This window comes from Hemiscyllium ocellatum, chromosome 9, assembly GCF_020745735.1.
Source record: "Hemiscyllium ocellatum isolate sHemOce1 chromosome 9, sHemOce1.pat.X.cur, whole genome shotgun sequence".
Classification (NCBI taxonomy): Eukaryota; Metazoa; Chordata; class Chondrichthyes; order Orectolobiformes; family Hemiscylliidae; genus Hemiscyllium; species Hemiscyllium ocellatum.
In genome coordinates, this window is record NC_083409.1 from 95,357,395 (window position 1) to 95,605,167 (window position 247,773).

The 247,773-nt window shown below is 42.9% G+C and overlaps 2 protein-coding genes across 2 annotated transcripts; one reads left to right on the forward strand and one right to left on the reverse strand.

Moving 5' to 3' along the window:
• Positions 1–2,304: 2,304 nt before the first annotated feature.
• abca4b (ATP-binding cassette, sub-family A (ABC1), member 4b) lies at positions 2,305–128,010 on the forward strand. The gene is made up of 48 exons (XM_060829599.1): positions 2,305–2,380; positions 6,306–6,399; positions 6,930–7,071; positions 10,759–10,898; positions 13,272–13,399; positions 25,128–25,325; positions 27,397–27,486; positions 29,598–29,838; positions 30,533–30,672; positions 31,605–31,721; positions 32,819–33,016; positions 35,114–35,319; positions 38,845–39,021; positions 40,910–41,132; positions 42,029–42,250; positions 44,966–45,170; positions 47,755–47,811; positions 49,764–49,995; positions 54,082–54,213; positions 60,965–61,104; positions 62,040–62,177; positions 71,507–71,692; positions 72,474–72,563; positions 74,635–74,840; positions 77,171–77,210; positions 90,688–90,977; positions 92,919–93,043; positions 94,465–94,563; positions 95,931–96,120; positions 96,668–96,762; positions 97,585–97,617; positions 99,685–99,790; positions 102,779–102,853; positions 105,899–106,068; positions 106,248–106,425; positions 107,967–108,082; positions 108,204–108,351; positions 109,493–109,616; positions 112,091–112,220; positions 118,304–118,421; positions 118,508–118,570; positions 118,692–118,798; positions 118,993–119,134; positions 122,911–123,045; positions 124,738–124,841; positions 124,936–125,028; positions 125,823–126,072; positions 127,425–128,010. Exons 1-48 carry the CDS (start codon positions 2,315–2,317, stop codon positions 127,596–127,598), a joined length of 6,873 nt encoding a protein of 2,290 aa, XP_060685582.1. The 5' UTR covers positions 2,305–2,314; the 3' UTR covers positions 127,599–128,010.
• Positions 128,011–133,619: 5,609 nt separating this feature from the next.
• LOC132818831 (very-long-chain enoyl-CoA reductase-like) lies at positions 133,620–227,102 on the reverse strand. The gene is made up of 13 exons (XM_060829955.1): positions 226,740–227,102; positions 172,489–172,539; positions 171,935–171,986; positions 164,644–164,688; positions 158,373–158,476; positions 148,071–148,186; positions 146,855–146,960; positions 141,368–141,440; positions 141,220–141,263; positions 138,018–138,075; positions 136,255–136,343; positions 134,555–134,600; positions 133,620–134,437 (listed from the first exon to the last, which is right to left on the reverse strand). The coding sequence occupies exons 1-13, from the start codon at positions 226,761–226,763 to the stop codon at positions 134,310–134,312; spliced, it is 936 nt and encodes a 311-aa protein (XP_060685938.1). The 5' UTR covers positions 226,764–227,102; the 3' UTR covers positions 133,620–134,309.
• Positions 227,103–247,773: the final 20,671 nt, after the last annotated feature.

Sequence of the window (247,773 nt, forward strand, 5' to 3'; positions counted from 1 at the left end):
TGTGCAGTATTATTCTATGAATCTATGAAAAAGGCTTAAAGCAGAAAAGTTGTAAAGCTCCAAAATAATCCTGTACCAATACTGACACAATAGCTTCTTTCTGCACTGGGATTTCTATGAACAAAACTCCCAGGACTGTACTCTCTGAGAGAGAATGTTGCCAGTAGTATTCCAGGAATAAGTTTTAGCTTGAAATGAAATGTCAAGAGTTGTTTGATACGTTCCTGAAATAAAAATGGAGTCCTTAGTGTTTTCTGGTTTCTTTTCAGGTCTGCCCTAGTTCTTCATCTCTCCTATTGGTGCTACTGTTATGTAGAAACAGACAGCAGGTCAACCAGTATCAGAAAAGGGAAAGGACTGGGTGGTATGGTGGCTCAGTGGTTAGCACTGCTGCCTTACAGCACCAGGGACCGGGACTTAATTCCAGCCTTGGGTGACTGACTGTGTGGAGTTTGCATGTTCTCCTTGTGTCTGTGTGGGTTTCCTCCCACAGTCTAAAGATGTGCAGGTTAGGTGAGTTGGTTATGCTCAATTGTTCATAGTGTTCAGGGATGTGTAGGTAGGTGCATTTGTCAGGAAAATTGTAGAGTGGAATGGGTCTGGGTGAGATATTCATCGGTGTGGCCTATTGGGCCGAAGGGTTTGTTTCCACACTGTAGGGGTTCTATGAAATGACTTTTAAAAGAAATTTTTAAAAAGTCATTAATATGTGAAGTATTAACTTGCCATTTCTCTTTATATAATACTGCAATTTATTCACCTGCTATGTATTTCCTTAAAAGGGCATATTTATATAACGCCTTTCACCAGGCATCTCAAAGGATATTACAACCAATGGAACACTTTGAATGGACAGTCATTGTTGTAATGCAGCAAACAGACCTGCCAATTTGCACAAAGCAAACTCCCACAAACATCCTTACTTCTAGGCAGTCCCTCTGGGATTGTGGGTAATTTGCTTCCATTCTGGTAGAAGGGGTTTTGAAATGGCCAATAAGATCAATCTGCACACTCTGCCATGTCAGGGGTCGATGGTGCTCAGGTTGTCAGATAGATGAATGGTTTGGGGATTAATGCTGTAGCCAACACCTTCATTTCCTACTTACATGTTACGGATGAAGTCTTTTGAAATTTCTAGTGCTATTCTGAATGAACCCTTGGTCAGCCAACAAGTCAGGGAGTCCCATGTGTTTTGACGATTTCTTCAAGGATACTTAAAGGACATCCCTAAGACACTTCTCCATCATCATGGTAATGTCTCCTGTTGCGGCTGAGTTCTGGGTAGAGCAGTTCATAGAATCATTGAATTGCTACTGTGCAGAAGCAGGTCATTCAGCCCATCAAGTCTGTACTGACCCTCTGAAGGGCATTCCACCCAGAACTACCTCACTACCTTATCCTGAAACACTGCATTTCCCATGGCCAGTCCACCTAACCTGCACTTTCTGGGAGGAAACAGGAGCACCCGGAGGCAACCTGCACAGACAGGGGGCGGATGTGCAAACCTCACACAGATCTTCACCCAAGAGTGGAATCAAACTTGGGTATCTGGTGCTGTGAGGCAACAATGCTAACCACTGTGCCACCATGACAGTTGCTTCAGGAGTATTGAAGCATTTGAATAAGCAGACCTGCCCAGGGGAGCTGCTTTCGAGTGTTTAACACTTTGGTGCGGGGCATTTCAGTTTGTGAGAGGCTTTTACTGTTGGACACCACCCCGCCTTCTTGCCGCTGAATTTGGAAGATTCAGCAATGGCACGAGAGGTGGTTCTCACCCTGTGCTTTAAGATAATGCCATGGAATCTTTCACAGCCACCCAAACAGACAATAAGAGCCAACGGTTTGTATGTTATCCAAAGCAGATCACAAAAATGCAACACTCTCTCAGGACTGCACTGAAAGATCAGGTTTGATTTCTGTGCTCAAGACTTGCAGAGTGGGATTAGAATCCACAATCTTATGACTCAGAGGAATGAGTGCTCCTACCAAACTCTCTTCTGTCATTTGTGTTTTCATTTCTGATTTGTTTTGTTTCAGCTTTCAGCACCTCTGCTGTTCCAGTGACTAACTCTGCCAAACACTCTGCGACTCTCCTGCTCTGTGTAGTTTAGCTAATCACTGGTTTAACCAGCTATTTACGGAAGTTTAAGGATGTCTGAATCCAGCACCAGCGTCTCCCGAACTGTACCTCCTTCCTGTTTTTAAAAATAATTCAATTGTTTCAGTCAATTGTAAAGCTGATGTCTTAAGGGGTTGCCGTTTATTTTGTAGAATTGCACACATTAAATGACCGTAGTGGGAGAGAGGCAAGAGAATGAGCTCCTCCAATCAGATCTCTCTGCTGCTTTGGAAGAACTGGACGCTCAGGAAGAGACAAAAGGTCAGTGCCTGAACAAAGGCTTGCATTCATTCCCACATCACTTAACAGGAGAAAGGAAGTAGAATAAAGAGACCATTAATAAGGGATCAAATGTTGTGTAAACAAGTCCAGACATTGGACCAGCAGATTGTCAATGAGATCAGTTAGCTATTTTTACTTTATCGACTGCAACATGTATCCATACAGCACCCTCAACACACATTCAAAAGCATTGCACAGGAATATCATCAAATGAAATTTGATGTCAAACCACATACACACATGACCAAATACTTTGTCAAAGAGGTGGGTTTAAGGATAGCCTTAAATGGGGTAAGACTGGCGGAAAGTTTTAGGGAGGGGATTTCTGAGGTTCCAGCCGCGTCGCCAATGCTGGAATGATTTAAATTAGAGATACTGAAGTGGCCAGAATTGAAAAAGCACTGATATCTTAGAGAGCTATAAGGTTGATAGGGATGGGCAAGGCCACACATTGTGACTTGAAAACAGGGATGAGAATTTTAAAATCCAGGTGTTGCTTAGCCAGGGGCTAAGGTGGGTCAGTGAGCACCAGCGTCAAAGGTGAATGGGACTTTTTGTGAAGTTGAGATTTGACAGAGGAACATTGTATTTAATCAGATGATTCAGATTTCATTTTGCTTATATCTGGCTTGCAGTCAGTTACCAGGTAAGAAGCTGAATACAATTCTGAAATTGCACACAAAGGGAAGTTCTCTCCTTTATTTGGCCTGAACTCTATCCTTCAGCAGCCAACACCAGTTACCAATATAAGAATTCCACAATGCCCTTTTATTTAGAAATGGGACTATTTAGAAATTGTAATTATTCCTCAAACCAAATTCATTATCCAACCACTGTGGTGAATGCAGTGAAAATGTTTAGTGCAATAATAGTCTGGATTTTACATGATGTGGAGATGCTGGTGTTGGGCTGAGATAAACAAAATTAAAAGTCACATGATACCAGGTTATAGTCCAACAGATTTATTTGAAATCACAAGCTTTCAGAACACTGCTCCTTCATCAGGTGAAGACTTTATCTGACATAGGAGCAGTGCTCTGAAAGCTTGTGATTTCAAGTAAGTTTGTTGAACTTGGTGTTCTGTGACTTCTGACTGAATTTTACAATCAGTGATGAAGCAAACGACATCAAAAAGATTGCCCACAAAGATATAGCGATCACAGAGGCATTTCTTCCCTTATCTGTCGCTGTTTAAATCTGATCTCAATTTCAAGAGATGTCTTGAAATGCAACAGCAGTTATGGGTGCAAACAGATTAAAGCCAATGGTATCCCTATGGTTCGCACACAGCCAACACAGTTAAAAATATTGATCTATCCTTTATTTATAATCAATATTTTCAGATAATGTCATAAATGTTTAGATTAGACTAAAGTAAAAACAAACAAGCCTTTACTGAAGCAGAAAAATTGAAACATCCTAACTTTTTCACATTATGGAGAAATTTGATCTTCCACCTACAAAATTAGTTTATCAGGGTCAGCGAAGATGTTTTGTAGTAGTTTTGAAGTTAGTGAACTGTTAAAAATACAGTTACACCTCACCCAACAAGATGCAACTGTTTGAAGATTTTGACAGCAAATCTAATAGCATAGAAGTGGGTATTGCCCTCAGTTTGTGCATGGCGGACATTTCAATTTGTAGGAGCCTGCTCAGTGCGACTAACAGAGGAGGTAGATTCACTCCTTACATTATTCTGTACAGCTGGGCATTCCTAAAGTTACTGACAAGTTTACCATCATTACCACAGCCAATATCTGTACCAAGCCAACTAAATACAAACAGGTTTTAGATTAAAAAGAAGTTGAATAAGAATATAAGTTAGTTGCAACAAGTTAACATAATAATTAGGCTTTGGGAATTTAGATTTGTATTATATCCCAATGCCATGGAAGATAGCTGCTAGTTATTTAATATAAGAACGGTTATAGCGATTGTTTATGATTCGGAGATGCTGGTGTTGGACTGGGGTGTACAAAGATAAACATCACACTATAACCTGGACTATAACCTGGTGTTGAGTGATTGTTTAGTGCACTTATATGGATGATTTACTAAGCTGGCCTGGAGCTGGATAAAACAAAATGACTAGTTCATTGGAATAGATAGCTACTTTAGACTGCAAAGGCTGATGTTCCCAGACACCTTTGGTAAGGAATAATACATGGACAGTGCTGCAGGCAGTTGTAAGCTATCATGCTGTAATATGAAAGTTAGACACCGTCTAAGAGCTGATGGCCACTGATTGGCCAACAGTGGTTGTGTGAGCAGCAGGGTTTCTATAGAAAATACAACCATCTGTGTACCAGGATCACAGAGTGGCTCAAGCCACAGAAAGGTTATGTGGTGATGGGGGCTGCAGTTGTGGTGAGATGGACAGACAGTCTGGTAGAAAGGGCAGGGAAATGGCTTTCAACAGATACCACATCCTGATGTCCAGAAAACACAAAGTGTTTTTGACTGAGGACATCCGTTCTCTCTCACAAAGTGACTGTATGGCGACAGATCCTCCTGCAGCTGAGTTCACCTCAACAAAGATGAATTAAGACCCTGAATGGACATTATTTGGTCACTGAAGGGACTCAATTGACAGTGAGATAAAAAGGCCAACTATGGGACTTCCCTCACAGACCTTCAAACAAATAGGCCAAGGGCATTATTGCAACATCAGCACAGCTAATTAAATATCCTTCAATGAGAGTGGAAGATTCCGCCTACTATAATCTTATTGCTGATGATCTGAGTTCTGCCCATACACCTTGAAGGTCATTTTTAACTCTCAGTGAATTGAGACACCTTCATCACCACAAACAGAGGAATTCTTGAATCACAATGTATCTTTAACATGTTGATCCCAATAATTTTAATTTTTTTAAACTCGTTGATGGGATGTTAACTAGGTCAGCATTTATTGCTCTTAATTGCCTACAGGGCAATGAAAGAGTCGTCTATATCGACGGGTAGCTCAGAGTAGGTGAAGATGGCAGATTTCCTTCCCTAAAGGGCATTAGTGAACAAGATGGATTTTTAAACAACAATCAACAACAGTTACATGGTTCTCATTGAGCCAGCTCTTTATTCCAGCCATGGTGGGACTGGTACCCATGTCCCCAGATCATTGGCCTTGGGTTCTGGATGCTAGTCAAGTGACATTACTACTACACTGCTGCCTCCACTGGATATGTCAGACATACGGACAATCCAGGAAAAGATGCGAGGGAATATCACTAATTGATCTAGACAGGTAAATGCTGGTTTGATGACGTACCATCGTTCTATTAACCAGTGGCATTATCACTTCCATATCACCTGTGCCTGGCAAGTATAGTGCTGTGCTCACAGCAGTGAAAGCTTTCCTTAAGTCTATTAAGACAAGAAGTGTGATTTGTTCCTGATCCTTTCTCTGGGATATGTCATTTGTCGGTCAAAGACACTGCTGACTTGATTTTTTTTCTGAATGCTAAACTGATCAGAGCTGATCAGTGCCAATGTAATTTGCTTCTAGCTATATTTATTTGGGATACAGCTCCTAGTAACCATGAACTAAGTCCACACATCAGTCCTGAAATGCAGCATAATTTGTTTTAAAGTGGTGAAAATTAGTTACAATACATTGGGGCAGGTGCCTGCATTCTGAAATGTGTGTTATGTTAGACTTGCAATACCAGTAAAATGTAACATCTGTTCTCAGCTCATCCAACTTCAAAGAGACTTTCAAAAGTTATTGATGTGATTACCTATTTACCTAGTTAGGTGAAGTAATGGAAAATAATTGAGACAAAATTGAATTTGACCGGAGTGAAATGGAGGAAACCTGAAATTGTAAGGGCTTTTTCTCTCAACATGAACTTGTCGCTTTTTAACATTGTTCTTAAACTAATCCCTATTTTATAATCTTTACTAGCTTCGTTTTCTAGTGGAACTCGTCTGGCCCCTCTCACTGTTCTTTGTTTTGGTTTGGTTACGGAAATCAAACCCACTCTACCAACAACATGAATGTGAGTAAGAGCAAACGCTGTAACATTTCTTGTTGTCTCTAAATTGCTTCCCTGTAATTTGATGCCGAAAAGACTAGTCATCACTTTGACTCTCCAGTCGTATCAGCTCGAAACTGAACACAACAGTGTTTCACGAGGAGCTGCTGAGTGTAAGATTTTACAAGTGGATAATGTTGGCAGGACTCCCCATCTGTTTTTGGTCTGAATAATAACTGCATGCCACAAGCTGCCCTCATTCATCAATCTCTTTCCCCAAGAGGTGCATATTTCATGGACACAGAATGGCAGCAACGAAGCTATGGCACGGAGAAGCTTTCTGGTGCTTGGGCTGAAACTGAATAGTTGATACAGTTCCAAGGACACTTGCTTTAGCTGAAGTATTAATATAATCAGAAGAAACAGAATGAGAAACAGAGCTCCTTTCTTTGGAAGCAGCAGCTTTATTTTAAAAGAATTTAAATAAGTTTCTAAGAAGAATAAGCTTGCAGATAACATATTTTGAAACTTCTTTGCATGTTTTCCCTACTTAGGCCATTTTCCAAATAAAGCGATGCCCTCTGCAGGAATGTTGCCATGGTTACAGGGAATTTTCTGTAATCTGAACAACCCCTGCTTCCGCTACCCTACACACGGAGAATCTCCTGGTGTGGTTTCAAACTACAATAACTCCATGTAAGTATAGTTTCAGGATTTGAGGCTGCTGTAAACATTTATTATATTGTGTTTGTAGCAAACCTAAAATCTGATGGTTACAGAATAAGTGCTGGCAGTAGTGACATTAGTGACAATATTAACAAGTTAGATGGATAACTGTTTCACTTTGAGGTGCTCTCACCTCCAACTTCAATGCCCTAAGCCACGTGAGACAGTTTGTCCCATTCACCCCAGTCAATCTCCCCAGTACAACCCTCAGCTCTGTTCAGGTACCTCCAAGTAACCCAGATTTGAAAGGATATGGTGATCCATTAGTTCCATCCCACATTTGGTTAACCACTTCTTAAAAAAAGTGCTGGGTGATACTCTTGACTATTAAATGGCTCAATCTTTTAGGATCATCCTGGAATACAAAGATTGCCTAAGACTTCTTTTCATGATTGCAAACTGACTTCATAAACACCTTGGCCCAGCCTCCTCCACCTCACCTCCAACAATGTCTGTCAGGAGTTGATGGAGCTTCTTTGTCACTAGGATGGAGGCCGTTCAATCAGCTGCTTCTTGCCCCTAAACTGCCTGGCTAAACTTTTCCTTAATGCTTCTCCTTGCCCTCACTCTGAACTCGTATGTTTCTCTCCGAACTCCTCTTGGACATGCTCTGAGCTCATCTTCACCATGAAATCCACCCTCACCCCCTTGATCCTAATCCCTTTAAACCGCCGATCTCCCAACTTCCCCTCTTGTCCTCCATGTCAGTCAATATTGTAAATGCATCTCTCTATTCAGGCGTTGTCCCTCCCAACTTTTATTTTTCCATTATCACTCTGCCCCCCAAACAAACACTCCTTTGTCCTTGTAATCTATTGTCCCATCTCTGACCTCCCATTCCACTCCAAAGTCCTCAAACTTGTTGCCACCTCCCAAATGCCTTCCCTTCTTTCCAGAAACTCCATCTTTGAATCTCACCAATCACACTTCTGCCTCTACCACAGTATCTAAAAGGTTCTTTTCAAAGACAAACATGCCATTCTATGTGACTATAACTGTGATAAAGATAAATGTTCCCTCCTCATCCTTCTAAAATTGTCTACAGCCTCTGATATAGTTGGCCACTCCTCCAAAGCCCCCCTCCAATACCTTCTTCTTGTCATCCAGCCAAGTGGAATGGTATCACTTAGTTCTGTTCTGATCAATCCAGTTGTAGCCAGAGAATGACTAGTAATGGCTTCCCTTCCTGCTACTCATAGTTGCCTCTGGGGTTCCCTAGGGATTGACCCTTAACACCCTTAACACCCTCCTACTAATGTCCCTCAGCAACATCATCCATCACCACAATGTTAGTCTTCACATCAGCCTAATGATACCCAGCTCTACCTCACCACCACCACTTCACCACTGGAGCTTAATTATCAGACTGTTTGTCCTTTATCCAGTACATGATGAGCAGAAATACCCTCTAATTAAATATTGGAAGGACTGAAGCCAACAATCTTGGTCGTCGTTCCAAAGTCTGTTTCCTACTCTATCCTTCTCTGTTAATATCCTGAGTTTAAACCAACCTGTTCACAATCCTGGAGTGATGCTTGATGCTGAGATGAGCTCCGGCCTCATCTTTGCACCATCTTTAAGACAGCCTATTTGCATATTTGTAACATGGCTTGTCTATGCACCTGACTCAGCTCATCTGCTGGCAAAAACTCTCATTCATGCCTTTCATACCTCTAGATTCAACTATTCCAATATCCTGCAGACTGATCTCTGGTAGTACCTCAAGACTTGACTCTCACAGTATGCCGTTCATAAACTTGAGGTCATCCAAACATCTGCTGCACTTTTCCTAACTTACAGAAGATTCCATTTCCCTACCACTCCTATATTCATTGACCTGCAGTGGCTCTTGGTCAAGTAATTTCTTGATCTTAAAATTCTCATGCTTAGTTTTGATTTGCCCCTTCCACTTCCTGTGATCTCATTCGACCCACAACCCTCCAGGATATCTGCACTCCTCTACTTTGATCTTTCGTGCATTCCCGATCACAATCACTCTTCCAATGGCAGCTGTGACTTCAATTTGGCCCTGAGTTCTGGAATGCCCTCTCTACTTTTCTCCCTCACCTACTTCCTTTTGACACCCTTTAAGGTCTACCACTTTTACCAAACTTTTAATTATCTGACTTCATTGCTTTCTTTATGAATCAATGTCAGGCTCCTGTGAAGCACTTTGGAATGTTTAATTATGGTAAAGGTGCTACGTAAGTATAAGTTGTTGTTGTTGTCTGTCAACAGGCAAATAGTTAGAGTTAACTCACTCCTCCATTCTTAAGTAAATGTACAAGTAGTTTTAAAACTTTGAGAAAACCCTAAATGACTTAAATGTGAATGCTATTGATGTTTCAGTTATTCCTTAATCTGTTTTCATCTTTTACTGACCTATCTCTTTTAGCTCCTGTCCTTCTCTCTATGTTGTGACTGGCCAGAGCGTGATTCCATCCCATATTGACCTTTCTTCAATAGGGGCTTGAAAGTGAAGATTGGGAGATGAAGACATGCTGTGTGTCAAACCCCTTCGGTCTGATTAGTTTGCCTCCTACCACTGACCCAGCATGTTTTGTTATTGCAACGGATGACCAGACTGAGCTTAGTTGTAATGTCAATAGTGGCTGAGATCAAATATTTGGCCCCTGACTCATGGCAAAATGCATTAATGTTACTGAGCTCCCTGAGCAGTCTGATGTTGGAAATGTACCATGATAGCTAAGATTTGTATTTCTTTTTTGAATCCAGTCAAATGTATTATTTATTTTAACATAGTTGACGTTTAATTATGTTTTAAGGTATGATAAGTCATCCTGCACTGTGAAGCTTACTAAAGATAATTATGTTGAGGGCTGCATTCAGTCCATTGTACATTCTGTCTGTTGAATTTTTGTGTATGCACTTATGGGAGGGGAGCTGCTATCCTCCTCATCCTTTTCTAAGTGCACTGACTCTTGCAAGCATATAGTTCCCAAGAGACTAACAGCCTTCTACCTCCTCACTAAAGCGGTTATCCCTCATGCATGAATCAATGAATGACGGTGAGCAGGTAACAGTAAACAGTTCGTAACTGAGGCCTTGTCCTTACCTGATTTCAAACCATGCATATTTTCCCACAATGATCCAGGATAATATACCTCCTGGTGGACAATCAAAGGTAGCATCATTAGTAGCATCCCTACCTCTGCAACAGAAGCTCCAAATTCCAGTGCCCCCTCAGAACTTAATGCATTTTGATCTGTCGATCTGTGAATCCTTCCAATGCACCTACATCGGGAAGCAAGATTGGGAGAGTTTTCATGTCAGCCAGAACTGTGTGGTAGATGAGAAGCAAGCACCTCCTCACTTTAAAAGATTCCACATTCTAGTTCCTGACTTTCATTCTGAGGGACTCACTCACACTCACACTCTCACTCTGATCATGGAATCTGAAAGCTATTCCCTTCCCTCTCTCTTCTAACAAGCTCTCTGAGGTCAGTTGTGGCATCACCAACTTCTGCCTTGGTTCTAAAGAGCTGACTTAGTGCAGCTGAATGGCCTAACATAAAACCTACAGCTCTGCTTCAACATTTGCATATATCCATGTACATTGTTAAAAGGTAGCAGCTGAAGGTTTGGATCACATGCAATGAAAACTAACGTTTTGAATTCTCTGGTACTTTGTTTCAGACTTGCTCGAGTGTACGCAGATGTTCAGGAGTTGCTGTTTGATAAGCCTGAAATCTATAAGCTGAGGAAGATCTGGGATGATGTGTGTTTTCTGTCAGACTTCATGGATGTACTCAGAACAAATCCTAGAAAAGTTGCAGGCAAGAAGAGGCTCTATCATAAGAAAGATTTGCATTCATATACCTCCTTTCATAGAGCACTTGTACAGCACGGAAACAGACCCTTTGGCCCAACTCATCCATGCTGACTAGGTTTCCTAAACTGGACTAGTCCCAATTGCCAGCATTTGGCCTATGTCTCTCTAAACCCTTCCTGTCCATTTAAAAACAATGGACAAGGAGGGAGATTGAAGCCAATGAAGTCACTTTGAAATATAATCATGGTTATCTAGAAATTATTGATGATACAGAAAGAGGCCATTCAGTCCATGCTGGCTCACTTGTAGCAAAACAATCAATAGCCCAGTCCCTACTCTTTCCCTGTCACCTTGGTAAATTTATTTCCTTTAAGTGGCCTTCTAATTTCCTTTTGAAACCATTGATCATAGAGTCAGAGAGTTATAGAGGTGTACAGCATAGAAACAGATCCTTTGGTCCAAATTGTCCATACCAACCAGATATCCCAAATCAATCTAGTCTGACCTGCCAGCACCTGGCCCATATCCCTCCAAACCCTTCCTATTCATATACCCATCCAGATGCCTTTTAAATGTTGCAATTATACTAGCCTCCACCACTTCCTCTGGCAGCTCATTCCATACACGTACCACACTCTGTGTGAAAATGTTGCCCCATAGGTCTCTTTTATATCTTTCCCCTCTCACCCTAAATCTACGCCCTCTAGTTGTGGACTCCCCCACCCCAGGGAAAAGACTTTGTCTATTTATCCTTTCCATGCCCCTCATGATTTTATAAACCACAATAAGGTCGCCCCTCAGCCTCTGACGCTCCAGGGAAAACAGCCCCAGCTTATTCAACCTCTCCCTATAACTCAAACACTCCAACCCTGGCAACATCCTTGTACATCTTTTCTGAACCCATTCAAGTTTATCAATAGGAAGGAGGCAATATTTGCTTCAACCATACCATAGGGCAACAAATTCCAGGTCATTGCCACTCACTGCATAAAAAGGATCTTGAGTAATTCCAAAAGGTAAACATTTTCATGAAGCTATTTGTCTTGTATCCATCAGGACAATTTACAAGAATACAATTCAAGGGAAAACCAACATTTCTAGCCAATGAAAGAATAGTGCTGATTGGTTGGCAAGTGAAATCTGATTGGTAGAAGTATTACCATTGAAAATGCACCAGTTAATGGCAATTGACAGTTTGCCAGGCTGTTAGATTTTAAACTAGGCAGGTTAATTCTGATGGTCAAGGCATTGCCCTGAGAAATAAATCAGAGAGTAGTTGATTGAGCTGAGATTAACATGTTGATGTTCCTTCTGTGTGTAAATTACAGGGCTGTCTGGACCAATGTATGTGTAGCTTTCAGTGCTCACACAAATGAATGTTCTTTCTCACATTCCCACCTGCATCTGTTACCCAAAACCTTAAATCTGTGTCCTGGAGTTCTTGCATCATCAGTGAATGGAAACACATTTTCCTTACCTACCCTGTCCAAGCCTGTCCTGATCATGCACACTTCTAACAAATCACCCCACAATCTCCTTTGCTTCAAGGTGAACAACCCTGGCTTGTACAACCTAATCTTCTAAAATCCTCTATTCCTGGAACTATTCTGGTAAATAACATTGTGCTCAAAGACACTTGGATTTTTCCTAAGATTTATTGACCAGTACTCTTGTAATGGCCTAACCAGAGGTTCAGCAAAACCTTACTGCTTTGTACCAAAGACAAGTTTGTTTACGAAGCTTGTCAAACAGTCTCCCAATTTATGCCAACACCTTCAAAGATCTATGCACCTATGCCTCCAGGCATCTCACACCTCTCTATATTAAATTCCATCAGCCACTTGTCTGCCCATTCTATCAGCCTAGTTATGTCCTGGCACAGTCAATTTGTATCAGCCTCAGTGCTTGCCACTCCTCCAACATTAATTAAATCGCTCTTACAAAGATCTGGCACAGTTGCAATGGGTTAAAGGCCTCCTACTGTATTGTAACACGTGAAATGTAATCAGTTACGTTAAGTACATACAAGCAAAAGTCCTTGATAGGATGATTACTTGTATGTATCTAAAAAGGCACGTAATAACACATGGGTTGATTGAAAGTTGATTTGACCATATCTAAAATGACACTTTACAACACGACAGTTGAGTGGAGTCAGGAGATATAGACCTGTAATGTTTTATTCTGTGAATACATTTATCACAAGTGTAGACTAACTACTTTTTCCACAAATTAGCTATCAGATATAACATCTGAGATCTGCAATCTGACATTCTGACTAAAGTAGCAAGATAAAACAAACAAAAAAAATTGATAGGTTAAAAAAAACAATCTTTTTCTATTTTCTGTTTCCATGACACTTCTATTCTATTTGAAGGAAGAGGTATTCGTATCAGGGATATTCTGAAGGATGATGAAGTCCTGACCTCCTTTTTACTCAAGGAAATTGAACTCTCAGACTCTGTCGTTTATCAGTTAATCAATGCCCAAGTGCGGCCTGAACAGGTAAGATTTGCTATGGTTCTGTTTCTCATGTGATAACATAAGCTATTCAGGAATGGGTAAAGGCCATTCTGACAATCAAATTCACTTTTGCCACTTTCTAAAGATGGCAACCTCAGACAAAGACTCATTCAACAAAGACCCAGTCAAAAATTCTATAATGCCATTTCTAATGAAATGTCATTGACATGGAATGTTAGCCATTATAACTCATTCAAAACTCAACTGTTCAGACAAAATTGAAATCAAACATATTAAATCTGTAACTCTCAACAGCAATGCTATCTGACCTGTTGAGTTTTCTTTTCTAGCATTATTTATTTTGTTTTTAAATTCCATAAAACATGTACAAATCAAATTATTAATACTTCTTCATTTAGAATTCCTTTCTCAACAAAATGTGACCCAGTTCCCTTTTAAAAGTATTAGATGCTCCAGAGTACTCATTGTGAAGAAGCACAATATTAATTAATGTCACTGTTCTATTCTGGCTCATAGCATCATCCAGTGTCCCAGCTCCAGAACATTTAGGGATGTTGGTTATTTAAATAGAAATTTATTTGTGAGGGAGAAAGTTTATTGGCACAGAGATTCATCAGTCAGGCCATGCTCCAAGAACTCTCTCATTCAACTGGACTGAGTTGGTACAATCTATTCCTGGTACAGAGGAATCAGCATAATCACCCTTGGGTCAGGTGCCACCAGAAACCTGGCACAGAATGAACGTAGGAGTGACCTGCTATCAAGTCACCGAGCTTTACTTGCAAATGCTGTATGCACCTGGAGGAGTGAAAACTGAAGACAAGGGACTTAGGCAATAACAGTGTCCCATTAACCTCTGTCCACTAAAAGGATGAGGAAAACAGACACATGGGAACACCATCATCTGCAGGTCTCCTGCCAAGCACACACCATCCTGACTTGGAACTACATCCCTGCTCTTTCTTTGTTCCCTAGTCAAAATCCTGGAATTCCCTCCATAACAGTACTGTGGACACCCCAGCACCACGCAGACAACAGCAGTTCAGTGTTCACCACCACCTTCTCAAGGTCAACTGGGGATGTCCAATAGATTCTGGCCTCACCAGGGATGCCCACATCTCATAAACAAATTGAAAGAAAGAACTTGTATTGAGATAAAAGCAAAATACTGTGTATGCTGGAAATCTGAAATAAAAACAAAGTACTGGAGAAATTCAGCAGGTCTCGCAGTATCTTGGAAGACAGAAACAGAGTTAATGCTACCAATATGATTATGACAGAATTCTGAAGAGGACATTAACTCTGTTGCTGTCTCCACTGTTGCTGCCAGACATTACATGTTTCTTCAGCATCTTTTGTTTTTACTTAGCTTTATATGATGTATTTTATATAACAAATTGTTCTGAGGTGTGGCACAGGCACCTGATCAAACAAACCAACATTTCTGTGGCTGATATTGCTATTTCATTCCACTGTACAATTAAAAATCATAATCAAACATGTGCTAATTTTTAAAAGAGTGTTTAAAAAGAACAGATGAGAATCTGTTAGAAGGGATTTATTCACAAGTCCAGTGCAGACCCTTTACCAGAAGTTTTAGACACAGTGCAGCCCTTCACTCACTGAATGTCTGAGTGTTGAAGTAATTACAATCTGCATCAGAATGTTCCCTTTGGTAATGGTGTGTGGCCTCAAATTCTTTACCAGATGGAATGCGCCAGTGTGGGAAGCAGCACTGACTGACAGTGCCGGGATAATAACAAAATTGAAACACAACTCTAAAGAATCTTTTCATATGCAAATAATAAAATAATGAGAAAACATCCACGTATGCTGTGATTCAAAATTACCCAGACATCAACTACCTTAACCTTTTTTTTAAAAGCTTTCAGCCGGAGAATTCCTAAGGAGCTGTCAGCACTTTAGTGACAGGGTTCTTTGACCACAGTATATTTCTGGGTGTTTGTGGTTATGACACATGGATAAGTCTTGAATAGCAATCTAGCAAACAAACAGTATATCTTTGCATCTCAAGCATAACTGCATGAATGTCAAATGATTTACAGAGGCTCACAAAGATTTGACTTGTGGTTTTACTGTTGGACACCACTTTTAGATTTGTGTGAAGCATTATTTATCAATTGATTAAATTAAAAGGTGCGTATCAAAAATTGAAGTTACCTAGAAGAATCTCTATTCAATTTAGCCCTTTCAAATAGACTGAGACATTCGTGTGTTCTGTGCAACTGAAGCCAAAGGTCACAATGTATCTATATCTTGTTCTGCGATTGAAACAATCTTGTTGCCTTCATAGTAGGCCCATAGTTGCAATTCCTAAAGAACAACACTATTCTGAGCTGTTATTAGTATAAGTGAGATAAGCTGCAACTAGAGATCTCACTTCGCTGCAAGATCAGTACATTTAGGAAGCAAATCTTTAACCTGCTGTTGAAGAGTGTAAGCACTTTACTTTAACCTGTTGAGGAGTTTTGACACCTTCATGCACCCACTCTGGGTGCCCTTCTTATGAACGAGGCATTTTCGCATTGTCAGTCATGTCACTGGAGAATTACTGCTGACTCAGCATTATCTTCCTGAAATTGATTATTCTTCTTTGGAAGACAATAGGTTGAAATGTTGCTCATGACATCTCATCATCTGCACCAAAGTTAAATATACAGTTTGAAACAAAAACAGAAATTGCTGGAAAAACTCAGCAGGTCTGGCAGCATTTGTGGAGAGATAGTAGAGCTAACATTTTGGGTCCAGTGACCTTTCTTCATAACTGGCATCCACAGTTGTCTGTTGTTTTTGCAGTACCAATTCATTCATCATTCGAGTTTGCTGTCTGAGCAACTTCAGTTATAGATTTGTCAATGACTTCAAGTGGGTTGTACTGCGCATTCCTTTTCTTCTCATCAACATTTTCTCACAAACTTTCATTTCTTCAATGATGATAAGGCTGTTTTGTAGTTTCCAATACTGTGCAATCACAGATTTAACAATAAGTTAAATTTCCGTTGAGCTCTCTGACCATCACATTGTTGACTGAGCCTTGTCTGCGACTAAGTGGCACCGGTGTATTCTTTTTAAGACATCTTCCCCAATAGAAGCTAGAATAATTATCTTCAGTCATGTACTCTTAAGGTTACCAAGCTTGTGAAATTCTGTTGGTCCTCAAAGTATGTGATCATGGCCAACTCACTGGACTCCTGGTTTGGGCATTAGTCAACAAAATTACAGTGAATGATAACACATTCTTGGTCCATCATCTTGTGGTCTCAGCCAATTTATTTAGCACCTGCCATTTTTCTGTGCGTTTCACCAGTCTAGGCTGACCTTAAGATCAGCCATATTCTCCTTATTATTTACAACACTTCTACATTAACTTGCTACATTTTCTACCTTCTTCAAATTAATTAATATTCCCAGAATCAGAGTCTGATGTGCTACCATTTATTACTTCCCCCTACACCACTAATTGAAATCAATTGTGGATGTTGAGATCTTGCTATATGGTTTCAGCCTGGCCTTTCAGCCCCTCTTTGCCAGGAACAGTAGCAGGCTCCCAGATCATTCAAAATGCATTAAACAGAGTCAGCTATTAATATTCCTGATTCTAATAAATCATCAAATATAAGATCAGCCTTGATGGCAAGTATATAATTGTGCAAAATTGTGCTGGCCAGAAGATTGGGCAGAATATAAAGAACAGCAAAGAATAATAAATTGGGGATGGCACGATGGCTCAGTGGTTAGCACTGCTGCCTCACAGCACCAGGGTCCCAGGTTCGATTCCACCCTTGGGTGACTGTGTGGAGTTTGCACATTCTCCCCGTGTCTGTGTGGGTTTCCTCTGGGTGCTCCGGTTTCCTCCCACGGTCAGGTGAATTGGCCATGCTAGATTATCCATAGTGTTAGGTGCATTAGTCAGAGGGAAATGGGTGTGGGTGGGTTACTCTTCAGAGGGTCAATGTGGACTTGTTGGGCCAAAGGGCCTGTTTCCATACTGTAGGGAATCTAATCTAATAACTAAAAGATTATTAAAAGTATAAGAACTGGAACAAAAGAGACAGCTAGCTTTAAAAACATAAAAACAGGTAGTTAGATGTTCTACATTTGAAAAAAGGGTCAACAAAATGTGTGTTGGTCCTCCAGAAAATGACTGGCAAATGTATAATGGAAAATGAGAAAATCACAGATGAATTGAACTAGTATTAATGCTATTAATTCAGAAACTCAACCGATGTTACCAGGACTCGGGTTCAAGTCCCACCATGGCAGATGGTAGAATTTGAATTCAATTTATAAAAACTTGAAATTACACATCTACTGATGACCATGAAATTATTGTTCATTGTCGGAAAAACCCATTGGATTCACTAATGTCCATTAGGGAAGGAAGCCTCTATCCTCATCTGGTTTGGCCTACGTGTGATTCTGGACCCATAAAAATGTGGTTGACTCTCAACTCACCTCTGAAATTGCCAGGGAAAACATTCAGTTGTACCAATCGCTACAAAGTCTCAAAGAAATGAAACTGGCTGGATCACCTGCACTGGAAAAAACGACAGCAGAAAAAGCCATGCCGCCCTTGCAAAGCCCCCCTTACTAACATCAGGCAGGAGGCCTATATCACAGATAAGTCAAGCAACAGTCTGACATACTCATGGAGTCATACCTTATAGACAATGTATCAGACACCACCATCACCAGCCGTGGATCTGTCCTGTCTCAACAGCAGGACAGACCCAGCGAAAGTAGCAGCACAGTGGTAAACAGTTTGGAGGTAGTTGCTCTGGAAGCCCTCAGCATTGACTCTGGACCCCGTGAAGTCTGATAGCTTAAACATAGGCAAGGAAACCAATAAGACACAATCTAATTATTGCCCCTTGACATTCAATGATGTTACAATCACTGAATCAGCCACTATCAGCCACTGGGGGTTACCAGTGACCAGGAACTCAGCTGGATTCACCACATAAACGCAGTGGCTACAAGATCAAGTCAGAAGCTAGGAATACTGCAGTGAGTAACTCACCTCCAACTCTCCAAAGCTTGTCCATCATAAGGCACAATTCAGTGGTGTGATGGAATACTCCCCATTTGCCTGGATGGGTGCAGCTCCAACAATACTCAAGAAGCTTGACACCAACCAGAACAAAGCAATATATTTGATTGGCTCTACATCCACAAGCATCCACTCCCACCATCACTGATGCTCAGTAGCAGCAGTGTGTACTACCCACAAGATGCACTAAAGATATTCCACCAAGATCCTCAGATAGCACCTTCCAAACTCACAACCACTGCCATCTAGAAGGACAAGGGCAGCAGATAGATGGGAAAAGCACAATCTTCAAGTTCCCCTCCAAGCAACTCACCATCCTGACTTGAAATATATCACCATTCCTTTACTGTCACTGGATCAAAATCCCAGAATTCCCTCCCTATTGGCATTAGACCATAAGACAGAGGAGGAGAAATGAGGCTATTCAGTCCATCAACCCTGCTCCACTATTCAATCATGGTGATAAGTTTTTCATCCTCATTCTCCCACCTCCTCCCTGTAACCCTTGATCCCTTTTACAATCAAGAGCCTATCTATCTCAGACTTAATCACACTCAATGATCCGGCCTCCACAGCCTTCTGTGGCAGTGAATTCCATAGATTCACCACTCTCTGTCTAAAGAAGTTTCTCCTTATCTCTATTCTAAAAGGTCTTCCCTTTACTCTAAGGCTATGCCTGTGGATCCGAGTCGTCCTGCCAATGGAAATATCTTCTCAACAACCACTCTGTCCAAGCCAGTCAATACTGTGTAAGTTTCAGTTAGATTCCCCCCCACCCCCATCCTTCTAAACTCCATCAAGTATGGACCCAGAGTCCTCAAACGTTCTTCATATGTTAAGTTTTTCATTCCTGGGACCATCCTTGTTAACTTCCTCTCCAGAGCCAGTACATCCTTCCTGAGATATGGCACCCAAAGCTGCACACAAAACTCAAAGTGTTGTCTGACCAGAGCCCTATAGACCCTCAGAAGTACATCCCTGCTTTAATACTCAAGTCCTCTCAAAATAAATGCCATCTTTGCATTTACCTTCCTAACTACTGACTCAACCTGCAAGTTTACCTTGAGGGAATCCTGGACGAGAACTCTGAAGCCGCTTTGTACTTCAGTCTCCTGAATTACTCCCCATTTATAAAATAGTCCATGCCTCTATTCTTCCTACCAAAGTGAATGACCTCTCACTTTCCCACATTGTTCTCCATCTGCCACTTCTTTGCCCACTCTCCTAACCTGTCCAATTCTTTCTGCAGCCTCCCTGCCTCCTTATTACTACCTGTCCCTCCACCTATCTTTGTATTGTCTAGCCAGAATGTTCTTAGTTCCTTCATCTAGATCATTAATGTGTAAAGTGAAAATATGTGGTTCCAACATTGAGCTTTGTGGAACATCACTTGTCACCAGCTGTCATCCTGAGAAGGACCTTTTTATCCCCCTCTCTGCTTTCTGCCAGACAGCCAACCTTCTATCCATGCTAGCACCTTGCCTCTGACACCATGGGTCCTTATCTTACTCAGTAGCTTTCTGTGTGGCACCTTGTCAAAAGCCTTCTCGAAGTCTAACTTGATAACATCCATTGGCTCTCCTTGGTCTAACCTGCTCGTTACTCCCTCAAAGAATTCTGGCAGGTTTGTCAGGCATGATCTCCCCTTGATGAAACCATGCTGACTCTGTCCTATTTTACCAGACACTTGGAAGTATTCAGAAATCTCATCCTTCACAATGAATTCCAGGATCTTACTCAGGATGGAGGTTAAGCTAAATTTTCTGTCTTTTGCCTTACTCTCTTTTTAAACAGGGGTGTCATGTTCGCAATCTTCCAGCCCTCGGGGACCTTCCCTGTTTCTCGTGACTCCTGAAAGATCACCACTGATGCCTTCACTATCTCTTCAGCCATCTCCCTTAGAACACTGGGGTGTAGTCTATCTGGTCCAGATGATTTATCCACCTTCAGGCCATTCATTTTTTCTAGCAACTTGTCCTTGATGATGGCCACCATACTCAGTTCGGCCCCTTCACTCTTTTGAATTTTTGGGGTCAACCCATAGCAGGTGGACTGCGATGGTTCAAGATGGCATCTCATTACCACCTTTTCAAGGGCACATGATTTTGTAAAAACTAAATCACTTCTAACCAATTTATTGGAGTTTTTTGAAAAGTGGATGCAACGTAGACTTTTAGAAACCATTTGATAAGGTGCCACACCGATGGTCACTGCAGAAAACAAAGGTACGAGAGGTAGCATATTAGTACTGAATATGAGGAAGAAGAGTCATTTTTTGGTTGGCAGGACATGGTGTGCCACAGTGATGAGCGCTGGGTCCTCCAGGCTTTACAATTTAAGTAAATGATTCAGATGGAGAAACCTGAAGTAATGGTTGATAAATTTGCTCACATCAGAAAAGTAGTAAGGAAAGTAAGTGATGAAGAGGATACAAAGAGACTACAAAATGATATAGGTAAGCTAGACAAGTGGGCATAGATCTGGCAAATGGAGTACAATGTAGAAAAATATGAAATTGTTAATTTTGGCAGGAAGGATAAAAAATCCAAATGGTGAGAGAATGCAAAAGAGACTGGGTATCCAAGTGCATGAATCACAACAGGTTAGTTTGCAGGTACAGCAAATAATTAAGAAAGCAAATAGAATACCATTTTTGTAAGGGGAATTGAATACAAAAGTAAGAAGATTATGCATCACTTATACAGGGCATTACTGAGACTCCACTTGATGTACTGTATACTGTATTGGTCTCCGAGTTTAAGGAAAGGTGTAAAAATGTTGGAGGCAGTTCAAAGAAGGTTTATTGGATGAATACTTGGTGGTCTTAGTTCAGAATTCTCTTAAGGTTAACATGAAGACTCAGTTGGCAATTAGGAAGGCAAATGTAATATTAAATGTTGAGATGGCTAGAATACAAGAGGATGGTGTACTGCTGAGTCTGTACAAGGCTCTGATCAGACCACATTTGCAATATTGTGAGCAGTTTTTGGCCTTATCCCTTAGGAGACATGTGCTGACCTTGGAGAGGGTCCAGGGAAGATTCACAAGAATGATCCTAGGAATGAAGGGTATGTCATGTGAAGACTCTGGGTCTGTACCCGATGGAGTTTGAAAGGATGAGGGGGGGATGTCATTGAAATTTACAGAATATGGAGAGGCCTGAGTAGAATGGACGTGGAGAAGATGCTTCCACTATAAAAGAGACTAGGATTCAAGGGTACAGCCTCAGAGCGAAGGATGAGGAGAAATGTCTTCAGTCCGAGTGTGGTGAATCTGAGGAACTCACTGCTGCAGAATGCTGTGGAGGCCAAGTCATTCAGTGTATTTGACTTCAATACCCAGCAGAAATAGGTTCTTGGCTGGTAAGGAAATTGAAAGTGACAGGGAGAAGGCAGGAGCATGATCGGTAAGTGGAGCAAACTCAAGGGGCAGAATAGGCTAATTCTAGCCATTTATCTTATGGTCCAAAAGGTAGTGGAGACAGAACCGCTGAGTATTTTTAAGGCAGAGGTAGATAGATTCGTGACAAGCAATGGGGTGAAAGGTTACAGGAGCAGGCAGAAATGCGGCATGATGGCTCAGTGGTTAGCACTATAGCCTCACAGCACCAGGGACCCGGGTTCGATTCCAGCCTCTGTGTGGAGTTTGCACATTCTCCCTGTATCTGCGTGGGTTTTCTCTGGGTGCTCTGGCTTCCTCCCGCAGGCCAGATGCCCATAGTGTTAGGTACATTAGTCGGGTAAATATAGGGTAGGGGAATGGATGTGGGTGGGTTACTCTTCAGCGGGTCGGAGTGGACTTGTTGGGCTGAAGGGCCTGTTTCCATTCTGTAGGGGATCTAATCTAAAATCAGATCACCCATTATCTTAATGAATGGCAGGGCAGGCTCAAAGAGCCAAACCGCCTACACCTGCTCCTAGTTTGTATATATGTTCAGATTTTTTGCCCATCTCTAAGTTTATTTGAACGGCGGCACCTGTGGGACATAGCAGAGAACAGTTTAGTGAATCAAGAAATCTAATGCTTGGCATCATTGATATAAAACAATAATTGGTCATATTGCAGTGTTTGGGAAGCCAATATTGAAATGAGCCTGGGGAGTTTAGTATAATATTACAGTGCTGTTGGCTGGATACCTAGGAAAAACAGGGTGGTAACCACATAACCCACATCTCCCTTTAGGTGGGTGTATGCTCCATAGCAGCTGTTAGACTGATGAAAACCCTCCCACGGGAGCTGTGGTTCTGATCATCTGCTTTCAGCTGGAAGGGAGGGGTAAAAGAGGGAATGCTTTCCAATAAAGCCAGGAAGGATTCAAAACAAAATAAGTTGGCTCAATTTCAATACCTAAATCATAGCTCCTAAAATCTTGTCCTTTAAACATTTTGAAATATTTGACCAGTCTGTTAAAGACATGCGCGTAATTAATCTTTTGACACATCAGCAATCCAATGACCCAGACAATGAACTATAATCAGGCTGAAAATATTTGTTGAGGTTAAATGCACAGTGGGATGATTATACTTCACTAAATTAATAAGATCACCACATTCTGTGCCTTCAGAGAGGTTGAAGCATGATATATTGATAATTTGCAAAGTTAACCTTGATTCTCTGACGAATCCAACTGCATCAACAAGCTTCTGATGTCAGTTGCTTGGTTACCAAGAATTTGTCAACTTCAGGAATTGTGAGCTTTCATGAGTTGCTTTTGTCCAACGCAAGCAATTCTGTGAGAGACATGCAATTTAATTGATGAAGATAGATGGAAAATGTTATAGATGAGATAGTGGCAAAGTGGCACAGTGAAACACTTGAACATTTCAATTTGGCATTTGCAGTTCGACTTATCAATCTCAATTTGAATGTTCCCACGATGTTTTGACAGATGTATCAGAAGGGGAATTGATGAGCAATATCTTTAGATAGATTAAAATAAAATTAAAGGAATTATGTAATGAGTTCTTTTTCATCTTTTGATACTATTTCTCTTCCCCACTCAACTCTGCCTGTTTCAGACAAATCTGCTGCACAGAATATCTTATCTGGGAGAATGTTGCATCCTTCCACAAGACTGGAATCATCACATCCCATGCTGCTGATCAGACATTTTGGGCTCTCCTAGTCAGAGACTTGTTTGAATTTGTTTAAGTAAGATGGTTGCATCAAAGTAGGAGCCAACAATAGCTTGCATTGCTGTAACAGTTAAACTAAAGTAGTGCAGAAACTTAATTCAAGGCATGACAGGAGCAATATTAGATAAAATTTGATGCTGAGCCACAAAGTAAAATAGTAAGACAAGTCACCAAAAACTTCGTCTAAGACAGCAACTTAAAAGAAGAAAGTTGAGAGATATGGGCCAAGTGGAGAAAAATGGGATAGATTAGGTTAGGATATCTGGATGAGTTGGCAAAGAGTCTGTTTCTGTGCTGTGCATCTCTATAACTTTATTGAGAGGTTTAGAACGGAAATCACAGAGCACAGAATCCTCAGCTAGAAGACACAGCCATCAGTAATGAATCAGTAAAACAAACAAGGGTAGGGCTTATACAATTAATGGTAGCACTTGGGTAGTGTTGTAGGACAGAGAGACCTAAACGTGCAAATACGTAATTCTTTGAACTTTGTGTCACGTATAGGCAGGGTGATTAAAAAGGCATCTGGCACACTTGCCTTCATTGTTCAGTCCTTCGAGTATAGTTGTTGGGAAGTCATGTTGAGATTGTACAGGACATTGGTGTGGTATCTTGTGGAATATTGTGTTCAGTTCTGGTTGTCCAGTTATAAGAATGATATTATCAAGCCGGACAGTGTTCAGAAGAGATTTACCAGAAGGTTGTCGAATATGGAAGGTTTGAGTTGTAAACAAATGCTGGATAGGCTGGAACTTTTCTCACTGGAGTGGAGGAGGTTGAGAGGTGACCTGATAGAAGTTTATAAAATAATGAGGCGTATAGGTAGAGTTAATGTTAGATGTCTTTTCCTTAGGATGGACGATTTCAAGATTAGGGGGCACATTTTAAGGTTATAGGAGAGAGATTTTAAAAAGAGATGAGGAGCTTTTTTTTGCAAGTGTGGAATGAGCTTCCTGAGGAAATGGTGGATGTGGGTACAATTAAAATGTTTAAAAGACATTTGGATAAGTACTTGTTCAGGAAAGGTTTAGAGAGATATTGGCCAGAAGCAGGCAGGTGGGACTAGCTTAGTTTGGGATTATGGTTGACAAGGATTGGTTCAACTGAAGAGTCTGTTTCCATGCTATATGACTGTATAACTCGATGTACAAAATGCCAGAATTGCAATGGAAAGATGTTGAGGGGGATGAATAGACATGGATACAAATTTTAAAATTAAGTTGTTGCCAGGCCTATTTGGGTCAGCAGCACAGCTTAATGGGTTCACAGGTATTCAGTTACAAACAGCAAAATTTGGATGAGCTCAAATTTACTTAAAGTTAAGAAGCCAGCCAAGTGATCATAGTTTCCATTTGTACATAAGGAAGAGTGAAACTGAAATACTAAAACCTGAGCACATTATAAATTATTTTGCCCTAAGAGAATATTACCATTTGTGTACGTAAAAATATGTGTTATGGTTTGGTTTTGAAAATGAATCTTACAAGCCAGTTGGGAATTGTCAGCCCGATGTAATGGTACTTGCAAATGTTCTTACTTCCAGTTTGCTTATGGAGTTCCAGACATAGCCCTCAAAGACATAGCATGCAGCCAAGTTCTGCTGGATCGTTTTCTAATCTTCATGAATCACCGAGGACTGCGCACTGTCCTGAATGGAATTTGTGTGCTTTCCCCCCAACGGCTCCAGAGAATGGAAGATGCACTTTATGCAAACGTGGACTTCTTTAAACTCTTCCAAATGGTAGGTTTATTATTTTGGCCTTCTACTATTGTGGAAAAGTATGTAACCAGTTATGAGTTATCTTCATTACATATACTTTTGACCTGTATAAAGTATCTGTAGTGACATCCATAAGTAAGTCACATTGTGAAGTGTTGCCTGACTGAATATCTGCTTTCAAGATGAAATTAGTCATTCATCTTCCACTGCTTAATATTTCCTTTTCTACATTTTCTGAGCACCCTATGGTGGATATAATCCAGTTATTAACAGGCAGAAAAATGCAGCATAACAGGGTCTAATAATATCCCGATATGCAAAGGCTAAAGAGGTTGGGACTGTACTCACTGGAGTTTAGAAGAATGAGAGGTGATCTCATTGAAACATATGGGATTCTTAATGGGCTTGACTGGGCAAATGCTGAGAGAATGTTTCCTCTGATGGGAGAGTCTAGAACCAGAGGGCGTAGTCTCAGAATAAAGAGCCAATTTAAGGCTCAAATGAGGAGGAGTTTCTTTTCACAGAGCGTTGTGATTCTCTGGAACTCCTTGGCACAGAGAGCTGTGTGGGACACATACTTGTGTATATTGTGTTGAGGTAGATAGATTCTTGATCTGTAGGGGAATCAAGAGTTATGGGAAAAGGACAGGAAAGTAGACATGAGGAAAGTCAGATCAAACATGATCCTATTGAATGTTGGAGCATGCTAGAGGGGTTGAATAGCTTATTCCTGTTCTTATTTCTTAAGTTAAAAATCACACATCACCATGTTATAGTCCAACAGGTTTATTTGGAAGCACTAGCTTTCAGAGCGCTACTCCTTCATCAGGTGACTGTAGAGAATAAGATTTTAAGACAGAATTTCTTAAGATTTTGTGGTCTCCTTCCCAATGTCCAGTGTAGTTTCAAAGCAGGATAATGTGTTGCTGGAAAAACGCAGCAGGTCAGGCAGCATCCAAAGAGCAGGAGAATCGATGTTCAGGCATGAACCCTTCTTCAGGAATCATGAAGATTCGGGCTCATGCCCAAAACGTCGATTCTCCTGCTCCTTGGATGCTGCCTGTCCTGCTGCGCTTTTCCAGCAACACATTTTCAGCTCTAGTCTCCAGCATCTGCAGTCCTCACTTTTTCCTCAAAGCAGGATAAGTCAATAACATATTTCACATAATCAGACAAAAAAGGATATTAGGGAAGGTTGGTCTTAAAGGGGGAGAGGTAAGGGAGTTTAACACATTACACCCAGATTATGTAACCTAAATATTGTTGGCCTGGCCCCTACAAAGCACATGTCAGGAGTGTGATGGAATACTCCCCACTTGCCTTATGGGTGCAGCTCCAACAACACTCAAGACGCTTGACAAAGTGACCTACTTGATTGGCTAAACATTCACTTCTGAAAATGTGTTGCTGGTTAAAGCGCAGCAGGTCAGGCAGCATCCAAGGAACAGGAGATTCGACGTTTCGGGCATAAGCCCTTCATCAAACATTCACTTCCTCCATCACCAGCGGTAGTAGCAACAATGTGTACCATGTACCAGATATACTGCAGAATTTCACCCAGGCTCCTTAGACAGTACCTTCCAAATGCATGTCCATTCCATCTAAAGGACAAAGGCAGCAGATATATGGAAACCCTATCACTTGCATTTTCCCTGGGAATCCAAGCAGCATTTAGGCTTGGAAACATATCGATTTTTCTTCAGTGGGTTAAAATCTGTTAACTCCTTCCTAAATCTGGGGGCTCCCTCATGAGTGAACCTACAAAAAATAGATTGCAGCAGTTCAAGAAGGCATCTGATCACCACCTACTCAAGAGCAAAGAAGGGCAGGCAATAAATACAGTGTCTGTGTTCCCCATGAGTGAATTTCTAAAAACCAGTGGGTGAGGGGAGGGTAAAATGCACAAGAAGCCAGATTCTGAAGGATCGAAAGATTTAAGGGAAGGAAATTGGATGAGGATTAGTTATAGGACTGTATGAGTTTACAGAAGTCGGGTGAGACTGAACCAGGTTGTTGCAACTTCAGCATTGAACTTAATTTAGAACTTCTGAAACGAAGATAAAAGTATATAAACATGCTGTCTTCTTTTCAGCTTCCAAGAGTACTAAACCACTATTCGGAAGGAATAGATCTGCACTTTTGGGTGCGAATTATGAATGATGCATCACCCATATTAGAGGAGGTAAGGAAATTGACATACATTCTGCACACATGTGTAAGGACACTTGTACAATGGTTTCTCATGGTTCCTAATACTGTCACTGAATCAGTACTAAAAACCTTAAATCACTCTCATCAATGACTTTTGAGTTAGGTTGTTCTGAATTATATGGGACAGGTTCACACCCACATGGAATTTAACTGAAAAAGATGTTAGTGCTTTGACTTTATATTACTCTAAAATTCTCACAGCAAAATGTTACGTGATGTGTCCCATGCAAGTAGCAATCACTCCAGCCCATTGTTTGTAAAACTACTTTCGGCAATTAAAGCTAATCTAAGAGATTACATCAGGATTGCCAATGCTGATTAGATGTGTTTGAGTTCCTTTCTTCATCTGCACCATAACCCCTCACACCACATTCCCATGTTGGCTCCTTAATCTGTTCACCCTGCTGAATCTTCCTACTCCAATTGGAAAACCTCTAAACTCTTTATATGATGAAATGAATTTGAGCCTTCCCATCTCAAATTTTGTTTTAGAATCAGAGTGATAGAATCCCTACAGTGTGGAAGCAGGCTATTTGGCGCATCAAGTGCTCAGTGATTAGCACTGTTGCCTCACAGCACCAGGGACCCGAGTTCGATTCCAGCCTCGGGCGACTGTCTGTGTGGAATTTGTACATTATCCCCTTGTCTGCGTGACTTTCCTCCTGGTGCTCCAGTTTCCTCCCAAAAGTTGCGCCGGTCGGGTGAATTGGTCATGCTAAGTTGCCCATAGTGTTAGGTGCATTAGTCAGAGGGAAGTGTGTCTGGGTGGGTTACCCTTCGGAGGGTCGGTGTGGACTTGTTGAACCGAAGGGCCTGTTTCCACACTGTCGGGAATCTAATCAAAAAATCCACACTCTGAAGAGCATCTCATTCAGATCCACAATCCTGTACCCTGCATTTCCCATGGCTAACCCAAATAGTTTGCACATCCCAGGACACTATGGACAATTTTGCACGGCCAATCCACCTACCCTGCACATCCTTGCACTGTGGGAGGAAACCTGAGCACCTGGAGGAAACCTATGTAGGCACAGACAGAACTCAACATAGATAGTCACCCAAAAGTGGAATTGAACCCTGAATCCCTGGTGCTGTGAGGCAGCAGTGCAAACCACACATGCCACCTTAATTCATAATTGAATGTTTTTGAAAAGGATGGGAAAAAAACCTGAACACCGATGATTTGTCTCTCAGGATACATGGAATCATGTCCTGGAAATTTAATAATTTAATTATCGTATATTCCAGGATTATTTTTGTTCCAAAATTTCATCGTCAGGCAAAATAATTTTCCTCTATCTGCTCTATTGGATATTTTACTGAATGCAATGTCGAGCTGAAAATGTGTTGCTGGTTAAAGCACAGCAGGTCAGGCAGCATCCAAGGAACAGGAAATTCGACGTTTCGGGCCAGAGCCCTTCATCAGGATCTTCATCAGGATCTTCATCATCAGCCCTTCATCAGAGCCCTTCATCATCCTGATGAAGGGCTCTGGCCCGAAACGTCGGATTTCCTGTTCCTTGGATGCTGCCTGACCTGCTGTGCTTTAACCAGCAACACATTTTCAGCTCTGATCTCCAGCATCTGCAGACCTCACTTTTTACTGAATGCAATGTCAGCATGATTTGGAGATGCCGTGTTGGACTGGGGTGGACATAGTTTAAAAAAAAATCACAGAACACCAGGTTATAGTTCAACAGGTTTATTTGGAAGCACTAACTTTTGGAGCGCTGTTCCTTCATTCGAAAGCTACTGCTTCCAAATAAACCTGTTGGACTATAATCTGGTGTTGTGTGATTTTTAACAATGTCAGCATTACATCGTAAATGGTGTGTTTGAATGCTATAGAATGCTAACAACCGAAATGAAGAGTAATGTCATTCTATGCTATTCATCAAAGGTCTCCCTGAAATATTCTTTCTCTTTCTGACATTAACCAATCAGCTTCATGTTTTCAGGACTTTCCATTTTTATTTTTGTTTTCAGCATTCTTTTCATTGATGCATTTATATATTTATTCAAAGCAAGTGTGAAGGTGATCACCTCTCATGACTTTTTTTTGTAAAATTGTTCTACACTCAGTTTATCACAAAGGACAGCTTTCAAGAATTGCTCCAAGTGATTTACCCATTCTTTACTGAAGATGGACCAGCCACATTCAGTCAGTTGATGGAACTGTTGTCAAATTTGATTTGCGGATATCCTGAAAATGGAGGCTCTCGTGTTTTCTCTTTCAACTGGTATGAAGATAACAATTACAAGGCTTTTCTTGGAATCAACAACACAAAGAAAGAATCAAAATACGCTTATGATTACACAACCAGTAAGTATGAACTCATTAAACATTACATTTTCTCTAGTAATTTTAGATAGCGATAAGAAGTTGAATGTTGGATTTTGAAGGACTAAAATGTGTACCCTTTGAATTTGAAGTTCATATTTTGTTGGGTTCGAGTATCCACTGTCAGGTTGGTTCAGGCGTTTAGACACATTGGACTGCCTTGGGTTTGAAGGCTGTGTTCAGGAATAGCAACTCACTTTTCTGCATCCCATCCAACTGACAGAACCAAATAAAATGGCTACCTGTGTGACCACCAATCTTCCAGAACTGAATGCAAAACCTTCAATCAAAAACTCCCATCCACGACATGATCTTGTGCTCTTCCTGCGGCCAGAAATGAAGTCAAGTCAAAGTTTAAAAATAGCCCCACAGACTGATGTGCAGGTTCCCTGCCTCTAGCCAGGACCACCTATACATAACTAAGATGGTTCATTAAAAACTTATTGAGGCCAGTTGAAGAAGTCTGTGTAGCCATTTTGTAGCCATGATTCCTGAGCCTGAGTGGCCTTTGCCTAACTTTTAATCTAATAGATGTCACCATCTGTGGAGGGAAGAGGTTTACTAGTGAGAAGTGAAGGTCAAGCATGCATATCGGATTTTTTATAATTATGATCTGGTTTACTAGCATTTAACATCCGATTGTGATGATACAAACATTAATGTTTGCTCTTTATAGCTCCATTCTGTAATGCACTAAATCAAAACATGGAGTCCAACCCTGCAACCAAGATAGTGTGGAATGTGGTGAAACCATTACTGATGGGAAAGATTCTGTTTGCCCCAGATTCCCCTGCAACCCAACAGCTGATAAAAAATGTAAGAACGTTTTTCTATAAAAATATTTTTAAACTTTTTTTGAATGGCTAATTTTGGTAGTTTCAGTTTTTGCCACACTGTATCTAAATAATATTATATCTATGCATTTGTGAAATCCTTATCTCTTAATAGGAAAGTTTATCAACACAGAATGTCAACTATGTTTAAAATTAATTATGAATTTTAACACCATGTAAAATTGAGGTCATCATAGCAAATTGTTTGTCATTGTCCTAATAATGTGGGATGCAAACTTCGGATAAATAAGCATGCAAGATGGTAACAATTTAAGTTGTGTACTATTCCACTTGATAATAATAATAATGGTAACAATTTAAGTTGTGTACTATTCCACTTGATAAAAATAATAAACTGCTACCGAAAGCAGAGATGCAGGTTATCTACAACTATCATTGTTAGGCACTTGACCAGATGTGAAAGTGTTAAAGTTAGATGCTTTTAAGAAATGGCTGAACTATATGTCAAGATGTGCTGCTGACAAATGCTTGTTAGATTAATATTTTATTGTCTGTTTTCTATGCTCTATGTAAAAAGTCATTTTGTCTGTTGAATCGTGAAATATATTCCTTGTGCCATTCGGTTTTGTTAGAATTTTGAAAAGATGTCCTTGCTCAGATGAAGGGAATCTGGCAAATAGTGAATGCACACTCCAGAATCTCTGATTTCTAATCTGGCATACACTGAACTTTACATCTGGTCTTTATTGTACATGCCAATTTATGTTACAGACTTAATTTTTCACAGAAGCGGATTTACAAGTTTTAACATTGCTGACTCAAGGCAGTAGCAGTTCAGATGAATGATCAGCCTGGGCTTTTGCAGTAGCAGAAGTTGTTCAAACACATGTTACATACCTTTGACTACTAAGTAGTTAAATACATTGATGAAAGTTGATGGAACTTTCTTCACAGGCTAATGTCACATTTGAAGAGCTACACAGACTTAAAAGGATTGGAAAGATTTGGGATGAGATGAAGCCTCAGCTGTGGAATTTCTTCCAAAACAGTGTACAAATGAACATAATACGTGTAAGTATTGGTCACCAGGACAAAACATGACCTTAGCTGCCAACCATCCACCTCTTAGCTCTTTAGCTTCTGTTCTCCTGTTTGTTTTTAATGATTAGTTGTCTGTGATAGAGATAACAGCAGATTAAAGATGTTTAACATTTTCCTACTTTCATTGTTTACTCTACCTGGTCTTATATGGCCTGTTTATACTCAGCCTGTACTTTGCATGTCCTTACCATGTCAAGCATGATCATTCATAGCGACAGGCAAGATTATCATAGATGGCTACTGTCAGGAAAAATTGTTGATATTAAAAAATTTTACAATGCCTAACTATTTACAAAAGATTAATATATCATCTTCATGGAAATCCCACACAAATGTGAGTTTATGTTGAAGAGGTTTATTTAGATTGTTATTAGACTGTTACATGAACGGAGGCAGGGTAACCTTAATCCAGCTCCAAGAGAGAATGTGCCAACACCACAATGCTGCCCCTAACAAGGTATCAATTGTTACTCTCAGTTTGAGGCGCCAACAATTCTGGGAGGTGAGAAATGTTGAACCATTGTTGTAAGGGTGCTTTTCTAAAGTAGCAGGTTTACTGCATTTTTGGAATAGAAAAGATAAAGAGCTTTGCATTCCACATAACCATTCTATACATAGCACGGGAATGTTTAAAGGTAATCTAAAATGGAGTATGTTCAACATAAGTTTTCATAGGCTCAACTTCTCCAATACATTTTTTTTAGGAATGACCTAACAACAGGAGACGGAGAGTGGTGGTGGAGGGTTGCTTTTTGGACTGGAGGCCAGTCATGTGCAGTGTTCCACAGGGATCAGTTCTGGATCCTATTTTGTTTGTCATTTATATAAATGAGTTGGATGCGAATATAGATAATATGATTAGTAAGATGATATCAAAATTTGTGGCATAGTAGACAGTGAAGAAGGTTTTGGAGCAGGATATGGACCAGGAACAAATAGGTGGAATTAGTTTAATTTGAAATTATGTTTGGCATGGACTGGTTGGACTGAAGGGTCTGTTTCCATGCTGTATGACACGATGACTGTGATCTATGTTTGATCCATTTACCACTCTTTATTTCCAACAGGACTCAATAAAAAACCCCACAGTATCATACTTTATAAACAGACAACTGGAAGACATAGACTTGACAGCTAAGGACATTCTAAACTTCCTATACGATAGACAATCTATTGAACATGCAGAAGACATTCCAAACTTCAACTGGCAAAATATTTTTAATATAACAGATCAACTCTTAAGCATATTCAATAATTACATGGAGGTAAGAAAACAGTCAAATTTAATTGGAATGTGATTGTGTTGCAAAAGTTAACTATTTTATGTTGTTTTTGCTGCATGTGTTAGCTAAGTATAAGCAAGAGAGCACTATATGTTGACAAACGAGTCATCTCAGCATAGGACAAGATGGACTTTATAAAAAATACTATTCATTGATTCAGACGTTGTAGGCAAAACTGGAAAGGCCAACATTTGTTGTCTGTAACAGCCCTTGAGAAAATGACGGTGAATGACTGCAGTCCACGTGAAGGATTCTCTCACAGGCTGATAAGGAGGGAGTTCCATGATTTTGACTAAATGTCAATGAAGGAACAGCAATATTTTCTAAGTCAGGAAATAATGGTGTTCCAAGGTGACAGCTGACCTTCTTTACATCATATCTTTGACCTCCATTAGCAAGCCCATCCAAAACTCAGCTGCCTATATCCCTAACTGGCACCCAGTCCCATTTACCATCATTCCTGCTCACTGCTGCAGATCCACCAATGCCTCCATTTTAAAATTCACATTCTCATGCTCACAATCCCCTAGGTCCATATCTCCGTAACCTCCTCCAACCCTACCATCCTCTGAGAACTGCGTTTCTCAAATTCTGACCCCACTTCCACCATTGGCACCTGTGCCCTGCGTCATGTTTTGGAATTTTTGTGCCAAACCCTTTAGCCTCATGACTCGCTGCTTTAAGATCTTGCTTTAAGCGCACCACTTTGACTAAAACTGCAGTTACATGTCAATGTCACCTATTTTTGACTCAATATCAATGTCTTACCAATTACACTACAATGAAGCATTTGGAATATCAAAGTTCCGATATAAATGCAAGTAGTTGTTGTTGTGATGTCCATTTGTTTCACGCTCATTCAAGAGGTCTTTGTCTCCTCATTTCACATGAGGATCAAAATTCTTTGGTTGAGAAACTGGAGCTTCAGTGGAATGCTGTGTTTCTATTGCACTTCACTCCAAGATTACTGCAGTGCTCTCAGCTTGTTGTGGTCTTATCTTCAACGTTAATAAAACTAATCTATTTGTGCCAACACATTTTATTGGTATCAGTTTGAAAATTGAGAATTACACTGGGTATTTAGATAATCTTAACTTCATTCCCTAGCAACTACATTTACCTCAGTGACCAACCAATCACTTGATAATGTGTCTTGACATTATGACAACAGTTTAGGATTAAAAGCCTTATCAAAACTTAAAGGTAAAGTAATTGAGGGTTAATGTCTCCTAATAGCACACTCAGAAAAAAATCAAAGATGTTACCTAACTCCCAACTCTGTAACAAATGACAATGAAGTGAAATGTGCCCATTTAATCTGATTCATTCCTCCACTATAGGAATACACTATTCATTATCCCTCTATGGCTTTAACTTTTGAAAAAAAACATGTACCTGGAGCAACTCCTATTCAATTGATCTTTTCAAAGATCACAAAGTAGATATAAGTGAGAAAAGCCATTCAGATCACGTTTGTTCATACACCTGAAACAAGTGCTATCATGGAATCTATTAGTTCCTTAAAAGATTCCAAGAGTAAAGCCTCCAGTTCTCTGTTCAAAAGTGAAGCTCTGTTTGTTGATCACTTTTTACAAGAGGAATTTTCTGATGCCAATCTTCTATTTACCCTCCAGTTTGGAACCTGTGTCCCTTTGTCAGACAGTCAAAATTCAGGTTTAAGTAGTTTTCCAGACTGGGTTTTTTATTCTATCAATGAAAGCTACATGGATGGGGAAGAGAATTGGTGGATGCAGAGTTTTGGAGGATCAAATGCTATTTACCTCTTGCCTTTCATGTCTTAATTTGCTCCTTAAAACCTTTTAAAGCAAGTATTTGGTTGCCAGGTGGGATACTACATATTAGAACAATCCTGTGAAATGTCTTTATTACATTAAAAGTACAACATAAATGGAAAAGACAAAAAGTGTGACAATTTAAAGACATTGATGGGGTCAAGGCAGGTTAATTACTGGTTTGCGTTTTAAGCAAATAGTTAGAGGCACCATTAGTTGTTATCTTCTCACTCTGTTATTTGTTAAGCTGTGCATTTAAGGTCATAACCTCTTTTGTTATTTGCAGTGTTTAAACCTGGATAAATTCGAAGGCCTTTCTGACGAAGGGCAGCTCACCCACCGGGCACTCTACTTGTTGGAGGAAAACAAGTTTTGGGCTGGGATTGTGTTTGTGGACTTACACCCCTGGTCGAACAAGCTTCCAACTCACGTGAAATATAAAATCCGAATGGATATTGATGCAGTGGAACGAACAAACAAAATAAAAGACAGGTTCGTTTCATTGGTGTGTGTGAACAGAATTCCTGTCAGTGAAATGCACTAACAACTGCAAATTCTCAGCAAGTTCATAAAACGCCATAGGGAAAATCTCATTCCACAGAGACAGAAATATCCAAACGGTAACCTGCAGGCACTGCACCACCTGTAAGCCCTGTCCATCTGACCTGCTGACTACAGTAATTTGCTTTTTTCCAGTCTACCCTGGATTTAGACAACATATTACTTTTGAATGTGACCAATGATTGAGGAAGAGGCAAAGTACGATTGTCATTTCCAATGTCATAGGGTCAATTTAATTTTAGTGTCTCCTGTAAATTTCCTGCAGAGGTGTAGGGTATAGGCAGGGTCCATTGTGTGATTTGCATCACCCCCCCTTCCCACCTCCCTCTGTACTTTACGTAACTACAAAGTGTTGTAGATGTTGGCAATCTAAAATACAGAGAATATTGACAGTACTTAGCAAGCCTTGCAGCCTCTGAAGACAGAGAATGCTTCACGGCAGTTGCCTTTTATCAGAAATCAGGAGTCAGGAGCAGGGAGCAGGGAACAGGGAATGTGTGTTGGAAATGATTAGAGACAGAAGGGCTATGAGTGAGCAATGGGATGTAAGGTCCAATAGAAGATTGCAAAGATTGGTTGGAGCTAATCCATAGATTTGAAAAGATTTGGAATATTTTGCCCATAACAATGTTGGGTTCTGTCTAACAGAAAACATTGAGAGGAACAGAACAGCACCTTAAACTAAAGGCGAGAACCAAAAATACATTTAAAGGTTCTCTGCTTCTGCCTCACTGATCCTATCCTGTGCAATGTTTTTAAGTACCTAACTCTTTTAGAAGAAATCATAGCCTTTGCTGTGCCGGTATTTTGTGATGGGCCCAACAATACAATAAATATCATGTCCATTGGCAGAGCCAAGAAATGCCATTGTTAGAATTCGAGGCATTGAAACAAAATTCCTGAAGCAGATGTATTCTCTCCTTGAATTGTAACTCTTATACAATGGGTGACTGTTTCATACAATGAACCAAAGTACAATCATTTGAATGATCCCCGTGGATGTTGGGTCCATTGGGGTTTGGTGCAGCTCTTTCTTTATCATTCCTCTTTGTTTCATGATGTTTTGTTATTTCTTCCCCCCTCCTCCCCCAACCCTATTTCAGTGTTGCACATGGCTAAATACAAAATATTTTTATCTCTATGAACTGGGTAGTAATCAGGTAGAGTGGAATACCTACTGTTTGAAAGAACTAATGTTATTTTCATTGCCCACAACATTCCATTTTCTCTTGTAATGAAACATACCACTTGCTCACACCTCACACCAGTATAGTCTTCACTCGAGGAGCATCCAGCCCCAGTCACACTGCCGATTTATGGAGAACAGTGGACAGGATGCCTTGCTCGCTCAAATAAACAGTAATATGAAAACAAAGTTATACTACACAATCTGATCTTTTCACTAGCATGAGAATGCATTAATGCCAAAAGTAGGATTTATGCTATTATTATAGGGCCACTGTGGTTAAATCAAAACAGCAACTTGGACAAAGAGACTCTATTGCAGTTGTTATGATGGTTCGATAGAGAAAGGCACTACATAGTGAAGACTTGGGCCATACAGATTACCATGTTCTTCAAGCTTGATGCCTAGTCTGTACGAAGTTACCTGAAACAGCTGAATGGTGCAATTACCCCACATGTTCAGAGGTGGATAGAGAAAACCGAACAACAACAACAACAACACCACACCGATTATGGTGTTTAGATTAGAGTGGTGCTGGAAAAGCACAGCAGGTCAGGCAGCATCCGAGGAGCAGGAAAATCGACGTTTTGGGCCCTTCATCACTGATTACAGCCCACTGACTTATTAGGAAATACATTTGGTGTTGGCAGGAATAGACTAAGGTGCATTACCCCTGTGGTCATCTGATTTGATAGTAATATTTTTGTTCAGATATACAGAATGGTGCAAAATACTGAGGGTGGTAGCCTGACCCCCTCAATTTGGAAGACAAAGTGTTGTGAACAGACTTTGTTTACTCCTTGTCCTTTTGTTGTAATGTTGGTAGCACTGACAAGGACACTGACATTTGTTACACATTCCTCACTGTCCTGGAATAGAGCATCCTTGTTAGGTCATCATAAAGGGCAGTTAATATCCAATCACATTGCCATAGATCTGGAGTCACGTGTAGACCAGACCAGATTTCCTTCTCTAAAGGACATGAGTGAATGAGATGGGTTTTTAATAACAACAACGATTGCTTAACGGCTACCTTCACTGAAACTAGCTTTCAATTCCAGAATTTATTAACACGGATTAACTCCCACTAGCTGCCATGGTGGAACTTGAACCCCTGTTCCCCCATCGATTAGCCTGGAAGTCTGGATGACTCCTACAGAGCCTTACCATTGTGTCACCAGCTTTCCCATAAAGAGGCCCAATTGGCCATTCCATTTTTCCTCCATTTCCATCTTGCTCCTCAAAGATAGCTTTATTAGACACCACCTTTTGCATCCATCCATAAATCCCTTCACAATTTCATTCACTCTACTTCTGAACAATCCATCCCTGTACAGTCCCAGTCGAAAAGTGTGGCGCTGGAAAAACACAGCTGGTCAGGTAGCATCCAAAGAGCAGGAGAGTTGATGTTTCGGGCATAAGCTTTCCATGTTCCTGATGAAGGGCTTATGCCTGAAACGTCGATTTTCCTGCTCCTCAGATGCTGCTTGACCAGCTGTGTTTTTCCAGCGCCACACCTTTTTGGCTCTGGTCTCCAGCATGTGCAGTCCTCACTTTCTCCTTAATGTTCCCACATTTTCAGGCTGTGTTGCCCTTCCTTTCTGTCCTAACCAACTTTTGGCAGAATCTTTAGGCACCTCGAGAAGCTCTTTTTGATTCTTGGTAAATTCACGTATCCCTTTTAAAATGTTTTATGATCTACCTATCCAGCAAAAGTTCACCAGTCGTCTCTCTCCTTGCTTACATTAGCTCAGCCTCTGTCACTTCTTTTCCGTTAGAACAGCCTTTATAAAGGCAAGTGCATGTTGGTGACAATAGATTGGCAGTTTTGGTGATTCACCAGTGTTACAGGCCTGGACATTATGAGCATCTTAGACATATTGTTTGGAGTGAAGAGTTGAAGGCGGTGAGGGCAAGTTCACGCACGGTTATAAGAGCTGCCACTCAGCAACCTCTCAGCAGGAAAAGCCAGTAAAACTTGTATTGAAGCGTCCAGGTCGGTCTCACCCTGCATTCCTCAAAATGAAGCTCAAGCACAATCCAAGTATAATTTGCATCCCTCTGGTCAACACTGACAGAAGGATTAATAAGGGATTGCCATCCTTTCTCAGGAGAAAGTCCACCCCTGAGAGTTGCTAGCCAATCAGATGACTGACTTCTCTGTAGTCTCAGCAGTGCCACCCTGATATTGTGGCCATTGCTGGGACTACAGGCTGCCCCCACCAATTAATCCATATGTCAAGTCGTTCCAATCGATGTTTATCCCTCAGGTATTGGGACCCAGGTCCACGAGCTGACCCAGTAGAGGATATGCGCTACATCTGGGGAGGTTTTGCTTATTTACAAGACATGATTGAACACGGAATTATCAGGACTCACACCAATGTTGAAGTGCCACCAGGGGTTTATGTCCAACAGATGCCGTATCCCTGCTTTGTTGATGACATGTAAGTAACATCATATTTAGAGCATTTAATGAAGCTTTCCTCATTGTTTTTGACAATTGTCATAACTTCAAAACTTTGAAAGCAATTGTTGCTACAACCCTCACCCAGTGACAGCACATTGTGGGGATCCAGGTGACATTTTCTGGCCTGAGTCTCTGCCAGGCAGCTCACCCTGCAAGATTTAAAGCAAACAATTAGCCTGTATATACTGCCCTAAATAGTGGCGGTCTGTTGAAAGTAGCGTGGAAGGCTACAGGTCCATAGCACATGTTCTGTATGACAGTTATTTTAGGTAATCAATGCTCCACCCTTCATACTGCGACTTCACAGCTTGGGCGCAATTTATCTTGTTCTTACAGCTTAAAAGATGTAGTACTGTGATAGTGGAAGTCTAAAATTAAATGGGAAAATGCTGGAAATATTCAGTAGATCTAGCAGCATTCGTGAAGAGAAGAACAGAGTTAACGCTTCAGGTCTGTAACCTGTATATTTTCTTGAAGGGTTGTTGATCTGTAACATTGGTGAGGATTTAATGCAGCCCCTCCATAGTGAACTATATTGGTGTGTAGGCAGAAGTGGGTACTGCAGTTGCTGGAAATCAGAGTCTACATTAGAATGGCGCTGGAAAAGCACAGCAGGTCAGGCAGCATCTGAGGAGCAGGACAATTGACATTTCGGGCAAAAGCTCTTTATCATTCCTGATGAAGAGCTTTTGCCCGAAACATCAATTTTCCTGCTCCTCAGATGCTGCCTGACCTCCTGTGCTTTTCCAGGACCACTCTAATCTATATTGTTGTGTAGGCCTCTATAATTGTAAGAGAGATCATACATCTCAGTTGTCTACTACCGTCCCCCCCCCCCCCCCCCCCCCCAACCTCCCTCCCCTTCCTTTTGCCTTTCCATCTGATCACCCTCTGCCATACTCACCAACCCGCTCCACTTTCCTCGCTCCCACTATCATCTTCAGAGAAAGCCTCACTGTAGCTCAAGAAGCAGCCACCAGGTGCAGCTCGGATTGACTGACAGCCCCTGGGGCTGAGATTTCCTCCCCCAGACTCCTAAAGTCCTGAGGAATGCCCAACGCTTGATTGGGATATCCCCCCACAGAAGCAGCACAGGCTTCCCATTGGTTTCCTAACCAGAGGGTGGATTTCTTTTTAGGAATGTTAAGTCCAAAGATATGCTGGCTATGTGGATTGACCATGTTAAATTTGCCTTGTAGTGTCCAGGGATGTGCAGGCTAGGTGGGTTAGCCATGGTGAATGCAGGGTTCCAGGGATAAGGTAGGGCGTGAGTCCGGGTGGGATGGTCTTCAGAGGATTGATGCAGACTCATTGGGCCGAATGGCCTCTATCTACACTATAGGGATTTTATGATTCCATAATTGAATAACTCAGTTTCTGTCTCCACAGATATTCTCGACTTGCTTAGTATTTCCAGCATTTTCTGTTTCTGTTTTAGAATGTGTAATGTTGTCTTTTAAAAAAATGCACAAGCATTTAATTTGAATTTATGATAAAGGTGCATACCGTTGTTCCATAAAAAGAAGGTAAAATGAACTGAGGTGGAATAAATCTATAAAGTCGGCTCTCACAGCCTTTCTCGTGAGGGATAATGGATTCTGAATTCAGCAAACTCTGTGAAAGCTGATAAAAAGAGCATCTGAGCAGCTAATTCTTGAAGTGATGAATGAAGATTTCAACAGAACAGGGCAAAGAAAAGATGGAAATGAACAATGTAGATTATCTAGCTGGTACCATTAAATATTAAGTATTATTTTCTTTGATTAATATTTTTCATTATATGCCTTTTCCACTGCAATTTTTCTTGCTGCACCTGTCCACTGAACTTCCCATCGCCTCAATGTGCCTGCTAATTCTTACCCTAGCTTCATGCTAGCACTAACCCGCTGCTTCCCAATGTTCATGGTGCTCTCCTGGATCTACTCCGTCTCCATGATTGTGAAGAGTATTGTGCTCGAGAAGGAGCTCAGGCTGAAAGAAACCCTGAAAATCATGGGAGTCAGTAATTGGGTGCATTGGGTCACATGGTTCATCGACAGCTTCACCATGATGGCAGCCAGTACTGTGCTGGCAACCGTAGTGATAATGGTAAGAATTCAGATATATACACAATCTAAATACTTGGCATTCAGCCTCATATGCTCAAGTGCAGTGTGAATATTGAACAGAGGTGCTGTGTGAATTAAGCTGCTGCCATAATGAATCCTAGTTGGAGCATTTCATAGCACTGTATGGCACAGATAGGTTCAAATATTCAACCATTTCATTGGCCATTGCCTCTGATGACCTGGGGTCATTGGACATTGGTAATAAGGACTCCTTGGTAATGGAAACAATAGGTGAGAGTTGAATAAAATTATGGGCATATCTGTTATAGCTTAATAACTAAATTAATAACTAAAAAAGTGGTAGATTGATCCAAATCTTTGTTTTCATAGCTATTTCATGCCACAGTATTATTAACTACAGAGGTTGACTATCTTACAAATAAAAGTTACCAGGGCTGCTCTCTCATTAGAGAGTGACAACTGATAGTAGTTTAACCTGAGGGTCATTACACCTCAGGTGAGGGGAGAGATAGAGAAGGAGAGTCCTTCATAGTAACTTCTGCTGGTGCAGGAATCAAACCCACACTGTTGGTGTCACACTGCATCACAAATCAGTCATCCAGCCAATTAAGCTAACTGACCTCTCACCTACAGTTAGTAATATATTGTTCCTCTTCATTTTAATTAGCTCCATTAATGTCATTAATCTCAACTTTATTTCATCATCTATCCTCTGTATGCTAATCTAAAGTGTCTGAAAATCAGGCTATGTAATGTGTGCTATTATCAGGGTACTTGCCATTAGCCACTTCTGAATATTTACTGATGTAAACGCTATGTAAATTTTATTATCTTTATCATTACGAATTACAGGAGTTTGTATGACTCACCTATTATCCTCTATAATGTTAATTGAGCATCTTTTCTCCATTACAGAGAGGAAGTGTGCTTCACTACAGCAACTCGTTCCTTCTTTTTGTGTTTCTCCTGGTGTTCACCGTGGCCACTATTATGCAGTGTTTTCTGATGAGCGTTTTCTTCTCCAAGGCCAATCTGGCAGCTGCTTGCAGTGGGATCATTTACTTCACCCTGTACCTGCCTCACATTCTCTGCTATGCTTGGCAGGACCGTATGACCAAAAACATGAAATTGGCAGCGGTAGGTTTTGACGGCTTCAAATGATTAACCCATTGAGTATTTCATTGGCCCACAAACAAAGACTTTCTAGAAATGGCCCAATTTTGGGGAGCGCAGAGATTGGACATTTTTGCAGCTCTGCAAACCCAACCTGAGTAAAACTGGCTTGACAGGTCTTTGACAGCTTAAAATGAGTTTAGTGCATTTCATGGTCAAATTCATCTATGCTTTTTTTAACAATGTCAAAGGTACAGGGCTTTCTTAAAGGTAGTTGAATCCCCTAATAGATATCTGACCAACCCCCATCCCAAAGATGTCCCAGGTCCATCCCCTTAAGCCAACCATAACTATTCATAGTTATTTTCTAACTTATCTGCAGAGTTCCGACATGCTTTTAGCCTGATACCATCCTGTCCCACAAAATAATTAAAAGTGCCATTTGCAAGGAGTATTTTCTGATTTCCAGTCACTTCTGTCATTTTTACTACATGAAGGTGTTCTCCATTGTCATAAAGATATTAGCCACAGACCAAGAAACATGTACGAGAGAGAGCACAAGTTTAAATCAACTGAGGAGCGATCGTTTGCATCTGGAAAACGTCCCAGAGATGCATGTCTAACCTATCCCAGCACTACCATTACTAAATAAAGTATGTAATGATTATAAGATGTTTTTACTTGCAAGTATTCTTAGCTATCCAGTGGTATTCAGAGAATCACAGACAATGATGTCTGTTGCTGCTCTCACACTGTTACCTCTGGTGTCCCCAAGGATCTATTCTTCTCTCACCTATATGCTGCCCCTTGGTGACATCCTCCTTAACAAGTCAGCTTTCTTCTGTATGATGATAACACCCAGATCCACCCCAATACTGCCACCCATTCAGCCCCTCAAACAACTCTATTGGTTAACATTCTGCATTTGACACCTGGTCATGGATGATTAGAAGTTTCCTACAGCTAAATATTGGAAAGATTAAAGCTATTGTCTTCAGTCTGCACAAGTGACTCTGCTCCATAGTTACTGACTCCAACCTCTCCCTGGTAATTACCTGAGGCTGAACCAGATGGTTCACAATTTTAGTGATGTGGTTAATTCCATGATGAGTTTCTGAATGCACATTCATGCTACCATCAAAACGGACTACTTCTATTCCTATTATATCACCTGACTATGTTTGTGTTGCAGCTGAATCTGCTGCTGTAACCTTTAACCATGTCTTATCCATAGACTTCAACACTTGTCTGGCCAAACTCCTATCATCTCCTTTAGATACTTTTGAGGTTATTTAAAACTCGGAATTGCCCATGTTCTGATCAACACCATGTCCTGTTATCCGTTTCTCCTGGTGATCTATGTTGGTTCCTGGTCCTGTAATGCCTTAATTTTTAAATTCTCATCTGTATTTTCAAACCCAGGTGAAACCTTGCCCTTCTATCTCTCTCACCTCCTTCAATTGTACAAGGCATCCAGACCTCTGCACTCCTTCCTTTCTGGCCTTTAGCACATTTCCATTGGTAGCTATGTCTTCAGCTGCCAAACCCTTCATCTCTGGAATCCCTTCCCACAATTTCTCTCTATCTCTCTTTACTTCTTTAAAGGACACTCCTTTAAGTATACCTCCTTGTCCAAGCTTTTGGTCATGTGTCCTAATGCCTCCTGTGTAAATTAGTGTCAAATGTTTGTCACTTATGGAAAGTCCTTTGGGATATTTTACTGCCTCACAGTGCAATTTGTTCCTGTAACAATGAGAGTTTCCAAGGCCAAAGGATGTTCATTCAAGCCACACTCCAAAGGATAAAGCCCATGCTGACATTCTCATAGAGAGCTAACAGAGTGCTCAGTTGGAAGTGCTGTCTTTCCTGAAACAAGAAACCAATATCCCTGTCCACTCTCTGCTTTACATAAAGGTGTGCATGGCATTATTTCAAAGGACTCTCCGATGTCCTGGCCAGCATTTATCCATCGACCAACCGAAGAAACAGTAGATTTGGATATCGGCAAATTTATAGATGTGGGACTTTACTGTTACATCAGGAACTCCATTTCAGATGTAATTTATTGACTGTGAAGTGCTTTGGGACATCAGAACATCATACAAGGCCCAACATACATCCATTTTCTTTCTCACTGAACATAGCCGCAGTTCTTGGCATTTGGATAATGTTGGTGTGAGTAGCTGAAAGTGTGCTACTTATAGCAGCTTGTAACTTTCTTCACTGCTGGACGATCAGAAGAAAGAGCAATAGCACTTATAGGGAAGCGATGGCCTATTAAGCCAGAGACCCAGATAATGTTCTGAGGACCCGGGTTCAAATCCCATCACAGTAGATAGTAGGTATTTGAATTTAATAAAAAAGAAAACCAAAATTAAGAGTCCAATGATGGCCATGAATTCATTGTCAATTGTTGGGGAAAACCCATCAGTTTCACTAATGGCATTTAGGGGAGGAAATGTTTTCCTTACCTGGTCTGGCCTACATGTGATTCCTGACCCACAACAATATGGTTGAATCTTGGACAATTAGGGATGGGCAGTGAATGCTACCTACCCAGCAACATCCTCAACCCATGAGTGAATTTTTTAAAACTTGAAAGCCATTCTGTACCGTGAAATAATTTACCAGAATAGAAAAAAACAATAAAAGCCTTCTCTCTGTCGAGTTTGTAGCATTGTTCGATGTTGATGTGAATTTTGTTGTGCCCAATCATCTGGTTCCTTCTTAAAATTTCAGAGCTTGTTATCTCCAGTGGCGTTTGGCTTTGGCACAGAGTATCTATCCCGTTATGAGGAGCAGGGTCGAGGACTGCAGTGGGATAATATCCGTGCCAGCCCAGTAGAAGGAGATGAGTATAATCTGCTGCTATCCATCCAGATGATGCTGTTTGATGCCTTTTTGTATGGGATTCTTGCCTGGTATCTTGATGCTGTGTTTCCAGGTATGCTGACAATGAATTAACTAGAGAAAGTATCCTTGAAAGATTTTCTTTCCTTAAGTTTTTGTTATAGCAATGGTCTAGAACAAATATTACCCAATTTGCCTCACAACTTGCCCAGCAAAACACAAATTATATTTATATTGCACAATGAATGATAGTCACTTACCAGGTCCAGAAGCTTGATTGCAATGATGGGGAATATCTATTGACTCAAATTTACTTTATTCACTTCCTGAGGGAATATATCTCCAATATTGAGCAATGTTTCTACTGGACATTCATCACTGGATTTTAATGAATATATCTAGAATTAAACAAAAGCTAATCTAATAGGAACCATATCTAAAGATAACTGGTGATTTGTTGTAAAAACCCATCTGATACACTAAAGTCCTTTGGAGAAGGAAATCTGCCATCCTGATACGGTCTGACCTAGATATGACTCCAGAACCAGAGCATTGTGGTTGATGGACAGTCAATGCTGGCAGAGCAAGTGATACCCACATCTGATGAATGAATTTTTTAAAAATGAAAACTGAGGTGGTTTGATTTTTTTTGGGTAATAAGAGAATAAATGGGAATTGCAGAGGCAATGGAGTTAACTACAAACATTGCAGAGTGGAATTGAAGGACCAAATTGTGAAACTTGAAAGAGTTCAGAAAAGATTTACAAGGATGTTAAAGGTTGGAGGATCTGAGCTACAGGGAGAGGCTGAACAGGCTGGGGCTGTTTTCCCTGGACCATCGGAGGCTGAGGGTGACCTTATAGAGGTTTATAAAGTCATGAAGGACATAGATAAGGTAAATAGACAAGGTCTTTTCCCAGGGTGGGAGAGTCCAGAACTAGAGGACATATGTTTAGGGTGAGAGAGGAAAGATATACAAGTGACCTAAGGGGCAATTCTTTCACTCAGAGGATGGTACGTGTATGAAATGAGCTGTCAGCGGAAGTGGTGGAGGCTAGAATGATTGCAATATTTAAAAGGCATCTGGATGGGTATGTGAATAGAATTGAATTGAATTGTATTTATTGTCACATGTTTAGAGGGATATGGGCCAAGTGCTGGCAAATGGGACTAGAATAGGGTAGGAGATCTGGTTGGCATGGATGAGTTGGAGCAAATGGTCTATTTCTGAACTGTACATCTCGATAACTTTATAACTAAATGTCAAGAGTGTGGTGCTGGAAAAGCACAGCAGGTCAAGCAGCATCTGAGGAGCAGGAGAGTCGACATTTCGGGCAAAAGACCTTCATCAGTCTTTTGCCTGAAACATTGATTCTCCTGTTCCTCAAATGCTGCTTGACCTGCTGTGCTTTTCCAGCACCATACTCTCAACTCTAATCTCCAGCATCTGCAGTCCTCACCTTCATCCCTATGACTAAATGACCTACACCAGCTCCTAATTCTTATGTTGCTTCTTGTTTTTCAAGATTCTATTTCTGATAAATTGACCCATCCATCTTTTGAAACTTTGAACTGAGAAATGATCTCTCACAAATTGATGTCCTACCTTGCACACTACCTGGGTATTGTAAGATGGATCCTCCACCACAGGCGTTAGTGGAAGGACAAGCTGAATAGCTTCCTCTGTGGTATGTGTTCAAGATATGGCTCCTAATAGCCAGCAGAGGAAATCTGGGTATGCCAAGTACCCAGACAGGGGAAGGTGATGACCTATTGGTATTATCGCTGGACTAATCCAGAGGCCCAGGTAATGTTCTGGGCACTCTGGTTCAAATCCTACTATGGCAGATGATAGAATACGAATTCACCAAAAAATCTAGAATTAAGAGGTCAATGATGACCATGAATCCATTATCAGAAAATTCCATCTGGTTCACTAATGTCCTTTTGAGGGAAGGAAACTGCCATACTTACCTGGTATGGCCTACGTGTGACTCCAGACCCATAGCAATGTGGTTGACTCAGAACTGCCCTCTGGGCAATAAGGGATGGGCAACAAATGCTGGCCTTGTCCGTGACTCCCTCATCCCACCAATGAATGAAAAGAAAAGCAAGTATAAGTCCCGATTTTAGATTAGCTTAGATTACTTACAGTGTGGAAACAGGCCCTTCGGCCCAACAAGTCCACACCGACCTGCCGAAGCGCAACCCACCCATACCCCTACATTTACCCCTTACCTAACACTACGGGCAATTTAGCATGGCCAATTCATCTGACCCGCACATCTTTGGACTGTGGGAGGAAACCGGAGCACACCCACGCAGACACGGGGAGAACGTGCAAACTCCACACAGTCAGTCGCCTGAGGCGGGAATTGAACCCGCATCTCAGGCGCTGTGAGGCAGCAGTGCTAACCACTGTGCCACCGTGCCGCCCACTAATGGTAGATGTCAGACTATTTGATTTTGAAGCTTGGTCATGCCCTCAGACCATGGGCACATTCACCCATTTAGGTCACTGAGCAGTGGTCAGCAAGTATCTACACTGTTAGGAAAAATACAAATGTAACCGGGGATTGGGTGAACATCTTCCTTGTGTAGTGTCAAAATCATGAATCAGAAATAGCATTCACCCCAGTAATTGTACTTTGTTATGTTGTTCTTTCCCATTTCCGTAGGCCAATACGGAATAGCATCCCCATGGTATTTTCCACTGCAGTCCTCGTACTGGTTTGGTGCTGAAAAATTGCAACCTACCACAGACGGTGAGTTCATTTCTAAATTAGGGAGCAGAGTGAACAAAGTCACATTTTTGACATTGTCAAGCTTCCACGCTTTACCAGTTCTGCCACACTGTAATTAAGCAGGCACAGTTTACAGGAGCATCTCAGTACACTCAGAATCGGAAACCTGTGATTATACTGCCAGCTCACTTCACTTCTGAGCTGGTGAAAGCAGACTTCAACAGGTAAACACTGCCCAGCAGCGTCTGTCTGACAGTGACGAGGCAGTCAGCTCTTTCCCATGACTATTTGAGACTTAACGAAGGTGAGGCAAACTGTCTCGATTCATGACAAATTTGGTTTGAAGCGTTGAAAGTTGTCTCACCGCTAACTACATTTATACTGCCAGCATTAATGCTGTACATTAAGATCATCTTTCGAGTGATTCCTTTTCAGTGGCAAACGGCCAAATTCTGATGGGTGGTTATTTCATAGTGCAGACATTCCACAACATTGTACTAACTGTTATCAAGGATATGCATTAACAAGTACATGAGAGAGCACGTACGTAACTAAATTAAAGTTTCTCTTGATTATAATCACATTTGAATAATCCAGCTAAGGATACAACATACAAAAAATCTTACAGTATCCTACTCCCTTTATCCAGTGGTGTCTACATTGATGATGATAAATGCTTTATGTCATTGAACGATCTCCCACTCAAAGTGCCCTACCATGTATAAAAATAGACAGGGAGAAAATTGGGAAAAACCAACACAAATTTGACAATATGATCAAAATGCTCCATCTATTTAGCTTGAAATAATTGCCTGTGGATATATATTGAATGAAGAATGTTCTTTTTAAATGCTGATAAACTAGGGATAAGTTCATAGGATCCCGACAGTGTGGAAACAGGCCCTTCAGCCCCACAAGTCCACACCAAGTCTCCGAAGAGTAACCCATCCAGACTCATTCCCCTACCCTATATTTACCCTGACGAATGCACCTAACCCACATATCCCTGAACACTATGGGCAATTTAGCATGGCCAATTCACCTAACCTGCACATCTTTGGACTGTGGGAGGAAACCAGAGCATCTGGAGGAAATCCACGCAGACACGGGGAGAATGTGCAAACTCCACGCAGACAGTCACCCAAGGCTGGAATTGAACCCGGGTCCTCGGCACTGTGAAGCAGCAGTGCTAACCAATGAGCCACCCTTTGAATGTAAGCCACCTTCTCATATTCAAGGTCTTTAGTCAGCGAGTCGTGAGTTCATGGATTGCCTTGGCAGTCGCAGTGGTGGATTCTCCCTCTTTATGGGCATTTAAACGGGCATTGGAGGACAGTGGGCTAGTGTAGGTTAGGTGGGCTTGGATCGGCGCAACATCGAGGGCCAGAGGGCCTGAATTGCACTGTATTTTTCTATGTTCTATGTCCAAAGTAAGCATTAATCATATTTTACATTTTTTTTATTGATAAGACAAAAAGGAAGTCAAAGAGAGTGGAAAAGATGAGAAAGGGATGGAAGAGAAAGCAGACATACCGAGTGAGAAAACAGAAGACAAACCGAAAGAGAAAGCAGCAGAGCAACCTGGAGAACAAGCAAGCAAACCGACCGAAGCTGCAGAGAAATCAGTCAAGCAGCCAGCAGCTGAGGACAAACCAAAGGGCAACCAAAAAATATGTAAACTGAAAGAGAAAGAAATGCAAGAGAAAGAGAGGCAGGAGAAAGAGAAACAAGAGAAAGAGAGGCAGGAGAAAGAGAAACGAGAAAAGGAGAGGCTGGAGAAAGAGAAACGAGAAAAGGAGAGGCTGGAGAAGGAAAAGCAAGAGAAAGAGAAAGAGAAACAAGAAAGAGAAAAGGTCAACCCAGGTAATGTTTCGATCTTAACAGTAACATTTTCAGTTGAAATAGTTTCCCCTATTCCCAATTGTCTATTCCAAATATTGAAGCAGTTATGATGTCCATTTCTTGTTATCTATTGGCAGTGACAGCAGCAATGGCAGGAAACCCCTTTTATGAGAAGGAGCCATCAAATCTGACTCTGGGAGTGTCGATTCAGAACCTAGTGAAGGTTTTTACAGAGGGACAGAAGCCAGCTGTGGATGGACTAAACATTAACTTCTTTGAAGGGCAGATCACTTCCTTTTTAGGTCACAATGGAGCTGGAAAGACAACAACAATGTAAGAGCCAATATTCCTTTGGTACCGCAACAAAATAATCATCAGCCAGAAGAACAAGTTATGTTTATAAGGTTCTTCTACATTCCTTCTCAAGTTGAAGGTCACAAGAATAACATGGATGATACCTACCTGTGAAATGAAACCAATTAACGAGCTTCTTAACTTAGAATCTCGCTTTCTGGTGACCGTATACTGTAAATGGTCACTCCAAATCAGTTCCTGAAACTAAAAACAAAGGGAGGTAGGGAATATGAAACAGAAACAAAAACAAAAACAGTTGTTGCTGGAAAAACCCAGTTGATCTGGTAGCATCTGTGAAGAGAAGTCAAAGTTAATGTTTCGGGTCTGATGAACAGTTCTGCAGAAGAGTCACCAAAACTGATTTCTCTTCACAGATGCTGCCAGAGCTGCTGGGTTTTTCCAGCAACTTCTGTTTTTGTCTCTGATTTACAACATCTGCTGTTCTTTCGGTTTTTTACATGAAACAGAAAGGTGAATTGTGGAGTCTTGAGAATGTTTTGCCACAGAGGGCTGTGGGGGCAGAATTCTTGTGTATATTTCAGCCTGAAAGAGATTTTTGATCAGTAGGGGAATCAAGGGTCACAGGGAAAAGGGCAGGAAAATGGATGTGAAGAATGTTGGAGCAACCATGATCCTATTGAATGGGGGAGCAGGCTCAAGGGGCCGAATGGTCTACGCTTCTGTTCCTGTTTTTTTTATGATCTTCAACAGAAGAGTAAAAGAGCAAGTAAGCTGAAAAGCAAAAAGCAAAATGAAGGGAAGTTAGATTTTTGCTGTTAGAGGCGAAATATTTATCGTGTGAGTTAATAGGAGAGGTTTAATTTAATTCATTTGAACCAAATACCTCAGTTGTCAGTACCCTCTGCTTAAGACTTTGTGTATATTATTTGTTAAGTAACCATAACCACATGATTGTTATATCAACTGTGGAAAGTCAGGCATTCAACCTCCAAGTTACACACGTGGAAGTTCACTGAACTAGAATAATAGCCGCTGTTAATCAGGCCATAGGACAGAACCTTGGAAACACATTGTGTTGCTCTTGCTTGCCATTCTCACTCTTATAAATCCAACAAACATCAAACACCAGCACCAATTCCAACCACTGTGAAACTGTTTACTCCTGAACCACATGTTTTCTACCTCAGAAAACAAGAGTGGAAAATTCCCTATTTCCTTAATTCCTTACCAGCACATGTGCCAGATTGGATTCTGTATCAAAAAATAACAAAGAAAACAAACTTGAGGATGGTGAGATATGATCACAAACTGCAGATGGACCAAAATAGATGAAGTATTTCCTTTTTTCCAATAAATCTGGCTGAAAGACTATAATGAGAAAAATCCCAACAAATACGCAGAGACATACAGGCTATAAATAAAGCAAAAGGAAGTTAATAAGAATTTCCATTTATATAGTGCCTCTCACAACCTCCAAACATCCCAAAGCAATTTGGAGCCAATCAAATACTAGTCGTAGTGTTCGCTCAGTTGTAACATCAGAAATGCCCAATAAGAGTGCATTGTTCACTGCATACGAATTATTGAATCCCTACAGTGTGAAAGTAGGCCTTTCAGCCCATCAAGTCCATACCAACCCTCCAAAGAGCATTCAACCCAGACCCATCTCATCTTTGTAACCCTGCATTTCCCATTGCCCTTCAACTGACTGTGGGATTAAGCCCACACAGGGGGAATGTGCAAACTCCATGCAGACAGTTACCTGAGGCTGAAATTGAACCAGGCCTATGAGGGCCAGAACTAATCACTGAGCCACCATGCCACATAAATAAAAGGCCAAAGAGATAGGGATGCAGAAAGAATCAGAGACGGGGAGACTAACAGGAAAACAGTTTGGGTAAAGATAAGATTCCTTAAAATCATATTAAAGTAACTATTAAACTAATGTCCAGAAACATAGGGACAAGAGGAGGCCATAACAAAGACTCACTGCTAGTGTAAGTAGTCAGTATACTCAGGAGATAAGAAAAGAGTATGATTTATAATAATGCAAACTTAACTCCTGCCGAAAGAAGCAGAAAGTGTTGCATGTTATATAGCTGACTGAGTTAACAAGTCATCCATCAGAATAAAGTCATTTGTTGTAAGAGTTAGCTTCCCTTTGATAACAAATAAATTTCATCTAAACTGTGTAACTACCTCTATTAAGATTTGGAGATGCCGGTGTTGGACTGAGGTGTACAAAGTTAAAAATCACACAACACCAGGTTATAGTCCAACAGGTTTAATTGAAAGCACACTAGCTTTCGGAGCGACGCTCCTTCATCAGGTGGTAATGGAGGGCTCAATCCTAACACAAAGAATTTATAGCAAAAATTTACAGTGTGATGTAACTGAAATTATATATTGAAAAATGGATTGTCTGTTAAGCCTTTCATCTGTTAGAATACCATGATAGTTACACTTCTTTCATGTGTAAATCACAAAACCTTTTTTTTTAAAAAGTTGCATTCTCGGGTTAGCTGTTAACAATGGTGATAGCTAGACAATATGTTGAAGGTGTTAGCCCCCTGTGTTCTCTGTCTATGCCATGATGTTTAGATTGATTCTAATCTGAAAAGGGAGATAACGGAGTTTTACATGAATTCATGCAGTTTGTGAGCAAAGTACAATGTAATCCTGCAAGTACAAATTCACCCCACAAAATAGATGTGTGCATGTGGGTCTTTGTCTGTCTGTGTGAGTGTGTGTGTGTCTGGTTTGGGGGTTGTGAGTGTGAGAAAGTGTGTGTGTGCGTGTGTGTGTGTAGTGAGTGCAGAGTGTCTTAAGTCTATGAGGGGTGCATGTGTGGGTGTGGGAGTGTGTGTGTCTGTAAGGGTGTGTGTGGGCGTCTGTGTGCGCGTCTGTGTGTATGTGTGCCCATGTGTATAGGAGTGCTCTGTCTGTGTGTGTGTCTGTCTAGGTTGGGGGTTGTGAGTGTGTGTCTGTGTGTGTGTCTGTGTGGCTTTGGGGTTGTGAGTGAGGCTATGACAACGAATGAATGGGCACCGCACAACAATCAACAGACAGGAGGGTTCCCTCCCAGTTGGGGAACACTTCATTGGTCCAGGACATTTGACCTCAGACCTTTGGGTGACCATCCTCCATCCTTCGGGACAGGCAGCAGCGAAAAGTGGCCGAGCAGAGGCTGATAGCTAAGTTCGGTACCCATAGGGAGGGCCTCAACCGGGACCTTGGGTTCATGTTACATTACAGGTGACCACCATTGCACTACACACACACAGACACTCCTACACACTCTCGCACACACACAGGCACTCCTATACACACATTCACATGGACACACACAGACACAGACACCCACACACACCCTTACAGACACACACAGTCCCACACCCACACATGCACCCCCTCACAGACTTAAGACACTCTGCACTCACTACACACACACATACACTTTCTCACACTCACAACCCCCAATCCAGACAGACACATACACACACACAGACAGACAAAGACCCACATGCACACATTTTGTGGGGTGAATTTGTACTTGCAGGGTTACATTGTACTTTGCACAAAAACTGCATGAATTCATGTAAAACTCCGTTATCTCCCTTTTTAGATAAGAATCCATCTAAACATCATGGCATAGACAGAGAATACAGAGGGCTAACACCTTCAATATGTTGTCTAGCTATCACCATTGTTAACAGCTAATCCAAGAATGCAACTTTTAAAAAAAGGTTTTGTGATTTACACATGAAAGAAGTGTAACTATCATGGTATTCTAACAGATGAAAGACTTAACAGACAATTAATTTTTCAATATATAATTTCAGTTACATCACACTGTAATTTTTTGCTATAAATTCTTTGTGTTAGGATTGAACCCTCCACTACCACCTGATGAAGGAGCAGTGCTCTGAAAGCTAGTGTGCTTCCAATTAAACCTGTTGGACGATAACCTGGTGTTGTGTGATTTTTAACTATCTCTGTTAAAGATGTGTAACACTTTTCAATGTTCAAATGTTAACCTAAGTTTGTAGATCATGTGCAATCTTTAGTATTTACTGTTACTGGCTTTCCTTGTGTATCCAACAGGTCAATGCTGATTGGCTTATTTCCACCTACATCAGGGACTGCAGTCATTAACGGCAAAGATATCCGCACAGATATTGATGCAATTCGACAGGAAATTGGCATGTGCCCCCAGTACAATATTTTATTTAACAAGTAAGTGTTATTCATCTGCTCAAAGTCTTCATGATATTAACAGGAAAAAAACAGTGTAAATAAAAATGAACTATTTCCACTAGTTGGGAATTCTAGAACTAGGGGGCATAGTTTGAGAAGTAGGACCAGACCATTCAGGAGAGGTGTTAGGAAGCATTTCTGTACACAAAGGGTGGCAGATGTTTATAACTCACTTCTGCAAATGGCAGTGGATGCTGGATCAGTTGCTAATTTTAAATCTGAGATTGATAAATATTTGTTCAGCAATGATATAAGGAATATGGGTCAAAGGCAGGGGTGTAAAGTTAGATACAGATTAACTATGATCTCCTTGAATGGTGAAATGTCCCAAAGAAGTCTCTGAAATATCCACATTCTTCCCCAACCAAGGATTCCCCAGGACTGTGGTTGACAGGGCCCTCAGTGGGGTCCAACCAATCTCCCACACTTTAGATCTCACACCTTCTCTTCCTTCTCACAAAACCAATAGCCCTCACAGACCATCCCACCAGCATCCACATTCAGAGGATCATTAACTTCCATTTCCCCTCCACTCCTTTTCTGCTTTCCATGTGGATGATTCCCTCTGGGACACCCTGGTTTACTCCTCCTTCACTCCCAACACCCCCCACTTCCTCTGCAACTGCCGAAGATATAATACCTGCCCCTCTACCTCCTCCTTCCTCAGTATCCAAGGGCCCGTACACACCTTCCAGGTGAAGCAGCGCTTTACCTGCACTTCACCCAGTCTAGTCTACTACATTCGCTGCTCACAATATGATCTCCTCCATGGTGGGGAAACAAATTGCAGACTGGGTGACTGCTTTGTGGAATATCTGTGTCCTGCTGCAAAAAGGACCTTGAGCTTCCTATTGCCCACAACTTCAACACACCACCATCTCTGTCTCAGGCTTCCTGCAGTGTTCCAGAGAAGCTCAGCACAAACTGGAAGAACACCTCATCTTCTGCTCGGGAACTCTACAGTCTCTGGACTCAATATCGAATTCAACTATTTTAGGGCTTTAGCACCTTTTCCCATGTCCCTACTCCAACCCCCACATACCAGGCCCTATCATTACCATAAATAAACCATTGTCAGCCAGTAATGGTCCCCATGAGCAACTTTTGATTCTCCCAGACTGATCTTTACCCATTCCTTCATCTGCCTGATTGTTTTTCTCTCATTTTGGGCTTCATCTCCACCTAATGTTTACTCCTTCCCACTCATTGTCTTCTGCATATATATACTCCAATGTTTTCCTAGCTACCATCAGTTCTGAAGAAGGGTTACTAAACCTGAAACGTTAACTCCACAGATGCTACCACACCTGCTGTGTTTTTCCAGCAATTTCTATTTTTGTCACTGAATGGTAGAACAGTTTGAGGTGCTAAATGGCCTATTCATGTTCTTGTGTTCCTGTGTTCATTATCCTAAGCATCCATTCTGATGATTCTGGCTCTAAGCAATAAAGGTGATTACATAGAACATAGAACATTACAAAGTAGTACAGGCCCTTCAGCCCTCGATGTTGCGCCAACCTACGAAATTAATCTGATGCCCATCTAACCTACACCATTCCATTACTATCCAAATGTATGTCCAATGCCCATTTAAATGCCTTTAATGTTGGTGAGTCTACTACTGTTTCAGGCAGGGTGTTCAATGCCCTGACTACTCGCTGAGTGAAGAAACTATCCCTGATATCTGTCTTAAATCTATTACCCCTCAATTTAAAGCTGTTTCCCCTTGTGTTAGCCTTCACCATCCAAGGAAAAAGGCTCTCACTGTCCACCCTATTCAACCCTCTGATTATCTTATACGTCTCAATTAAGTCACCACTCAACTTTCTTCTCTCCAGTGAAAACAGCCTCAGTTCCGTAAGCCTTCCTTCCATACCAGAAGGAAGGTATGGAAGGATCTGCCTTCCATATCAGGCCTCATCTTCCACTAAATCTCCTCTGAACCCTTCCCAAAGCTTCCACATCCTTCCTCCAATGCCTTGACCAGAACTGCACAGAAGACCCCAGATGCTGCCTTACAAGAGTCTTGTACAGCTGAAGCAGACCTCATGGCTCTGAAACTCAATCCCCCTACCAATAAACATCAATACATCATATGTCTTCTTAACAAGTCTATCAATCTGGGTGGCAGCTTTCAGGGATTTATGCACTAGGACACCGAGATCCCTCTGTTTATCTACACTGCCAAACATTTTACCATTAGCCCAGCACTCTGCATTCCTGATACTTCTTCCAAAGTGAACTACCTCATACTTTTCCACATTAAACTCCATTTTGCCACTTCCCAACCCAGCTCTGCATCTTATCTATGTCCCTTTGTAACCCACAAAATCCTTCGGCACTATCCACAACTCTGCCTACCTTAGTGTCAATCACAAATTTACTAACCCATCCTTCTCCGCCCACCTCCAAATTATTTATAAAAATGCCAATCAGCAGTGGCCCCAGAACAGATCCTTGCGCCACACCACTGGCAATTCAGCTCCAGGATGAACATTTCCCATCAACCACCAGCCTCTGTCTTCTTTCATAGAATCATAGAGATGTACAGCACTGAAACATACCCTTCGGTCTAACTCACCATGCCAACCAGATATCCTAACCCAATCTAGTCCCACCTGCCAGCACCTGGCCCATATCCCTCCAAATCCTTCCTATTTGTATACCCTTCCAGCTGCCTTTTAGATGTTGCAATCATATTAGTCTCCACCACTTCCTCTGGCAGCTCATTCCATACACACACCACCCTCTGAGTGAAAACGTTGCCCCGTAGGTCTCCTTTATATCTTTCCCCCCTCACCCTAAACATATGCCTTCCAGTTCTGGACTCCCCAACCCCAGGGAAAAGACTTTGTTTATTTATCCTATCCATGACCCTCATGATTTTATAAACTTCTATAAGGTCACCCCTCAGCCTTCGACGCTCCAGGGAAAACAGCTCCAGCCTGTTCAGCCTCTCCCTATAGCTCAAATCCTTGTAAATCATTTCTGAACCCTTTCAAGTTTCACAACATCTTTCTGATAGGAAGGAGATTAGAATTGCATGCAATATTCCAACAGTGGCCTAACCAATGTCCTGTACAGCCGCAACATGACCTCCCAACTCCTGTACTAAATACTCTGACCAATACAGAAAGCATACCAAATGTTTTCTTCACTATCCTATTACTTGCGACTCCACTTTCAAGGAGCTATGAACCTGCACTCCAACGTCTCTATGTTCAGCTAGCCAATTTCTGATCCAAACTACTAAATCACCTTCAATCCTGAAACTCCTTATTTTGCGCAATAGCCTACCATGTGGAACCTTATCAAACACCTTACTGAAGTCCATATGTACCACATCAACCATCTTACCTTCATCCACCTGTTTTATCACCTTCTCAAAGAACTCAGTATGACCTACCCTTCACAAAACTGTGTTGACTATCTCTAATCAAATTACTCCTTTCTAGATGATTATAAATCCTATCTCTTAAAACCTTTTCCAACACTTTACCCACCACTGAAATAAGGCTCAGTGGCCTATAATTACCAGAGTTGTCCCGACTCCTCTTCTTAAACAAGGGAACAACATTTGCTATCTTCCAGTCTTCTGGCACTACTCCTGTCAACAATGATGACATAAAGATCAAAGCCAAAGACTCTGCAATCTCCTCCCTGGCTTCCCAGAGAATCCAAGGATAAATCCTAACCGGCCCCAAAGTCTTATCTATTTTCAGATCTTCCAAAATTCCTAAAACCTCCTCATTGTCAACCATAATCCCATCTCATTCAGTAGCCTGTATCTCCATATTCTCACTAACATTGCCCTTTTCCAATGTGAATACTGATGAAAAGTATTCATTAAGCACTTTCCCTATGTCCTCAGATTCCATGCACAACTTTCCACTACTATCTTTGATTGGCCCTAATCTTACTCTAGTCATTCTTTTATTCCTGATATACCTATCAAAGACCTTTCAGTTTTTCTTGATCCTATTCGCCAACAACTTCTCATGTTCCCTTCTGGCTCTTCTTAGCCCTCTCTTAGATCTTTTCTGGCTAACATAACTCTCAAGCCCCCTCACTGAGCCTTCATACCTCATCCTCACATTCTTCTTCCACTTCACAAGAGCTTCAACTTCTTTAGTAAACCATGACTCCCTTTCTCAACAGTTACCTCCCTGCCTGATAGGTATGTACTTATCAGACTCGCAGTAGCTGTTCCTTGAATAAGCTCCACATTTCAAGAGTGTCCATCCCCTACAGTTTCCTCCCCCAACCTATGCATCCTAAATTTTGCCTAATCGCATCATAATTGCCGTTCTCCCAGTTATTCCTCTTTCCCTGCAGTATATATCTATCCCTGCCCACTGCTATTGTAAACATAACCGAATTATGGTCACTATCGCCAAAGTGCTCCCCCACCTCCAAATCTAACACGTGGCTGGGTTCATTTCCCAGTACTAAATCCAATATGGCATCGCCCCTTTTTGGCCTGTCTACATACTGTGTCAGAAAACCTTCCTGCACACATTGGACAAAAACTGACCCATCCAAACTAGAGTATACCCAGTCAATATTGGGGAAGTTAAAGTCCCTCATATCAACTATCCTGTTACTCTCGTTCCTATCAAGAACCATCTTTGCTATCCTTTCCTCTACATCCCTGGAACAATTTGGAGACCTATAGAAAACTCCCAATAGGGTGACCTCTCCTTTCCTGTTTCTAAGCACAGCCCAAACTACTTCAGTGGATGAGTCCTCAAACATTGTCTCAGCTGCTGTAATACCATCCTTGATTAACAATCGTCTTCTCTGTTTTTACTGAAACATCTAAATCCTGGAACCTGCAACAACCATTCCTGTCCCTTCTCGAGCCATGTCTCTGAAATAGCCACAACATTGAAATTCCAGGTACCAACCCATGCTGCAAGTTCACCCACCTTATTCCGGATATTCCTGGCATTGAAGTACACACATTTCAAACCAACACCCTGATTGCTAGTGCCCTCTCGCAACCTTGTAAACCTATTCCTGACCTCACTACCATCAATCTCCTGTACACTGGAACTACAATTCAGATTCCCATCCCTCTGCTGCATTAGTTTAATCCCCATGAGGAGTAGGGTTAAGTCTCTACGAAGACAGGGAATTGAAGTAAATGATGAGATGGTGCAGTTATGATCGAACAAACCGTGTTAGGATTTTGGATCCATTGTTCTTAAAACAAAAAAGTATTATTCCCAATTTTGCTTTATTCTAAACTGTGTTAAAGTTTCCTCTAATATTTTCTGCTTGGTGCATCGATACGAAGTGTAAAAGGAAGGCACATAAAATAGCTGCAGTTTACTTCCAACTCCAATCAGCATCAGGTTACAAATCGAGTTGGACAATGAACTCGAGATTAGATTAGATTACTTACAGTGCAAAACTAGGCCCTTCAGCCCAACAAGTCCACACCGACGCTCCGAAGAGCAACCCACCCAGACCCATTCCCCTACATTTACCCTTGCACCTAACACTACGGGCAATTTAGCACAGCCAATTCACCTAACCTGAATATATTTGGACTGTGGGAGGAAACTGGACCACCTGGAGGAAATCCACGCAGACACTGGGAGAATGTGCAAACTCCACACAAACAGTTGCCCAAGGCGGGAATTGAACCCAGATATCAGGTGCTGTGAGGCAGCAGTGCTAATCACTGTGCCACCCTGCCGTCCATTTTAAGGATTACAGACAATGTTCCCACTGAGGGTGACCTAAAGGTTACAGTTACACTATGAACTCTTTGCTTTTTAAATATGATTTCTCTATTTATAAACTCCAATTAGATTAGATTGCTTATAGTGTGGAAACAGGCCCTTCGGCCCAACAAGTCCACACCAACCCACAGAAGCCCAACCCGCCCAGACCCATTCTCCTACATTTACACCTTCACCTAACACTAGGGGCAATTTAACATGGCCAATTCACCTAACCTGCACATTTGGATTGTGGGAGGAAACCAGAGCACCTGGAGGAAACCCACGCAGACACGGGGAGAATGTGCAAACTTCACACAGAGAATCACCTGAGACGGGAATTGAACCCGGGTCTCTGGCACTGTGAGGCAGCAGTGCTAACCACTGTGTCACCGTGCCGCTGAGATGCTTCACTGAGTGGGTACTGATAAACAGCATGTTGCACCTTTATTCAACACTTTGTTCAGTGTGAAAGGATTCCTTCCTTTGTAATGTAGCATGTTACAGCTGTCACTGGGACTAAGGATCACCAGAGAAAGCCAAGTGAAATTGACCCATGTGCTTGGACTAGCTGCAATGTGCTTTTATTTAGATATAGGTCCTTCTCCATTATGTAAACATTGATGAGCATGCCAGAGAGTAAAAAAGCAAGTGGTGCTTTGTGGAATGCAAGAGCTCTCTTCAGGCCTGGTATCTGTCCAGAGATGTAGTTAATGTTGTTGTTGCCTACAACATCTGCTACACTGCCCAGGGCCTGTAGAATGATTCTGGAGAAGGGGTCTGCATGAATTTCAGCATCTATCAAGATAAGCTCATAGTATCAGCCTGAGAATCTGATTGACCATCAGTGTGAGCCTGTGAACTGATTGGGGAATCCCTGGAATGCTGACCTGGGGAAGATTGTGTCTTTCCCCGAGTAAGATTGGAACATTGATCTTAGTGTAATGTTTGAAGGGAACTGTGAGCGGAGTAATCTGATCTTATCTTTATCTTTGCTGTAGCCTAACGGTGGCAGAGCATATATCATTCTATACTCAGCTGAAAGGCCAGACAGCGGAAGAGGCAGAGAAGCAGACAGAAGTAATGTTGGATGAGGTTGGACTTCCTCACAAGAAAGATGAGCTGGCTCAAAGTTTATCCGGTAATTTCAAGAACGATCGAAAGCGTGCTCAAGTAGATATTGGGCCTTTTTAGAAAATGGTGGGCCCCATCTAGCTCTGTTCTGCCATTTAATTCCACCACAAACAGACTATCTGCTCAATATTAATGTGTGGTTTGGGACTGCTGTATGCAAAATTACAACAATGACTTCATTTCAAAAAATACTTTGTTAGTGTAAAATGCTACAGGACACTGACATGCCAAAGGTTGCTATTGAAATGCAAGTCTTTCCTTTTAGATTATGACTGATCTATATTGATTTCAATTATCCATCTTTGCTCCACATCCCTTGATACCTTTTGCTGAGCCTAATCTTGAAAACATAATTTGACCCAATATGCACATGTTTTTGACGATAAGAGGTCCAAATTTCCAAAGTTTTTTCCAAGAAAATGTGATTCTTGACTTTGTTCCAAAATGTCCTTTTTAGGGTTTTTCCATCACATACAATAAGTCTGAGTAAGTGCTGATATGTCATGATGTAAGTACATAGCGGTGGCACTATGTGCATCTATATCTTTGAGGACTATGTTTGCATTATATGCTACATTTACAAATTTATCACTAATAAAAGTATCTTTTCAGCAAGTGGGCAGAGTCCACAATACATTCCCTGTAACAGTTACAGCAGCAGCTTCTTTCAAAAGGCAGTTGGACAAGCATCTAAAGAGGAAACATTTCAGGGCTTTGGGGAAAGGGTCGGGTAATTACATTAGCTGCATTTTTCTTGCAGAGAGTCAGCACAGACTTGACTGGATAAATGGCTTCTTTCGATGCTGTTACCATTCTGTGATAATAACTGCAATGAATTGATGATTCTATGTTCACTCTTCGCTTGCATAACTCAAGGCATTAGTATTATAAAAAACATGAAATTGTTGACATTTTAAATGGTTTTTCGCTGTTCCTGAACAGGTGGAATGCAACGCAAGCTATCAGTAGCCTTAGCGTTCATTGGAGCAGCGAAAGTGATCGTTCTGGATGAGCCAACATCTGGAGTAGATCCTTATTCCAGACGATCCATCTGGGATCTGTTATTGAAGTATCGTGCAGGTATAGTGTGCTTCTCAGATTCATTCCAAGAATGAAAATTTAATGCATGTGAGGAAATTACCATTAACATCTGCTCATACTGTATCCTGTAATATGACAATTATTCTTTCTAAACGTTGGCAGCCAACAAATGTATTAGGATAAGAGACACTTTAATCACATTCACTACAAATAGTTTTACCTCCTTGTGTTTATCAAATTCCAGTGCATTTGTGCATGGCGGGTAGGTGATATTGAAAATGAATTTGGCATAACAGGGACTGACTGTACCACTAAAAGGCATGGAACCTAGAGCTTAATTGTGAAATCAGGCAGAAGATATAAAACTTTGAGTGCACATATGAATAGATTCAGAAGAGCTTCTCTCCTGTGTTATCAGATCTTAGAACAGACCTCTCAAATATTAACATTGATCTCTCCTCTGCACCTTCCCTGTGGCTGTAACACTGTATCCTACACTCTGTTCTGCTACCTTGATGTACTTTAAATGGGTACAGTCTACCCCTATAGCAAGCAAAACAATACTTTTCACTGTATCTTGGTATATGTGACAACAGCTGCAAATAATATGTGACAACAATCAATCAATCAAATGCACCAGCCCATTGTAGGAAAGTCTTATATTACCTTAAATCAGTGTTGATGGGGGAGGGGGTGATTTCAAATTACTTCAGCCATAGGACTTCAGGACTGGGAAGGTATAAGCTCAGCTCCTGATCAACAGCAAAAATATGCACAGTGGTTTATTGGCATTAGACATTAGACAGAATCAGACTGGAACGTGATATTCCCCACAGCCAAACATTCACTTGAATGTTTTAGACAAAGCTCTGATGTTGTAAGTTCCCATACAGTCACTACACAGCACAAATCATCACCTTCAGAAACAGATGAGAGAAAGGAACTTGGAAGAAAACATTGATAATACCTGGAGCCTACGAAAGACAAAGCTGTATTAGAATTACATCTTATTGAAATAGATTGTTAACCAGATTTGGTGTTAATGATGGGTCTCTTAGCCTCTTGATGACAATGGTCACAAGCAAAGTATCAGTTCACTGCCCTCCTCGTCTCTCTGTTGCATGAATTGATATGATCAGTTCATAGTTGGCAGCTGCAAGGATGCTTACACAGAGTGAAGGTGTTTGTCCCTGGACAGATGAAAATCTGGCACAGTCTGACTCCCACTCGGACGATGTTTCTGGAGATTGGGACTCGATGAATGATTGAAATCTGGAGACTGCTGAAGCCGCTGTGCCAAGTTATCATTTCTCGTACTAATCCAGAGAGTCCAATCTTGCTGCTTATTCAGATGTGGCTGTGATCACACCCATAATATCATTTTACTCAGCAACAGCAGAGCACTTAGGCTAGTGATCAACTTTTATACAATGGGGACATTGTACAGTGGGATTCAGAAATAAAACAATAAAGGCTCAGAAACATTCAACACATCAGGCAGCATCTGTGGAGAGAGAAACAGAATAAAAATATTTCAGGTCAATTACTGCTCTTATTTCAGATTTCCAGCCTTCAGAGTAATTTATATTTTGGAGTAATTTATATGGAGCCCATAATGTGGCATTGTTATCTAGGTTCTGAATGAAGAACTTCAGGAGTTTGCCTGTGATTTTAATTTGGAGAAAGTGAGGACTGCAAATGCTGGAGATCAGAGCTTAAAAATATGTTGCTGGAAAAGCGCAGCAGGTCAGGCAGCATCAAAGGAGCAGGAGAATCGACGTTTCAGGCATAAACCCTTCTTCTGGAATGAGGAGGGCGTGCCAAGCAGGCTAAGATAAAAGTAGGGAGGAGGGACTTGGGGGAGGGGCGTTGGGAATACGATAGTTGGAAGGAGGTTAAGGTGAGTGTGATAGGCCGGAGAGGGGGTGGGGACGGAGAGGTCAGGAAGAAGATTGCAGGTCAAGAAGGCGGTGCTGAGTCTGAGGGTTGGGACTGAGAAAAGGTGGGGAGAGGGGAAATGAGAAAGCTGGAGAAATCTGCATTTATCCCTTGTGGTTGGAGGGTTTCTAGGCGGAAGATGAGGTGCTCTTCCTCCAGGTGTCATGTTGTCATGGTCTGGCGATGAAGGAGGCCAAGTACCTGCATGTCCTAGGTGGAATGGGAGAGGGAGTTAAAGTGTTCAGCCACGGGGCAGTTGGGTTGGGTTGTGCGGGTGTCCCAGAAGTGTTCTCTGAAACGTTCTGCAAGTAGGTGGCCTGTCTCCCCAATGTATATGAGGCCACATCGGGTGCAGCTGATGCAGTAAATGATGTGTGTGGAGGTGCAGGTGAATTTCTGATGGATATGGAAGGATCCCTTGGGGCCCTGAAGAGAAGTGAGGGGGGAAGGATGGGCGCAAGTTTCGCATTTCTTGCGGTTTCAGGGGAAGGTGCCGGGAGTGGAGATTGGGTTAGTGGGGGGTGTGGATCTGACGAGGGAGTCGCGGAGGGAGTGGTCTTTCCAGAACACTGATAGGGGTGGGGAGGGAAATATATCCTTGGTGGTGGGGTCTGTTTGGAGGTGGCAGAAATGACGAAGGATGATGCGATGTATCTGGAGGTTGGTGGGTGGTAGGTGAGGACCAGTGGGGTTCTGTCCTGGTGACAATTGCAGTGGTGAGGCTCAAGGGCGGAGGAGCGGGAAGTGGAGGAGATGTCGTGGAGAGCATCGTCAACCATGTCTGAGGGGAAATTGCGGTCTTTGAAGAAGGAGGCCATCTGGGTTGTGCGGTGGTGGAACTGGTCCTCCAAGGAGCAGATGCGGCGAAGGCAAAGGAATTGGGAATATGGGATGGCATTTTTACAGGGGCAGGGCGGGAGGAGGTGTAATCTAGGTAGCTGTGGGAGTCAGTCGGTTTATAGTAAACGCCCGTGTTGAGTTGGTCATCCGAGATAGAAATGGAGAGGTCTAGGAAGGGGAGGGAGGAGTCTGAGATGCTCTAGGTAAATTTGAGGTCGGGGTGGAAGGTGTTAGTAATGTGGATGAACTGTTCAACCTCCTCGTGGGAGCACGAGGCAGCGCCGATACAGTCATCGATGTAGCCGAGGAAAAGGGTGGGGGGTGGTGCCAGTGTAGCTGCGGAAGATGGACTGTTCCACATATCCAATGAAGAGGCAGGCATAGCTGGGGCCCATGCGGGTGCCCATGGCTACTCCTTTGGTTTGGAGGATGTGGGAGGATTGGAAAGAGACGTTGTTCAGCCTGAGGACCAGTTCAGTCAGTCGAAGGAGGGTGTCAGTGTCCTTTCCTGCCGAACCAACCAGTACCCTTCCACTGCAGGTCCTTGGCCTCCTCCATCACCAGACCATGGCAACACGACGCCTGGAGGAAGAGCGCCTCATCTTCCGCCTAGGAACCGTCCAACCACAAGGGATGAATGCAGATTTCTCCAGCTTTCTCATTTCCCCTCCCCCCACCTTTTCTCAGTCCCAAACGTCAGACTCAGCACAGCCTTCTTGACCTGCAATCTTCTTCCCGACCTCTCCGCCCCCCGACCCCATCTCCGGCCTATCACCCTCACCTTAACCTCCTTCCACCTATCGTATTCCCAATGCCCCTCCCCCCAGTCCCTCCTCCCTACTTTTATCTTAGCCTGCTTGGCACACCCTCCTCATTCCTGAAGAAGGGCTTATGCCCGAAACGCCGATTCTCCTGTTCCTTTGATGCTGCCTGACCTGCTGCGCTTTTCCAGCATGTGATTTTAATAAACCAGACACAGATAGGAAGATTAATAAAGTAGATTGGATTACCTACAGTATGGAAACAGGCCCTTCAGCCCAAACCAACCCTTCAAAGAGTAACCCATCCCCCTAACGAATGCATCTAACACTATGGGTAATTTAGCATGACCAATTCACCTAACCTGCACATCTTTGGATTGTGGGAGGAAACTGGAGCAAACCCACGCAGACATGGGGAGAATGTGCAAACTCCACACAGACAGTCGCCCAAGGTGGGAACCAAACCTTGGACCCTAGCACTGTGAGGCACCAGTGCTAACCACTGAGCCACCGTGCCACCCAGTCCACCACATCCAGCCTCTATTGCATTGATGTTGCGGGGGTTAACTTCCCATGTTATTCAGTGCTGTTTTCACAGCAATTGGCCAGTGCTGTGAGTTCACATCAGCCACATATTCGTTTAACTGAGGGTCAAGCCTCAAAGCAAGCAGCAGTCCCATCTCTCAGAGCCTGCACCATGCACCACCCCCTATCGCTCCATCAGTATTAGCCCAACAACAATGCAGCACTCCCTCAATTCTGAAAAGATTGTTTTGGAAATCGGCTATAGTTGCTAAAATGAGAAGCCCAATCAAAATGATGGTGGCAATCAATAAAAGGAGACCATGGGAGTTCTATCCTTCCAAATAAGTCAATGCAGCATGATGACAATAAAAGGCTGGTTAAATTCAGATAGCAACCTCATTGGGCTTTCTGCATTGGGAATACCAATGAGTTATATTATTGGGCTAACCTCAATTATGCAGTAAGGAGAGGTCAATCTGGCACAGCTACATCCATAGCTTCAGGAGTGGCCACTATATATTGGCATCACCTTACCTCATCTCTGTGTAGGTGTTGAGCAGTATTCGAACTGCAGGAGGTCCGTTTCACATCTACAACTAGCCTGATTGATCAGTTTAGCTACCTCCTGGGTGCAGCAACCTGTAGTACGTGGACACAACCAGTGAGAGCATGTAGATATAGCAAGGGAGATGACAGAGGGACTGCTGGTAGATTAGATGGGTTGATTGAAATGAGTCTGTTGTGGGACAGTATCAGATGATAGTCTAAGCCTAGTGATAGTGTGGGCACAGATGGTGAACGGGCTTGGAGGGGGATAGATGGCAGTCAGGGAGTCCCTATCATAGTGGAGGGAATGGTGTCAGGATCAGTGGGGGTGATGCATTACTGCTAAGTTTGCTAGACCTAAAAAAAACTTTCTTTGTCCCTCCCCACAAGCAGTGCTGTAGAAAACATACATCTCATGGATTCAGCCCTTTTTTTACTTCCTCTTCCTTGTGAGATCCAGGAAATCAGGCAGACTGAGGTTAGAATTAGAATCATAATTAAAGTGGGGACACACCACAACACCTTCTGATCTATTGTCTCCTCATCATTCTGTCTCTTTTAAAACAGGGAATAGGTGGGGTTGGGGCTGGTCAGATTTTTAATCTTTTAATCATCCAACAGAACTGAAAATGTGTTGCTGGAAAAGCGCATCAGGTCAGGCAGCATCCAAGGAGCAGGAGAATCGACGTTTCGGGCATGAGTCCTTCTTCAGGAAGGGCTTATGCCCGAAACGTCGACTCTCCTGCTCCTTGGATGCTGCCTGACCTGCAGTGCTTTTCCAGCAACACATTTTCAGCTCTGATCTCCAGCATCTGCAGTCCTCAACTTTCTCCTATCATCCAACAGAACCAAACTATTCTTTTTCTGGAATTTAAAATTGCCTAATAATGTCAGTCTCTACAAGATAGATAATGAAGACACCACTATGTATATACTATTGGATTCTATTGCATATATAAAACATTACATTTGGCATATATTGGATAAAAATGTTAAAATACAAAGTACAAAGTTGCACCAACCTCTCTATTTATTTAATTTATTTTATAAACTGTACGATGCATTTAATGTCAGACTACAATATCCATACAATATTCCACTCAGACTCGACAAGATTGCGTATGTTGGTTTCTGTTACAGTATGCTTTTATACAGTCCTTTTAACATTCTAAAATTTGTTGGAAAAGTACAGTAGATCAGGCAGCAGGAGCAGGAGAATCGATGTTTCAGGCATAAACTGTTCATCAGGAATGAGGCTTGTTGGCCGTGGGGCTGCAAGATAAATAGTGCGGGCTGGGGTTTCGGGGGAAGGTATTGAGGATGCGATAGGTAGATGAAGGTGAGGGAGAAGGTGATAGGTCGGAGAGGAGGGTGGAGCGGATAGATGGGAAGGGTGATGGACAGGACAGGAGGGCGGTGCCGAGTTGGAGGCTTGGGACTGGGATAATATGGGGTTGAGGGGAAATGAGGAAACTGTTGGAATCCACATTGATCCCGTGTGGTTGCAGAATCCCAAGGCAGAATGTGAGACATTCCTCCTCCAGTCGTCGGGTGGTTAAGGTTTGGCAATGGAGGAGACCCAGGACCTGCATGTCCTTGACAGAGTGTTGAAATATTCAGCTACAGGGCGGTGGGGTTGGTTGGTGCGGGTGTCTCCCCACAGCTACCTAGACAACACCTCTTCCCACCCTATTATCTGTAAAAATGCATTGCCCTATTCCCAATTCCTCCGCCTCCATCGCATCTGTTCCCAGGATGACCAATACCACCTTACATAATCCCAGATGGCATCCTTCTTCCAAGATCGCAATTTCCCTTCCCACATGGTCAACTATGCCCTCCAGTGCACCACGGCCATTGAACCCCACCCCTCCCAAAGCAACAAAGACAGAACCTCACCTTCCACCCAACTAACCCCCGGATACAGCGCATCATCCTCCACCACTTCCACCACCTACAAACAGACCCCACCACCAGAGAAATATTCCCCTCCCCTCCCCACTCCAGACCATTCCCTCCTCAACTACCTTGATAAGTCCACACCCTCCAACCAGCCCACATCCCAGTCCTGGCACCTTTTCCTGCCACTGCAGGAAGTGCAAAACTCGCGCCCACACCTTCCCCCTCACTTCCATCCAATGTCCTAAGGATCCTTCCACATCCAACAGAAATTTAGCTGTACCTCAACCTGTTATCTACTGTATCTGTTGCATCGATCTAGTCTCCTCTACATTGGGGAGACAGGACGCCAACTTGCGGATTGTTTCGGAGAACGTCTCTAGGACACCCAAACCGACCAACCCCAACGCCCCGTGGCTGAACACTTCAACTCCCCCTCCCACTCTGCCAAGGAGATGCATGTCTTGGGCCTCCTCCATTGCCAAACCCTTACCACCCAACATCTGGAGGAAGAATGCCTCATATTCCGCCTTGGGACCCTAGAACCACACAGGATCAATGTGCATTTCAATAGTTTCCTCATTTCCTCTCCCCCCACATTATCCCAGTCCCAAGCCTCCAACTCAGCACCGCCCTCCTGACCTGTCCATCACCTTTCCCATCTATCCGGTCCACCCTCCTCTCTGACCTATCACGTTCCCCCCACCTTCATCTACTGAACTCATTCTCAGCTACCTTCCACTAAACCCCACCCCCTTCCATTTATCTGTCAGCCTCCCTGGCCCATAACCCTCATTCCTGGTGAAGGACCTATGCCCAAAACATCAATTCTCCTGCTCCTCGTGTGCTGTCTGACCTGCTGTGCTTTTCCAGCATCACATTCTCGACTCTGATCTCCAGTGTCTGCAGTCCCAACTTACATACTAAAATTTGCCCAGGAATTTCTTAGGTGCATTAGCAAATGAAACTTGATAACTAGCCAAATAGGAAATGTTCAGACAGGTGACAAAAATCTTCATCAAAGAGGTGGGTTTGGAAAACACAGACAGAGAGTTGCATGGATGTTTGAGATTAACATTCCAGAGTTTAGGGCCAAGGCAATGAAAATACAATTACCAACAGTGAAGTAGTGAAAACTGGGGACATGCAATAAACATCCAATGCTGGAGTTTACCAACTTACCTTGAGTTATGAAAGTTCACACCTACACAGTACACATAGTGAAAAAAACATAGAACTGTTAACATTACCAGCACAATTTAACCTCCATTAAAATGAATCAATCGTGGGGGTTTTGAATTCCTGTTCCTGGTATGTACTTTTGTATTAAACCATTCCTGTCAGTTACGCAAAGAAAGATATTTTCCCCACCTTATTTTTGAGGTTTCAATGAATCATAAACAGTTGCTGCTTTTGTGGGTTCTTGATGAAACCCATCCCATTCAAGAGAGACTATTGGTTGGTCAAAGAATTTCAACCATGTTCTTTCTGGTTAAAGCTTCCTCTCAGACTCTGCTGCCTGTTGAGTCTGGAGGAAGTTGGGCAACACATCAGTAATAACATAAGATGTTGTGCTGTGGTTTCATCATTTTAGGTTAGAATTTTAGTGCACTGGCAACACTTAATTGCGGATTTTTGTTTTTTAAAAATGATTCTGGGAGAAATTTCAAAATATTGATTCTGAAGTTTTACTCCAGCTTGGGTCACTAGCTTTCATTGAGTATGACAACAGTTTTTGAAGATTGTTTTTTTTTGAGAACCTCAATGTTCCAGCAAATGTTTTTCAATGTAACTGTGTGCTAGTCACCATCAGCCTCTTGCAGTCCAGCAGTATATATAAAAAAGAATTAAGATTCTCCTGTAGGTCTGAGTGCATTCTGGGATGAGTCTCAATAAGTGAACAAAACAAGGGCTAGAACATAATGTTTCGCAAGTGTCACCTCCTTCATTGAACTGGACTGTGATGTCATCCAAGGAGGGTTCCAGGTTAATATTCACTTTGCACAGAGCTAAGAATGCAACATGGTTGATAGTTAAACCTATGTGAGCCAGTTAGGGCTGACCTGAAGCCTTCATGCATATATTGTGTTGGCTGAGTTTTCTCTTAATAAGGCAACCTTTGCCGGGGGTGGGGGGAGGTTGATAGGAGTGTGGCGGAGTATTCTTCTGATCACAGAAAGGTCGGTGAAAAACCTCTTCCCTTCTAGAGAGGAGATACTTGCATTGCCAACATTATGTCTTCCAGATTGAGAGAAATCCTGAGGGTTTTTCTTCCACAGCTTGCTGCTGCTTTGCATACCAATCTTGGGCTGAAATATGCATGCAGTGTCAGGGGCCATGTAATCTCTCAGCTAGAACACAGATTTCTCAGTAATGATTAGTAACTTAATGTGCAAGGACGGTTGAAACCAAATCAGAGCCAAAGAACCTCGGGGCAGAACATGCTGATACCAGATCTTCCAACCCACCTTTACGTTTGGCAACATGTACACGCACCTACGCCAGTAAACAATGAGTGATTAAATACTTTCTATCCTACAAGATAATGACAGCCCAACATTTTAGGAGGACTAAATCCAGCAAATGTGTTGCACTTGCAGCCTGATAGACATTTCACCCTTCTCAAATCTTCCTCAGCTTGAAAGGTCTCAAGTATTGGGTTACAGGAATTTATTTTGGCTTTGAGATTATCAAACAAAACGTGTAATTCATTCCAAGAGAGAACTAGTGTGGCGTTACAGATAAAACTTTATCAAAATTGATTCTTGTTCACCAAAACATTGGCTGAAGGCTCCCTCTAGTGGACGGCATTGACTATTAATAGTAATCTAATAAGATTCCATGTTCTCTCCCACTTAGGAAGAACCATCATTCTCTCCACTCACCATATGGATGAAGCAGATCTTCTTGGTGACCGGATCGCAATCATCTCTCAGGGAAAGCTGCAGTGTTGTGGATCCTCTTTGTTCCTGAAGAATTGTTTTGGTTCTGGTTTCTATCTGACCCTAGTGCGCAGAATGAAGAAGGCAAAACAAAGGAAACAAAATGCTGTGGTAATATTAATGCATCTGCATCTTACTGTGTATACACATGAGGGATGATATCCTCTGTATCTGTGTAGAAAGCGCCTGAAAGGTTCTTGGGTTGTAAAGTCAGACCAAAGGCTTTATTTGTGAACAAACTATTGAAAACCTACCTTCATCTTTCATGTACATGCCACCGAATTGAGTTTCCCTGGCTAGTCAGTATAAGCAAGGCATGCACTATCCATCAGCTCTTGTAGAATGGCGAATATTGTCCCTGCCTTTGAGCCAGACACTCTGGGTTGAAACCGCACTCCAGGAGCTGTTAGTAATGTGCGAAGCAAGTTGAGAACCAACCTGCAACTATATGCCAAATGTTGGTGGTAAGAGTGAGAGAGTATCCTGGTCAGCCACATGATGGTAAGAATCTATAGCTCCAGAATACAACTTTCATATAAAAGTAGATGTTGTCAAAGCAGCTAGAATTGTCTGCATGGACTGTATTATCTTCGCCCACTACCTATTTGTTGCAAGAACTGTGTTGCTTTAAACCACCTCGCATGAATGAAGCAGGAAATTACACAAAGCATCTACTCAAAGGAAGCACTTCCGCAGAAACAATACAGCTTGGGGGAAATGGGGTCAGAAGCAGAATTTTAAAAAAAGATCAAAGGGTCTCTCCTGTCCAAGTCAAATCCTTCTTCCAGTTAGAACCCATGTAGTTAGATTGCTTTTTATTTGCTATTTGCGGCGGTTAGCATTTCATCTGATCTCTGCTTTTCTTTTACTCACAAACCTATCACAGCCAACCTGTACCTGTGGAACAGGCTGTAGCTGCTCCTGCTCCAACTGTTGTCCTATTGATGAAACCCTTCCAGAAGAGGAATTAGACGGTGAGGTTTGCATTTTCTGCCTTGCTTTTATCAGTGTTGCTCAAGTACTGTTCGACCATAAGAACGCTCATCCAATCTTTCCTACCTGTCTGTGTTTGGGCTGAACTATGGGCTCATTTTGAGTCTCATTGCTCAGCATCTCAACTCATCTCATCTGCTCTCAATCTAAAACTGAATAAGCCCAAACTGCTAGTTAACACTAAAATGTTTGAAGTATTTCTATTTCCTTGACCCCCCAAGAGATGGCATTGGTCAAGTAATTATGCAAGCATGCAATGGCATTTCTGTTACATCATTGATTCAAATCTTTCCAACCTTCACCCTTGTTATTTCCTAACCCTCATCACAAGCTTTCTGTTCAGTGTTGATGGGAAGAAAGGTTGTTTGACAATGTTCACGAGGTTAGACCCCAGGGTCAGCCAGCAGGAAGCATGCTTGATTTGGCAAAAGCAGCTCAACAGTTTCTATGAGGTTCTGATTCTGTGGGCGTTCACCTTAATAAAGCGTTGCTTGGTGAACATTTAAGTCATAGAGTCATAAAGATGTACAGCGTAGAAACAGACCCTTCGGTCTAACCCGTCCATGCTGACCAGATATCCCAACTCAATCTAGTCCCACCTGCCAGCATCCGGACCATATCCCTCCAAACCCTTCCTATTCATATACCCCTCCAGATGCCATTTAAATGTTACAATTGTACCAGCCTCCACCACTTCCTCTGGCATCTCATTCCACACATGTACCACCCACTGTGTGAAAACGTTGCCCCTCAGGTCCCTTTTATATCTTTCCCCTCTCACCTTAAACCTATGCCCTCTGGTTTTGGACTCACCTGGGAAAAGACTTTGTCTATTTATCCTATCCATGCCCCTCATGATTTTGTAAACCTCTATAAGGTCACCCCTCAGCCTCCAATGCTCCAGGGAAAACAGCCCCAGCCTATTCAACCTCTCCCTATAGCTCAAATCCTCCAACCCTGGCAACATCTTTGTAAATCTTTTCTGAATCCTTTCAAGTTTCACAACATCTTTCTGATAGGAAGGAGACCAGAATTGCACACAATATTCCAACAGTGGCCTAACCAATGACCTGTACAGCCGCAATATGACCTCCCAACTCCTGTACTTAATACTCTGACCAATGAAGGAAAGTTTACCAAACGCCTTCTACACTATCCTATCTACCTGCGACTTCACTTTCAAGGAGCTATGAACCACCACTCCAAGGTCTCTTTGTTAAGATTTTAACCTGTTCATGAAGAAAGAATAAATATATATGCTAAAATTGTAACAAGTATGAAATTTTATCTGAGCATGTTTATCATTTAATAAGAATGAGATTTTTTAAAAATCACTTCTCAGCCTTTTTTTCTTTATTCACTCATGGGATGTGGGTGTCACTGGCTGGATCAGCATTTATTGTCCATCCCTAGCAGTCCTTGAGAATGTGGTGGTAAGCTGCCTTCTAGAACTACTGTAGTTCATGAGCTGTGAAGACAGCCCCACTGTGCTATTAGGAAGGGAATTCCCGAATTTTGCCCCGTGACACTGAAGAAACAGTGATAGATTTCCAAAATGTGGTGAGTTGCTTGGACAGGAACTTTCAGGTGGCAGTGTTCCCATGTATATGTTGCCCTTGTCCTTCCATGTGGTTGTGGATTTGGAAGTATTTATTTAACTGATGGCAGAAGGGTTGGCAATTTTACCATCTAGTCTAAAAGGCAGCTCCTCTGACAGTGCAGAACTCCCCCAGTACTGTACTGGAGTGCCAAACTGGATTTTTGTGCTGAAGCCCTGGAGTTGGACTAGAACTCGGATCTTTCTGATTCAGGGCTGAGAGGGTTTACTGAGCTGTAGCTGATACCATTTATATATTACTGTTACAGTTCATGTATAATGATCTTTGCTGTAGGCATTATGTGTTATACACAAGTAGCTAACTATATGAGACACTGATGTGCTTTAAATCGGAATTAATAATCGGAATTGACTGCCTTTTATGTATAAAGACTGTAGTAAACTTGTAATGAATGGCCGTTGACTGTAGTCTTTGTTGGTACTCCCACATACAGGTGATGTAGATGCATTGACAAATCTCATCAAACATCATGTTCCCGACGCCAAGTTGTTGGAAAATGTTGGTCAAGAGCTTTATTACCTGCTGCCCAATAAAGATTTCAAACATAGGGCCTACGCTAGCCTCTTCCGCGAAATCGAGGAGACTCTTCAGGATTTAGGCCTCAGCAGCTTTGGGGTGTCTGACACTTCACTGGAGGAGGTAAGACTGCTTACTATTTATCATAAGGAGCTGATCCTTTTATCAATTCTTTGGCAGTTTTCATTAGAAGTTGTAAACCGTGACAGTCAAGCAATGTGGTCGCCCATTCAGTGTGTTGTTTGCAGAGACGCCATGTTATATTTGCCTGAATTTTACATGAAGGCTGTGGCTCCGAGTCAGCCTCTCCTTAACTGGGTCTTCATTTGCAACGGTCAGCATTGTTGGCTCGAGGTGGGAGTTCGAATTGGTTGATCAACAGTGCGACCAGGAATGCTGGTCTTGGCTGGAACTGCAGACACTTCTCAAACAAGGGGCAACCTTTTCACACAGAAGGTGGTGCGTGTATGGAACTGGTATAATGACAACATTTCAAAAGCATCTGGATAGGTATATGAATAGAAAGGGTTTAGAGGAATATGGGCCAAAAGGAACTTGATTAATTTGGGATTTCTGGTCGACATGGACGAGATGGACGGAAGGGTGCGTTTCCGTGCTGTACAGCTCTATGACTCGCTGACTCTAAGAGAAGCCACTAACCCAGATGGGCATCAGACTGGCAGGCATTGACAAAGGAGCTGGGGGGCAAGCGGATAGTGTCCGACGTGTCAGGGCTTTGGTAGGATTGCTGTGGTTTAGGGAAATTGGCATTGTACAGGGGTACTTGAACCATACCCCTCCAACCATCCCGGCAACAAGATTGCTAACTTTCAGGCCATTAATTGGCCAATTAAGTGACTGAGTTGACACAAGGGCAAACAGATTGTGGCAACAGGTAGGGTACAGGCACAGCTGCCATGACTTCCTGCACTGTCTCAACTGGGATTTATAGAATTCCAACTAGTGTGTGACTATTAGTCTACAAACATATTGCATGGTCCTTGTGCAATCACCTTCTGGGTGGTTTTAACAAGGAAGTTATCTTGGTAACAGTAAATTGATTATTGTCCATGGAATGTTGTGGGGAAAGGAATTCCACGTTGGCACAATCAGTACTGTGCAGGTATTCCAAGGTCAAATTCTGAAACAATATTAACTGTTACTGGGAGTAAGAGTGCTTGCTGGCTTGGGTGTTAATGGGGTGTGTCATGACATAGCAGAAAGGGTCACCCCAATGTAATGACCTGAGCCTCTCAATGGACTGTTTCCCACTAGGACCCTGTTTCATCTGTCTTTATCGCTGACTTGATCCAAGCTGCAGACCCAGCAGGGCTCACTGCTCCTGGTGAGAATTTTAAGCAGCGCTTTCTGTAAACCACCAGCGTAGTTACCTACAATGGCATCTACACTCAAAGTGCCTCCAACTTCATTGATAAACCAAAAATCATCTTTTCAAATAAAGACATACTTGGTTTCCCTTCTTTTGTGAATCCTTTATACCTGTGTGCAAAGTCTCCTAGAGTCACATGCTCTCATAAATGACAAATTGAATGTTACATGCACATGGGACATCATTGCTTTTCTAACAGCAAACATGGTTAAAGTGAGGCCTCTTAAATTAAGACTTGAACTTCTATGGACGTTCGCCCAGTCATTCACCCGAGTTTTTGCAGATTGTGTTTTAAAAGATGCTGTACTCTACATAAGAGATTTGACTAGAGAAAGAGATCATTCCAAAGTGAACATACAATATTAACTATCTACAGGGGAGGCAATGGTCTAGTGGTACTGTTGCTGGACTGCTAATCCAGAGACCCAGGTAATGTTCTGAGGACTCGTGTTCAAATCCTGTCATGGCAGATGGTGGTACTTGAATTCAATAAATATCTGGAATTAAGAGTCTAATGTTGACCATGAGTCCATTGTTAATTGTCGGAAAAATCCATCTGGTTCACTAACGTCCTTTAGGGAAGGAAACTGCCATCCTTACCTGGAGTGGCCTACATGTGACTCCAGACCCACAGCAACACGGTTGACTCTTATCTGCCCTCTGGGCAATTTGGGATGAGCAATGAATGCTGGCTTGGTCAACGATGCCCTCATCCTGTGAATGAATTAAAAAATATATACATTCAACCCCCACACGTGGTCTGAGCTGCTGTTGCTCTCTCAGATTGTCATCTATCTATGACATCTTCATGACGTCCTGTGTGCATGCTCAGTAGTTAGCCTCTGAGTTAACCATTTATTCTGCAATGACCTTAATATTGAGAATCCACAATAACTAGGCACCTAATGTTTAAACTTGCCAGGCACTTACCTTCATACCTCACTGTGAGATTGCTGACGAGTATGTTCCCTTTATTGAGTGTCTGCAAAATATATCTTCTTGTGTGAAAGAGCTGAGATGGACAACTACCTGTAATTCAATTCTGTTCTTTGCTCATTTTTAGATATTTCTAAAGGCCACTGAAGATCCTGTGCCTGGAGCAGGTAAACAAGCAATTCCGACAATTCAGAAACCCACGATTCATGTAGAGCATGTTGGGGTATAGCATGTGTTTCTCGTAAAATTGATATACTGACAAATAGTGAACAAACTTGCATTTATATAGCAGCTTTCTCATCCTCAGGGTCAGTGTTCCTTCTAAGGTGCAACTGTGCAGAATCTCAAATGTTATTCTGCAGCCACATGCAAGTCAACTCTGTTCATCACAACCTGTACATGTTGACGCAACAACATTTAAAGGCTCCACACACTTCCCTTTTAAAAAAAAGTTACATGCAAGCCTTAAAAAGTTATCAGAAATAATAATACTGCTCAGGACATCCTAAGTGCTTCATGGCTATAAACTTTCTGAAGAGTAATCATTGTTGTAAAATAGGAAACACAATCCAAAAAGGCCAAACAAATATCAAGGAAATACATGAACAAGTTTGTTGTTTTCCTGGTAAATAAATGTCAGCCAGGACCTTCCATGCTATTCTTCAAATAGAACCATAAAGTCCCTTATGTCCACATGAGAGAGTAAACAGTCTGGATTTAATGTTTAACCTGAAATGATGTACCTCTGACCACGCGGCATTCCCTCAGCATTTTATCAAACCATCGGCCAAAATCGTGCCCAAGCCCCTGGAATGTGGCTTGAACTCATTACTTCTTACTCCAAGGTGAGAGCAGGTCAGTTCCAATACCTTACTGTGATTATAGTGACTGTATGGTCCTTTGACAGTGAGGCACAAACTTACAGATATATACAGTTCTCTTGAGACCTTTGCCTGAAGGCAAGTCCAATTCAAGACACTGCAATCTCCATCACAGGGAGAAGAAGGAAACAGGTCCGGAACCCATTTCCATCAAAACAATGGAGCCAACCAACAATCGCCCAAAGGCATCTGAATCAATGTGGAAACATCCACTTTTACTGGAACATTGTAGCCTGGGCTGAAAATGTGTTGCTGGAAAAGCGCAGCAGGTCAGGCAGCATCCAAGAAGTAGGAGAATTGACGTTTCGGGCATGAGCCCTTCTTCAGGAATGAGGAGAGTGTGCCAAGCAGGCTAAGATAAGAGGAAGGGAGGAGGGACTTGGGGAAGGAGCGTTGGAAATGTGATAGGTGGAAGGAGGTAAAGGTGAGGGTGATAGGCTGAAATAGGGGTGGGGGCGGAGAGGTCAGGAAGAAGATTGCAGGTTAGGAAGGTGGTGCTGAGTTCGAGGGTTGGGACTGAGACAAGATGGGGGGAGGGAAAATGAGGGAACTGGAGAAATCTGAGTTCATCCCTGCTGGTTGGAGAGTTCCTAGGCGGAAGATGAGGCGCTCTTCCTCCAGCCGTTGTGTTGTTATGGTCTGGCGATGGAGGAGTCCAAGGACCTGCATGTCCTTGGTGGAGTGGGAGGGGGAGTTGAAGTATTGAGCCACGGGGTGGTTGGGTTGGTTGGTCCGGGTGTCCCAGAGGTGTTCTCTGAAATGTTCCGCAATAAGTCGGCCTGTCTCCCCAATATAGAGGAGGCCACATCGGGTGCAGCGGATGCAGTAAATGATGTGTGTGGAGATGTAGGTGAATTTGTGGTAGATATGGAAGGATCCCTTGGGGCCTTGGAAGGAAGTAAGGGGGGAGGTGTGGGTGCAAATTTTGCATTTCTTGTGGTTGCAGGGGAAGGTGCCGGGAGTGGAGGTTGGGTTGGTGGGGGGTATGGACCTGACGAGGGAGTCACGGAGGGAGTGATCTTTTCAGAACGCTGATAGAGGTGGGGAGGGAAATATATCCCTGGTGGTGGGGTCCGTTTGGAGATGGTGGAAATGACGACGGATGATACAATGTATTTGGAGGTTGCTGGGGTGGTAGGTGAGAACCAGTGGGGTTCTGTCCTGATGGCGATTGGAGGGACGGGGCTCAAGGGTGGTGGAGCGGGAAGTGGAGGAGATGCAGTGGAGAGCATCGTCGATCATGTCTGGGGGGAAATTGCGGTTGAACAGTTCATCCACTTTACCAACCCTTTCCACTCCGACTTCAAATTTACCTGGACCATCTCAGACTCCTCCCTCCCCTTCCTAGACTTCTCCATTTCTATCTCGGGCGACCGAATCAACACGGACATTTACTATAAACCAACTGACTCCCACAGCTACCTAGACTACACCTCGTCCCACCCTGCCCCCTGTAAAAACGCCATCCCATATTCCCAATTCCTTCATCTCCGCCACATCTGCTCCAGGAGGACCAGTTCCAATACCGAACAACCCAGATGGCCTCCTTCTTCAAGGACCGCAGATTCCCCCCAGACGTGATCGACGATGCTCTCCACCGCATCTCCTCCACTTCCTGCTCCTCCGCCCTTGAGCCCCGCCCCTCCAATCGCCACCAGGACAGAACCCCACTGGTCCTCACCTACCACCCCACCAACCTCCATACACATTGTATCATCCGTCACCATTTCTGCCATCTCCAAACAGACCCCACCACCAGGGATATATTTCCCTCCCCTCCCCATCAGTGTTCTGAAAAGATCACTCCCTCCGTGACTCCCTCGTCAGGTCCACACCCTCCACCAACCCAACCTCCACTCCCGGCACCTTCCCCTGCAACCGCAAGAAATGCAAAACTTGCGCCCACACCTCCCCCCTCACTTCCCTCCAAAGCCCCAAGGGATCCTTCCATATCCACCACAAATTCACCTGCATCTCCACACACATCATTTACTGCATCCGCTGCACCCGATGTGGCCTCCTCTATATTGGGGAGACAGGCCACCTATTTGTGGAACGTTTTAGAGAACATCTCTGGGACACCTGGACCAACCAACCCAACCACCCCGTGGCTCAACACTTCAACTCCCCCTCCCACTCCATCAAGGACATGCAGGTCCTTGGACTCCTCAATCACCAGATCATAGCAACAGGACGCCTGGAGGAAGAGCGCCTCATCTTCCGCCTAGGAACCCTCCAACCACAAGGGATGAACTCAGATATCTCCAGTTTCCTCATTTCCCCTCCCCCCCCGCCTCAGTCCCAACCCTCGAATTCAGCACCACCTTCCTAACCTGCAATCTTCTTCCTGACCTCTCCGCCCCCACCCCCACTCCTAGCTATCACCCTCACCTTTACCTCCTTCCACCTACCGCATTTCCAATGCCCCTCCCCCAAGTCCCTCCTCCCTACCTTTTATCTTAACCTGCTTGGCACACTCTCCTCATTCCTGAAGAAGGGCTCATGCCCAAAACGTCGATTCTCTTGCTCCTTGGATGCTGTCTGACCTGCTGCGCTTTTCCAGCAACACATTTTCAGCTCTGATCTCCAGCATCTGCAGTCCTCACTTTCTCCATTGTAGCCTGGAGCTAGTGATGGTAGATTTCCATCATATGGCTGATCTCCTTTGCTTATCATCCAATTATGTTGGAAGGATTTACAAGTTGAAACCCAGCCTGTTTGACTTTGTTACAAACACGCTCCCATTGACCAGCAAATCCTGAATTGAGAGTTGAATCTAGAGATTTTGACAGAGACATAACTCCCTGTGCCACAAGACCTTCCAATTATTCAATGTAGCCAAGTCTTTGAGATACAATCTTACAATTTAACACAGGTAGAATTTTCCATCCTTTTTCATTGTTAATTAATTTCTGATTAACAAGATGAAGGCTCTGCATGTTCCCAAAGCTACAGGTATTTAGAGAATACATACGTGTTGCAAAAGAAATAGCCAGGGGCACATTTATGGTTTTACTTTTGATGATGTTCTATGATGTTAATTGTTTCCCAGGTGATTACAGATTGCTAAATTTAACTGACATCTACAGTTGAATGCATTGCTTTGAATCAGTTCTAATCATCAATGGTCCTGGAAATTATACACAACAGGCTGAACTTATAGCAGAGCATTTTGTCTGTACAATTCAGCCAGTAAATTGAGATGGCCAAGCGGAACTTGTTGGTTGTTACATATGGGCAGTCTGTTTGCTTCGTGCAATGGTATCTCACCCTTACCCCTCACTGGTTTTTAAAGCAATTTGCTGGTTTTGCAAATTAATTACTCATTGACCTCGTCACGGCAAGTTAACTCTGATAATTATCAGAGTAGGTGCTTTTTAGTGACATGGCAATAATTACTGCAGTGCCAAGCAACTTCTCTGGCCCGGTAGTTGAAAAAGTAAACTGTGGAATCTCTTTAATTCAGGCAAATTACAAGATGTGGAACTGTAGCATTAAAAATCAATTACCTTTTGTTTCTCCCTTTCTTAGTTCAATCCTTCCTTTGCTCTCTTTCTTGCTTTCTTGGATTTAGAGTGTATCTAATCATTTCTGCTTTTCGGTTATTTCTGCATAAGGAGGGCAGGATGGCTGGTTTGCAATGCAGGGTGACTTTAAGAGTGTAGGTTCAATTCCCACACTGGTTGAGGTTATTATGAAGGTTTTGCCTTCTCAACATCACCTGAGCCATGGTAGCTGTCAGTTTAATCTCAACACTAGCCATCTCTCTCTCTAATAATAGAGCAGCCTTACCATCCTCTGGGACCATGGCAACTATTGCTACTTTAATAATCCTTCCATCTCATTGGTGAAGGAGATACATCAAAGTTCCAATGCCCCGTCGCTCTTGTCATTGTTATCGGTGGTTTACACTGATTTTAGAAGTCTAACTCATGGGGACCTTATGAGATGGCTTCTTCAGCGCCCCAATGCATAAACTTGACCAAAGTTCACGATTTATTCAAGTTACTAATAACTTCTTTTATCATTGTTCTTTTCTTTGTTACTCATGATCTTTGAAAAGGCTGTCTCTTACTAAGAAAGTCAGAAGCAGGTCTTAAAGAGGAACACAAGGCAACAGTTGTCAACATTGATGCTAACAATGGTGAGCATAAAGGAACATTCTAATCTTTTGGTCTCTTAATTCTACAATAAGACATACAATTCCACATCCATGTTTGGTGAGAATATGAGACAACCATTGTCCAAAAATATGTACCCTGAATGACCCCTTCTTTTACTATCCAATTTTATTGAAGACTTCATTTCTAATTGACCTCTGGGGTTACAATGGACCGAACGGCCACTTTCTGTGCTGTAATCATTCTATGATACAATTCTATATATTAATATCCTTTGTCCTTTCCCAGTCCATTTCTGTAAATTTGCAAGCATGGATTTTTTTTTCAGGTCTATTTGTTTAATTGTATACTCTTCTGTCACAAGAAACCACTTTTAGTCTTGCAAATTAAGTCAGTCCCACCCACAGAAGTTTATAAAGCTACGGTAATTACATATTCAATTGCTATGTCACAAACAAACCATAAATAAGGAATTGCATTCCTGATTCAGTATGCAGATTGACATTTTTTTGAAGTTCCCATTTTAATTGTTGACGTTTCTGTTTTCACCCTTTGAACTCAATTCCTGACACTATCTTTGAGAGAAACCAGGGCACCAGTTCAAAAGTCATTGCAACACATACACAAACACTGCTGTTCCCAGATCTCTGACCCGACTACAAAATAAACCAATCTCTTCGGAATGAAACCCATTAAGAATGTGATTCTTTCCACCTCCCCCTTCCACCATCACAGTAAAGGCCCTTTGAAACTGCTGACCAAATTTTAAAAGAACAATTATGGGGCATTAAATTTAATAACTTCCATATTAATAATGTGGCTGCTAATCTCTACTTCTTCGGAATTTGGTCTGCAAGCTTAAAAAACCCCTCAAAGTTTACTTCAAAAGACAAAATACCAACAGTTGGATCACTTGTTGCCAAATTGCTGCAGTCTTTATTCAGTACATCAGTATCATGAAGGAAGGGCACAATTATCTAACTAGTAAAGTGTACTAATTCAAACTTCAATGGAATGAGTTCTAAAAACTTTCAAAATCACTAGGTAAACAATTCTTGTCCCATTTAATAACTGTCTATGTTTAAAACTGTAAATTCACAGGCCTGTATTTTCTAGGTCTTGTAGCCAAGGCTTGTAAGTGGGGCACTACATCAGGCCAGCCCCCTAAATCATTTCCAACAGCAGGGATATTTCCCAGTGGTACCCACTCTATGGAGGTTGGCGGCTGATTCACATAGAGAAAGTGAGGACTGCAGATGCCGGAAATCAGAGTCGAGAGTATGGTGCTAGAAATGCACAACTGGTCGGGCAGCATCCAAGGAGCAGGAGAATCGATGTTTTGGGCAAAAGGCCTTCATCAGGAATTCACATGGTTTAAGCCTAATTCGAGTCACCTTGGCAACCACTGACAAAACCACCTGATGAGGCATGGGACAGCAGTAGGCCATTCAGCCTATTGTACCTGATCCTTCATTCATTGAGATCCTGGCTAATCTGATAACCCTCAACACCACATTCCTGTTTTTTCCTCATAATTTTTCTTCAAGGCAGAGATTGATAGATTCTTGATGTCTCGAGGAATTAAGGGCTAAGGGGAGAATGCGGGTAAGTGGTGTTAAAATGCCCATCAACCATGATTGAATGGTGGAGTGGACTCGATGGGTCGAATGACCTTACTTCCACTCCTATGTCTTATGGTCTTATGGTCTTATAATCCTTGATTCCTTTACTGATTAAAAATCTGTCAATTTTAGCCTTAAATATATTTAATAACCCAACCTCTACAGCCCTTTGTGGTAAAAAATAATCCATAGATTCTCAACCTTTTGAGAAAAGAATTCCCTCCTCAAAATGATTTAAATGTGCAACCCTGTATTCTGAATTAATGCCCTCTGATCATAGACTCTCCCATCAGGCGAGATAATCTTTCTGTATCTACCCTGTCAAGTTCCCTAAGAATCTTTATAGGTTTCAATAAGGTCACCTTTCATTTTTCAAAAAAACCTGACAGGTGCAGGCCCAATCTACTCAACCTCTCCTAGAAGACAGACCTTTAATGCCCAGAAAAAATCTAGTGAACCTTCTGTGCACTGTCTCTAATGCCTTGAATCCTCAGATGAGGGGCTTAAAACCATTCACATTATTCCAGCTTTGATCTGACTAATGGCTTCCATTGTTTTACAAAACCTTTTATACCCTGTTCCCTTTGAAATAAAGTCCAACGTTCCATTTGCCTTCCCTATTACCCTATTGAATGCTAGCTTTTTGTGATTCATGCATGAGGACTCCCGAATCCCTCTGCTCCGTAGCTTTCTGCAATCTTTCTGCATTTAAATAATATTCAGCTCCTCTACTCTTCCTGCCAAATGGAGGTGACCTGACAGAGATTGAGACTCCGTGCCCCATGGACGGAAAGGCCCCACTCCCTCCTCACCTGGGGCTGGTGAAACTGCAGAGGTGCCCCTAATTGAGCCCTCTGATAGGGCCTGGCAAACATGGAGGTAGCCAGTTAGGAGTAGAGTACAACCCTTGTTTGCGGGCCGCAGAACTCCCATTGGATTCCGACAATGGAACTCCAGAACCCATGAGAAAATTCAGCCCATAGTATGGACCCCAACCTGAACTGTGTCGCTGAAGGGGTGATGCAATGATGTCAAGGCTACTTCTGGTCTATAACTACAGTGAAGGGTTCCACTAGACACACCCTTTATTCTCCACCAATCATCCATCTTCTGCTCTTCTATTGAAACCTGTAATGCAACCTAGCTTTACCAGGGACTAAGAATCCAATGGTTTTGCTCAAGTGGACAATATTCATGACTGTCTTTTGCCCAAAACATTGATTTTCCTGCTCCTCAGATGTTGCCTGGCCTGCTGTGCTTTTCCAGCACCACTCTAATCTGGAGAATATTCATGTTTGATTCTTTACGATAAATATTTGAGTATTAAAGGTCATTAGACTAATGCCCAGACTTGGGCACTTCCAGCAAGGGTTAATTGGGTAATGATGAGGCTGCGTTTTGTTTTTTCCTCCTCCCTAATCCAACATCTCATGTGGTGTTGAGGGTATTATCACTTTCACTCAGATGAGCTACATTAGCGCAGTGCAAGCATCAGCCTTTCCCAGTGTTTCTGCCTCAGTTTTTCCCTGAATAAACCTGCTGAGCCATCGGGCAGGGAGTGGCTGTTCTTTAATCACTACCTCCAACTCCATGCCACAACAGGAATACCCTCTCATCATCATCCTGCAGAAAACATTCATTTCAAAACGTCTGGTACAGAAGATGCCTTTAAATTATAGTCAAGTTAAACAGAAGAACAAAAGGGTTGTGGAGCAGTGATGTCTCATTGATGTGAAGTTGCGTAATTATATTTACATTTAATTATTAGGCTGCCAGATGCATACTTACATGGAATCACAAAATAGCATTATTGGTAGCTTGCAAATGTAATTATGTTGAAAGGTAATTTCAAAATCTAAACTGATAGTTAGAGGGGAAGGAATACTTTTGTACAAAGCAAATTCCTGCTTAATACTGAATTGTCTGCTTTCGTTTGGAAGTGCAGAAATTGAATATTGCTGAAAAAGTACCATGTTGTCAAAGAGTTTTGTCCATCGTGCCTGTTTGAGAAGCAGCATTCTTGGCTTTGTCCGGGTAACTTGCAGGATGAAAGATTTTGACAATACGTGCTTCAGTTCAGCAACTTTCACTGTCAATTTCATTCTGTTATTGATGATCATTATAGAGTGGCCTGCTCCAATGTTGTTATTAAGTCACAAGTAAACATGGATGATGAAGACCATTTGGGTTATCATAGCTCAACCAGCCAGAAGACACCATCTCTCCAATTACAGTACCTGAAGGTTTCCACCATGTTTACTCTCACCACCCTTTTAATTTTGATATTAATTCCAAATGAACCTTTTTCCAACTGAACCTTTCTCCCGTGGCCACCATTCAACTTGAAGCAGCTCTCTGGGTTTATTACGCCTGGGTGGAATCTAGTCAGGGTCTGAGTGGTGTGGGCTGTGGTGAGGTGTATGGCAGATTTTGATGAGCAGGGTCCATCTCAATGTCGAGATCATCTCACTCCATCTTTTACGCTTTCCACAAGCAGTATGGGGAGATTCTAACTGGTGCCCAGTAAGATACCAATTGACAGGGATTAATGCTGGTTGACAGCCTACATTCATAATCAGCCTCCCAACTCATCTCCCCACTCAATTCACCAAACAAGCTCCATGTTGGGACAATTTGACAAGGAAATCATAGAATCCCTACAGTATGGAAGCAGACCATTCAGCCAATCAAGTCCACACCAACCCTCCAAAGAGCATCCCACCCAAACTCACCCACCTCCATCCCTGTAACCTTGCATTTCCCATGGCTAGACGACCTAACCTGCACATCTCTAGACATTCTGGGCAATTTAGCATGGCCAATCCACTTGACCTGCATAGCCTGTTCTCAGACTGGACCAGGCTGCAGCTCAGGGTAGCTCACTTTCTGTCGTAGCATTCACTCACCAACCTGCATGCTCCTAGCTTCCCTGCCTAGCCTTGCCTTGCCATTTAGTGCAGTCACAACCACAGGCAGCTTGCCTTTCTGCTGAGCAGCTCTCCGTCTTGGGTCTGCACATCTTGTAGATGTAACACACTGCTGTTCAATCTCACTCTTCCGCCATCTGCTAGCAACTTGCGTGGCTAACACAATGCACCTGCAGTAAGCACACAGCCATGTCCCAAAGTGTTGGGAGAGCACTCCTCAGTGAAAATGATGGCACCACCCTTCAATCAGGGGATCCTGGTGCAGTAAGTTGGGGGCAGCATCCGATACCAGACCAGGAGATTGGCTACAGTCAGGTGTCCTGTTGTGGGGGAGGTGATTTCTCAGGCAGAGGGTTCTTTGTTAGCTCTGTAGTGGCCAGTCCAGGAGCAGAGCTATTGCAGTCGGGGAGTGGTCAGTGGGCTGGGCATGTCTTCTCTGAGGTCAAGATTAGAGTGGTGCTGGAAAAGCACAGCAGGTCAGGCAGCATCCGAGGAGCAGGAAAATCGACGCTTCGGGCAAAAGCTGTTCATCAGGATGAAGGCCTTCCTGATGAAGGGCTTTTTCCCCGAAATGTTGATTTTCCTGCTCCTCAGATGCTGCCTGACCTGCTGTGTTTTTCCATCACAACTCTAATCTTGACTCAAATCTCCAGAATCTGCAGTACCCACTTCTGCCTAAGTCTTCTCTGGCGCTGTCCCGCCATGTTGGTCAAGGGGATGTGTGCCACAGATTATTGAGTCTATCCTTAGAAACTAAGGGCATAAGGTGATGGTTTTGCTTACAGGACTGGGGGCTGCAAGCTCTGGGCAAAGATGCAATCCAAGTAGTGATGGAGCTTATTAGAGAATTGCAGAGCCATATTCTCCTCAGACTCTTTCTTTGACTGAGCAGGGCAGATTCAGAATACCAGTGTCTATCCAGGCTCTTCAGATGGTTTGCATGCAAGTGGCTGTGGCTGTTCCTTGGTGGATATCCACTTAATGCTGTGTTGTTCCAGGATCAGCATATGGAAAGATGGGGCAGAATTGGAACATAAGAGAAGCTGTATGGGATAGGCAATTAACGAGGCAAATTTGCTAAGATAAAACTCGCCAGCACTACCGCATTTAGGCGGTAGTGCGGGGGTTAATTAAAAAAAAATTAGGAGTGTCCCACACAGCATTGCCCTTTGATATAAGAAAGAGAAAAAAGAAAAAAAAGAAAAAAGACAAAGAAAAAAAGATAAAACTCGCCAGGCCTTGCACCGAGAGACACTCTAAAAAAACTCAGTGCAACTCGATATTAACCAAAAATGTAAGATTCAGACCTCAGGCTTTGTTTTTGCCATTGTTTGACATTTCAGACACCACAGTTTCAAAGACAACATTTTTTGGATTTTCCTCATATCCCAGTGAATATTGTTGTGGGTCTTCTCTTCATTATTCCACCTGGATACGTCAGTTTCTGCTGAGATTCTGAATCCCATAGTTTTAATTTGATTTAAAATAGTAGAATCAGTGCCTTCCTGAAAAAGTAACATTTGCTTCAAATTTCAAATAAATTCTCATCCTTTCCAAGGTTTTGGCATCAATTGTCATGGTTTAGGGTGAGCATTTTGTGCAAATTAATTTCAACATTTTAGTATGGTGCTGGAAAAGTAGACTTCAAACCCACCGACTCCCACAGCTATCTGGACTACACCTCCTCCCACCCTGCCTCCTGTAAAAATGCTATCTTTTACTCTCAATTCCTCCACCTCCACCACATCTGCTCCCAAGAGGACCAATTCCACCATATGGCCTCCTTCTTCAAGAACCGCAATTTCCCCTCCCATGTGGTCAACAATGCCTTCCAGCGCATCTCCCCCACATTCCGCACCTCTGCCTTTGAACCCACCACCACTCCCCCCACCCTCACCTTCCATTCAACCAACCTCCGGATACATTGCATCATCCTCTGCCATTTCCGCCACCTACAAGCAAACCCTACCACCAGGGATATATTTCCCTCCCCACCCCTATCTGCATTCTGCAGAGACCATTCCCTCCGCAACTCCCTTATTAGGTCCACGCCTCCCACCAACCTACCCTCCACTTCCAGCATCTTCCCTTGCCAACACAAGAGATGTAAAACCTGCACCCACACTTCTCCCCTCACCTCCATCCAAGGCCCCAAAGAATCCTTCCACTTCTGACCGAGATTTACCTGTACTTCCACACACGTCATCTACTCTGTCCATTGCTATCGATGTGGTCTCCTCTACACTGGGGAGACAGGACACCAACTTGTGGAACATTTCAGAGAACATCTCTGGGACACACGCACTAAAGAACCCCACCGTCCTGTGGCCAAACACTTCAGCTCTCTCCCACTCTGCCAAGGACATGTAAATCCTGGGCCTTCTCCACCACCATACTCTAGCCACCCAACGCCTGGAAGAACAATGCCTCATCTTCCACTTTGGGGCCCTCCAACCACATGCAATCAATGTCAATTTCACCAGATTCCACATTTCCCCTCCACACCTTATCCCAGATCCAACCCTCCAACTCGGCACCACCTCTTAAACTGTCCATCTTCCTTCCCAACTATTGGCTCCACCCCCCACTCCAACCTATCACCATCACTTCCCAGCTTCATCTCCCTATTGCATTCCTAGCTACCTTTCCCCAGCCCCACCTCCCAGCCATTTATCTCTCAGCTCCCTTGGGCACCACCCCCTCATTCTGATGAAGGGTTTACGCTCAAAACATCGACTCTCCTGCTCCTCAGATGCTGCCTGGCCGGCTGTGCTTTTCCAGAACCACACTTTTCGACTCTGATCTTCAGCATCTACAGTCCTCAGCTTCCCCACATTTTAGTTATTGAAAGCTTTAATTGTATATAAGGGCTGTCCATGGCTGACAGTGTATACACAGTCCACTGAACCATCACTTCCTAACAACAGCCTAAATAAATTATCATCTGATATCCTCATGCAATCAGCATTCTGGTTATAACCTTTCCAAAAACCAGATGAAAAGCAGAATACTTGGGAAGACAAACACTCCAGACTAAGTTTCTCCATTTTTATTCTGCTGTCTCCACCAACACTATTCTGGACATTTTATTTCTTTATTTTTATAATTTATTCCTCCAAGAATCTACATCTAGGTATCTTTGTACCTAAAACGGTGTCATAAGTGGCGACTTTATAAACTTTTCACAGTACTCCTGTGAGTGTAACAGCAAAGTTAATTCTAATTCTAATCCTACTTTGCGACATTTCTGGCCATTCCCAATTCCCTTCACTGAGCTGTCAGGTAACTCGGCCCTGGAATTCGATCCCTCCATTTCTCTGTCTCTGTCCTACTTGGAGAGTTGCCCTTTAAATCAAACCTCTTAGACAAACCTCGGCAAAGCAGGCTTGATGCTAATGTAGTTCCTAACTCATATACAAATTCTTGATGGCTTGTTCTAATGTCACTAAATAGCTCAGTGTCACCTTTTGTGGTCTACACTACTGTGAAGTGCCTCAAGTTTAGGGAATGTCACATAAACGCAATTTGTTGTAATATCCTCACCGACAGTCAAAAAGGATAACTAGGATCTGTCAAATACTTTGACATTTCAAGAAAATCTGTCAGAAGAAAATCCAGGAAAGCTAGTTTGGAGCCAGGAGAATATGTTTTCACAATCTGCTGAATAGGAGAGGAGAGAGGAAAAGAGGTCAAGGATAAGAAGGGAGAAGTTTCAATGCATTGGGTTAAAATGGCGGCATTTTCAGCTACCGGGAGATGAAGGGGAGAGTGGGAGTGAGGGATACACAGTAACCCAGGACTCTGGGAGTGGAGGGCTCAGAGAAGTGCAGAAGAATGGAGGAGGTTGTGAAAAGGTTTGAAATAATTTATAGATTGGAAACAAGATTTGAAATCAATGAACTGAGCGAATGTGAATTGCAATGATTTATGAAAGTATGTACCATAATGTAGGAATGGAGACAGATCTTCTGTATTCCATATTCATTCCAAATTCATATTGTTTAATTTATCAAATGATAAGATGAAGCTTTATAGGTAAAGGCACTATATTGTTGATAAATATGATAATTGAGAACATTTTAAATCTATTTAGTATCCAAAGAGGCTTCTCAGAATGGACAGGCCGCAGAGAAAGGCCAAAGTGCTGAAAGAAAAGCATCTGCTTCTGAGGTGAAACCAAATGGGGAAGCGTTGACGGCAGGTACAGATCCAGCAACTGCAGAGTCTCCTGGCCCCATTACCGACGACCCCCCACCCGGTGGACATGATGGCAAAGGCTCCAGGCAGATCCAAGGTTCAGACCTGGTCAAACAACAGTTCAAGGCATTGTTTATCAAGAGATTCAACCATGCTATTCGCAGTCAGAAGGATTTTTTGGCTCAGGTACAATCAACAACATCAGGCCGCACTGATCTGCTTTGACTTTAGCTGCGTTGTCAGCTTTTCATTTGAACAAGTGATTACTGCAGTAACTTCCAAATGCACCACGTGTTGCTAAGAATAAATATAAACCTCAATCCATTTTTACCCCCATCAATTCCTGTCCACACTGTAATACAGGGTCCCAGTTTCCCCCTTCCCTCCTGAAAGCACTCACTGGAGCTGATGTGCCACCACATACCCCTTTAGCTCTGGGCTCTTGGGTATCTCGGACTGTTGGGCAGCCATGACGTAGTTGCTTAGCCCTAGAAATCTGGAATTCCCATTGAATCATAGAATCATATAGGACAGAAAAGGCCTTTCGGCCCATTGAGTCTATGCCGCCGCTACTTACACTGGTCCTGTTTTCCCACACTAGGCCCATAGCCTCAAATGTAATAACACTTCAGGTGCTCATTCAAATATTTTTTTAAAGGTTATAAAAAACTCAAAACTCTCTCAGTAGAATTTAATGATTGCACTAATGGGCCTGACCACTAGCTGCACCAGGCCCTTGTGACCTTATTTAATGCCAATCACTACAGGACGAATGATATCTTCAGATGGCATGTCCCAGAGAATCAAATGTTGGCAGCTCTCCAGTACCCCCTCAGCATTACCAGAAATGATGGCTGTGATCACTTCAGGTCTCCTGATGTGTTGCTGCCACTTGCATCTGGGTGGGAAGCCATCCTTGACCCTAGCCACCCTGAACATAACTAGGAAAAGCTGAGAAGGTGACAGGTTCTCCACCTTTATATAGTCTACACAACCTTCCAGTGCCCCTCCAGGGACAGTATGTAGCAGAACTGTTACAGAGTAGCTGAGGACATTCAGCCCGTCAGATCTGCAACAACACACCAACTTGATGCCATTCTCCTCCATTCACCCTTGCACATTTCTTCTATTCACATAATCATGCAGTTTCCTCTTGAATCCCTCAATTAACACTATCTCCCTCACACTTCTGGGGTGTGCATTCCAGACCTGAACCACACATCATATGGAAAAGCTTTTCTCACATCACATCTACAACATTTGCAAATCATTTTAAATCTGTCCCTCTCAACCTTGATCATTTTGCAAGCAAGAAGAGCTTCTCTGTATCGACTCTATCCAGACCCCTCACAATTTAAAAAATTTCTATCAGATCTCCCGTTAGCTGCCTTCATTCCATGGAGAACAAATCCAACCTCTCCAATCTATCTTCATAATCAAGTATCTAATATCTGAAGTCATTCTCATAAACCTCTTCTCCACACTCTCCAATGCAGTCACATCCATCCTATAGTGTTGGTGCCCCAAAATGTACTCAATAATCCAGCTGAATACTAACAAGTGTCTTGTATAAATGCAGCATAACCTCCTTGCTGTTGCCACTATAATAAATCCCAAGATATTGTATGCATTATTAACAGTTCCCTTTAACAATTCTGCTGCCTTCAGTGAAATATATGCATATATACCCAGGTCCCTCGGCTCTAACATCCCCTTAAGTATTGTGCCCCTTATTTTATATTGTTTGTCCAAGTTAAAAATCCATCATCTCTCATTTCTCTTCATTGAATGCCATTTGCCTTTGACACAGCTAAACTTTCCTGTGGCTTGGTGCCAAATGTTGATTGCTAACCCTCCTGTGAATAACCTTGGGATTATGTTAAAGGCATTATATAAATGCAGGTATTTGTTGTTGATTCGTACACAGCTGTGAGTGCTGTGATTTACTCTGAAAGCTGACCAGTAGATTTGTTTCATATTGCATATCATAGTGGGTACAAACAGCCAAGATTCTCAAAAGTGAAAAGAGCAACATTTACTGTTGTGAAACATTAACTGACTTTGCTGACTATAAGGGTTTGTAATTGATTCAGCACCAAGTTAAATTTAAATCTCTTCTTTTAATAGTTTCTCCTTCCTGCCAACTTTGTGCTGTTAGCTTTAATCTTCTCACTCATAATCCCACCCTTTGGAGAATATCAAAGTTTAACAATTCACCCATGGATGTACGGCAAACAGTACACTTTTTTCAGGTAAGATTATTCAAACTCTTCCCAACAATTTCACATTGTTTAAGATTAAGTCATGGAGTCATAGAGCTTTACAGCATGGAAACAGGCCCTTCGGCCCAACTTATCCATGCTAGCCCATTTTTCACAATTAATCTAGTCTCATTTGCCTGTGTTTGGTCCGTACTCCTCCATAACTATCCCATACATGTACTTATCCATATGTTCCTTAAATGACAAAAGTGTACTTGCTTTCACTACTACCTCTGGCAGCACATTCCAGACGCTCACCACCATCTGTGTGGAAAAAAAAGCCCTCTGAAACCTTTTATATGCCTCCCCTCTCACCTTAATTTGTAGACCATAAAATAATACTGAATATCGCATCCATAGCATCTCGGCTCAATGTTAGATTCCCTTATCTTAGTCAGAAATTTTTGATTTGAAAGCATAATTTAAGTTTAAACATTCAATGCCCTTGCATAAGGCAGAAGTTTGAGAAACTTGGGGATGAGCTGCGTTGTCAGATGCACTGTCTTTCAGAAGGGGCAGTAGGTCCCATCGCTTTTTACAGATGCGGATTAAAGATCCCATGGCATCCTTTGTCAAAGGAAAACAGGGCAAACCTTTTAGATTCCTGGCCACTATTCATCCCTGCCCAGCGAATTAACTGGCCATTCACCTCCTTGCTGCCTGTACACAATGGCTACAGCGTACAGTAACTACACCAACTGTAACTCATTGACTGCATTGTACTTTCCAATACCTCGAAGATGTAAAAGATGCCTTATGAATGCAGATAATTGACATACAGCACCCAAAATCCTTCAGTGCATTCTGATTTTAAAACCATGTTTTAGCATCACTTGAAACTGCCAATCATATTTATGTAATTTCATGTCATTTAAATTTGAAATATTTTAAAAATCCAAGTAAAACTTTAAAATATTGACACTTTTGATATTCAAATTCATATTTGTACACATTTGTATTTTAATTATTTTTATTGATTTTGAAAATAATACAGATGCACCTTGATGTGTAATTTTCAGCAATGTGAAGATTTTTGTTTTTGTGAGCTATTTACGTTTGAGTGGAGGTAACATATAAAATTTAAATCATATTAACACTGGTGCATTTATCTCAGATTGTTGGCATCAGTATTCCCTAGGATCTCCTTTAAGTTTTATTTGACAGCACATTTTATAAGATGTGAGCCCTAAAAAATTCAAACCAGATTATCCAAAAACCAAGAAATTAAGGCAAACTGCGTACGCTCATGACATATGGACAACCCCCTCAGTTTACCCTCAGATTGATGTTAAACAAGACTACGTTCTTTAAGTTATTAAAATTTGGAAAAATGGTCAAGGAAAAATCTGTTAGTCTTCATCTTCATTGTGTGCAGTCTTTTCTTTATATGTTCTTTCTCTTCATTTTGATAGCAACGAACGTCCATGGAATAAGAAGATGGGTCAGTTGATGGAGGTGCTGGTGAATAAACCTGGATTTGGGACTCGGTGCATGAGGGAGAATCCCATTGTGTAAGACAGTTGATAGTCATGTTATCACTTGCTTTTCTGATATTTTGGAGTGACAGTGCAGTTTGGCCGGTAGGAGGTAACCTGTGGCAGCCAAATTTTCTGTGGCAGCTAAATGTAGAGGGGCTGGCCTCCAATTAAAGATGGCAATCTGCACCCGAGAGATTCCAGTCCATCAAAGAGCTGTACCACAATAGTGCCACTGCTAGAGTTGGCCATTGCTGAGATTGCTGAAATGTTTGGTGTTGGTAGCGCAGTGGCATAGATTGGGAGTCCTAGTGGCAATAGGCCCAGAGCCTATATTCCTGGAAGTGGTAAGCCTGGAGCCTGAACTCCTGGTGGCAGTAGGCCAGAGCCTGTAGTCCTGGCAACATTAGGCCCAGAGCATGCACACCAGGTGGTGATAGGCCCGGAGCGTGTACTCCTGACGATGGTAGACTCGGAGACTGTATTCCTGGTAATGGTAGGTCTGGAGCCCAGATTCTTTGCAGCAGCAATGCCGAGAGCAAGAATTCCTGGTGGTGGTGGGCCTGGAGCCTGGACTCTAGACAGCAGTAGTACCCATAACTTGGACTCCTGGCAGTGGTAGGCCCAGAACCTGAAATCCAGGTGGTGGTAGGCCTGGGTCCTAGGCTCTTGGAGACAGCAGCAGCAGAGCCAGGGTCTCCTGGGGCATTGGTGTTGTTGTTGCTCTTCCAGAGTGGGACTCCTTGAGGACCGGAGCACAATACAGATAGCATGCTTGAGACCCCTATTTGAACTAAGGATGAACTCTTATTTAAATAATTTCTTTTTATCTGCTGGATTGTGGTGGCAAAACACTTTTTACTGTATCTTCAAGATGCATGTGATAATAAATTAATCATCCATCAGATTGCACCTTTAATGGAGAGGCCCACTTGAAGACAGTTCAGGTATATTTGAGGAAATTGGTTCCTGATTTCCAGGCCCTGAGATTAGCGTATGGTTTGATGTTAAAGGGGACCAGCATTGTTGTTTCCAAAAGGATAGCCGTCGCCAATTGGCTGTCTCACCCAGTCCATGGGGCACCCGTACAGGAAGGTGCCCCCTCCTGAATCTGCTAGGAGGCCCTTAGGTCTCAGAGGTTGCTTTCTCCACATGGTTGTGAGATTTCCTAGATGTGGGCAAAATGCCAAGGAAAATGGTCTTTTGTTGGTCACTCCAGTGGCTCAATCAGCAAACTGATGGGTAGCCAAACTCTGCCAAAGTTCCCATCTCCCAGAACACCTGGAAAATTTCAGCCGATGTACTGTTGTTAAGAACAAGCTAAGTATATCTCAGTGTAAGAAACCCAGCTTCAAGATCCTGCATGCATCTCACACTGATGTCTTGTATCTGTTTTCATTCAGAGGTCATCCCTGCAGTAATCAATCCTCTGATTGGAAGATTCCAAAAAGTGACCCCATGATTGTCAACCTACTACAGTCCCCATTCTATTCCGGCAGCAACCCTTCACCATCCTGCCAGTGCAGTACAGGAAATCGATTGATTATGCTCCCAGACTGCCCTGCAGCAGCTGGTGGTCTTCCTCCAGCAGAGGTATTAATCATCGGCTTTTCTAGTTCAAATCAGTAAAAGAGAGGTGTGCGCGAAAGAGAGAGACAATATCCGCATCTATGCAAGTGTGATGCATGAGTGTGTGAGAAGTGATGTTAAGAGCAGATTGTGTCAGAACATCATATTGAAGTACTGTTCAATGTTATCTCGGCTACTAATGAAAATGAGAAAAAAATCATTTTATACAAGACCAACAATGTTTTGTACAATATAAAAGCAAAATACCGGAGGTGCTGGGCATCTGAAATAAAAAGCAAAAAAGTGGTGGAAATACTCAACAGGACAGGTAGCATCTGTGAGGAATGAAAGAGTTGAGTAAACCTTGCATCAGGTCTTACATTCATTCTGACCAATGGTCCTCTTCCCTTGAAAGGTTGACTCTGGGTTTCATGCTCCAGAGAAACACTGCCAGTATGTCCAGCACTTTTTTTTTTCATTTGTTCTTTTCTTTGTTGAATGCTGCTTAATGTTTAAAAACTAAAGCAAATTTTACCTCTTGTCAAAAACTGAGTTGCTTTCTCCATTACAGAGAGTCCAGCATACAACTGACATCCTGCAAAACCTTACCCAAAGAAATATATCAGACTTCTTGGTCAAAACATACCCGAAACTAATAAAAAACAGGTATGGTCCATTCTATACATGTCTCCAATTTCAGCAGCAAAAATTCACAAATAAAGATTTTGGGATCTCAGCAACTTAATGAGAATGGAATTTTGCGATCAGTGGTGATGTTTGCCACTGACCTTGGAATGAACAATTTCTGTTCTGTGGGTTTTGCCAAGTCAGATATCCAAGTCAGTGATGTCATCAAACAGGCGAAGCAATTAATCACACCGAAGTATTCTCAGGACAGCAAGTCAAGAAGTAAAATGCATTAATTATCATTCACACATTTATAAACTTTAAAGAAATTTGAGATGCGCACAAATAAAAACTAAAACATAAACATTTTTAAAAACTCCTACATTGTTGTATTGTTCTATCAGAAGTTAGAAATTAGACATTGTGCAAATACAGAAGTGGTTTTTCTGGGCCATAGAGAGATTGTGCATGAGTAGGAATGACACTGGTGCCATTACAATCCCAGTTTTACTTCAGTTCAGCAAGGGATCATTTTTCAAGATTTTTTTTTACAAAATATTACAGCATAGAAGGAAACGTTTTACTGATTTCCTGAAATTTCCATCTGCCGGGACTTAACAGTGCGTCGTGTAGAGGAATATCATCTGGATGCTGGCCTGCAAATCCAGATGGACAAGCACCAGAGGTTGTTTCCATTCTCACAGTTGTGAACACTGGCTGTTCAGCAGTCAATATAAATGTCAAACATGGGCCATTAGAAGCTGGAATTAAAGTATCTGGTTCTCATCTGACAGCTGATTTTGGAAAAGGCGTCTAAACATTTGCGAAGATTAACCTTTCTACTTTTGTCTGTAATTTCAGCATGAAGAGCAAGTACTGGGTTAATGAACAAAGGTATTGAATTGTTCTCTTCATAATTTGTAAATCCCTGCTGCTTGGCTGATTCTTGACATAAATGGGTAGAAGTGGACCGCAGTGTGAATATGTTACACAAAATATGGCTTATCTGATTGAAGTTTCATGATTACAGCCTGGAAATTATACCATGTAATAACACCTGAACACTTAAAATGTTCAGATCAAATTTCTCTGCTATTTTAATGGAGCTATTCATCCATTTATTTTTATCATACGGCATAGTTTCCGTACATAGTTTCAGAATTACATCTGTATTGTAGTCAATAGTGAATTCGGAAAGCAAAATAAAAGCACAGCAGAAAATGAAAACTTGAAACAAAAACAGAAAATGCCGAAGACTCTCAGCAGGAATCACCTGCAGATGGACGCAGGTTGTAAAAAAGCTGCACTCAATTGGAGCGATGTGATCCCCACTGGGGTCACCAGTCCGAAACTTGGAGTGTGGGCTCTGATGTAACAATGCCTGTTGTGGAGCTCCAACTAAGTGCTAATGGCCATGAGGCCTCTAGGCCCCTTTATACCATTCGTTTGTATTAGTAGACATGGCCTGACTGCCTGATTTTGTAGACCTGAATAATTGTCCTTAAAAACCTAATGGGGAGCTACTTGGTTTATACTTATATACAATTTAGATTAAACACACTATCCCTCTGTACGCCCCTAATCCTCCATCTCACCCATCTCCTTCCCAATCTCATAGGCCTTGAGTCACCCTTCAAGCCCCAAAGTGAGCACTTACAGAGAACCAGTTCAAGAAGCACTAATCCACGTCCAAACCATCAAACAACGAGTGCTCTCCACAGATTTTACCACATTGTAAAGTGCATCCAGTAATTTCTGGATTTGTGATAAATATATTCGTAGTCAGTTCGAAAATTAGAAAATAGGCATGGGAGCAGGCTGTTGAGCCCATCGCTCCTGGTCTACTATTCAGCATGATTGTGGCTAACCCTCTGTCTCATCACCATACTCCCACTGTCTCCCCACACTACCTTGCTAGCTACAGAAATGACGTCTATCGTTATGGGTCAGTTGATCTTTGTGACTTGAGTTGTTAAAGTGGAGAGATACAAATCAGAGAACAAACAAAGGGCCATTTTTAAATTCATTCTCAGGGTTTGTTGCCCAGTACTTAAGAACTGATGTGGTCCATATGATTAAGATCCTTCCATGGTGCAGTCAGAGAGAAAATTCTATGACACTAACTCATCACCAGATATAGATCCATTTCCATGTCTGCATGATGTGTGACATCAAGGCTAACTCCTACTGGTTACTACAGTGTCCCCATTGCTCTTTGAGATAATATAATGTTGCCAGGGAAGCCTTGGCAAGTTGTTGCAGTGCATCCTCTCGTATTACACACTGGAACATGGGGCAAAATATTCCCACGTCTTCAGAGACCAGAGTGAAGGTGGGGCTAGGAACAAATTTGGAAAATGTGTCAACGTTCTACATGTTCCCACATTTGATCCATCTTGCTAGAGATGGTGTCAACATTACGGGGCCAATGGGGGAAACGTTAATGGCATTGGTTGTTGAATGGGACCTCCATTGAAACTAGAGTTTGGCAGGTAACTGGAACTGACTGCCTGGTGGTAGACCAGGGGCCATCAATGTCTGCTCTTGATTCCCACAGCCTAGACCCACAGCAATGAGTCAGCCAGATTTACTACCTGCTCGTTGTGTTAAAGTTCCAGAATGCTGCAGGGAGTGCCTCTGTTTTGTGGTGCCCTCAATCTAACCAACCTGCTTCAGCTGTGCCCACCTCTCCCTTGGCCTGCCACAGTTTTGGCACCTCTGACTGGGCCTCAGGAACCCACCATTGTACTCAAGGTCCCAAATTGAATGGCAAATGCAGAGGTGGTCTCATATTTGGCAAAGGACATTGTCCTGTTCTGTGATCGGACTCCAATAAAGAGAGAGCTTACGTCTTGATACAGAGATGGAAATGATTTGAAAATATTTGATGGAATTGCTCATATTTTAGAGAATGAGGGGCACAAATTGTAAGCTCAATGTTCTGTTGTTTTAATGTTCTAGATACGGTGGGATTTCAATAGGAGGAAAGCTTCCAGTTTTACACATCGACCATAAACAGATCGAAGTCTTTTTCACCAAGTTGGGCCGTATGTTCAATGTCACTGGGGTAAGTCACATATGCATTTATTATCGACCATTGCAAACTGCGTCTCCGTCCAAACTGCTGTGATTGGTTTAGTGTGCTTTACCTGGTGGCATTTATCCAAACAAAAAAGCAGTTCTTAAAGGTGAACAGCACAGAATGACACCATTTGGCCCATCATGTTTGCTAGCTCTTTCACCAGAGCCATTTGGAATTAGTTCCAGAATTCTATCCTCTTCCTTCCCTCCCTTCCTTTGCTCTGCTTCAGCTTTCCTTTTCATAGATGGGTCATCTTGGCTTTGACCATTCTCTGTGGTCAAACACCAACACTCCACATATTTTTTTCAAAACTGATTAGAGAGGAATAAAGGAGCTTGAACTAAAAGAACTTTAGCAAGCTCTTAATACATCATCCAGCAGCTGCTGGATAACCTAGACCCATATCTGGGCATTATCAGATGCCTATTTCTGATGAACTGATGGACATTAACTAGTCCAAACTGTATAAACTGACAGAGAAACCGACCCATCCTCTTGCCTTAGCTGGAAGGCAGAGTGAATAGGTTAACCACTTGTCACCACATCATTAAATAAGTAATCAGAAATCAAAATCATGAGTTAATATTTATTATCCCCACATTGAACAACATATTAATGCTAAACATTAAGGAATGAATTCTTGGGCCACCAGGATTAGAAATGAAGGTGTGTGGAGGGGATCCGAATGCCAGTGTTTGTTGGCAGTGCCAGTTTCCTCAATGCCATTGCAGCAAGGCCATCCTGAGATCCTGTCCAGTTCATTGAGAAAGTCCCTTCACATTGATAGAGATCCCATTGTGACGCTGTTAGGAAACATGTTCTGATTTAGATCCAGATGCACTAGGTGAACCCATTACAAGTGCTATGTGTGGCAGACCAAGTGGTTGGAGGCAGACACACAACAGAGGGCCAATACCAAGAGAATTCAGTGGATCTTGCCGAAAGGGTGAAATTTGCTGAACTCAGCTGTTGGGAAACCGATGCCAGGGGCTGGCAGCAGGTGGCAGGAAGATTAGGCAGATAGCACTTGGGCAGTCAATCCCCTGATATCATGGGGGTCAATAGGAAAGGGAAAGGTTACTGAACACCCTTGTGAGGGTCACCCTGAGCATGGGGGAGACAATGAGATCTCTGTGCTCCCCTCATCCCCCAACCCTGCTGAGCCAACTCATGCAAGGAAACAGTACCCACTGTATTGGCTGACATGAGTTACTTCAATTGGCCTGTGTTAGCTCAGTCCCACCCTTGTCCCTGCCCTGATGTCAGATAACTGTCCACCAAACCCATCTAATTACGTAGTGTCCTGACTGTCCCCTCCACCCCTTACACTCCCTCCAAGGCAAGCATATGACCAAGCATAAATCCAAATTATGTCTTTCTCCTTTAATATGCAAAGCCTGAATGAATAAAACTGCACAAAGTATTTGGGGCAAACCTGGTGACTGAATTAATGAACTTGAGATTGTTAACTGAGTATTAACTGGACATTACAAAATAAGATAAGATAGTAATCCCAGACTTTAACAATGTGACTTTAAGCTCAGCCCTCAGAATCATGGGGCAAAGTTGGTCCTCTCTCCTCCTCTTCCCTTGTGCTTTGCTTCCTGGAATGTCAGTACAGTCAGCTTCCATGTAGCATGTGTTCTCTAGACCTGCCTCTCTCTCTCCTGAGTTTGTTTTAATGATTAGATTCCCTACAGTGTGGAAACAGGCCCTTCAGCTCAACAAGTCCACACCAACCCTCCAAAGAATAACCCACCCCAACCCTATATTTATCCCTGGCTAATGCATCTAACACTAGGGACAATTTAGCACAGCCAATTCACCTGATGTGCACATCTTTGGACTGTGGGAGGAAACCCACACAGACTCGGGGAGAATGGGCAAACTCCACACAGTCGCTTGCCCAAGGCTGGAATTGAACCTAGGTCCCTGTTGCTGTGAGACAGCAGTGCTAACCACTGAGCCGCTGTTTATTCACATTGTATGGATATCAGCGGCATTTAATGCCTAACGCTAATTGACCTGGAAAAGGTGATAGTGAGCCAGCTTCTGGAACCCACTGTCCTGTTGGAAGGGATTTCCAGGATTTTCACCCAGTGACAGAAGAAACAGCAATATCATTCCAAGTCAGGACAGTGTGTAACTTGGAAGGGAATTTGTAATTTGTGGTGTTCCCAAGTATGTGCTGTCCTTGTCCTTCGAGACGATAGGGGTTGTGGATATGGAAGGTTCTGTCTAATGACCCTTGATGAGTCATTGCTGTGCATCTTGTAGATATTACACACGGTTGCTGCAGAGTATCAGCAGTGGAAGGAGGGATAGGGTTTTTAAAATAATCATTCGCAGGATGACTGCAACGTTGGCCAGGCCAGCTTTTTTAGCCCATCCATAGTTGCCCAGAGGGCAGTTAAGAGTCATTTCACATTGCTGTGGGTCTGGAGTCACATGTACACCATACCAGATAAGGATGGCAGTTTCCTTCCCTAAAGAGTGTTGTTTGATTAGCTCAGTTAGTTGGATACTGGCTTACAATACTGAGTGATGCTAACTGCATGGGTTCACTTCTTACATGAGCTGAGGTGACTAGGGAAATTCTCAATGTCAACCTCTGCCATCACCTAAGGCATGGTGACCCTCCTATTAAACCACTAATGAGAAGTGGAATTATGGTATCTTTATCTTAAATCTGTTGAAATTTCTTCTCTCGGGGATAGAAATGTCACTCTTAAATGCAAGTAAAATAAATATTTGTCAGTGTTGATTATATCTAAATGGACAGATAAAACACTGACAGTTCAGTATTAAACTTCTATACAGTGTACTGTACACATGAGCAGACTGTTATGGCATCATATCAAATTGGCAGGCTGTATTCACGGCTCCCTCTAGTGACAGAAACCTTTTACAGCATGCCTATTACAGTCTTCGCAGAATATCCATATGGTTTAACTTGTTTATTATTCATTATAGGGCAATAATACACAGATGACGTTTCGAAGTCTGAATGTTTTCCTGAAGCATTTGGAGACTGAGGATAATGTCAAGGTCAGTTTCTGCAATCTGACATCCTCCAGGAAAGATAAATTATTGAAAATATTTAACTGAGTCATAGAATCATAAAGTCATAGAGTCATAGAGATGTACAGCACGGAAACAGACCCTTCAGTCCAACCCGTCCATGTTGACCAGATATCCCAACCCAATCTAGTCCCACCTGCCAACACCCGGCCCATAATACTCCAAACCTTTCCTATTCATATACCCATCCAAATGACTTTTACGTGTTGCAAATGTACCAACCTCCACCACTTCCTCTGGCAGCTCATTCCATACACAAATCACCCATCCATGAAAAAGTTGCCCCTTAGGTCACTTTCATATCTTTCCCCTCTCACCCTTTAGTTCTGGTCTCCCTGATACCAGGAAAAAGTATTTGTCTATTTATCCTATACATGCCCCTCAAAGTAGAGTCCTAAAGCCGGAGCCATGACAATGCAAATTAAAATGTCTGATGTTATTTTAATATATGTATATATACTTGGACTTCCATTGTTGTGTGTGGTAATTATTTTTCCACCTATTAATCATCAGCTGCTTCGGTACATTTGGAAGTCTAAAGGATTATACCCCACTCCTGGAACTATACATGCACAAGGTACAGGAGTAGGCCATTCAGCCTATCGGGCCTGCTTTGCCATTTAATAATGGTTGATCTGACTGTAAACTCAACTCTGTATTCCTGCAAACCCCTGATAACCATAAGACCATAAGACATAGGAGTGGAAGTAAGGCCATTCGGCCCATCGAGTCCACTCCGCCATTCAATCATGGCTGATGGGCATTTCAACTCCACTTACCAGCGTTCTCCCCGTAGCCCTTAATTCCTCGAGACAACAAGAATCTATCAATCTCTGACTTGAAGACATATAGCGTCCCACTGCACCCTGAGGCAATGAATTCCACAGGCCCACCACTCTCTGGCTGAAGAAATGTCTCCGCATTTCTGTTCTGAATTTACCCCCTCTAATTCTAAGGCTGTGTCCACGATCCGAGTTTCCTCGCTTAATGGAAACAATTTCCTAGTGTCCACCCTTTCCAAGCCATGTATTGTCTTGTACGTCTCTATTAAGTCTCCCCTTAATCTTCTAAACTCCAATGAATACAATCCCAGGATCCTCAGCCGTTCCTCATATGTTAGACCTGCCATTCCAGGGATCATCTGTGTGAATCTCCGCTGGACACGTTCCAGTGCCAGTATGTCCTTCCTGAGGTGTGGGGACCAAAAGTGGACACAGTACTCCAAATGGGGCCTAACCAGAGCTTTATAAAGTCTCAGTAGCACATCGCTGCTTTTATATTCCAACCCTCTTGAGATAAGTGACAATATTGCATTCGCTTTCTTAATCACGGACTCAACCTGCATGTTTACCTTTAGAGAATCCTCGACTAGCACTCCCAGATCCCTTTGTACTTTGGCTTTACGAATTTTCTCACCGTTTAGAAAGTAGTCTATACTTTTATTCTTTTTGCCAAAGTGCAAGACCTCACATTTGCTCACGTTGAATTCCATCAGCCATTTCCATCAGCCATAACCTTTCAACCCCTCGCTTAACAAGAATTTATGCACCTCGGCCTTTAAAATATTTAAAGACTCTGTTTCCACTGCCTTTCCAAGCAAAGAGTTTCAAAGATCATGACATTCTGTGAGATAAAAACTCATCACATCTCTATTTTAAATGGGTGACCCCTGATTTTTAAGCAGTGAACCCCACCCCAGTTCTGGATTCACCCATTGGAAGAAGCATCCTCTCCATGTTTACCCTGTCCAGAAAATCTCCCAGGATCTTGTGTATTTCAATTAAGTATCTCTTATTCTTATAAACTCCAGTGGATTCAAATTTACCTCACAAGACATCCAGCTCATTCTGGGTTTTAGTCCAGTAATCCTTCATAATTTAATTACTGCTTTCAGCACATTTCCATTCTTCCTTGAATAAGGTGATGAATATTCTCCAGACGTGGTATTACTGAAGCCCTGTATAACTGAGGCATAACCTCCCTAGCATCATTTCTAACTGATGGTGAAGAGCTGAGCTATGGTCAGCGCTGAATGGAATCTGTTACCAAACTATAGTACCCTGCCATTATTATATTCCATTAAATAAATCATTTCATTGCTTGACAAAGTGAAAAATAATGTTACATTTCCCAACATTAATGTTCTTCAGAAACAAATTATGCAAATACTGGAAATCACAGCAGGTCATGCAGCACCTGTGAAGAGAGAACAAACTAAGCTCGTCAGAAAAGCTCTGATGAAGAGCCATCTGGACACGAAACATTTGCTTACTCTCTTTCCACAGATGCTGCCTGACTCACTGTGATTTCCAGCAGTTTTTGTTTGCATTAATGTTCTTCATCTCAGTGAGCTCAAAGATCAAACCATTGCAATTCATTTTATAAGAATGAATCAATACTAAAGTATTAAGCCAACAAGTGAGTTGAATGGTGCAGTACATGAATTTGAGACAGCTAAACTGGCATGGACTAAGTCGATGTGCCACATCGACTCTAATTGCCCTGATTTGTAATCAGCAACATTTACTCCACGTGAAATTTGAAAAAAATAAAGTGGTCTAGTATTTAAACAGAGGGCAGCCCCATCTTCATGGTATCTGTGGAAAACTTCTCAGATCTCTCGCTTGGGATTTTTAAATCATCTTACCAGCATTATTCTGTAGCCTATTGTCAGGAGGTGTGCAGCTTTGGTCTTTAAGTGCTCCAGTGTTTAGCTGTTCTTTACATAACATTCCTTTTGATGAACCAAGATTGAAAATATCATCCAATTGAGTGGAGGATGTAACCTGCGTCTTGTGGCTCTCACTGTGGCACACCAACTTAAGCCGCACTTTTTAAAGCTGCTTTAATGAATCAGGATGTGAAGTCAATGGGTAAATGATGACCCTAATGTAAATGTGGTCTCAAAAGTCACTTTGTTCTTGAACTCTTGAATCCTAAAATCTGCTGCCAGATTTGGTACTGAAGGATCCCCTGCCTGTCTTAATGTTTCATTGTAACGCTCTGTTCCAGGTGTGGTTCAACAACAAAGGCTGGCATGCCATTGTGGCATTTATGAATGTTGCCAACAATGCGATTCTCCGAGCAAACCTACCCGAGCTTCATTACACAGAGGACTATGGCATAACTGTTATAAACCACCCGCTCAACCTCACAAAGGAGCAGCTTTCAGAAGTTACTGTGTAAGTTCATCAGAATCTCGGGCACCTCTAACCCACCAGCAATTTGCAATCGTGATGAATTTCATGATTTACAATCTTTGGAACATAATCTCTGACAGCATGCTGTGGCAATCAAATTAATTATATATTAGCTTCTCTCATTAGAGCATCGTCGTATTTACTGATGTTCCTCCTTTCAGTCTAACTACCTCAGTGGATGCAGTGATTTCAATCAGCGTGGTCTTCGCCATGTCATTTGTCCCAGCCAGCTTTGTGCTCTACCTCATTCAGGAGAGAGTTTCGAATGCTAAGCATCTGCAATTTGTCAGTGGAATGAGCCCTACTACTTACTGGGTGTCTAATTTTCTCTGGGATATGGTATGTTGCATTTTGCCATATGACTGAATTTGTAGTTAATTAGAACTTGCAGACAATAAATTTGATTAGCAATATCCGATAACATGTTATCCATCTTGAGATATTTAGTATTACAACTTTAGTGTGAAAGCATAACTCTATTCACTAACACAGTAGAATTGGAAATCTGTGATGCCCAAACATTTAAATAAAAGATTTTAACTTTTAGATCAGCTTACAGGGTCCAGTGAGGAATATCTGAATTAATCCCAAGGAAAAGAGAATGTAATTGTCAATATTTATCAGAAAAAAAAGGTGTTGTCGACCTTTTCTTCTTGCATTTGTCAGGACAAATGCAAGGATGCAAAATTTCAAATCATCTCAATAACTTGTACAACAGGGAGTGAGGAATATCCACCCATCGCTTCCTACCTGACAATGCCTTAGTCACTCACAGTCGACTTGTCAACCAATCTGCATAAATTGTTGTTATTGTTTGAAATTTGGAATTCTTGCATTTATCCTGATTGGAAAAAGCTGAAGAGCTTCAGCACATGTCTCTCTTTTTGGCAATATTCCAGCTCTAGACTAAGAAATGAAACTCCCTTCCATCCAATTTTTGAGATGTGTTTGGTCCTCTGAAATAGAATATTGTCATGCATTGAATCAGTGAACTAAACAGACTGTGAATATATTTTGAATTCTGGATTAGTGGTGCTGGAAGAGCACAGCAGTTCAGGCAGCATTCGAGGAACAGTAAAATCGATGTTTCGGGCAAAAGCCCTTCATCAGAATTGCAGATTGTAAGGTAATTTAGGAATAGAATGCTGACCTTGTGAAGGAGTCTTTTTGATGTGAGTTTGGGGGGAGGATGGTGATATAGTGGTAATATCACGAGCAAGTAGTCCAGGATCCCAGGTTAATGTTCAGCAGACAGGGGCTCAAATCACACCAAAGCAGATCGTTAAAGTCTGTAAGTTAAAGAATAAACAGCTAGTCTAATGGTGACCATAATTGATTGTCATTAAAACCCATCCAGTTCCATTATGTCCTTAAAGGAAGGAAATCTGCTGTGCTTACTTGGTCTGGCCTACATGTGATGCCAGATTCACAGCAATGTGGCTGATTCTTTACTGCCTACTGGAGATTTAGGGATGGGCATTAAATGCTAGCCCAGATAGTGATGCTCACATCCTGTGGACAAATAAACATAAATTGATTAAATAATTGGAGTTCTCCACTAGTGTATTTGTTCTGAGATGCACAGTTTGAATTTGATGCTTATCTTGGCTCTGAGATCAGTGCACAGGAGCAATGACGTGCTGTGGCATTTGAAGTTGCAGTTTGATGGATAAAGAAGAAAAGGTGTGTGTCACATCTTATCCTTTCCAGTCCTTTAGGAGAGGCTGAACCTTCCTCAGAATATTTAGGTAGAACAATGGACCTCAACCTGAGAGAATATGAACTGAAGTGTTTTGATGTCACTTTTGTGAGTTATGTTTTCAGGCAGCATTTGTAACATTCTCTTGAAAATGAAACCTGAACGTCTTTTTGTTTCTCAGTGTAACTATTCAGTAACCACGATAATGGTGATCTTGATCTTCATTGGCTTCAATAAGAAAGCTTACACTTCTCCTCAAAACCTGCCTGCATTCATAGCTTTGTTGCTGTTCTATGGGTAAGACCAATCTCAGCAGCCTGCCTCCTCCATGTTTTCTGCTACCTTTGCTTCGCTTATTAGATTTTGTTTCTTAATATTAAGGCCAGCAGTGTAACTCCTGTATCTCTCTTTTTAATAGATGGGCAGTGACTCCCATGATGTACCCAGCATCCTTTGTCTTCAGTGTTCCTAGCACAGCCTATGTGGCTCTGTCCTGCATCAATCTCTTCATTGGTATCAATGGCAGTGCTGCCACTTTTATACTTGAGTTGTTTGAAAATAATAGGGTAGGTTCTCTTTGGTTCTCATTTGTCTCTGAATCATGCATTAGTTTTACCATTTTTGTCAAACATGAAAGAAGTTTGATCATTTATCTGGTGACCATATTTGTTGATTAGACAGAGAAGTGAATGTTGAATGAGCTAATATCATGAAACCATAGAGTGGGTGCAATACTGAAGACCATTCCGCCCATCATGTCTGTATTTGCTCTCTGCAAATTAGTCCCCCTGAATCCCACACCTCCTTCACCCACAAAGCCCTGGAAACCTTTTCTCTTCTGACAATCATCAAGTTCCTTTTTGAAATCCATGATTGAATGTGCCTCCAGTATACTCTCAGCAGAAAGTGAGGACTGCAGATGCTGGAAATCAAAGCTGAAGAATGTGTTGCTGGAAAAGCGCAGCAGGTCAGGCAGCATCCAAGGAGCAGGAGAATCGACATTTCGGGCACAAGCCCCTCCCAGGCTTGTGCCCGAAATGTCGATTCTCCTACTCCTTGGATGCTGCCTGACCTGCTGCGCTTTTCCAGCAACACATTTTTCAGCTCCAGTATACTCTCAGGCAATGCATTCCAGATTCTAACCACTCACTGCATAAAACAAGGGGTTCTGCATTTCACTTGTGGATATTTTGCCAGTTGTGATTGCCATTTAAATGTGCACCAGTTCCATCCAATGTGAACACTTGGCTGGTTCTATAAATGAATCCTCGAAAACCTCTTGCTCTTAACCACATGTTAAAGCCAATTAGAATTCTGTTATGTCAAAGTTTAAAAGTGTAAGAGGGCAATAGATGGACAACTGTGTGTAATAGATGAGCTGCTACAGCATTGACTAATAGGTTATTGGCAGTGGGACAAACTAACAGATGGATTGCAATGATAAAGTGCAAAAGATGCTGACTGGTAAATGGTATTTAGTGGCTGACAGATGTACAATGTAATGGATGGCTGGTAATGATCAGCATGAGTAATGATTGGCAGTCATGCAACATGTTGAGTAGTTGGCAGCAATACAGGTAATGGATGGTTGGCGCAGATACATGGCAATAAATGACAGTAATACTCAGTAGCCTCGTCTGTTTTTCAGTAGTGTTTGGTCTGTAATCAGTGTCTATCACTAACAGTCATGTTTCCATTCTGTTCCAGGCATTGCAATTGTTCAATAAAATGTTGAAAAATATTCTGATTATATTTCCACATTTCTGTCTGGGAAGAGGTTTGGTCGATATGGCCATGAACCAAGCAGTGACTGATGTGTACGCTAGGTTTGGTAAGTCTTCAGTTTATCGATAAAGAGTATTTTAATTCCATGTTCTAATGCGGTGTGAACTCCTTTCTTGCTCATTCAGGGGATGTGGATGTCACTGACTGCCCAAGGAGCCTTGGTGAACCACTGCACAGCATCCTGTAAATAGTACACACTGCTGCTACTGAAGTGGTGGAGGAAATGGTTGTTTGTGGATGTGCTGCCAATCAAGCAGGCTGCTTTGTCCTGCTGTGGGCAGTAACTAAGTCATGAGATGATCATCCTGGGTTCATGGTTAGGTTAACCACAAAATGTTGTCCTTTGCTTTTAGTGGCAACCTCCAGCTATTGGTTATAAACATTGAAACATAGAAAATAGCTGCAGGAATAAGCCATTCGGCCCTTCGAGTCTGCAAAACCATTCAATATGATCATGGCTGATTATGCAATCTCAGGATCCCACTCCCACCTTCTCCCAATATGCCCCTTGATCCTTTTAGCCGCAAGAGCCATGTCCAGCTCCCTCTTGGATATATCTAATGAACTGGTCCCAACACCTTTCTGCGAGAGAGAATTCCACAGGTTCACAACTCTCTGTGTGAAGAAGTTCTTCCTCATCCCCGTCCTGAATGGCTAACCCCTTATTCGTAGACTGCGACCCCTTGTTCTGGACTTGTTCAACATCAGTCTGGTCTCTCTCAGTAGCAAGAATGCCCTTCCTCAGACTAGAAGACCAAAACTGCACACAGTTCTCAAGGTGTGGCCTTACCCAGGCCCTGTATAACTGCAGCAAGACATCCTTCCTCTGATATTCAAACCCTCTCGCTATGAAGGCCAGCATGCCATTAGCTTTCCTCACTGCCTGCTGCACCTACATACCAACCTGCAGCGACTGTTCCACCATGACACCCAGGTCTCATTGTACCTCACCTTTTTTGAAATTGATGCCATTCAGATAATAAATTGCCTTCCTGTTTTTGCTACCAAGGTGGATAACTTCACATTTATCCACACTATATTGTACTTGCCAAATATTTGTCCACTCAGCCAGTCTGTCCAAGTTACCCTGCAGCCTCATAACATTCTCACAGCACACACTACCACGCAGCTTAGTGTCACCTGCAAATATAGAGATATTGCATTCAATTCTTTCATCCAAATCATTAATGTTTATTTTGAAAAGGGTCCCAGCACTGAACCATACAGCACCCCATTCGTCACTGCCTGCTACTCCAAAAAGGACCCATTTACTTCCTGTCTGACAACCAGTTCTCTAACCATGTTAATGGATTACCTCCGCTACCAAGAGCTTTAATTTTCCTTACTAAAATCTTCTATGGAACCTTGTCAAATGTCTTTTGAACACCCAGATACACAACATCTACTGATTCAGCCTTATCCACTCTACTGGTCAAATCCTCAAAAAATTCCAGAAGATTTTGCTTTAGTGAATCCATCCTGACTAGAACTGATTCTGTCACCGCTTTCCAAATGCTCAGCTATTACATCCTTAATAATTAACTCCAGCATTTTCCCCACCACCAATGTCAGGCTAACCAGCCTATAATTCCCCATTTTTCCTCTCCCTCCTAAGAGTGGGGTTACATGAGCTACCCTCCAGTCCATTGGAACTCTTCCAGAGTCTACAGGATGCTGGAAAATGATCACCGTTGCACAGGCTATTTTTAGGGCCACTCCCTTAATTACTCCAGAATGCAGACCATCAGACCCTGGGGACTTATTGGGTTTAAATCCCATCAATTTCCCAATAACATTTCTGCACTATAACGATTTCCTTCAGTTCCTCCTTCCTGCTTGACCCTCTGTTCCCAAGCACTTCCTGAAGGTTACTTGTGTCCTTCTTAGTGAAGATATACCCAAAGCCATTTTTCACCTGGTCTGCCATCTCTTTGTTGTCTATTATGAATTCATCTGATTCTAAGTGCAAGGGACTTATATTTGTCTTCACTCCTCTTTTTCTCTTCACATATCTGTAGAAGCTTTTGCAGTCAGTTCTTATGTTTGTCGCAAGCTTACTTTCATATTCTATTCTCCCCTTCCAAATTAAACCCTTTGTCCCGCCTCTGCTGAATTTTAAATTTCTCCCAGTCCTCAGGTTTGCTGCTCTTTCTGGCCAATTTATATGCCTCCTCCTTTATAAGCCAATAGCTTGCCTATGGGCAAAAACAGAATACTGCAAACACAATGTTCCTGGAGACTGTGACCGGGGTGACATGCATTGCCCTTCTGACATAGAATGCGCCTGTGGACACTACACACCATATTGGAGGCTTCAGTGCCCATTTCATGTCCAAAGATAACTGTTGCTAGGTAACCGGTTTCTTATCCTGTGCGTTACGTGGGCAGGCCGAAGCATAACATACTTCCTACTTAAGGTTAAGACTATGCACAGTTCCAATTCTGATTGGAACTCAAAATTGTTCTCATTGGTTAGAAACGTGTGAGCTTAATGGTAATGGGCTAAACCTTGCTTTACAGGTGAAGATTTTTATTTTAGTCCATTCCATTGGGAGTTTGTTGGCAAGAATCTTGTTGCCATGGCAGTTGAAGGAGTCGTCTACTTCCTTTTAAATCTCATTATCCAACATCGCTTCTTCCTCAACCACTTGTACGTAAACACTTTTCTCCAGCTTTTAATCTCTCCTTCCTCTGTGTCATATTGTGGCTAACATTTTATTTTGTTGTATTTTACCCAAGCTCACTCTCCATATTCTTTACTATTCCTGCTTTTCAAGCAACATGTTTACTCTGTAAAGAATTTAGGATGTTGCCAGGGTTGGCGGTTTTGAGCTATAGGGAGAGGCTGAATAGGCTGGGGCCATTTTCCCTGGAGTGTCGGTGGCTGAGGGGTGACCTTACAGAGGTTTACAAAATTATGAAGGTTGTGTATAGGGTGAATTATCAAGGTCTTTTCCCCAGGGTACGGAGTTCAAAACCAAAAGGCCAAGGTTTAAGGTGAGAGGGGAAAGATTTAAAAGTGACCTAAGGGGCAACCTTTTTATGCAGAGGGTGGTGCGTGTATGGAATGAAGTGCCAGAGGAAGTGGTGGAGGCTGGTACAATTACAACTTTTAAAATGCATCTGGATGGGTATATGAATACGAAGGGTTTGGAGGAGTGTTGGCCAAGTGCTGGCAAATGGGACTGAATTAATTTAGGATATCTGGCTGGCATGGACATGTCGAACCAAAGAGTCTGTTTTCTTGCTGTACATCTCTATGACTCTCTGACTCTTACAACAGCAATTTGGAGTTACGAATCTCACATTCTAATCACTGTCCATTGGCAGGAAGCGTTTCTACCTCTTCTTTTCATTACTTTTGTGATTAGCTTCACAATTTGTGCCCTTTTTTTTAACCATCTTTCTGTTCAATTAAAATAATGTCTACTTAACCAGACGTTATCGTGATGAAAACCTCTCCCAGGTTACTCCCTGACTTTTGCAACCATATGTGCAACTCCTGCGTCATGACTGGAACAATTCATTCATCAGGAATTCCAAAGAATGTATGCTGTCCCTTTATGATTTACTTAAATCTTTTCTACCATGGATTATAGAACAAAATAAATACTTTTATCAAACACTTCTTAAAGTTTTATCGAGAACTATATTGGGATTTTCAGGCATCTCTTTTTCATTCTCATTGTTATATTTACGTTCGGTGATGGAGTCATTTAATAACATTATCTTTATTTGTGTGGATATGGGCTATTTGGACTTGCACAAAAGCAGAATTGGAATAATTCATTGATATCCTCAGTGATTAATGATCATCTATTAAACTTAAGCCTAGAACAAACGGAAAGAATTAATTTTCAATCAGTACAGATATAGGTTAGCAACAAAACCTTTTTCTCAAAATAATTGACAAGCGTCTACATCGAAGCAAAGATCATCTTAAACATACTTTACACAAACTGGAGAGGTCCTGTGTATGCACAAGGCGTGAAGAGTTTAACTAATTATCACCCTTCTTACTGCATCGTGGAGCTCAAATTTAATTTTAACAACTCATTTATTACATTCTTTTCCCATGTTGCAGCAATAAACGAGAAATTCCACATTTAATTTGCAAGGATTTCATTAGCTCTGTGATTTTTAAAAGTTTCCTGGCTCCTAGTGAGCTGTGTCTTTATTGACAGGTTGAAAGGATAGCAGACCAGGCAGCATCCAAAGAGCAGGAGAATCGACGTTTCGGGCATAAGCCCTTCTTCAGGAAACGTCGATGCCCGAAACATCGATTCTCCTGCTCCTCGGATGCTGCCTGGCCTGCTGTGTTTTTTCAGCACCACATTTTTCAACTCTGGTCTCCAGCATCTGCAGTCCTCACTTTCTCCAGGTTTAAAGGATAGACCAGATCTAAAAGTTGAAGTTCTAAATTGGAGAAAGGCCAATTTTGACAGTATTAGGCAAGAAGTTTCGAAAGCTGATTGGGGTCAGATGTTCGCAGGTAAAGGTACGGCTGGAAAATGGGAAACCTTCAGAAATTAGATAAGGAGAATCCAGAGAAAGTATATTCCCATTAGGATGAAAGGAAAGACTGGTAGGTACAGGGAATGCTGGATGACTAAAGATATTGAGGGTTTGGTTAAGAGAAAGAAGGAAGCATATGTAAGGTATAGACAGGATAGATCAAGTGAATCCTTAGAAGAGTATAAAGGCAGGAGGAGTATACTTAAGAGAGAAATCAGGAGAGCAGAAAGGGGACATGAGATAGCTTTGGCAAATAGGGTTAAGGAGAATCCAAAGGGTTTTTACAAATACATTAAGGACAAAACGGTAACTCGGGAGAGAATAGGGCCCCTCAAAGATCAACAAAGTGGCCTTTGTGTGGAGCCGCAGAAAATGGGGGGGGGTTGGTGGTGGTTCTAAACGAGTATTTTGCATCAGTACTTACTGTGGAAAAGGATATAGAAGATATAGACTGTAGGGAAATAGATGGTGACACCTTGCAAAATGTCCATAGAGGAGGAAGTGATGCATTCTTGAAACAAGTAAAGGTGGATAAATCCCCAGGACCTGATCAGGTGTACCCGAGAACTCTGTGGGAAGCTAGAGAAGTGATTGCTGGATCTCTTGCCGAGATATTCGTATAATCGATAGTCACAGGTGAGGTGCCAGAAGACTGGAGGTTGGCTAACCTGGTGCCACTGTTTAAGAAGGGCAGTAAAAACAAGCCAGGGAATTATAGACCAGTGAATCTGATGTCAGTGGTGGGCAAGTTGTTGGAGGGAATCCTGAGGGACAGGATGTACATGTATTTGGAAAGGCAGTGGCTGATTCGGGATAGTCAACATGGCTTTGTGCGTGGGAAATCATGTCTCACAAACTTGATTGAGTTTTTGGAAGAAGTAACAAAGAAGATTGATGAGGGCAGAGCAGTAGATGTGATCTATATGGACGTCAGTAAGACGTTCGACAAGGTTCCCCCTTGGAGACTGATTAGCAAGGTTAGATCTCATGGAATACTGGGAGAACTAGCCATTTGGATACAGAACTAGCTCAAAGGCAGAAGACAGAGGGTGGTGGTGGAGGGTTGTTTGTCAGAATGGAGGCCTGTGACCAGTGGAGTGCCACAAGGATCAGTGCTGGGTCCTCTACTTTTTGTCATTTACATAAATGATATGGATGAGAGCATAAGAGGTACAGTTAGTAAGTTTGCAAATGACAACAAAATTGGAGGTGCAGTGGACAGTGAAGAGGGTTACCTCAGATTACAACAGGATCTTGACCAGATGGGCCAATGGGCTGAGAGGTGGCAGATGGAGTTTAATTTAGATAAATACGAGGTGCTGCATGGTGGGAAAACAAATCTGAGCAGGACTTATACACTTAACGGTAAGGTCCGAGGTAGTGTTGCTGAACAAAGAGACATTGGAGTGCAGGTTCATAGTTCCTTGAAAGTACAGTTGCAGGTAAATAGGATAGTGAAGAAGGCATTTGGTATGCTTTCCTTTATTGGTCAGAATATTGAGTACAGGAGTAGGAGGTCATGTTGCAGCTGTACAGGACATTGGTTAGGCCACTGTTGGAATATTGTATGCAATTCTGGTCTCCTTCCTATCGGAAAGATGTTGTGAAACTTGAAAGAGTTCAGAAAAGATTTACAAGGATATTGCCAGGGTTGGAGGATTTGAGCTACAGGGAGAGGCTGAACAGGCTGAGGCTGTTTTCCCTGGAGCGTCAGAGGCTGAGGGGTTTACAAAATTATGAGGGGCATGGATAGAGTAAATAGACAAAGTCTTTTCCCTGGGGTCGGGGAGACCAGAACTAAAGGGCATAGGTTTAGGGTGAGAGGGGAAAGGTATAAAAGAGACCTAAAGGGTAATGTTTTCATGCAGAGGGTGGTACATGTATGGAATGAGCTGCCAGAGTAAGTTGTGGAAGTTGGTACAATTGCAACATTTAAGAGGCATTTGGATGGGTATATGAATAGGAAGGGTTTGGAGGGAAATGGGCTGGGTGCTGGTAGGTGAGGCTAGATTGGGTTGGGATATCTGGTTGGCATGGACAGGTTGGACCGAAGGGTCTGTTTCCATGCTGTACATCTCTATGACTCTATAAAACTATTTTCTCTCCTTTGCAGCCTCCCTCTTCATCCCCATTTGAAGCAACCCTCTCCTCTGACTCCCCTCTTTCAGCCTCCTTTCTTATACCTCTCCTTCAGCCCTCGCCTTCATTCCATCATCCTGGGAGCTTCCTTCTCCCCCCCAGCAGATGGCTGTGTGCTCACAGGTGCACATCAATGCTCACTATGAGCCTCTCAGTAAAAAACCGAGTGAACTAGCCAGTGACTCAACAACTGCTCCTCATAGAATCACAGGAAGAGTTATGGGCCAGAGGGAAACTCTTCAGCCCAATGTGCCTGCACCTTCTCTATCACCAAGTTCAGCTTATAATCTATTGCAAGTCTCCTGCCTTTTCTCCAAATAACTGCACACCATGACTATACAAAAGACATCCAGTGCCCTCAGTTGAACCTACTTCCATCACATTCCTGGACAGTACATGCCATATCCTGAACACTGGCTGTATGAGAAAGGTTTTCTCACATCATCTTGCTTTGTCACTTTAAATCTATGCCCTATCATTTTTCTTTCTTTGATGAGCAGGCACAGCTCATCTGTGCAACCCAACCCACTTATGACTTTGAAAACCTCAACCAGATCTCTTCTTAGCCTTCTCCTGTCCAGGCCCAACAGTCCAAATTCTTCAATCTGTCTTCATAAATGAGGTTTCTCAAACATGGAATCATTCCAGTAGATCACTTCTGCGCTTGTACCAATGTGTTCACATCTTTCCTATAATGTGCTCCCACAATTGTACCTATTGTTCCAGCTGAGGGTACTGTCACTTCTATTTAAGGGGGTGGCTTTTCTTTGATTGGTCACCCAAACATTTAATTTGTTGGAGTGTCCTAGGGCTTTCAGGAATGTATTTTAAGTGCTTCTTTGAGGTTATGGAAACTGAATGATGTAAGTTCTGGGGGTTTTAAAGCAGTGCAGGGGAAGTCTTGTGACACAATGGGTAAAGTCCTGGCCTTAGGCCAGAATCTTGGTCTAAATCAAGTACTATTCCAGAAATGTATGGCAAAGGAAGGTGCAGTCTTAATCAACAAGACAGATAGATTATTGACTTACAAGTCCTTCCAACATATGCCAATGGAGGCAGTAAAAGTGGGAGAGATTCCTGATCAGCCCTTCATTGACACTATCTGTGACTTCAGGCTACAGCACACTTATAAAAATGTGGCACAGCACCCTGGACTCCCTGAGTGAATGGTAATGCACCAGCACCAAAGCATTGGAGAAAATTGGAATCCTTGAGCATTACAAATGCACACGTGACAACTGCCCAAGGTCCTTCATCAGTAGATTCAGAAAGAAAATGAACGTTGAGCTGAGGAAGGAAAGATTGAGAGAGGCAATTTTTAAGAACACTCTTACAGGAGTTTGGGGAAGTGAGCAGCAGTTGTGATTAGGTTAGAAATCCCACAGCTTGAGGGAGTTGAAGACGCATTCGCCACTGATTGGGTGATAAAACTTAAGGATGCATGAAAGACTTGAGCTGAACAAAGTGGACAGTTGTCAGTTGGAGGAGGTTATAGAAATAAGGAGAGAATAGGCCATGATGGGGGGGGGTGGATTTAATCACAATGACTAAAAATATTTACATTGGAGGTATAGGAGAAGCAGGAGACTACAGGTTAGCAAAGGTAGGAGTCATGACGAGGGCAAAATGGTGCAGGGTTACATCTGAAAGCTAATGGAGTACCATTGGTCTATACCTGTAGGATAAACAGGTTTCAATTCTGGTACAATGCAAAGTTTGTTGTCATCTGTTGTTTTTACAATCAGTCCCTTAGTACATGATTTAATTTTAACTGTTATTGTTTTCAATAGCTGTGTTACTTCCCTAACTTGACAGCAAACATTCTGCTGATAAGTTAGTATAATCAACATTTATGTCTTCAGTTTAACAAATAATTGTAGATATTGTCTTATAATTTGTTTAATAACCAATGCATCCAGCATTGATGGAATCTTCAAACAACACGATTCATCTAACAATTACACACTGGTGACTCATCTTTCAGCTGTCAGCTACACGTGACATTAATCTGGGTCCAATCAACAACTTAATCAGCCATTGCAGCAGCACCAATGCTGAATCTCTTCCTGCTTGTTACAGGCCAACAATCCTCAGCAACTTACCTGCCATTGAAGAGGATGACGATGTAGCTAAGGAACGTGAAAGAATTCAGGGTACGGGCAAACATGACATTCTGAAATTAAAGGAACTGACTAAAGTGAGTGGAACCTAGAAGGCCTATTATTGTGGATTTCTGTAAGGTAGGTTAACAGATTGAACTAATGCGGAATTTTGTTCCTCCAGTACTACTCAGGGAGAAACAGGCCAGCTGTGGATAGAATCAGTGTTGGTGTGCGACCAGGAGAGGTATGTTCATTCTTTAAAGATACACATTAGCAACCAAAGATTTTCATCGGCTTTCTCAGTTGACTTGGTTCATTAAATAGGATAACAAAACGTAAACGTGTATTTTTCTTCTGTACTTTAGTGCTTTGGGCTGTTGGGTGTCAATGGTGCTGGAAAGACGACTACCTTCAAAATGCTGACAGGTGATATCGACCCGACCTCAGGTGAAGCTTCAGTAGCAGGCTACAGGTATACTGCAGCGTTAGCTAAACCACACACTCACTGGCACCATTATAAAGTCAATTTTGATATTTCTTTGACAAGTTTCAGCCAAGAAAGATCACCCTTCTTTTGAATCTTTGCTAAAAGTGCAACAATGTCCCACTGTTGATGATGCAACTTCGTCTTAAAACTCAGTTGTTTGGTTTTCTGAATCTTCCCAGCATTCTCACCCATATCGACGATGTCCACCAGAACATGGGATACTGCCCTCAGTTTGACGCTATCGATGACTTGCTCACAGGTCGTGAACACCTTTTATTGTACGCAAGGCTACGCGGTGTTCCAGAGGACGAGATTGAGCAGGTAAATCAACCCATGAGTACCTTTTGTGATTTGTGTCACACCTGGAATTGAAAGCAGCACATCAAGAGAAGAGGGGGTTTCCGATAATGTTTCATTGAATTCAAAAATCCTCAAAGACTGAGTACTGAGGATAACGATCTCAGATAAATGTTCCATATTGTGCCGAAGAGATTGCCAGGCAGGAACAATATAGAGTACAGAAATAGGTCAGGAAGGGCTCATGCCCGATACATCGATTCTCCTGCTCCTTGGATGCTGCCTGACCTGCTGCGCTTTTCCAGCAACACATTTTCAGCTCTGATCTCCAGCATCTGTAGTCCTCACTTTCTCCTAGAGCTCAGAAATAGTCAAGAACTTTGTCACATGACACAAGTATAATTAGTTGACTGCCTATGTAGTATACATTAGTTTATACAGAAAACTTCTTTAAAGAATGTCTTTACCATAGTGAAGCACACAAAGATGTTTTTGCTGGAACAATATCTAACAAAACCTGATACTGGCGCCAGAATGGGGGTTGTTCAGACAGATAACCAAAACCTAGTCAAAGAGGCACATTTTAAGGAGAGTTACAAGAGAGAGGTAAAGAAGCAGAGACATTTAGACAGAGGGTATTCCAGAGTTCAGGGACTAGGCAGCTGAAGATAAGACCACCAGTGGGAGAGTGATTAAAATTGAGGGCAGTATTTGAGGAGTGCAGATATTTCTTTCAGTTGTGGGGCTGCAGGAGGTCACAGGGACGAGGACATACAACACGATGAAGAGATTTGAAGTGCTGGATCAAGTTTTGAATGAAGTAATACAAAATAAATGAAAGCAGTACTTTATGCTGCTTAAGTGATTTTGACAAAATTCAGTAGTTTCACATTAAAGTCATTGTGAAGAACAACAAAATTCTTTCAACTCTACTGCTGCTACCGAGTATGGTGTGATCTGAACAAATACAGCTCAAAATAAATGCAAAGCAAATCTTAGATTTCAGTCCTGGCATTGATTCTAAACTGTTAAAGTGCAAGGAATTTTATCCAGAAATTAATTATATTCACACTAAGGACCTATTTTTACCATTTCACACTTATATTTACATCCAATTTACATCTCTGGTTCTCTCTCACTCCTATCAGTAACCTCTTTACCTTTAGCATTGAGCCTCCACGCTATCTGTTCCCCTTGCTTCTTCTCTACCTCTATCAAAAGTATAAAAAATATCATTTTCCAATCCCTTTCAGCTCTGAAAAGCAGCCCTACCAGATTCAAAATATTAATTCTGTTTCTCTCTCCAAAGATCCTGCTTTACCTATTGAGTTTCTCCAACAGTTTTTGTGTTTTTTTACAGAATTCCAGCATCTGCAGAATTTTATTTTTTCTAAATTTACGATGTTCAAAGTTCTTCTTTAGAACCTTAAATTGAAAATTACTTTAGGTTTGAAGGCTGCAGAAATTATTTCATATAATGTAGTTACAGAATATTCAACGTATCATTTGCAACATCACTTCATGCCTGCATGCTCTCCCTCTCCCTTTCACTCCCTCAATCAGGCGTCATAGAGTCATACAGTGTGGAAACAGACCCTTTGGCGTAACCTGTCCATGCCAACCAGGTTTTTAAACTGTACTAGTCCCATTTGCCTACAATTGGCCCACATCCCACTAAACCTTTCCTATCCATATACCTGCCATTTATCTTTTAAATGTTGTTATTGTACTTCCTCTGACAGATCATTCCATATATGCACCGCCCTCTGTGTGGTAAAAGTTGTCCGTCAGGTCCCTTTCCCCAACCCTGAGGAGGAGACCTTGGCTATTCACCTCATTATACCCCTCATGATTTTTTATAAACCTCTATAAGGTCACCCCTCAGCTTTCTTGAAAGTGCCTTGACAGGTAGACAGTGTGGTGAAGAGGACATTTGGTACCCTTGCCTTTACCAATCAGAGCATTGAGTATAGGAGTTGGGACATCATACTACAGATGTACGAAACATTGGTAAGGCCACATTTGGAGTCTCAATGCCTCATTTATTGCAAGGAACCAAGTATATGCAAGTTCCCTAAATTCTTAAACCACCTTGTTTCTGGTATAATCTTTAAACAAAGGATGTATCAAAGTAACTGCAGCAAGCCAAACATTTTGTAAAATGTATTGCTAAGTGTGCATTTTTGAGAAGCACATAAAAGAGGGTTTTACAGCTGTAATTCTTTACATACTTTCATAGCTTTTTCCATTTATTCAGCATTGGAGAGTTAGTGGAGATCAGTCTCTCAGGCGTTGTTCTAACACCACTGCCAAAACAAATAAGGAGTTGACGTATCAACATCACTATTTAAGTGGTAAAAGGTCCCAAGCTGTTTTAGTGAAATTACTTTCACCACAATGGAAACTCACTTGTCTCGAGCAGATTAAAACTAAATGTTTGAAAACTGCAGATGATCGAAATCTGAAATGAAAATAAAAACAAAAACTAAAGAACTGAGGATGCTGGAAGTCTGAAACACAAACAGTAAGTGTTGGAATAACTCAGCAGGTCTGCTGGCCTCTGTAGAGAGAGAAGCAGGATTAAGCACTGGTTAAGCACTGAAGAAGCAGTGGTTAAGACTGCTGCCTCACAGCGCCAGAGACCCGGGTTCAATTTCTGACTCAGGCGACTGACTGTGTGGAATTTGCACATTCTCCCCGTGTCTGCGTGGGTTTCCTCCGGGTGCTCCGGTTTCCTCCCACAGTCCAAAGATGTGCGGGCCAGGTGAATTGGCCATGCTAAATTGCCCTAGGGTTAGATAAGGGGTAAATATAGGGGTATGGGTGGGTTGCGCTTCGGCAGGTCAGTGTGGACTTGTTGGGCCGAAGGGCCTGTTTCCACACTGTAACTAATCTAATCTAATCTAATCTAATGTTTTGAATCCGATGACCTTTCGTTAGAAAGAGCCTGTCAAAGGGCTACTGGACTCAGAACATTAACTCTGCTTCTCCCTTTACAGATGCTGCCAGACCAACACCGGAAATACTCAGCTGGTTAAGCAGCATCTGTACAGAGGGAAAGAGAACTGGTTAACATTTGAATCTGTGACCTTGCGTCGGAACTGGGAAAAGTTAGCAATGTAATTGAGGAAGAGGTGAGTGGGACAAGAAGAAAAGGAAAATTCATGAATGGGTAGAAATGGGGCCTATTCAATGGCAGAAGATGTAACCATCCAGAGCAAAACAGAAAGGAGCAGGGAAAGATGTGTTGTGAGCAGGTGTGCTCCTGACTGAAAGCAAAACTCAGAAAAACTGAACCACTTAAGCAAATAGTATGGGCACCAATATGATACTCTGAAATTGTTGAACTCTGTTAAGTCTAAACAGCAATAAAATTGAAGAGTGAGGTGCTGTTCCTCTACTTGTATCACTAATTACTACAGTAAGCTGAGGACAGAGATGGCTGTGTATATAGAGAACTAAAGTGAAACCAGAAAGTCCAGGTCATGCGAGCAGTCTGAAAGGAGGCATTCTGTAAAGTGGTCACCCAATCTGCATTTGCTCATCCCAATGTAGGGGAGACAAACGAATGTACTTGACTAGATTGAAAGGAAGTACAGATAGTTCACGGCTTCACCTGGAAGAAGGGTTTGGGGCCTTGGACATTGAGGGAAGACCCAGCTGCCCAGATCACAAACAGAACGTGTTCTTTCCACTGCAAAATATTCAAGTCTGAGAGTCAATGGGTGTTCCCCAGAAGTGAGCAGCTGACAGAACCACTGGTATTTTGGTGCTAAATTTCTGTCAATTCCCACTTGCAGGTTGCCAACTGGGGAATTGAAAAGCTGGATCTTGCAGAGTATGCTAATCAGATGGCTGGCACATACAGCGGAGGGAACAAGCGCAAACTCTCCACTGCCATCGCCCTCATTGGCTGCCCTCCAGTTGTCTTGCTGGTAAGTTATCTTGTCGTTTTGACTCCCAACCCAGCAGCTTTTCTGAACTGTGTCATGAATGACACTGGGCCTGAATGCTCAGGAGGAATTCCTAGCTATTGCACGATGTCAGTATGCCTATGTCAAAGAAATGGAATCGCACCACGCCAGTTCAGTATCTGACATGAGGGGATTTAGGAGAAACTGACTTCCACCAGCAAGAACCAGAGGACACTGATTTCAGATGATTAGCAAAGGAACGCGAAGGGAAAGGAAGAGAATTTTTATTCAGTGTCTTGTTGTGATCTGGGATATGCTGTCTGATAAAGTGATGATACCAGATTCATTTTGAGTTTTGAAAAGAAAACTACATACTTGACCTCTATTCTGGTCAATAGGCTTGCACATATTTGGAAATTAGAAATCATTTCAACAATATCCTTTAAAATTCTGGGCCACCACATTGATGGCTGAGTCCTTACTCGACATTTAATGAAGCCCAAGTGACCTTGAACTTTACTAAAGCATTTGTCAAGGTCCCTCATGGTAGGTTGGTCCAGATGATTAAGTCACATAGGATTCACGATGAATTGGTAAGTTGGATACAAAGTTGACTAGGCCATAGAGGGTGGAGGGGTGAATGGAGGTCTGTGATCAGTAGTGTTCCACAAGGATCAGTACTGGAACATCTGATGTTTGTAATTCAAACGATTTGGATGAAAATGTCAGTCATCTGACTAATAAGCTTGCAGGCCAGGAGTTGTGGATAGTGAGGAAGGTTGTCAAAGGATGCAGAGCTGAAAATGTGTTGCTGGAAAAGCGCAGCAGGTCAGGCAGCATCCAAGGAACAGGAGATTCGACGTTTCGGGCATAAGCCCTTCTTCAGGAAAAAGAATCTCCTGTTCCTTGGATGCTGCCTGACCTGCTGTGCATTTCCAGCAACACATTTTCAGCTCTGATCTCCAGCATCTGCAGACCTCACTTTCTCCTGTCAAAGGATGCAGATCAGGATATAAATCTGTTAGAAAGTTAGGCAGAGAAATGGCAGATGGAGTTTAATGTCACATGTGTGAAGTGATGCATTTTGGGAGGTCAAATGCAAGAGGAAAGTATACAGTAAATGGCATGACCCTTAGGAACATTGATATACAGAGGGATCTTGGGGTATAAATCCAAAGATTCCTGAAAGTGGCAACACAAGTGAAGAAGGTGGTAAAGCATATGGCATGCTTGCCTTCATCAGTCAGAGCGCTGAGTACGAGAGTTGGCAAGTCATGTATAAAATTTTAGTCAAGCCACATTTGGAGTATTGTGTACAGTTCTGGTCACCACAATACAGGAAGGTTGAGGAAGCTTTGGGCTGGGTGCAGAACAGGTTTACCAGGATATTACGTGGATTGGAGCATATTAGCTATAAGGAGAGGTCAGACAAACTTAGATTGTTTGTGCAAGTGCGTTGGAGGCTGATGGTAACCTAATGGAAGGATAAAATTATGAGAAGCATGGATTCTTGAAGTCTTTTTCCCAGAGTGGAAATGTCAAATACCAGGGAGCATAGGTTTAAGGTGAAAGAGAATAATTTACAGGAGATGTGGGATGCAAGTTTTATACAGAAGGTGGTAGGTACCTGTAATGCTAATCAGATCATGATTGAATGATAAGCCATTAGCTGTGGCATGGTTATATTTCTAAGGCATTTAATGTGTTCTTTAGGATGAACCAACTACAGGGATGGATCCAAAATCTCGCCGGTTCCTCTGGAATTGTCTCCTCAGTGTTATCCGAGAAGGAAGAGCTGTAGTGTTGACCTCACACAGGTGAATGAACAGTCTTGCAATCTCTTTTTAAGTTTAAATGAATTCCTTGCACTGGAGATCCAGAAGTAACCATTTTCTTCTGCTGACTTTACAGTATGGAAGAATGTGAAGCACTCTGCACCAGATTGGCCATCATGGTGAATGGGCAGTTCAAGTGCCTGGGTACCATACAGCACCTCAAGTACAAGTAGGTCCAAGGTTGTTGCCAGCATTTCCCAGTTGTGCTGCTGCCTCTCAGACTTTGTGTTACAAGGATGGGCTTTAACAAGCTTTAAGTTCTTAGGGTAAACTTGCATTGAAACTGAACATAGTACAGTACATGCTCTTCGGCCCTCAATGTTGTGCCAACCTTTCATCCTACTCTAACTTTAGACTAACCTACATACCCTTCATTATACTATCTTCCATGTGCCTATCCAAAAGTCACTTAAATAACCATAATGTATCTGACTCTACTCCCACCACTGGCAGTTCATTCCACACACCCACCACTCTCTGTGTAACTGTTTCTAATTTTCCTTCAGTTTATTTTAATGGGTGAAAAATCACATGCAGTTTGTGCTTGTGAAATGGACACTGACAAACTCTCCAACTCTAACCCTAGGGAGGGAAACCCACCTATGAATTCAAACAGTTAATGTTGTTCAAATCTGTATTTACGGCAACTGTCAGAAATCAGTCTGTGCTTGGGATCCAGTTCTTGTAATTATTGTTAGAGGAGAGTGAATGGTGTTACAGTAATGCCATCACAATCTAATGGATACTTGACCTATTTCACAAGAATGCCAGATGAATACAATTGAGGAAGGTCATTCCATCCCTCCTAATTCCTCTGCATTAATTTTGAGTTGGGGAGATAAGTTTTTTATGAATTCTTAGAGCAATACTTTTCCTTTAATGAGTTGCATCTCACTCATTGATTGAATGAATATCATATTGTGGGAAAGTGCTTTCTAAACTGATTCATCTCTCGTTCATCAGGTTTGGTGACGGCTACGTAGTGACTTTGAAGATTAAAGGGACTTGGCCAGGAGCTTCACCTGACCTGAATCCAGCTGAAGAATTCTTCAAAAGCAACTTCCCTGACAGCTTGCAAGTAGAGAAACATCACAACATGATCCAGTATCAGCTGTCTTCATCATCATTATCCAAAATCTTCCAGTTACTCATCTCCAACAAAGAGCAGCTGAAGATAGATGAATACTCAGTCTCACAAACAACTTTAGACCAGGTAATGGAAAGAATACATCAAGTGCTGCACATCAAAACGTAAGGTCTTTTTGCTCTTTTGAGCTTTCATCATCAGGATTTTTCTGATTAAGCCACCCTCCTTTTAAAAAGATCCAGTGGGGAGCTTCCAATTCACTATTAACATCCAAGAATTCCTTGTGAGAGGAGGAAATACCAGCAAACTTTCAGTTCAGCTTCCATTAAACACTGCATCCTGTGTTGGAAAAGCAAGGAAAAAGTGCAAAGGGAGTTTGCCATGTTTAAGTTGACAGAGAGCAAACATAACAACTAGCAACCTACGTGCCCACAGTTAAAAGCAACTCCTGTATCCCAACAACAGGACTGTTGCATTAGTATTGATTTATGATACTCTCAGTTCTTGAACCTGACATTTGTTTGCCCTATGAAACATATGGGCAAATGGACCCTTGTGTCTGCTGTTTAGCTGCTGTCCTTTATTAGTTTCTTTAGTCTGACTTTTCATTCTCTCACATTTCAGTTATCTACAGGGGATGCCAATCTTACCTTAACACAGTAGCTCAAGCAAATTGTTCCCATAGCCAACAGCTTTCTAATCCACTAATTAGAGAATAAATGAATGCCCAATTATTTGTGCATATTAGTCAATATTCTCAATATTCATTGACTACACAATACATTCTGACTGGACAATATTTACCCTTCAATTGGTCACAAAAAACACATTTGATCTTTATCAAATCACTGCATGTGGCAGTTGGCCAGGTTGAACCTGATTGCCATGTTTCTGAAATTACAGCAATGGCTGCCTGTCAAATCTATTTCACTGGCTGAGAAGCTCAATGAGACATCATTGGTTGACAAAGGCGCTATATAAGTGCAATATGGTTATGTATTTCAGTGTTCCCTAAAGATCCATCCTTGACTTCTCTTTTCCTGTGTTCCAAAGCTGCTGCTTGCTGTCACTATCCACAGGCATAACACTACAGTGACATCCAACTGTCTCCCTCCACTATATTCCTCCATCTCTTTGCTTCCTCTAATCTCTTAAGATTATTCGCCTGATATGCAGCTCTGAATAATCCCTAATTTCTGCCAGTCAACATTAGGATGGCCAAATCTGACACCATCAGCCCCCTTACCACAAACTATAGCCTCTCGCCACCCCAAATTCCTACTTTCATCTCTTATCTACATTTTCCCTCGTGCTCCATGAGGGTCACTTTTATCTGCATTAAAGATACTCTTTGTTAATAAAAAGGTTGATTTTTCAAATAAAGATTAACCAATTGTGTTATACCTTAGACTCAAATGTTTATATGCAATTGGCTTGATGTTGTTACCAGAGTTAATGCTCAGTTTGTCTTTGTGCAGGTGTTTGTGAACTTTGCCAAACAACAGACAGCTGAGGATGACAATCTTGCTCTCCATCCACGTGCTGCTGGGGCCAGGAGGGAAGTCAAGGTATCCCCAGCTAAAATGGAACCCAGTCAACCGAATACTACCAGCACTTCCAAAACTGAGTTAAATAACGAGAAGAAATCCTGAGGAAGTGCCAACAGAAACAGCAATAAGCAGACTGTATTACATGGACTAAATCACAAATCTTCTGACTGTGACATTTCTCCTCAGGGTGGTTACAATAACACTGACCCCCGTCATGTCTGACAAGTCAATATGTAGTAACATCACTATAATTACAGCAAACTGCAACACCAACTTTCAAGACATGCAGATAATCATATCTGAGGTCATACATATGTCTAACTCTAAAGGAAAATCCGTTGTCACCGAGTGAGATAGCTATAAATTGAGCATGGCTGAGACAATCTCTCTCAGTCATAACTTAGAAAGCCTGCTGAGGAATTCATATTAATGTTGTACATTTCCCCCTAACCTGCAGCATGCACACATGTATATTTATATACACATATAGAAATTAAACCTTTATGTACTAAATCCCTGTTTCCTACATTCATTGTTATACAACATCTTCAAATGTGGGTTGCTGTATGAATTTAATACGAAAAGCAATTGGAAATCTGTAATGACAGTGCAACATTTTCTAGACTTAAATAAAGAAACAAGGGGGAAGATTTCTGCAGTGGGCTCCTTATTAAATCCTTTTCTTGGCATCCATGTACACAGATCTATACTATAGGAAGGATGTGGAGGCATTGGAACGAGTGCAGAGGAGGTTTACCAGGATGTTGCCTGGCATGGTAGGAAGATCGTATGAGGAAAGGCTGAGGCACTTGGGGCTGTTCTCATTGGAGAAAAGAAGGTTTAGGGGAGATTTGATAGAGGTGTACAAGATGATTAGGGGTTTGGATACGGTAGACACTGAAAACCTTTTTCTGTTAATGGAGTCAGCTGTTACTAGGGGACACAGCTTTAAATTAAGGGGTGGTAGGTATAGGACAGATGTTAGGGGTAGATTCTTTACTCAGCGGGTTGTGAGTTCATGGAATGCCCTGCCAGTAGCAGTGGTGAACTCTCCTTCTTTATGGTCATTTAAGCGGGCATTGGATAAGCATATGGAGGTTATTGGGATAGTGTAGGTTAGGTAGACTTTGGTCGGCGCAACATCGAGGGCCGAAGGGCCTGTACTGCACTGTATTTTTCTATGTTTTTCTATAACTAAGAAGTTAACAACGTTACTCTAGCTAAGACAGTTGAAATCTTCCCCCAGAGTTCCATTTTGATATGAATTCTTAACAGTTGTGTAAAGTTCGCTCCTGCATTGTGTGATCCCATGAGCAAAGTAAAAGCAAACACAGTGTCTCCTATACATAGTGGATAGCCTGTGCTCTGAACTTCATATTATTCTAAGATTCTGCCCATCAGTGGCCTGAGATAAATCAGCACCAGCATGAGCCTCATCATCTGTTAGAAGGTAACTTAAAATGCATTTTAGATGTTGAATGATACTTAAAATGGGGCAAAAACATTATAGATTTAAAAGAACAAAATAATTGAAGCTTTAACTCCAGTGACAGTGAATATAATCACCCGACACTATCAGCTACAGTTCATAAACCAAAGAACTCTGCTCCTGTTTCAAACCCTCCTTTCTCTCTTCGACAGGAACACACCCACATTTTTACTTCTTGAATTTTCAGTTCTCAATACAACATTTTTCACTTTGAAAAAGTTGTCAGGATGCACAAAACAATAAAAACTTGGAAATCTGAAGGAATGTTGCTCAGACTGCATGCACTCTGCTACACACTCAACCACTGAGTAGAAAACTGTTAATGATATACGTCAAAAAGTGTGGTGCTGGAAAAGCACAGCAGGTCAGGCAGCATCCGAGAAGCAGGAGAGATGACGTTTTGAGCATAAGCTCTTTATCAGACCACATTCCTGATGAAGGGCTTATGTTCAAACATCGATTCTCCTGCTCCTCAAATGCTGCCTGACTGGCTGTGCTTTTCCAGCACCACACTTTTTGACTCTGATCTCCAACATCTGCAGTCCTCACTTTCTCCCTGTTAATGATATGCCTTTGGCAAAAGAAAAAAGAACATTAAACAATAAATTGTCAGAGTTATTACATACCTGAATGTCTGAAATTGCAAAGTTGGAGCTTTTGTTTTATCGTGCCCAGACAGGAAATGTTGAAGTGATCAGAAATTTCATTACAATCGCCAAAACTGACCATTTATTATGATGACAAATATGGCTTGACTATCAGCATGTTCAAACCCCAATGAAAAATTTCTTATGCTTCAATTCATAAACACATCATGAAATGCTCACCGAATGTGCAGAGTGCACTTTTCTATTGACAGGGCTGTATGATATAAATCCACATTGTGGCTGAACTACTCCTTTCAATGGATACAACACTACTTCCAGCACTGGCAGGGAAATGGATGGGAAAATACCAGCAGATCTAATCCTTACATTAGCCATTACATGAAGGTAAATAGAATTATTTCAACAAATAGTTTACACCTGCATGTTGGATGAATTGAATCCCTACAGCGTGGAAGCAGGCCCTTCAGCCCAACAAGTCCACACCAATCTCCGAAGAGTAACCCACCCAGACCCATTTCCCTACATTTACCCTGTCTAAGGCACCTAACTTACACATCCCTGAACACTATGGTCAATTTAGCACAGGAGAAAGTGAGGACTGCAGATGCTGGAGATCAGAGCTGAAAATGTGTTGCTGGAAAAGTGCAGCAGGTCAGGCAGCATCCAAGGAACAGGAAGGCATCCTTGCAAGAGGATTCGCAGTCGGTTAAAATCTTCGAGGAGAAAGGAGAGGAAGAGAACTTCTTCAAGGAAGGCAGGGAGGAAGAGAGCTTCTTCAGCTCATTCCTGAAGAAGGGCTTATGCCCGAAACTTCGATTCTTCTGTTCCTTGGATGCTGCCTGACCTGCTGCGCTTTTCCAGCAACACATTTTCAGCTCAATTTAGCACAACCAATTCACCCAACCTACAAATCTTTTGACTGTGGAAGGAAACCAGAGCAAACCCATACAGACAAGGGGAAACTGTGCAAACTCCATACAGACAGACAGTCACCTGAGACTGGAATCAAACCCAAGTCCCTGGCGCTGTGAGGCAGCAGTGCTAACCACTGAGCCACCGTTCTGCCCTATGCTTTTACTTTATACTATAAGTACTAACAACCAAAAGCCTGAACAAGCGATTCTAAAATTGCTAACTGACCATTCCTGAAAGGATATTATTAAATTGGAGAGGGTTCAGAAAAGATTTACCAGGATGTTTTCAGGAGTGCCCTCAAATTGTGAGAGTGTGCCCTCTGGTCTCCCATGAGGGGTAACATTCTCTCAGCATTTATTCTGTAAAGTCTCTATATATTTCTATGATTCTGGATTAGTGGTGCTGGAAGAGCACAGAGTTCAGGCAGCATCCAAAGTGCAGCGAAATCAACGTTTCGGGTGAGATCACCTCATGTTTTCGAAACTGCATTTGAGTAAACCCCCAAACAATTTAACCTTTTGGTGATAAGACAATCACTCTATACTGGTGACTGGGAGTGATGCAGAATTTAAGTGATAAGGATAGGTTGGGAGGGGCAATCCTTTTACCCAAAGAACGGTTCGTGTGTGGAATGAACTGCCAGAGGAAGTGGTAGATGCGGGTACAGTTATAACATTTAACAGACATTTGGATAGGTACATGGATAGAAAAGGTGAATTGCCTGCAAGATCGCAAGTTCCCGATGCTCGGCTAAACTGTGTTATCCGACATTCGATTCTCTGAAAATTCGAATATCCAACAAATTCTCCACGCCCGTGTCATTCAGATAATCAAGGTTTCTCTGTAAAGGGATATGGGCCAAACATGGGCAAGTGGGACTAACTTAGTTTGGGAACATGGTTGGCACAGACTTTATGACTTATAAATACCGAGAGGTCCTCCTGGGGACATTCCTTGAGATGACTGCTGTTCAGCCCTGTACAATATGCACTTGACAGTCTGCACGATACACATGTCAGTCTGCATTATAAACTTCCCACAGTGTGTACTATATACACCCAACAGTCTTCATTATAAATTCTTCATGATGTGGATATATCCACCTGACATTCTGCCCGAAACACACTCATAAACAGCACTACATACCCTCTATAGTCTGCACTACATACTCCCATAATCCTGACTGAACTGTATACATTGAATAGTATGTGTTTTTCTTTGCGATAGATGAACTGATCATAATGCATGCATAGTGGCTGACATTATCTGATACACACTGCAGATTAGCTGGTATATACTAATGCAAGTCCCAAGCCAGATAAATGCAGAGGGTAAATGGAAAAAGAAACCACCTCCCAAATCCTAAAGACGGTTGATGTGAGTGGGTTGAAGGTCTGCATCACTCCGAGTCACCAGTAAAGAGGAACTGTCTTATCACCAGAAGGTTAAATGGTTTGGGACTCACTGCAGTTTAGAAGAATATGAGGTGATCTCATAGAAATACACAGACTTGACAGAGTAAATGCTGAGAGAATGTTTCCCTTCATGGGAGACCAGAGGGCATAGCCTCAGAATTAGAGGGCACCTATTTAAGGCTGAGATGAGGAGGAATTTCTTCTCTGAAAGGGCTTTGAAGCTTTGGAACTCCTTACCATAGAGAACTGAGGGGGTAGAGTTGGTGTGTATGTTTATGGCCTTCACAGATAGATTCTCAATCATTGGGGAATCAACAGTTATGGGATAAGGGCAGAAAAGTGGAAGTGAGGTTCATCAGGTCAGCCAGAATCCTATTGAATGGCAGAACAGGCTTGAGGGGCCAAATGGCCTACTCCAGTTCTTATTTCTTAATATGGTTTTATGGTCTCGCTCTGAGGAGACCTGAAGTGAAATTTCTAGGGTTCAGTCACAATGTTCAATAAGTCCCTTTGCACATTGCTACGAAACACCCTCCTGAATCATGGAGCCAAGTACCCCTCAAACTCCACTCCAACAGATTACCTTCAATTGACAAACAACATTAACCAATGGGCGTGCCATATAAAGGCAGCTTTTGTCTTTCATCAAACAAATCACTCAACTAGCCACAGGCCTTCAGGCCAGAAGCAGTACCAGAAAAACATGATGTTCACAACGTCTTGTGCCACAAATTTCAAATCACTCAGAATTACAGCACTATCAATTCAACAATAAAGCAGTACAATAACCAACCATTGAGGTATTTAACCAAGGCAGCATCGGTGGATGGTTATGAACAACAGCTGAGGAGCTCTGCCTCTTGCACAATTCCCATTCCAAAACCAAGTATCTGGCTGTTACAAAATTGCTGTTGCTGAGAACTTCATCTCTGCAGTTGGCAATAGTGACTGCATTGCCAAATCGTTGACCAACCATAATTGGAAAATCGAGAACTTGTGAAGGCCACTACGTCAATGCAAGTCATTGTCATGTCTAAGTATAAGTGGGTGATATTTACCACACATACATTACCAGTTTTGAAGGTGTGGTGCTGGAAAAGCACAGCAGGTCAGGCAGCATCTGAGAGGTTGATTCTCCTGCCCTACACTCGACTCTGATCTCCAGCATCTGCAATCCTCACTTTCTCCTAATACATTATCAGGCAATAGGCACCAAAATGTGATAGACTTTCAGCTATTACTGATACATTTAAATACAGGAGACAAAATACTGGAAAAGATCAACTCCCTAAGTCAGCTGACTTCTTTTGCGGATTGGCAGCACTCCTCTGTCTCATGGAAAAACAAAAGTAACATTCCAGATTGATGTAAATCAATACCCTTTCCTGAAACCTATCCAAAAAGATATTATCATCAGATTGAAATCTTCTAGAAATTACAGCTAAAGGGAATCTTACGGTCTGTTGAAAATCCTTTACTTTACAATACGTAGCTCAACTTTAAAGCGTTGAAACTATCTGAGGAAACCGCCACAAGGAAAACAAAGATCATAAGCTAAAAAAAAATTTATCAGAGCAAACTACCTTTGCCTGTAGCTAGTTTTTGTATGAATGAGTATACATGTCAAGTGTGTATGGAGGAGATGCCATGTTTAGTTTAGTCGTACATGTAAAAATAAATAACTTTATTCATAAACTCACAAAAACTTGCTGCTGAATTTTAATTGGGCAATACATATCAAGGGTAAGAAAAGGCACACCTGATTCATCACAAAACATATGGATCATACTGGCAGTACAGGAACATGTAAACCCTGTCTGTCACATGGGCCATCACTCAAGAGGAACTCTAGAACATCGCTTATTTCACCTTTTATCTAATACATTTTTATTTGAAAATAAAGCATTTCAGCTATAAATTTGTATTTGGCAACAGACAGTATTAGCAAATGACTTGCAAAGTAACACACATGGGCTGCCCTTCGGTGTCAAAACAAAGCCTTGAAAACCGTGGATTCTTCCTAGTACACTTAGTCAACAGCAAGCAGGCTTAGCAGACAGTACACTATCAATAATAGTTTGAGAAGTGATTGAACTTTTGAGCACTGCAGTAAGGCAAAGTTAATGTAAGATATTGAGGAAGGATCAATATAGTTTCTAACGTAAACCATGAGGAATAATAAAATAATCAACCTCCAATGAGTTGGGTTACAGGCAGTGATGAGTCAGTAACGTGGACATGAGCATTTCAGGCTGGCAGTTCCATGCTGAAGGTTGACATGCACTGAAGACCCTGGTATATTTGACAGTACATAGATAACAATGAGGATTTCTCCCATGGCAGCTTTGTCCCTTTTGGTGCTGGGTAGCCTCAGAACTGCTCTACATTACAACAAAAAAGGAATAATTGGCATGCGGAGGGTGGGGTAGTCTTTAAACTCCTTCAGGTACATGTGGTGTTTGCCTTTCGCCCAAACAGTCATTTGGAAGAAACCAATCAGGGTAAAGAGACCGACTGAAAAACAAAGTGAAGAAAAAGGTTAAAGGAGAATTGGATACGTGCATTTAGAAACCTGTTTGTCTGTACTTGCATTGAGTAGGAGATTTAAATAACTGCAACATATTTTCTTACCTGGAAGACACTGTGTCATTATAGTAAAACCAATCCAGGATCCTACCTACAGATGAACAAGCAAAGTGAGATGAGATGGTTTGACTCAAGACTATCGACTAGTTTGGGTCCTTGTTTTTAATAGTGGATGCACAGTTCAAAATGCACTTTTCCAAACACAAAGTTGCACCCCTGTTCAACACACTCATTCTGAGTCAGTTACATGGGAATTATAGAAATGCTATAAACCGGGTTTGACAGCAGGATTTTTTAATCAAGTCACAACCAGAAACAGAAGGAGACAGTACAATTTGAGCGACTGTATTGAGCATAGCAGTTGGGAGGTCATGCAGTGGCTGTACAGGACATTTGGTCACTTTTGGAAAACTGCATTCAATTCTGGCCTCCCTGCTATAGGAAAGTTAGTGTGAAACTTAAAAGGGTTCAGAACACATTTGCAAGGATGTTGCCAGGCTTGGAGGATTTGGGCTATAGGGAGACACTGAATAGGCTGGGGCTACTTTCCCTGGAGTGCTGGAGGATGAGAGGTGACCATATAGAGGTTTATAAAACCATGAGGGGCATGTGTTGGAGGCTGAGGGGTGACCTTATAGAGGTTTATAAAATCATGAGGGGCATGGAGAGGATAAATAGACAAAGTATTTTCCCTGGTGTGGAAGTGTCCAGAACTGGACAGCATAAGTTTAGGGTGAGAGGAGAATGATATAAAAGAGACCTAAGGGGCAACTTTTTATGCAGAGGGTGGTACACGTATGGAATGAGCTGCCAGAGGAAGTGGTGGAGGCTGGTACAATTGCAACATTTAAAAGGCATCTGGATGGGTTTATGAATAGGAAGGGTTTGGAGGGATATGGGCCAGATGCTGGCAGGTGGGACCAGATTGAGTTGGGATATCTGGTCGGTATGGACGAGCTGGCCCGAAGGGTCTGTTTCCATGCTGTACGTCTATATGACTCTATGACTCTATGTGGGGCATGGATAGGAGAAATAGACAAGGTCCTGTTCCCAGGGTAGTGTAGTCCAAAACTAGAGGGCATAGGTTTAAAGTGAGAGGGGAAGGATTTAAAAAGGAATAAGGGGAAACTTTTTCACACAGAGGATGATCTGTGTACGGAATGAGCTGCCAGAAGAAGTGGTGGAGGCTGGTACAATTACAATATTTAAAAGGCATCTGGATGGGTATATTAGTATAAAGGGTTTAGAGGGACATCGACCAAATGCTGGCAAATAGAACTAGATTAATGCAGAATATCTGGTCAGCATGGATGAGTAGGACTGAAGGGTCTGTTTCTATACTGTACATCTCTGTGACTCAATCCTAGCACAGGCCACATTACAGAAGGTGCAACAAGACAGGCAGACAATTAGGTTCATTCAGCTGACTCTCATAACCAAAATGAAAAATGGGGAGAGAGGTGGCACACTGGACTTCTCCCGTTTCCCAACGTGACGGGTAGACTGGTGGGGTGAGTGGATTGTACAACTCCCTGGACAGGTCACATTATGACAGTTCATCTGACAGACCCTCTCTGCCTACCTAGGCCTATAACTAAAGTCAGCCTGTCAATGGAATTTCTTCAGCATTGTATGTGTTTAATCAAACCATCGGTGTGAGGGCCCTCCACCCAGAGATGCCTGTTGGTTTAGCACAGTTTCTACCTTGGTGATAAGTGGGTGAGTGCTCCCAACTGCGAACATACCTCATAGGTGTAATTGGGGCAGGACACAAAGAAAAAAAGCCAAGTGAAAGGATTCTTTGTTGGGTAAGGAATCTTACGCATCTTGGATCCTGTGGAGGAGAAACAATAGGCATTGGTTCATTATAAATAAACAATAACATAAAGGATTGAGAGGAGGTGATCTTCTAGTGGTCTTATCACTGGACTGTTGGTCCAGCAACCCAGGATTCTGGGAATCAGGCAGATGGTGGAATTTGAATTCAGTGAGAATTTATAATTAAGAGTCTAATGATGAATCCATTGCTAATTGTTAAAGAGTAAAACCTATCTGGTTCACAGCTTAACAGCTCTCTGAAATGCCAGCAATGCCTCCTTTCCCCGAATGGGAAAAATATCGCCTTCTTACCGAGGCCTCGAGCAAGTTTCCTGCATGACGTCGGTTGAAGATGATAAGCTGACTAATGCCCTGTGATGAGATTTATAGCAAAGAGGAGAGAGTTCATCTGAAACTAAACAGAACAGGGACCACCTTTGGTGTAACCTCTAATGCAGAAAGACCTAGGCTCAAGACTCACTTGCTTTAGAGGTGTGTTCCAACAGGTTAAAAACATCCAAGAGCAGGAAAAAGAGCTAAAAGATCGGAAAGGAGGGCAACAGGACAAGCTAACAGCAGCTTTCAGAGATAAGGCTTTATTTATGAAATTGTTCTAGTTTTGCCAGTTGAGCCTTACAACATTCTGTTACAAAGTGGAAAATACTCATGAATAACTTTCTTAGAAAGGCACACAGTAGAAATTGGTTTATATGGTCTCCCTGTTGTTTATACTGTAAAGAGCAGAATAAAAAGAAGTCACAAGCAAGTACAGGACCAGAAAATCTGACATCAGGCTCAATCAAGGGATGGAGTCAAAGGATGTAAAAGTTATTCTGCAGTTATACAAAATCCTGCTCAGACACTAGTTGGAATACTGAGAGTAGATCTGGGTACCACACCTTAGGAAGGATATATGGCCCTTGGAAAGTGTATAATGTCAGTTTACAAGAACAATACCTGGACTTTAGGAGTAAAGGTATGAGGAGAGATTATACAAATTATATTTGTTTTCTCCAGAATTTTGACGGTTAAGGGATGATATGATCAATGTCTTCTCGATATTGTTAGGAAAAGACGGGATGGATAAAGATAAATTATTTCCACTGGTTGGGGATTCTAGAACTAGGAGGCAAGTCTAAAAATTAGGTTCTGAGCACATGAGCCTTGAGCACACATTCAGGCCTTTACCCAAAGCTACATTCTGGGTGAGGTGATAAACCAGGGGGGTTCAGCAGTCTGGGGGTTTCAGCAGTCATATTCCAAAAGGAGCAAGGGAGATTGCTGAATGTCCTGTTCTTCACCCACCACCAGAAACTGATAATTTATCTCATTTCTCATTGCCATGTATGGCCTGTTACTATGTGAATATTACCATGATCTTGGTATTTACTGCAGTGATTTAACGTGCTGTTAAACACAATGGAAGGTTCAAAGGAATCAAAAGTCACTGTCACATTAGAATTATTTCATCCTATTCATTCTGTACTTTTTTTTCTGTTCCCATTCTTTCAGCATTGAATCTACAAACCAATTCCTAACAGAAGGATGATATTATGAAGAGGAGTTACTTGTAAGATGAGGTGGAATGGATTCAAGTCAGCTTCAAACAGTGATGCTTTCTATGTTAATCTACTGATAAAAACACGTTGTTGGGAATAAAGTATCAACAGGAGAATAGAGTGGTGCTTACCCTCAGAGCGCAGGTTCCTCAGGGCCAAATGGATTGAGAAATTTCCAATTTCACATACCTACATAAATCACCACAATATAGTTACTAATTGTTCATAGCCCCCAAAATATACACTTTAAGATGCTACAGCAGCATGCTAACCATATTGAGAGTGACAGCTTCATACTCTAGTTCAGAATTTGAATTTATTTTTCATTTCCAAAGGTGTTGTCCACTTCTAAAGCTGTTAAATACTATTAGGACTTTGCATTCAGGCTAAAACTACTTGTGCTATTCAGTATAAGTAAATTAACTGCACAAGAGCTCAAAACTACAATAAGACACAAACAGCATCATTGATTAAAAGTAATGATGGATCCACAGGGATTCAAATATCTTCTTTATAATGTATTTGCTGTACAGTATTATGGTCTGTCTGGTAATTGAGACGTAAATACCCTTTTGATTCCTTGAATATGATCATCAGCCAATGGTGCAGCTGCATTTTCACTGATGGATGGATTCAAGTGTCCCACTTTAGACTGAACTAAAAATGACAGGAAAGGTTGATATATCTAGTCTACAAATCAACACATCTCTGGATATAAAATGGTCAGTCACTCAGGGCTTTTGATGGATTAATTGTCCGGAATAATCCAATGAAATGCCACTCACATTTTTTTTCCCCAGGCTTTGTATAACTATTGATGTTCTAACCACTTGCAAATCAATTTGGCAATAAAAACAGAAAGGCTTGGAGAAACTCAGCAAGTCTGACATTTTTGTGAAGACAGAAACAGAGTTAATGTTTAGAGTCTGATATAACAGTTCGTCAGTACAGGCTTTTAACATCCAGGTTAATCGAAGAGATTGCATCTGGCAGACACCTGCGTCCAATGCATCATCCCTAAACGTTTCTGCCAATTCCAACTAGACCTCACCACCAAGAACATCTTCTCCTCCCCACCCCTCTCTCTCTTCCGCAAGGAACGTTGCGTTTGACAGTCCTTGGATTATGCCACTCTCCCCACCAAACCCCAAACCCTCAGGTACTCTCCCCTGCAATTGGCACACTAGTCCCACCCTCATCTCCATCCAGGGCCCCAAACAGTCCTTCCAGGTGAGACAGAGGTTCACCTGCCTCTCCTCCAACCTAGTTTACTGCATCAAGTGCTCCCGATGTGGTCTTCTCTACCACCAAGTGTTAACTTGGGAACGTTTTGCTGAACATCTCAGCGGGGCATGCAGGGGCCATCTGAACCTTCCAGTCACCACCCATTTTAATTCCCCTTCCCATTCCCTCTCCGACATCAAGACCCTTAGCTTCCTCCATTGCCACAATGAACCAAAACACAAATTGGAAGGACAACACCTCATCTTTCACCTGGGCAGTCTACAGCCCGTAGGACTTAACAGTGAGTTTTCCAATTTCAAATCACCTCCTTTCTCTTTCTCCAACTCCCTTCCCAGCCCCTTCCCCTCCCTTCCACCCCTCCCAGCCATCAACCGAATTCATTCCTCACATTGACCAACCAGGTCGTACCCTCTACCAGTCTTCACCTGTCCCCACTTCCCCACCCTGCCCCGGCCTCCTCTTTATCTGCAGCCCCTCACAGTCCTGAAGAAGGGTTAACCCGAAACGTCAACTTCTCCACCTCCTGATGCTGCCTGGCTTGCCATGTTCTTCCAGCCTCCTGCCTGTCTACTTTAGACATCTGCATCCAGCTGCATGTGTACATCAACAAGGGAAAATGAACCTTCTATTCAGTGGGCTAGTTGTTTAAAAGGAAACAGGCACACATTCCCCTGAAATAACAGTCATGCATTAAATAGACAACATAGATGTGTTCTCTACTTCAGGCATAATTAAGCTCCCCATAGGGCATCAGTTTAAGGTTAGAGGGGAAAGAATAAAAGGGAACCTAACGGGTAACTTTTTTACACAGAGGGTGGAACACATATGGAATAGCTGCTGGTGGAAGGTGTTGAGTTGGATGATTAACAATATTTAAAAGGCATTTGGACAAATACATGGATAGGAAAGCATTAGAAGGATATGGGGCAAGTGCAGGGAAATGGGGTTAGCGTGGACAGACATCTTGGTCAGCATGGACCAGTTTAAGCCAAACGGCCTGTCTCATGTTGTAGGACTCTATAACTCTAAGGCTTTACATAATAAATGTGTTTTTAAGTAGCAATTGAATTAGTCAAACAAATAGTGGCTTGGCAGGGCAGCTATGAATTGTGCATTAAATTCCATGTGGGAACTCCAAGATGCTCTCACATCCTGGCTCACCATGTGTGAAGCAAGTGTTATCATCAGCAGCAGGTTACATTTTGTGGTGCAGTGGTAATGTCCCTTCCCCTGGATGGAGAAACCTGAGCTCAAGCCTCACATGTTCCAGAGGTGTGCAATAACATTTCTGATCAGGTTGATTTGAAAAATAGGTTAAGTTTGAGCGTCAGCAAGATTATGAGTTTGTGGGAAGCACGTTTAGATATAAATATATACATTTATAAATATCTTAAAAACATGCAGACAGAGACAGAGCGAGTGACTGTTAGGACACACCAGACAGAAAATCAAAGAATCCCTAGGGTATCTCACTCTCCCACAAGTAATGGCAAGAGGAAAACAAATGTTAAACTTGATGACTGCCCACAAAAAGGGACAATTTCCACTAGTTACAGTAAAACAGAGTTGAAAACAACATTTCAATTTCCTCACACTAAAGAACAGATACCTTTTTCCACATTTTTATACTCATTAAATGGAGACAAATCGAATGTGTCTGTTTAAATATCATCAGTTGATCTGCATCAATATAATTAACATTGATTTATTTTATGCTTAAGATAGATAATAAACAGCAGATCATAAGATCTCATTACATTACGGATTGTTCAGTTTTATTGTTACTGCTGAAAATGTGTTGCTGGTTAAAGCGCAGTAGGTCAGGCAGCATCCAAGGAACAGGTAATTCGACGTTTCGGGCATAAGCCCTTCATCAGGAATGAAGGCCTTATGCCCGAAACGTCGAATTTCCTGTTCCTTGGATGCTGCCTGACCTGCTGCGCTTTAACCAGCAACACATTTTCAGCTCTGATCTCCAGCATCTGCAGACCTCACTTTTTACTCGGACAGTTTTATTGTTAGTATGATACATCTAATTTGAAACATATACGGATGTGGACAGGGTAGGATGTTGATGATATAACCTACCAAGAAGGTGTAAAGAGCCAGATGGACTTGTTGGTCACCATACACTGTAAAAGCCAGAAAACCAAATCAGAGTAGGACACAACTTTCAAAATGGATTACTGTCAGCTTAAGACTTGAGATGCAGCAAGAATAACAACATGTCACTTACATGGAGGTGTGTAGAGTGGATGATTAATGAAATAAGCCAGCCACGCAGTGAAACCCCAATAATAAAAGCAGTTCTGTGAAGGAAAAGGCAAACATTGAGACTAGTGGACAGTGTTATTCTTATTGAGTAAGACCAATTCTATTACAATGTCATTCAGGTTGCAGTTGCTGAGTGTCTGAAAAGTTTTTTATTCTCAGGTTAATTGAATCAAAAGCAACTTCACCTAGAGTGTGAAAAAAGTATTGTTGAAAAGTTCTCAAATAACCTTGATAAGGACTAACAGTAGGAGCAAGTTGCAGCAGGTACTGGAATCTGCACTGAAAACAATTGCAACTAGGTCAGGCAGCATCCTGAAAGACAGCAAGGTAACTTTGAGTCTAGATTACTCTTCATCAGATCTGAATTGTGGAGCAGGTAACATTTATGCTATAGTGGATGAGCTGGAGTGCTAGGGGAGAAAGGATGTTGATAAGCTGTAAGTATTAAGTTGGCCTGGAGTAGTATTTGTAGAGCAATAAGATGGTGCTATTTTCTGGGTCTGTAGATTGGAAGAAGCAAAAATGGCCCTTAATAGAGTGATATGCTCACAGAGGTTGGGAGGTCATGTTGCACCTGTACAGGACATTGGTTAGGCCACTGTTGGAATATTGCATGCAATTCTGGTCTCCTTCCTATCAGAAAGATGTTGTGAAACTTGAAAGGGTTCAGAAAAGATTTACACGGATGCTGCCAGGGTTAGAGGATGTGAGCAATAAGGAGAGGCTGAACAGGCTGGGGCTGTTTTCCCTGGAGCGTCAGAGCCTGAGGGGGTGACCTTATAGAGGTTTACAAAATTATGAGGGGCATGGATAGGATAAGTAGACAAAGTATTTTCCCTGGGGTTGGGGAGTCCAGAACTAGAGGGCATAGGTTTAGGGTGAGAGGGGAAAAATATAAAAGAGACCTAAGGGGCAATGTTTTCACACAGAGGATGGTACGCGTATGGAATGAGTTGCCAGAAGATGTGGTGGAGGCTGGTACAATTACAACATTTAAAAGGCATTTGGATGGGTATATGAATAGGAAGAGTTTGCAGGGATATGGGCCAGGTGCTGGCAGGTGGGACTAGATTGGGTTGGGATATCTGGTCGGCATGGACGGGTTGTATTGAAGGGTCTGTTTCTATGCTGTACATTTCTATGACTCTATGACTTGTTGGATGTGGGAGTTTAGGGAGAGTTTATGTGTTACTGAGGATTATATCTGCAATAAATGCCATTGGTTGCAAATCCTATCAGATCGAATGGATAGGTAGAAGCGACAGTTAGAGGCAATGAGGAATTTACAAGTGCAAGAGGATGTGATGGGTGGCAGTTATAGGAAGGGAGAAAAGCCACAGATACAGTCACATAGATGGGTTAACTCCAGGAAATGTAAGAGGGGTAGGCAGGTAGTACAGGAGACTTCTGTGACTATCCCCATTTCAAACAAATATGTTGTTTTGGAAAATGTAGGGATAATGGACTTTCAGCAGAATGTAGCACAAACAGCCAAGTTTCTGGCATCAAGACTGGCTCTAATATAATCAGGGGTAATCGGGATCCGAGCAATTGATTATATTAGGGGACTGTCTAGTCAGGGGAACAGACAGATGTTTCTGTGGCCTGCAGCGAAAAATCAGAATGGTGTGTTGCCTCCCTAGTGCCAGGACCAACAATGTCACAGATGTGGTACAGAATGTTCTCAAGGGGGAGAGGGACCAGCAAGAAGTTATTGTACACATTGAAACCAATTACATAGGAAGGGAAAAGGATGAGATTCTGAAGGGAGAATTGAGAGAGTTAGGCAGGAGTTTAAAAAGGAGGTCCTCGAGCGTAATAATATCTGGAATACTCCCGGCGCTGCTGCTTCGGGACAGAGAACATGGCTTTGTGAGTGGAAATTCATGTCTCACAAATTTGATTGAGTTTTTTGAAGTAACAAAGAGGATTGATGAGGGCAGAGCAGTAAACGCGATCTATATGGACTTCAGTAAGGCATTCGACAAGGTTCCCCATGGGAGACTGGTTAGCAAGGTTAGATCTCACGGAGTACAGGAGAACTAGCCATTTGGATACAGAACTGGCTCAAAGGTAGAAGACAGAGGGTGGTGGTGGAGGGTTGTTTTCAGACTGGAGGCCTGTGACCAGTGGAGTGCTACAAGGATTGGTGCTGGGTCCACTACTTTTCGGCATTTATACAAATAATTTGGATGTGTGCATAAGAGGTATAGTTAGTAAAGTTTGCAGATGACACCAAAATTGGAGGTGTAGTGGACAGCGAAAGTTACCTCAGATTACAATAGGTAATCTTGATCAGATGGGCCAATTGGCCCATCTTGATCAGATGGGCCAATTGGCTGAGGAGTGGCAGATGGAGTTTAATTCAGATAAATGTGAGGTGCTGCATTTTGGGAAAGCAAATCTTAGCAGGACTTCTATACGTAATGGTAAGGTCCTCGGGAGTGTTGCTGAACAAAGAGACCTTGGAGTGCAGGTTCATAAGCTCCTTGAAAGTAAAGTCACAGGTATACAGGATAGTGAAGCAGGCATTTGGTATGCTTTCCTTTATTGGTCAGAGTATTGAGTACAGGAGTTGGGAGGTCATGTTGCGGCTATACAGGACATTGGTTAAGCCATTGATGGAATATTGCATGCAATTCTGGTCTCCTTCCTATCGGAAAGATATTGTGAAACTTGAACAGGTTTTGAAAAGATTTACAAAGATGTTGCCAGGGTTGGAGGATTTGAGCTATAGGGAGAGGTTGAATGGCCTGGGATTGTTTTCCATGAAGTGACAGAGGCTGAGGGGTGACCTTATTAAGGTTTACAAAATCATGAGGGACATGGATAGGATAAATAGACAAAGTCTTTTCCTTGGGGTGGAGGAGTGCAGAACTAGAGGGCATAGATTTAGGGTGAGGAGGAAAGATATAAAAGAGACCAAAGGGGCAACTTTTTCATGTAGAGTGGTGTGTGTATGGAATGTGCTGCCAGAGGAAGTGGTGGAGGCTGGTACAATTGCAACATTTAAAAGGCATCCGGGTGGGAATATGAATAGGAAGGGTTTGGAGGGATATGGGCCAGGTGCTGCCAAATGCGACTAGATTAGGTTAGGATATCTGGTCGGCATGGACGAGTTGGACCGAAGGGTCTGTTTCTGTACTGTACATCTCTATGACTCTATGAGTCTTAAGCTTCATTATTGTATCCACTTCCACCAGCTCAACTGGCAGTACATTCCAGGTTCTTACCATTCTCTGTGCAAAATATATGCCTCTCATATCGCCTTTAAATTTACCCCCCTTTACCTTAAATGAAAATGTGTTGCTGGAAAAGCGCAGGTCAGGCAGCATCCAAGGAGCAGGAGAATCGATGTTTCGGGCATGAGCCCTTCTTCAGGAATGAGGAGAGTGTGACAAGCAGGCTAAGATAAAAGGTAGGGAGGAGGGACTTGGGGGAGGGGCGTTGGAAATGCGATAGGTGAAAGGAGGTAAAGGTGAGGGTGATAGCTAGGAGTGGGGGTGGGGGCGGAGAGGTCAGGAAGAAGATTGCAGGTTATGAAGATGGTGCTGAGTTCGAGGGTTGGGACTGAGACAAGGTGGGGGAAATGAGGAAACTGGAGAAATCTGAGTTCATCCCTTGTGGTTGGAAGGTTCCTAGGTGGAAGATGAGGCGCTCTTCCTCCAGCCGTCGTGTTGCTATGGTCTGGCGATGGAGGAGTCCAAGGACCTGCATGTCCTTGGTGGAGGGGGAGGGGGAGTTGAAGTGTTGAGCCACGGAGTGGTTGGGTTGGTTGGTCCGGGTGTCCCAGAGGTGTTCTCTGAAATGTTCAGCAAGTAGGCGGCCTGTCTCTCCAATATAGAGGAGGTCACATCGGGTGCAGCGGATGCAGTAAATGATGTGTGTGGAAGTGCAGGTGAATTTGTGGTGGATATGGAAGGATCCCTTGGGGCCTTGGAGGGAAGTAAGGGGGGGGGAGGTGTGGCGCAAGTTTTACATTTCTTGCGGTTGCAGGGGAAGGTGCCGGGAGTGGAGGTTGGGTTGGTGGGGAGTGTGGACCTGACAAGGGAGTCATGGAGGGAGTGGTCTTTTCGGAACGCTGATGGGGAGGGGAGGGAAATATATCACTGGTGGTCCCTCCAGCATCTGCAGTTCTCACTTTCCCCTTTTACCTTAAACCAATATTGCTCACAAATAGCTACCATTCAGACCTCTCCACCAACAAAACTCCCAGTCACAGAGAACCTGCCTGCTGAGAGCTATTGCCTAATCAGAGGCCAGTAGCTCAGTGCTGCCACAAGCAGGGATGGTGGCAGCTGGGGGAACTGCATTCATTCAAGGCCCAGGATCATTCTGAGACCTGAAGCCACACGTGGGTGAACGTGGGCTGGTCAAAGATTGTGGGAAGAAGGGATGGGGGTGAGGTGCCAGCAGCCAGCCCCCTGCCTGATGAAGGGTCCCTCAGTCGGGCCCAGAGTGCCTTTTAGTGAGGGGCCCACCTTAGATGCCAATCTAAACAAATCTAACCAGTTTAGCTGGATGGCCTTCAAGTATCCATTTATCCCTGAGCCATCACTAAGGTGGTGGGCGCTGGGATAGTGAGCACCAACTGACTGATTAACGATTCTAATCAATACACCAATGTCAGCTGGGAATCCTGAGTCAGCCCGTTCCATCCTCCAGCCTCATCAAGGGGAGTTGAGGTTGTTTTTTTTAAAAATTTCACAATGTACTTTATTCATAAAGAACCTTAAATACATAGTCACTAGAGCAATTTGGTAATGGATAGTCTTTACATTTGTCGAACAAACAAGCCGAAGGCATTTCTATATAAATAAGACTATATTTATAGCCATTTGAGGCAGTGGGAGGTTCTAATAACTTGCTGCAAGGAGCGCAACAATAAATTGGCCCTGACCAATCGAGTTCTTGCAGTGACAGTTCCACACCACAGGAACGGATCCTGTCTCTCAGTGGGTGAGATTCTATCAGCCTCCAAACAGTAGGGTGGGATACAGAACTGACAAGGTTCTCAGAGACTGTTCTGTGTGTCCTGTATTCCTAACATTGATTGCCATTATCAAGGTTCAAACTTACTTGATGACCAACCTACACGCAAACAGAATTCACATCCTTTAAATTGAATGCAATTATACACAATACTCTAATTTAAGATATTGTTTCCATCAAATTCAATTGAGACATGTCTTTTGCATATGTTCATAGAAACATGGAAAATAGGAGCAGGAATAGGCCATTTAGCCCATCGAGCCTGTTCCGCTTTTAATATGAATCATGCTGATCGTCCAACTGAGTACCCTACTTCCACTTTCCTCCCATACCCTTTGATTTCTTCAGCTCCAAGAAATAGATCTATAACAGAAAAAAAGACGAGATTCACAGAACAATGTTTGGAATTTGTGTTGTGGTAACAGGTCAGCATAGGACAACAGTTGGAGGCACCTACCTTAACAGTATTGCGAAGAGGCATTGTACCATGAGAAAAGCGATGCACAAACAGCGTTTCAATCAGTCTTTTGACATAATGAAAAGAGTGGCAAAACCCTGCCAAGCTGGAAAAGGTAAAACAGAAAAACTGAATGGCAGCTGATAAACAAAATCCCCAAATCGCAGTCGGGTCCTTCGCACAGTTATGTGAGAAGCTCTCTCGCCAGTTTACAAATGAACTCATCTTTACTGACTCTGATAAAAGAAACCACGGGGGAAATTTTAACTCCTGAACAACACGGTGGGTTTTGGTTGAGGGTTATTAATATTTTTTAAATCCTCTACTTTGCTCGCAGAAGGCAGTTCAGTCATTAAGGGATGGGCAATAATACTGCCCTAATGCTTGGGATGCCAACATCCCAAGAACAAATTTACACAATTATCCCTTAAATTAAAATTGAATAATTTACACAGGTGGTGTGCATGAAATGACTGGTTTCATCAGGTCGATTAAAAGCGATGGTGTTGGCCGGGGATTTCAAGATTAAGGGGCACATTTTTTAAGGTGAAAGGAAAGAGATTTTAAAAAGACATGAGAGGCAAATTTCTTACACAGAGGGTGGTTTGAGTGTGGAATGAACTTCATGAGTAAGTGGTGGATGTGTGTACAAATACGCGTAAAAGACATTTGGATCAATACATGATTAAGAAAGGTTTGGAGGGATATTGACCAGCAGCAGGAAGGTGGGATTAGTTTAGTTCGGATTATGTCTTGCATGGACTGGTTGGACCAAAGGGTCTGTTTCCGTGCCGTATGACTCTATGACTATGATGGTCTGGGGCTCAGCCACCGCATTCAGTCCTGAATGACAACAATGGAGTATGTGCCACTCCATATCAGACAACTTGCAATGATATTATTCTTTTCCTGTAGTAAGACATCCGAAAACATTTTGCAGGAGCACCATCAGACAACAATAGGCATTGAATGAGAAAGAGGGAGATTAAAGATAAAAACTCAGTCAAAGGCATCATTTTCAGGGTGGACAAATTGTTGGAGAAGGTGAGGGAGGGAATTCCAGAGGTTGGGAGCCTGGGCAGCTGAAGGCACAGTCACCAGTGGTGGTGCAAGTTCAGCAAGCATCCTCTATTAAGTCCAAAGACAAACTCGGATTATCAAACTGTACTGTATCAGAGCTAGGTTAACACCAGACATCCAACGCATGCTTACTTACTGCACTACAGTGTGTGGGCTGGTGGTAAATTCATCCTTTTCTTCATAAATAAAAGGCAGGCGAGAATAGAAGAGCAGGTAGATAAAGAGTGGACCTGCATACTCCGTCAGGAACACCTACAGTCAAAGAACAACAGACACAAGCAGGTGGCAGCTTAACACGGCTATTCAAATTAAACACAAAGTGGCTGAACTTTTTAAAATCCTTCCTATCAGCAGGATGTTGTGAAACTTGAAAGGGTTCAGAAAAGATTTACAAGAATGTTGCCAGGTTTGGAGGATTTGAGCTACAGGGAGAGGCTGAACAGGCTGGGGCTGTTTTCCCTGGAGTGTTGGACGCTGAGGGGCTATAGAGGTTTATAAAATCATGAGGGGCATGGATATGGTAAGTAGTCAAAGTCTTTTCCCTTGGGTCGGGAGTCCAGAACTAGAGGGCATAGATTTATGGTGAAAGCAGAAAGATAGAAAAGAGACCTAAGGGGCAACTTTTTCACGCAGAGGGTGGTACGTGTATGGAATGAGCTGCCAGAGAACGTGTTGGAGGCTGGTACAATTGCAACATTTAAGAGGCATTTGGATGGATGTATGAATAGGAAGGGTTTGGAGGATATGGGCCGGGTGCTGGCAGGTGGGTCTAGATTGGGTTGGGATATCTGGTCGGCATGAACAAGTTGGACCGAAGGGTTTGTTTCCATGCTGTACATCTCTATGACTCTATGGCTTGCCTTGTATTATTCTTGATAAAGAGAGAGCCTGGTTTGAGAGCAGTAACCAGCCTGTAGACAATGGAGCAGCCAATTTGAACCACGCTAACAAGAGGAGTGCAATCTCAGGGAATATTTTTCCCCTTTGTCTGCACAGCAGGTTTGATGGGCTGAATGGCCAACTTCTGCTCCCACTTCTAATGGTCTTGGTCAGAGGGCACTGAGGCAATGACAGTCCCGTCTAAAATCCTGGGTTAGGCCATAATGAAGGACAGAATAAATACACAGGAGAAGGACTTCAGACACTAGAGGCCAGTCAACATGGACTGAAGACTCTTTCTCTTACCCTTTACCGAACGTCTGCACTCCAGCTCTTCCCACTCGTCTGGATGGGTGAATCCTCCTCTCACAGACGAGGGATCAAAGACTGAGTCAAGTCAGAATCCTCCCAAACTGAGGGACCCCTCATTTCATTGGGCACTGATTCACGACTCTGAGCTTTCAATATTCTCAACAAACACCCCACACACCACAATTGAAATGTGGAACTTATTCAAGGAACAGCCACTGCTTGTTCTTGATAAGTATATACTTGTCAGGCAGGGAGGAAGTGGTCAAGCGAGGGAATCATGATTGACTAAAGGAGTTGAATTTCTCATCAAGAGGAAGTAGAAGACTTATGTCAGGATGAAGTGAGGACTGCAGATGCTGGAGATCAGAGCTTAAAAATGTGTTGCTGGAAAAGCGCAGCAGGTCAGGCAGCATCAAAGGAGCAGGAGAATCAACGTTTCGGGCATAAGCCCTTCTTCAGGATTCCTGAAGAAGGATTCGATTCTCCTGCTCCTTAGATGCTGCCTGACCTGCTACGCTTTTCCAGCAACACATTTTTATGTTAGAATTAGACATGAAGGCTCAGTTAGGGCACTTGAGAGTTACAAGTTAGCCAGGAAAGAGCTAAGGATAGGGCTAAGAAGAGTCAGGAGGGGACATGGGAAGTCATTGATGGATAGGATCAAGGAAAACCCTAAGGTTTTCTTTAGGTATATCAGGAATTAAAGAATGATTAGAGTAAGAATAGGGCCAATCAAGAACAGTAGTGGGAAGTTGTACGTGGAGTCAAAGGAGATAGGGGAAGCGTTAAATGAATAATTTTCATCAGTATTCACACTGGAAAAAGACTAATGCTGTTGAGGAGAATACTAAGATACAGGCTACTAGACTAGAGGGGATTGAGGTTCACAAGGAGGAGATGTTAGCAATTCTGGAAAGTGTAAAAAATAAATAAGTCCCCTAAGCCGGATGGGTTTTATCCTAGGATTCTCTGGGGAGCCAGGGAGGAAATTGCAAAGCCTTTGGCTTTGATCTTTATGTCGTCATTGTCTACAGGAATAGTACCAGAAGACAGGAGGATAGCAAATATTGTTCCCTCGTTCAAGAAGGGGAATAGAGACAACCCTGGTAATTATAGACCTGCGAACCTTATTTCGGTTGTGGGTAAAGTATTGGAAAAGGTTATAAGAGATAGGATTTATAATCATCTAGAAAGGAATAAGTTGATTAGGGATAGTCAACATGGTGTTGTGAAGGGTACATCGTGCCTCACAAACCTTATTGAGTCCTTTGAGCAGGTAACCAAACAGGAGGATGAGGGTAAAGTGGTTGATGTGGTGGATATGGATTTGATAAGATTCCCTACAGTAGGCTATTGCACAAAATATGAAGGCATGGGATTGAGGGTGTTTTAGCAGTTTGTATCAGAAATTGGCTAGCTGAAAGAAGACAGAAGGTGGTGGTTAATGGGAACTATTCATCCTGGAGTTCAGTTACTAGTGGTGTACCGCAAGGATCTGTTTTGGGGCTACTGGTGTTTGTCACTTTTATAAATGACCTGGATGAGGGCATAGAAGGATGGGTTGGTAAATTTGCGGTTGACATTTAGGTCGGTAGAGTTGTGGATAGGGCCGATAGATGTTATAGGTTACAGATGGACAAAGATAAGCTGCAGAGCTGGGCTGAGAGGTGGCAAATGGAATTTAATACAGAAAAGTGAGAGGTGATTCACTTTGGAAGGAGTAACAGGAATGCAGAATACTGGGCTAATGGTAAGATTCTTGGTAGTGTAGATGATCTCGGTGTCCATGTACATAGATCCCTGAAAGTTGCCACCCATAGGGTTGTTAGAAGGCATACGGTGTGTTAGCTTTTATTAGTAGAGGGAATGAGTTTCGGAACCATGAGTCATGCTGCAGCTGTAGGAAACTCTACTGCGGCCACACTTGGAGTATTGCATACAGTTCAGGTCACCGCAATATAGGAAGAATGTGGAAGCTGTGGAAAGGGTTCAGAGGAGATTTATTAGAGTGCTGCCTGGTATGGAGGGAAGGTCTGATGAGGAAAGGCTGAGGGACTTGAGGCTGTTTTCATTGCAGGGAAGACGGTTGAGAGGTGACTTAGTTGAGACATATAAGATAGTCAGAGGGTTAGATAGGTTGGACAGTGAAATCCTTTTTCCTCGGATGGTAATGGCTAGCATGAGGGGACATAGCTATAAATTGAGGGGTAATAGATATAGGACAGAGGTCAGAGGGAGTTTCTTTACTCAGAGAGTAGTAGGTGTGTGGAACAGCCTGCCAACAACAGTAGTAGATTTGCCAACTTTAAAAGCATTTAAACGGTCATTGGATAGACATTTGGATGAGAATGGAGGTTAGATGGGTTTCAGATTGGTTTCACAGGTTGGTGCAACATCGAGGGCCGAAGGGCTTGTACTGCACTGTAATGTTCTATGTTCTATGTAGCTTTCTCAAACCGTCTCCCCACAAACATTCCAATCACTTATCCCCAGTACTTTCACAATCCTGTACCATTCCTCACTTCCCTCCACATTTCAGGCTCCCTGGTTCCCTACTTCTTCCTTCCCAGGAGTCTATTCAGCCCCTGCCTCTGTCCTGTCATTCAATGCATCATGGCTAATTGGTGAGCTAGGGCTGGATGTATCTGGAGTTGGGGAGGCTCTAAGCACCTTTACAAATAGCAAGCAGATCTTGGACCTGGAAGCTCCAGCCCTTTTCTGGCAGTTTTCAATGTTGGAAATGGGGCACAAAGCAAAAGTGAGGGAAACCTACCCCTTAGGTGAAGCTCAGTGCACAGATCAAGTGAGGACACAGTGTGGAACTTCAAAAGATCATTGACTAGTTGGTGGAGTAGATGGATTGGTGGCAAATGGCGCTCAATGCAGAAAAGTGTGAATTGATGTATTCAGGTAGAAAGAATATGGACTGACAGTAACAAGTAAGATGTACAGTCCTGAAGGGGGCGCAGGCCCAGAGAGTCCTGGCGTATGTGTGCACAGAATATTGAAGGTGGTAGGTCAGGTGGACAAAGCAATTAACAAAGCATACAGTATTTTAGGCTTTATTAATAGGGAATAACATACAAGAACAAGGAGATAATGCCTTGCATATGACACTTGTTAGACCTCATCTGGAGTACTGTGTACAGTTCTGGAGTCATTTTATGGGACGGATGGGGGTGTATCGGAGAGAATGCTAAAGAGGTTTTACAAAATGGTTCAAGGGATGATAAACCTCAGTTGTGAGGATAGATTGAAGAGTTTAGATTGTTTTCCTTGATAGACATTTTCAGACTCATGGGGAGCTGGATAGAGTAGATAGAGAGAAACTGTTCCCACTTGTAAAAAGATCAAGAATAAGAAAGCATAGAATTAAAAGGATTTGCCAAAGAAGCAAATGCAAGGTGAGGGAAAAAAACCTTTTCACACATTGAGTGGATTGGAGCTGGAATGCACTGCCTGGAAGTGTGGTGGAGGCTGGTTCAATTGAGGAATTCAAGAAGGCACTGGTAATTATTCAAATAGAAACAACATGGGCACTATATCACAATGTGTATTTGGACACCCAGACACAATGAGCCAAACATAATGCTCCTGTGACTCTGTAAGGTAGATGTGATTCTTACTCCAGGAATGGCCTTCACCAGCAGTGTGCCCTAACTTTGTGGTGAAACATAAACACTCGTCAAAGCTGGAACAGGTAACATCGAATCGTCAAACTGTTAAAGTATTTAAATCAGAGAATAATACAGTGCAGAAGAGGCCTTTTGGCCCATCAAATCTGCACTGACAGGTGAGAAACATCTGACTTTCCACCTAATCCCATTTACCAGCGCTTGGCACTTGGCCAATAGCTTTGAATGTTATGACATGCCAAGTGCTTCACCCAGATTCTTTTTAAAGGATGCGAGGCAACTTTGTGATGAGACCATCCCCACACTCTGAGTAAATCTCGTGTACTTTATGTTTTGAAAGAAACTTTTGGGGCTATGTTTCAAAAATAAATCTGTGCAAGAAATTTCTTGAGCTGAATGTTGATAGTCCTCAGGCTCACAGCATTACAAATGAATGGATCATGACTACTTCTGGGACTTGTCAAGATCATAGCGAGGGTCTCTAAGTTAACTGTCTGATTGACAGCTATGTCTCCAGCTGTCTTTTAAGTGGCCTTATTTGTACTTAGTATTTGAAGGAATTGGACATTAATATCATGTTTGAAAAAGTCTTCAAGTATTTAACCCCTTGTAGAAACAAACACTGTAATCATTGGCCCATGCCTTCAAGTGTTTAATAGACTTGGGTCACTTGGTCAAAATCTTGGAATTCCCTCGTTCACTGCACTGTGACTTTCCCATAGATTGCAATGGTTCAAAAGACATCGCTCTGCCACTTTCTCAAAAGTAATTAGGATGTGCAATTAAGGTTGGCCTGGCCAGTGACACCCCATACTATGTTTCCCAGCATAGCCCAGGTCTCCCCATACTGTTCAATTGGCATAGAGGAATATGAGCAAAGTTGGAAGAACATGCATTGGCACTGAACTTATGTAGGGGCTATAATGGCTCACTGGCGACTGGTGGAGGAGCCGCAGTTGACCTGGGGTCATGGGGATAGTCAGGGGTCATGATTTGGATCAGTTGGCATGGACAAGTTGGCATCAATGGGTCACGGGCAGTGTGGTGTGGGGCTCAGTGAGGAGATTTGAGAGCTAAGAGCTACAGGGCCTAATTACTTTTATTAAACCTGGAGATCAAAACAGGTCTGTTAAATAAGTTGGCTCAGCACCCAGCAGGATTGACCCCTCCACTATCTGAATCCTTTCCAGGGTCAGATGGTCTAACTGCTACCTCTCTTCACCCCCCAATACCAGAAGGAACATCATTTTTCCAGAGTCACTTTTCCCTATGGTGAGCACGTGAAGCTAGGAATTTTCCAAACTCCCACTGTTCAGCTCAAGGTTGAAATTCCAGCCTTCTTTGTCTAATATCCATATCCCCCTAACATGCTTGATTCCCAAGGATTTCATATTAATCATCAACTTAAATGAGGAAAAGAATTCCACTACCATTTGAGTGTGTACACCTGCTTCCCAACTGGAGAATTATAATGTTCACTTCAAGTCATTTAGTCCTCGGCTCCCCAATGTGCAAAAATCTTATATCTCCATCTATCCTATCAGTTATGTAGCTTAATATCAAAATTGTTAATCAAACTATTCTTTCATATTCTAAACTCCACAGTATACCACTGTAGGTTGTGTAATCATTCAAGTTAATCCGTGGAGTCTAGATACTTGGAAATCGGAACAGTACTCCCTCCAAGGTCAATATATCTTTGTCAAGGTGCAGTGACCAGAATGGAGCACAGTACTCGAAGTGTGGTCAAGTGGAACGGTCTCGGATCAAAGGAAATATTTTAGGAACAATTAGGAATTTGCACCTCATTGTAGATTCCGGCCACCAGGTGGCACTCCACACCACAGTAATGCTCTTTGCGGTTCTCACTCTGTAGCATATCAGATTGTTTCTTAATTGTTAACATTTTTTAAAAAACTTCTGATATTTATACTGTAATATGCAAATGTTAATTTTTGTCATTTCACCCACCATTTCATCCCCAACATTTATTTTCAGCCATTTCCCCATTTTGCTGGCTTGCTCCAGTCACTCTCTCGGCCTATATTTGCATTCAAAATTATTACTTTAATAGCGTTTTATATGATGCAGCATTATTTTTAATCACTGGGCTACAAGTGGTGTGCCAATCCTCAATCTCCTTAAACTGCAATCAGATCTACATCGCATTTAGGTATTAAATCTCAGCCCCCATAACAAGATTTATGAAAACAAAACATTATTTCTGCCCTTGCAATGCTGAGAATTCCTATGACAGGAAGCTTTCCTGTTTTGGTCTCCCCAGCCCATTATTCACCCTCCCCTCACTCCTTTTAGTCCTTCATCTCTCTCTACTTTGCACCTTTTTCTTCCCCTGTTCACCACTTCCTCTTTCCCTCACCCTTCTCCCTTCATGCCACATGCTATCTTTTTTCTGTAATTCAGTCTTTTTCCTTATCTTCCCCTCCCCTCTCCCTGTCCTCCTTTCCGTTCACAACTTTGCAGCTCATTCTCTCAGACTTATCCAACTCCTTCCTCCGCAATAGAGTGTAAATTCCAACAAAATGGAATTTGATTTGGATTTAGATGCGAGGATAAGAGGTACAGTTAGTAAGTTTGCAGACATGATTTGGAGATGCCGGTGTTGGACTGGGGTGTACAAAGTTAAAAATCACACAACACCAGGTTATAGTCCAACAGGTTTAATTGGAAGCACACTAGCTTTCGGAGCGACGCTCCTTCATCAGGTGATAGTGGAGGGGTCAATCCTAACGCACAGAATTTATAGCAAAACTTTAGTGTGATGTAATGAAATTATACATTGAAAAATTGATTGTCTGTTAAGCCTTTCATCTGTTAGAATACAGCGATAGTTTCACTTCTTTCACTGTAAATTTCACACTGACATCACACTGTAAATTTTTGCTATAAATTCTGTGTTAGGATTGAGCCTTCCACTATCACCTGATGAAGGAGCGTCGCTTCGAAAGCTAGTGTGCTTCCAATTAATCCTGTTAGACTATAACCTGGTGTTGTGTGATTTTTAAGTTGGCAGATGACACTAAAATTGGAGGTGTAGTGGACAGCGAAGAGGGTTACCTCAGATTACAACAGGATTTGAACCAGACAGGCCAATGGGCTGAGAAGTGGCAGATGGAGTTTAATTCAGATAAATGCGAGGTGCTGCATTTGGGAAAGCAAATCTTAGCAGGACTTATACACTTAATAGCAAGGTCCTTGGGAGCGTTGCTAAACAAAGAGACCTTGGAGTGCAGGTTCATAGTTCCTTGAAAGTGGAGTCACAGGTAGATAGAATAGTGAAGAAGGCATTTGGTATGCTTTCCTTTATTGGTCAGAGTATTGAGTACAGGAGTTGGGAGGTCATGTTGTGGCTGTACAGGACATTGGTTAGGCAACTGTTGCAATATTGCATACAATTCTGGTCTCCTTCCTATCAGAAAGATGTTGTGAAAGTTGAAAGGGTTCAGAAAAGATTTACAAGGATGTTGCCAGGGTTGGAGGATTTGAGCTATAGGGAAAGGCTGAACAGGCTGGGGCCGTTTTCCTTGGAGTGTCAGAGGCTGAGGGTTGACCTTATAGAGGTTTACAAAATTATGAGGGGCATGGATAGGATAAATAGACAAAGTCTTTTCCCTGGAATCGGGGATTCCAGAACTAGAGGGCATAGGTCTAGGGTGAGGGGGGAAAGATATAAAAGAGACCTACGGAGCAACTTTTTCACGCAGAGGGTGGTACGTGTATGGAATGAGCTGCCAGAGGAAGTGGTGGAGGCTGGTACAATTGCAACATTTAAAAGGCATCTGGATGGGTATATGAATAGGAAGGGTTTGGAGGGATATGGGCGGGCGCTGGCAGGTGGGACTAGATTGGGTTGGGATTTCTGGTCAGCGTGGACAGGTTGGACCGAAGGGTCTGTTTCCATGCTGTACATCTCTATGACTCTATGGCCAGCATGATCCACCTGCATTATCCCAGTGACATCACACTAGTCTGGCACTACATGGTGAACTCGTTAGACAAGAAAGCACAGCAGCAGTTATAATCAGTAATAGATTTTGTTTTTGATTGGAGACCCTGGTTTCAATGAACAGATGGCTGACTTTGTTTTTATTAATTCATGGGACGAGGGTGTTGCTCACTGGACCAGCATTTATTGCCCATCCTTCATTGCCTAAAGGGCAGTTGTGATTAATTGTCAGGTACTGCACTTGTACAGAGACCAGGCTGGATATCAGTCACCAGGAGCACCAATTGCAAAGAATTGGGCAATTATTGTTGTACTTTCCTGGATATTACAACTGGTTTAAAAGTTAACATTAAAAAAAAGTTTCCCGATTGGAATGAATTTTAACATGGCTACTTTTTCCATATTCAACTAGACACGACCTTTGCACTTACACAACGTGCACTCATCATTCTCTATTTGCTTAAAAGGCTGTTCAGAGTTAACCACATTGCTATAGGTCTGGAGTCACATATATATCAGGCCAGGTAAGGACAGCAGATTTCCTTCCCTATTAAAGGACAATTGTTATTCAATAATAAGCTAGTCTAATGGTCACCAGGAGTCACCCTGGGGTCAGGATTACAAGCCCAGTGACACATTACCACTGCCTCCCCAGTCTCTCACCTTTCATACTTATGGGCTGCAATGCTCCACCTAGTGGTGGCATCGCTCATATACACAGCCTTTTTAAAATGGCTCATGGAATCAACTTGCACCACCTTTTCAAGTCTGGATCTTCAGCCAAAGATTTTTTTTCTTTTGCTGGCATTTTGCCCAAATCCATGATTCGTGTCAGCGAGGAAAGATACTCCTGTACACAAAGCCCGTTAATGTTCCTGCTGGACAAAGGAACTGCTCTACTTCCTGTTGGGCAGGAACAGAAGCTCATAAGATGACCACAGGCCATTCAGCCCATCGAGTCTGCTCCAATAAGATCATGGATGGTCTAATCATCCTACAATCCACTTTCCTGCCTTTACCTTAGAACCCTTTATTACCTTACTGCATAAAATTCTGTCTATCTCAGCCTTGAATATACTCAATAACCCAGCCTTGGCAGCCCACTGTAGTAAAGCATTCCTTAGAGAGGAGAGGAGAAATTCCTCCGCATCTCTGTCTTAAACATGCGACCTCTCATTCTGAGATTATTCCCTCTAGTCCTGGTCTCTCCCACAAACAACCTCTCCACATTTAACCCGTCAAACCCCTAGGAATCCTGTATGATTCTAAATTCCACCAAGTGCAGGCCAAGTCGATTCAACTTCTCCTCAAAAAACAGTCCCTCCAAACCTGGACTGCTTCTAATGCCAGGATCTTTCCTGAGATTAATGAGCCCAAACCTGTTGACAGTATTCCAGCTGCGATGTGACTGGTGCCTTGTACAGTTTTAGGAGATCACTATCATACCCACTGCCTACCCGCACCCTTCAAATTCCTGACCTGAGCCAGTTGTTCATCTCCCACACTGTCTGCTTTTTGCCATGCTCCTGCCTCTCTCCGTCAGTCTGTTCCATCCCCACTGTCCCATATTTCTACCCTTACCATTCGCCAGCTCCCTACTCCCTCTCACCCCACACCCGTTAGATCAAACTAAAGGAACACTCACCGTGGTCCATCCCACTTGAGGACCCAAATCTTTGAAGTAGAAGGTAGCAGTTGTGCCTACGGGGAGCGTTTGTAGAATCTCTTCATCACGTACACACTTTCCCTCTGGAGAATGAGACGACATCAGGAAGAGGTGGTCAGTCTTTATGGAGAAAAGCCTCATACACTGAAGGGAAACCAAACTGAACCTATTCTGAATAATCACTTGCAACGACTTAGCTCATCCGAGCGCAGGTTCTGGTGTGGGGGAAACAGAGAGTCCAAACTCACTTCACTGTCTTCATCTTGCTCTGTTTGAATATCAGAATAAAACTGACATTGTGCTATGTTTAGCTTGGAATATGGTTGGCATGGACTGCTTGGACAAAAGAGTCTGTTTCCATGCTGTATGACACTATTAGGCTTTGCAGGGGGTTTAGATTTAATGTACACATGGACTGAGGAAAGAAATTTAAAATGTATTTGAGCTCCACCCCACGTTTATCCCAAAAGTAATAGGTTCGGCTCTGCTCTGTGTCGAGTTCACAGATCTCAATGCTCAGGTTAAGGAAAGGCCTGCTTGGGTTCACGATTCATTCGGAGCTGTACAGTTGGACTTTGATCAAAGACAGGATCGGGTTCCTCCGCATGACGGGTTTGGCTGCCAGCACCCACTGTAAAAGCTCATACTTAAAGTAAGCATTAGGACCCAATCCAACACCACAACATGTCAAGAACGACACTCCGAGGATAATGTTTAATCTAGACATGACAAAAACATTGCTAACTTAAGTCTTTCAACATTCTGGTCTCCTTCCTATCGGAAAGATGTTGTGAAACTTGAAAGGGTTCAGAAAAGATTCACAAGGATGTTACCAGGGCTGGAGGATTTGAGCTATAGGGAGAGGCTGAACAGGCTGGGGCTGTTTTCCTTGGAGTGTCGGAGGCTGAGGGGTGATCTTATAGAGGTTTACAACATTATGAGGGGCATGGATAGGATAAATAGACAAAGTCTTTTCCCTGGGGTGTAGGAGTCCAGAACTAGAGGGCATTAGGGTGAGAGGGGAAAGATATAAATGTGACGTAACGTGCAACTTTTTCCTCACAGAGGGTGGTACGCGTATGGAATGAGCTGCCAGAGGAAGTGGTGGAGGCTGGTACAATTGCAACATTTAAAAGGCATTTGGATGAGTATATGAATAGGTAGGGTTTGGAGGGATATGGGCCGGGTGCTGGCAGGTGGAACTAGATTGGGTTGGGATATCTGGTCGGCATGGATGGATTGGACCGAAGGATCTGTTTCCACGCTGTACATCTCCATGACTCTATATTGCTTGAAGATCATTCACTATCACATCAATACTGAAGTACCTGAACTTGAACCTACAGCTTCCTGACTGAGTGGCAAGGATGCTCATATCTGAGCCACAGCTGAAACGATAGGAGAAAGTGAGGACTGCAGATGCTGGAGATCAGAATCGAAAAGTGTGGCGCTGGAAAAGTACAGCAGGTCAGGCAGCATCCGAGGAGCAGGAGAATCGATGTTTCGGGCATAAGCCCTCATCTCTCCCTGGACCTGCAAAGGACCTTTGCTGTTCTTCATCCTGAGAAGAATCCAAACACTCAACAAAGGCTTTTTCACCAGCTTATCGGACATCAGCTGACACAATAGCCACACAAGGAAGGAAAGAAATTCTGATTTATAACGAAGTGCATTTCTCTGTTGGACCATCCAGAACACTCTGTAGGAAATGGGCCATCTGACATATGTGACCAAAAACAGTTTCTAATACAACCTTCAAATGTTCCTCCTTCATCTGCCATGCTAACTCTGTCAAGACTGCAGCAAACACAGTCCAGCTGAGTGATAAACCACATACCACACAATGGTATCTGGTGTTAACCCACAGAACCAGGCATGAAGGCAGCTGAGCACATTTTGTGAGGCACCTGCACTTCTCCTGAAGGTTAGCACAGCACAGCAAGTCCAAGCAGAAAGTGTGACACATGCAGAGGGATTTTTAGTGGATAAATATTTCAGAACAAAAGGGAGAAAAACATCTTAAAAGTATTTGGAAAAAAGCCAGAAGAGTGCGATATTAAATGTACACTTTCTGGCTATTCTGTCAGCTGATGTCCAATAAGCTGGTGAAAAAGCGTTGGTTGAGTGTTTGGATTCTTCTCAGGATGAAGAACAGCAGAAGTCCTTTGCAGGTCCAGGGAGAGATGAAGGGCTTATGCCTGAAACGTCGATTCTCCTGCTCCTCGGATGCTGCCTGACCTGCAGTGCTTTCCCAGTAATACACGTTTTGACTCTGATCTTCAGCATCTGCAGTCCTCACTTTCTCCTATTGTTTCAGCTGTGGCTCAGATAGGAGCATCCTTGCCTCTCAGTCAAAAAGCTGTAGGTACAAGTCCAGGTACTTCAGTATTGATGTGATAGTGAGTGATCTTCAAACAATATGTTGAAAGACTTAAGTTAGTTATCAAGACTTGTGAATTAGATGTGGGTCATGTAATACTGCAGAATTCAGTGAACGCTTACTATCTTCCTGGTATCTGTACCTATGGACACTGTCATCAGAGGCATGAGTGAGATCTGAGCTAAAGCTAAGCAATCCAGAGGTACTGTAGCATATACCCTTCACTGTGTCATGCTACAAGTGGATTCAGTAAGATGGAGACAGAGAGTTCTACACCATTAAATCAGGTCATGATACGGTGATAACATTATCTTAAAGTTATATCACATAATCTGCTCTGAGGAACATCAATCTAGTGTAGTATTGAGGGAGTGCTGAACTGTCACAAGTGCATTTTTGTCTGATGAAAAATTAAACGAAGGTTTCTCTATCCCTATTGTGGTGGTTATAAAAATATCACTCTGTCCATTGTTCCAGTTAATATTTATCTCTCAACCACATCAAACAGGTTATCTGATCATCACTACCTTGCCGCGCACAAATTGCCAGCTGCCTTTCCTACATTGCAACAGGATGAGAAATTATTTCATTGGCTGCAAAGCACTTTGAGTCAGTGTGAAAAATGCAAGATATGTCTCTTTCATTCTACATTTCTTTCAGAGATTTGGTCTGCCCTCAATGAGCTAAGGTTCCTCTTCAGCTGCTCTCGAACCAGATGGCTTCTTTCCAAAACAATCTGGGGCAAAGGCAACTAACCAAGCTCCCTCTGCCATCCTGATGTCTCTGTTTCCACTCAACAGAACACAGCAAGAACACCACATACTCCAATCTCTTACCCGCGCCCCTGTAGTCATAACGTTACAATTGGGATCAGTGTCCCTGATTCAGGGAGGGAGCAATTTTTTTTAACATTCTGTCATGGATGTCATTGGCAAGGTCAGCATTTATTGCCTATCCCTAATTACCCAGAGGGTAGTTAAGAATCAACCACATTGCTGAGAGTCTGGAGTCACATGTAGGCCAGACCAGGTAAGGACAGCAGTTCCTTCCCTAAACGACATTATTGATGGGTTTTTCCAACAATCAGCAATGTTTTCATGGTCAACACTCGACTCTTAATTATAGACTTTTACTGAATTCAATTTCACCATCTGGGATTTGAACTCAGGAGACCCTTCCTCAGAAGATCCCCAGGTCACTAGACCCAAAACAGTAACACTGATTTCTCTTCACAGATGCTGCCAGACCTGCTGAGCTTTTCCAGCAACTTCTGTTTTTGTTTCCGACCGACAGCCTCTGCAGTTCTTTCGGTTTTTCCCCAGAACGTTACCTGGGTTCCTGAATTAATAATCTAGCGATAATACCACTAGGCCAATGCCTTCCCAATGAAGCATAATGGATGTATGTATATATTTATGCACACACACATATATGCTGTGCACATATAACACTGTGTATACATGAGGACAACTATGACGTTCCTTCAGTCAAATTGGCTGCTGTTACTCACTGTTAAGACTTGCAAATAAACAGGCATTTAGACATGCTTTTCCAGGAGAAAGTATGAGGGTCCCCAGTAGTCAGCAGGCCACAGCTGAGCCCTGGAGTATTTCACTGCAGTGGTTTTTTGCCGCACACAATTTGATCAAAGTGGGTGGTCAATTGTGTTGCAACTCCATCCATATTTGTTTCAGGACAGTGACCAGAACCTCAGTGTCACATCCACCAGGCGCCTCACGTGCCCCTGCCAGCAGATTCTTTCAGCAGGAAGCATTCCAGAAATTCCAGGACTATTAAGGTAGATAAACAGTGGGTGGTATTTGAGAGTCAGTAGGGAGCTGCATTCAATCCCTTCACGCTCTACGAATTTTAAAAACAAAATTGAATTGTTGATGAAAGAGGTGGCCTAGGCCACAGTGAAGATCCCATTGTTCAAATTGTGTCTGTAACTTCAACAATTCAAATGTGGAGGGCTTCTTTTCTCACTCAGAGAGTCATTAATCTTTGTAATTCTGCACGACATCGAATGTCGCCATTCAAGAAAAAGATAGATCGATCTTTGATCTATACGGAAGTCATGAGCTATGGGGGTTAGGCAAGAAAGTAGGGTTAGGGCCACAATTAAATCAGCCATCATCTTATGATAGATGGAGCAGGCTCAGGGACCAAGTGGTTTACTCCTGCTCCCATTTCTTCAGTCCCCATGCAAAATGTGTATAACAATATAGAAGGCTGGTATGCAGGTACAGCAAGTAATTAGGAAAGCTCATAGAATATTAGACACACAAACAGGAGGTGAACAGAGGGACAGAAACCGTGTATGGGCAATAATTAGTGGGTCTAAATAAAGACTAGGAATCGGCACAGGGCCTGTTCGTGTATTGTATTATACACTGTATTGTTATCATTTATTGGGAGGGGAATTGAAACAAAGGTAGGAGAGGTCATGCTTCAATTATACACACTGGTGAGAACACAACCAGGGTACCGTGTATAGGACTAGTCAGTTTACCTTAGGAAAGATGGAAATGCAACTGTAATTCAGGGAAGGTTTACTGAACTAATTAGGAAGAAAAAGAAAAATTTCTAAAGAAGGGTGACTGGACCTGAAACTTTAACGATGTCTCACTCTCCACAGTCACCGCCAGACCTGTTGAGTTTCTCCAGCATTTTCAGTTTTTCTTTAATAAATTAAGACCTGGAATGGACAGGTTGTCTCATCAGGAAAAGTTTAATGTTTATAAGGGTAAGAGGAGATATATTGGAAATGAACAAAATTCTGAGAGGTCTTGACAGGATTAATGTTTTCCCTTATGGGAGAATCTACATCTAAGGGTCACCATTTGAAAATCTGGGGATCGTACATTTAGAACCATACTAATGTGAACTTGAGGTTGCAATCAGAACAGCACTGATCTTATTCAATCAATGGAACAAGATCCTGCTCTCGATAAAAGATTGTACATTTTATGTTTATATATTAACTAAATTAACCCATTTAGAAATGGAACAGAAGCCAACGCCCCTTCCAGTCAGTACCATTAAGGGTGATGTACACAGAATTACATAATGCGGAAACAAACCATTCCAACCCATCGTACTTGTGTCTGCACGTTGTAAGAAAAATCCCACTTTCCCCATAGCCATGGTATTTTCTCCCCGCTTTTCAGCCAGATATTCCATTTCCTTTTGTAAGTTATTGTTGAGCATTCTTATAAACTCAAAATACTGAATAGCTGGAGAACACAACAGTTCTAGTCTTACACCAGTACAGGGTGATGTGAAAGGTTCACTGACTCTCTGCTGACATCCCTTCAATGTGATCTCTCATTCCAAGCTTTTCCTGCAAATTGTGAAGCCAATCTCCTTTGGAGAGTTTTGTTGTAAAAGAATACTCCCTTCTCATGTATCTCCAGTCATTAGCTGCCTATTGGGACTTTGCTGCTTGCAAATTGGTTGTCATGGATCTTACATTACAACATTGGGCACCAAAAACAAAAGTACTCGAATTGGATGGAAAACTCTTGAGATGTCCTTGAGATTATGGAAGTTGCAGGTCTGTCAATCTTTTGACCCAAGTTTATATGAAATCAGTCAAGGTACTAAAAAAAATCTGCCTTATTTGCTCGAAACAGTCCAAATGACGGGCAGAAAGAAAGGAAAACTGCTGAGGAAATTTGGCTTTTTGAAAATTAATTTTAATTTATGATCTTTCTTTATTTGAAAGGTCAGCATGTTACTTTGTTTAGTATAAATAACTCTTGTTAATGCTTACATTTAAGTGCCTTTTTTTGTTAGTTTATTATCCATATCTAAATTAATATTGCAAATGTCATTTTAAAAAAGTTACTTAAGCAAAAAGGTACTTACTGGGGTCTAATCTGATGGACTGTCTCGCTGGGTACCACTGAGGATCTGAAAAAGAAATGCAAAAATTAAGATTACTCTCTTATTGCAAATGTAATGAGTTTGGGAATAGAATGATTCTAAATTAAGGGGTTTGTTTTATCAAGGAGACAGATTGTCCAAGCTGCACCCTGAGCTAATGGCATTCCTGATGAAAGGTTTATGCTCGAAACGTCGACTCGCCTGCTCTTCGAATGCTGCCTGACCGGCTGTGTTTTTCCAGCACCACACTTTATGACCCTGAGCTAATGTCCATTGTTAACTGATTGCTGTCGGTGGTGGGAAACATCTAGAAACAATTATTTGGGATAGAATTGGTAGTCATGTGGAAAATGATGGAATTAGTAGTCACATGGATTAGGAAGAGCCAGCATAGATTTCTAAAGGGAAAAACATGTTTAATTAACTCACTGGAGATTTTTTTTAAGAGGTAACTGAAAGGCTTGGTGAGAATAATGCTACTGATGCGGTATACAAGGATTACCAGAAAGTGTTTAATACAGTGCCACACAACAGACTTGTTAAAGGTCAGGTATAAAAGGGACAGTGGCAGACTGAATACAAAATTGGTTGAATGACAGGAAACAGAGAGTAATAGAATCATAGAGATGTACAGCATGGAAACAGACCCTTCGGTCCAACCCGTCCATGCCAACCAGATATTCATATACCCATCCAAATGCCTCTTAAATGTTGCAATTGTACCAGCCTCCACCATTTCCTCTGGCAGTTCATTCCATACATGTACCAACCTCTGCGTGAAAAAGTTGCCCCTTAGGTCTCTTTTATATCTTTCCCCTCTCACCCTAAACCTATGTCCTCTTGTTCTGGACTCCACGACCCTGGGGAAAAGACTCTGTCTATTTACCCTATCCATGCCCCTCAATTTTGTAAACCTCTATAAGGTCACCCCTTCAGCTTCCGACGCTCCAGGGAAAACAGCCCCAGCCTGTTCAGCCTCTCCCTATTGCTCAAATCCTCCAACACTGGCAACAATGGTATTTTTCAGGTGGGAAGAACAATTGAAGAGGAGTTGCCCAGGGGTCAGTAATGAGACCCTCGCCTTTCCTGACATATATTAATGATCTGGATCTTGGAGTATAGGGGACAATTTTGCAGATGATGCAGGACTTGAATTAGTTGTAAACTATGAGGAGGACAGTGTGGAACTCCAAAAGAAATCGACAAATTGGTGGAGTGGATGGATTGGTGGCAGTTAAGGTTCAATGCAGAGAAGTGAGAGGTATGCACTTTGGTAGAAAGAACAATGAACAACAAAAATTGGGGATACAATTCTAAACAGGGTGCAGGAGCAGATGGACCTGGATGTATAGGTGTACAGATGATTAAAGGTGGCAGGACAGGTGAAGAATGTAGCTAATAAAGCATACGATATCCCCAGCTTTATTAATAGGGGCACAGAGTAGAAAAGCAAAAAGGTGGTATTAAACTTGTAGACAATTCTGGTTAGATCTCTAAGAATTGGATACAGTTTTGGACACCACATTGTAGCAAAGATGTGAATGTATTGGAGAGAATGTAGAAGTAATTTATGAAAAGGAATGAGAAACTGTAGTTCACAGAATCTCTACAACATGGAGACAGGTCATTCAGCACAACAAATCCACACCAACTCTCTGAACAGCATCCCACCCAGACCCATTTCCCTGTAACCCTGCATTTCCCCATGGCTAATGCATCTAACCTGCTCATCACTATTTACTATGGGCAATTTAGCATTGACAATCCGCATAACCTTTGGACTGTGGGAGGAAACCAGAACACCCTGCAGAAACCCACATCAACAGGGGGATAATGTGCAAACTCCACACAGACAGTTGCCCAAGGGTGGAATTGAACCCAGGTCCCTGCGCTGTGAGGCTAACCACTAAGCCACAGACTGAGGAAGATGGGAATGTCCTGCTTAGAGAGAAAGCAGAGAGGAGATTTGAAAGTGATTTTCAAAATGATGAGCGATTGGGATAGAGTAGAAGGGGAGAACGTAAAAGGAAAAACAAACCAATACAATAGACAATAGGTGCAGGAGTAGGCCATTCTGCCCTTAGAGCCTGCACCACCATTCAATATGATCATGGCTGATCATCCTCAATCAGTATCCTGTTCCTGCCTTATCTCCATAACCCTTGATTCCACAATCCTTGAGAGCTCTATTCAACACTTTCTTAAATGAATCCAGAGACTGGGCTTCCACTGCCTTCTGGGGCAGAGCATTCCACACAGCCACCACTCTGGTTGAAGATGTTTCTCCTCATCTCTGTCCTAAATGGTCTACCCTGTATTTTTAAGCTGTGTCCTCTGGTTCAGGACTCACCCATACGGAATACATTTGAAGTGATTCACATAAGCAGCAGGAATGATGCAAGGAAAATAAAATGTTTTCACTCAGTTGAGGTAGTTAGGGTATGGAATGCAGTGCCCATAAATTCGGTGGAGGCCGGTTCAAGTGATGCACTTGAGAGGGCATTGGGTGGTTATTTGGATAGAAATAGTTGTCAGGGATTTGGAGTTGAATCAGGGGAATAGCATAAATAAACAAGGCTCATTTGAAGAGCCAGTGCAAGCACAATGGATTGAATGATTTCTTTCTGCACCACAGGAATTCCGTGATCCTGCTGGACCTACAGGCCATCCTCCAGAAAACAGGATGGAGACTGGATTTCCAGAGAATTGTCCTCCAGAAGACAGGATCGGAACTGGACTTCCAGGGAGTTTGAGTGGCTGGTTAACCTCAGGGTGTGAAAGGGGGTTGCTGAGCGTGGTGGTGTCAGGTTGGAGAGGTGGGAGGGCCAAGGAGAGGAGTCGGGGAGGGGGGGTTCCCTCTAGAGGAGGTGTCCCCTTACCAGCAAGCCCTTCAGGGAAAGCTGCCAAGCTAGTCATCCTTCGGTCTCTGCCTACAGACTGAAAACAGATACAGGATGTGGGATGAACCCATTCAGTGGCTGCTAATTGCTTAATTAAGAACCTCAATGAGCCTCAGGCAGGTTGGCTGGCTGGCTGACTCCTGGGGACAGGTCAGAGGTGAGAAGCAGGTGGCAAAAGGCAGCCCACTAAATTTTATTTGAACCCCCACCCTCCCTAACTGGGTTGGTTGGTCCGGGTGTCCCAGAGGTGTTCCCTGAAACGTTCAGCAAGTAGGCGGCCTGTCTCCCCAATATAGAGGAGGCCACATCGGGTGCAGCGGATGCAATAGATGATGTGTGTGGAGGTGCAGGTGAATTTGAGGCGGATATGGAAGGATCCCTTGGGGCCTTGGAGAGAAGTAAGGGAGGAGGTGTGGGTGCAAGTTTTGCATTTCTTGCGGTTGCAGGGGAAGGTGCCGGGAGTGGAGGTTGGGTTGGTGCGGGGTGTGGACCTGACGAGTGAGTCACCGAGGGAGTGGTCTTTTCGGAACGCTGATAGGGGAGGGGAGGGAAATATATCCCTGGAGATGGGGTCCGTTTGGAGGTGGCGGAAATGACGGCGGATGATATGCTGTATATGGAGGTTGGTGGGGTGGTAGGTGAGAACCAGTGGGGTTCTGTCCTGATGGCGGTTGGAGGGGCGGGCTCAAGGGCGGAGGAATGGGAAGTGGAGGAGATGCGGTGAAGGGCATCGTCGATCATGTCTGGGGGAAACTGCGGTCCTTGAAGGAGGCCATCTGGGCTGTACAGTATTGGAACTTGTCCTCCTGGGAGCAGATGCGGCGGAGACGAAGGAATTGGGAATATGGGATGGCATTTTTACAGGGGGCACGGTGGGAGGAGGTGTAGTCTAGGTAGCTGTGGGAGTCAGTCGGTTTATAGTAAATGTCCGTGTTGATTCGGTTGCCCGAGATAGAAATGGAAAGGTCTAGGAAGGGGAGGGAGGAGTCTGAGACGGTCCAGGTGAATTTGAGGTGGGGGTGGAAGGTGTTGGTAAAGTGGATGAACTGTTTAACCTCCTCAAGGGAGCACGAGGCAACGCCGATAGTCATCAATGTTGCGGAGGAAAAGGTGGGGGGTGGTACCAGTGTAGTTGCGAAAAATGGACTGTTCCATATATCCTACGAAGAGGCAGGCATAGCTGGGGCCCATGCGGGTGCCCATGGCAGCTTCTTTGGTTTGAAGGAAGTGGGAGGGTTGGAAAGAGAAGTTGTTCAGGGTGAGGACCAGTTCAGTCAGTCAAAGAAGGGTGTCAGTGGAAGGGTACTGGTTGGTACGGTGGTCAGTGGAAGATGTCAGGATTGTCCTGTGAGGATAGATTAATTCAACTGGGCCTGTATTCATGAAGAATGTGATGAGGCTATGGCTTTAAGAGGTGTATTTTGTCCTTTTGCTTTGAAGAGAGGTTTTAAGGCAACGGTAACAAGCAGTGTATGCAGAGCCACTAGAGTAAACAGTTTGTGAGTAAAAAATGAGGTCTGCAGATGCTGGAGATCACAGCTGCAAATGTGTTGCTGGTCAAAGCACAGCAGGTTAGGCAGCATCTCAGGAATAGAGAATTCGACGTTTCGAGCACAAGCCCTTCATCAGGAATGAGAGAGAGAGAGCCAAGCCGGCTGAGATAAAAGGTAGGGAGGAGGGACTAGGGGGAGGGGCGATGGAGGAGAACGTGGCTGAAGAGCTTCTGTGCAGAGGAGATGACCTGGGGGGTGCAGTGAGAGAGGGACTCACTGAAATCCTTGTAGAGGGAGGAAGAGAGCTTCTTCAAGGAAGGCATCCTTGTAAGAGGATTCGCAGTAGGTTAAAATCTTCGAGTAAAAAATGAGGTCTGCAGATGCTGGAGATCACAGCTGCAAATGTGTTGCTGGTCAAAGCACAGCAGGTTAGGCAGCATCTCAGGAATAGAGAATTCGACGTTTCGAGCACAAGCCCTTCATCAGGAATAAGAGAGAGAGAGCCAAGCCGGCTGAGATAAAAGGTAGGGAGGAGGGACTAGGGGGAGGGGCGATGGAGGAGAACGTGGCTGAAGAGCTTCTGTGCAGAGGAGATGACCTGGGGGGTGCAGTGAGAGAGGGACTCACTGAAATCCTTGTAGAGGGAGGAAGAGAGCTTCTTCAAGGAAGGCATCCTTGTAAGAGGATTCGCAGTAGGTTAAAATCTTCGAGTAAAAAATGAGGTCTGCAGATGCTGGAGATCACAGCTGCAAATGTGTTGCTGGTCAAAGCACAGCAGGTTAGGCAGCATCTCAGGAATAGAGAATTCGACGTTTCGAGCACAAGCCCTTCATCAGGAATAAGAGAGAGAGAGCCAAGCCGGCTGAGATAAAAGGTAGGGAGGAGGGACTAGGGGGAGGGGCGATGGAGGAGAACGTGGCTGAAGAGCTTCTGTGCAGAGGAGATGCCCTCCATCGCCCCTCCCCCTAGTCCCTCCTCCCTACCTTTTATCTCAGCCGGCTTGGCTCTCTCTCTCTTATTCCTGATGAAGGGCTTGTGCTCGAAACGTCGAATTCTCTATTCCTGAGATGCTGCCTAACCTGCTGTGCTTTGACCAGCAACACATTTGCAGCTGTGATCTCCAGCATCTGCAGACCTCATTTTTTACTCGAAGATTTTAACCTACTGCGAATCCTCTTACAAGGATGCCTTCCTTGAAGAAGCTCTCTTCCTCCCTCTACAAGGATTTCAGTGAGTCCCTCTCTCACTGCACCCCCCAGGTCATCTCCTCTGCACAGAAGCTCTTCAGCCACGTTCTCCTCCATCGCCCCTCCCCCTAGTCCCTCCTCCCTACCTTTTATCTCAGCCGGCTTGGCTCTCTCTCTCTTATTCCTGATGAAGGGCTTGTGCTCGAAACGTCGAATTCTCTATTCCTGAGATGCTGCCTAACCTGCTGTGCTTTGACCAGCAACACATTTAAACAGTTTGTGAGGCCTTGTTTTAAAAGATGGAACAGTAGAAACAGCCTGAACAGATATATTCAACCTCTCACAGAATCTGAGCTGTTAGTTTTTCAGTAGCAGTTTCTACTGGGGCCTTGAAGAGGGAGGAGTTGTTTTTTCCCCCTCTCTCAGTTACAGCTAAAAGTTGGGGTTCTCTTCCTCTACTGGATTTGCATGTGAGATAATCTGCCTTTTTTTAAATTTGCCTTTGTTAAGGGTGTGTTTATGGGTAATACCATAATGGAACAGTTAATTAGTAAGAATTACTTTATTAAGCATTTCAATAGAGTTATAGCTAAGCCAATTCTTTTCTTTTGTTGTATTTTAACTGTAGTGTATGAATAAAGTGTGTTTTGCTTCAAATCCTGTAATTTGACAAATCCAGATTCCAGAATTGCATCCAGAATGCAATAATTCACGCTTGCCTTTAAAATAAGAAAAAGTTAGGGTCTGGGCTAACTTGTTAATATATTTTGAGGGGGTCTAGTCTGATCCACAACAAGAAGGAGAGAGGATCTGATTAAAATGTGTAAAATCTAACAGGGCTGGACAGATGCAGGGAGATGTTTCCCCCAGGATGGGGAGTTTAGAATAAGGGGACACAGTCTCAGATATCAGGGAGGGATGAGTTAGGAATCATTTAGGAATTAGATGAGGAAATATTTCTTCACTCAAAGGATAGTGAAACAGTGGAATTCCCTGCCACAGAAGATTGTAGAGGCAGATCACTAAATATATTCAAGAAAGAGAAAGCTAGATTTTTAAATTTTAAAGGCATCAAGGGGCATGGGAAGAAAATGGGAATATGGCGTTGAGATAGGGGATCAGCCATAACCATACTGAACAGTGAAGCAAGCTCAAAGGGCTAATGGTATACATATGCTCCTAGTTTCTACATTTCTATACAGGAGAGCTCTAAATACAGATATCCTTCTTTCTCCCCACCATATAAAAACACAAGTTTACATCGAATCTACCTCCAATTTGAAGCTGCTACATCTCCCATACTGCCTTATGCCTATTTGTTTTTTTCTGCTTTCCAGCTATCAGATTTCATCCTCATAATAACTATTATTAAATTTATCCCCGAGGGCAGCTGGTGGAGAGAGGAATAAATAGACTAAAATCCAGGAATTGTCAGCCTGTCCAAAAGGATTTGTAGCTAATGATTTATAACCTCTATGGGAGTTTGCTTCACAAACCACCTCAACTCCACGCAGTAAAGGAAAGAAATCGCTGGACTAAAAATAGTGGCGTAAACTGAATTTTGACAAAGAACAGAAAAGAAAATAAAGCAAATGGACAAACTGAACACAAAAATAGACAAATGAATTCAAAAATATGATAAGGATGCTGTCATTGGGATTTCCACAAAGTCTCCTCAGATGTTTTTACTTACATGACTTATGGAACATAGATTTAATTTCTCCAACTGTGGCATTTGGCTCCACCTAAATAAGATGCAAACAAAATGCAGTCAGAAGATGCAAACAAACTCGAAGCAGAAAGGGAATCTCATACATTGAAATGCAAATTTCAAGACAAAAAGAAGTCTTAAATTATGCTGAACCAAGGACATAGCTATTCATTACTATGACATTTCAGATGCTAAAGAACACAGCAACGGTTGGAATAAATTCCACTACCCTGCAACAAAGCAGAAGTTTTTCCAAGAGCCTTCAATCCTGGCTTCAGTCATTGTAACCTAGATAAAAGTACACCAACAAAGTCACTTCAAAACGCCCTCCAAATTAATTAGTCACTTGAAATGGTGTAAAAATAGACAGAAGGTTGGAACACCTTCCCACTCAGTACAAAGGCTGGGGCACCTCTGTACTCAGTGAGCACTATGAGAGGAGCCATGGATCAAAAGCAAACCACACAAAATATTTACATCCTAAAGAATCAATGGCTATAATTAATGCATGTGGAAAGTAAGGTTTAGATTCTCACCTTGTCGAGGAAGCAGAGCTGTTCCTTGGTCTTGGCATCAAGGATTTCCACCTCAAAGAAAACAAATGATTTTATTTTTTTCGTTGTGGTTGTGGATTCTCGCGCTTGCTGTGTGACGGTGGGTGTAGCTGTTTTCTTCTTTAAACTAGTTGCAGTAAATATAGTTGTTAGGTCTATCGTCTGCATTGGTGCCATTGCTTGTTGCACAGAGAATTCAGCAGGCACCTAGCAGTACAAACGTGAAGAAAGTGGCAAGCACATATGTCCCTGACATTTCCAGACAGTAGCAAGTGCAAAGAGGCAGCGTGACAGCAGCGTGATAGAACAACCCAACTGATGGGAAGGGGCTTGTAACTTGATACACCAGAAAGAATACTCCATCAGACATTGAGCAGCTCCCAGTATTTTAATCCAGCTGTTTCACTGCCTGAAAACACACAATTCTATCTAATAGCTTGTAATAGGTACTAAAAAATTAGGACACCAAACAAAAAATGTGATCCGACAAAAACTTTGAATGTCAAATAAGCCTCAGTTCAAAGCACCACATGTCGAAGCAAAGTAATGTAACTGGACCAGCATACCATTCATTGCAAAATATCCCACATTGCGGATGAGTGTGTGCCTGGGTGAATAATATACATTCTTATTCTGATTGTACATTCAGTGCATTGCACAAACAAACTAACCCTTTATGTCAGGATTGTTAAGCGTCCCTTCACAAAACTATCACAAATTAGGTTGTAAAGAGGATTGGGATTGAGGCTGAGTTGACAACTGTTCAAATAAAAGAGTATTATATTTGAAATTTTTTTTAAAATTCTAACAGTAACCATTGAAGGAAAATACCTGAAAGTTATGTTTACCGTTTTTGAAAGCCATTTTCTAAAGGGAACCTGGTGTGATCCACAGAAACACATGAAATGTGAACTATGTGCAGAAGGAATGCACCCAAGACCAGCCTGAGAAACAGGCCTAGTGTCAATCCTGTTTTACAACAGTGGTATATTTAGTACACAACAACAACTTGGATTTCAATAGCACCTTCAGAGCAGTAAAAAATCTCACGTCACTTCAGCGAAGCATTAACATGCGAAATATGATATCAAAGCAGAAGAGGAGAAAAACCAAAGAAATGTGGATGCTGGAAATCTGAAACACTAACAGAAATTGCTGGAGGAACTCAAGCAGGTCTGGTAGCATCTGTGGAGAGTAAGTAGAGTCAATGTTTCGGGTCCAATTCTTCAGAACTGTTCAGAATGGATCTGAAACGTTAAGTCTATTTTCTCTTCACTGTGGCTGCCAGACCTGCTGAGTTTCTCCAGCAATTTCTGCTTTGCTTTTTGAGGACGTATGAAGATAAGTGATCAAGGTCTAGATTAAAGAGGTCGGTTTTTAAGAAGCATCTCAAAAGGAGGATAGGATGTGGAGAGATTTAGGCAGGGAATCCCAGAGCTGGAAGCCTGGTCAGCTGAAGGAATACACTGACAGCTTCTCACCTCCTAGTAAAATCTACTAGAACTTCCAGCATGTTTTAAAAGATGTATCCATAGGAAAACTAAAGTCTTTTTGACTTCAAGCTACAAAAAAATATAATGCAGGAGGTGTTGTTTCAATGACATCTTTCCCAATGTTTCATTTCTCCGTTTACTTCGATGGAGATGAGAATTAGCAGAAATTGGGTGGCTGAATCTATTTCATTCATTTTGTGACTGAAACCCCTTAAAATTAAATGTCAGAATAATGTTCACACAAGCACTCAGTACCTTTCTACTTCTGAAGAAGACTCAAAACACTTCTCTCTCCACAGCTGCTGTCAGACCTGCAGAGTTCCTCCAGCACTTTCTATTTGTAGTTCAGATTTCCAGCATCCACAGCACTTTGCTTTTATTTTTAGTCCATGTTACTGGTTTGTAAAGTGTCATTTTGATGTCCAGCACCTGCCCAGCTGGTGGATTTTCTGCTAGCTATTATTTTCACACCTGTGTGGCTTATGCAGCACTTTAAAGGGCATTAAACCTCAATCATGGAGTGTGGGCTTGCAATAACCTGTCCGGGTTAGGGTGAAGAGCTCCTGTACCTGAAAGGCATCAGTGAAACTGATGGGAATTTACAATCTCCACACCAGTTCCCTGCCTTATCCGTTGCCAACTAGAAAACTGTGTTTACTGAAGTCACAAATCTCGGAGTTGTTAGCACTGGCATTACCTGAATACCTCAGTGTGTCGTGGAGGGTAGCAAATAGTCTTCAAACCAAGGATAATGACGGTAACCCAGAATGAACAAAGTTATTGAAAACTTATTACTGTCTAACAATAAGATAACTTTGCTGTACAGGAACAAAGTAAATGCTCTGATCCAGGTATGACTTGTATCACACAGGCACAAATGTATTGCAGCACCTCACAACCATTAATAGGTTGTATAAATTAATGAAACATGGTCTGTTCCCCTTAGAGAAAATTGAGACGAGTATTGTCAGAGATGTCCAAAACACAAGGAGTGTCAAGTAGATTGGAAGAAACAGTTTTATGGGCCGAGAGCCAAACAGCACCGATTTAAGGATTTAATTGATTGGCGAATGAACCAGAAGTGGCCTGAGAAATATCTTGTCCTCATGATGAACGGTTAGGAATTGCACTGCCTGAGAATGTGACAGAGATTGATTCCATCGTGGTTTTCAAAAGGAAACGAGATGGGGAATTCAAGATGGCAGCGACCCAGTGCTAAACTCTGCACCAGAATCCAGACAAAGTGGTGCAATCACCCTCCCTTATTACCCAATGTGGTAGAAATAGTTATTTTTTGACCCCTAGAATTGTTCAGTGCTAGTTTAAAATAGTTAAGAAAATGAACAAAGGGAAGGGACCGTAAGGATTGCAGAAAGCAAGGACCTCTTCCCCCACCCCACCATCCCCGACGCCCCCCGCAATAATGAACACACCCATGGCCACAGCATCAGCCTCCATGATCGCCCCAGGGGATTTACCTGTGCAGCAGAGCCTGGTCTCGGAGTTTGTGAAACTCCGAGAGAAGATCGATTCAGTGATGGAGGAAACCCAGGCCAGGCTTGAACTGATCTCAGTCATGCTGCAGACGCACGACTAGATCCAGCATCTCGAGCAGCATGTCGGGTAGATGCAGAAGCGGGCCGCAGCCTCTGAATCCTTGGCAAGTCTGGTCCAGGCCTTGGAATGGCGGGTACGGGCCTTGGAGGAGCAGGTCAATGACCTCGAAAATAGATGCTATCGGAAGAACATCTGTCTAATGGGGTTTCCGGAACTGGAGAAGGAAGGTCATCTCGTCAGCATCTTGGAGCAATGGCTCCCACAGTTTTTGAAGCTGGAAGTCGAGGTAGACCGGGTGTGGGTTGAGCGAACTCACCAGGTCACAGTGTGCAGGCCGGGACTGGACCAGTGCCACCGCCCGGTCCTAATGCGACTCCAGCATTATAGTGACAAACAAATGATGCTGGAAGCCTCTAGAGCACAGGGGAAGGGTCCACAGGCTCTGATATAAAAAGGATAACGAATTATGTTTTTCCAAGACTTTTCTGCAGTCATGATTAATAAGAGGAAGACCTTTGGTGAGGTAAAAAGGCGGCTGAGAGACTTGAATATTCAGTATTCCATAAGATATCTGGCAATATTACATTTCAGCCACAGAGGGTCAGTGTTCAATTTTGACTCACCGGGAAAGGCAAAAGACTTCCTGGATACTTTAAAACAGACTGGCTGGCTTGAATAATATGGACAATAATGTTTATTTTGTTTTTCCCTGTAATTTGCCTGGTTTACCTGGTTGTCAGGGGGGCGTTTTTGTTTAATATATGTGGGGATCATTTTTTTTTCTTTTTCTCTCTCTTCTCCCTTCTCTCTTCCCTCCCATCATCCTTTGTTCTTTTTTTCATATCATTTCCTTTTGTTTTTCTCTTCTGGAATAGGATGGGAGAGTTGGGGTGGCGGGGGAGAGGTTGTATATTTCTGTTCTACCAGGAGTGCCTAGGGCTACAGTATGGAGGGGGTGGGTTGAATGCCCACTTTTAACTTTCTTGTTATAGCATGTGTGTGTTTTTCTCACTTTGTGTTGTCTGGGGCAGGAGCGTGGCTTCACCTAGACGGAGCCATTGAGGGGTTAATGGGTAGTATTAGCACCCCTGTGGGCAAGGGGGAAAGTGTTATATGTTGGTATGTTGTTGAAGTTGCTGTTTGAAGTTTTGATCTGGTAGTTTTGGAAGTTGTATTTTTTAGGGTTTTTTTTTAAACTTTCTCCCTCTCCTTAGTGGTTTGTGGAGTAGAGTAGTAGTTTGTTATTATTGTCATTATATTATGAGGTTGTTATACTATTTTGTAGTGATTTTGTAAAAAAATTAAAATCTTTTTTCTATTTAAAAAATATTTTCCAAAAAAAAAGAAACCTAGACAATTATCTGAAGAGAAATCATTTGCAGGATCACAGGGAAATAACAGGAGAGTAGGATGAGCTAGATTGCTTTTACATTATAGCTAGAATGAACAGGATTGGTCAAATGAACTCCTTACCTGCAATAGCTTCATGGTTAGTTATTGTGGTGATACACTTGCATGATACACAGCCTAACTGTAGTCTATACAACTACAAGTGATAATAATGTAACGCTGCAACAACACTCTGAATAAGATACACATGGGTACAGGTAAAAACAATGACTGCAGATGTTGGAAACCAGATTCTGGATCAGTGGTGCTGGAAGAGCACAGCAGCTCAGGCAGCATCCAAAGTGCAGCAAAATCGACGTTACGGTGATTTCTGATGAAGAGCTTTTGCCCGAAACGTCGATTTCGCTGCACTTTGGATGCTGCCTGAACTGCTGTGCTCTTCCAGCACCACTGATCCAGACACATGTGCACAGCTTGGAATGTATTGCACAGAATTTGTTCCATATTAAATACCGTGTCCGCAAAAACACGCAATGAATATGATGCAATAAGATAACTGACACTACATAACAATGTTGATAATAAATTGTCAACACAATTTTAACTGTAGCACTATTTACTGCACAGTTTTGGCTGCAATTGTATTACATTGCCACAAACTCAACAGTAACATACACCCCCAATACACACTGGCACTGCATTCACCAACATGATAATGAGAAACAAAACAAATGCTGGAAAAACTCAGGCTCAGAGGATAGAAATAGGGTTAACATTTTGGGTTGAGGGACTTTCTCATCAGAACTGAAGAAAAGTTAAAATGTAAGCATGTTTTCAGACAGTATAAAGTAATTGGGGGAGACCAGAAGAACTCAAACGAAGGTCTGTGATAGGGTCAGGCGAAGGAGAAATTAAATGTAAAAGATTTTGTGCTATAACAGCCAAAGAGAGGGGTTACAGATACAATAAAGAAACCAAAGTTATGTCTAAATGAGGCATGGATGGTTATACAAAACTATTTGGATGTAATCTGAAATTAGTTTTTCAAAATGAAGACTGATCCAGCAAAATAATTTTTAAAAATGAGGAAATGAAAACACAGAACATGATGGAGACTGGAGTCATAACCTAAAGTTGTTGAGTTCAGCGTTGAGTAGATAGATGCAAAGTGTTGATCTGAAAGGTAAGGTTCTGTTCCTCAGGAAAAAGTGACCTGAAATGTTGAGGAGGTTATTTTCTGGTCTGTATAAATGTTTGGAAGTAAGAAAGCTATCTAATCAGGCAGCAGGTTGGAATGCGAGCAGTTCATCATCTTCCCATCTCCACCAAGGTGAAGTGTAGACACAGAAACCCATGCTCAGGCTTCCCACCCAGCTAAATAATGATCATTTAATAGGTTTGTCTTGCTAGTTATAGTCAACCCAGCTGCAGAGGTGGGTGGCACAATTGTAGTCTCTCTGGAGGAAGGCAATCCCTCATTCAAGGTAGTCATGATTTGGAGATGCCGGTGTTGGACTGGGGTGGACAAAGTTAAAAATCACACAACACCAGGTTATAGTCCAACAGGTTTATTTAGAAGTTCAAGCTTTCAAAGCGCTGCTCTGTCATTAGGTAGCTAGTGGGTAGTATCATGGGACATGCAATTGACGCGATGTATTGGACAAACCTAGATTGCTGTTAAGTCTTTAATCACTGAGAATGGGTTGTAGGTTTCAATTCATTAAGACGTAAATCCCAGATGTTTTTAAAGTCACATTCCCAAGATAACAACGTTTTATATAAAAAAAATGATATCTCAGCTCAGACAATGCATTGAAGGTCTAGGGTTAGAGCCTGTCTGTATTCCATCCTTGAGTCAGACTGGTTCTACTTCCAAAATAGGAATTTATAAAATGTCACATGGACTGACAGCCTATAGATTGTGTGTCTTTTGAACAAAATAGAATATATCTGCAAATGCAAATTCACCCCATAGACTTATATGTGTATGTCATGCATGTGAGAGAGAGTGAGAGATTATGTGAGTGTGTGTGTGTGTGTGTGGGAGAGAGGGAGAAAGTGTGTGGGTGTGTGTGCGTGCGCATGTGAGAGTGTGTGTGTGTATACGGGTGTGCGTAATTGATAGAGTGTGTGCAAGTATGACGGAGTATATGCCTGTGAGATGGTGTGTGTGTGTCTGTGCACGCACGCGCGCACCTGAGAGAGAACATGTGTATGAGAGAGGGTCTGCATGAGTATGTGAGTGTGATTTCATATTAATGAATTGAAACCTGCAACCCATTCTAAGTGATTAAAGACTGAACAGCAATCTAGGATTGTTCAATACAGTGCATCAGTTATATGACACTTTGATATTTTACTATAAATTCTGTGTCCTATGATGCTGCCCCACTAGGTACCTGATGAAGGGGCAGCATTCCAAAAGTTGTATGTCCAAATAAACCAGTTGGACTATAACCTGGTGATTTTTAACTTTAATCAAGATAGTCAGTGCCTGATCAAGTGAGGGCATCAAGAATAGGAGGGGCCTGCTGTGGTCTACTCGCCTCACCTCGAAATCCTTTACTGTGACCCCCACCTGTGAAAGCTGTCTGACCACATGTTTGAGTTTTTTGAAGAAGTAACAAAGAGGATTGATGAGGGCAGAGCGGTAGATGTGATCTATGTGGACTTCGGTAATGCGTTCAACAAAGTTCCCCATGGGAGACTGAGTAGCAAGGTTAGATCTCATGGAATCTCAGGGAGAACTAGCCATTTGGATACAGAACTGGCTCAAAAGTAGAAAACAGAGGGTGGTGGTGGAGGGTTGTTTTTCAGACTGGAGGCCTGTGACCAGTGGAGTGCCACAAGGATCAGTGCTGGGTCCTCTACTTTTTGTCATTTACATAAATGATTTGGATGTGAGCATAATAGGTACAGTTAGTAAGTTTGCAGATGACACCAAAATTGGAGGAGTAGTGGAGAGCGAAGAGGGTTACCTCAGATTACAACAGGATCTTGACCAGATGGGCCAATGGGCTGAGAAGTGGCAGATGGAGTTTAATTCAGATAAATGCGAGGTGCTACATTTTGGGAAAGCAAATCTGAGCAGGACTTATACACTTAATGGTAAGGTCCTGGGGGTGTTGCTGAACAAAGAGACCTTGGAGTGCAGGTTCATTGCTCCTTGAAAGTGGCGTCGCAGGTAGATAGGATAGTGAAGCTTTTTGGTAAGCTTTCCTTTATTGGTCAAAGTATTGAGTACAGGAGTTGGGAGGTCATGTTGCGGCTGTACAGGACATTGGTTAGGCCACTGTTGGAATATTTCATGCAATTCTGGTCTCCTTCCTATCAGAAAGATGTTGTGAAACTTGAAAGGGTTCAAAAAAGATTTACAAGGATGTTGTCAGGGTTGGAGGATTTGAGCTACAGGGAGAGACTGAACAGGCTAGGGCTGTTTTCCTTGGAGCATCGGAGGTTGAGGGGTGACCTTATAGAGGTTTACAAAATCATGAGGGGCATGGATAGGATAAATAGACAAAGTCTTTTCCCTGGGGTCGGGGAGTCCAGAACTAGAGGGCATAGGTTTAGGGTGAGAGGGGAAAGATATAAAAGAGACCTAAGGGGCAACGTTTTCACACAGAGGGTGGTACTGGTATGGAATGAGCTGCCCAGAGGAAGTGGGAGGAGGCTGGTACAATTGCAACATTTAAAAGGCATTTGGATGGGTATATGAATAGGAAGGGTGCTGGCAGGTGGGACTAGATTGGTTGGGATATCTGGTCGGCATGGACGGATTGGACCAAAGGGTCTGTTTCCATGCTGTACATCTCCATGTGGGCGGCACGGTGGCACAGTGGTTAGCACTGCTGCCTCACAGCGCTAGGGACCCGGGTTCAGATCCCACCTCAGGCGATTGACTGACTGTGTGGAGTTTGCACATTCTCCCTGTGTCTGCGTGGGTTTCCTCCGGGTGCTCCGGTTTCCTCCCACAGTCCAAAAATGTGCAGGTTAGGTGAATTGGCCAAGCTAAATTGCCCGTAGTGTAGGTGAGTGGGTGGCGCTTCAGTGGGTCGGTATGGACTTGTTGGGCCGAAGGGCCTGTTTCCACACCGTAATTAATCTAATCTAATGACTTTATGACTCTATGAACATGACTTACCTCCCAATCCTGAACATCCTCCCATTGTCATGTCCATATCAGCCACCTTCTGGTACTGGCGAACAAGATAGCTGCTGGCCTCTGATTGGCCAGCATAGCACACCCCCACCCCTTCTATACTTTCTGTGCGAAAAGATCTGCCATCCTGCCAACCAAGCAAAATTGGCCAACGGTACCAAAAACACCCAGAATGCCTCAGCAGGGACCAAGCAGGCTGACAAGCCAAACGAGAGAGCACTCACAGACAAAGGAATACACTTCAAGCTCCCACTAACAATGTCAGAGCAACACAGCTATCCCAAGGCTAGTTTCACAACCCAGCAATACCAAAGCCACACAAAGAGCAGGTCAGACAGAAAGGCACCAGCAAGAACACTGCTCCCAGGACAAGACAATGGAAGCACCTCACCACTTCAGAGGAGATATTAACACCTACCTGTGAAGAGGAATGGAATCATCGATACTGTCAGAACGTTGCATTGTGTGAAGGAACAGGACATTCATCCGATAACTATTTTCCGATAGTATCCTTGTAACTAGATTACTCCATTTCCAGATACATTGTATTTTTCCCATTTTTAAGTAGCCTTATTGCACAAGATTATAAAAATTGGTCTTATCCTCAGCTCTGGGAAGAGCCTCTTTGATTGCCTGAGCAGACTGTCTGTACTGTTTCAGCTTAATCAGTTTCTCGGCTGCGATATCGCCGCACTAATAAACTGTTTGTCAATTTCACTTCGAACTGTGCTTTGTGATCTCTAACTTACTGGGCAGATTTCTCTGACAGTTTGGCATTAGTCGGCAGGCCCTTTTTTTTTTCTCTCTCTCAACAGGGTAAGCAAGCCAGGTAACCCGGTTCTTACCTGGCAGCCGGCCCTGCCCAGAGGGTCAGACCAGAGAAAGGCTGGACAACTGTGGAGGGTGGCCACAATTCTGATCTGCAGCGAATTGGCTTCAGCTACTGCAATTTGGAAGATGAGTAGTGACTTGGCCTGTGGAGGTAGTCACTTGGCTCCTGAATTTGTTAACTGAATTTTAAGCTGCCACAGCCTGGCCTGTGGAGGTAGTCTGTTGGGAAAGTAAGTTAACTGGCAGCTGGTAATTCGGAATTGAGCAGCGTGGACTGGGCCTGCAGAGGTTGTCGGCTGTGCTAAATTATTTACCTAAACTTTTTAGCAACAAACATTAATTTGGCCCATGCATGATCCGGCTTGAGCCAGGACTTCTGTCACAAACCTGATCTAGCCAGGAGAAAGACGGTCAGGCAGAGAAAGTTAGGCAAACATACGTGGAGAGACCACTCATCAATTTCTCGCTTTACTACTGTTATATCCACAGCTAGTGGGCGGGCACGGTGGCACAGTGGTTAGCACTGCTGCCTCACAGCGCCAGAGATCCGGGTTCAGTTCCCGACTCAGGCGACTGACTGTGTGGAGTTTGCACATTCTCCCCGTGTCTGCGTGGGTTTCCTCCGGGTGCTCCGGTTTCCTCCCACAGTCCAAAGATGTGTGGGCCAGGTGAATTGGCCGTGCTAAATTGCCTGTAGTGTTAGGTAAGGGGTAAATGTAGGGGTATGGGTGGGTTGCACTTTGGCGGGTCGGTGTGGACTTGTTGGGCCGAAGGGCCTGTTTCCACACTGTAAGTAATCTAATCTAATCTAGCTCAAATTAAATTGACTGGGACCTGCTGTTTTGTGCTGTCTATGAGTTTGTTTTGGGTGTGTCTGCTTGTTCTATGGTTACTGAGTGCTTGCTTTGATAATTTCAGGTGTCCCATTTGGCCATGTTTGTTCCGCGCTGAAGTGTTTGTTTACTTTGCGGGCAGCGATTACACGCTTTAGTGACTTTTATTGCCTAACCTGTCAATCACTCGCTGCCTGTGTGTTCTGTTAGCTCTCCATCTCTGTTTTTTTGCCTCGAAATCTAAACACAGCACTTCTAAATCATCCAGGATGCCATGGGGGCACGGATATCCACCGTCTGGTGGAAGATGCCAGCTGTGGGAGCTGGGCAAACCCAACCTAGTGGTGAGAACGGCACTAGACTACCCTGAAAAGGCATGGTAAATACGTAAGCTTTGAGAACAAGGTAGGAGATGCTCTTGTTTCACCTGGGTGACTGACAGACGCCATGCTAAAACACACAGGAGACAGCCGTTACGTTATCCCCTTGACAAGGGACCTTTACTCCTGGTCCCAAGGGAATTGGCCATATGAGGGGGTCCTTCAAAATTAATAAAATTGATTACTGGACCACGGCCATTACAGGGGGTGGGGGGGGAAGGGGATCCCTCATGGGATACTGTCTACATGTCACAGTGTCTCACAAAATTTCGGGATATTGCCAAACACCACCAGCCCCCTAAAGTAAAGACCCGTGACAAAAAAACCCCGACCCCTACTAACAGGCACAGCCCTGCCACCCTACGCCAAAACTTCCCCGACCAGCCCCAGAGCCAGACCCACTGCTACATGAAGTGACTGCCCTTGTTACCATGCAGCCCACAAGAAGCTCACAGCAGGATACAGCAGCCGCTGGGCAGCCTGACTCACTATCGCTGCCCAACCCAGAAAATAACATCAGGCTCACACGCAGCACGGCTGCTGCCCTGAAAAACCAGGGCACTGAATGTCAATTTCCTCGTACTATGATTGGATCTACTCCCCTTGATAAGCCCTGGACCCACACAGAGGTCTGGGCCATGTTGCAAGATGCCCCAGACCCATTGAAAAGATCACTCACCATCTTATAATTGGCTGCTACAAATTTCCACTATTTACAACTGTCTGCCGCAAGATATTCAGGCCCTGTTACTACTGTTGTGGTTCTGCTCGCCGAGCTGGAAGTTTTTGCTGCAAACGTTTCGTTCCCTGGCTAGGGAACATCATCAGTGCTGTTGGAGCCTCGTGTGAAGCGCTGCTTTGATGTTTCTTCCGGTATTTATAGTGGTTTGTTCTTGCCGCTTCCGGGTGTCAGTTTCAGCTGCAGTGATTTGTATGTGGGGTCCAGGTCGATGCGTCTGTTGATGGATGTTCTTGCCGTTTCCGGGTGTCAGTTTCAGCTGTAGTGGTTTGTATATGGTGTCCAGGTCAATGTGTCTGTTGATGGAGTTTGGGGATGAATGCCATGCTTCTAGGAATTCTCTGGCTGTTCTCTGTCTGGCTTGTCCTATGATAGTGGTGTTTTCCCAGTCAAATTCATGTTGCTGGTTGTCTGAGTGTGTGGCTACTAGAGATAGCTGGTCGTGTCGTTTTGTGGCTAGCTGATGTTCATGGATGCGGATTGTTAGCTGTCTTCCTGTTTGTCCTATATAGTGTTTTGTGCAGTCCTTGCATGGTATTTTTTTATTATTATTATTACAAAATACCATGCAAGGACTGCACAAAACACTATATAGGACAAACAGGAAGACAGCTAACAATCCGCATCCATGAACATCAGCTAGCCACAAAACGACACGACCAGCTATCTCTAGTAGCCATACACTCAGACAACCAGCAACATGAATTTGACTGAGAAAACACCACTATCATAGGACAAGCCAGACAGAGAACAGCCAGAGAATTCCTAGAAGCATGGCATTCATCCCCAAACTCCATCAACAGACACATTGACCTGGACACCATATACAAACCACTACAGCTGAAACTGACACCCGGAAACGGCAAGAACATCCATCAACAGACACATCGACCTGGACCCCACATACAAATCACTGCAGCTGAAACTGACACCCGGAAGCGGCAAGAACAAACCAATATAAATACCGGAAGAAACATCAAAGCAGCGCTTCACACGAGGCTCCAACAGCACTGATGATGTTCCCTAGCCAGGGAACGAAACGTTTGCAGCAAAAACTTCCAGCTCGGCGAGCAGAACCACAACAACGGATACCCGAGCTACAAATCTTCAATCAGATTTTAAACCTGTTACTACTTGCATACGGTACCCATTGGGTGACCATTCGCCCCACCATTAACTTCCCCACCTAACCCTGGGACACTGCTGCAGACTGGGACAGATGGCTGGACAGCACTATGAAGGAGGCGATAAACACTTGTGCAAGGCAGCACGCTGACTTTGGTGCTGTTACCCAGTGTCTGCAGAAAACAGACGAGCCCTTGCCAGACTTCATTGCCAGCTTTAGGAACTCTGGAACTCCTCAGCAGGCATCCCCTTAACTGAGAATGAGAAGCTGGCTGTACAGACTCTTGTCAATTGTATGCTCCCTACATATGCCCATGTATACAAACTATATAACTTAATCTGGCAAACAACTTCCTGGGGAGACACCTTGACCACGCTCACTAACCTGGATAGGAATGGGCTGTTCACCACACCCAAGACAGACGGGGGCATTTCCCTGAAATGCATAACCGGACCGCCCTAGGGACACAGCCAGACCAGTACAGGGACCCGCCCTAGGGACACAGCCAGACCAGTACAGGGACCCACCCTAGGGGCACAGCCAGACTAGTACAGGGACCCACCCTAGGGACACAGCCAGTCCATTTCAGGGACCCACCCTAGGGACACAGCCAGACTAGTACAGGGACCCACCCTAGGGACACAGCCAGTCCAGTACAGGGACCTATAGGGTTCTTTAAAGGACCATGCTGGAACTGCGGCAAACCAGGCCAATTGGCTAGACGCTGCTGGTTCCCATCCAAGCAGGAACAACCAGGGCCCTCCATCCATCCTCACTCCCCACAGGCACAGCAGCCACAGCTCACCACCCTACAGTGGCAGCCTCACCAGGCTGCCTACACTATGGCTGATACCTTCCCCCATGCCTCTGAAACAAACTAGGGCTGCCCTGAGAGGGAGATTCTGCAGGCGGTCTCAATATGACTCTCCAACTCCCCAGTGGAAAATCTGATGATGGATGTGGAAGTGGGAGGGAGCAGCTCAAATCCTTTCTGGTGGAGTCCGGGGCCACCCATTCGTCTGCGCCTCCCTCTGAGGAACGTTCCCCGAGTTCCAAGACTGTCCGTACAGTAGGGGTTTCGGGAGTGCCCGTGACATAGCCACTCGCCCAACCCGTGAACTTTAGTATCGAACCACTGTCCCTGCCAGCATTCACTGTTCCCCAGAGGGACTCAAACTGGAGATCCCGGACACCCACTTCTCCATGTTGCGGACGGCAATCACCCACAGCCCGGAACCCCCTAACCAGACAAGCTCCTGCTATGCCTGGTCCTGCCCCACCACCCCTACCCACGCTCTTCTCGACCCCCTGCTTTCCCTGTTATCAACAGCCCCTTCATTCCCCCACTTTATCTTTCCTCCGCTGGGTGAGACTGACTGGCCGCTTTGTCAGTTTCACTGTGCAGCTTCCTGCCCACAGAAATCAGCATCAGCATATGCTACACTCGCGGACCCTCATCTGACCCTCCCCTCCCCACTAGCACTCACTGACTCACTAGAAGGTCAAGTACAGGTGGAAATTAAACAGTGAATGACAGAATCACTAGAAGTATTGATATGCAAAGGGATCTGCTTTCCCACTAGACTATGGGATACATGGAGTGGCACAGGTGATTCAGCGGTTAGCACTGCTACCTCACAGTGCCAGGGACCCCGGTTCAATTCCATTCTCGAGCAACTGACTGTTTGAATTTGCACAATCTGCGCGGATCCCTTCCAGGTGCTCTGGTTTCCTCCTACAGTCCAAAGATGCACAGGTTAAGTGGATTGGCCGTGCTAAATTGCCCAATGTGTCCAGGGATATGTAGGTTAGGCAGATTAAGCGTCGCATATGTAGGGCTACAGGGATATAGCAGAGGGGCGGGTCTAGGTGGGATGCTTTTCGGACAGTCAGTATGGACTTGATGGGTTGAATGGCCTGCTTCTGTAGAGGTTCTAAAACTCACCCTGTTCATTAATGCCTTTTAGAGAAGAGAGTCTGCCGTTAGTTTTTGACTCCAGGTCCATGGTAATATTACTCATTCTTACCAGTCCTTTGATATGGTGAGCCAACCACACTATTCAAGGGCAACAAATTGTCTCTATCCCGTGAGAGAATAAAAATAAAGCAAAATTGAAGGTCAGAGCGCATTGATGTCTGATAAATCAGGCACCTACGGCGAGGTGGAGTTGAACTGCTCTCTTTTTGTATGATTACATTACAGTATTAGATGGCTGTGATACAACAGTCATTATAACCTGTTGCTTTTGAATTGTGTCTGTGGTTTCAGTGCCTACACGTATACCGGTATGTGCACAGCTGGAAAGGTTGTCAATTTAAAATGTATGCTTTTGTGCAAACATTCTACACACAGGCCTTCAAAATTGTGCTGTAACTAGGTAACTGTCTAGTAAGTAGATTTGAGCCAATAAACTACTAAACTGTATTTAATTTAATAACTAACTGAATTTCTAACCGTGCAGTTGGACAATTATGACAATTATGACAATTAAATACTGTAATATTGCTATAATATCATACCATTTGGTGTTGAAACCCAAGGGACTAAAACAGTCAGATTCAAACATAGTGAATTAATAATTCATTCATTCCTACTGTACAGAGCTGCCAATAATGGAGTTTCTGCCTACTGTGGCTGTTTCTTGTACTAACATTTCCTTTATATGTCAACGGTAATCATTTCCATTTACACCGGGCTATCAGGGGTGTGCCGGAATGTTTTTCGTCACTTCTCGAATGAGTTCAATTCCAATGACACTCAATCGGCAATATTTCATCCAGAACAGAACAATATAGACTATTTGACTGGGGGCCCATGCAATACCTTAAAACATACACTCTCTCTGCTACCGCTATCACAACCTCAATTTGAAACGGCATAGTTAGAAGCTATAAACAAAAATGGAGATTGCTGGAAAAACTCAGCAGGTCTTGCAGCATCTGTGGACAGAAATAAGAGTTAACATTTCAGGTCAAGTAACCCGTCCTCAGAACACAGTTATAAACTATGTTGTATTACATTATAAACCAAATAAACCTGTTGGACTATAACCTGGTGTCGTGTGATGTCCACCCCAGTCCAAACTGGCACCTCCATATTATGTTGTCTTACAGCCATCTTTACTGTACCATCTTCAAGATGCTCTGCAGCAAATTCACCAAGGTCGCTTCAACAGCATCTTTCAAATGTGTTGCTGGTTAAAGCACAGCAGGTTAGGCAGCATCCAAGGAACAGGAAATTCGACGTTTCGGGCCAAAGCCCTTCATCGGGAATCCTGATGAAGGGCTCTGGCCCGAAACGTCGAATTTCCTGTTCCTTGGATGCTGCCTAACCTGCAGTGCTTTAACCAGCCATACATTTTCAGCTCTGATCTCCAGCATCTGCAGACCTCACTTTTTACTCGAGCATCTTCCAAATGCCCACCCACCATCATCAAGGAGGACAAAAGCTGCAGACGCATTGGCATACTGCCACCTGCTCATATCCCTCCAAACCTCTCACCATCCTGATTGTGAACAATATGATTATTCCTCCATCATAGCTGTGTCAAGAGTCCTGGAACTTTCTCCTTTAAGAAGGGAGTTAGCGTGCCTATTCAACACATTGACTGCAGCGGTTCGTGAAGGCAGTTCACCATCATCTTCTCCATGGCAATTAGGGACAGACAATAAATGCTGGCCGAGCCTGTGACACCCATATCACATGCAAATCAGAACAGCAATGCTTGCCATCTTTTTAATCCTTAATTCTGTTGATGGTCCCACACCAGAGGTGGGGAACCTTTTCATGTTGGAAGGCCGCATTATGTTAATTATAATCTAATAAGGCCACATCCAAGAAACTTCAATTATATATTCTTCAAAATTCACATTATTTTGTAAAATCTACTATGTACTAACTAAAAAAAAAAGCTAATTCTAAAGTTAACTAACCTTTTAATGACTTTGTTGTGACTGCTTTTTGTAGGAAAGCATTTGAATATTTGGTTGCAGCATGGAGGTCTGCAGTTTTAGCTAATCCTCTAGATGGGTATCTGTCATTTGTGACCTTAAGGGCGTCTTGATTTTGGTTAAGTAGGAGAATGTAGATTCGCAGCAATAAGTGGTTGAAAAGCAAGAAAACATTTTTTGTGCATGTTGCCGAAGGCATGGTATTCTACTGCATTTTTCCATATTTCAATCGGATCTTTCTTAGCGTCAAACAAGGACTTTAATTGTGGCAGTCAGTCTGTGAGGATTATTTCATTGAATTTTCTTTTACTCTGTGATATTTTAAATACATCCATTTTAAGATTAAAATAAAAATAATAAAGGATGAAAAAATATATTAATTAAAAAATAAAAGATTTGTTCTGCAAAATTTGGATTCATTCGAAAGGCCACACACAATGGCCGAGAAGGCTGCATGTGGCCTAAGGCCACAGGTTCCCCACCCCTGTCCCTCACCCTAAAAGGTTAAAACTGACTTCTTACTTCAGAGTTCTGCTGAGAACTTTTGTCATTTTCTCTTTTTAAACAAAGTTCCAGCTCTCTATTTTTAGTTGTGAGGAACTGTAACTCTGATGTATTTGAGCTTTGTAAGTCTGCTCATCATCAATATTATCTTTTATTCTCTGTCATTGCACTCGACATCATTGTTAACCTTTGCCTTTTTGTTTGTCTCTTGTGTTTTTGCCAAGACCTTCTACAGCTGTATCTTTTTTCCCTGCACCTGCTTCCAGCAGTGACTCACGCCAATAGATTCCAGCTAACATTTCACCCTTTGTCTTCTCAGAGACAGTCATGATGATCGGTACCTTTGTGATATCGAATACTCCTCTGACTACTGCTTCCAGCATTTCATGTAATCAACCCCCTTTCATCATTTGCCACCACCCGTAAGCATTCTCCACTAAACCAGCATCATAACCATTCCACAAAGCCCTGCAACATAGCTGATGCCACTGAAACATTTAAAGCTGCAAGACCATGAAATTCAAATAAATCTTGAATGGCAGCCGTTCTCTCCCAGGGGAAAACTCAATAATATTTGGAAATTAGTGCACTAATCAGACTGGAGTTCTATTTTGAAGCATACAAGATTGGTCAGACAAGTGTATCTCATAGAATCATAGAGTTTTACAGGACAAAAGGAGGCTATTTGAACCACTGCATCAGTACCTGCTCCTGAAAGAGCTACCCAGCTAGTCCCATTTTCCAGCCTGATTTCCATAACCCTCTAATTTTCTCATTTTCAACTTCTACTTTTACTGCTTTTTCTTCCTTTTATGATATATTTTCTTGTCAGTTTCTTTTTCTGAATTTCTCTCTGCTAACCTCACCCTTCTCTGGACTGTCCCCATGTCCCCCCACACCCCCACCACCTGCCATATTCACACTTCCTGATCTTGTATAATCTTCCCTTTGTCATCAGCCCCTCGGCAGGCGGGTCGATAAAAGTTCAACCTTGTTAGGATGCTTAGCTTTTCTTCCTGTACTGTTTCTCCAACCACACTGTTTCTCAAATGCACACATTTTCTGAGCAACACCTTTTACCTGATGGTATGAAGCCAAACACTAGGGACATTTCCAACTAGGGACAGTGTTCACTGAGGAGAGGAACATGATGAATCTTGAGGTTAGAGATGGAAGTTTGAACAGTCTGGATCACATTGACATAAGTAGGGAAGATGTGTTGGGTAGGCTGGAGGTTATTAAGGTGGACAAATCCCCAGGACCAGATGGGATCTATCCCAGGCTGCTGAGGGAGGTGAGAGAGGAAATAGCTAGGGCCCTGACAGATATCTTTGTGGCATCCTTAAACACAGGTGAGGTGCCGGAGGACTGGAGGGTAGCTCATGTTGTCCCCCTGTACAAGAAGGATAGTAGGGATATTCCGGGTAACTACAGACCAGTGAGTCTGACGTCAGTGGTGGGAAAGTTGCTGGAGAGGGTACTGAGGGATAGGATCTATTAATATTTAGGAAAGAATGGGTTTATCAGTGATAGGCAACATGGTTTTGTGCGGGAGAGATCGTGCCTTACCAACTTAATAGAGTTCTTCGTGGAAGTGACCAAGTTGATAGATGAAGGAAGGGTTGTTGATGTCAAATACGTGGACTTTAGTAAGGCATTTGATAAGGTTCCCCATGGTAGACTAACGGAGAAAGTGAAGTCACATGGTGTGTAGAGTGTTCTAGCTAGGTGGATAAAGAACTGGTTGAGCAGCAGGAGACAGAGGGTAGTAGCTGAAGGGAGTTTCTCATAATGGAGAAAGGTGACCAGTGGTGTTCCACAGGGATCAGTGTTGGGGCCACTGTTGTTTGTAATATACATAAATGATATGGAAGAGAGCACTGTTGGTATGATCAGCAAGTTTGCAGATGACACGAAGATTGGTGAAGTAGCAGAAAGTATAAGGGTATGTCAAAGAATAAAGGAGGGTATAGATAGACTGGAGAGTTGGGCAGAAAAGTGGCAGATGGATTTCAATCCAGACAAATGTGAGGTGATGCATTTAGGCAAGACTACTTCTAGAGCGAATTATACAATGAATGGAAGAGCCTTGAGAAATGTTGATGGTCAGAGAGATCTGGGAATGCAGGTCCATTGTACCCTGAAGATTGCTGCACAGGTGGTTAGAGTGGTCAAAAGGTATATAGTATGCTAGCCTTCACTGGACGGGGTATTGAATAGAAGAGCTGGCAAGTCATGTTAAAATTGTACAGGACATTGGTTCGACCACATTTGGAATACTGTGTACAGTTCTGGTCGTTACATTACCAAAAGGATGTGGACGCTGTGGAGGGGGTGCAGAGAAGGTTTACGAGGATGTTGTCTGGTATGGAAGGTGCTAGCTATGAAGAGAGGTTGAGTAGACTAGGTTTGTTTACATTAGAAAAAAGGAGATTATGGGGGGACCTGATTGAGGTTTACAAAATCATGAAGGGTCTAGACAGGGCGAATAGAGACAAGCTTTTTCCCAGGGTGAAGGATTTCCATAACGAGAGGTCACACTTTCAAGGTGAGAGGTGGAAAGTTTAAGGGGGATACACGCGGCAAGTACTTCACACAGAGGGTGGTGGGCATTTGGAACGCGTTGCCAGCAGAGGTGGTAGAGGCAGGCACGGTAGATTCATTTAAGATGCATCTGGATAACTGCATAAGTAGGTGGGGAACAGAGGGATACAGATGCCTAGGAATTGACCGATAGGTTTAAACAGTACATTTGGATTGGCTCAGGCTTGGAAGGCCGAAGGACCTGTTCCTCAACTGTAAATTGTCTTTGTTCTTTGTTCTAAACTCAGCCAGTGATACAAACAGGATGGTCCTAATAGAAAGATTCTGTCAACCTGCTCCTACCCCCCTACTATCTTCCTCTTGACTTTGACTCCATCCTTTTCACCTCGTCCATTTTGTACTTACCTTCCGCCATCCCCTTCCATGACTCTTGTGATGAATTCTGATGACCAAGGGAAGAGCAGCAGTCATGATCAAATTGAATGGTATAGCAGTCTCAATGGGCTAAATGGCCTACTTCTGCTCATGCATCTTGTGGTCTTACAGTATAGAGGTTGACAAAATTATGAGGGGCATGGATAGGATAAATAGACAAAGTCTTTTCCCTGGGGTCGGGGAGTCCAGAACTAGAGGGCATAGGTTTAGGGTGAGAGGGGAAAGATATAAAAGAGACCTAAGGGGCAACTTTTTCATGCAGAGGGTGGTACATATATGGAATGAGCTGCCAGAAGAAGTGGTGGAGGCTGATACAATTGCAACATTTAAGAGGCATTTGGATGGGTAAATGAATAGGAAGGGTTTGGAGAGATATGGGCCAGGTGCTGGCAAGTGGGACTAGATTGGGTTAGGATATCTGGTCGGCATTGACAGGTTGGACTGAAGAGTCTGTTTCCATGCTGTACATCTCTATGAATCGACGACTCTACCGTTCCCTATTTGACCCCTTGGCCCTGTTTCAGCATTCAGTAAGATCCGAGAAAGGGTCACTGAACTGAAACTTTAACTCGGATTTCTCTCCACAGATGCTGCCAGACCTGCTGAGCTCTTCCAGTAATTTCCAGTAAGTTCAGTGATTTCCAGCATCCACAGTTCTTTTGGTTTTTACTCAGTAAAATCATGGCTGATCAACAAACTAACTCCATGCCTTCACCTTTGTTCCTTATCCCTTAAATGTATCCAAATATCATGTATTTCTCTCTGCACCAACGCTGCCAGAACTCCTGAGTTTCTACAGCACATTCTGATATTATTTTAAATCTCCAGAATCCAGGGTACTTTGCTTTTATTTTGTGATATAATTCTTGAGAGGTCTGACTCTAATTTTTAGACTAGAGTCCGTGTCCTAGATTCTTCAAACAGTGAAGATAAACTATGTACTTTATCTGTTCCTCTTAGTATCCTGAAAATATTGATCAAATCACCCTTAACCTTTTAAATTTCACACAATATAACCAGTAATCACTGTTTGAAACCCAGTTTCAATCTGGTATATCTACACTACACTCTTTTCAAGGTGTGGTGCCCAGAACTGAACCACAGATCCCCATCAGAGATTTGGATCAGACTTGATTCCTTGAGATATGAAGGGCAGCCTTGTTTTGTACTTGACAATGAAATTTCAATGAAGTTTGTATCTGGATCCCCCAAGTCTCTTTGGACTCTGCTCTTTCCAATGTTTCATCATCTAGCTGGAATCTGGTCTCCCCTTTTTAGATGCAAGCCTTACCTTTGACGACACTGAAGTCTGTTTGGCAGAGCCATTTCACTTCATTTATTAATATTTCTTTATGATGTTCTGCTAACACCCACATTGCTTATCATGACAGCTAGCATTGTGTCATCAGCACATTTGGATGTAAGTTTTCTATCATATTATCTAAATTAGTCATGAACACCGGTGTTCCATAAGCCCTCAGACCATCCTTCAACCCGGATTCTCGTCCTGGTTTCTCCCAAATCCTAGCTTCTCCCAAAATTACTCACCTGTATTTGAATGATGTCCCTGCCATTAAGGTTTGGGTTGAGGATTATCAGATCCACCATGAAATTTTAAAATTAAAGTTGTCCCCTGGTTGTTAAAGCCATCATTGTGGAAGGGAAATCCCTCAACAGAGAAGGCTTCGGCCAGGCCCTGACTGGTGAAAAGTTGAAAGGTATTCCCAGGGCCAGGCAAGGAGCACGAACAACCCTCCCGGCCCATCTCCAAGTGAACCCTGGCACTGGCTGACACTTAGTACCTGTTGACCAACGGACTCAGCAGTGTCTTCCAATGCCTGGAAAATGCCCTTCAAAAGTCTAAAAATAGCCTCTAAGTGGGGACTTAATTGATTTCATTGCACGTCACCTCTGTCAATTCCTGAAATGGCCCACTTTGGGGGAATAGCTTGGAGATGGTACAGTGCCCAGGAATATTCGTACCAACAAGCTTGTCACTATTTCGCTGGTCCCACTGTTTCCCAAACAGTCCCTTCAGAGTGAGGAAAATTCAATGCTATGACAGAGACACCGAGTGATAGACAGAGAACAGGCACAGAGGCACACACACTCACACACAGGCACAGGCACAGAGATGTACACACACAGGCACAGAGATGCACACACAAGCCTGCAAGCAAAGGTCCCTAGAGATTTATTCTGACTACAAGCCCTGACAGAATTTATCAATTTTATAATCGAGTGTCTGTAATTGTGAGCTCCAGTTGCTGTTATCAGTTAACCTACGGGCTCAGTGTAGAGGGGCTTCCCTGGAATGTTCATCCATTACACTTTATGTAAAGTGATTGGCAGCATCCTGAGTCTCTGAATAACATGATATAAAAGTACAAGTACTTTCCTATATTATCTATCGCCCTTGCTTTGTGGGATGAATGTAATATTTCTGATAGTAGTAGATAGTCTGGAGACGATACAGAGAATACATTCTGGAAAACATTGACCTGGAGAGTTCACACAGCTCAGCTAATGCTGAAACAGTGCTGAGACAAGCAGATTGGTTAAATTAAAAAATGCTAACCTCAAGGCATTGTGAGGCAATTTATTTGGAAATTGATTAAAATGAATCAACTGCTGTGTCACCGCTCATTAGTTTTAATTACATTCGATTGATCTTTTTCTCGCAAATGCAGTGCCCAACATGCATGTGTATAAAGGACCTTGCTGATCCTCAACTGGACTGTGAAAGGGGAGGAACGCAGAGCAAATCAATGATTAATCTCACTGTAAGGGCAGTGGATAGAGAGGATCTCGCTCACTGCTCAATAAATTCCACATCTCAATAGCCAACTGCAGTAGCTTTACTTCCCCAGGGGATCAAAAAGGTTCAATAAAGACGTAACAGCCACACATAGGTGTCAGTTCGCTGCATAGCTGCTCTGCAATGCATAGAGGTCCTCACAGCATGGGCTCAATTCCCACATTGGCTTAGATTACCGCGAAGGACCCTCCTTCTCACTCTCGCCCCTCATCTGAGGTGTAGTGACCTCAGGTTAAACCACCACCAGTCAAATCTCTCTAATGAGACAGCACTGCCCTATGGCTTTGTAAGACTATGGTGACTTTATCTTTAAGAACCACATGCTAACAAAATATGAATTTTGCCTGAATCAAAGTTGGGCTGACAGTCGAACTGAAGATTTAGTGACACTAAAAAACTACACAGGTGTTCGGAACTATATGCCAAGTTGGCCAAGGTATGGCACAAATCCAGAAGATTAAACATATTCTCTCTGTTTCTCCTCCCTTTCTTGTGGGTCTCTTGCTGATGAGAGAAACCATTGAGGACATTCAGCCTCCTGATAGGTTTGATGGAATATGCTGTAAAGGGGGTCAGGTCATCTTGAAGACGAATACAAAGCAAACTGTGTGTCAATCTGAAACCTGTTATAAAGGACACAGTGACTGCATTTTTAAAAAAAAATACTACAAACATAAGCTTTCACATTTCACCTCTGAACTCTCTCGGGTCCAGAATCCAACAACCCACTTGGGAAGAACTTATCTCTTATTTATTTTAAAATCAGACACAATGGTGATACACACCTCTGGGTTCAGTGGGACTTGAACCTTCATCTCCTGCCCCAAAGGTAGGGACGTTACCACTGCACAAGACACTCAGACTGAAACTGTTGTTGTGCAGAAGACAACTTGCAGTCATAGACAAGAGGAGAATTCACAGTAAATATTCTGACTTTCAGATGTCAACTTCTCTCTGCTGTCAGAATTGTGGGGTAATCTGTTTAAAATAACTCCTCAGCTGGAATAAAGGGATTTGAGAAGAGTGGAGTCAGCATTTGTATGATAGCCCTACTTTTCCCAGAATACTGACATGATTGAACTACTTGGCTGCAACGCAATGCTGAATCTACACTCTGGCTTGGGACTAAGACTAATCTCGATGATCAGCGGCTGCCTCTCTTCAGAGAGGAAAATGCTTATTAAAGGTTTTTCTCTGCACTTGGCAAAAGTCTGACCAGGTTTTATTGCCTGTCTCCCTGTTGCTGATCGGCAATTTCTTCTTGCCGCTTTGTTGAAGCTACAGAGCAACAGCATGATAACAGACAGGGTTTTATGAAGGTGTAGAAGTGTACTGTACCTTTAAGAAAGTTAAAAGCTAACAGAAATACCTGACAGCTCCAAGTGTATTGAACAAGATACAGTGTAACCTTTTGGTCCAGCTGTTTGCCAGGAGACAAAGACAGATTCAAATTGGGCCAATCAGTTTAAATTATACCCAAAAAATACCAGATTCCAATCAAATTTGAATTTAGCATATTGATAATAATAAAAGCCAATGACACAATCCAATGCTTTGGGATATAAGACTAGGAAAACTTGAACAGGAGAGAGAGAACTGCCAAGCCACCAGCTCCTGCAGACTGCCCAAAACACAGCTCCCTTAAAGGTACATTTATCTATCATTGACCTATGAAAGAGAAATCCTTGGAGATCCTTGTGGCACTCCACTGGTCACAGGCCTCCAGTCTCCACCACCACTCTCTGTCTACTACCTTTGAGCCAGTTCAGTATCCAAGTGGCTAGTTCTCCCTGTATTTCGTGAGATCTAACCTTGCTCACCAGTCTCACATGGGGAACCTTGTCGAATGTCTTACTGAAGTCCATATAGATCACACCTACCGCTCTGCCCTCATCAATCCTCTTTGTTACTTCTTCAAAAAACTCAATCAAGTTTGTGAGACGTGAGTTCCCATGCACAAAGCCTTGTTGACGATCCCTAATCAGTACTTGCCTTTCCAAATACATGTACATCCTGTCCCTCAGGATTCCCTCCAACAACTTGCCCACCTCCGATGTCAGCATCACTGGTCTATAGTTCCCTAGCTTGTCCTTACCACCCTTCTTAAACAGTGGCACCACGTTAGCCAACCTCCAGTCTTCTGGCACCTCACCTGGGACTATCAATAATACAAATATCTCAGTAAGAGGCCCAGCAATCACTTCTCTAGCTTCCCACAGAGTTCTCGGGTACACCTGATCAGGTCCTGGGGATTTATCCACTTTTACCCATTTCAAGACATCCAGCACTTTCTCCTCTGTAATATGGACATTTGTCAAGATGTCACCATCTATTTCCCTACAGTCTATATCTTCCATATCCTTTTCCACAGTAAATACTGATGCAAAACATTCATTTAGTATCTCTACCATTTTCTGCGGCTCCACACAAAGGCCGCCTTGCTGATCCTTGTGGGCCCCTTTTCTCTCCCTAGTAGTCCTTTTGTCCTTAATGTATTTGTAAAAACCCTTTGGATTCTCCTTAACTCTATTTAAGAGTTATTTCATGTCCCCTTTTTGCCCTCCTAATTTCCCTCTTAAGTATATTCCTACTGCCTTTATACTCTAAGGATTCACTCGATCTATCCTGTCTATACCTTATATATGCTTCCTTCTTTTTCTTAACCAAACCCACAATTTCTTTAGTCACCAGCATTCCCTATACCTACCAGCCTTTCCTTTCACCCTAACAGGAATATACTTTCTCTGGATTCTCATTTCTGAAGGCTTCCCATTTTCCAGCTGTCCCTTTACCTGCAAACATCTACAGCCAATCAGCTTTTGAAAGTTCTTGCCTAATAGCATCAAAATTGGCCTTTTTCCAATTTAGAACTTCAACTTTTAGGTCTGGTCCATCCTTTTCCATCACTATTTTAAATCTAATAGAATTATGGTCACTGGCCCCAAAGTGCTCCCCCATTGACACCTCAGTCACCCAAGAGTAGGTCAAGTTTTGCATCTTCTCTAGTCGGTACATCCACATACTGAATCAGAAAATTTTCTTGTACACACTTAACAAATTCCTCTCCATCTAAACCCGTAACACTATGGCAGTCCCAGTCTATGTTTGGAAAGTTAAAATCCCCAACCATAATCACCCTATTATTCTTACAGATAGCGGACATCTCCTTACAAGTTTGTTTCTCAATTTCCCTCTATTAGGGCATCTATAATAGAATCCCAATAAGGTGATTATCCCTTTCTTATTTCTCAGTTCCACCCAAATAACTTCCCTGGATGTATTTCCAGGAATATCCTCCCTCAGCACAGCTCTAATGCTATCCCTTATCAAAAATGCCACTCGCCCTCCTCTCTTGCCTCCCTTTCTACCCTTCCTGTAGCATTTCTATCCTGGAACATTAAGCTGCCAGTCCTGCCCATCCCTGAGCCATGTTTCTGTAATTGCTATGATATCCCTGTTCCTAACCATGCCCTGAGTTTATCTGACTTCCCTGTTCGGCCTCTTGCATTGAAATACATGCAGTTTAATGTATTTGTCCTGCCTTGTCCTTGCCTGCCCTGACTGTTTGACTCACTTCTGTTCTCAACTGTACCAGCCTCAGATTGAGCTCTTTCCTCGCTATCTCCCTGAGTCCCTCCTCTACTCCTCTCCCCACCTTACTGGTTTAAATGCTCCCAAGCAGCTCGAGCAAACCTCCCTGCTGGCATATTAGTTCCCTGCTAATTTAAATGCAAACTGTCCTTCTTGTACAGGTCACTTCTTCCCCAAAAGAGATTCCAATGAGCCAAAAATGTGAATACTTCTCCCATACACCAGCTCTTCAGCCATGCATTCATCTGCTCTATCCTCCTATTCCTGTCCTCACTAGCTCGTAGCATGGGAGTAATCCAGATAACACTACTCTCGAGGATCTCCTTTTTAAATTCCTGCCTAACTCTCTGTAATCACCCTTCAGAATCTCAACCTTTTCCCTTCCTATATAGTTGGTTCCAATGTGGACAATGACCTCTTGCTGGCCCCTCTCCCCCGTGAGAACATTCTGCACCCTCTCTGAGACATCCTTGATCCTGGCAGCAGGGAAGCAACACACCATTCTGCTTTTTCGCTGCTGGCCACAGAAACGTCTGTCTCTACCTCGAATTAGAGGGCCCCCAAATACAATTGATCTCTTGGAAGCCGACGTACCCCTTGTTGCATTAGAGAAGTCTCAATACCAGAAACTTGGCTATTCGTGCTACATTCCCCTGAGAATCCATCACCCCCTTCATTTTCCAAAACAGCATACTTGTTTGAAATGGGTATAGCCACAGAAGGCTCCTGCACTAGCTGCCTATCTCTCTTACCTTTCCTGGAGTTAACCCATCTATGTGACTGTATCTGAGACTTTCCACCCTTCCTATAACTGCCATCCATCACATACTGTTGCAAATTCCTCATTGCTTCTAAGTGTGTCTCCAAATGATCAATTCGATCTGATAAGATTCGCATCCAACAGCATTTATGGTAGATATAATCCGTAGTAACCCTTGAACTCTCTTTAAACTCCCACATCTGACAAGAAGCACATATCACTCTACTAAAGGCCATTTTTGCTCCTTCACAATTTACAGACTCAGAAAATAACATTGTCTTATTCCTCTACAAAATACTGCCCCAAGTTAAAATATAAGCCATAACTATTAATTTAAGTTTAATCAAGAAACATACCCCAAAAAGCATATAATCAAGAAAGAACCCACCTACTCACTACTTCTGTAGGTCCCACTTAAAAACAATGCACTTATTTGCTTCTGTGCTTTGACCTTCACCCAAACAGTTCCTCCAAGATCAGTTGTGAATTTCACTGTTTGCTAATTTTCCCAGACGCACTCCGATGTCCAGCGATACATGAATTCAAACAGCAAAGACAGTAACCGTGCAGGTTCACTGCTGTGTCAGTTCCTTTCTCTCTCTCTTCTGCACTGACCTCACCATGTGATTCCTTTGTCCGTTTTTCTCCCTTTTAAAACTGCTGTTTTGTTTACTTTTTTTCTCCAAAGGTCCAAAACAATGTAACAGCATATAAAACAGTAATTGCTGCTCCTCGAATTTGAGGAAATCACCTCCAACACCTAAAATACCTCAATAAAGGAGCAATTGGTACAGCCAGAAATTTTTCCTGTCCTCCATCTTGGTTTACCCAGAATCCCCCTAGAGTGGTGCTGGAAAAGCACAGCAGGTCAGGCAGCATCTGTGGAACAGGAAAATGTCAATTTCCTTACCAGCTGTGCTTTTCCAGCACCATTCTAATCTTGATTCACAGGTTTCATCCAACCCTCACACATTTACTGCTGTAAACCTCACACCTGTACATCACAGTTCCACTCTGACGGCCCATCAGAAGTACAGACACACTTGCTGTCCTTTTGCTGAATAAGGTAGCCCATTAATAGATGGCAGTAACAGCAAAACAGCAGGGAACTGACAAGGTTCTATGTGCTGCCTCTCACATAGGAAATGGCACAGACCCCCATAATTGGAGAAGTTGTCACTTTTCACCTGAACTCTCTCTGTCCATCACACTAACAAAGATGGTGTCATCCAAAGTTTGTCCCTCCAAGACCTACATCTGCTGAAGGGGCTTCCTCGAAGACCTTCAGCAGTTTCTCCCATTGAAAGTCTGCAGCTTTCTACCAATGGTGCTACACTCACAGGAATTGCACTGCACTGGAGCACTGAGACAGCCAATTGCACGAAGGAGATGAACAAGAGTGAGTCCTGAGTTCTGTTTTTATTAACTGTTGTAGAAGATGTTGGTTTGGAATTATTGCCTTTATTTCAGGATTTTCAAGGAGGTAACAAAAGAATGGTAAGGTGAGGAATTTGGAGCAATGGGAACATTCAGGGGAACCAGAATCTGATATATTTACAGGCTGTGAATGTGCTGGCTCCTTCCTCCTCCTAAAGCTGCTGGTAAAATCCTGGATCCTAGTCCTGTACTCTGATGACAAAACATAACATATTGCCAGGTTCTTTTTTTGTACAATCCCTACAGTGTGAAAGTAGGCCATTCAGCCCATCAAGTCTGCACAAACCTTCTGAAGACCATCCCACTACCGTCCCCAGCCTGGCCCTGAACGCTGCATTTCCCATGGCTAACCCACTGAGCTTACACATCCCTGGACACTATGGGCAATTTAGTGTGGCCAGTTCACCTTGGACACACACTCCAGCGAGGTCCATTAGCCAGTTATAGAGTAGGTAAGAATATAATCAAGCAAACCCCCACTGATTTGATACGGTGGCCATGAATAACTGGCTGTTGCATCAATATCACTGCCGAGAATAAGCAGGCAGTTTGCAACATATTCTGGGTGGGAGTATGCACCAGCTGCATGTTGAGTGAGTGGTCTCCCTTGTGGCTCCAGTATATTTTCCTATCGAGACATGGAGCTCATAAAGCCATGTGTGCATGCATTAGATGGCTTTTTGCATCATTGGGAAGCCTAGTATCAAGGCAAAATCAGGATTCTCATGCATCTCTGTTTAAAAGAAGACAATGCAGTTCCTGCTCCTGTGATACCCAGAACTCCATAACTCCCAAGGCCAGATGCAAGGCCATCTACACTATGTGGCAATGCCATCTATTCTAGCTGACAGAGGAATGGTGGGCCAGGACCATTTTTCCAGCTACTGGCAGTACCATCCTTGCCCTGCTCTGGGTTGCTAGTGAAATGTTAATGCTGCAGCACACTGGTGTTGTCTTAAGGGTTAAGTTCGAAGAAGTATCAATAATGAGAAGCAGCAATATGGTGGATGGAAAGATATTTTTGTCCATTGGTAGAGGCGTCAATAACCAAAGGAGTGTAGATTTAAGGGAAGAGACAGAAGCTTAAGAGGAGAGTTGAGATTTTTTCATTCAGAGTTTGGAACTTAATGTTTGAAAGAGTACTTTAGTCAGAAACTCTTAAGCAGCAATTGATGTAACCTGCATTGCCATAGTTTCCAGTGCTATGGGCCAAAAGCTGGAAAATAGAATTGGTGTAGTCAGATCTTTGTTGACCAGAGTGGACATGATGGACTGAATGGCCTCTTCCTGTGCCGTAAATGTCTATAAGCCCAAGTGCTCTGAGAACCTATCTCGGTCTGCTGCAGAAAACCTTTCCTCCCCTCCCTTCCTCTCTCTATAAACAGCTTGTCTCCTCTGCTACATCCGCTCCATCTCCCACTGAAGCTGCAGCCCATGGGGAACTGCAGCTATTATTCCCATGGCTGGGAGCACGTGTTGTGTTCTGGGGCCTTTCAGAAGCACAGTGCTCCTTCTGAACATCCAGTTCCACTCTCTCTGGACTGAAAGCACATCCCTCAACACCAATAATGCAGAACTTCAGCTAACTCTGCAACAGCAAGCAGATAGTCAAAAGCACTTCACCTTTATGGTGATGACTTTAGACTGTGGTAGTTAAGGGGTGGTCCCTCATGCTTCTCCTATATAGGGAAGGAGGAGTTAACAGGGAGGTGAGGTTCAATATGGCAGCTTGGGTGACAAAAATTAACATTTCACACTGACTGACATCAAGAGCTGTCCATTCTTTATACTTCCAAGACAAGCACACATAGGTGATTATAACCTGCCACAGTGAAGTGTGGGACTCACACAATTTTTTACATTTGACTGGTTTCCCATGGCGCCAAAAACATTGGAGCTGAACTTTGCTGGTGTCTGCAGAAATGCTGCATGAGTGGCTGAAACCTATTGAAAAAATATACATAGCTCAACTGATTAGATAGAGAACAAGCACATTTGCTAAGTGTAACACAAGAAACCACAGGTTTCCATTGAACAAATCCAATACAGACTCATGGAGACAACCACACACACACTCAATACTGCAGCTGCATTAGTACAGTAAGTGAGTACACTGGCCCCCAGAATCATCAAATCATGACCTTTTAAAACAACTGCTGTGGTATTTTGCGCTACTGCCCCTCCCCCCATCCCAGCTGCTTGTGTTGTTTACATATCGTAAAGCTATATCCCAGCCTTCGTCATATGGTGTGCTTCATTCTCACAAGTTCATTAACTCTTAAGACGCTCCTAGAAAGCTTTCGCAAATTCCCATCTCCTCGTATGACTCATTTATCAGCTTGCCCACGGTCACTAAGAACATCAACAAATCTAGGGTAATCAAACTAAATCAAGAATTAAATATTTAAGACAATTTTTCACATCTGTTCACCCTATCATTCAATATTGTTGCTTCTTTATTGTCCAGCTTTTCCTTATTTCAGCAGGTTATTTGTAATGTTATCACTTTTGAAGGTGAAGGTGGTGGGTTCAGCCAATACCTTAGTGCAGGACTATTTAAAAAGAGAGAGAAGATCTCCCAGTGGCCTGGCCAATATTTATCCTTCATCACCAACACAGATGAAAGGTCATTAACTCTGTTTCGCTTTCCAAAGATTCTTCCTGACCTGCTGAGAATTGCTAGCATCGATTTCAATCATTAAGGCGGACTGACTAACTAGTCATTACCACATTGATGATTGAGGGACTTTGCTGTTTGCAAACTGATTCCCACAATTCCTAGGGGCAGCACAGAGGCACAGTGGTTAGCACTGCTACCTCACAGCATCAGGGCCTCGGGTTTGATTACAGCCTCGGGCGACTGTATGGAGTTTGTAGATTCTCCCCATGTCTGCGTGGGTTTCCTCCGGGTGCTCCTGTTTCCTCCACCGTCAAAAGATGTGCAGATTAGGTGAATTGGCCATGCTAAATTGCCCAGTGTTAGGTGCACTAGTCAGAGGGAAGTGGGTCTGGATGGGTTACTCTTCTTAGGGTCAGTGTGGTATGGACTTGTTGGGCCAAATGTCCTTACTGTAGGGAATCTAATCTTAACAAAACTCTAATCTACATTGCAGCTTCAACTCTAATTCAATGGTTGAAACATGCTTTGAAATGGTGTGAAAAGCACAATAGAAATTAAAGTATTTCATGTCTATGATTTTTTTTAGAGAAGATGGCTTTAAAGTATACTAATCTGAAAATAAAGACATGGAGTACCTTGCCCTCTCTGCTTGGTGTATTCTATTGCAATCTATGTTTTAAGGGCTGAAAGACAAAGCACGAGAAAAGGGCAAGGCAAGGCAGACATCTAAGTGGGCGTAAAGTGAGTGTGCAAGAAGAGAGCAAATGAGAAGTCCTGAGTTGCACCCGAATCCAACCTGAGATGAGTACCTGATATTGTTTACAGAGTATCCTGGCAGCAACACTGCAAGAAAATGTGCTAGTGTACTCCAGAGTGGATTGGGGATGTGCCATTGGTGATGTGGCAGCAAAGTAGCTCAGTGGTTAGCACTGCTGCCTAACAGTGCCAGGGACCCAAGTTCAATTCCAATCTTAGGTCACTGTCTGTGGGGTGTTCTGTGTGTCTGCATTGGCTTCCTCTGGTTTCCTCCCACACTCCAAAGATGTGCAGGTTAGGGTGGATTGGCCATGTTAAATTGCCCATAGTGCAGGAGTGTGCAGGCTAGGTAGATTAGCCACAGGAAATGCAGGGTTACAGGAATAAGGTTGGGGGACGGGTCTGGGTGGATTGCTCTTTGGAGGAGTCAATGGACCGAATGGTCTGCTTCCACGCTATAGCGATTCTATGGAGATAGTAAGGCTGGTACTATAAGATGCCAATATCCATTTGTGGGGTACATGGGCAGTTGCTGCGCATGGAGGATGCCCTGAGATATTGGTGTTTGCTGTTCAAAATGAAGATCCAAATGAGCAAGCAATAAACTGGAATCACCAAGTACACCAGCTCAGACTCTCAAGTCAGGAATTGTCACCATATAGTTTCGATCTGGTGGCAGGAAAAATGGGAATCTACCCATTAAAGAGGCTACATTCAATAATAATAATTTGGAGATGCCGGTGTTGGATTGGGGTGTACAAAGTTAAAAATCACACAACACCAGGTTATAGTCCAACTAGCTTTCCACCTGATGAAGGAGCAATGCCCCAAAAGCTAGTGTGCTTCCAATTAAACCTGTTGGACTATAACCTGGTGTTGTGTGATTATTAACTTCAGTAATAATGGGGTACTAATATATGTAATGGATATAATTAGCCCCCTCTTCCCATATTAGTGAGATTCTTGTCTGGTCATTGAACAACTGTTTCAAGAGTTGGGGTTTTTTTCTTGATGTTGAGAATTTCATTTCTCCCCATCTCAACTTAATATCTCACTGACTCATCAATACTCATGACGCACAAGGGCTGGGAAGTTCAGCCCAAAAATTCTAAAGCTAGCACTGATCAGTAATGGACAACAATGTATTGTAGTTGGTGGTGCCATGCAACTTAGTAAAGTTTCATGACAGCATTACCAAATAGCATTTGACTCCAAACCACCCAAGTAGACACTAGTGCAGGCGACTAAAATTGAGGCCAAAGGGGTGGTTTTAAGGTGCAACTTAAAAAAGGACAAAATAAAGTGATTGAGAGGCTAAAGTGAGATACCATGCAAGGACTGCACAAAACACTATATAGGACAAACAGGAAGACAGCTAACAATCCGCATCCATGAACATCAGCTAGCCACAAAACGACACGACCAGCTATCCCTAGTAGCCATACACTCAGACAACCAGGAACATGAATTTGACTGGGAAAACACTACCATCATAGGACAAGCCAAACAGAGAACAGCCAGGGAATTCCTAGAGGCATGGCATTCATCCTCAAACTCCATTAACAGACACATAGACCTGGACCCCATATACAAACCACTACAGCTGAAACTGACACCCGGAAATGGCAAGAAGATCCATCAACAGACACATCAACCTGGACTCCACATACAAACTACTACAGCTGAAACTGACACCCGGAAGCGGCAAGAACAAACCACTATAAATACCGGAAGAAACATCAAAGCAGCGCTTCACAGGAGGCTCCAATAGCACTGATGATGTTCCCTAGCCAGGGAACGAAACGTTTGCAGCAAAAACTTCCAGCTCGGCGAACAGAACCACAACATATCACCTTAATTTAAGACCTAGACACTAGCAACAACAACTTCCATTGGTATAGCACTTTTAATGTAGTAAAAAGTTCTAATACACTCGACAGGAGTGGTTAAGATTAGACTTACAGTGTGGAAACAGGCCCTTCAGCCCAACAAGTCCACACCGATCCGCCGAAGCACAACCCACCCATACCCCTACATTTACCCTTTACCTAACACTACAGGCAATTTAGCATGGCCAATTCACCTGACCTGCACATCTTTGGACTGTGGGAGGAAACCGGAGCACCCGGAGGAAACCCACGCAGACACGGGGAGAATGTGCAAACTCCACACAGTCTGTCACCTGAGTCGGGAATTGAACCCGGGTCTCAGGCGCTGTGAGGCAGCAGTGCTAACCACTGTGCCACCGTGCCACCCACTATGAACACAAGAATTAGGAGCAGGGAGAGGCTATTCAGCACCAGAGTGCTCCATTATTTAATAAGATCATGGCTGACTCTGGCCTCAACTCCACTTTCACATCTGCCCTCCATAACCCTCAACTCCCTTGTTATCAAACAAAATGTGACATGAGCCACATAAAGATGTTATAGTTCTGCTGATAGTGCCCAGGCAGCTGAAGCAGTCGTGATGTGAAAAATATTGCAATATACAAAGGGCCAGAGTTGGAAGGTGCAGAGATCTTGGAAGATTGTACAGCTAGAGAATGTTTCTGATACAGCAAGGAACAAGGCAAGAGTGGGATTAAAAAAGAAGAATTTATGGAATTTTAAGTTGCGGTTTTGCTGGATTTGTTGTCCAGTGCAGGTCAGTGATCTTAGAGTAATGGGACATGAAAACACAAGTAGTGCTTGGAGTAATACTGTTAATGTTTATAGTATGAATAGTGTCATTTGTATTATATAGAGTGCTTCTCATATACTATATCACAGCAAAGCATCTTAGTTAAATAAAACTGTTTCTGTTAAAGAGACAGGGTCAACATTTTGAGTTGCCTTCAAGCGATGCTGTATGTGGTGTAACTTTTCACATGTGACAATAAAACTAATTCAATTCATGCAAATTCAGACCCAATAACTGCTTGGTTACTGTATATAACAAAAATTAGAAATCAGTCATCTGTTAAAAGCCCGGTTTAATACTTCATTCACTGAAAGGTAACATTTTCAAGGAGTTTTAAAATGAGACTAAACTGCTGTAAGAGTGGAATTTCTCAATTCAATAAAAAGTCTGGAATTTAAGTCTCATGAGAACCATGAAACCATTGTCAATTGTCAGGAAAAACCCATCTGGTTCACTAACGTCCTTCAGGGAGGTAAATCTGCCATGCTTACCCGGGGTCTGGCCTACGTATGACTGCAGATCCACAGCAGAGTGGTTGGCTCTTAACTGCCCTCTGGATAATTAGGGATGGGCAATAAACACTGGCCTAGCCAGAGACACTCACATTCCACGAAGGAATAAAATAAAAATCAGTTGATTTCTACTGATTGCAGAGTGGGGAAGGGATGGGGTGCCTCAATAGCACAGTCTCTGGAGAAATGTGGAATTACTGCAACTCCTGAAAGTCCATGTTACTCTGCACATGTGCAGCCTTTGGAAGTTGCTGTCAGCTTCAATGAATGATTAACAACATACACTGTGAGTTTTGCCATCGTTACCACTATCAAATCTGGGCCTGCAATTTTATTTGAGATGGTGAAAGTCTTAGCTGAAACTAAAACCTAAGCTGTTATACATTTGGAATTCATTTTCCTTATTTTCTGTTTACTATCCCAATGGAGGCCCTAGCTAACATCCCAGATCTCAGTCAATGTTTACACTAACTTGCCTTAGAAACTTTTATCCCAAACTTTTATTTTTTTCCTATGTCTCCAACTTTAGACTCTTGTCTTTTGGAGGTGCCAGAATACCTTTATACCAAAACTTGCTTTATGTATTAACAGATAAACAAATTCACTTTACAGTAATAAAGCAAGCAAACACAAGAAGCACTACAATATGGACATTTACAGAGATAAAGTTCGACAAGTTTGATTGTAATGAAAACAATGGATCATTTACATCTGTTGTCATACAGTCATTGAGTCATAGTGATGTACAGCATGGAAACAGGCCCTTCGGTCCAACTTGTCCATGTCGACCAGATATCCTAACCTAATCTAGTCCCACCTGCCACCACCCAGCCCATATCCCTCCAAACCCTTCCTATTCATGTACCCATCCAAATGCCTTTTAAATGTTGCAATTGTACCAGCCTCCACCACTCCCTCTGGCAGCTCATTCCATACACGTACTCTGTGTGAAATGTTGCCCCTTAGGTCTCTTTTCTATATTTCCCCTCTCACCCTAAACCTATGCCCTCTAGTTCTGGATTCCCCAACTCCAGGGAAAACACTTTGTCTATTTATCCTATCCATGTCCCTCATGATTTTATAAACCTCTATAAGGTCACCCCCCAGTCTCCGATGCTCCAGGGATAACAGCCCTAACCTACTCAACCTCTCCCTATAGCTCAAATCCTCCAACCCTGGCAACATCCTTGTAAATCTTTTCAAGTTTCACAACATCTTCCTGATAGGAAGGAGACCAGAATTGCATACAATATTCCAAAAGTGACCTAACCAATGCCCTGTATAACCACAACATGATCTCCCAACTCCTGTACTCAATACTCTGACCAATAAAGAAAAGCATACCAAACGCCTTCTTCACTATCCTATCTTCCTGCGAGTCCACTTTCAAGGAGCTATGAACCTGCACTCCAAGGTCTCTTTGTTCAGCAACACTCCCTAGGACCTTACCATTAAGTGTATAAGTCCTGCTAAGATTTGTTTCCCAAAAAGGTAGCACCTCTCATTTATCTAAGTTAAACTCCATCTGCCACTGTTGTGATTAATTTTCAGACAGTGGCTCTTTCACCTTCACCCAATGACAGCACAATCCTTGACCAATGCTCTTCCTTCAAGCTTTCTGATGGATACAAGTTACTTTGAAGGTGCTAATGAGCAAAAGACAGACTGAAAAATACTTCAAAGCTACCAGGTGGATTTAAATAACCATCTGTTCAAGCCAAAAAAGAACTGCCAATCAATTATATACCTCGACAAATTACCCTGTAATTGCAAATTACAAAATGTACAAATTTTTCCTCTCCACTAAACACTGATAGTTTTTGGAGGAACAGGTAATTATTGCAATGGAATACCAGAGGCAATTTTCTCAGTATACTGGTGTTTTAAAGCCTTTATGCTAACAACAATGAAGGAATTCAATGAGACGCTAAATTTCAGGTAGATTTTGGTAGTTTTTAATATAAACTAATATACAGTGACTGCAACATCCCAGAATCTTAACTTTCATCAGAAATTCTGTTGTAATCCTTCATTCTAACAAAAAAGCCCTCAGAATAAAGTGATCAGAGATTGTTACAGCTAACGACCAATTCTATTATCAACACAGACATCAAAGCACAGCAACCATTTATATCTACAGAAATAATCTAGCCATTAATTATGATATCGAGTATCAGTTGAGTTGGAGTCAGCTACAATCTGTAATTTAATCTCTGGTTTCAAATGTTTTTTGCAAAGTGCAAGCCTGGCGTCTCTGTTTATGTAATCTTTCAATACTTTGATCATTTTTAAGCCATATAATGCATTAAAACCACAAATACTTTTCTTGGTAAGGTATGATTGGACTAAGTTCTACAATGACAAGAAGCTAAGATTTCCTTTTGTGTGCTAATTATAGAAACGCCATTGATGTGTTTATAAGGAAAAGATTATTCATTTTGCTATAAATAGCAAACAAAGAAAATTGTCTCCCCTCTGTGTGATCATTAGTTTGTACATGATAACAACCCAATGAAATGTTATGAACACGAGGTAAAAGTCAGAGTCAAATTTAGGTATTTTCTGAGGTAAAAAAAAATTCAAACCATGAATTTTGTTTCGTGTGGCTAGAAATTTAGCTGCAGTCGTAGGCATTTCACCCGAAGAGCATCCCCATTCCAATGGGGAGATTGAAGAACCATGGGACTTTGGTCCTTGGACTGTATTTGCACAAACATATGTGGGTTTCTATTGCTGTGTCTTCCTCATAACAATCTCCAGGTAAGTGATTCGGTCATATCATAGGGTTGAGGAGGATGAAGGGCTACGTCTCAGAGTGAGATGAGAGGTGGGGAAATAACTTCATGGGTGGCTGCAATGTTATCGGTAATGGGGAGAGAATCTTGGGGTGTGGTTCGATGGGGCAGGGTAAGATTAGAGGTTGGGACCAGGTCTAGGGAGAGATTGCAGGAAAATCGACGTTTTGGGCAAAAGTCCTTTGCCTGAAATGTCGATTTTCCTACTCCTCAGATGCTGCCTTACCTCGGATGCTTTTCCAGCACCACACTCTTGACTCCAATCTCCAGCATCTGCATTACTCACTTTTACCTAAGGTGAGATTGGACAGGAGTTGCCTGGAGGTCACTGTCAGGACTGAGGTCAAAGATCTCACAATTAGGACTAGTGATGATCAAATGCATGCTAACTTGCTTCACACTCCATGCTGCCTAGTATTGGTGTTGTAGGGAACAGTAGTGTTCATACAGGCTGCCTCAGATGTAAGACAAAGTTAAAGGGTACAAAACTAGACATGTTAACTGCCTACTGTCTGTTTCTGACAGGGGTACAGGGCACTTCTGTTTGGCCTTTATCAAAATGGTGTCTTGTGCATCCTGCACCAGAATATGCACCCAGCGAAGGCATCATTTTGGTCACCACTGAATCAGGTTTTGATTCCATGAAATAAGAACAGGAATTGCTGCAAATACTCAATTATCAGTATGTACTTGCAAATCAGAGACATATTCATGTAACCCTTTGTCAGAATTAAATATATCCTGAACAAAAGAGTGATAAGAGAAGGCAAGAATTCTCCAAGAAACAAAATATGTCCATTTATAATAAGCTGCATTTACTGGGAACGCCACCACTTGGTGGTGGAGTGCTCAGTCATGTGTAGTCAATGTCCCTTTCCTGCAAAGCAACAAAATGAGAGCTACCAGGAACCTCATCTGTAATTTCAGTTTAAGGTTAATGTTATCTTCTCGAATCTGCATCTGGGTCTGTGTTTCCAATGCCACCCAGAACAACTGCTCCCTCTGCCCATCCAACTGGGCCACCACAGTGGCTCCAGTCAAATGGTATCGAAACAGACTGTTTGGTCCAATCCACGGGTGGCATGCTGGCTCAGTGGTTAGCACTGCTGCCTCACAGCGCCAGGGTCCCAGGTTGGATTCCAGCCTTGAGCAACTGTCTGTGTGGGTTTCCTCCGGGTGCTTCGGTTTCCTCTCACAGTCCAAAAATGTGCAGGTCAGGTAAATTGGCCATGCTGAATTGCCCGTAGTGTTAGGTGCATTAGTCAAAGGGAAATGGGTCTGGGTGGATTATTCTTCGGAGGGTCAGTGTGGACTGGTTGGGCTAAAGGGTCTGTTTCCACACTGTAGGGAATCTAGTCTGTGCTGACCAGACATTGCAATCTGACCCAATTTGTCATCATTTGGTCCATGTCCCTCTAAACACTTCCTATTCATATACCCAGCCAGATGCCTTTTAAATGTGGTAATTGTACCAGCCTCCACCACTTCCTCTGGCAGCTCATGCCATACATGCACTACCTTTGCATGACAAAGTCACATCTCAGATCTTTTTTAAATATTTCACCTCTTACCTTAAACATATGCCCTCTAGTTTTGGACTCCCCAACCCTAGGAAAAAGACCTTGGCTACTCTCCCTATCCATGCCCCTCATGACTTTATAAAACTCTATAAGGTCACCCCTTAGCCCCCAATGCTCCAGGGAATACAGCCCCAGCCTATTCAGTCTCTCCCTATAGCTCAACCCCTTCAGTCCAGGCAGTATCCTTGTAAATCTTTTCTGCACCCTCTCAAGTTTAACAACATCCATCTCATAGAAGGGTGATTAGAATTGTGCGCGGTATTCCAAAATTGGTCTCACCAGTATCCTGTACAGCCACACCATGACATCCCAACTTCTATGTGACAAACAAGTGGCTGTCCATCGCCAGAACTTGCACTGTGCCAGCACACATTTCCTCTACCATGGCCAATGATAGAGGTGGTGGACAGCTGATCAGCAAGTTCCACTTGTCCCCCAGCCCATCTGACACTTCCAGTTTACCTGACACCCTCCAACACCCCCATTCTCCTCAGATCCCTCTTCCACCTCCATCCCCCATTCCACTCACAGTCCCCAGTCCCCATGAATAATAAAAACATCCAGCCTTATTTCACTTAGAGGTGACTAACTTTAGTTAGTACTAATAGCAGAAATGGTAGTCAGATTCCTGTTGCTGTAGATTGCCTTCATATTAATGAGTTTTGAGAAGATTTGTAGCTCAGGTTGAGGTTCTGAATGTAGGTTTGCTTGTTGAGTTGGAAGGTTCGTTTTCAGAAGTTTTGTCACCATACAAGGTAACATCATCAGTGAGCCTCCGGATGAAGCACTGGTGGTATGGCCTGCTTTTTATTTATGTGTTTAGGGTTCCTTGGGCTGGTGACATCATTTCCTGTGGTGACGTCATTTCCTATTATTTTTCTAGTTCGAGAGGAGCTACGAAGAGCAAAGAAAAATCACATACAGTGTATTCAAAAAGAACAGGTACCCAATGAACATATCCACCAATTTCTCAGCAACAAACCCAAACAGGCAGACAAAACATATCCAGAAATCCTAGCCACTCTCCCCTATAACAAAGGCATCTTGGAAATGACTGCCGGACTACTCGGACTACTCGGACCTCTTGGCATCATAGTAGCCCACAAACCCACCAACACACTAAAGCAACAGCTAATGAACTTGAAAGACCCTATTCAGACAACAAGCAAAACTAATGTCATCTACAAAATTTCTTGCAAGAACTGTAACAAACACCACATTGGATAAACAGGCAGAAAAGTAGCCACCAAGACACATGAACATCAACTAGCCACAAAAAGACATGACCCACTCTTACTAGTAACCTTACATACAGTTAAGGAAAGACACCACTTTGACTGAGACAACACATCCATCCTAGTATAAGCCAAACAGAGACATATGCAAGAATTCCTAGAAGCATGCCATTCCAACCGGAACTCCATCAACAAACACACTGACTTGAATCCCATTTACCATCCCCTGAGAAAAAACACAGGAAATGACAATGGCATAGGAAATAGTATCACCAACCCAAGGAAACCTAAATATGTAAATAGAAAGCAGGCCATACCACCAATGCTTCACCTGGAGGCTCATTGATGATGTTGCCTAGGATGGTGACAAAATTTTTGAAAACAAACCTTCCAGCTCAGCGAGCAAACCTACATCCATTGCCTTCATATGATATATCGAACTTATATCCTTGAATTAGTCTTCTCGGAGGTCTGTTCCTTTCAAGAGGATTCTGGGTAATCCAAGATGGAGGACGGGAAAAATTTCTGGCTGCAACAGCTGTTCCTTTTTTGAGGTATTTTAGGTGTTGGAGGTGATTTCCTTGAATTCCAGGAGGAGCAATTACTGTTTTATATGCTTTTGCACTGCTTTGGAACTTTGGGGAAAAAAAGTCAAAACAACAGCAGTTTTAAAAGGGAGAACAATAGACAAAGGAAGCACATGATGAGGACAGTGCAGGAGAGAGAGAGATAGGGAGAGAACCTGCACAGCTTCAGCCTTTGCTGTTTTGAATTTATGTATCGCTGGACATCGGAGTGCGTCTGGGAAAATTAACAAACAGTGAAATTCACAACTAATCTTAGAGGAACTGTTTGGGCGAAGTTCCCAACACAGAATCAGATAAATTAATTGTTGTTTTAAGTGTGTCCAACAGAAAGGCTGCAGTAGTGAGTAGAGTGGGTTCTTTCTTGATTATATGTTTTTGGAGTTTTGTCTCTTAATTAAACTTAAAATATAAGCCATAACTATTAATTTAACCTGGGGCAGTGTTTTGTAGAGGAATAAGACGATGTTATTTTCTGGCTCTGTAAATTGTGAAGGAGCAAAAATGGCCTTTAGCAGAGTGATATGTGCTTCTTGTCAGATGTGGGAGTTTAAAGAGAGTTTAAGATTTATTACGGATTATATCTGCGATAAATGCTGTTGGATGCAAATCTTACCAGATCGAATGGATCAGTTGGAGAGACAGTTAGAAGCAATGAGGAATTTGCTACAGCAACAGTATGTGATGGATGGCAGTTATAGGGAGGGGGTAAAGTCTCAGATTCAGTCACATAAATGGGTTAACTCCAGGAAAGGTAAGAGAAGTAGGCAGCATGTGCAGGAGTCTTTTGTGGATATACCCATTTCAAACAGGCATGCTGTTTTGGAAAATGTAGGGGGTGATGGATTCTCCGGGGAACGTTGCACAAACAGCCAAGTTTCTGGTATTGAGACTGGCTCTAGTGCAACAAGGGGTATGTCAGCTTCCAAGAGGTCAATTGCGTTAGGGGATTCTGTAGTCTGAGGTACAGACAGATGTTTCTGTGGCCAGCAGCAAAAAAGCAGAATGATGTGATGCTTCCCTGATGCCAGGATCAAGGATGTCTCAGAAAGGGTGCAGAATGTTCTCATGGGGGAGAGGGGCCAGCAAGAGGTCATTGTCCACATTGGAACCAACGACATAGGAAGGGATAAGGTTGAGATTCTGAAGGGAGATTACAAAGAGTTAGGCAGAAATTTAAAAAGGAGATCCTCGAGAGTAGTAATATCTGGATTACACCTAGTGCTACGAACTAGTGAGGGCAGGAATAGGAGGACAGAGCAGATGAATGCATGGCTGAGGAGCTGGTGTATGGAAGAAGGGTTCACATTTTTGGATCATTGGAATCTCTTTTGGGGTAGAAGTGACCTATACAAGAAGGACGGATTGCATCTAAATTGGAAGGGGACTAATATACTGGAAGGGAAATTCGCTAGAGCTGCTTGGGAGGATTTAAACTAGTAAACTGGAGGGGACTGGGACCCAGGGAGATAGTGCGGAAAGAGATTATTCTGAGACTGCTACAGTTGAAAACAGAAGCGAGTCAAACAGTCAGGGCAAGCAGGGACAAGGTAGGACTAATAAATTAAACTGCATTTATTTCAATGCAAGGGGTCTAACGGGAAAGGCAGATGAACTCAGGGGATGGTTAGGAACATGGGACTGGGATATCATAGCAGTTACAGAAACATGGTCAGGGATGGGCAGGACTGGCAGCTTAATGTTGCAGGATACAAGTGTTACAGGAAGCATAGAAAGGGAGGCAAGAGAGGAGGGGGAGTGGCGTTTTTGATAAGAGATAGCATTAGAGCTGTGCTGAGGGAGGATATTCCCAGAAATACATCCAGGGCAGTTATTTGGGTGGAACTGAGAAATATGAAAGAGATGATAAGCTTATTGGGTTGTATTATAGACCCCCTAATAGTCAGAGGAAAATTGAGAAACAAACTTGTAAGGAGATCCCAGCTATCTGGAAGAGTAATGGGGTGGTTATGGTACGGGATTTTAACTTTCCAAACAAAGACTGGGACTGCCATAGTGTTAAGGGTTTATATGGAGAGGAATTTGTTAAGTGTGTACAAGACAATTTTCTGATTCAGTATGTGGATGTACCCACTAGAGAAGGTGCAAAACTTGACCAACTCTTGGGAAATAAGGCAGGGCAGGTGACTGAGGGAGCACTTTGGGGCCAGTGACCATAATTCTATTAGATTTAAAATAGTGATGGAAAATGATAGCCCAGATCTAAAAGTTGAAGTTCTAAATTGAAGAGAGGCCAATTTTGACAGTATTAGGCAAGAACTTTCGAAAGCTGATTGGGGGCAGATGTTCGCAGGTAAAGGGACGGCTGGAAAATGGGAAGCCTTCAGAAATAGGATAACGAGAATCCTGAGAAAGTATATTCATGTCAGGGTGAAAGGAAAGGCTGCTAGGTACAGGGAATGCTGGATGACTAAAGAAATTGAGGGTTTGGTGAAGGAAAAGATGGAAGCATATCCCAAAAGAGATTCCAATGAAAAAGACAGAAGGTATAGTCCAAATGGCTAGTTCTCCCTGTATTCCATGAGATCTAACCTTGCTAATCAGTCTCCCATGGGGAACCTTGTCGAACGCCTTCCTGAAGTCCATATAGATCACATCTACCGCTCTGCCCTCAATCCTCTTTGTTACTTCTTCAAAAAACTCAATCAAGTTTGTGAGACATGATTTCCCACGCAGAAACCATGTTGACAATCCCAATCAGTCCTTGCCTTTCCAAATATATGTGCATCCTGTCCCTCAAGATTCCCTCCAGCAACTTGCCCACCACCCACATCACGCTCACCAGTCTATAGTTCCCTGGCTTGTCCTTGCCACCTTTCTTAAACAGTGGCACCACGTTAGCCAACCTCCAGTCTTCTGGCACCTCACTTGTGACTATCCATGATACAAATATCTCAACAAGAGGCCCAGCAATCACTTCTCTAACTTCCCACAGAGTTCTAGGGTACACTTGATGATTCTCTAAAGGTAAACATGCAGGTTGATTAAGAAAGCGAATGCAATTTTGTCATTTATCTCAAGAGGGTTGGAATATAAAAGCACCGTTGTGCTACTGAGACTTTATAAAGCACTGGTTAGGCCCCATTTGGAGTACTGTGTCCAGTTTTAGTCCACACACCTCAGGAAGGACATACTGGTACTGGAGCGTGTCCAGCGGAGATTCACACGGATGATCCCTGGAATGGTAGGTCTAACATACGAGAAACGACTGAGGATCCTGGGATTGTATTTATTGGAGTTTAGAAGATTAAGGGGAGATAAAATATAAACTTACAAGATAATACCTGGCTTGGAAAGGGTGGGCGCTAGGAAATTGTTTCCGTTAGGCGAGGAGACTAGGACCCGTGGACACAGCCTGAGAATTAGAGGGGGTAAATTCAGTACAGAAGTGCAGAAACATTTCTTCAGCCAGAGAGTGGTGGGCCTATGGAATTCATTGCCGTGGAGTGCAGTGGAGGCCGGGATACTAAACGTCTTCAAGGCCGAGATTGATAAATTCTTGATGTCACAAGGAATTAAGGGCTAAGGGGAGAATGCGGGTAAGTGGATTTGAAATGCCCGTCAGCCATGATTGAATGGCAGAGTAGACTCGATGGGCCAAATGGCCTTACTTCTCTCCTATGTCTTATGATCCTAGGGATTTATCCTCTTTTACGCGTTTCAAGACATCCAGCACTTCGTCCACTGAAATATGGACATTTTTCAAGATGTTACCATCTATTTCTCTACATTCTATATGATTAGATTAGATTCCCTACAGTGTGGAAACAGACCCTTCGGCCCAACCAGTCCACACCAACCCTCCGAAGAGTAACCCACCCAGACCCATTTCCCTCTGACTAACGCACCTAACACTATGGGCAATTTAGCATGGCCAATTCACCTGACCTGCACATCTTTGGACTGTGGGAGGAAACCGGAGTACCCGGTGGACACCCATGCAGACACAGGGAGAATGTGCAAACTCCACACAGACAGTAACCCCGAGACTGGAATCAAACCTAGACCCTAGTGCTGTGAGGCAGCAGTGCTAACCACTGAGGTATCTTCCACGTCCTTTTTCACAGTTAACACTGACATAAAATACTCAATTAGTATCTCCCCCATCTCCTGCGGCTCCACACAAAGGCCGCCTTGCTGATCTTTGAGGGGCCCAATTCTATCCCTAGCTACTCTTTTGTCCTTAATGTATTTGTAAAAACTCTTTGGATTCTACTTCACTCTATATGTCAAAGCTATCTCATGTCCCCTTTTTGCCCTCCTGATTTCCTCTTAAGTATACACCTACTGCCTTTATACTTTTCAAAGGATTCACTCAATCTATCCTGTCTATACCTGACCTAAGCTTCCTTCTTTTTCTTAACTTAACCCTCAATTTATTTAGTCATCCAGCATTCCCTATACCTACCAGCCTTTCCTTTCATCCTAACAGGAAGATACTGTCTCTGTACTCTGGTTATCTCATTTCTAAAGACTTCCCATTGTCCAGCTGTCCCTTTACCTGTGAACATCTGCCCCCAATCAGCTTTTGAAAGTTCTTGTCCAATACCGTCAAAATTGGCCTTTCTCCAATTTAGAACTTCAACTTTTAGATCTGGTCTATCTCTTCCATCACTATTTTAAAACTAATAGAATTATGGTCGCTGGCCCCAAAGTGCTTCCCCACTGACACCTCAGTCATCTATCTTGCCTTATTTCCCAAGAGTAGGTCAAGTTTTGCACCTTCTCTAATGGGTACATCCACGTACTGACTCAGAAAATTGTCTTGTACACACTTAAAGTTCTCTCCATCTAAACCCTGAACACTATGGCAGTCCCAATCTATTTTTGGAAAGTTAAAATCCCCTATCATAACCACCTTATTATTCTTACAGATAGCTGAGATCTTACAAATTTGTTTCTCAATTTCCCACTGACTATTAGAGGGTCTACAATACAATCCCTATAAGGTGATCATCTGTTTTTTATTACTCAGTTCCACCCAAATAACTTCCCTGGATGTACTTCTGGGAATATTCTCCCTCAGTACGGCTGTAATGCTATCCCTAGAACCTGTATCCTTGGATATTCAGTTCCCAGCCCCGATCCTTTTTCAGACACATCTCTATGATACCCACAACATCATACCTTCCAATTTCAATATGCACTGCAAGCTCATTTGTTCATATACTGCCTGCATTTAAGTACAACACCCTCAATCCTGCATTAACTGCCTCCTTCTCACAGTTGTCCTTTTACCTGCTATGCCTGAAGTTAGATTTCTGAGCAAGTAAAATCAATAAGTGCTTTCTGACACCACCCCTGAACAGCACTGGTCTAACTTGAAGGTCGTGCCTCCTTGTTGTTGACTGTCCTCACTTAGCCTTTTAATCCACGTCACCTACCCTTTTAATCCATTCCTCATTAATCCTTCAGTGAATCATTTTTTAATCTGGCATTCTCAAAAGAATATAACACTGTATTAGAAGTTCTCAAAATTTTATATTTTTCGAACCAAAATCATTCTTGTGAATCTGCACTGCACTCCTCGAGTTGGTGAGGATGCTGGCGAGAAGGGCAAATAATTGAGGGAATTGGCCTCAGAGAGAAACTTGCCACCTCAACAGTTAAGTTCTGGACGAGAAATACATGGAGACCCCCTCTTCTTTTTAGGGGTGGGGGGAATAAATGAAATGACTCCACAGAGGCCGGTATACTATCACCAAGTCACCTTGTATTTACTTTTGACTAGCTATCTCAGAGTCAGTCCCTAGAATGAGGAGACTCTCTGAATCTCCTGGTCATTTTAAATTTCCTTAAAACTATCTCTGTATCCAAAGGGGCACCAGCAGTACCTGTGGTTGTGTGTGTATGTGTAAAAAGACGCCATTGTACGAAAACTTTATTCTATAGGAGACCCTTTTTACTTGCCCTCAAATAGGGCAATACAATAATCAATTTACAGCCACTTTAATGGCATCCACTCATTGTCTGCCCAATCATCTGCCTTCCCAACAGGTGAGGAAAGTTGCTCCACATTCCCCTTCCCCTGAAAAAAAACCAAATCATTTGCCCTTATCTCAGGAGAGATATTAAACCAGATTTTTGGCAAGTAACATCACTCCCCCCTTTGTTCATTGAAAAAAAGGAGCTCTGCATTTCTGAGAGGAGATTCCAGTAATGTCGAAGCATATTTCCACTTTGACAGTTCTTTCATAGAACAGGGTCAGTAAACCACATCCCCTTTTTACAGCAGTTAGCGGCCTTAGTCTGAAATTTAAAGGTCCTAACAACTAGAAGGCCAGGGTGATATCAGGGTGCTGGGAGAGCGGGGTGTCAGAGTGCCTGGTAAGTAGGGTGCCAGCTGGGGAGAGGTTAGGCAGAGTGTCAGCCCTAGTCACTGTGGCAGGGGTTGGGGAGAGGGAGAAATTGAGTCTAGTAAGGGAATGGGGAGAGGAGTTGTTTGGTGAGAGGCATCAGGACCTGCAGTGGGATGTGTCGGATACCAGCGTGGGGGAGTTATCGGGGTCCATGGATTGACAGTTTGCTGGAGTCCCTCGGTTTGAGGAGTGAGGTGGGGGGTTCAGGGCGACGAGGTGTCAGGGGTCTCTGTGCTGAGGGTCTCAGGTCAGGTTTTGGTTTTGGGGGGGTGGGTGGGGGTTATGGGTATAAAGGTTCTAGAGAGGGGTGTGAGGTAAGTTTGGAGTCTCTTAATTAGTTCCTCAGCAGTTAAACTACGTAGAGTCATACAGCATGGAACAGATTCTTCGGTCTAACTCTTCCATGATGAACAAGTTTCCCAATCAAAACTAGTCCCATGTACCTGCATTTGGCCCATATCCTTCTAAACATTTCCTACACATGTACCTGTCCAAATTTCTTTTAAATGTTAAAACTATAACTGCATCTACCGCTTCCTCTGGTAGTTCATTCCACATAGGAACAACCAATTATGTGAAAACGTTGTCCCCCAGATCCCGTTTAAATCTGTTTCCTCTCCCCATAAAATTATGCTTTCTAGTTTTGAAATTAACTCTATAATTGCTCCTGAGTAACTATTTCAGTGCATTTCATCTGAACCATTCAAAGTTTCCAACTCTTATGGAGACTTTTGGAGGGTTCCAGGCATTGAGGAATTTCCCAGACCTTCCTTCAAACTGTGCTACAACAAGGATTCTGCCTGGAAATTCTAGCTCATTGTTACCATACAGTGCACAATGTACATTTACGAGGCTGGTTCTCAGGGTGGTGCTCGTGTCCTCTGAAGACAGTTTGGGCAAACTGATTCTGTATTCTCTAGAGTTTTGAAGAATGAGAGATGATCTCTTTGATACCTACAAAATAATCAAAGGGATGAACAGGGCAGATGTAGTTAAAATGTTCCCCTGGGTGGGGGGGTGACTAGAACCAAGGGAAACAATTTCAAAATAACAGGGAAGCCATTTAGAACAAAAAATGAGGAGAAATGATTTCACTCAGAGGGTGGTAGCTCGTTTGGAATTCTCTACCTCAGATAGCTGTTGAAATTCAGTCTTTGAGTATGTTTACAGTAGAGGTGGATAACTTTTTGATTATCAATAATGTAAAGGTTATGAGGATTTTGTGGGCAGAAGGCATTGATGTTTTCGATCATCCATGATCATATTGAATGGAGGGGCAAACTCAATGGGCTGAATGGCCCACTTCTGTTCATTTGTTCTTATGTAGTCCAGGTGATGTCTGACCAGCATTCTACACCCCTTTGAACTGCAATCCTCTTGAGAGAAAGGTCAAGGCTTAATTAGCACGTATTAGCTATATGAAGAGATTGGACAAACTTGGATTGTTTTCATTAGAGCATCGGAAACCAATGGCCGACCTGATAGAAGTATATAAAATTATGAGAGGCATTGATAGGGTGAATTGTCAAAGTCTTTTTCCTAGGGTGGAAATATCAAATACAAGGGGGCATAGGTTTAAGGTGAGAGGGAAGAAGTTTAAGGGAGATGTGTGAGAAAATGCTTTTAGAGAGAGGGTGGTACCTGCCTGGAATGTGCTGCCAGGGGAGGTAGTACAAGTAGATACGATAGCAACATTTAACAGGCATTTAGACAGGCACATGAATATGCAGAGAGTAGAGAGACATGGATCACATGCAGACAGATGGGATTAGTTTAGAATGGCATCTTGGTCAGCACAGACATGGTGGGCCAAAGGGCCTATCCCTGTGCTGTATTGTTCTGTGTTCTAAATGGGAGAACACAGTGGAAAGCATGCTCCAAGGTTCTGTGACGTAGCACTGGAGACCTTTGCTCAGGTTGGGCCCTCTTCCTCATGGAACCAGGAAAACCGTCCAGACTGACACCGACAATGCAGTGAGATTGGCTTGCCGTTGCATTCAGTGGCAGTATTCTGGCATCAAGGACCTGAACACACTGCAGGAAGATGTTTAATGACTCACATGAATGGTTAAGGTTTGTGAATGAATTGTTATCCTCATGCACTGCTCCATTCAGCATATCCCCTTCACTCATTTACCAATATTCTCCATCAAGCATGGCTCATACCTCACAGTCACAGCCTCATCTCATCTTCATACATTCAGCACTGCTCAGTTTACCTGCATTGATATATACTCTAATATGATGAATACATCATCCAAACACATTGCAAATTGATAGACAGACTTTTCTCTCCGTCTCTCACAGAAAAGTGTCCTATAAAACTGGAGGCAGTGATATCTGAAGGTTGTATGTCGTCATGCCAACACATGAGTCAGTTCTCTCCATTATTGGAGCAGCCAGACTGGAGACCAGTGATGGAGCAGAAACTATGGAAGATAGCAACATCTTCATTCTAACCCGTGTTCTCAAATCCTGCGTCTCCATCACCCCACTATTTTTTTCCTGATTTACAAGCTGCAGATGGTGTAAGTATGCATTTTTTACTTTAATCAAGAACTGCCAACTGGTGAAGAACTGATATAGGATTTGGTCCAACAGAAATCAGAATTTGATGAGAAGGAAACCTTGTCACTTGATCTAACACTTGTAGCCATCTCATGTACTGATGCTGTGCCTACGTTAGAAGGTAATGCAGAAGCAACTCAGTAGGGAAGACAATGGTGTGATAGAAATTTCATTGGAATAATAACCCAGAGACCCAGGTTAATGTTCTAGAGACATGGTCTCAAATTCCACCATGCCAACTTCTGGGATTTAAACTGATGGATAAAATCTGGAATTGAAAGCTAGTTTCACAGTTACCATTTGTGGGCGGCACAGTGGTTAGCACCGCTGCCTCACAGCACCAGAGACCCGGCGACTGTGTGATGTTTGCACATTCTCCCTGTGTCTGCGTGGGTTTCCTTCGGGTGCTCCGGTTTCCACCCACAGTCCGAAGATGTGCAGGTTAGGTGAATTGGCCATGCTAAATTGCCCCTAGTGTTAGGTGTAGGGGAATGGGTCTGGGTGGGTTGCGCTTCGGTGGGTTGGTGTGGACTTGTTGGGTTGAAGGGCCTGTTTTCACACTGTAAGTAATCTAATCTAATTACTGAGACTGTCAGCAATCCCTTTAGGGAAGGAAATCTGCCACATTATCTACTTTGGCCTACATGTGACACCAGATCTGCAGGAATGTAGTTGTTTCTTAACTGCCCTCTGAAATGGCCTAGCAGGTCACCACTTCAAGAGAACTAAGGATTGAGCAGTAAATGGGGGTGGTGTCAGTGATGTCCAAATTCCATGAAAGAATAAAGAAGAAAATATCTGTACATTGTGAATTTTAATTTAGATGAATTTGAGGTCACCCACTTTGGCCTAAAAAGAATAAAATGATTCTTGGATTCCATTTTGTAATGTTGAAGTACAACAAGAGACATCACGATATTCAGTTGTATCCCTGGTCTGCTTGCTTGGCAGGTTAAGGAGTGATTTCATTGATGGTTTCAGAAATTACGGAAAAATATAGATTATCTAGTTGTTCTGATGAAGAGTCATCTAGACTCGAAACGTTAACTTGTTCTCTCCATGAATGCTGCCTGACCCACTGTCACATCTCTATGACTCTATTTCCAGCATTTTTCATTTTCACTCGTCTAAGACAAAATTGTTTATTTTAGAACAAAGGTGTTTAACTTCTTAAACTCATGTGGTGAAGGTGATGGGAATTCCATCATAGCAGAGTTTTAGATTTCGTTCACATGTGAAATATTATTAATTTATAAACCATCAACTTTACAATCCGCCAGTGTCAATAAGTGTTCTTTTTTCATTTATTCACAGGATGTGGGCATTGCTGGCAAGGCCAGCACTCATTGCCCCGAGATTCTAATGTCTCACATAGGCCAGACCAGGTAAGAATGACAGTTTCCTTGCCTAACAGACATTGTGAACCGATGAATGGGTTTTTCCCCAACAATTAGTAATAGTTCTCATGGTCATCAGGAGACTTTTAATCCCAGATTTGTGCTGAATTTAAATTCCCCTAACTGCTACAGTGTGATTTGTACCCAGATCCCCAGAACATTAATAGGTCTAGTGGAATATCAGGTCAAGTGATAATCCCACTGGGCCATCCCCTCCTAATTTATGTAATTGACCAAAAATGCACACTTGTCAATACATTTTACAAAACCACACATATTTTATTTGTAGAATCAGGATATGGGAGATAGCAATTGGAATTAATTACATATTTTGTCTGAAGTCCAAATGAGAGTTAAACACTGTAATTCAATCTTGAAGGTTTTGCTGACAGTTAAAATGCAGTTCTGTGTACAGTTTTGGACTCCTTATTTAAAGAGGGTTTTATTTGCATTGGCGATAGTTCACAGCAAGTTCACAGATTCATGGAATGAATGGGTTGTCTTATGTGTTAAAGTCAGTCAGGTTGGGCGTATAATCAATGGAATTTAGAAGATTGAAGAATGATGTCTGAAATTATTCATTTTGATAGAAAGTTACAATTCTAAAGGAGGTGCAAATGCAGAGGGCCCTGCAGTGATATGTGCACAAGTCATTGAGGTAGTATGCAAAGCCGAGAAAGTGGTTGATGAATTAAACCGGATCCTGGACTTTATAAATAAGAGTACAGATTACAAAAACAAAGAAGTGTGATAAACCTGTTTAAAATCCTGGTTCAACCTCAACTGGTGTCTTCTGTCCAGTTCTAAGCATCAGACTTTGACATGAAAAGCTGTGAAGGCAGTTAAGGGATGCAAAAAAAAATTCAGGCGATGTCTCCAGTTATCAGGAACTTCAGCTACATGGAAAGATTGGAAAAATCGGGTTGTTGTCCATAAAGAGAGATTGGAGCAGAGGGAATTTGGTAGAGAGTTTCAAAATCATGTGGAGTCTGGACAGAGCAAATGGGGAGAAACTTGTTACTCACAGAAAGGTCATGAACTGATGATAGCGAAAGAATCAAAAGCAACTTGAGGAACAAGAGGAGCCAAGGGTTTAATGGTGATGGGAGGAAAATCTTTTTCATCCAGACGGTGGTGGAATCTGGAATTCACTCCCTGTAACTGTAATAGAGGCAGAAACCTCCATAACATTTCAGAAAGTATTTAGATGTGCATTTTTGAGGCCAAGGCAGAAGAAGTTATGGGCCAAGTGTTGGAAAATGAGATAACAATAGTTAGGTGGGTGTTTCAGACAGGCATGGACACAATGGGCCTTTCTCTGTGCTGTAGACTTCCACAACTATGACTATGACTCTAAGTACCTTAAGCAGCAAGTGATTAGGATTTGGGATCCACCATCTGAGAATGTCTAAAGTGAAAAAAATGTACAAGACTATGAAGGAGGGGCAATGGATGAATTGCACTTCCAGAGAGATAACACAAATATGATGGCCTCCTACTCTGCTATAGCCATTCCATGATTCAATTCAGCTGGACCAAATAAGGTTCAGATAAGGCTTGACAGAGTAAATGTTGAAAGGATATTACCCCTCATGGGAAAATCTAGAACCAAGGGGGAAATCTAGAACCTTTTAAGAAAAAGAGCATTTCTACTTAGGGGGTGGTGATATTTTGGAATTTTCTACCCATAGATAGCAGTGGAAGCCCAGTCACTGGATATATTTACGGATAAATTTAAGGATTTTGGAATTGCAGGGGGAGAGGAAGGTTATGGAGAGAGACAGGAAAAGGGGATTCGAGGTTACAATCTGATCAATCATGATCGTATTGAGTGGCTAAGCAAGCTGGAGAGGCCTGTGACATCCTCCTGCTCCCAATTCTTTTTGCTGCAATGCTTGCTTCGCCCCAGATCCAATATCCTGGGAGTCTCACAGTGCAGTGAAAAAACCAATGAATCCCCTTGACGTTTGCGAACATCCGGCACGGGTGCATCTCTCCCGTTAACAACACAATCTAACACCTACCATTATCCAGTGCCAACTTCGTCTTATCCCAAGAGTTTTCAGTGCAATTCAGAATGAGTGAGAACCAGGAGTGCTGCATCCACACTTACTTACACACGAATATTGACACTAAGTACTGTAACAGCAAGAGCAATTGCAGTAAAACACCGACCACGCTCCAAACAGCAATAAAATGCTGCGGTTCACCTTATGTTGACTTTTTGCACGCCTATGTCATGCAGGAGAGGGGCAAATGATTCTCGCTGGAGTTCTGGCAGAGCACCAAGATATACCGCTGACTACTTTCAGATACAACATGAAAACCGACTCCTCAGCAATAGGTTAAAAACCGAACGAATGCTGTAAATCAGGGGGTAGGTTGCTGGAAAAACTCCGCAGGTCTGGCAGTATCCGTGAAGCGAAATCAAAGCTAACGTTTCGTCCCGAAATCGTAACTCTGCACAGCTGCTGCCAGACCTGCTGAGCTTTTCCAGCAACTTCTGGGGTTTTTTTTGCCTCAGCAGGATCGCCCTTTACGTGGGTTGTGGGTGGAGGTCCTCTAGGTGTTTCAGTCTTACCGGTTTGACGTTTTGTCCCCCCGTTATCCTCTTACCTCGAAGAAAGTGGCCCGGCTCATTGCTGCAAGAGGGAGCGAGGGTCAGCGCCGGATTTCCCTCCGTGGGCAGCTCACAGGAGCAGCCCCGGTGCTGTTACAGCGGGTCAGGGGCTCGGCAAGGCTGGAGCTGTTTGGCAGTGGAGCGGACGCTCGGCCATCTCCCCTTTGGGCTCTGGGAAACTCTATCCAAGGGTGGAGCTAAGACCGAAATGTGACCAAGAATGGGAGTGTCTTCCCCCTCTCCAACACCAACGTCTCAATGACTCCACGGGAATTTAGCGCCGTCTTCGATTCCCATTACTCCACGTCTTGGGGCAAGTGAGAGGAACGGTTCTTTCCACTGGTTAGTTCGAACAGCAACTGTGTAGCTCCAAGGGGTCGGTTTACTCCCCACGTCAACCCGTCCTGTCTTTGGATGGTAGCTATTACACAGCAACCATACCCCATCCTGGGATCTGAACTACCGCTCGGTTATAATCAACTAGGTAAAAACAAGGACTGCGGGTGCTGGAAACGGTTATATTCGAGTGACATTTCACAGGAGCGCATTGAAAGGTCAAAATTAACCTCGTCGTCTCTCCCAGTGGGAGTTTTCATTCTCAAACTCTCGTGTTCTGCAACTGGAGCACAGGAGAAGAAAGTACTGCAGATACTCAGCAGTTCTGGCAGCATCACAGGACAGAGAAACCAAGGGTCTGGTCTATGACTCTTCCCCATAACTGGTTTAGAGTTTAAAGTAAATGAAAAGTAGGAGGGGTGGGGTGAAGAGCCAAAGGAAAAATTTTGGAAAGAACAAATGACAAAAGGTTTGCTGGTACTGGGCCAATTGATGTGGGAATTGGACCAAAAAAGGCCACTTTTGGAATATTGTGTGCAATTCTGGTCTTCCCATCGGAAAGATGTTGTGAAACTTGAAAGGGTTCAGAAAAGATTTACAAGGATGTTTTCAGGGTTGGAGGATTTGAGCTACAGGGAGAGGCTGAACAGGCTGGGGCTGTTTTCCCTGGTGTGTTGGACGCTGAGGGGTGATGTTGTAGAGGTTTATAAAATTATGAGGGGCATGGACACGGTAAATAGACAAAGTCTTTTCCCTGGGGTCGGGGAGTCCAGAACTAGAGGGCATAGGTTTAGGGTGAGAGGGGAAAGATATAAAAGAGATCTAAGGGGTAACTTTTTCATGCAGAGGGTGATGCATGAGTGGAATGAGCTGCCAGAGGAAGTGGTGGAGGCTGGTACAATTGCAATATTTAAAAGGCATCTGGATGGATATATGAATAGGAAGGGTTTGTAGGGATATGGGCCAGATGCTGGCAGGTGGGACTAGATTGGGTTGGGCTATCTGGTCGGCATGGACAAGTTGGACTGAAGGGTCTGTTTCCGTGCTGTACATCGCTATGACTCTATGATTCTATGGACCTAAGTACAGTGAAAAGTTTTGTTTTGTGCACAGCACAGGCAGATCATACTGTACAAGGGCAATAGAACAAAGCACAGAATGCAATCTTACGGTTGCAAAGAAGGTACACAAAAAGCAAGATCAACATTAGAGTTGAAATTTGAGAGATCTACTAAGAAGTCTAATAACAGCAGGGAAGAAGCTGTTACTGAATCTGTTGGGACATCTGTTTAAGCTTTTGTCTGGTGAGCCTGATGGAAGAGGTTGGAAGAGATTACAACTGGAGAATGATTCACCATCTGATTCAGAAATGCAAGATTAATAAAATCAATACGAAATATTTTAACATTAGTTTTGATGTTTTCAGCCTTCTACACTCAATAAAGGTAAAACTGCCATAATCCTAGTGGACCATATGGTTATTATCTCATTAAAGAAACATAACCGGTCATGGTTTAACCTCAGGGTCACCACACCTCAGGTGGGGGAGGAATTGAGAAGGAAAGACCTATGCGGTAACTTCAGCTGATGCAGGAATTCAAACCACACTGTTGGTGTTACTCTGAATCGCAAACCAACCAACTGAGCTAACCAAGCCCCCAATATCCCACTGCCAGAGCCAGGGGGGATCAGTACCATGAGGGTTTTGCAATCTAACTGTTCAGCAATATTCCTTTCTATCCATATTCCTTTCAAACATTGATTAAATTGTGTTGACAGTATTAAGATAATAGGTGTTGCTGCACCACCACAGATTGCCAAAATGACACATTGACCACCATGCAGTGCTGTCCATATCTCGCACAGTTCTCTGTTTTGTGAAAACCATCAGCTAAAATAAACTAAATTCTTCAGCTAACCTCCTCTCCGTACTAGATTTCCCAAGAAGATTGTGTGAGTTCACAGAAGCCAGCTCCCCTTTGATGTTGGTATTTCGAGGCACCCAGAGAAAATAGAAACACAAAAGATCACAAAAAGCAGGCTTTTTTTGACTAAAACAAATATTTTTTTATTTCACTGAGCAAGTGATTCTTCAAAGGGGTTTCAAGGTCACTAGGAACCAACAACTACACTGTGGTATGATAATTTCGAGGCACCCAGAGAAAATAGAAACACAAAAGATCACAAAAAGCAGGCTTTTTTTGACTAAAACAAATATTTTTTTATTTCACTGAGCAAGTGATTCTTCAAAGGGGTTTCAAGGTCACTAGGAGCCAACAACTAAACTGTGGTATGATAATCACAGTCTAAATGATTTGTGATTTCATAATTTTTAATATATTCATGGCATTCACCACCCGAACACCCCTTGGTGTGCCCATTTGCCACCGGGCAGTTGGGATTCCCAGTGGAAGGCTTTCTACACGGGAATCCTCCTCTTTCTCTTGGGATCTGGGGTGGAGGGTGCTGCACGCGGCGGTCCCCTGCAACTGCAGATTGCGATAGCTCACTGGATTTCTGAAGTGCATCTTGTGGCTGGTACATTCTGCTGCTACTGACTGTTCACGGTGGACTAAGTGAATGTGGATGTGGTGCCAATCAGACAAACCACTTTGTCCTGGTGTTGTTAAGCTTCTGGTATGTTGTTGGAGCTGAACTCATTCAGGCAAGTGGGGAGTATTCCAACACAGTGGAATACTGAGTGATGGTAACACCACTGAGTAGATTGAGTGATGGTAACGCCATTGAGTGTCAAGGTGTGATGGTTAGTTTTTTTTAATGGAGATGGTACTTTTGTAGCACAAATATTACTAACAGCAAGATGGTTGAATCCTTCTTGCTCAATTGAAGTTCAGATGGCAAATTGTTTTCTAACTAGGCATGCCCATACTCAAAACCACTTTTGTAACTTTATCACTGCTCAAAAAATGAACAGCGTCAATTCATCACATGTCTGTGGCCAACTGGCAATGCAGTGAATGGTGAGTCTACTTGACAACATTGGTCTAGAGGAGGTGTGAATAGCAGCAGGTGATCAGCTGCCATCCAAAAAATTAAAATTTGACTTCATCTTGCACCACCATTTACTTTCACCATTTACTCTCTCCTATTGGTCTTTTACCATTCTTCCTCCTTTTACTGGCTTCAAACCTCACTTCTCATGAAGGGTCATGAATCTAAAAGTGCTTAAATCCAGGATGACACTCCATTGCAGTACTGAAGGAATGTTGCATTGTTGAAGATTTCATCATTTTGGCGAGACATTAAACCATATTCTGCCAGTTCAGACAGATGCCAAAAAAACCATTGGCAATATTTTGAAGTTGAGCAGAGTTGTTCCCAGTCTCCAGGCAAACTTCTCCCTCAAGCAACATTGCAAAAACAGATTATCTGGTCATGATTTGGAGGTGCTGGGGTTGGACTGGGGTGTACAAAGTTAAAAATCACACAACACCAGGTTATAGTCCAACAGGTATATTTGAAAGCACTAGCTTTTGCAGCGCTGCTCCTTCATCAGGCAGTTGTCATTACAGTTTATGGGACTTTGCTGAGTGCTTTGTTTTATTCATTCATGGGATGAGAGCTTCGCTGGCTAAGCCAGCATTTATTGCCAATCTCTAATTGCCCAGAGTCGAAATGTGTGGCACTGGAAAATGTACATCAGGTAGGGCAGCATCCAAGGAGCAGGAGAATCAACATTTCAGACATAAACTCTTCATCAGGAATGTGGAGGGGCAAGGGGGCTGAGAGATAAATAGGGAGTTGGGGATGGAGCTGGGGGGGATAGTAGGTGGGACAGCGATAGGTAGTTGTAGATGGAGGGGCAATTGTGATAGGTTGATGTGGAGGGTGGAGCAGATGGGTGGGAAGGAAGATGAACAGGGTAAGTCACATCAAGAGGGCAGTGCTGAGTTGGAGGGTTGGATCTGGGATGAGGTAGGGGGTGGGGAGATTTGGAAACTGGTGAAGTCAACGTTAATGCTGTGTGATTTTGGGTTCCGAGACGGAAGACGAAGCGTTCTTCCTCCAGTTGGCGGGTGGTTTCGATCTGGCTGTGGAGGAGGCCCAGGATTTGCATGTCCTAAGGGGAATGTGAGGGGAAGTTGAAGTGGTCGGCCACAGGGTGATGGAGTTGTTTGGTGAGTGTGTCCCAGAGATGTTCCCTGAACCCATCTGCGAGTTGGCACTCTGTCTCCCCGATGTAGGGAAGACTACATCGAGAGCAATGGATGCAGGAAATGAGGTGGGAAGATGTGCAGGAAAATCACTACTGGATTTGAAACGATCCTTTGAGGCTTTGGATGGAGGTGAGAGGGAAGATATGGGCACAGATTTGCACTTTGTGTGGCAGCGGGGGAAAGTGCCAGCTGATTGGGTTGGTGGGAGCATTGACCTAATGAGGGAGTCGCGGAAGGTATGACCTCTGCAAAATGCAGATAAGGGTGGGAGGGAATTATATTTTTGGTGGTGGGGTCTGAATATAGGTGGCAAAAATGGTGAAGGATAATGTGCTATATCTGAAGATTCATGGGATGGAATGTGAGGAGTGTGGGTGGGGGGTTCTATTCTTGCTTGTTGGGGAGTGGCATTGGAGGGCGGAGGTGTGGGAAGTGGAGGAGATTCGATGGGGGGCATTGCTAATCCTGTGGGAAGGGAAATTGCTTGAAATAGGAGGGTGTCTGGGATGTCTTGGAGTGGAATTACTTCTCCTTGGAGTAGATACGGCAGAGGCATAGGAATTGGGAGTAAGGGATTGCATTTTTACAGGACTTGCGCTGGGAGGAAGTGGAGTCCAGGTAACTATGGGATTTGGTGGTTTGAAATAGGTGTCTGTGTTCAGTTGGTCGCCAGAGAGGTCCAGGAACGGGAGGGAGATATCCGAGATGGTCCATGTGAATTTGAGGCTGTGGGGAAAGTGTTGGTGAAGTTGATTAACTGTTCAACCTCCTCATGGGAGCATGAGGTGGTGCCAATGCAGTCATTAAAGTAGCGGAAAAAAAGGTGGGACATGGTTGCAGAAGAGGGACTGTTCCATGTACCCAGTGAAGAGACAGGCATAGCTGGGTCCCAAGCAGGTACCCATGGCTACCCCACTTACTCATTATAATGCACCAAAGTAAAGGGAAAATAACATTTATACTGCCTTAGAGGAGAATACTGATTGGTTGGTAGGTGGACTCTGATTCATTGAGATGTTACTGTGGAAAAAGCACCAGTTAATGATGACTGACAGAAAACTGTTGACTGTTGTTTAAACATTAAACAAGGCAGATAGCCTCTGATCAACCACAGCTTTACTTTCAGAAGTGAATATTGCATCTGTTTCAATGCTACAAAATTGGCGTTGGCCATTTTCTGCTTCATTGGCCAGGATCAATGTTATTTTTCCTTTACTTTGGAATTTCTTGTGAATTATCCTGACGAGTGCAAGATGAAAAGCTTTCAAAAAATGTTTGTTTCAGCAATGCTTCACAAAAACTTATTTGGCTTAATACAGTAAAAGATATCTGATGGTCTTGAAAAATACTTTAAAAGGATTTCTTTCTTTCTCCCTCTCCTGCTGTCCTTTTTTCTTTCTTTTACTCCTCTCCTCTTTATCTCTTTTTTTCATCTTTTCTTTCTTGGTCTCCTTTTTCAGCTACAGGCTATACAAACCTCACGTAGGTTATAACCACATTAAAATCAAACTGCTGTTTACTCAGGGAGACAGAAAAACATATACATTTTTAACTGGGACTTCCTGGGGTTTGTAAATGTCAGGTGTCATTTGTTTATATCATCATGTGTTTAAATTGCAACTGTGACAATAGTATGCACATTCATGAAGTCATTAGCCTAAGCATGTGCCATAGATAAAATGTCACCATCGATCTGTAGATGAATGGAATAGTTTCCCTTCCCTCCTCCTTGCACAATAGGAAGATAAATATGGGAGAGCAAACAGTTAGCTCATACTCCTACTTTCAGACTGACCTTCACAATGGTTCCAACATTTTTTTTATTCACTCATGGGACGTGGGCATTGCTGGCTGGGCAGTTTTAATTGCCTGCCTTTTGCTGCCTTTGAGAAGGTAGTGATGAACTGCCTTCTTGAACAGCTGCAGTCCACATGCTATAGGTTTAATGTGTTTTAGGAGGAAATTCCTTGATTTTGACCCAGCGGCACTGCTGGAACAGTGATATATTTCCAAGTCAGGTTGATGAGTGACTTGGAGGGGATCTTGCAGGTGGAGATGTTTCCATGTGTCTGTGCCTTGGTCCTTCTCAATGGAACTGGTCATGGACAGCAAGGTGCTGTCTCAGAATCTTTGGAGAATTTCTGCAGTGTATCTTGTAGATTGTACACATTGCTGCTCCTGAGCATCAGTGGCGGAAGGAGCTGATGCTTTCAGATGTGGTGCCAATCAAGCGGGCTGCTTTGTCCTGGATGGTATCAAGCTCCTCAAGCATTTTGAAGCATTTGGAAAATTAGGGAACATTCCATCACAGTCTTGCCTCATGCCTTGTAGATGGTGGACAGGCTTTGGACCGTCAGAAGGCGAGCTACTCGTTGACATATTCCTAGCTTCTGACCCGCAGTCGTAGTTCCCCCCAAGTCACCTGCTAACTTCTAGTAAAAAGTGAGGTCTGCAGATGCTGGAGATCACAGCTGAAAATGTGTTGCTGGTTAAAGCACAGCAGGTTAGGCAGCATCCAAGGAACAGGAAATTTGATGTTTCGGGCCAGAACCCTTCATCAGGAATGAAGAGAGGGTGCCAGGCAGGCTAAGATAAAACTTCTAACCCTGTATCCTGCCCGAATATGATATTTTATTGCTTAGGCTATTGAGAAGGATCAGATTGTTGTACAGGAAATCATATTCCTTTCACACAATGTTACTTACATGGAGCAAATAACTTTGGTTGTTCATCCAATATTACAAGTTGTTATATTCTAAATACTAAACTATGCAACGTATTTGTATATAATTATTTACTTGTACTTGCTATACTTGAGTTCCACAGTAATGGAGATGAAATATTTCTGATGCAATCATAAATGTGGCACTGAGCATCTCAGATTTCTGCACGAGTGTGCAAAACACTTTAAATAGAGTATTAAATGATATTGCTCCATCAGCAACCAATGAGGAGAAGCAAGTTAAAATGTAATTTTGCTTTGGTGAGACTCCATTTTCAGTATTGTATTCAATTTTGATCCCCAAAGTGGCAGAGAAACGATCAAGTTGTAGAGATGCACTGAAAAGACCTGGAGGATTCATGTCAGATATTCAAAAACCGAGTGAAGACTAAAGATCGGAGAAACCAGAATCCTTTCCTTGAAGGTAAAATCATAGAGGTCCTTAATGAGGAAAGTGAAGAGAATTTAAGCATAAGACATAACATTAAAACAAGGTGAAACTGAGAAATGTATAATGTATGAGGAATAATATGAGGAAGAACCTCTTCACATAGCCTTTCAGGTAGGGTAGCGAAGGATGAAAACCTCAGATTAATTCAAAGTATGGTGCTTTGCATGTGGAATGAACTTCCTCAATTAGTAGTGGATGTGGGCACAGTTACAATATTTAAAAGACACTTTTCTAAGTAGGCAGGAATTTAAAAAGGAGGTCCTCGAGAGTAGTAATATTGGATTACTCCTGGTGCTACAAGATAATGAGGGCAGGTACAGGAGGATAAAGCAGATGAATGCATGGCTGAGGAGTTGGTGTACAGGAGAAGGATTCACACTTTTGGATCATTGGAAGCTGTTTTGGGGTAGACGTGACCTGTACAAGAAGGACGGATTACACCTAAATTGCAAGGGGGCTAATATACTGGCAGGGAGATTTGCTAGAGCTGCTCGGGAGGATTTAAACTAGTAAACTGGTGGGGTGGGACCCAGGGAGATAGTGAGGAAAGATTTCAATCTGCGACTGGTACAGTTGGGAACAAAGGCAAGTCAAATAAGTCAGGACAGGCAGGGACAAAGCAGAGAACAAGGTAGGACTGATAAATTAAACTGCATTTACCAGTATTTCAATGCAAGAGTCCTAACAGAGAAGGCAGATTAATTTATGGGATGGTTAGGAACATGGGACTGGATATCATAGCAATTACAGAAATGTGGCTCAGGGATGGACAGGACTGGCAGCTTAATGTTCCAGGATACAGATACGACAGGAAGGACAGAAAGGGAAGCAAGAGAGGAGGGGGAGTACCATTTTTGATAAGGGATAGCATTTCAGCTGTGCTGAGGGAGATATTCCCGGAAATACATCCAGGGAAGTTATTTGGGTGGAACTGAGAAATAAGAAAAAGATGATCACCTTATTGGGATTGTATTATAGACCCACTAATAGTCAGAGGGAAATTGAGAAGCAAATTTGTAAGAAGATCTCAGTTATCTGTAAGAATAATAGGGTGGCTATGGAGGGGAATTTAACTTTCCAAACATAGACTGGGATTGCCATAGTGTTATGGGTTTAGATGGAGAGGAATTTGTTAAATGTGTACAAGACAATTTTCTGATTCAGTACGCGGATGTACCTACTATAGAAGGTGCAAAACTTGACCTACTCTTGGGAAATAAGGCAGGGCAGGTGACTGAGGTGTCAGTGGGGAAGCACTTTGGGGCTAGCGACCATAATTCTAATAGTTTTAAAATAGTTTTGGAAAAGGATAGATCAGATCTAAAAGTTGAAATTCTAAATTGGAGAGAGGCCAATTTTGACGGTATTAGGCAAGAACTTTCAAAAGCTGTTTGGGCACAGATGTTTGCAGGGTAAAGGGACGGCTGGAAAATGGGAAGCCTTCCGAAATGAGGTAACGAGAATCAAGTAAAAGTATATTCCCGTTAGGGTGAAAGGAAAGGCTGGTAGGTTTAGGGAATGCTGGATGACTAAGGAAATTGAGGGTTTGGTTGAGAAAAAGAAGAAAGCATATATCAGGTATAGACAGGATAGTTTGAGTGAATCCTTTGAAGAGTATAAAGGCAGTAAGCTTATACTTAAGAGAGAAATCAGGAGGGTGAAAAGGGCACATGAAACAGCTTTGGCAAATAGAGTTAAGGAGAATCCAAAGGGGTTTTACAAATGCATTAAGGATAAAAGGGTAATGAGGGAGAGAATAGGGCCCCTCAAAGATCAGCAAGGCAGCCTTTGTGTGGAGCCGCAGGAGATGGAGCAGATACTAAATGAGTATTTTGCATCAATATTTACTGTGGAAAAGGACATGGAAGATATAGAATGTAGGGAAATAGATGGTAACATTTTGAAAAATGTCCATATTACAGAGGAGGAAGTGCTGGATGTCTTGAAATGCATAAAAGTGGATAAATCCCCAGGACCTGATCAGGTGTACCTGAGAACTCTGTGGGAAGCTAGAGAAGTGATTGATGGGCCTCTTACTGAGATATTTGTATCATTGATAGTCACAGATAAGGTGACGGATGACTGGAGATTGGCTAACATGGTGCCACTGTTTAAGAAGGGTGGTAAAGACAAGCCAGGGAACTACAGAGCAGTGAGCCTGATGTCGGTGGTGGACAAGTTGTTGGAGGGAATCCTGAGGGACAGAATGTACATGTATTTGGAAAGGCAAGGACTGATTATCAATAGTCAACAGGGCTTATGCATGGGAAATCATGTCTCACAAACTTGATTGAGTTTTTTGAAGAAGTAACAAAGAGGAGTGATGTGGGCAGAGCAGTAGATGTGATCTATATGGACTTCAGTAAGGCATTCTTCAAAGTTCCCCATGGGAGACTGGTTAGCAAGGTTAGATCTCACGGAATACAGGGAGAACTCGCCATTTGGATACAGAACTGGCTCAAAGGTAGAAGATAGAGGGTGGTGGTGGAGGGTTGTTTTTCAGACTGGAGGCCTGTGACCAGTGGAGTGCCATAAGGATCGGTGCTGGGTTAATTATTTTTCAACATTTATAGACATGATTTGGATGTGAGCATAAGAGGTATAGTTAGTAATTTGCAGTTGACACCAAGTTTGGAGATGTTGTGGACAGCGAAGAAGATTACCTCAGATTAGAATGGGATATTGATCAGATGGGCCAATGGGCTAAGAAGTGGCAGATGGAGTTTATTTTAGATAAGCACAGCAGGTTAGGCAGCATCCAAGGAACAGGAAATTCGACGTTTCGGGCCAGAGCCCTTCATTCCTGATGAAGGGCTCTGGCCCGAAACGTCGAATTTCCTGTTCCTTGGATGCTGCCTAACCTGCTGTGCTTTAACCAGCAACACATTTTCAGCTCTGATCTCCAGCATCTGCAGACCTCACTTTTTACTTTATTTTAGATAAATCAAGGTGCTGCATTTTTGAAAAGCAAATCTTAGCAGGACTTATACACTTAATAGTAAAGTCCTAGAGAGTGTTGCTGAACAAAAAGACCTTGGAGTACACTTTCATAGCTACTTCAAAGTGGAGTTGCAGGTAGCTAGGATAGTGAAGAAGGTGTTTAGTATGCTTTCCTTTATTGGTCAGAATATTGAGTACAGGGGTTGGGAGGTCATGTTGTGGCTGTACAGGACATTGGTTAGGCTACTGTTGGAATATTGCGATCAATTCTGGTCTCCTTCCTATCAGAAAGATGTTGTGAAACTTGAAAGGGTTCAGAAAAAGTTTACAAGAATGTTGCCAAGGTTGGAGGATTTGAGCTATAGGGAGAGGCTGAACAGGCTGGGGCTGTTTTCCCTGGAGCGTCAGAGATTGAGGGGTGACCTTATAGAGGTTTATAAAATCATGAGGAGCATGAATAGGATAAATAGACAAAGTTTTTTTCCCTGGGGTGGGGGAGTCCAGAACTAGAGGGCATAGGTTTAGGGTGAGAGGGGAAAGATATAAAAGAGACCTAAGAGGCAACGTTTTCACTCAGAGGGTGGTACATGTATGGAATGAGCTGACAGAGGAAGTGGTGGAGACTGGTACAATTGCAACATTTAAAAGGAATCTGGATGGGTAGTTGAATGGGAAGAGTTTGGAGGGATATGGGCCGGGTGCTGGCAGGTGGGACTAGATTGGGTTGGGATATCTGGTCGGCATGGATGAGTTGGACCGAAGGGTCTGTTTCCGTCGTGTACTCTATGATTCTAAGTAGATGATTAGGAAAGGTTTGGAGGAATTTCGCCAGGAGCAGGTAGATGGGACTAGTTTAGTTTGGGATGATGTTCAGCATGGACTGATTGGATTGAAGGGTCTGTTTCTGTGCTGGAATACTGTCGGAGACAAAACTTGATGGGGCAATGGTGGGGAGTGATTTTTTTTTCCCTAGCTAGGATAGCTAAATGGGGACAGGATGATCTTTCTCATTTATACTTATTTTTATTTACTTAATTCATGGGATGCGGGCATTGATTAACATTTCTTGCCCATCACTAATTGACCAGAGAGCAGGTAAGAGTTACATGTAGGCTAGACCAGGTAAGAATGGCAGTTTCCTTCCATAAATGATGTTGGTGAACCAGATGGGTTTTATGACAATCAACAGGGGTTGCATGGTCATCATTTGGCTAGCTATTTTGTCGAAATTTCAGATAATTTATGAATTCAGATTTAACCATGTGCCATGGTAGAATTCAAACCCATATCCCTGGAACATTAGCCTGATGTTTCTAGGATCCTAGCCAATACTTCTACATCTTTTGGTCTTACGAAAGACTTTTAAATTCCTTTTAAAAGTATAGAAGAATTTTAAAAAGATGTTATCCTGAGTGATATGTTTATATCACTCCATATGCTACAAACACAAAACTGACTGGGAGCACTATAGTACGAGTACTATAGATGGGTCAGTTTTTGTCCAGTGTGTGCAGGAGGGCTTCCTGACACAGTATGGAGACAGGCCAACAAGGGGTGAAGACACATTAGATTTGGTACTAGATAATGAGCCCGGCCAGGTGTTAGACTTGGAAGTAGGTGAGCACTTTGGTGATAGTGATCACAGTTCTGTTATGTTTACTTTAGTGATAGAAAGGGATAGGTGTATACCACTGGGCAAGAGTTACAGCTGGGGGAAAGGCAATTACGATGTGATTAGGCAAGATGTAGGAAGCATAGGATAGGGAAGGAAACTGCAGGGAATGGGCACATTAGAAATGTGGAGCTTATTCAAGGAAAAGTTCCTTTGTGTCCTTGATAAGTATGTACCTGTCAGGCATGGAGGAAGCTGTAGAGCGTGGGAGCCGTGGTTTATGAAGGAAGTGGAATCTCTGCTTAAGAGGAGGAAGAAGGCTTATGTTAAGATGAGATGTGAAGGCTCAGTTAGGGCGCTTGAGGTTACAAGGTAGCTAGGAAAGACCTAAAGAGAGAGCTCAGAAGAGCCAGGAGGAGACATGAGAAGTTGTTGGCGGATAGGACCAGGGTAAACCCTAAGGCTTTCTATTGGTATTTAAAGAATAAAAGAATGACGAGAGTAAGATTAGGGCCAATCAAGGATAGTAGTGGGAAGGTGTGTGTGGAGTCAGAGGAGGTAGGGGAAGCACTAAATGAATATTTTTCGACAGTATTCACTCTAGAAAACGACAATGTTGTCGAGGAGAATTTACTGAGAAACAGGCTACTAGACTAGGTAGGATTGAGGTTCACAAGGAAGAGGTATTAGAAATCCTGGGCCGGATGGGATTTATCCTAGGATCCTCTGGGAAGCCAGGGAAGAGTTTGCTGAGCCTTTGGCATTGATCTTTAAATCTTCATTGTCTCCAGGAATAGTGCCAGAAGACTGGAGGATAGCAAATGTGGTTCACCTGTTCAAGAAGAGGAGTAAAGACAACCCCAGTAATTATAGACCAGTGAGCCTTATTTCAGTTGTTGGTAAAGTGTTGGAAAAGGTTATAAGAGATAGGATTTATAATCATCTAGAAAAGAATAATTTGATTAGGGATAGTCAGCACGGTTTTGTGAAGAGTAGGTCGTGCCTCACAAACCTTATTGAGTTATTTGAGAAGGTGACCAGACAGGTAGATGAGGGTAAACCGGTTGATGTGGTGTATATGGATTTCAGCAAGGCATTGGATAAGGTTCCCCACAGTAGGCTATTGTACAAAATGTGGAGGGAGTTGAACAGTTCACCCACTTTACTAACACCTTCCACCCCGACCTCAAATTTACCATCTCAGACTCCTCCCCCACCCTTCCTAAAGACCTCTCCATTTCTATCTCAGGTGACCGACTCAACATGGAAATTCACTATAAACCGACCAACTCCCACAGCTACCTAGATTACACCTCCTCCCACCTTGCCCCTTGTAAAAACACCATCCCATATTCCCAATTCCTTCGCCTCTGCCGCATCTGCTCCCAGGAGGACCAATTCCAAGACCGAACAACCCAGATGGCCTCCTTCTTCAAAGACCGCAATTTCCTCTCTCCACAGCATCTCCTCCACTTCCCACTCCTCCGCCCTTGAGCCTCGCACCTCCAATCACCACAAGGACAGAACCCCACTGGTCCTCACCTACCACCCCACCAACCGCACCAACCAACCCAACCACCCCGTGGCTGAACACTTTAACTCCCCCTCCCACTCCACCAAGGACTTGCAGGTCCTTGGCATCCTCCATCGCCAGACCATGGCAACACGATGCCTGGTGAAAGAGCGCTTCATCTTCCGCCTAGGAACCCTCCAACCACAAAAGATGAATGCAGATTTCTCCAGCTTCCTCATTTCCCCTCCCCCCACCTTATCTCAATCCTCGGACTCAGCACCGCCTTCTTGACCTGCAATCTTCTTCCCGACCTCTCCGCCCCCACCCCCTCTCCGGCCTATCACCCTCACCTTAACCTCCTACCACCTATTGCATTCCCAACGTCCCTCCTCCCTACCTTTTATTGTAGCCTGCTAGGCACACTCTTCTCATTCCCGAAGAAGGGCTTATGCCCGAAATGTCGATTCTCCTGCTCCTTGGATGCTGCCTGACCTGCTGTGCTTTTCCAGCAACACATTTTTCAGCTCTGTTCTCTAGCATCTGCAGTCCTCACTTTCTCCTATAAGAAGGATGTGGAAGCTTTGGAAAGGGTGCAGAGGAGATTTACTAGGATGTTGTCTGGTATGGAGGGAAGGTCTTACGAGGAAAGGCTGAGGGACTTGAGGCTGTTTTTGATCGAGAGAAGGTTGAGAGGTGACTTAATAGAGCCATATAAGATAATCAGAGGGTTAGATAGGGTGGACAGGGAGAGCTTTTTCCAAGTATAGTGACGGTGAGCACGAGGGGGCATAGCTATAAATTGAGGGGTGATAGATATAGGAAAGATGTTAGAGGTAGTTTCTTTACTCAGAGAGTAGTAAGGGTATGGAATGCTTTGCCTGCAATGGTAGTAGATTCTCCAACTTTAAGTACGTTTAAGTCGTCATTGGACAAGCATATGGACATACATGGAATAGTGTAGGGTCGATGGGCTTCAGATTGGTATGAGAGGTCGGCGCAACATCGAGGGCCGAAGGGCCAGTACTGTGCTGTAATGTTCTATGTTCTATGTCTATAACTAAACATTTTTCTACAAGGGTCCATTCAAATTATGATGTGTAGGAAATTCTTTAAACATGATAGAATAGAATCCCTACAGTGTGGAAACAGGCCATTTGGTCCAACAAGTCCACTCCAACCCTCCAAAGATCATCTCACCTAGACCCATTCTCCTAACCCTGAATTCCTCATGGCAAACTTACATATCCTTGATCACTATGAGCAATTTAGCATGCCAATTCACCTAACTTGCACATCTTTTGACTTTTACAATAGAATAAAATCCCTACAGTGAATCGTGGGAGGAAACCTGAGCACCTCGAGGAAACCCATGCATACACGGGGAGAATGTGCAAATTCCACATAAACAGTCACCCGAGGCTGGAATCGAACCTGGGTGCCTGGCACTGTGCTGACCACTGAGCCACTGTATAGCCCAAATTTCATGAGAACATCCAAAGATGTGCAGTTAGGTGAAGTAGCCATACTAAATTGCCCATGGTGTTCGGGGATGTGTATGTTAGGTGCATTCGTTGGCGGTAAATACAGGATAATAGGGTAGGGGAATGGGTCCTGGTGGGTTACTCTTTGGTGGGTCGGTGTAGACTATTTGGGCTGAAGGGCCTGTTTCCACACTGTAGGGATTCTATGATACTCTGATTCTATGTAAATGTCAGATTACATTAATGACACAGTAAATTGATAATTGGCCCACTTCTCAAGTGTAAGTTTACTTGATAACATTAGAATCGAATATTCAATCTGGGATTCTAATTGGCTAATCAATATTAATATTAACAACTTGTATTCATATAGCATCTTCAACATGGTGAAACACCCCAAGGCCCTTTACAACTGAGTTATCAAACAAAACTTGGCCACCAAACCACATAAAGTAATACTAAGAGAGATAGTCCCAAGTTTGGTTGAAGGGTTCTAAAGAGAGTATGAAAGGAGGAAAACTATATAGAAAAAGTTGGAGATAATTGGGGACGGATTTCCAGAAACTAGGGACTTGACAAGTGTAGATGCAGCCTCCAGCATTAGAAAGATTAAAATTGAGAATGAAGAAATCAGAAATGGTGGGGTACAGATATTGTGTTGGATTGAAGGCTTTAAGGTATGCAGAGATAGAGAGGGGTGAAGCCATTATGAGATTGAAAACAAGAATGAGAATTTAAAAATCGATATTTGCTTAAACAGGATTCCTAGTAAGTCATTGAGAAAAGGTTTGATGGATGAACAGGAAATTATCAGGAACAGATGGGGTGGGTGAACAGGGCATTGTGCTTATTTGGATAATAACAGAGGTTACATGGTCTTAAACATATGAAGGCAAAAATGTGGGAGCCCTGCCAGAAGTGCATTGGAATAACTTGGTCCAGAGGCAACAAAGGCATGGATGAGAATTCAGCAGCAGCAGCAAGGAGCAAGGTAGAGTTTTGTCACTGGTACGAAGTAGGAAATAGGCTACACAGATTCTTTGTTGAGAATATGGTGCTGAAAACACATAGCAGGTCAGGCAGCATCCAAGGAGCAGGAGAATCGATGTTTTGAGCATAAGTCCTTCATCAGTCATTTGTGATGAAAGGCTTATGCCCGAAACGTCGATTCTCCTGCTCCTCAGATGCCACCTGACCTGCTGTACGTTTCTAGCACCACATTCTCGACTCTGATCTCCAGCATCTGAAGTCCTCACTTTCTCCTACACAGATTCTCATTTATGAGTTGGATGAGGATGATTGCATCAATACAATGTGTAGTTGTTTTGTTTAATATGATGTGCTGTAAAATAACAGATCTTTATCTTCTTACAAGTTTTAACACGACCATAAAAAGGGCCAAAGTCAGAGGCCTTTCAACCTCTTTCTCTTTAACACTCATCTCCTTATACCACATAAATAGATAATGAAACAATCATTCACAATTTGTTGGATTGTTTTGGTCCCTAGATATTCTGGATTTCATTTGAGTATTAATGTTTTAGGTCACTTCAAAGTCATATAGCCTTAAGAGGGCCAAGGTTTGTTATCAAGTTGGACATAAGCTGTCTTCAGTTCTTCTGCACACCATCATGAAACATAACCATGTAAATGTCATCAAGCTGGCAGCATGATTTATGGCACAGTAGATTAATCTGCACAGAGATGTTATTCTATCAGTATCTTGGAACAACCTTTGCTCTACTATTTCTACCAATAGGTCCAAGAATCCTGTGAAAGCTTATGTTACATTAAAGCTGCTCCTTAATGACCTAACAATCTGCCAGGGTGATTTTGGAAGGTGACTACAAACACTGCAGGTCACATGAAATGTTTTCCAAAACCAGAACAGGGATATTAAACTGTCACTAGTATAGGGAATTAGCTGTGTTAATTAAGGATCTGCTGCCAATGCTAACGTACCAGTCTCTGAGATAGAGCGTCACTTGAATTATGCAACGAGAGGTGACGGAACAGTCCAATGCTGGATCCGCACACCCTGCTATGGGTGAGAAGGGTGGGGTTTGAAGCGGTGGGTGAGTTTGATGCTTCTTGGATGTTTTCCAGTTCTTTTCACTGTTTGCTGTACATTGTCCATGTCCCCCGAGGGGACAGGTGACACTACTGCTGCATAGACCATGAACTTATCAGGTTTGAAGCGTTTGTCACTTAAAACTCTGTTTTTTAGGCACATTGATGGCGCAATTGAATTTCATTATTGCTGTCTGCCTTTACTGACAGAAGGCTTATGAAGTATGTTTTGGAGCAGGCTGATTAGAGGGACTTAGGGTTAGTGAGTCTCAGGGTTTTTTAAATTCATTCACAGGATGAGGGTATTCATTGCTTATCCCTAGTTGCCCAGAGGGTAGTTGACAGTCAACAAAATTGCTTTGGAGTCACATGTGAGCCAGGCCAGATAAAGATGGTAATTTCTTTCCCAAATGAACTGTGATTTCTTTCCGTAAAGGACTTTGGTGAGCCAAATTCAGTTTTCTGACAATCAATAATGGTTTTAAGGTCAAGAGTGGGTTCTTAATTCCATATATTCTTTCTTATTAAATTCAAATTCTACCATTTGCTGTGGCAGGATTTGAGGTGATGCAGGCTGAACATTTTCTTGCTCGGCCTGTAGATTGGCAACACACCAGCGGAAGGCTTCATGTTACAAGATTGGGCAGCATGGTGGCTCAGTGGGGGGTGGCATGGTGACTTAGTGATTAGCCCTGCTGCCTCACAGCGCCAGGGACCCGGGTTCAATTCCCATCTTGTGCAACTGTCTGTGTGGTTTGCACATTCTCCCCGCGAATGCGTGGGTTTCCTCCAGGTGCTCCGGTTTCCTCCCACAGTCCAAAGATGTGCAGGTTAGGTGAATTGGCCATGCTAAATTGCCCGTGGTGTTAGGTGCATTTGTCAGAGGGAAATGGGACTGGGTGGGTTACTGTTCCGAGGGTTGGTGTGGACTTGTTGGGCCGAAGGGCCTGTTTCCATGCTGTAGGGAATCTTAAGAAAAACGTTAGTGCCTTGCCTCATCCCAGTTTATGGCCTAAAAGAAGTTGGGCAGGACAATGGCTAATGGTACTAACAATGTAAAAGTAAGTTCATGTTGTGGAGAGACTCACTGTGGGTCTTGAGGATCCAGGGAGGTATTGTGCTGTGGGAGCTGGATGTTTGGCCTAAGGCCCATTCTCTAAACATAACAGTGACGGTTTGGAGCTCAGTCTCAAACTCTGAAGATGTACAGTCACAGTCTGCATCACACGTCAAAATTTCAGATGACCTTGGTTTTGGACTAGAGGCGAAAATGTGTTGATGGAAAAGCGCAGCAGGTCAGGCAGCATCCAAGGGGCAGGAGAATCGACGTTTCAGGAGCCCTTCTCCTGCTCCTTGGATGCTGCCTGACCTACTGCGCTTTTCCAGCAACACATTTTCAGCTCTGATCTCCAGCATCTGCAGACCTCACTTTCTCTTTGGACCAGAGGCGACAGTTGAAGTTGAACAGTTTCCCAACGAGTTGGGGTATTGTATTGAGGATGGGGGAGAGTATCAGTGTATAGTAGTCATGATTTGAAGATGCCGGTGTTGGACTGGGGTGTACAAAGTTAAAAATCACACAACACCAGGTTATAGTCCAACAGGTTTGCACTGAAGCTCTGGGTTGGGGGCGGGACGTCTGACTGTAGGCGGGGATTAGCGGCTATGGGCGGGACGTTTTGTTCAGGGGCGTGGCTAGTGGAAGCAGCCCCGAGCTGGAAAAGCAGGGGCGGAGCCAGAGCGCGGGGCCGCAGTGAGGACGCGGACGTGATGTCACGTAAGAGGTGCTGCAAATGTGTTGCTGGTCAAAGCACAGCAGGTTAGGCAGCATCTCAGGAAGAGAATTCGACGTTTCGAGCATAAGCCCTTCATCAGGAATAAGAGAGAGAGAGCCAAGCAGGCTGAGATAAAAGGTAGGGAGGAGGGACTAGGGGGAGGGGCGATGGAGGTGGGATAGGTGGAAGGAGGTCAAGGTGAGGGTGATAGGCCGGAGTGGGGTGGGGGCGGAGAGGTCAGGAAGAGGATTGCAGGTTAGGAGGGCGGTGCTGAGTTGAGGGAACCGACTGAGACAAGGTGGGGGGAGGGGAAATGAGGAAGCTGGAGAAATCTGAATTCATACCTTGTGGTTGGAGGGTTCCCAGGCGGAAGATGAGGCGCTCCTCCTCCAGCCGTCGTGTAGTTGTGTTCTGCCGGTGGAGGAGTCCAAGGACTTGCATGTCCTCGGTGGAGTGGGAGGGGGAGTTAAAGTGTTGAGCCACGGGGTGATTGGGTTGGTTGGTTCGGGCGGCCCAGAGGTGTTCTCTGAAGCGTTCCGCAAGTAAGCGGCCTGTCTCACCAATATAGAGGAGGCCACATCGGGTGCAGCGGATGCAATAGATGATGTGTGTGGAGGTACAGGTGAACTTGTGGCGGATATGGAAGGATCCCTTGGGGCCTTGGAGGGAAGTGAGTGTGGAGGTGTGGGTGCAAGTTTTACATTTCCTGCGGTTGCAGGGGAAGGTGCCGGGGGTGGAGGTTGGGTTGGTGGGGGGTGTGGATCTGACAAGGGAGTCACGAAGGGAGTGGTCCTTGCGGAACGCTGATAGGGGAGGGGAGGGAAATATATCCTTGGTGGTGGGGTCCGTTTGAAGGTGGCGGAAATGGCGGCGGATGATACGTTGTATGTGCAGGTTGGTGGGGTGGTAGGTGAGAACCAGTGGGGTTCTGTCTTGGTGGCGGTTGGAGGAGCGGGGCTCAAGGGCGGAGGAGCGGGAAGTGGAGGAGATGCGGTGGAGGGCATCGTCGATCACGTCTGGGGGGAATCTGCGGTCCTTGAAGAAGGAGGCCATCTGGGCTGTGCGGTGTTGGAATTGGTCCTCCTGGGAGCAGATGCGGCGGAGTCGAAGGAATTGGGAATATGGGATGGCGTTTTTACAGGGGCAGGGTGGGAGGAGGTGTAGTCCAGGTAGCTGTGGGAGTCAGTCGGTTTATAATAGATGTCTGTGTTGAGTCGGTCGCCCGAGATAGAAATGGAAAGGTCTAGGAAGGGGAGGGAGGAGTCTGAAACAGTCCAGGTGAATTTCAGGTCGGGATGGAAGGTGTTAGTAAAGTTGATGAACTGTTCAACCTCCTCGTGGGAGCACGAGGCAGCGCCGATACAGTCATCGATGTAGCGGAGGAAAAGGTGGGGGGTGGTGCCAGTGTAGTTGCGGAAGATGGACTGTTCCACATATCCTACGAAGAGGCAGGCATAGCTGGGGCCCATGCGGGTGCCCATGGCAACTCCTTTAGTTTGGAGGAAGTGGGAGGATTGAAAAGAGAAGTTATTCAGGGTGAGGACCAGTTCAGTCAGTCGAAGGAGGGTGTCAGTGGAAGGGTACTGGTTGGTGCGGCGGGAAAGGAAGAAGCGGAGGGCTTTGAGTCCTTCGTGATGGGGGATGGAGGTGTACAGGGACTGGATGTCCATAGTGAAAATAAGGCGTTGGGGACCGGGGAAGCGAAAATCCTGAAGGAGGTGGAGGGCGTGGGTGGTGTCCCGAACGTAGGTGGGGAGTTCTTGGACTAAAGGGGACAGGACCGTGTCGAGGTATTGGGAGATGAGTTCGGTGGGGCAGGAGCAGGCTGAGACAATGGGTCGGCCGGGGCAGGCAGGTTTGTGGATTTTGGGCAGGAGGTAGAAACGGGCGGTGCGGGGTTGTGGGACTATGAGGTTGGAGGCGGTGGATGGGAGATCCCCTGAGGTGATGAG

What these genes read in the sequence shown, in the direction of transcription:
- LOC132818831 (XM_060829955.1), bottom strand. Translation starts at nt 226,763, where the DNA reads ATGAGCCGGGCCACTTTCTTCGAG. An exon ending in CTCAAGTGGGATGGACCACG is followed by an intron (nt 148,187 to 158,372) that starts GTGAGTGTTCCT and finishes CTTTGACTGTAG; the next exon opens with GTGTTCCTGACGGAGTATGC. An exon ending in AATGACACAGTGTCTTCCAG is followed by an intron (nt 134,438 to 134,554) that starts GTAAGAAAATAT and finishes TTTGTTTTTCAG; the next exon opens with TCGGTCTCTTTACCCTGATT.
- abca4b (XM_060829599.1), top strand. Translation starts at nt 2,315, where the DNA reads ATGAGCTCCTCCAATCAGATCTCTCTGCTGCTTTGGAAGAACTGGACG. An exon ending in AAATCCTAGAAAAGTTGCAG is followed by an intron (nt 10,899 to 13,271) that starts GCAAGAAGAGGC and finishes TTCTATTTGAAG; the next exon opens with GAAGAGGTATTCGTATCAGG. An exon ending in CCCAACAGCTGATAAAAAAT is followed by an intron (nt 30,673 to 31,604) that starts GTAAGAACGTTT and finishes CTTTCTTCACAG; the next exon opens with GCTAATGTCACATTTGAAGA.